The 288,358-nt window shown below is 42.5% G+C and overlaps 1 protein-coding gene across 4 annotated transcripts; it reads left to right on the top strand.

Annotated features, from left to right (window-relative positions):
- The first annotated feature begins 129,267 nt into the window (after positions 1-129,267).
- itprid1 (ITPR interacting domain containing 1) lies at positions 129,268-276,755 on the top strand. Of its 4 annotated transcripts, none has more exons than XM_048529826.2 (17): positions 129,268-129,379; positions 161,073-161,266; positions 166,552-166,600; positions 170,972-171,015; positions 176,447-176,500; positions 180,150-180,201; positions 191,098-191,184; positions 195,121-195,323; positions 196,709-197,172; positions 210,368-210,425; positions 217,628-217,698; positions 222,368-223,411; positions 255,193-255,320; positions 260,071-260,134; positions 266,196-266,522; positions 275,978-276,057; positions 276,498-276,755. In XM_048529826.2, coding segments are annotated over exons 2-17 (2,883 nt in total). In that variant the 5' UTR covers positions 129,268-129,379; positions 161,073-161,109; the 3' UTR covers positions 276,499-276,755. The 4 variants fall into 4 exon arrangements, with proteins under 4 accessions (XP_048385783.1, XP_048385781.1, XP_048385784.1 ...); XM_048529824.2 differs by having other exon boundaries at positions 260,071-260,182; XM_048529827.2 differs by lacking the exon at positions 266,196-266,522 and having other exon boundaries at positions 260,071-260,182.
- Positions 276,756-288,358: the final 11,603 nt, after the last annotated feature.

Raw genomic sequence — 288,358 nt, 5'->3', positions numbered from 1 at the left:
CAATGCAATTTTGAGTTCAATTTGCTCTGGATCACTGATTACACTCAAAGACCCTTGGCCATTAGCTTTGTGATGGATGCCAACAGTAAGAATGAGAGAACTTTGGCATTTGCAGCAATTGACAGCTTTCTTTGTGTCCTGGGACTTCACTCATGTAGTTATTAGGGCAGAAGAAAATGAGCCAGGAAGGGCTTCCACTCGATTGATATTTGACTGGTATGTGAACACTGCAAAATGATGAGGCAAGTGTGTGCCAGTTCGACTGGCAGCTGCCATGATGACTTCATTCTGTGATACTCATCCATCCATTCCACCCATCTAGGAGCATCAAAGGGTAGCTGTTAAAAGCCTTCAAACCTGGCTAATGACTGCTGCATGCAACTCTTACAAAATGGGTAAACTACGCTGGCACATTACAACACAGCAGATGACAGAATCACACTGCAGTCATACTGTGCACTTGTGCATTTCTAAAAGGTTCGTGGTGGGGCCATGGTCAGGCACCCTGAGCTGTAAGCACCAACGATTGTAAATTTAAGCAGATTGGACCCAACTGCAGACATGGGGCTACAGTTAGTACAGACAGAAGTGGCCTCAACAGCAGGCTGAAAAGTTAGGGACAACTCTGCCCCTTGAACTGTAGTCACAGCTGAGGCTGTAGCTGGCTTTGGGGTGGCTACACTAGCATTAGATAAATGGGGTCAGGAAAGTTCCAGTGGTCATAGAGGTAAAAGGGATTGTTAGTGAGGGCAACAGGGGTCTGTTCAGGAGCTCCCTCTGTGCCCCCATCAACTGCACACAAAGATCCTGCTAGGGTAAACCGTGTAGTCTCCCACCCGGGCACAGGGCACAATGCCACTGGTTGAGTTCAGAGTTGGCAGGAAGAGGCCCTTTAAGTGCTCATCAGTTGTTGGAGACTTTCTGTACATATGGTCTGATGGTGGAGAATTGAGTACCAGTGAAGATGAATGTTGGGAGTGTGCTCCATTATATAGAAGTAATGCAGGAAGGAGTTTAATGGTCTGTTATAACTTGTCAAAGTGAGAGAATTCATCTTCAAATAGCATACACTACAAACTGCACTACTAATCTAAAATCCTCTGTTCAGTTCTGTACAGTGTATTAAATGCCTCGTAACAATCAATGTCAATATGTGCTCATCAATGTAAATGTATGTGCTTTCCGTCATTCTCTCACCCCTGGCACAATTGCAAGTTTAGCAGCCCCACACTCATAGTTCATACACATTGGTAGCCACTCATGCAAGACAGCTATATTATTCAAAAATGTCACAGCCATGTCTTGACACATTTTCCTTTTCCTCTTAGGGAATAAGAAAGAATTGAGGTGGACTAGCAAGCTTGCATGTTTTACCCCCCTCCCCCCCCCCCCCCAGTGAAAAAGACTGTGCTGACCAACATGATGAGGGGTATCACTGTAAGCCTGGCCACTAGCAGGCTGAAGAGATCATTGAGGAGTATCAAATTCTTCTTTTCTCATCCCACAATCTCTTTAAGTTCATAAACTATGAATGGTGCAGACACATACCTTTTTCTTCCATTGTCACAGCCACAACCCAGTCCTCGTTGTATATTCATTTCATGATGTGGAGGTGTCGGTATTGGACTGGGTTGGACAAGGCCAGAAATCACACGACACCAGGTTATAGTCCAACAGGTTTATTTGAAATCACAAGCTTAAGACTCCAAAACCGTGCGTTTTCAAATAAACCTGTTGGATGATAACCTATTTTAATTTCAGAACTGGATCCTTACTAATCAGTGAAGAAAGAGAAGAAGAGAATGAAGATAACAAGGTACCATCCCTCAATCTACTTGCAAACAATAATATAGATACTGAAATGCACATATTTTAGACACTAACGTGGGGGGTGAATCCCTACTTGGTGTTGCATTGGGCATAAATAAGCAACAGCTGGGAATGGAAAAGGCCGGCACAGATACTAGCTCACATTTTGGCTAGTCACACACTAGCTCTGCTGTATAGGCATAGATCTTCACTGGGCTACAATACTGAAGCAAGTTGAATAATATTCAGGCAAAAATAGAGTTCAACAGTGCACATTGGTGAGTGATTCCTGAATCAGAGCATTATTAGAAGTGATGAGTATCAGCTGAGAAGTTCATGAATGCAGTTATGCATTTATGAAGGAGGAAAATTCATGTAGGTGAAAGTGCATCCATTCTGCTCACATACAAAGAACAATGTATAACCATTGCCCATTATTTTTGTGAAGGGTGAAAAAACCAACCTTGTTAGGATATAACTGGTTTGTATCACGGCTCCAGACTGAGAACATTATCTCTAAGATAGAATGGAGTAATGGGGCTACTACCAAAGTCTTCATACCAAAGTGAGATGGTCTTTTAAGGATATTTGGTGATTATGAGGTAACAGTAAATTAGCTACTAGAATATAATTAACCCAATACATTTCCAAACAGAATGGATGCATTTACAATGAGATAGTAAGAACTGCCAATGCTGGAGTCAGAGACAACATAGCGTGGAGCTGGAGGAGCGCAGCAGGCCAGACAGCATCAAAAGAGCAGTAAAGTTGATGTTTCAGGTCGGAGCCCTTCTACAGAAATGGGGAAGCATTTCTGGAAGAGGGTCCCGACCCAAAACGTCAACTTTCCTGCTCCTCTGATGCTGCCTGGCCTGCTGTGTTCCTCCAGCACTACATTGTGGATACATTTACAATGTTGTCAGAAGACCAGATCTTTTTTCCAAGTTTAATTTGACAAATGACTAATTATATTTTGGGTTACTTGATAAGTCTAAGACATATTTGTCATAAATACATGGGTCTATATCAGTTTCATAAGTTCTTATTTACTGTTCTTTCAGCCTCCAGAATTTCAAAGAGACGTTTAAATAAATTTTTTTCAGGCAATATTGTGCTGTTTGGGTAACACAATTATTTCAGTTCCAAACAGGCAGACCATATAGAAGGAGATGTTCCAACATCTGAAAAGCATGGAGTTCCCATGAGACATACGAGTGTGAACCGTTAAAAAATATCTGTAGAGTATTTGAATTACAGAGTAGACATAGATGAGATACAATCTACCAAAAATAATGCTCAAACTATATGAAATATACCATCTTCTCAAATTTTCTAAACTAAGATTTTGTTATTTGAGTGAATTACTATGTCAAATTTGTAAAAAAAATTAATCAATCATAATGCATCCATTGAATGAACTCTTGAGGAAGAGTGTTCTATGAAACTGAAAAAGGCATTAAATTTGTGTAAAACTCAACTTGTAAAGGGAAGGCAATGGCCGAGTGGTATTATCGCTGGACAAGAATAAACAGTCTCTGAGATAATAGGGACTGCAGATGCGAGAGAATCTGAGATAACAAAGTGTGGAGCTGGATGAGCACATCAGGCCAAGCAGCATCTTAGGAGCAGAAAAGCTGACATTTCAGGCCTAGACCCTTCTTCAGAAATGGTGATCAGGTTTTTTGCTGGCAAATAATTTGAATTTTTGCAAACACTTCAAACGGTGAGATGACATTGATATTTTCCAAAAGATTGGCAGTACAAAACATGTGTCCATCAAGCTACTTGTCTCATCGTATATGTCCTCAGATTCTGGCTTGGTAATCACTTCACGTACATGTGTCTGGTGGAACACCAGATGGTCTTGATTGTAACTGGAAGATAGTCCTTGTTTGTAGTCTGTTTGAGTCAAGCTCTTTCTAGCTGCCTTTGCTCTTGTACTCTGCCTCTGTCAAAGGCTTTTTCTGACACATAACTTGCAAAATTGATTGAAACCTGGGCATCCTCCTGGTGCAGAGATAATGGGAACTGCAGATGCTGGAGATTCCAAGATAATAAAATGTGAGGCTGGATGAACACAGCAGGCCAAGCAGCATCTCAGGAGCACAAAAGCTGACGTTTCGGGCCTAGACCCTTCATCAGAGAGGGGGATGGGGGGAGGGAACTGGAATAAATAGGGAGAGAGGGGGAGGCGGACCGAAGATGGAGAGCAAAGAAGATAGGTGGAGAGGGTGTAGGTGGGGAGGTAGGGAGGGGATAGGTCAGTCCAGGGAAGACGGACAGGTCAAGGAGGTGGGATGAGGTTAGTAGGTAGCTGGGGGTGCGGCTGGGGGTGGGAGGAAGGGATGGGTGAGAGGAAGAACCGGTTAGGGAGGCAGAGACAGGTTGGACTGGTTTTGGGATGCAGTGGGTGGGGGGGAAGAGCTGGGCTGGTTGTGTGGTGCAGTGGGGGGAGGGGATGAACTGGGCTGGTTTAGGGATGCAGTGGGGGAAGGGGAGATTTTGAAACTGGTGAAGTCCACATTGATACCATATGGCTGCAGGGTTCCCAGGCGGAATATGAGTTGCTGTTCCTGCAACCTTCGGGTGGCATCATTGTGGCAGTGCAGGAGGCCCATGATGGACATGTCATCAAGAGAATGGGAGGGGGAGTGGAAATGGTTTGCGACTGGGAGGTGCAGTTGTTTGTTGCGAACTGAGCGGAGGTGTTCTGCAAAGCGGTCCCCAAGCCTCCGCTTGGTTTCCCCAATGTAGAGAAAGCCGCACCGGGTACAGTGGATGCAGTATACCACATTGGCAGATGTGCAGGTGAACCTCTGCTTAATGTGGAATGTCATCTTGGGGCCTGGGATGGGGGTGAGGGAGGAGGTGTGGGGACAAGTGTAGCATTTCCTGCGGTTGCAGGGGAAGGTGCCGGGTGTGGTGGGGTTGTTGGACCACACCCGGCACCTTCCCCTGCAACCGCAGGAAATGCTACACTTGTCCCCACACCTCCTCCCTCACCCCCATCCCAGGCCCCAAGATGACATTCCACATTAAGCAGAGGTTCACCTGCACATCTGCCAATGTGGTATACTGCATCCACTGTACCCGGTGCGGCTTTCTCTACATTGGGGAAACCAAGCGGAGGCTTGGGGACCGCTTTGCAGAACACCTCCGCTCAGTTCGCAACAAACAACTGCACCTCCCAGTCGCAAACCATTTCCACTCCCCCTCCCATTCTCTTGATGACATGTCCATCATGGGCCTCCTGCACTGCCACAATGATGCCACCCGAAGGTTGCAGGAACAGCAACTCATATTCCGCCTGGGAACCCTGCAGCCATATGGTATCAATGTGGACTTCACCAGTTTCAAAATCTCCCCTTCCCCCACTGCATCCCTAAACCAGCCCAGTTCATCCCCTCCCCCCACTGCACCACACAACCAGCCCAGCTCTTCCCCCCCACCCACTGCATCCCAAAACCAGTCCAACCTGTCTCTGCCTCCCTAACCGGTTCTTCCTCTCACCCATCCCTTCCTCCCACCCCCAGCCGCACCCCCAGCTACCTACTAACCTCATCCCACCTCCTTGACCTGTCCGTCTTCCCTGGACTGACCTATCCCCTCCCTACCTCCCCACCTACACCCTCTCCACCTATCTTCTTTGCTCTCCATCTTCGGTCCGCCTCCCCCTCTCTCCCTATTTATTCCAGTTCCCTCCCCCCATCCCCCTCTCTGATGAAGGGTCTAGGCCCGAAACGTCAGCTTTTGTGCTCCTGAGATGCTGCTTGGCCTGCTGTGTTCATCCAGCCTCACATTTTATCATCCTCTTGGTGCATGCAGGTATTGAAATGATTGTGTTAACTGTCGAGTTTGTTCTTAGGACCTGAAAACTTCATCAGCCCACAAGGATCCCTTCGCACTTAGTTGAGATTGAGAAAAGTGAGTTGGAAACAGCTGTGCTAAACTTAAATTAGGGTAATTAGAAAGGAATGAGGGCAGGATTGCTTATAGTGGACTGGGAAAGGAGTTTAACAGAAACGACAGTTGATGAATGAAGGCAGATGTTTAAGAAAATAGTTTCACCTACAACATAAATCAATTCCAATGAGGAAAAAGGATCCTAGGAATGGCTTAAACCAACCATAGTTAACCAGAACAGTTAATTATAGAATAAAATTTAAAGGAAAATGTACAATGTGGCTGAGATTAGAGGTAAACTAGGGGATTGGGAAGTTGTAAAAATCAACAACAGATGACCAAAACATAATAAAATGGAGACAATAAACCATGAAGGTAAACTGCAATATAATATGATACAATATAATATAATAACTCATATAATAATAGTTAGTGAGAGTTTCCTTCCATATATTGAAAGAAAGAGAGAGAACACAGAGAACATAGCACCCTTAGACAATGACACAGGGGAAATAATAATGGAGAACCAAGAAATGGCAGAATAGTTGAATAAAGAGACATTAATAGACTCGAATATTCAAACAGCAAAAATAGGGGAGGAAATAAATACAATAATTATCACTAGAGCAAAAACACTAAGGAAACTAGTGGGGCTAAAGGCCAATAAGTCCCTTGGAGCTGAAATGTTGCACCCAGGAAGTAGCTACTGAGATAATGGATGCACTGTTAGTAATATACATAGAATCCTTAGAATCTGAAAAATCCCAGATGACTGGAAAACAGTTAATGTAACATCATTATGCATAAAATGAAAGATACAAACAAATACAATAAACAAGTTCGCTTAGTGCCTGTCATTGGGACAATGTTAAAGTGTATTATAAAGTATGTAATAGCAGATCATTTAGAAATTCATAATACAGAAGATCTGCCTTGACCTGCAAGACCCACCTTCATGGAAGAGAGCGAACTGTACATTGGAGAGGAAGGAGATTCCAATGACCCACCTCAAACATATGGATTGTTGAGGATAATATCCTTTCTCTGACATATTGAGCAACATTGAGAGTAAATTTTCTTTTAGATTTAGATTTTATTTTGTCACATGTACTTAATGCAGAAGTGCAGAAATACAGTGAGAAGTGAGAAATGTTGCCTTATGAGGCACCATCTTAAGTACTGAGGTACCTACAAAAATCTTAGGTAGAAAGTAGTAAGTGAAACAGTTAAAAAGTTAAGCATTACCTTCATAGAATAAATAGAAAAATGAAGAAGTAAGGTAACAGGTAACACTGAAATCTTTTGTACTAGGAAAATAAAGGAATATATTAAAAGTCCAACAGTCTTTAATGAGTCTTCTGCTTATCTTGCTTTCCAGAAGACTTCAGCTGACTGTTTTTGCTGTGGCTGCTGCAGATACCATCGCTGCTGCTTGAACTGCTGCCTCTCCGATCTCCGGAACATTCCCGGGCTGGATTCCTGCTCGCACCCTGAGTTGGGATGCCACTACAAGCTGCCAAGAAACCGAGCCAACCCATACCGCCAAGTGACTGGGCTGAGACCGACCTCGAGCTGCTGAGACACCAGGCGGACAGCCACCTAGAGACCAGGCGGACATACCGTCACAAACCACCGAGAGACTGGGCTGAACCCCACCACGAGGGGGAGGCAAAGAAATACCAAGGGGTTGGGGTTGGGGTGGGAAACACCACCAAAGAGGTAAAAAGAGGAAAAGAAATGAGAAATTAACAGACAGAGCAGAGGAACTCTGACTGGTGGGCCCTATTCCACTGCCGTCTTGGACAAACTCCAAATGCTGTGGGAATTTGAGAAATGGTCACATGGAATTTTTAAAAAGAAATATTTTGTTAATAAAATCGAGTTGTAGTACAAGTTACGTGCCCCTTTGCCTGCTCACTCTCAAAGAGCACTTAGGTAATGTGCTTTTTATATATAAACTGGTCAAAGTGCCCAAAGCATGGATAGCAAAGACTTTTGATAAGATCCCAATTATGGGACTGATCGCAGCAGTAAGAGCCCATGACATTCAAGGAATGAAGGCAAACTGGATCCAGAACGAGCTGAGTAGAAGGAAGTAGAAGATCATAACTGAGGGATGTTTTGAGACTGGAAGCCTGTGTCCAGTCGGGTTCTGCAGGCATCAGTATTTGGACCCCTGTTGCCAGTGTATATACAAATGATTCATACTTGGCTGTAGGAGGTTGATCAGTGTCTATGGATGATGTAAAATTGGTGGGGTGCTGATAATGAGTAGGATAGTCTTCAATTACAGGAGGATATAAATTTGTTGGTCAGATGGGATGATCAGTGGCAAATGTAGCTCAATCCAGATAAGTGTGAGGTGTTACACTAAAGCAGTATAAACCAAAGTAAATGAATACATGATGAACAGTCGGGCCCTGGGAAGCACCAAGATGAGAGAGATCTTGGGGTATGCATGTCCCTTAAGTTAACCGGACCAGTAGATAAAGACTGCAAGTAGATCAAGAGAAAGTAGAAGGCACCTGGAATCGTGCCCTTATTGGCCAACACATAGGATTAAAGAGTAGGGAGGCTATGTGGGAAATGTATAAATTGTTAGTTTGGCCACAGCTAGAGTACTGTGTGAAGTTCTGGTATCCACATCTTAGGAGGGATGTGATTGCACTAGAGAGGATGCAAAGGAAATTTATCAGGATGTTCCTGGCCCGGAGAGTTTTAGTTATGAAGAGAGATTGAATAGACTGGGATTATTTTCATTTGAGTGGAGGAGACTAAGGGCAGTCATCATTGAGATATATAAATTTATGAAGGCCATTGATAGGATAGGCAGGAAGTAATGTTTCCCTTTAGCGGATGAAACAATGGCCAGGGAGATCTAGATCTAAAGTAAAAGGCTTGATGTTTAGAGGGGCTGTAAAGAGAGGCTTATTTTACCCAGAACATAGAACATAGAACATAGAACATAGAACAGTACAGCACAGACAGGCCCTTCAGCCCACAATGTTGTGCCGACCATTGATCCTCATGGATGCACCCTCAAATTTCTGTGACCATATGCATGTCCAGCAGTCTCTTAAATGACCCCAATGACCTTGCTTCCACAACTGCTGCTGGCAACGCATTCCATGCTCTCACAACTCTCTGCGTAAAGAACCTGCCTCTGACATCCCCTCTATACTTTCCACCAACCAGCTTAAAACTATGACCCCTCGTGCTAGCCATTTCTGCCCTGGGAAATAGTCTCTGGCTATCGACTCTATCTATGCCTCTCATTATCTTGTATACCTCAATTAGGTCCCCTCTCCTCCTCCTTTTCTCCAATGAAAAGAGACCGAGCTCAGTCAACCTCTCTTCATAAGATAAGCCCTCCAGTCCAGGCAGCATCCTGGTAAACCTCCTCTGAACCCTCTCCAAAGCATCCACATCTTTCCTATAATAGGGCGCCCAGAACTGGACGCAGTATTCCAAGTGCGGTCTAACCAAAGTTTTATAGAGCTGCAACAAGATCTCACGACTCTTAAACTCAATCCCCCTGTTAATGAAAGCCAAAACACCATATGCTTTCTTAACAACCCTGTCCACTTGGGTGGCCATTTTAAGGGATCTATGTATCTGCACACCAAGATCCCTCTGTTCCTCCACGCTGCCAAGAATCCTATCCTTAATCCTGTACTCAGTTTTCAAATTCGACCTTCCAAAATGCATCACCTCGCATTTATCCAGGTTGAACTCCATCTGCCACCTCTCAGCCCATCTCTGCATCCTGTCAATGTCCCGCTGCAGCCTACAACAGCCCTCTATACTGTCAACGACACCTCCGACCTTTGTGTCGTCTGCAAACTTGCTGACCCATCCTTCAATTCCCTCGTCCAAGTCATTAATAAAAATTACAAACAGTAGAGGCCCAAGGACAGAGCCCTGTGGAACCCCACTCACCACTGACTTCCAGGCAGAATATTTTCCTTCTACTACCACTCGCTGTCTTCTGTTGGCCAGCCAATTCTGTATCCAAGCAGCTAAGTTCCCCTGTATCCCATTCCTCCTGACCTTCTGAATGAGCCTTCCATGGGGAACCTTATCAAATGCCTTACTGAACGTGGTTGGAATCTAGAACTCACTGCCTGTAAGGGTGGTAGAGATGAAAACTCTTATAACATTTAAGATGTATTTAGATGTGCACTTGAAGGCTATGGGCCAAAACCTTGCAAATGTAATGACAATAATAAAGTGCTTGTTTTTGACTAATTTGATGGGCTGAAGGGTCTTTTAATATACTGATGGGCCTCTATGGCTCTAACAAAATTCATTACAATTCTTTGAGCAGGTAACCAGCAGGATAGATATTGTGGAACTTGAGGATGTAATATATTTGGATTTCCAGAAGACATTCAATTTATTAATTTAATAAATATATAAATTATGGCCTAGGCACAAAGATCAGTGCTCGGGCGATAATTTATATATTTACTAAACATTATATTTTTATAGAATATAAATGATTTGGATTAAGTGAGGTAAATGTACCATAGACAAGTTTGCAGATGACAGAGGAATAGGAGGGAAGGGAAGAGATGAGGGTGGCACAAGGAGTCTGCAAAGGGGGATACACAGGTTAAGTGAGTGGCAAAACTTCAAGATGGAATATAATGTGGGAAGTATGAAATTTTGGAATTTGACTGAAAGAATGAAGGAGCTGAATATTATTTAAACAGAGAAAAACTGCTGAAAACTATAGAACAGAGGATTTATATGTCCTAATGGATGAATCGCAGAAAGCTAATGTGCAAGCTCAGCATTGTTATAGGGAAGGCAGATGGAATGCTGGACTTCATTTCAAAGGGAGATCAGTGTAAAAATAGCGAAGTCTTGTTGAAATGACCTAATGTACTAGGTAGGCCGCACCTAAAATACTGCAAATGGTTTTAGAACCTTTATCTGAGGAAAGATATATTGTCATTGAAAGCAATCCAGAGAAGGTTCACTTAGTTGATGCCAGGTATGGGGAGATTTTCTTAAAAGGAGAGGTTAAGTAGGTTAGGCCTGTACTCATTAGAATTTGGAAGAGTGAGAGGCAATCTTATTGAAACATTTAAGATTATCAGGGAGTTTAACAGGGCAGATGCTTTGAGGTTGTTTCTCCTCATAGAAGAGTCCAAGACCAGAAGGCATAATGGCAGAGTAGGGGGTCACACTGTTAGGACAGAGATGAGGAGGAATTCCCTCTGTCAAGGCTGGATCATTAAGGACACTTAAGGTTGATATAGACAGGTTTTTAGTTGGTAAGAGAATTCAAGATTGTAGGGAAAAGACAGGAGTAGGAGCCTGCCATGATCTCACTGAATGGCAGGGGAAATTTAATTGGCCAAATGGCCTACGTCGGTTGCTATGTCCAATGGCTTCATTAGTTGCTTTACGCAGTAAGCTTTCATTTTGTCCTGCAAATCTTCAGGAAAGCTTCCATGAAGGTGACTATAATCACCAACTCAGCAATTCTGTTTTCCTATTCACCATCTGAAAAATAACACCAACAGCCTTTTCTTTCTGCATATGCAAAGTGGTCTATGGATTCTTCAGCGATAACAAAGTGTGAGGCTGGATGAACACAGCAGGCCAAGCAGCATCTCAGGAGCACAAAAGCTGACGTTTCAGGCCTAGGCCCTTCATCAGAAATGGGGGAGGGGAAGGGGGATCAGAAATAAATACAGAGAGAGGGGAAGGCAGATCAAAGATGGATAGAGGAGAAGATAGGCGGAGAGGAGACAGACAAGTTAAAGGGGCAGGAATGGAACCTGTTGTGGTGAGTATAGTTGGGGCGGTAGGGAGGGGATAGGTCAGTCAGAGGGACGGGCAGGTCAAGGGGGTGGGGTGAGGTTAGTTGGTAGGAAATAGAGGTGCGGCTTGGGGTGGGAGAAGGGGATAGGTGTGAGGAAGAACAGGTTAGGGAGGCGGGGACGAGCTGGGCTGGTTTTGGGACACAGTGGGGGGAAGGGAGATTTTGAAGCTTGTGAAATCCACATTGATACCATTGGGCTGCAGGGTTCCCAAGCGGAATATGAGTTGCTGTTCCTGCAACCTTCAGGTGGCATTATTGTGGCACTGCAGGAGGCCCAGGATGGACATGTCATTGAAGGAATGCGAGGGGGAGCTGAAATAGTTCACAAGTGGGAGGTGCAGTTGTTTATTGCGAACCGAGTGGAGGTGTTCTGCAAAGCAGTCCCCAAGCCACCGCTTGGTTTCCCCAATGTAGAGGGAGCCACAACGGGTACAGCGGACGCAGTATACCACATTGGCAGACGTTCAGGTGCCTGTCCATCCTCCCCAGACTGACCTATCCCCTCCTTAACTCCCCACTTATACTCACCTCTACTGGCTCCATCCCCGCCTCTTTAACTTGTCTGTCTCCTCTCCACCTATCTTCTTCTCTGTCCATCTTTGATCCGCCTCCCCCTCTCTCCCTATTTATTCCAGAACCCTCTTCCCATCCCTGTTTTCTGATGAAGGGTCTAGGCCTGAAACGTCAGCTTTTGTGCTCCTGAGATGCTGCTTGGCCTGCTGTGTTCATCCAGCTCCACACTTTGTTATCTCGGATTCTCCAGCATCTGCAGTTCCCGTTATCTCTATAGATTCTTCAGATTTCTGTCCAAATTACGTGAATTCCAGTTGATAAATGCCAAAGTTTAATCAATTCGAATTGGTCCTTTAACATGATCCATATGTTTTGGGGATCTTTTATTTCTTCGGCTTTTATTGCTGAAGAGCTACAGTTATATTGACCCCCATTCCTAATTGCTTGCAAGGTTGTAATGGTTTGCTTTCTTGCACTGGACACACCTGAATTCAGAAATCATAGCTCTTGAGTGTTTTTTAATGTTTTTTAAACATTTTACATGTTAAATTATGCAGTTTCAAGGACATGCTAACAGAATGTGTTTGACCTTCCCTTGCTTGCTATCAATCCAGTACAGACCCTCGTCAATTGCCTTTCTCAAGTAAGTAAAACGAGTTCTGATAGGGTTTACTCTGATGACCAGCAAGCTGTGTTTTCAACTTGCTCCGACACTGTAATGAACAAAGACAATGAAAATGATCTCATATCTTTTAGCATCATTTGAAACTGTCAATCATGCATTTCAACTGCAGATTAACTTACTGACTGCTAAAGCATGATTGACCTCGTAGGCACAATATTTTCTGCCACTGTTCATGTCATGTTTATAACAAGTGTTTAGTAGTCAACTGGTCATCAGGATAATAAAATGTGAGGCTGGATGAACACAGCAGGCCAAGCAGCATCTCAGGAGCACAAAAGCTGACGTTTCGGGCCTAGACCCTTCATCAGAGAGCTGGTCATCAGGGATTGATTAATTCTGTGGGTTAGTTGATTTAGAATGGTAAAACACATTACAAGTTATGAAACAGACATTAAAGCAAATAAAGCCAGCCGTGTGTGAATGGTATGCAAACCCACTTCAGAATAACTGCAACATTATATGCATACAGCACACAGAGCCCTTAAAGACAAAATCTTTCAAAGATAAGCACATGTGCCACAGCAACTGCTGACCCCATTAATAGGAAGGGGGCTAAGGTACTGAAAGCAGATTTTAAGGAGCTAGGAACAGATTACAAAGCATAACCTGAAAAGCAGCAACTTTTTTATTCTTTATTCATTCACAGGATGAGGGCGTCGCTGGCTAGGCAGCGTTAATTGCCCATTCCTAATTGCGCAGAGGGCAGTTATGAATCAACCACATTGCTGTGGGTCTGGAGTCACATGTAGTCCAGGCCAGTTAAGGATGGCAGTTTCCTTCCCTATTGGGCATTAGTGAACCAGATGGGTTTTTCTGACAATCGACAATGGATTCATGTTCATCATTAGACTCTTAATCTAGAAATTTATTGAATTCAAATTCCACCATCTGCCATGAACATTATCTGGATCTGTGGATTAACAGCCCAGTTATAATATCACTAGGCCATCGCCTCTCCCATTCGGGTCACTCCCAGTCCCACGTGGTAGGGAGCATAGAAACAAGAGAATTGAGCAATTGAACACATTATTGCAAAAGGGAGAACATCAGACTTCTGAGGCTGTGGAACTCATTTTGGACAAGTGGACATGTACTGGATGAATGGTGTGACCTAGCTGGATGGCTGGCATGCAATGCAAAGTAATGCCAACAATGTGGGTTCAATTTCTGTACTGGCTAAAGTTGTCATGAAGGTCTCTCCTTCTCAACCTCTCCTCTAACCTGAGGCACGGTGAATATCAGGTTAATTCACTCCCAGTCATCTCTTTCCAGTGAAGGAAACAGCCCTATGGTCTGGTAGGCCTCTGGCAAGTTTACTTTTACGTTTTCATGACCAAGCAGGACTAAGAACAAGCTTCTGCTGAGAATGTGTGAGCAGATAGGGGAAAAGTTAAACAGCAAACCTCAAAGATAATAATCTGTGAATTAGTAAATGAGCCATGAGCAAAGTGCTATTGGTACGTAAGATCATATAATTGAATGTTTGCCTTAATTCTTCTGCATGGAATGAGTTTGATTCACCGGACACTGGAGAGAGAGTAAACTGTACCTTGACCAGGAATAATACTCTCCTAGGGACCTTTGCTCAAGCCTCTGGCATAAGTTTAAACACGTTTTGTAGGAGCTAGTTAGAGGAAAGCATAACTAATAATGAGTAGAGCAATAGTAAGTAAAATTAGAAGACTAAGACACATATCAAATAGGATCAAAAGTGGAAGAATATTAAAAAAACACTGAATTAAAAACGACCCTCTATATGAAGGCCCACAGCATTCACAATGTCGATGATTTGAAGGCACAAATTGAGCCTCATAAAAATGGCTATGGCCTAATACCATGACAGAGCTGTGTCCACCAGGTAACTAAGATCATGAACTGAACATCCACAGTTGTTCGACACTCAGAGAGGATAGGACCAGAAAAACACAATATTGGCTGGTACACTTAAAATGAGATGAGATCAGAGCATTTGTGAAAAGGAATTTTAGATCAAAGATTCAAGATGTCGAATCAGTTTAAATGGAACTAAGAATCAGCAAGTTCAGCAAACATTGATGGAAGTATGCTAAACAATGGTGGTAATGTTGGGCATACAACAAATCAGGAAGTGAGAGGTGAATGTAGTTTAGATAGTACAGTAATAATGGGCGTTTGCAATTTACATATAAATGGGGTAAACCTACTCAGTACTCAAACTTAGGATGACGTCCTGGAGCATGTATATAATGTGTTTCTGGAGCAGTATATGAAGAACATACTAGGAATTCAGCTACTTCAGATTTAGTTATATGTAAGGGGTAGGACTAACTAATAATGGTTTAATTCTGGTACTGGTTTTGGTAGATCATGGAAACCTTCCTCCTTACCTTATTTCACACTTGGTGTGTGATTACCCTCAAGCCATACAATTGTGCTCTAACGAAGAGAGATACTGACGAGCGTTTGTAGCCTATGGCTCCTTATCACGTGGTCCGCAACAGATATAAAAACCGAAAGAACTGCGAATGCTGTAAATCAGGAACAAATGCAGAAGTTGCTGGAAAAGATAAGCAGATCTGGCAGCGTCTGTGAAGAAAAAATTAGAGCTAACGTTTCAGGTCCGGTTACCAGAAGTAATAGTAGTTCCGAGCACTGGGAGGTTTATATTGTACAATAAAGAAGGGGTATGAACATATTCTCGCAGACAACATAAAAGTGGACTGTACAAACTTCTACACATATATAATAAGGAAATGTTTGGCCAAAACAAGTGTCGATTCATTACAGGCAAGAATTGATAATGGATACCAGAAAAATGCAAGAGAAGCAAAATATTTAATTTCTGTCTGTTTTCACTGAGGATGATAGAAGAAATCTCCAAGACTCGTGATCAAGGTGATAAGGAGGAGTTGAAGAAAATTACCATAGTTTAGAAGCTTTGTATGGGTGAAATAAGCAGGGGAGTGATTATCTTCCAAAATCTGATAGATGTACATGTAGATGCAGTCCTTGACCTGCAGCTGGGGTGGAGGGAGCCTACTATATTGTTGACCCTGTTAGGATCTGGAGGATTAGGCCCCAGTTTGTGACGAGAGGTCAGGCATTCTGAGATTGGCATGTCCAGATCACTCTCTATGGCACAACTTCTAACGGGTTGCATATCTGAGTGCACTGAGAGGAAATGTTTTCCACGATCCTGTTTCCTGGAGTGGAGTCAAGGTTCCTTGTTACTCTCTCACCTTGCACTGATGCTGAGCACCAATGGCTAATGCAATGGAATGCACTTCTGCGTACTTTTCCAGCAGCCACTGAGCACTCTGCTGTAGCTGGCTTTCTACAATAGTCTCCAGACTGTCAATAGAGAAAGCCAGATCCATGCAGGCCAGAGTCAGTGAGGTACTGGTAATATTGGAGCTCTCCTAATGCCTCCAACTTTGATTTCTTTTACCAAATGTCTCTGGCAAATTTGTCTGCTGCTCCAGTGCTTTCTGTGCATTTATACAAAGTCAATGATGGTCAACACCATGGGGTCATCACTGGTGTGAGCCTGAGCAGGTGCCTGGTCTCAGACTGTCCTCTGAAGGCCAGCAAATGTAGTCATTTCTTCCTCAACCAGCTGTGATGTACCAGTGATTCAGATTGGATTCTGATTCCAAGTCAAGTGTAGGTTTAGAAACTCCGAGTGAAAATCTCTGAGCTGGTGCAGGGTGGAGGTGAAAGGTTTGCCTGTCTGAGAGATTCTTGGCTTCTTTGTCAGAGATGGAGGAAGACCTGGTGGGATGAGGGGTTGGCAGTGTTGTTGGTGTCATTGGTACTACATAAGAAAAGAGAAGCTATTATTTTCACACTAGGGGTAGGCCCATTGTAAAAACTGGTTAAGAGTGGTGATACTGGGAAAGCACAGCAGCACAGTCCAATGACGCTTATGAGGTTTACTGCATTGATTCATAATGGGGATCTTCACATCCCTATAGAAGTTATCTCCAGCTACCATGAGGGTAATCTCTTCTTAATAGTTGAGGAGCTGAATGTCTGGCACACTACCACCCACCAATGCTTTCTCCAACTGGTCATGAGATATTTTCTCTCGCAATGACTCAAAAAGGAGGGATTGAGTAACATGAAAGGAGATGGAAGGATTGTTGGTGACACTAGAGGAATAGGAGAGGTGGTGAAAGTGTCTTCAGTGAGTGAGAAGGAAATGCAAAGAGCAGGAAGTCCTAATCATTTAGGAGGATGAGGTGGATTTGAGTCATTGAGTGGAAATCCTGAACGCAATGATTGTAAAACCTTGTACATCATTAGCGTTGGTGATTTTATTGTCAAGTAGCAGATTTAGACTGAATGTAAAATGGCAGAGAAAAGATGATGATGCACAGTGAGATCACAAAAGATCATTAACGTTCTTGTGGTGCTGCTGTGTATTTCCTGTGGTGTGTGATCACAGTCAGTGCCTAGGCTTCTGTATCTGGTGCCGTAACCAATGATTGAATGTGCCACAGGAAGGAGGATGAACTTCCTTCCCATCACCCCTATCCACCAGCAACTTTTGGTCCCTTTCTCTAAAGTGGGATACCAACTTACATTTCTGTAACAGCTTCTTCACAAAAATAATGAGGTAGCAGACTGTAAAAGTCAGATGCTGGCTTTATAGCATTTGAAATGAAGCAAGATGGAGATTAAAGATGGCACCACAATATAAGTGGCACAAGGCCCCAGCAGCAGCAAGAAATGCTGTTTCTACCATTTTATGATTGAATAAGAAGGGAGCAATTGAGCCCAGGTGCACAATTAATAGCTTGAGCAGTGACCATCCTGAGTTGGAAATAAATCAACATTCCTTCAATTTCGCTGGGTGAAAATTCTGGAATTCCTTCCGTGAAGATATTGTATGTCTATTTACAGCAAGTGGACTGCAGTGGATCAAAAAGGCTGTTCACCGCCATGCTCTCAAAGGCAGTTTGGGATGGGTAACATATGCTGGTCAGCTAGAGATACCCATATCCTCTAAGTGAATAAAAAAGAATGTAGTGGGATTTGAGCACTGAAGTAAAGATGTCTTGCTGCTGTTTTATAGAGCCTAGGTGAGACTGTGCAAGTGGATATTGTGTAGCGTTTTAGTCTCCTTATATAAGGAAGGATATACTTGCCATCGAGGGAATGCAATGGAAATTTACTAGGCTAATCCTTTGATGGCTGATCAGTTTTCTGAGATGTGATTGAGAAAACTAGGTCTATGTCTTCAAGAATTTAAAATAAAAATTATTTGATCTAATTGAAACTGACTTTTACTTACAGTACATGATAAGATGGATGTGTACAGAAAATTTCCACTGTTTGTGTGACTAGAACTAGAGAACATAATCTCAGAATAAAGGAAAGGCTATTTAAAACTGAGATGAGGTGTTTCTTGCAACAGGGTTCAATCCTGAGAATGGAAAGATCAGCACAAGAAATCAGTGAAATCCATTAAATTCATAAGATACCAAACCACAAATGAAAACACATGCAGAACTGATGCAGTCAACAGGACAGAGACCAAACAGTAAAAATCCTTGACACTGTTGTGGAACAAAGAAATCTCGTAGGCACAAACAGTGTCCAGCTATTAAAATTGAAAATGTTAACCTATCACTTAATGGGTCACTTTCTCAAAATGTGCGGAAAGAGGTTACGATTACCAAAAGCAAGAATTTAAATTGCTGCCCATGCAAATTGGTTAATGGAGCAGAATAGTCTGTAATAGAGGTCTTAGTGTTCTTCGACAGAATAAGTGATATTTTAACAAGCTGAGAATGATGACCTCATGAATTCCAAGTTAGACAACAGGAAAGTATTACTACATTATCAGATAGTGAACCTTGGTCTACAGTTAACAATAATGCAACTATATGGTCCTGGAGGTATAACACTTAGGATTAAAATGTGCTAAAAGCAACTTTCCAATATTCCGAAGTGGGACATGCCAGTGGTAGCAAATTCATACACAGTTAACAATTATGAATATCTCACTGTTAAGAATATATTGACCTCAATTTTATTCAAAAGGTGGAAGAGATTAAATAGCATAAGTTCAGAAACTCCTTTGAATGAAAATACCTAAAATGGTTTAAATTGTTAGGAAGCCTAGTGTCATACTGAAGAAAAATGCGAAAACCAAGTGTGTATATACCCAGGAACATTCCACATCTTTCAGGCTTTCAGAAATGACAAGAATGGGTGTGATATCCCTTGTCATAAAACCAAAGGAGTATGGTAGGGTGTGGTTACTACACCTCAACCTAATGACCAGCCAAGATATTTCAAATGCATGGTTTCCCTGATGTGGGGGTTTTGGACAGAAGGCTAAATTCAATTTCATGAATAAGTGCTGCAGATTATTTACTGAATATGGATTTGGACTTGAGCACGTCAAAGCTCATCAAGATATTCCTGATTGAACAGAAATGCTGAGCATGTGGTTAGGACCGTTGTGTTACCCGTAAAGAAAAATAAAATCGGCTTCTCTACGGCACTGCTGAATTATAGATCCATTCAGCTCCAATGTGGTATATGAACATCAGGTTTTCAGAAAATGTGATAAAGACAGTGACCCCTGATTTACATCTCCAGGCCAATCAAGACATAGAAAATAGAACTCATCCTGAGTCTGCAATAGGCTACATTCTGCAATCAATGCTACCATGTGAGGTGACTGCCACATTTAGGAGATGGGCAATAGATGTGAGCCAGGGGTCTGAACAGAAAGCACACAATCATCTGAGGAGCTGCCGGGCCAGCAGTGATCATGCAGTTTTATTTTGTGCTCCAGAAGGGGTTGTATGAACGAACCACATAAACCTTATTCCCTTTACCAGTTAGCTGTCCACCACAGATTGACAGGGACGGTAAGTGTTATGGACCAGAAAAGACCCCTCAATATATTTTAAGAAGATAGCCTATCTCTTCCTTACTTTAACAGTAGATGTGAAGTGCCATGTTCCAGATGCAATGCGGATAGCCAGGCTACTTGACGTTAAGCAAAACACTATTTATTTAAACATTATAGTTAAAATACAAACAAAAAAAGGAATTTACAATAACTTAACTGTTGGAAAACTTAACTGTAAAGCAGGTATAGGAGCTATTACTAATTACCTGTTTTAATCTAGTAACTTCCCATAAACACACTCCTTAGCAAAAAAAGAGACAAATTCTAACATAGATTCTCAAATGCAGCTCTCCAATCCAGGAGGAGAAAAAAAATCAAGAAAAGATTCAAAGAGAATAACAGACAAGGGGCATTCATTGAAGTTTCCAACTCTTTTGTGATCCTAATGGCTTCTGATGTTACTGAAAAAACAAAACCCAGAAATCTGGATCTGTGAGAGCTGGATACATCCATTCAGACTGTTAGAAAAACAATCCAAGGCTTCACAAGTTGTTTACAGAAATTGTATTCAGTAACCCCCGGTTCTTCCTTACAATCGTTCTTCCAAATAAAAACCCATGTCAGATTAACTTTTTAGATTGACAATATTGTCATAGTAAGGAAGAGAATCAAAGTTAAAAATCTTATACACAATCTCTTACATCCAAAAGGAAGACTTTCCAGGACATGAGTGAAACTTCCAGATCATCTGGATTTGTAAATGTGGGAGAGACTTTGGGGAGATGGGTGGTGTTAAATGTCATATATAGAAATGGCTAATAATAATAAGGAAGAAAAGCTTGGTGGATGGGGTGTGGGAGGAGGTGCTGATGGTTGGAAACATGCCATATATGGGTTTCAAATTCCTAACGCTGAAGACTGCCTTAAGCACGATTCATGATAATGATGTGATGTGAAATTGTGGGGAGAATAGCCTAGGATCTCAAAGAAGTGAGATCAAACATCTGTTCCTCCTGAAAGTCTTCATAATGATGTCTATCACATCAATGCAACATAGAAATTGCTGCTAACATGCAATTAATTTTATGTAAAGTCACCATAGTCTTGCTGAGCAATAGGGCTGGTGTTTCGCTAGAGAGAGATGACTGGTAGTAGCTATGTCTGTGGTGAAGGACGAGGATGAGAAGGAAAGTCCTTCACGGTAACCTCAGCTGGTGCAAGAATTGGACTGGCATCACTCTGCATTGCCAACCAGCTGTCCAGCTAAATGATCCCTTCAATAAACTGTGTCTTCTTAACAAGGAACTCTTCTGGTTAGACCAAAAATTAATGTTCTTCCGCTGTACTAGACCAGAAAATTCTTGTAGTTTCCTGTTCTTAAAGAGAATCATGGCAACAACCTTGATCATCATCAGCAGCTTTTACAACACTGTGAGCTGGCATGCCCACGCAAACTAACTGATGTTTGAAGTTTAAAATGATGCGAGAGCGGAAATGTGAACTCATCATCAGTGATTCAAGGGACTTTTAATTTAGTCGAATGAAAAAAAGTTTAATGATTTCAATGGATTTCTATGAAACAAAGCCACATACTCATTTTAAGTAGCATTTCTACAATATATGTGTGGCCATTTTGATGCTTCTTTGCAATAAAGTCTTGATACTTTTCTTATCATAGGTCCACAACATTTGTGACACTTCCTTCACAGGTGTAACTCAGTACAATTTTGCAGTCTGTCTAATAATCACGTGGAATTTTATGATCTGCTTTGGTATAAGGATCTCATTACTTAACCGAGCTCCTTTTTACAACAAAGACGACTTTTGCACATGCGCTCTGTTTATTTATCTGCCTCATCTGGCAGCATTTTTCCGGTCCAGCAGACACTAACATCTGATGAGTCAAACTTCCCATTTCAGACTAATCAGTTGACTGCACTAATTGCGAATGCAAATATGCAAATTTATATTAATTAATTACTCTGCTAATTAGTTCTGTGGTCTTTTGGAGCAATAAATCATTGTGCAGTAGAAAGGAAACGGGTCTTGTCCCATTTCACTCCACATAAAATTTTAATACATGCCTTCAAAAATAACTCCAATCTGATCATTGTGCTTCCAGTGATGATTCCCCTGCAGGAAGGTATAATTGTAAAAGGGTTTTCAAATCTTCAGCAAATGCCATCAACAAGGTGTCTGTTAGCAATTTAATTATCACATTATCAGCTTCCAAAAAGGCGAGTTTGCTGTGCTCCAGGCTGATACTGAATGCTTGTATGTTCGCACATTTAACCAAACAGCAAAATTTTTTTGCTATCTTGCAGCATAGGCAACTGAACATGGAAGTCTTACATTTAGGATGCTGAATGGACGTTCTGTGCTTCAACTGTGCTCTAATGCAAATTGGTCTGATACTTTGCAGGTTTCCTGCTTCAGCTGCAGGCTTTGAAAAAGTTCAATGAATCCATTTTGGTGTGGAAACAGATACCATTACGCAGTTTTCAGGTTGTTCTTTAGACTTGAATGGGCCAATGCAGAATGATATGCATTCAGAAGTGCTGAAATGACAAACTGGGCAGCCCAAAGTATTTATGTATCATTTGAAGTTCATGCTTATCAAATATGAATATGGATCATGGCAATTTAATATTTAGCTTGGAATGATCCATATTCATATTTGATAAGCATGAACTTCAAATGATACATAAATACTTTGGGCTGCCCAGTTTGTCATTTCAGCACTTCAACAGGGTGATGCTCATTTATAAAGCAACATTATTTTGAGTTACTCGTTTCTGAATTTATAGAAAAATAGTTTCTCTTTGGTAAGTAAAATGAAATGAGACAGTGTGTCATTATAATAAATTCTAATATGTCAAAAATCAGTATGACACATGATGAAGCCTGGTGCTAAATCTGATCTGAGGTGCTGAAATATGAGGCAGCAGCACATCCTCACATTTAATGCTGTAATTGGATCGCACTATTCATTTTTACACAAAATTATGACAGACTAATAAAAAAAATACTGTAAGTCATGACTTCGATGTTAAATTGGAGAACTGCAGGGGAATGGAAAGAAACTTAAGAACCATTTCATGATGATTTGGTGTGAAGTATTTAAATATATTTATAAATGAATCATGTACGATTTATATGTTGGGGATACTAGTGCATTCTGTTGGAAATGGCAATTCACTGCCTTATGGAGATTCAAATCTCACTGCTGAGTTTTGCACTCCTTCTGCTGTAGTCGATTGTTTGTAGGTATTTTAAATTTAAAGTGGCATGTAGTATCGCATTGATAATACGTCAAAAGGGGAGTGTAGAGCAAATAACTTAACAGGAAATTCAGAGCCTGATCATTCAGGAAGGCAGTTTAGACACAATTCAACATGTAAAAGGTGGTAGAAATTATGCACTCTCCCATAGAGGCATACCAACTTAGATTTGAGTTGATTATATTTGTGCTAGCTAAGAATATGAATGGATACAGAGCCTGGACAAGTGGATGGAGTTAGGTTAACAATCAGCTCTGATCTCATTGAATTGTAGAACAAGTTTGGGTGTCTGAATAACCTCCTTTTGTTTCTATCTTCTCACTTCATGTGTATTTATGAAAGTCCACAGTTAGAAGATTTATACCACAAACAAGAATGGAGCCAAATACATTGAGCCGTAAAACCAGTACTGACTTTATGCACCAATAGCTGCTGATAATGACTCTGCCAAAATAAATGTGATCTGGGGATCCCATTCTTTTATAATCCAGCCAGGTGTCAGTTACTGGGGCTACCTATACTATATGTTCTAAGTGAGAAGTACAAACTCTTTAGTACCTGGGAGAGAAGAGCCCATGATCCTGGCACGGGATCTAAGTGACCTGCAACACATTTGTTGCACATCGAAGAATCTCCCAGAATATTGGAGCAGTCGTGATCTGTCAGGCTGGGCACTGAGGTATTTCTCACCTGGAAACTCCCTTTCTACACTACAACATCACAAAACCCCACAGAAACAGCTGAGAAAGGTTGTGATACAGTGTTTATGTATCTGAGTCTAATTTATGGTTTGCTACCACAATCTTGACGAATTTGCTGCTGGTGCACAGAGGAGAGTTCTCCAGGTTTCAGCTGCACTGTCCTTCCAAAACCATTTTTGTTCAAAAGTAAATAAGAAAACTCCTCCGTATCTAAAAACACTAAACAGTGAAAGGTCAATCTTCACATTTATGCCTTTTGTAAAACAGTAATGAAAATCTTGAGAATATCAATGACAATTGTTATAACTGCAGGCGAAGTAGAATACAAAAACAAATGAGGAATGAACAAACCTGCAGTTAAATATGTTGTATACACACGAAGGAAAACCCAACAAAACTTCAATGAGGTATCACTGATGTTGGCATGTCACCATTGTTGTGGAAGGGGTAACATGGTAGTCAAGAATCCACAGTCAGAAATGTGGTACGTAATCTGTTTTGGTGCTGAATGTTGGCCAGGACGCCACAAGATTTCCCCACGTTCCTTCCATAAAATGAAACATTTTATATTGACATGAATAGGTGGATTTAATGTCTTACCTGAAAGACACACCATTGATACAGCGCTGAAGTACCAGCCCAGATTGTGATTAAATCTACGTGGAAAATGAAAGCAAAACTTGCTGTATCAAAGTTGAGTCAATCGGCAACTGGTTGAATCATCAATCCGACAAACTCATTAAAAAGCACAACATAAAGTATACAAAATTTTTGAAGCCAATATCTTTGGATAGAATTTAATGCCACCTACAAGGGTTGGGTTTTGATTTCGTTGGGTGGATTGGGTTTAGTGTTCTTCTGTGATCATATAGAAAGGTGAGGTGTGAAGGTGCTCCTGACCCCCTGCTCCTTCTGATTTACTCCATGGTGGGAAATCTCCAACTTTGCCTGGAGGCCAGTTGAGGCCCCAGATGGCATCTGTCTAGCTTGGGGGCCAACAGACTATGTCCAGAGTATATGTCGCTTCTGGATTAAGCATCATCTGTTGTGGCTGTGGAGGTTGATTTGTGAGTGACAGTCCTTTCCACAGCTGGCACAAATGAATAACATTGGCACAAGGTCTCTTTCTAACCACCTGGTCATTTCCTTTGTCCTCTGCTTTCTCTATGCCCTTGCTGATTGCTTGCCTCTAGGACTGTGGTCAGCAGTAAGGACTTTCTATGGGTTAACACCAAAACTGATCACAAATGTTGTCTATATCATGCTACTGTTAAAAATAGCACTGAGAACACAAGTTGAGTACACATGAAACCTTGTATTTTAGGAATAAAAACAGAAATTGCTGGAAAAGCTCAGCAGGTCTGGCAGCATCTGTGCAGGGTAAAAAAACAGAGTTAACGTTTCAGGTCTGGTGACCCTTCTTCAGAATATATTGTATTTTGTTTTCTTTGGTGTTGGTCCAACTTTGACATGACAGCTGTGACCCTGGGAACCTTGATGCTTCTTTCAGGATCAAGGGATGCTCTAAGGGCTACTAGTTACTATCCCACCCCTGCTGGTATTTAGCCAGCAGCCAGCAGGAGCCAAGCCTGTGTCACTCATCTTCCATCAGGAAAACCCTGGTGAATGTGCCCAGCACCTTACAGATTAACTAGGGGTCCATCATTTATCTGCAAATGTATGGAGCCAACTACCACTACAAATTGAGGGACCAATGTAGATTTCCCGCCGACCCGGCCTGACTCTTTATAATAACGCCTCTTACTGGAACCTCCCTTCCTGGTCCTGGTGATACTCACTCATTTCCTGGGGTTACCTAATGGAGGCCATACTGCAGTACTGACTGTGGTCATCACTGCTGGTATGTGGGAGCTGCCAGCCTCTGATTTCTTGTCAGTTCACAGAGGTGGAGCATCCCCAGAGGAAATTCTCACACATAAATCCTATTGGACCTTCTCTAAGTCACCACAGTGGGATTGCAACAGATAGGCCTTCCACTGCAACCATTAACTTCAAACTTTGATATGCTTCATAATGATTTAAGTCATCACTGAATTTAAGAAAGTTTAGAAAATCTGTCTTTTTCAATGAATTATTAGGAACCTCTCAGTTGGGAATGTGAGGGGAAAACCTTTAAGTCTGATAAAATGCAACAAAGAATGTCATAATTCATTTCATGCTATGTATGTTAATGCAGCCATTATTATATGCTTCAAAATAATTGGTATTCTGCAGGAGTATTGGATTAACTTGCACTAAATTTATGAATGAACACCACTTAATTTCATAGTATTATATAATAATCTGCCTACTATTGATGGGAACAGAAGCCTTGCTACAACCAATTGATGGCCTGAAAGTAGGACATGAGATGAACCTTCCAAAGCATGCCTGACCAAAGCCACTGACCTTACGCTGGAGAGGGAATGGCATAACTGTCAGCAAATGACTAGAGATGTAACTTGAGCTATTTGTGTACTCAACTCCCAGCTAAGGACTACAGAGCTAATTGAGAGAAATAACATTCAACCCCTTTGAAAAGATGGAACTGTGTCAATGTGAAAAATATTCATTTACTCAAAGCATATTTCCAGTTTGAAGATATTCCACAATATTAACATGTGACAGATGTCTCAAGATGCTCTACAGGAAAAAGTAATCACACAGTGAGAGGCGAGGGCAGATGTTTAAAAGCTTGCTTAAAGAGATAGGTTTTAAGTAGTGTTTTAAAAGAAAGAAAAGAGATTGTAAAGTGTAGAATTTTAGGAAAGTATTCCAAACCATAAGGCTTTGGAACTGAAAGCATAGTCACCAAATGGTGGAGACTTTAAATTCGAAGATTCTTACACAGCCAGAATTAGAGAGGGACAGATATCATAGAGTGTTGTAGATTAGAAGAGGTTGCAGAAATGGGGAGGGTGAGGTTATAGTGCAGTCTGGAAAACTTTTTATAATCCAGACTATAGTTAACCGGGAATCACAGTTAATCAGAGAACACAGCGACCATAGGTAAATGGAGTTTACTGACAGTTAGGACATGAGCAGCAGAGATTTGCCTGTCTATTACCTCAAAAGAGTAGGGCATGAGAAGTCAGGAAGGAGTGTATTGGAATAGTGAACTTATGACAAAGGCAAGGAGGAAGGTTTCTACAGCAAATCTATTGAGGCAGTGATGAAGTCTGGCGATGGTGGGAAATCACTATTAGGATGAGTTTGCATTGTTAGTTTAGATTTATTCATTTTATATTTGAGCATTGCATACAGTGAGTCAGGAGTGTAGTCGCAGGAGCGCGAGTTGCCTCATCACTGAGAATGATGTGAGTGTGAGGTGGAGGCAAATGGCCTTCAAGCCAGTGGCCAGAACTTGGTCAAACATGGTACCTAGGGCGTGACATGCTTGACTCAGCCTCTACTAGTTACCAAGGCGGATCATGGATACAGTCGCTAGACAGCAGCATTTGTGGTGGGGACAGAAGGCAATGTCTTCAGTTTCCTCAATATTTAAATCCGAGTTCATCAAGAATTGCATGGGGTAAAGAAGTATGCCAATTTAGCTGGAAACTGACAAGAATTCTCTTTATGCTATTTTTTGTGAGATATTTAAACCTGATACTAATGAAGAAGTTTGATTTTCAAAACAGTCCATATAGAAGATCTGCTGGAATATATTTCTGTGTTAATTGTCGAACAATATAAGCCATTTTTAAGAAACTAATTTCCGTGTAAAATTAGGCAGATGGGCAGTTCAAATCAGCCCAGTTCCTAATGTATCTTGAGTCATCTCAGATGAACAGGTGGCAAGGACCTACTCAAAGCTGGCAGGGTCCTTTTTCTATAAATTTGTGTTACATCCCCATGGCATTATTGAACCCAACTGCAATTATAACTTGGCACATTTTGTGGGAAGCTGCAGTTCATTTCCTGCCAGGTCAACGCAGCAGGGTAGTGGCTTCGGCCCAGAAGAGGAATAAAAAGGTATGTGCTTACAAAACTTGGCTTGTATGTTCCTCCAGGTCCTGAAATGAAATTATAGGCTATTCCTACTTGGAGTTGCTGCACCTCCCATCTTTTCTGAACCTCTGCACCTCCCATCTTTTCTGATTTCTGAACCTTTGCAGGATAGCCCCTGTAGACAATACTGCAACATACATGGTGCTCTCTAGATTATGCGATTTTCCATTCCTTTACACTCTAACTGCCTTTAAGATTTAGATAAAGCCTGGGAGTTAAAGGCCTGGCCACAAAAATAAAGTCGGTTATGTATTTTAAAATATGAATTAATTACATAGCAATGAAATGAGTGAGCAGTAAACAAAAATAACAGTGATTATTAGGATGAGTTTATACTGTGAGTTTAGATTTATTCATTTTATATTTGAGCATTGCATACAGTGTGTCAGGAGTGTAGTTGCAGGAGCGTGTGTTGCCTCATGACTGAGAATGATGTGAGTGTGAGATGGTGTTGCTGTTTTCTGCGATGTGCAGACATTGATGGGAACTGGAAGGGCAAAAATCTCTGGTCATTGCATTCGCTGTCAAAGGTCAGCCACAGGGAGAGACAGCTGCCTGCTTGGAGAGGGCATTTGTTCACCTCAGAGGAGGAGCATGGAAATTCAGAGGGTGTTGTAGCATTCCTCTGTACCCTGAAGCAGCATAGATCCTCTTAGCTTGGTGGTGTATGTATTCAATTAAATCCACATTAACAAACTGGTGCTGCATCTTCAGTTCAGCGATTAATTGAATCACAGGCTAATATCCATGACGCATGCAGACCTGGAAGTCTCTGATTCCTGAGGGCGGTGGGACGTCAGGTCTATGCTGAGATCTAGGCTGTTGGCATGTTTCAGGACCCATGCATGAGGAAGTGGAAATTTTGAGTTCAATGGGAGGCGTATGAAGATCTAGATTACAAAGGTTTGTGCCCCTTAGTTTGGACAGTGGAAAGGGTCCAACAAGGACAGAGTATTGTGATTTTCTCTTATCTCAGTATGTGACCTGGTCTACTTAGAGGTAGAGGCGGGAACAATAGTATCATTTAAGATGTATCTAGACAAATACATGAATGGGCAGGAGCAGAGGGATACAGATCCTCGGAAAATAGTCGCCAGGTTTAGATAGAGGATCTGGATTGGCTCAGGCTTGGAGAGCTGAAGGGCCTATTCTTGTGCTATAATTTTCTTTATTTGTTGTTCTATGTTCTAATAATTCTTTGCCTTTATTTGGTGATTTCTGGAATAAATGTTTGATTTGGTATATCACAATTCCAGCCAGTGCTGATAGCCCTCCAGCAGTACAGGATTTCCCTGGGATGATTGGGTGTTGACTGTGTTATGTGTGCTCATAATTTACACCTTGTGGAAGCACCGCATGTGAGTGGCTGAATCCTGAGTGAATATTATCAGGCTTTTGTTAAGCATAACCATTTGCAAGACATAGTAAGGGAGAACATCTTGCTGAAGTCGTGCCAAGTCAGATTCCATTACTATCTGATCTGACATCACTATGCCATCATTCCTTTTGCACATGTTCAGTTCCTATTCTGTAAGAGTAAGGGTATAATTAACCCTTTACTCTACATCCCAAGTTTATGTTACCTATTTACTCATTAACATTAAATCCAGAACATTTAATTCTTTAATCTAACCCCACTGCCATCAAACCCTAACAGGCATTAATTTCCAACAACATCCTTAGCTCTTTTAGAGGACTTAAGAGTCATAGAGGTCTATAGTGCTGAAAAAGCCCCTTTGCTTTTCAATTCTACACTCAAAAACAGGCATATAACTATTCTAATTCTATGTTTCAGAAATTGTCCCATAACCTCATATGCCTTGGCATTGCAAGAATTCATCAAATACTGCATTAGAGTTGTGAGGGTTTCTGCATCTACTATCCTTGCAGGCAGTGAGTTTTAGATTCCAAACACCCTCTGGGCAAAAAAAAATGTTTCCTCACATCCGTTCTAAACTTTCTGCCACTTACCTTAAATCTCTGTCCACGGGCCATTGATCCCTGCACCAAGGGTAAAAATCTCTTCCTGTCTACCTTATCAATGCCCCTCATAATTTTATTTCACTCAATCATGTCACACCTCTGTCTCCAGAGATGATGGGAACTGCAGATGCTGGAGAATCCAAGATAACAAAGCGTGAAGCTGGATGAACACAGCAGGCCAAGCAGCATCTCAGGAGATGCTGCTTGGCCTGCTGTGTTCATCCAGCTTCACACTTTGTTATCTTACACCTCTGTCTCCTCTTCTTCAAGGAAAACAGTTTATTCAATCTCTCTTTATAACTAAAACTCTGTAGTTCAGGCAAAATCCTGAGAAATCAGTCAGATAGCCAAAGATATATTTCACTCCCTACCCCATCTGCCTTCTGGAGGGACCACCACTCTCTCTATGACTCCTTCGTCCACTCCACGCTCCCAACTCACCCCACCAGCCCCAGCAGCTTTCCCTGCAACTGCAGGAAATACTACGCCTGCTCCCATACCTCCCTGCTCGCCTCCATCCAAGGCACCAAAGAAACCTTCCACACTAGACAGGGGTTCACTTGCACATCCGTCAATGTGGTCTCTGCTTCCCTCTGTTCCTCCGTGGTTCCCAGGGCCCTACTGCTCCATCATTTATTCCTTGCTTTATTTGTCTTGCCAAGTGCACCGCCTGATATTTATCTAGATTGAATTTCATTTGTCACTGATCGTCACATCTGACCAGGCCATCTGTATCCTCCTGTAGTTTAAGGCTATCCTCCTCACTACTTAATTATCTATTAGTTTTTTTTGTCTCCTCTGTGAAATTACTGATCAGCACTGGAACATGCAGCCTAAATCATTCATATAAACCATAAACAGAAAGGGCCTAACACTGATCCCTGTGGAACCGTACTGGACGCAGGCCTCCACAGACTGAGCTTCCCTGTGTGGTAAGGAATTCCAAGGTTCACAATTGTGTGAGTACAATCATTTCTGCCAGTCCCAGACTTCTAAGTGGTGTGCCCCTTATTTTTAAACTATACACCTGGTTCTAGACCCCCAAACCAAGAGTCGCATTATACTTATTAACTTACATCTACTTACATCTCTAAGTAATTTGAATGCAATCACCTCTCATTCTTCGAAACTCTAGAGTGCGTCTACATTACCTACTTTATAATGTGAACAGGTGGGGTCTGAGCGTTGATCCTTGCAGTACCCCACTGGCCATTGTCTGCTAATGGGAGAAAGAATGATTTATTCCTACTTTCTATTTTTCTGTCTGTTAGCTAATCATTAATCCATGCCAGTATGTTACCTCAAATCCCATGTACTTTAACTTTTCCAACTGGTGTCCTCTAGGGACTTTATTAGAAGCCTACTGAAAATTAAAAATACTCCATTCATTGACTTTCCTTTATCAATTTTGTTACTATCATCTTCAAATATTCCAACAAGTTCATCAAATTTGATTTCCCCTTTGCAACGGACTAAACTGACTATGCCCGATCAGCTCATTATCGACCAGTTGTTCATTTATCCCATCCTTTGTGACAGATGCCAGCATTTTCTCTGCTGCTGATGTAAGGCTAACAGGCCCATGGTCCCCTGTTGTCTCTCTTGATCCCTTTTTAAGTACTGGGGCAACATTTGCTCCCTTCCAATCCACAAAAATCATTTGAAAACCTGTAGAATGTTGGAAAATCATGACCAAAGTGTCAACCTACTGTCACCTCCTTCAAAAGAAGAAAACCATTAGGTCATGGGGATTTATTAACTTTTGGCCCATTATTTCCCCCAATACAATCCTCTTACAAATGCCAATTTATTTCAACTCTTTGTTCTTCCTAGCCACTTGTATTTCTACTTCCAAGAGATTTCTTGCATCTTCCTGAGAAAAAACAGATTAAGCAATCATTTATAATATAACATGACGTAGAGCTGGATGAACACAACAGGTCAAGCAGCGTCAGAGAAGCAAGAAAGCTGGCGTTTTGTGTATGGACCCTTCTTCAGAAATGAGGTCCAGACCCAGAACATCAGCTTTCCTGCTCCTCTGATGCTGCTTGGCCTGCTGTGTTCATCCACCTGTACACCTTGCATTGTCAGATTCTCCAGCATCGGCAGGTCTTTCTATCTCAATAAGCAATCATTTAGTTTTATTTTCTTGCCTTGTCTGCTTTCCCCCATTACAAATTCTTCTGAATCTGCCTTAAAGAATCCACATTTTGTTTTAATCAAACTTTTCTTTTTTAGTTATCTACAGAAGCTTTTACAATATTTTTTTCAATATTCTTTGCGAGATTGCATTCATATTCTATTCTTCCTTTCCTTATCAGTTTCTTGGTCTGCATTTGTTATATCCTTTAAACCGCCCGATCCTCAAAATTATTGCTATTTCTGTCAATATTTTAGACCTTTTGTTTTAGTAGAACAGAATTCCTGCAGTGTGGAAACAGGCCCTTCAAACCAACAAGTCTATGCTGGCTCTCAGAAGGTCCCACCTGGACCCATCACCCATAACCCACACACCCCTGAACACTACAGGCATTTTACAGGCCTGCACATCTTTGGACTGTGGGAGGAAACCCACGCAGACAGTTGCCTGAGCGTGGAATCAAACCTAGGTCCCTGGCACTGTAAGGCAGTAGTGCTAACCTCCGAGCCGCCGTGCTGCCTTAATCTAGTGCAATGCTGCACTTCCTTTGATAGCCATACTAAACGAAACTTCTTTGAATGTTTTTGACGTCAGTTGAATGCTCCTGCGTAAGTCTGTGATTTGCAAGCTGGATGGCAAAATGGTTTATTTTCTCATGCATTCTGAAGCCTTTTTTCAAACTGTCCTCCTTATACTACAGGTGATCTCAGTTATTAATAAGGGTTTGCTTCTCCTTCATCTTCTGTAAATTTTAAAGACATAATTTTGTTCTCTCATCATGCAATAATTGCATAAGAATATTTTCTTATTAATTTCACAGTGTTTTTGGAGGTCTGAATATTTCTGTGAAAGAGTTACTTACCTAGGCATAATACCTAGAGGTACTATAATTAGAGTATTAATCCAGAGACCCAGATAATGTTTTGGGGATTTGGGTTCGAATCCTGCCATGGTCGCTGGTGGAATTTGAATTCAATAAATATCTGGAATTAAGGATCTAATGATGACTGTGAATCCATTGTCAGAAAAACCCACCTGTTTCACTAATGTCCTTTAGGGAAGGAAACTGCCATCCTTACCTGGTCTGGCCTATATGTGACTCCAGACCCACTGCAATGTGGTTGACTCTTAACAGCACTCCAGGCATTTAGGGATGAGCAATAAACTCTGCCCAGCCAGCAACACCCTCAACCCATTAATGAACAAAGAAGAAGAAAAAAAGTCCTTTAGAGAGGGAAACTGCCATCCTCGCTTGGTCTGACCTACATGTGACTCCAGACCCACAGAAATGTGGTTGACTCTGAACTGCCCTCTGGGCAACTAGAGATGAGCAATAAATGCTGTCTGTCCAGTGATGCCCTCATCCTAGTAATACATTTTTTTAAAAGTATCACTTTGTTGTGTCAGTTGCATGAGAACATGAACATTTTCCACAGATCGCTTTTGATCATCTTCTGTGGCCTATTGTTTTTCTGTTGCCAAGATGCAGCATAAGTGCTAATAACTGGGCTTTTAGGTCAAGTGGTCTCGCTGAAGTAGCTAGACTGTTCCAATTCTTGTTGAGATTTGATTGTTTTATGTTCCTTTTGATGCTCCTTTTTAAGATCTGCCAAAGTATTCCTCATCTCCTGAGGTTCTGTAGTTAGAACCCCTTGCTACTGAGTGGAAACTTCTCAAGTGAATGCATAGCCTGTTGATAAGATTTTTTTTGTACATTCAGCTCAAAGTTATGTAACTCATTGATTTTAGAACATTGAATATTGGCATGGTCAAATTTGGAATCAAGTAAGTCCTATTCTTCATATAAATTTTTGTTAGCTGTTTGTATTGTCAAATTTCCCCTTACTTGTCCATTTTTAGGCTTGGAGTTGATTTCAAAAATGTCAAGTTTGCATCTGTGCTGTCTGTGCACACTTGTGTAGAATTATTGTAAGTAATTGACTCCTGAACATGTGAATAGAACATTCACCATCCTGCCTGAAGTTTCAATGTTCACAAATTAATGTTGGAGCTGGGCATGGTTGCTCACATGGATGAAGATCTCTTTTTACCTTCAAAATCTGAGAGATCTTAGATGTTTGGGACTCTTTGGTAGTTATAGAGCATTTTTTTCCCGTAACTTAATTAGTTTTAATTTATCTTGAATAAAGTGTTTTTCCTTTTTCACTGGAGGGGTCCAGCCTTCTGGTCAGGGAGATATGTTATTATTCTACTGTGTTTGCTGCACATCCTTGGATTTTACAAGAAATGATTCAACAACTTTAACTTTTCTTTAACTTCCTCAAAAAAGCAATGCTTCTGCTCAAAAGAAAAGGTGGGCAGCTCGGGGACAGGGCCGCCTGAATCCAAGAGTACAGGATGTCTGCATCTCAACGAAATTAGCGTTCTTCATGCTGTGTTCCTTTCTTTGACAGAGCAAATCAAGATCTGGAATACCCTCTGGAGGCTGGTCATGTCCCTGTTTGATGTCTTTTGAAGTTTGTATCTTCAGAGAGAAATGGAGAATCTGTGTGGCTCTTTTACAGTTCTTTGGCTGGCACTTTTGATAGCGGGTGTGCTGATATATCGAATAGATTTCAGTGGCTGCTATCCAATGAACATTTAAAGTTACACATGCACCACCACTTAATATTGAAATATTGTCATTAGAAATGATTGACAAGACTTGGGTAATCTCTCTTCCATTGAAGTAAAATGAAAGCTGCATCTGCCCTTTCACTCTGATTTTACTACTTCCTGGTCATAAAAAGATTTAAAATTATGCACAGCTCAGGAAGAGAAAGACATTGTAGCTCGTGAAAAAGATATTGTAGCTGGAGATTTCAGTTGGGGTGGTGAGGTTTTACAGCATGTTAAAATTACCAAATTGCCTTGATCCTTCGCAGTTTACATACTGGCACAACAGATCCATAGCAAGCACCGTCTCCCTGGCCTTACACTCACCCCTAGCACACCTAGACAACACGGCTACTTACATCAGGCTCCTACGTATTTATAGCAGTTCTGCCTTTAACACCATAATTCCAAGGAAACTCACCTCTAAAGATTGAAACCTAATCTTGGCTCCTTCCTCTGTTAACTGGGTCCTTGACATCCTGACCCATAGACTGCAATCATTAAAAATAAGTGACAATACTTTCTTCACTATAATCCACAACACTGGTGCCCCAGAAAGCCATGTACTCAGCCCCCGACTATACTCCTTTACACTCACAACTGTGTGGTCAAATCCCGCCTGAACTCCATTTACAAGTTTGCTGATGACACCACCATTGTAGAATGGATCTCAAACAACGACGAGACAGAATGCAGGAAAGAGATTGAGTGTTTAGCAGCATGGAGGTAACAATCGCTCCATCAACATCAGTGAAGCAAAGGAGATAAGATCAGAGACAATGGGAGCTGCAGAGGCTGGAGATTCCAAGATAATACAATGTGAGGCTGGATGAACACAGCAGGCCGAGCAGCATCTCAGGTGCACAAAAGCTGACGTTTCGGGCCTAGACCCTTCATCAGAGAGGGGGATGGGGGGAGGGAACTGGAATAAATAGGGAGAGAGGGGGAGGCGGACCGAAGATGGAGCAATGGGAGAGAGATTCCCTGAGGTTGGTCCGGAGGGAGGAGGGTAACTTCTTCAGGTTAGGCATCCCTAGAAGAGGCTTCGCAGTGAGGTTAAAATAGTATCAGAGATAATGGGAACTGCAGATGCTGGAGATTCCAAGATAATAAAATGTGAGGCTGGATGAACACAGCAGGCCAAGCAGCAACTCAGGAGCACAAAAGCTGACGTTTCGGGCCTAGACCCTTCATCAGAGAGGGGGATGGGGGGAGGGAACTGGAATAAATAGGGAGAGAGGGGGAAGCGGACCGAAGATGGAGCAATGGGAGAGAGATTCCCTGAGGTTGGTCCGGAGGGAGGAGGGTAACTTCTTCAGGTTAGGCATCCCTGGAAGAGGCTTCGCAGTGAGGTTAAAATAGTATCAGAGATAATGGGAGCTGCAGATGCTGGAGATTCCAAGATAATAAAATGTGAGGCTGGATGAACACAGCAGGCCAAGCAGCATCTCAGGAGCACAAAAGCTGACGTTTCGGGCCTAGACCCTTCATCAGAGAGGGGGATGGGGGGAGGGAACTGGAATAAATAGGGAGAGAGGGGGAGGCGGACCGAAGATGGAGCAATGGGAGAGAGATTCCCTGAGGTTGGTCCGGAGGGAGGAGGGTAACTTCTTCAGGTTAGGCATCCCTGGAAGAGGCTTCGCAGTGAGGTTAAAATAGTATCAGAGATAATGGGAACTGCAGATGCTGGAGATTAGATAACACAGTCTGGAGCAGGAGGAACACAGCAGGCCAGGCAGCATCAGAGAAGTTCCTCCAGCTCCACACTGTGTTCTCTCTGACTCCAGCATCAATAGTTCTTATTATCTCTAACAAAATGATGGAGCTGGTCATTGACTTCAGGGAATGGCTGGAGGGCGCACCCCTGGAGATGGCCGAGAGCATCAAGTTCCTGGGAGTGATGATCGCCGACAATCTGTCCTGGTGTACCCACATTGATGTGATAATCAAGAAAGCACTATAACATTTCTACTTAATCAGGAGCCTAAGGAAATTGAGCAAGTCCCCGAGGATTCTTACCAATTTTTATTGATGCACCACAGAAAGCATCCTGTCTGGATGCATCACTGCGTGGTTTGGCAATTGCTCTTCCCAAGGCTGCAAGAATCTACAAAGGGTTGTGAGCACTGCCCAGCCCATCGCAAGAACCAGCCTCCCATTGGTTCCATCTATACTTCCTGCTGCCTCAGGAAAGCAACCAACATAATTAAAGACCCCTCCCACCCTGGTTACACTCTCTTCGACCCTCTTCCATCAGGCAGAAGATGTAAAAGTTTAAATACATGTAGGAATAGATTCAATAACAGCTTGTTCCCTGCTGTCGTCAGACTTTTGGGTGTGCCTCTGAAATGTTAGTTCTGAAATCTCTCACTGCATCTCGTCTACAGCAGTAACACTGCATTGCACTTTGGAAAAAAGAATACAGGCATGGACTATTTTCTAAATGGTGAGAAAATTTGTAAAGCAGAAGTACAAAGGGATCTGGGAGTGTTGGCCCAGGATTCTCTAAAAGTTAACTTGCAGGTAGAGCCCATGATTAAGAAGGCGAATGTAATGTTGTCGTTTATATCAAGAGGGTTGGAATATAAAAGCAGTGATGTGCTTCTGAGACTTTATAAGGCTCTAGTTAGGCCCCATATAGAATACTGTGTCCAATTTTGGGGCCCACACCTCAGGAATGACATACTGGCACTGGAGCGTGTCCAGCAGAGATTCACACGGATGATCCCTAGAATGGTAGGTTTAATGTACGATGAATGGCTGAGGATCCTGGGATTGTATTCATTACAGCTTAGAAGGTTGAGGGGAGATCTAATAGAAACTTACAAGATAACGCATGGCTTAGAAAGGGTGGACACTGGGAAGTTGTTCCCATTAGGCGGGGAGACTAGGACCCATGGGCACAGCCTTAGAATTAGAGGAGGTAAATTTAAAACAGAAATGAGGAGACATTTCTTCAGCCAGAGAATGGTGAGCCTGTGGAATTCATTGCCACGGAGCTCAGTGGAGGCCGGGCAGTTAAATGTCTTCAAGGCAGAGATCGATAAATTCTTGATCTCAGAAGGAATCAAGGGCTACGGGGAGAGTGCAGGGAAGTGGAGTTGAAATTCCCATCAGCCATGATTTAAATGGCGGAGTGGACTTGATGGGCCAAATGGCCTTACTTCCACTCCTAGGTCTTATGGTCTTATTGTCTTATGCATTCCGCGATCTGTTCTACTATCCTGATGCACTTTGTACAGTATGATCTGCCTGTACAGCACACAAAACAGAAATTGCTGGAAAAGCTCAGCTGGTCTGGCAGCATTTGTGGGGAGAAATCAGATTTAACATTTTGGTTTGAGTGACTCAGAACTGCATGTACACATTTTTTGTTTTTTATAGAACATTGGTTTGGCCACTGATGGAATACTGTGTGCAGTTCAGGTCACCACATGAGTGGTAGAATGGGATTGCACTGGAGAGGGTGAGGACAAGATTCACCAGGATGTTGCCTCAGATGGAAAGTCTTAGATTTGTGGAGAGATTTGATAGATCAGGTTTATTTTCACTGGAACAGAGGAGGCTGGGGCAAGGATCTAACTGAAGTATACAAAGTATGAGAGGCATAGATAGGGCAGATGGTGAGAATATTTCAGTCTTGACAGATGTGTCAAAGATCAGAGGTCATAAGTTTAAGGTGAGCAGTAAGTAGTTCAGAGGGGGTCTGGGGAAAAATCTTTTCACCCAGAGGGTGGCAGAAATATGGAATGTGCTGCTGGAGAAGGTGGTGCAATATTTAAGAAGCATGCATACAAATACTTAAAATGATAGGGCATGGCGATCTCTGGGCAACATATAGGTAAATGGGATTAGTGTAGATTGATGTTTGCTGGTTGGGACAGACGTGGTGGGACAGAGGGTTTGTTACCATACTGTATGGCTCTATGGGAAGGTAGTGATAGTGATTAGGCAGAGGGAATTACGTTAGTTACAATTATTTTAGCTCGTTAATGATTACTTCAGTCGCAAACTCATTCAATTGGACTGTGTTGGGCAATAGATGCATGTTTACAGCATGTAGAGATCTTTTTGTCTTTAATCTTTCATAGTTTGTGTCACTGTACCACTGGCATCATCAGCGTATGTTGCCTATCCCTAAATGCCCTTAAACTGGGTGGCTGGCTTGGCAATTTCAGAGCGCAGTTAAGAGTTAACCGCATTGCTGTGGTTCTGAAGTCACAAATAGGCAGATGACAGATCTCCCCCACACCAAGGAACAGACATTACAAAACTGCAGCAATAGTTTCATGGACACCATTACTGAGATCATTAATTGAAATTTGATTCTATCAGCTGCTATGTTGGGATTTGAACTGTGCCCCAAAACATTAAAATGTTACATAGATTTTTTCTTTAAGCCATGAGGGCTAATGGATAGTTAAGGAATGTCAGAATTCTACCTGCTTCAAGTTTGGGTATGACAGTGTGCTGAAATCACTGAAGAGAGTGGTGACTTTGTGAAATAGCTGGGTTAAAACACTTTATCTACAAAAACAAAGCATCAAACTAAATTAAATCAGCATAAGTGAAAAAAATGGCTCATAGGAGACTGGATGTGGTACATGACAATGTAATTATTTTTGGGAAGCCAGTAGCCTTTAAATGAGGACTTCAGCTTATGTTTAGATATGTTGTTTTATTTTTATATTTGTTCTTCTTAAACATAGCTTCTAAGTGTAAGTTGAAACTATGTTATCAACTTTGAGAAAATAAAGTGTAAACAGCATGGAAGCTAGAATAATTAATTAATTAATATTTAATATTTAATAGAGACAGCAGGACAGACAATGTTTTGCAGCAGTGTGTGGGAGCTGCTGAAGTTCAAGATGATTCAAAGAAAACACATCCACGGCAAGTATTTTCAGTTTGAGGAGATTCAGATCCAAGTTGAGGAATTCGAGTCTGAACTGCAGACTTTGCACCACACCAGGGAATGGGAAAGTTTCCTTGATTCCAGGTGGTGATCATATCTCCCAGACCTAAGTCATTCAAATTTTATCTGTAATTAGGGAGAGAGATGTGGCTGCTGTTGATGTAGATGTGAGTACCCCAGGGTGGCATGTGAAGATCCTCAGCCCTGCAATTGTCCAACAGTTATCAGCTTCTTGCAAGTTGTGTGGCAAGGGTGTGGATTGCAGGGAGAAAGAGCAAACTGACTGTGACACTGGTACAATGACTCACTCAAGTTGGGGCAGGAAACAGAGATGTCTTAGGAGCAGTAGGGAAAGGATACTGTTCTCTGTAACTGTGAGCATGAGTCCCAAAGACTGAAGTTGCCTGCTCAGTGCCACAGTTAAGGGAATCTCCTTGGGTCTGGAGAGAAATATACAGAGTAGGAGTGGAGGGATCCATTTGTCGCTAGCCATGTTGGCAGTATCAGTGTGAATAGGACTAGAAAGGAGCTTCTATTGAAGCAGTTTGAACAAGAGCTAACCTAGAACACAGAATCTCCAAAATAATCTCTGGATTACTACCTGAGCCATGGGCAATAAATAAATACAAGTAGTTAAATATGTGGCTCAAAAATGATGATGGATAAAACAGGTTTCAGTTCATGGGGCACAGGGGTTATTGTTGGGGTAAATGGGAAGCTATTGGGGAAGATGGTTCTAGTGGAATGGGTTTCAATTGAACTGTGCTGGGACCAGAGTCCTGGTGAATCAAATAATGAGGTGGTAGAGTGGGTTTTAAACTAATTAAAGGGAAGAAGGTTTGGGAAAGGGGAAATATAGGCTTACGAAGTAAAAGGCTATAACAGCATTAACTCGACTGCGCAATATGTGGCTGATGCTGAGTGCTGGTTTGCTGCTGCTCATACTTCAGTCAGGATCTTGAAGGGGCAGACAGTGAGGCCTGCTGAAGACGTGGCTGTGCTGCTCAGATTGGTCTGGGGCTGTCCTCTAATATAGTTCAGACAGAGTATGTTTATCATCATTGAGTGCTGTGTTGTGTGCAATTGGAGCAGATAACAAGGATGCTGAGGAGTTGGAGGAATGGGGTCTGTCTTGCAAGGATATTAGGAAAGAGGAAGCTGACATTGTTTCTGTCAGAACTCAGCTACAATGGGTGCTACAAGCCAGTCAGAATGTCATTGACACTCACTTCCAAGAGAAGACAGCACACTTTCATTGCCTGTAAAATAATCCTTAGTCATGATGCTGAAACCTGGTTGGCATTTTGGGGACGAGGTTTATCATCTGATGGCTTTGTTTGTTCCCTTTTGCTTTCTGTAAATAAAAATTCACACTTGTGTTTGCATTTATCCAGTTGCCTGCCTGTATGTGACGTTTCCCCGCTGTACATTGACAAGATGCAGGTCTATAGTAGGAACTGGGGAGTGAGCAGCACTGACTTAGAGCAATTGTTCATATGGGAAGTAATTGAGAGCAGCTAAAGTGTGTGGCGTGGTTGTTAAACAGCAACTAAAGTAAGAGAATGGCGTTGTATGAGTGAGGAAGTGTCAGCCATGTGGTTATATGCTGTGGAGAGTCTGGCTTTGTAGCAACTGTTAGGATGCGTTCCTCAGGCTCATCAGCACTATTTACACACTTACAAAATCTGAACAAGTCATTGTGAAGCAGCATGTGCTTTCCTTACCCATTAGATGGTCAATTATGAGGACTAGGCAATGGCAGATGAATGTTTTGTTGAAAATGGACAAAATGACACAGTGAAAGTTTTGGTATAAAACATTTTAGATTAGATTCCCTACAGTGTGGAAACAGGCCCTTTGGCCCAACAAGTCCACACTGATCATTGGAGCATCCCACCCAGAACCATCCCCCTATAACCCACACACCCCTGAACACTACAGGCAATTTAGCATGGCCGATCCACCTAGCCTGCACATCTTTGGACTGTGGGAGGAAACTGGAGCACCTGGAGGAAACCCACACAGGCACAGGGGGAATGTACAAACACCGCACAGACAGTCACCCAAGGCTGGAATCGAACCCAGTCCCTGGCGCTGTGACGCTGCAGTGCTAACCATTGAGCCACCGTGTCACCCTAAAGTTCCAGAGTACAACAACCAAAAGTAACAGAAGTGACATCACCCAACATGACATTAAATAAATGTGAATACCAGAAGAGACTTGTAAGTGGAGGAATGCCACCATTATAGAAAGAGAAGAGAAGGCCACCAGCAATTATAAACATTGGCTAAATGTTTCAAGATGAAGGAAGGAGCTAAGATCCATGGACTGGCAAAATGAGGTCAAGTTGTGAGAACTCAGAGAACAAGAGAAAACAGTATATTCCTGAAGTCGGAGCTGAAAGTGAACATGGCCCTAAGTTGTTTACTAACTTGTAAAAGGATGTCTAATTACAGTAGGGTGAGATCTTGTAATAGTTGGCCCAAATGAGATTGTTAGATGAGTAAAGGTCATAGTTTGACTAGAATTTGGAATAGACTAGGAATACACAAGGATCTGAAGCCTTTATAATTAAGAAATTTTAGTGGTCATGAACTAATTAGAAGACAAGCTGCCAAGTGAAACCAAACAAAATTCATTGGAGAGCTGAAAAAAAACTGTAATGCATACATTGAGGTACCAGATAGGGAACAAACAGCCTTCTCACACAGATGGATATGCACCGAGAAAATATTCTCTCATGAGTTGTATAAGGCTAAAGCAGACTCTTGTTGGGGTTTTTAAAGGAACCTTGGTGATCGAGTTGTTGAAGTGAATGCCCCATCTGCAGGCGAAGTGATCTTGAACATTGTAGTTCTTTAGAAACATAGTTCTGGGAATGTAAGGCAATCAATGTAAAAACTGCACTTTTACGGGGTTTAGACTTTCAAACTACCTGAAGACGACGTGATCTGGAATGGAGCTATGAAAACTAAACAAATGTACGTATCGGTTAAATAAGGTAGTAAGAGTAATGTATTCTTCAGTTCGGTCTATTTTGCTGAAAGTAAGTTCTATTTAACTTGATGCGGATGCAGTCATGTTATACTGCTGTCATAAAGGGAAATTGGCAGATATTTTTATGGTGCACTTTAATGATTTTCTTTGCCAAATTCCATAAATCCTCTCCAATGTGCAACAAATAAAATGAAAAAGAAATTTAGTATTGAAAGCCAGACTCTCAGGGCCTTTAAATATATAGGGTTAGGCATAAAACAGAATAAGTCAGGTGAGATAACAAGGTGTAGAGCTGGATGAACACAGCAGGCGAACCAGCATCAGAGGAGCAGGAAGGCTGACGTTTCAGGTCTGGACCTTTCTTTAGACACTTCTTTCTGAAGAAGGGTTCAGACCCGAAATGTCAGCTTTCCTGCTCCTCTGATGCTGCTTGGCCTGCTGTGTTCATCCAGCTCTACACCTTGTTATCTCAGATTCTCCAGCATCAGCAGTTCCCACTATCTCCAAACCTATAAGCCAGGTGACTTTGGATCAACAGATCAAAAAAGGCCATCACAGATTATTTTTCAATCCAGCAAAGAAACAGAGCAGATTGGACAGTTCATCTGGCTGTGCACTCAAACCAGATCTTATCTCAGTTATAAATTGTTGGTACTGAGTACAATAATGAAACTGTTGAGGAAGTCTTGACAGCAAATCCAAGAATTCTTTAAAAACCTTAAAAATACAACATTCAAGTTGACTCAGAAGGTATGAATGTATTCCTTTAAAATGATGTTTCAAGTAGCAAACCTCCCAAAGACTATTAGAGTACAGTGGGATTCACCATATTCTAGATGGAAGAGAATAGTAAATGCAATTTGTTGGTATGGAAGGCCAAGAAAATAAGGGTGGACAAAAGTACTTAGTTACTGATACATTTTTGGCAGTGAAACTACAGATGTATGGCTATATTTATCCAATATTTCAAAGGAAATCCTATACCAGTGGCAATCTGAGAAGTAGTTTGCCTTTTTTTGTAACCATTCTATTTGGGACAATGTGCATTTAACAAAGTGTGTAGCTGAGAAAAGAGTGAGGAATGACCTTGTTAGTGTAAAGGAAACGTGAAAAGAGATTTCCAAGCTAAAATGGGTTAATGCAATTCACCAGTTGTCAAGTGGGTTCGCAAGAAGAGGTGTTTCCCAAATAATTTTTGGAAATCCTTGAAGAGGGATGCCTGGTGTCTTGAAGAGGTATGAGAATATGAAAAATGTGAGACCTGTGTGATTCACATCTTGATTGAACTTCTTTTTGTTTAAAGTAAGGGGGTATATGAATAAAAGGTTGTTTAAATGGAATAAAAAATAATATTGTTACTGAGGTTGTTGACTTGCTCGCCAAGCTAGCTTGTTTTTGCGCAGATGTTTTGTCACCCTGCTAGGTGACATCATCAGTGGAGCCTCCGATGAAGCGATGTTATTCTACTCCGCTTGGAATTTATACTGTCCAGTCCGTTACGGTGAGTATTGTCATTTCCGGTTTTGATCCGAATGGGTTTGTACATGGGGTTCAATTCGATATGTTTGTTGATTGAAGCATGGGTGGAGAACTGGGACTCTAGGAACTCCTGTGGGTGTCAATGTTTGGTTTGGGCTACTTTGGTTACTGTTACTGATTGGTTGTAATATAAGCTAAGATATAAAATTGCAAAAATAAACTTAATTTTCATTTGTTTTGTTGGAGGATTGTTTGTTTGTCTGCAAACATTTTATTTAACGACAAAGGGAATAATGAGCTCATTCAGCAACTAGTTAAGCAGGTGATTGGTTTAACTGATTAATCCATTGACGGTTGATCCTTACTTCTTATATCACAAGGAAGTGTACAGTCTGAACCTGAGAGAGAAACTTAACACACCTCCCAAAAGCTGCCATATTATTTGTCTATTTTGGGAAAAGCTGATTTTTGTTTTGCTGTAGACTTTGTTCAGCAAAGGTTTCAAACAGATACATCCCAGCGCAAACTTTGCATTCCTAAGAGCTGAGGGAACAATCATGTGCCCTAACTTCTCCCCCAATTCTGTAAAGGTTTCTGAGATTTCCTTTATTTACTGATTGAAATCCTTAAATAAAACTTTTTGATCTCTCTTTTGCTCACAAAAACGTTTTGTTGAAGAGAGGCTCTGGTAGCATAGTGGTAATGTCCCTGTCTCTGAGCCAGAGGCCTGGGTTCAAATCCCAACTACTTAAGGCTGATGATAAAATCCCTCATGAAGGAAATGTGCTGAGGTTTCTGTTTCACTGACAGGCTTGAATCTGACTGGATAACAGGAAACACAGAGTATTGGTTAATAGAGACAGTAGGAACTGCTGATGCTGGAGAATCTGAGATAACAAGGTGTACAGCTGGATGAACACAGCAGGACAAGCAGCATCAGAGGAGCAGGAAAGCTGATGTTTCAGGTCTAGACACTTCTTCTGAAATGTGGGAGGGGATGGGGATTCTGAAATAAATAAGGAGAAAGGGTGAGGCAGATAGAAGATGGATACAGGAGAAGGGAGGTGGAGAGGAGATAGATAGGTTAAAGCGGCAAGGTTGGTGCTAGTAAAGGTGAGTTAGGGAGGGGATAGTTTGGTACAGGGAGGACGGACAGGTCAAAGAGATGGGATGAGGCTAGCAGGTAGGAAATAGGGGTGGGGCTTGAGGTGGGAGGGTAGGTTAGGCAGGCAGGTACAAGCTGGGCTGGTTTTGGGATGCGGTTGGGGGAGGGTAAATTTTGAAGCTTAACCTTTACTGGCTCCAACACTGCCTCCTTGCCCTGTCTGCCTCCTCCCCACCTATCTTCTCCTTTATCCATCCTCGATCTACCTCCCCCTTTCTCCCTATTTATTTCAGAATCCCCTCCCCCTCCCCCATTTCCGAAGAGGAGCTTGGACCCGAATTGTCAGCTTTCCTGCTCCTTTGATGCTGCTTGGTGCACTGACTCATAGATGCTTTTTTCACGCTAGTGGAAAGTTTGTTGCGGTGTTCCCAGTATTGAAGCCTCTGCACTTCCTTATAGGTTGATGATGTTTACCAGGATGTACAAGGCACAATGCAGCATTGGTGAATTATAAGAATACTTGGAAGCATTGTGAACAATGAGGAGAATAGAATGCAGCTTCAAGAGGACATAGATATGGTAGTAGAATGGACAGACAAATGGCAAATGAAGTTAAATGCAACGAATTGTTAATTGATTTACTATAGTAGAAGAACATGAAGAAATATTACAAAATAAAGCAAACAATTCTAAAGAAAGTGCAGGAGCAGAGGGACCTGAGTGTATATGTCCGTGAGCCGTTGAAGATGGCAAGGCAAATTAGGAGAATGGGTAATAAAGCGTACAGTACCCTTAGTTTTAATAATAGAGGAATTGAGTACAAGAGCAAGGAGGGTGTGTTAAAATTGTATTAAACTTTAGTTCAGTCTCAACTGCAGCATTGCATCCAGTTCTCGGTGCCTTATTTTAGGAAAAAATTGAGGCCTTTGTCAGGGTACAAGAAGAAATCATTAGAATGCTTCCAGGATAAGGGACATAAGTCACATAGGCAATTTGGAAAAATTAGGTCTGTTCTGCGTGGAGAGGAAGTTTGAGAACAGGATTCAAATTCACCCAGGGCTTGGATAGATTACATAGGAACATAGGAAATAAGAGCAGTAACAGGCTTTTTACCAATGAAGCCTGCTCCATCATTCAACTAGATCATGGTTGATTTTTGAGTTCAATACCGGCTTCCTGCATTTGTACCCGTAGCCTTTGATCTGTTTATTATCTAGAAATCTATTATCTCCATGTTGCATTTACTCAATGAACTGAACCTCCGCAGCCGTTTGGGGAAAAGGGTCCAAAGATCCACCACCTTCTGAGGGAAGCAATTCATCCTTATCTCAATCCTAACTGGCCTACATCTTATTCTGAGACTGTATTTCCTGTTTCCAAACTCAGCAGTGAGCGGAAACCTGCATATACCCTGTTGCGTTTTACAGAATTTGAATGTTTTGACAGGATCATGTCAAGTCTGATGAACCATTAGTGCCTCCACTCTGGCAAGTATACTCTTCCTTGGGTAATTAGACCAAAACTGCACACAACATCCAGGTGGGGGTCTAGCCAAGGCTTTATATAATTACAGCACTGAGATTGCTCAGTAAAATCACCTCTCATTCTTCTAAACTGTAGATAATACAGGTCCAGGATAGATGGGGGTGGGGCAACTTTCCACATGTGATAGGATCATGAATGGGCGGGCAGGTTATATCTATATTTTTGAAGTAAAAGTAACATGAGGTTTTCTTTTGTGCAGAAGTAGGTAAGGGTTTATAAATCACTGTCTGAGAGTGCAGTGGAGATGGGTTCAATGGATGCATTGAAGATGGAATTAGACAGTTATCGGAAAAAGGAAAAATGAGCAGGATTACAAAGCAAAAGGGAGGAGAATGGCACCATGGGTAATTACCAGTTTGGCGAACAAGTGCAGACACAATGGGCTGAATGGTCTCCTTCTACAGTATAACAACCCCGTAATCCCCCATTACACTCAATGATGTCTCAAGAATAGGCCCGTAGCTGTTTAATTAATTGTGAAAGTTTTAAATTCATTTTGCTGCCTATGAAACCAGAGGTCATCTGAAGAAAGCAAAAACCAAAAGGGCATGAAAAACAACAGTTTGTAAAGTGAAGGAAATCATATCATTAGTGTTGTATAGGATTTATGTGACTGTTTTGAGTGTCACAGTTTACACTAAACCGCACAGTGATGTGCTGTCAAATAGCTTTCTGGTATCCTTCAAAAGGTTTTTTTTTGTTAATGAAATGATCATTGAACTCTGCTCCAAAACTTAGTAATGAACTTCAATCTGAGATTATTTGAATTAAATTGCACCCTGTAGTCTAGTGTTACAGCACGGTGAAATTACATTCAAAGCTCCTAATGCTTATAAGTACATATAAAAGCCTCGAATTTGCAGAGCAGTAAAATAATGGAATCACTCTGGAAAACCATTGTTTTTTTTCCTCCCCCGTTTGGCAATCTAATGTTAGTGACATCTGCATTGCTTAAATAAATTTATAAATTAAAACCAGTCTGTTAATAGAAGCAGTGTGTTCTAATAGCAAGTACTAATGATCCATATGAAAATGAAGCAGGTTTTAATAGAGGAATGGAATAGCATCTAAATTGCACTGTTTGAGGCCAGAGCTGTGCAATGACAATCTCTCAGTTGTAAACAGCCTGGCACAGCTTCTGGAGACACCATGTGTGTCATAGACAATTTCTTTCTTTCTGCCCCCTCATTGCCATCCATTTTACTTAGCTTTTGCAGCCTTCTCTCGAGCTTTTTAACTGAGCCCAAAACCTGTTATTATGTTCTGTTTTCCTTTCTTTAGTGATTTAGAGCATTCCCAAAAAGGAAATGCAGCCAGGTGACTAGTTCCTGGGCCTGTGCCAATATCACTCCAACTGACTTGGGAGGTGTGTCGCCACCAGGGGGATTTAACTCATCCTCGGTTTACCCTCCTACATCTTCTCAACCTATGAGAAAGGCAGTGACTGTGCTCCAGACTTCCTTACAAACGGCTCAGCTGACAGCAGCCTCTCAGCACATGGACTGAAACCTGCATCCAATCACTCAGCACTGTAGCACGTTGTTATAGCAACACACTGGGATTCTTAATGTTGCATTTGCTCAAACATGATTCCAGGCGATTTCTTTGTTGTTTATTTTTATCCCTCATTCCCAAGGCTACGCCACACCTTCTAGACACCAGCAGAAATTGTGAATAAGTGTGTCTCAGGGTCTCTCGTTGGGTTTCATGAAGACCACATTCTGGACTGCCCCTTGCTGTTGCTATTGCATAACCAAGGATAAAATGTACGCAAGGCTCGAATCCCGCCGACTGGCATGTCACTTCCAACCACCTGATTACTCAGCCACTTCAGTATGCCCTGATAGTGATGAAAGATGAGTGTCAATGAGGCCAACATTTCACTGCAAGTCCTGATTTATGTAATGCAGCACAGTGTTGTGTCTCTGAAAAGTGTAAACATATATTTGAATTGCTATTTCAAATGTGCTTTGGTTGAAAACCATTTAATATAACTTTGTTGGAAGATGCAGTTAATAGGAAAAAGTCACTGTGTATCAATCTACTTGTTTTTATGAAATGTTTACACACAAGATGTATCTGTGTGAAATTAGCCTGTCTGAAAAGCAAGGTACTGGGGTTCGCTTCTCGAGAATTGGGAGCTGAAGAGTTAAAAAGTTTTGCTACATTAGTATAAAACTATAGTTCATCCTGTGCATTGGTCTGGTCTGTATGTTACAAAATAAAACAGAAGGAAGGAGAGCATTGTGGGTATGAAACTGGACAAATAATACAGAGGTCTGGGCAGGGATTCAAATTCCACCACAGTAGCAGGGGAATTTAAGTTCAATTAAATAAAGAAAGCAGAAATGAAAAAAAAAATCATGTCAGTAATGGTGAGCATAAATAGTAATCCATCTGGTTCTTTAATGTCCTTTCAAGAATGAAATGTGCCATCCTTCCTCAATTTGGCCTATGTGTGATGCTACAGAAAAAAGGGTTAATAATTGTAAAATAATCAGATTATCAAATGCACATAACATAGGCCAAGGCACCCAAAATGATAAAGGCACGACCAAGATAGTGACATTCTAGACTACCTCTTGCAAACAACTGGGGCTGAAATCAAAACTGGGAGAGTCATTCCACAGATCACAGAACATAGAACATAGAACATTACAGCACAGTACAGGCCCTTCGGCCCTCGATGTGTGCCGACCTGTCATACCAATCTCAAGCCCATCTAACCTACACTATTCCATGTACGTCCATATGCTTGTCCAATGACGACTTAAATGTACCTAAAGTTGGCGAATCTACTACCGTTGCAGGCAAAGCGTTCCATTCCCTTACTACTCTCTGAGTAAAGAAACTACCTCTGACATCTGTCCTATATCTTTCACCCCTCAATTTAAAGCTATGCCCCCTCGTGCTCACCGTCACCATCCTAGGAAAAAGGCTCTCCCTATCCACCCTATCTAACCCTCTTATTATTTTATATGTTTCAATTAAGTCACCTCTCAACCTTCTTCTCTCTAACGAAAACAGCCTCAAGTCCCTCAGTCTTTCCTTGTAAGACCTTCCCTCCATACCAGACAACATCCTAGTAAATCTCCTCTGCACCCTTTCCAAAGCTTCCACATACTTCTTATAATGCAGTGACCAGAACTGTACGCAATACTCCAAGTGCGGCCGCACCAGAGTTTTGTACAGCTACAGCATAACCTCTTGGTTCCAGAACTCGATCCCTCTATTAATAAAAGCTAAAAGACTGTGTGCCTTCTTAACAGCCCTGTTAACCTGGGTGGCAACTTTCAAGGATCTGTGTACATGGACACAGAGATCTCTCTGCTCATCTACGCTGCTAAGAATCTTACCATTAGCCCTGTACTTGGCCTTCTGGTTACTCCTACCAAATTGCATCACCTCACACTTGTCTGCATTAAACTCCATTTGCCACCTCTCAGCCCAGCTCTGCAGCTTATCTATGTCTCTCTGCAACCTACAGCATCCTTCGTCACTATCCACAACTCCACCGACCTTAGTGTCGTCTGCAAATTTACTAACCCATCCTTCTACGCCCTCATCCAGGTCATTTATAAAAATGACAAACAGCAGTGGGCCCAACACCGACCCTTGCGGTACACCACTAGTAACTGGTCTCCAGGATGAACATTTGCCATCAACTACCACCCTCTGTTTTCTTTCAGCAAGCCAGTTTCCGATCCAAACTGCTATATCTCCCATAATTCCATTCATCTGCATTTTGTACAATAGCCTATTGTGGGGAACCTTATCGAACGCCTTGCTGAAATCCATATACACCACATCAACCGGTTTACTCTCATCTACCTGTTTGGTCACCTTCTCAAAGAACTCAATAAGGTTTGTGAGGCACGACCTTCCCTTCACAAAACCGTGCTGACTATCCCTAATCAATTTATTCTTTTCTAGATGATTATAAATCCTATTCCTTTATAACCTATTCCAACGCTTTACCAACAACTGAGGTAAGGCTCACTGGTCTATAATTACCAGGGTTGTCTCTACTCTCCTTCTTGAACAGGGGAACCACATTTGCTATCCTCCAGTCATCTGGCACTATTCCTGTAGACAATAACGAGTTAAAGATCAAAGCCAAAGGCTTGGCAATCTCCTCCCTGGCTTCCCAGAAGATCCGAGGATAAATTTCATCCGGCCCAGGGGACTTATCTATCTTCACCTTCTGAAAGATTTCTAATACCTCTTCCTTGTGAACCTCAATCCCACCTAGTCTAGTATCCTGTATCTCTCCTCGACAACATTGTTGTTTTCCAGAGTGAATACTGTTGAAAAATATTCATTTAGTGCTTCCCCTATCTCATCTGACTCCACACACAACTTACCACTACTATCCTTGATTGGGCCTAATCTTACTTTCGTCATTCTTTTATTCCTTAAATACCTATAGAAAGCCTTAGGGTTTACCTGATCCTATCCACCAACAACTTCTCATGTCTCCTCCTGGCTCTTCTGAGCTCTCTCTTTAGGCCTTTCCTGGCTACCTCGGAGCCCTCAAGTGCCCTAACTGAGCCTTCACATCTCATCCTAACATAAACCTTCTTCTTCCTCTTGACCAGAGATTCCACCTCCTTCGCAAACCACAGCTCCCATACTCTACAGCTTCCTCCCTGCCTGACAGGTACATATTTATCTAGGACACACAGGAGCTTTTTCCTTGAATAGGCTCCACATTTCTAATGTGCCCATCCCCTGCAGTTTCCTTCCCCATTCTATGCTCTCTAAATCTTGCCTAATCTCAATGTAATTGCCTTTCCCCCAGCTATAACTCTTGCCCAGTGGTATACACCTATCCCTTTCCATCACTAAAGTAAACATAACAGAATTGTGATCGCTATCACCAAAGTGCTCACCTACTTCCAAATCTAACACCTGGCCGGGCTCATTACCCAGTACCAAATCTAATGTGGCTTCGCCCCTTGTTGGCCTATCTACATACTGTGTCAGGAAGCCCTCCGGCACACACTGGGCAAAAACTGACCCATCTATTATACTCGAACTATAGTGTTCCCAGTCAATATCTGGAAAGTTGAAGTCCCCCATGACAACTACCCTGTCTCTCTCACTCGTATCGGGAATCATCTTTGCTATCCTTTCCTCTACATCTCTGGAACTATTCGGAGGCCTATAGAAAACTCCCAACAGGGTGACCTCTCCTTTCCTGTTTCTAACCTCAGCCCATATTACCTCAGTTGACGAGTCCCCAAACATCCTTTCTGCAACTGTAATACTGTCCTTGACCAACAATGTCACACCTCCCCCCCCTTTTACCATCTTCTCTGTTCTTACTGAAACATCTAAATCCCGGAACCTGCAACAACCATTCCTGCCCCTGCTCTATCCATGTCTCCGAAATGGCCACAACATCGAAGTCCCAGGTACTAACCCATGCTGCAAGTAATCAATCTAGTGACAACCTGGCAGTGATACTCACAGGATGGTACCTTCTGGCCAATGTCCCATACACCTTTAGCACCATCAGTGGGTCTGTCCTATCTCACCAGGAAAAATGACCCTTCAGCCTAAAGGCAGTGGTCTTGAAATGTTTACCCTGATGGCATCAGTCCAAACATAGTCAAGGAAACTCCCTGCTTGCTTACCTGTCTATCCTCGCCTTAGCCCACCAGTTCCTTCAGCTGGTTTGTCAGTTTTACATGATGTTGAACAACACTTTGAAGAAACAGCCTGAAGGAAGCAAATACACAAAATGCATTGTATGTTGGGGCTTCGATGTTTCTCACCAAGAGTGGCTTGCTAGCTTCCTAAGATTTCAAATGGCCGAGTCATAGGGAAATAACTTAAACTAGGACCTGCAGCTTGTGGCGAAAGAACACACACAATGGAAAAGTTGCTTGACCTCATGCTCAGCCTGATACAAATTCATCCATCTGTAATGATATTGGCATGTAAGATCACATCACGGTTCTTGAAATTCCTCCTTTACACTGAGGGAACATTACATTGTGTTGTTTATTACTAGCATGATAAATGGAGCAGAACAAACCAGATTTAACAACTCAAAAACCAGGCCATGTGGGGCACCAGCAGCTGCAACAGGTTTGTTTTCCAACACAACTGTAACCTTATAATCTAGAACATCCCACACTGTATTATTCCCAACTCATTCGGGGGCCAAGATTGGTGGAATGAGATGCAATACCGGGCACACTAAAATATGTGGAAGCTAAAAAGGGTCATTGGAACGCTCTTCCTCTAAAGGTGCTGGGAGCAGAGTCTTTCAATATTTTTAAGTCAAAGGTTGTTAGCTCCTTGATAAGCTTCGGGGTGAACAGTTGTTCAGGTAGGCAATAATCTGGACTTATTAGATCTGCCATGACCTTTTTGAATGGCAGAGTATGCTTAAAGGACAGAGTGTCTGATTTCTAAATCATACGTACGTGTTTCTGTGTATGCTTGTATGTAGCCAAGTGAGCTGGACTGAAATCTCATTCAGAAAACACTGAGTTAGTGGTGTTCAATGATAATAGGAACTGCAGGTGTTAGAGAATCTGAGATAACAAAGTGTGGAGCTGGATGAACACAGCAGGCCAAGCAGCATCTTAGGAGCAGGAAAGCTGATGTTTTGGGCCTAAACTGATGCAGGGTCTAGGCCCAAAATGTCAGCTTTCCTGCTCCTCTGATGCTGCTTGGCCTGCTGTGTTCATCCAGCTCCACACCTTATTATCTCTAGTGCTGTTTGATGTCTGGATGTAGTGTTAGTCTGTAAAATAAAAGGTTGCTGTAAAAATCTATCTAGATTACTGCAAAATGGTTTGAGAGACACAACCACCCCCAGCCCCCATCTCCTAACAACATGCTGATCAGAAGCCAAAACAGGGATGGCGGTATTAATCAAGCAGAATGTTAGAGTGCTGGAGAGAGATGAGGTCCCTGAAGGGACAAGGGTAGAATCTATTTGACTGGAACAAAAGAGCAATAAAGGTGCAATTACATTGCTCCGTGTAGTCCACAGGCTACCAACTACTGGAAATGATGCAAAGCAGGAAATTTTCAAGGAAATTACAGAGAAGTAAAGGAAATATGGATCAAATATAACGCTGGATTTAATTTTGTGAAAACAGATCGAGAGATACAAACATAAAGAGGTGGGATTTCCTTGAGTATGTTCAGGACAATTTTGTACTGGGCTGAATTTGGAGTGCGAAGTATCAATTTTGTACTGGGCTGAATTTGGAGTGCGAAGTATCAATTTTGGCAAATCTCACACCCAAGAAAAAATATTCATTCCACTTTCCCCACATGTGGTCACAACCATTTTCCATTTCCAGTAAGCAATAACAATTTGCATGCGTTTGGAAGGCAATGCTAGGTATGCTTAGATGTTGTACCAATCACTACTTAACTCACTGTTCAAAGTCTGTTTGGAGAATCAGACTTTTTGTTTTGATCAATCTCATCCTACTTTCCCAATTGATTCACCAATCCAATCACCTTTCAGGTGCAGAGAGGATTCTGTCCTAAGTTTCCTACCCACAATGGGAAAGGAGACACAGCTGGATCAGGTTCTTGGTGAGTGACTCCGCTAGTCTTCAACTATTTCTTGGCATCATTGGGGTGAACAGAATTATGTGAGGTCTGGTGAGATCCTCAGGTGGGTGTTAGGATGGATCACTGAACACTTCTGGTTGATGATTATTGCTCTGATTTTTGTACTGTTGTTCTGTTTTCCATTAAGGCTAGGAATGTATTTGAAGCCTCTCCTCTATTAGGTTCTTTAATTGTTTGTCACTACATATCACTCAGCGTTGACTCCAGCTACAATGAAGTCTGATGGCGCCAGGTCAAAAATGGACAAGGAAGACTCTTACTAACTGTTATGTATCAGACCTCAACTGATGACTCAGTACTCCTCAATGTTGAATAGCAGGTCAAGGAAGAACTGAGGGTGGCAAGGTGCAGAATGTACTCTCAGTTGGGAATTTCAATGTCTCCCACCAAAGTGGTTTAGTTGCAGTACGATTGACAAAGCTAGGTGAGTGCTAAAGGACATAGCTGCTTGAATGGATATGGTGGCAGATGGTGAGGGAATCAACAAAGGGGAAATAATATATATGTGATCTTGCCTTTATCAATTTGCCTGCCACAGGTGCATCTATCTGTGACAGTATGACTGTAAGAGTAGCCATCATACATCCTTATGGAGATAGAGCCTGGCTTCACACTGGGAATGCCTTGCATAATATTGTATAGCACTTCTGCTTTGCTAATTGGGATAGATCTTGAATTGATGATCTTGAAGCTGCTCAAGGCTGTGGTGCCATAGGCCATCAGCAGCAGTGGAATTATATTCCAACATAATCTGTGTTGTCATGGTCCAGCATAAACCCCACTCCACCATTAATATCAAGCCAGGAGATCAACCCTAGGTCAGTGAAGAGTGCAAGAGGGGTTGCTAGGACCTTAAAATGAGGTGTCGAGGTAGTGAAGCTAATAAACATGACAACTTGCATGCCGGACAGCATAATTAAACAGTGATAGTCAAAGCTAAGCAATTCCACCACCAATAGATTAGATCTGAACTCTGCAGTCCTGCTGTGTTCAGTTGTGAATGGTGTTGAAGAATTAAAGAACTCACTGGAGAAGGCTCCACAAATGGCCCCATCCTCAATGAGGGGGTACTCCAGAAATCAGTGCAAAAGAAAAGGCTGAAGCATTCACAGCAATCTTCAGCCAGAAGTGTCAAGCAGATGATACATCTCAACTCCCTCCAATGATCCTCCTCATCGCAGATATCAGTCTTCAGCCAATTCGATTCACCCCATGTGATATCAAGAAACAGTTGGGATTACTGCATAGTGCAAAAGCTATAAGCCGAGGCAACATATCGGCAGTAGTACTGAAGACTTGTGCTTTAGAACTTGTTCCTCTACCCACGGTCTTCCAGCACAGCTATAACACTTGCATCTGCCTGACAAGGTGAAAAATTGCCCAGGCATGTCCTGTACACAAAAGGTAGGACAAATACAGCCCAGCCTGTCTACTCTCACCATCAGTAAAGAATGAAAATTGACATCAAAGGTACTATCAAGCAGTTTTTGTTCACCAGCACCCTACTCTGTGGCACCCAGTTTGGGTTCCACCAGGGACATTTCGCTCCTGACCTCATTACAAACTTGGGCTAAACATGGACAAAAATGCTGAATTCTAGAGGTGAGATGGGAGTGACTGCCCTTGACATCAAGGTCACATTGACTAAGTGTGGCAACAAAGGGTCCAAGCAAATTTAAGTCATTAGGAATCAGGGGAAAGCTCTCCACTGGTTGGAGTCATGCCTGTCACAAAGGAAAATAGTGTGATGATGTGACTTTTGAAGGTCAGTCAGCTCAACTCCAGGATATCTCTGCTGATATTTCTCAGGGTAGTGTCCTTGACCCAATGACTTTCCCTCCATGATATGGTCAGACATGGGAATATTTGCCAATGTTTGCACAATGCTCGGTACTATTCAGAACAACTTAGATAATGAAGCAGTCCATGTCCAAATGCGGCAAGGCCTGGGCAATATCCATGCATGAGCTAAAAAGTGGGAAGCACCATTCACTTTGCATAAATGCCAGGCAGTGATAATTTCCAACAGTACAGTATCTAACCATCATGATGGTGTTACCATCACCGAATCCTCCGTTATTCTGGGATTACCATTTGCCGGAAAATGAAACGACTTGCCTGAAAAATACAATTGCTACAAGAGCAAATGCTGGAATCTGTACTGAAAAAAAAAAGTGCTGGAAATCACCGAAGGTCAGGCAGCAGAACTCTGATGAAGTGTCATCTTGATTGGAAACGTTAGCTTGTTCTCTTTTCATGGATGCTGCCTGACCGGCTGTGATCTCCTGCATTTTTGTTTTCAGTTAATCCCTCCTGACTGTATGCTACCTGTACCTACCAGGACAGGGCACATCCAGGGACAATCACAGCGGTGTTTTTGACTTTGTATGGTATAAATCTTTGAAAATGGCAATGTTAGGCTGTTGCTTGAATTATCTTTGAGACAACTCTCCCAAATTCAGCACTAGTTCCCAGACATTAGTGAGAAAGATGTTGTAGGGAAGACCGCAATTTTTTTTTATTTCTGAACCAACTTTGTCATTGGTGAAGGAACAAGGACCACTGCTCGAACAGTAGATTCTTGGGTCATTCTCATAGTCTATAAGAACTGAGGCAGCAATGACCTTTAGCCTCCTGTCTGGACGAGACACCCTTCCCCCATTTTATAAATGTAACACCTGTAGTTGTTTGTTGATTTGGTGACACATTTTTCTTTCTTTCAGGGTAATAAATAATTCTTTTTTTTCACTCAAGAGAAACAAGCAATTTGGCTCCTTTATTTTAATTTAGCTCATTATATTTTAATTATGGTGCAATAGTTATGTGCTGAAAAGAAAAGAAATTATTATTACAAAAGACCAAGAGAGCTTTTATTTTAGGAAAGAGCTGATTCCTCTCCCTTACCTGTCCATACAAGTTTGCTTGTGTGTTTTCATATATGAATGTACATTTGTATTAAATGTGCATGTATGTGTTTGAAATAAATGTGTGCAAATCTATGCAAGTGAAGCGTTGGTTTAAAGCTGTTCACCCTGCAAGATGGTCTGACTTGCACAGATTAAACAGGATGTACATATTTTCAAATATTGCTCATCCAAACTCAGCTAGAGTAAAGTCAACTGAATGTCCCTTTAATGCTCAAGCCAAAGACTTGAAATTTCAGGTAGGGTTTTAAACGATTGAGCAGAACATCCGCCCAGAACAAAGTGGGTTAAGTATGCTAATCTGGCTTTTCTGTTAGCTGTTGTACCCTGATTGCTAATTTCACCAACAAACAGACAGAGCATACCCAATGAGATTTGACCCATTTGTGACAGGCATTGAACAACCTAAAATGCTTGAAGGATCTGCCAGTGGTTTTGCCAAATAACTCTTTGTGGGGAACTCTTACGAATATATGCCCCTCCCTGGCAGCCTTGACCCCAGCAGGATTGGCCAGCCAGTCGATTCTGTATTGACACACATCTCAAAATGGTTTGGGTTTCCTGAAAGTGGTTTCTTTTATTAATTGAACTGAAATAAAAAGCATCGAGCAGATTTATAGCCTGTGGCCACATCAAAATGTCATATGACTCCTAGAACTTTTGTAACAACAACTTGCATTATTTAGCATTTTAACATGGAAAATCATCCTACAGCATTTCACAGAGGTGGCAGAAAAAAAAATTTAATGTGCTAACCTGACTGTTAGCCTCCTTGGCACATTGTACCAGCTGGTAGATGACTGAGATGAAATATCTTCAGATCCCATACTACATCATTTTATGTTAGTTTGATGAATTCCCAAATTTGACCCTGCTTGGTTATATCTTTCCTTGTTGGCATGCACACAAAGAGAGACAGTCATCTCTGTCGATGCACACGCCATTATTTAACTTATCTTGTGCAAGCTGTGATTGCCATCTGTGTTTTTGTTTTGTTGCGACTGAAAGAAGCAAAAGAACTTCTTTTGGCCTGTTGACAGGCTCATGGAGGAGAATCAGAATTTCTATTGGAGTACCTTGGTGTCATGGCCAGAGTATGTATCTTACTGATTAAAACACTTTATGAACACTGGTAATTGAATGAAGCAGGGAATATCTCAGCTCTTACTGATTCAAACATAAGATCCTTAATCACTTTTAATATAACCACCTTAATCAAATAAAATCTAGAGCAATATATTAAACATACATATGCCATTTATTTCTCAAGATATAAGAACTACACAGTCCAGCTTGCCAGATGTTTGTTAAGAAACATGTGTAAGAAACTAAAACCTCATTAATAACACACTGTTTGCTTATTTAATTTGAATTAAGTAATGTTGCCAGCTCTTCTAAATTCATTAACAGTTTATTGTTTAATCCAACCATTCACAGTCATAGAAATAAGATGGGGGAGGGTAATAAGCGAGGGTGAGCAAATTATTATGCTTAGCTGCTGGTCCTTGCATTAAACTAATAACTGAGTGCTGAAGGCAGTCAACAGGTCAGGAAGCACATTGGACAGGAAAACAGAGATGACTTTTCGGTTCAATTAAGACTCATCAGAACTGGATAGTTACAGGTTTACCTGTCCTTCAATCCTCAGCCATGTCTCCCTCCTCAATTCTGTCTCCAGTTCGAACTTATGCAATTATGATTGCAACTTCAATTTCATCCTTCATGTTTTGAGTCCACTCATGTCAACAAATATCTTGAAGATAATTGTGTTCCCTAAATTATTGCTCTTATCACTTCCTGAGATTGATGCTTAATGCCACATGGGTAGTGGTAATGCTGTCAATGTCTCTCTTCAGAGATAGTAAGAACTGCTGATGCTGAAGTCAGAGACAACACAGCGTGGAGCTGGAGGAACACAGCAGGCCAAGCAGCATCAGAGGAGCAGGGCCTGAAATGTCAACTTTCCGGCTCCTCTGATGCTGTCTGGCCTGTTGTATTCATTCAGCTCCATACTGTGTTATCAACATCTCTCTTCAGCTGTGCCATCAACCCAGTTAATTTCAAGACTGTCATAGACCACCATTTTGGTTTCAGAATTTGTTCAATTACTTTATCATGGCAAGATATGTGAGCAGCATGGAACCTCGGAGAGCAGCCGCCCACACTAACATCCTCATCTCTGGAGTTCAGCTCTTTTGTCTATGTTTGGACCAGCACTGTAATATGGTAAGGAGCTGTGTGGAACTGGTAGATCCCAAGTACAACATCAGTGAACAACTTGTTTCTGAACTTTATACTGAGCTTCCAGCTTTGTACTCAATGCCTTTATTGATGAAACCAAAACTACCATATGTCTTCTTAATTAATCATACTGTTCTGCCAACTCCGCAGGTCAGGGCACATAGACTCCCAAATCCTTCTCTGCAGCTGCCTAGCTCAAAAAAGATGTTTGTGTTTAGTGAAAGTCAATCATGTCATTTACAGGATATCACTGCAGGAGCTCCTTGGGGTGGTGTCCTAGACCTTACCATCCTCATCTAATTCAGCAATAACCTTTCCTCTTTGATAAGAACATAGAACACAGAACAATACAGCGCAGAACAGGCCCTTCGGCCTTCGATGTTGCGCCGACCTGTGAACTAAAAAGGGTGGAAGTTGGATCTGTTCAGGGATAATTGAAGAATGTTCAACACCTTTCTTAGATTCCTCAGACATGGAAGCACTCCATGTCTATTGCTGACAATGTCCAGGTTTGGACTGATTAATGTTGAATAACATTTATGCTATACAAATGCCAGACAATGACTAAATGTAGCAAGGAGGAATCTAGCCAGTGTTCCTTTGCATTGCTATTACTGAATTCCCCGCTATCAACATCCTTGGAGTTGCCATTGACAAGCAACTGACTGGGCCAAATGGATAAGTACTATTGCTCCAAGGGCAGGTCAGAGGCTCGGAATTCTTCAATGGGCAACTCAGCTGCCGTCTCTCCAAGGCCTACACAGTATCTACAAGGCATAGGTCGGGAGTGTAAGGGGTTTGCCTGAATGAGTGTAGCTTCAACTACATACAAGTAGCTTGACCCTTGCTCGATTGACACCCCATCCACCATCTTCAATTTACAAGATGTACTACAGTAATTCACCAACGATCATCTGACAGCACTTACAAGTAAACCAAACAGCATCTCCAGCAGTTAGAAGGACAGGGACAACAGATGCAATGAGAACACCAACCACTTACAAGATCCCCTCCAAGCCACACAGCATCCTGACATGAAACTATTTTGTTGGTCCTTCAGTATTGCTGAGGCAAAATCCTGGAACTCCCTTCTTAACAGCATTGTGCATGTCCCTATACTCCAAGGACTCCAGTTCAAGAAAACACTCACCAACACCTTCTCCAGAAGAGTTAAGAATAAATGTTAGCCTAGCCAGTGAAGCATCCATAGCATGAATGATCAAAATAATACATAATATTGACAAAGCTAGTCATATCAAAAAGCACAGAGAGAATGTAGAGTTAATTAAAGGGGTTCAGGAGAATTTTAAAATGTTCAGCAAGGCAAGTTCATAAAGAAATAAGCGAAACAAAGAATCGGTACGACAATACACCAGTAGTTACATAAAAAGGGAACTCAAATGTCTTAAAAATAATAAAAGGTTGGCAAAAGGAGACATGGGAGCGGTCATCACTTGACGCATGAAGGAAAGCGACATGTTGAGATATTAAATAAACCCTATGCGTCTATCTTTACAAAGAAGATGTTGCCAAGTCTTAATGAAAGGGAGAGACTTGATGGGTTAAAAATTCTCGCTCATGATTGGCTACTTAAAATACTTCCTCTCAAAATCCAAACAAACGCACATTTTAACAAAGTGACACTTGATTTCACTTATTAAAGTATTTGCCTCTCTCAGCCAGAACAAAGGGCTTGTATTTATATGTCAGTTTATTACAACTCAGAGAAACATCTTAAGGCAATTTATACAAATTACTTTCAAATTGCTGTTATATGAGCAAATTTGGCAGACATTTTCACATTGAAGATCTCACATGCAATATATTTGTTCATTGTAAATTCATAAAAGAGAAAGTGACTGTATTCCTTTACAGATGTGTGTTCTGACCCACATGGTTTTCAAATTCATTTTGTGCAGTCAGTCTTCCTATATCTTGTCATAGAGTGTCTTGCTGGTAGCTGTGCATTATCAGACAGTTTTGAATCACAGATTCTCAGCCTGCACCACAAAGAAACTTTCACCAACATTGCTTCTCTTCCTGTCAAATTATCCATGTTTTTAATTTTACTATCAGTATTACCACAATTAAATCTTGTATTTCAATAAGGAATAAAAGAAACCGTTGAATGATAGTGCATGAAGTGAGTCCATTTGGCCCATCCAAGCTCTTTGAAAGAGATAACTAATTACTCCTGTAGTCACTCTTCCTACATTGTCAAGTGTGCTTTGTTAATAGCACTGATGCCTCTGAATGATAAGGCAGCGGGCTCAGGTCTGCCTCCAGGACTTGAACACAAAACGAAGGTTGACACTTCAGTATTGAGCTACACTGCTGCGTGTTCTACCTTTTGGATGAGATGACAAACAAAGATCTTATCTGTTTTTTCAGATGGATGTAAAATTTCCCATGGCACGATTTTGAAAAATAACAGGGTGTTATCGCTGAGTATCCTGGACAATATTTATCCGTCACCAATATGACAAACGAAAATGATTATATTACTATTTGTGGAAATTTATCACTTGGAATTAACTGCTGGTCCCAGCTTGTAACTGATGTCCATTTCAAGCCCACCGACTCCCACAGCTACCCAGAATACACCTCCTCCCACCCACCCTCCTGCAAAAATTCCACCCCCAATTCCCAATTCCTCCACCTCCGCCGCATCTGCTCCAAGGATGAGGCATTCCACTCCCGCACATCCCAGATGCCCAAGTTCTTCAAGGACCGCAACTTTCCCACCACAGTGGTCGAGAACGCCCTTGACCGCATCTCCCGCATTTCCTGCAACACATCCCTCACACCCTGCCCCCGCCGCAACCGCCCAAAGAGGATCCCCCTCGTTCTCACACACCACCCCACCAACCTCCGGATACAACGCATCATCCTCCGACACTTCTGCCATCTACAATCCGACCCCACCACCCAAGACATTTTTCCATCCCCACCCCTGTCTGCTTTCCGGAAAGACCACTCTCTCCGTGACTCCCTTGTTCGCTCCACACTGCCCTCCATCCCCACCACACCCAACACCTTCCCCTGCAACCGCAGGAAATGCTACACTTGCCCCCACACCTCCTCCCTCACCCCTATCCCAGGCCCCAAGATGACTTTCCATATCAAGCAGAGGTTCACCTGCACACCTGCCAATGTGGTATACTGCATCCACTGTACCCGGTGTGGCTTCCTCTACATTGGGGAAACCAAGCGTAGGCTTGGGGACCGCTTTGCAGAACACCTCCGCTCGGTTCGCAATAAACAACTGCACCTCCCAGTCGCGAACCATTTCAAGTCCCCCTCCCATTCTTTAGATGACATGTCCATCATGGGCTTCCTGCAGTGCCACAATGATGCCACCCGAAGGTTGCAGGAACAGCAACTCATATTCCGCTTGGGAACCCTGCAGCCCTATGGTATCAATGTGGACTTCACCAGCTTCAAAATCTCCCCTTCCCCCACCGCATCCCTAAACCAGCCCAGTTCGTCCCCTCCCCCCACTGCATCACACAACCAGCCCAGCTCTTCCCCTCCACCCACTGCATCCCAAAACCAGCCCAGCCTGTCTCTGCCTCCCTAAGCTGTTCTTCCTCTCACCCATCCCTTCTTCCCACCCCAAGCCGCACCTCCATTTCCTACCTACTAACCTCATCCCACCTCCTTGACCTGTCCGTCTTTCCTGGACTGACATATCCCCTCCCTACCTCCCCACCTATACTCTCCTCTCCACCTATCTTCTTTACTCTCCATCTTCGGTCCGCCTCCCCCTCTCTCCCTATTTGTTCCAGAATCCTCTCCCCATCCCCCTCTCTGATGAAGGGTCTAGGCCCGAAACGTCAGCTTTTGTGCTCCTGAGATGCTGCTTGGCCTGCTGTGTTCATCCAGCCTCACACTTTGTTATCTTAGACTTACACCTTCTATGTTTGTATTGTCTAACAATATTCTTCCTTTCAGGGTGCATCATCTCACACTTCTCTGCATTATACCAGATCTGTCACCTAACCACCCAGCCCACATCTAGTCAATGTCCTTTGGAGTTTTATATTACCCTTCTCACAGTTTACATTTCTTTCAAGTTTTCTGTCATCTGCCAACCTTAAAATTGTCCTTTGCACGCCAAGACCCAATAATTAATATATATCAAGAAAAGAAAGGGTTGCAGTACATACCCCTGTGGAACTTAACTACACATTTTACTGCTGCCACCAAAAAATCATTGACTGCTACTCTCTCCTGCCTATCACCCAGCCAATTTCATATTCCTCCAATCTATGTTCCTCCTGAATTCTGCTCCTGATCTTCTCACTGTATAATACTTTTCCAAGATTTGTTCCACATGTTCACACTGAATATATGACCTCTATAGTCAAGTTCAGGTTATTAATATATGTGAAACACTGTAGTGATCCTAGTACTGATCACTAGTAACAATTGCTGTGTGTAAAACAATTTATCATTTGCTGCCCTATGCTTCCTGACCTATAACCAATTTTGCATGTGGATTACAAATTTTCTTTTGATCTTAGGGACTCAGGTCCACTGTAACCACACTACCTTCATGAACTCTCTACTAATTTATCAGAGAACTCAGTAACACTGGTCAAACATGACATACCCTTAATAAAACTGCACCAGCTGTCATTTAATGATCCATATTCATCCAAGTGCAAATTAAATTTGCTTCAGATTATTGCAACTACAAGTTTCCTCATCACCTGACTGACTGGTCTACAGATGTTGAGATTACTCCACTTCACTTTTGAAGTTGTAACTTTTGCAGTTCTTCAGTTCTCTGGTGCCACACTGATAGCCAGAGGATTGCAAGTCTGTGATCACTGTACTCTTTCCACCTGTATTCCCGAAGCAATCTCGGATACTCCAACCTGAACCTTGTGACTTTTTTCTTATTTGAATGCAGTTAACCTTTACAGTGCCTCTTTTTGGTAGCCCCTTCCTCTACTGCCTTCAACTTTACTGTAATATTGGTAGCATTGTTTGTGCTCATGAGGACAAATGCAATATATCAATTTAATAGATCAGTCATTGCCCTTTGTCTCCACAAGAAGGCTGAGATCAACAAGCAGATGAAGGAGGAGGAAATGGATAATGATGAAGTTAGATTTCTGTGAGAAAAGATGAGAAGAAGCTCACATGGAGCATAAACACATTTTACTACTGCTTTACCATTCACAGCCTTACATAAATCTCAGATTTCCTTTTATATTATCACTTAATCTATCTCAGAATAATTTCTGCGCCCTCTTATTTCATATTTTCCATTGTCATCCATATTTTTATATTCTCAACTGTCTTATGAATTTGACATTTATCATAATTAGTTTTCCGGTTTAATTTTACCTCTGTGGACAGTCTCTTCCAGGCCTCAGGAGGCAAGAATAGAGCTAGGGCAATAAAAAATGAGAAACTGTGTTGGATTGCCCGCAGACCATATCCTGCAATCGTGAAAATCTACCAATGGCAGGAACAGGATTGGGAAGGCCTGCAAGGAATTGCGCAATGTTAAAATGCAAAGGGCCTATAAAGGGTCACTTTTCTAGATCATCAACGCTTGGTTAATGGTGAATATATCCTATGTACCCTGTACTTTGTCCTAAATGGGATAAAAAAACTTGATAGTGACCACATTATTATTTATTTCCCATAAAATTAGGAATATGTTCCAGTCTGGCCCACATGTCAGGCTGTCCTCTGCAGTGCCATAATTCTGCCCTAGTCACTCAGGGGACTCCAGAATCACATGTCCTTCCTTATGCCTCATGAGAACATGCCTAGTCTGTGCCAAACTATTTTCCCTTGTAGGTTTATTGCTCATTTATTAGTTTAACAACAGATTTTGATGCAATGGACCATCTTTTGCCACCTCTAAAATGATGCCATGCATCCTTCACCTTCCATCCTCTCTCACCCTTCTGATGAAATAATTTCCTCAATCTATTCCATTCCTCAGTCATCCCTTCAATTCGCACTTCACCTTTCCCTTGGAAGGATGGGAGATACAAAACTCACATTTTGATTCTTCCATTTTTTTGATTCTTCCAATGTTTTGCTAGTGAAGGCGTGACTTACTTGTGCATATTTGAATTTAGTACACCAGATTCACTGTTTGCAATCAGTCACTTCTACATTGGGTTGACCCACCACCCTGGAAATCAGGTTATCTCTTCGCAAAGCACTCTCATTCTGTCAGCAACTGTGATTCCAACCTTCCTGTCACCTCTCAATTTAATTCTTCATCCTAACCTCAAACTGGTCTCTTGATTCTTGCTTGATTGTAGTTTTCAAGTGAAGCTTAAGTTAAAGCTCAAGAAGCGCAACCACACAAATATATTACCTCACTTACTCAGCAGTCCCATGTCCGCTCCTGCTCAGCGTACGCTCCGCCTATTCACGAGGTAAGTTTTTAAAGCAGTGACTCACCGGCTTCCCGACAGGCCCCTGGTCCAAGTCCCCGCTCGCGCTGCTGCTGCAACCAGAAATGGGAATGGGAAACTATGTAAAGAGTCAGAGAAGCAGGGAGCAAGGACCAAAACAAAAGCTAGAAAAGGTAATAAGAAAAGTCATAAGCAGTGAAACTAAGGACAAAATTCAAACACAGATATTGACAAAAGTAAGAGCGAGACAAACACGGTCAAATGGACAAGCTGAAAGGCTTTGTGCCTTAACGCGCGGAGTGGATGAACTAATCACACAGATGGATGTAAGCGGGCATGATATAATTGGGATTACGGAGGCATGGCTGCAGGGTGATCAGGGATGGGAACTGAACATCCCAGAATATTCAGCATTTGGAAGCACAGGCAAACAGGAAAAGATGGTGGAGTGGCATTTCTGGTTAAAGAGGAAATTAATGCAATAATGAGAAAGAATGTCAGACAATGTGGAGGTTATTTTGGGTAAAGTTAAGAAATACCAAGGGGCAAAAAAAACATTAGTGGGTGACATATATAGAACCCCAAATGACAGTGGCCATGTTTGGAATTGCATTAAATAGGAAATTGGAGATGCATGTGATAAAGAAATATCAGTGATGATGGGTGGTTTTAACCTGCATATAGATTGGGCAAATCAAATTAGCTACAATGTCATAGAGGAGGAATTCCTGGACTGTAAATGGGACAGTTTTCTTGACCAATATGTGGAGGAACCAACTAGAGAGCAGGCCACCTTAGACTGTAGAATGAGAAGGGAATCATTGCCAATCTAGCTGTGTGAACACTTCAGGATTAATGACCATAATGGCAGAACTTTTTACCAAGATGAAGACTGAGGTTGTTGATTCAGATACTAAGGTGCTGAATCTTAATAAATGAAACAATGAGGATATGAGGCATGAGTTGGCCTTGATAGGCAGGGGAAAATTACTTAAAGGGGTGACAGTGGATAGGCAATGATAAACACTGAAGAAACGCCTGGGGAACTGCAACAACTGTTTATTCCTGTCTGTCACAGAAGCAAAATGGGTAAGAGGGCCAATCCATGGTGTACAAAGGAAATTAGAGATAATATCCAATCCAAGGAAGAAGCATTCAGATTGGCCAAGAAAAATAATATGTCTGAGGATTGCGATTTGCTTAGAATTCAGCAAAGAAGGGCCAAGGAATTGATTAAGGAGGGGAAAATACAGTATGAAAATAAGCTTCCAGGGAACATAAAGACTGACACTAACAGTTTCTCTCGGTATGTGAAGAGAAAGGGATTGGTGAAGGCCAATGGAGGTCTCTTACAGACAGAAACAGGGGAATATATCATAGGGGACAAAGAATTGGCTGAGCAACTGAATACATACTTTGGTTCCATCTTCACAAAACAGGACACATATCAGATTCCAGAAATGTTGGAGAATGCAAGATTTAGTGAGAGGGAAGAATAGAGAGATATCAATATTGGAGAGAAATGGTGCTGGGAAATTTGATGAAATTGAAAGGAGATAAATCCCAAGAGCCTGGTAACCTACATCTCTGAGTAATTAAGGAAGTGGCTGTAGAAATAGTTATGCATTGGTAATCACCTTCCAGGATTCTATAGACTCTGGTACAGTCCCGAAAGATTAGAGGGTAGCTAATGTCACTCCAATATTCAAAAACGGAGGGGCAACAGTGAATTACAGGCCAATACATCTAACATCGATATTGGGGAAAATTCTCAAATTCATTTTCAATGATTTTATAGCAGAGCATTTAGAAAGCAGTGGTAGGATCAAACAGAGTCAGCATGGAATTATGAAGGGGAAATCATGTTGGGATTTTATAAAGATGTAACAGTAGAGTTGACAAGGCGAGCCAGTCGATGTGGTATATTTGGACTTTCGGAAAGAGTTTGACAAAATCCCACATAAGAGATTATTAAGCAAAGCTAAAGTGCATAGGACTGGGGGACATATATTGAAATGGATGGAAAACTGATTGGCAGAGAGGAATCAAAGAGTAGGAATTAATGAGTCCTTTTCAAATTGACAGGCAGTAACTATGGGATGCCACAATGATCAGTACTGGAAACCCAGCTAATCACAATATATATCAATGATTTGGGTGAGGGAACACAATGTAACATCTCAAAGCTTGCAGGTGATACCAAATTGGGTGGGAGGATGAGGATGCAGGGATCCTTCAGCATGATCTGGAGAGTTGGGTGAGTGGGCAAATCAATGGCAGGTGCAGCATAATTTGGATAATGTGAGGTTATGCATTTTGGAGGCAAAAACAAGAAGGCAGATTACTACCTGACTGGCTGCAAATTGGGAGAGGGCAGTGTGCAGAGGGGCCTGGGTGTCCTTGTGCACCAGTCACTGTGGGGAAGTATGGAGGTACAGCAGGCAGTAAAGAAGGCAAATGATATGTTGGCCTTCATAGCAAGAGGTTTCGAGTACAGGAACAGGGGTATGTTGTTGCAATTATACAGGGCTTTAGTGTGGTCACACTGAGAATATTGTGTACAGTTTTGATCTCCTTTTCTGAGGAAGAATGCTCTTGCTGTTGAGGGAATGCAGCGAAGGTTTACCAGGCTGATTCCAGGGATAGCAGGACTGACGTATGAGGAGAGATTGACTAGGTTGGGATTGTTTTCAGTGGAGTTCAGACAAATGGGGCAGGGTGGGGGGGATCTCATGGAGACTTATAAAATTCCAACAGGACTGGACTGGGTAGAAGCAGGGAGGATGTTCCCAATGGTGGGTGTGTCCAGAGCCAGTGGTCACAGTATGAGGATTCAGGGTAGAAAATTTAGGGCAGAGATGAGGAGACATTTCTTCGTCCAAAAAATGGTGAGTCTGTGGAATTCATTACCACAGGAAGCTTTTGATGTTAAAACGTTGAATGTATTCAAGAGGTGACTAGATATAGCACTTGAAGCAAATGGGATCAAAGGTTGTGGGGAGAAAGCAGGATTAGGGTATTGAGTTGGGCGATCAGCCAGGATCGTGATGAATGGCGGAGCAGGATCACAAGGCTGAATGGCCTCCTCCTGCTCCTTTCTTCTATGTTTCTATGTTTCCAAAGTTGGAACTGGGGAATTTCATTGCAAAAGCAGGTCCAGTCTATCAGAGATAATGGGAACTGCAGATGCTGGAGAATCCAAGAGAATAAAATGTGAGGCTGGATGAACACAGCAGGCCCAGCAGCATCTCAGGAGCACAAAAGCTGACGTTTCGGGCCTAGGCCCTTCATCAGAGAAGGGGATGGGGTGAGGGTTCTGGAATAAATAGGGAGAGAGGGGGAGGTGGACCGAAGATGGAACCCTGCAGCCCAACGGTATCAATGTGGACTTCACCAGCTTCAAAGTCTCCACTTCCCCACCGCATCCCAAAACCAGCCCAGTTTGTCCCCTCCCCCCACTGCACCACACAACCAGCCCAGCTCTTCCCCTCCACCCACTGCATCCCAAAACCAGTCCAGCCTGTCTCTGCCTCCCTAACCTGTTCTTCCTCTCACCCATCCCTTCCTCCCACCCCAAGCCGCACCTCCATCTCCTACCTACTAACCTCATCCCACCTCCTTGACCTGTCCGTCTTCCCTGGACTGACCTATCCCCACCCCACCTCCCCACCTGTACTCTCCTCTCCACCTATCTTCTTTTCTCTCTATCTTCGGTCCGCCTCCCCCTCTCTCCCTATTTATTCCAGAACCCTCACCCCATCCCCCTCTCTGATGAAGGGTCTAGGCCCGAAACGTCAGCTTTTGTGCTCCTGAGATGCTGCTGGGCCTGCTGTGTTCATCCAGCCTCACATTTTATTATCCAGACTATCAGACTTGGTTCTTCTGACTCAAACACAAGAACTTTGTGTAGCTAGCATCTTCTTTCAAAACCATTTACACTGCATGGTGTCCTGGAGACGTGCAAGATTAGAGCATTGGTATCAATTGGATCTGCATGTCATTAGATGTAGTTCTTTGAACAGAATTCCCAAACACATAGCTACAATAATGCTGACTGGGATATAGATTTTAGACCTAAAAGCTGACAAATTGCCAGGACCAAATACCTGCGTCCTAGGTTCTTAAAGCAAGTGACTACTAGAAGTAAATGCATTGGGGGATGGAGGATCTGGTAATATCACTAGACGAACAATCCAAAATCCCAGGCCAATGTTTCAAAGATATGGGCTCAAATCCCACTACGGCAGAAGGCAAAATTTGATTTCAATAAAAATCATTGTTGATTGTTGTAAAATCCATTTGGTTTCCCCAAATCCTTTACAGAAGGAAACCTGCTTGAAATGCCTGGTTTACATGCAACACCAAATTCACAGCAATGTGATTGATACTAAACTGCTCTCCGAGCAATGAGTGCTTGCCAAGTCAGTGGGGCTCACATTCCATGAACTTGAAAAATGTAATAATCTTCTAAAATCCTGAGTCTTGAAGGGTCCCAATAGACCAGGAAATTAATAAATGAAGTCAATAAAGGAGACAGAAAGCAGGAGGCTATTTAACATCTACCATTGTTAAATTGCTAGAACCTATTGTGAAGGAGTTTATAACAGGTTAGGTAGAAAATGATAATGTAATTAAGCAGAGTCAACATATATTTGTGAAAGGAAGTATCATATTTAACTAATTTCTTAGAGCTTTTTTGAGGAAATGACGATAAGATGTATAAAGTCTAACCCACGCATTTAGATTTGCTAAAAGCAGTTGATGGGGTGCCATGTCAAAACTTAGTACATAAGAAAAGGACACATGGTGTCGGGGTAACATATTAACATGAATGAATGTTGCTTAGGCAACCGGGTATATAAAGTAGGGATAAAGTGGTCTTATTCAGGTTGGAAAGCTTATCTAACGAAGTGTCACAGAGATTAATGCTGGAAATCAACTGTTTACAATCTGTCTAAGGGGAAGTGAAGCTTTGTGGTATTAACACGTCACTTTTAATCCAGAAACCGAAATGTCTAGGCCTGAAACACCAGCTTTCCTGCTCCTCTGATGCTGCTTGGCCTGCTGTGTTCATCCAGCTCTACACCATGTTATCTCAGATTCTGCAGCATCTGCAGTTCCCACTGTCTCTGAAACAATATTCTGGGGACCTGGGTTTGAGCCCCATAAAAGTAGATGGTGGAATATGAATTCAAAAAAATCAAGAAAAAATTGTTGTGTGTTGAAAAATGCACCTGGCTCACTAAAGCCATTTAGAGATAGAAATCTGCTGGCCTACCCATGACTCCAGATTAATCACCCTCAAAGTTTGTCGTTCTCCAGTTCCTATTCAATTACCTTTAAAATTATCTGGAAAGTTGGCTTTCCATTCCAGGTGTTGACAAATCGGAATGAAAAAAAAAATTCTTGTGCTCTCCCACTAAATCTTCTGCTAAAGATTTTAAATCCTTTTGTTATTAACACACCCACCAGAGTGAATAATTTTTGTCTCCTTTATCATTTTGACTCTTACAATCTTGAAAACATTTATAAGGTCACGCTTTAAACATACCAAGGATAATATTCCTAACATTTCTAATATCTTCTCATATTAAAATCCTTTACACCTGGTAAAGTCCTAATAAAGCAACTCTACACTAATTTAGAGATAATGGGAACTGCAGATGCTGGAGATTCCAAGATAACAAAATGTGAGGCTGGATGAACACAGCAGGCCAAGCAGCATCTCAGGGATGCTGCTTGGCCTGCTGTGTTCATCCAGCCTCACATTTTGTTATCTACACTAATTTAGACATTTCTAAAGCCTTTTCATTGTTCTTGAAGGTTAACACCCTTAGAATGTCCACAATATGCCAGCTGAAGACTACGTGATTTATAAATTTCTGACATGATCACTTCAATATTGTGTCATGGTTTCAAAATGTGGACTGAACGTATACCTACCTGTTTTCACACACAGAAACATATAGCAGCAAATAAAAAATGCTGCATCTACATGTCATGATTCAATTATTCTTCTGGCCTCTAACTCCCTAACTTTTCTTCACCTAACAGTTACATTTCTCACTGTTAAACAATTCTCTACACATTGGCACAATCATAACGTCATGTTTCACTGGTCGAGTGTTGTTTTCCTGTTTTAAATAGACTCTGTTGTCAGGAATTGTTTTCCTGTATTAAATGGACAGTATTGGGATTTCCTGCTGGAGCTGATCAATAGCTCAATGTATGTTGAGGTCGCCTGCTTCGTTTATCACATGACAGAATTGTCATCATCTTTGGTTATTATTTGAAGTTGCTTTCCAATTCTGTTTCTGCCTTGCAAGGCTCATTTATTGGATACCTCCTTGAAAAGTACTGTCTCTGTAAGCTGCTGCTTCATTAGCAACTGCTACAATGTGAAGCAGGGGATATTCCACAGGGCTTTCCAATGCAGTTTTGAATTTGGACACAGAAGAGAAATTCATGAACAAGAAACATAAGCAGCTGTGACAGAAGCACAGGCATTTGGGACACATCTAGCTTCATTACACAGGCCAAATCCTCACCTCAAGCACTTTAAGATGTCTTGAAGAGACCTGCCAACATCATCCAAAGCTGTGTGAGGGAAGTTATGTTAAATTCTTGAAATGGTATGCTGGTCAAAGCCTTTTTGCGGCTGTGAAAGTTATGCAAATGCATACATTTTTATGCAAGTGTATTCTTCCATGTCACTGTCACTCGCTACATTTAATTAATCTTCACTTCATAAGTGCACAAAAGAGGTGATAGGAGCCACAGGGAAAAAATAAAAACATTATTTTTCTTCTGGAAAGGAGGCAACAATAGGCCAGAGTAAATTATCTTCCAAAATACAAGGTAGTAGTGATGACATACACGTGGCCACTCGATCCAATGGGTGATATGAATGTTTAATATGCAGGTGGTATCAGGTTCAACAATTCAGTAACGTAAGCAAATACATTGAAGAAAGGAGGTGTGGTGATTGTATCAATGTCAGCCAGGTGGACCTCATAGAATACGAGTCCCCTGATTGGTAAAGGTAAACTGTCTAATTAGGGAGCCCTGGCTGACAGATATAAGCAGGAGTGTCAGGAGATCTATTCACTCTGGCGGCTGGCTGTGAGGGAGCCGGATCAGGTTCAGGTACTCTCAACTTTCAAGTAAATAGCGAACTGGCGACAGGATACGGGTATTTGTGGAGTTGTTGCGAGAGGACATAGAAAGCATGTAACTGTTGGGCAGCCTGAGATTCATCACAGGAAATTGCTGAAACTTATTCTTAAGGAACTAGTATTTGGTAAATCATAATACAATCAAGCAGATCAAACATGGCTTCATGACAGGGAAATCATGTTCCACAAATGCATTCAAGTCCTCCAGGATTATAACGATCAACTAGGATAAAAGGGAATCAGTAGATGTAATACATTTAAATTTTGAAAATGCATGTGATAAAGCTGGCAAATAAAAGGTGACTTCACAATTTAAAGTTTGTTGCTTTGTGCATTAATATATGAGCATGGTTAGACAATTGGCTAATGAACAGAAACTGGAGTTAGGATAAGGGTCCAGAGCCGAAACATCAGCTTTCCCACTCCTCTGATGTTTCCTGGCCTGTTGTGTTCATCCAGCTCTACAGCTTGCTATCCAGGATAAACGAGTTGTTTTTTGATTAGCAAACTCTAACTAGTAGAGTGTCACAAGTTCTCAACTATATATAATCCACATTAACACCTTGAATGAAGGGACCAAGTGCATTATAGAGAGATTTGCCATTGTTAGAAGGATGAGTGGGAATGTGAGTTGTCTGGAGGGCACAAAAAACTCTGCAAAAATATGAATGGGTTAAGAAACTAGGCATAGATATTGCTGTAGGCATACAATACTGCTAAATGTGATGTTGTCCACTTTGGTAGAATGAATGAAAAGCAAAATATTATTAAAGTGGAGAGATCATATGCTGCAGTACAAAGGGGCTTAAGTCTCCACGTACACAAATCATAAACATTAGCTTGCAAGCACAGCAAGTAATCTAATGTTAACCACTTTAAGAGTTAGGGAGTATAAAGTAGGAAAGTCTTGCTACAAATGCACAGGTCATCAGCCCGAAGGGCTGCATATAGTTATGGTCTCATAGAACATAGAACATAGAACATTACAGCACAGTACAGGCCCTTCGGACCTCGACGTTGTGCTGACCTGTCATACCGATCTCAAGCCCATCTAACCTACACTATTCCATGTACGTCCATATGCTTGTCCAATGACGACTTAAATGTACCTAAAGTTGGCGAATCTACTACCGTTGCAGGCAAAGTGTTCCATTCCCTTACTACTCTCTGAGTAAAGAAACCACCTCTGACGTCTGTCCTATATCTTTCACCCCTCAATTTAAAGCTATGCCCCCCTCATGCTCACTGTCACCATCCTAGGAAAAAGGCTCTCCCTATCCACCCTATCTAACCCTCTTATTATTTTATATGTCTCAATTAAGTGACCTCTCAACCTTCTTCTCTCTAATGAAAACAGCCTCAAGTCCCTCAGCCTTTCCTCGTAAGACCTTCCCTCCATACCAGACAACATCCTAGTAAATCTCCTCTGCACCCTTTCCAAAGCTTCCACGTCCTTCTTATAATGCGGTGACCAGAACTGTACACAATACTCCAAGTGCGGCTGCACCAGACTTTTGTACAGTTGCAGCATAACCTCTTGGTTCCGGAACTCGATCCCTCTATTAATAAAAGCTAAAATACTGTATGCCTTCTTAACAGCCCTGTCAACCTGGGTGGCAACTTTCAAGGAGCTGTGTACATGGACACCGAGATCTCGCTGCTTATCTACACTACTAAGAATCTTACCATTAGCCCTGTACTTTGCCTTCCGGTTACTCCTACCAAAGTGCATCACCTCACACTTGTCTGCATTAAACTCTCCTTATTTACAGAGTAAAGTACTTGCATTGTATGTAAGTTAATGGTAGGTTCACTCAGCTGAATCCTGGGATGAAGAGTTTGCTTCAAGAAAGTTTGAGTAGAATAAACCTCTGCTCATAGAGGATTATAAGAATGAAAGTTGACCTTATTATAAGGTATAAGATTCTGGGGGACTTTGATGGGGGAGTTGTTGAGAGTATGTATGCTTCCCCTCATAGATGAATCTAAAAATGGGTTCTACTGTTTGAGATAAAATAGGAAGGAGTTTCTTTTCTTAAAAGTGCTGTTTCTTTTGGAATTCTCTCCTGCCGTGGACTATCGGTGTTGAGCCATTGAATGTAATCAGCACTGAGATGGACAGAGCATTAAATCTAGGTTACAGGGAGCAGACAGAAAAGTAGAGATGAGGCCAACCTAAGATCAAGTGTGACCTTAACAAATGGCAGAGCAGGCTGAGGGACCATTTGATTGACTCCAGTTTGTATTTCTTATATTCTTTCTCTCTTGATATCTGATAGGAGGCTACTATTTTGTGCTAACCTACCATGTTACTCTTATTTGAAGCATTAGGCAAACTGGTAGCTAGGTAATCAAACACAGTCAGTGTAGCTCTGGTATTCAACAACAGTGAGCAGATGTGGAAGCAGTCCTTATTCAAATGTCAGATGATCTGGATAATATCCAGGCTCAGGCTGACAAGCGACAAGTGGCATTCATGCCACACAAGTGCCAGGTCACCCCCTTAACGCTCAATGCCCCAAAATCAACATCCTGGAGATCATTGACCAGAAGTTCAAAGCACCATATAATTATGGCTGCAAGATACTCGGAATATTGCGACGAGTGACTTAGCTTCTGACTCCCCAAAAGCCTGTCCACCATCTACAAGGCACAAGTCAAGAGTGTGGTGGAACACTCCCCAGTTGCCTGGATAGTGCTGCCCCAACAATACTCAAGCTTTGTGACGCCATCCAGTGCAAAGCGTCCAACTTGATAGGCACCACATCCAAAAGCATCTACTCCCTCCACCACCGACGCTCAGTAACAGCAGTGTGTACTATCTACAAGATGCACCGCAGAAATTCACCGAAGCTCCTCAGACAGCACCTGCTAAACTCATGGCCACTTTCATCTAGAAGGACAAGGGCAGCAGATACATGGACGCACTGCCACCTGCAAGTTCCCCTCCAAGTCAATCACCATTCTGACTTGGAAATATATCTCTGTTTGTTCACTGCTGTTGTGTCAAAATCCTGGAATTCCCTCAATGGCATTGACAGTCTATTCATAGCAGGTGGCCTGCAACTGTTCAAGAAGGCAGCTCAGCACCACCTTCTCATGGGCAGATATGGACGGGCAATAAATGCTGGCTCAGCCAGTGATGCCCATGCCCCACAAGTGAATTAAAAAAAGCTCCATGAGTTTAATTTTCCTGGCAAAGGTAGAAAACAGCAGTTGGGTCTGTTTTTGTATCATAAAGCTGCCTCCTCAAACTGATAAACATTCAGATTTACACAAGGGAAGGCAATACTGATATGGAGATAGATTTTCTGTCCATTTAGAGAACGAATGGGAACAGGAATAGAGCCAAGTTAGATGAAGTGTGGGAATCATTTAGACTCCCACAGCAGAAATCACTGTGACTGTGGTTCACCCTGACGGAGATATCTGTGTTTTCTGCCAATACCTTGCACAACACCAGGAGAACGTGAGATTTCACAGAGCAGCTGGAGGCCTAGCACACACACAGTGCAAAGCAATCTCTCACTTAATTGCTGCCAACCTGGATCTGGAGGCCCTGAAAACGAGAAGTGCAGTCCTCTTCCTGAAGGAATCAAGGAAGGGTCCACAATGTTGAGGAGCAAAGGCCCCTCTTTGTTCAGTAACATCTTTCCCCACCTCTTGTTCCTAATCCTTTCTTATCTCTCGCCCTTCCCTGGATAACCCATCTCCTGTGAAGGATTCAACATCCCTAAAGCACACACATCTCTGGGTGGCCATATCATCCGGACAACCACAACACAAGGACCATTGCAGAAGTCTTAATCGTTTCCCTCACTCTTTCAGGGGATGTGGATTTTACTGGAATGGCCAGCATTTCTTGCTCATTCTTTATTGTCCTTGTAATAGAAAACCTGACTGGGCAAGTTTACCCACATTGCCATGGGAGGGGGGGTCAGATCTTAACCAGACCAGTTAAAAGTGACATTACAGGACATAAGTGAACCAGGTAGGATATCAGTTATAATTGGCATGGTCACTGTGACTTAGACTAGCTTTATAATCCAAGCTTTTATTCCATGAATTTAATTCCATGGTAAGCTTTGAACCTACGTCACCAAAGCAACAGCCTGGACCTCTGGATTGTCATCCAGTGACCTGATCATGATATTACCACGGTGATGAGCACCATTTTTCCAGGCCAGGCAACAGATCCACATCACTAGAAACCAGTTTGCCTGATCAATGGTTGTCCTGTTGATTGACTGTATATCTTCTGTACCGCTGTCTGGGTTTCTATAGAGGAGTCAACAGCCATCCTTCAAAGGATTTATTTTTCCCCACATGACATGTTAGGGATGGGATGAAGACCTGAACCAGCCTGAGGTGATGAATAATGAAGGACTCACAGCTGCTGACAGGATGAAAAATACAACATGGAGGAAGCCCTTGGCGTTGTGGTATTTGAAGAGTGGACGAGTTTCCTTTTGATGGATTTGAACTGGCAATAGTTTGGAGCCTTAACCACCCAGGGCTGATGATTGTCTGTGCTTGACAGAATGCTGTATTGGAAGTGAAACTCAATGCCCTCTCTTCACTCAAGGACATGGCTGTAGTTAAATGGATGTTCTCTGGAAAGAAAGGACCTCAGGCGTGGAGCCATTTTAAAATTTCTCTTGGAGCCATTTCTCTTGGAAGCAGAAGGAAATAAAAATGAACAAGACCAGAGAGATAGGCAAGGCTTTGGAGATCAGTGCTGCAGTATATTTGATGATCAAGACACAGATACCTGTGACCCGCTGTGTGGAGAGTTTGCTGCAGTGGTTTACAGTCATGTGAAGATAGCTCTGTATTTAGTGTCCATTCCTGTATTGATGGTCTTGTCTACTTTGCCTTCGTACATCTATTTCCTCTCCTGTGTCTTCCTGATTCATTGGGACTTGCCTTTCTTTTCAGGGTGTGATCTCTTATGGTTGCTGTCCACAAAATTTGACAGCCGTGCTGCCGCTACCAACAGATGCCTTACTCCTGGGTAACCGGTGGTCCTTGGTAATCTTGCCTACTGCTTGTCTGTTACAATGATGCCAATATTGGCCAATAGCATTCATTACCTAGGTACTGACTTCCCAAGTTACTAAGTGCCCAACCACAAAAGGTCTGCCTGGCTCTTTCAAAATTTTAAGGTTACCCTTAAAAAGAACTGAATGAACATTTTAACTAATGCAACTAGCTTCAATGGGAGCTCGATGTACCTCATCTAGTTCTGGTGTCTTGTCAAGTTAAAGTACCAACTCTCTATCCAACACTTCAATTTTGGACCCTTCTAGTGACTGAGTTCCTTCCTCTGTACAAAAAGAAGAAATGATTGTGGATGATATATGACTAGGATGCGTCATTCATTATGATCAGAGATAATGGGAACTGCAGTTGCTGGGGAATCTGAGATAACAAAGTGTGGGGATGGATGAACACAGCAGGCCAAGCAGCATCTCAGGAGCACAATCTCTGAAAATGGGTCATGTATAAACAAGTGTATAGTTGGGATTCGCCCATCCTACAGGTCCTGATAAGTTGTGTTGCATATTTTTCAACTCAACTGATATGAAGTGTGCCTCATTAGCACAACAGATCAAGCAATTTCAAATGTAGATTATGCTTAGTGTAAATTGCATTGCTTTGATATGTCTGCGCTGGTTTAAAAATCACCTTGGCAAGTCTCACTAATTATGGCCATTTACCCAGTTTCAAGAAGGCAATTAATGTTTTTTTTTCCTCATGTGCGTCTTTAGGTATTGCTGAGAAACAAGCCAAATATATTTGAAGTATTGCTGTAGAAGGACATGTGTTTATCTTGCATTCATCAGGACATTTCACAAGAATACAAAGTCAAAGAAAATAAAATTTATGCAGCGTGAGGTGATTTTTAACTTGACCAGGAGCTGATTGCTGCAAACCAATTACATTGGTAAATGGTTCTGGATGGTTTTGAAAGTCATTTTTAATTGTCTAAAAACATTAAAATTTAGTTTGTGGATTAAGCACTCAGACGAAAACTGCTTATTTCTCAGTAGACTTGTTTTTAGCTGTATTAAGTTGTATCAGATGACCACTCTTAAATATCCCATGGATATATTTTAGTGCAGGAAAACGACTGCCTGATTAAATTGTTTCACAGAAGGTTTACATTCAGGAACATGGAAATTAGTTTGAACAGACCTTGAGCAAAAAATATTAAATTTCAAAAGTGTCAGTGTTTGTCAATTTTGCCCCATGTCTCAACTGCTCCAGAAGTGTGTCATAACATGTCTGAACATGCTGATTAAAATCTCTATGTTAATATCTGTCAATAACAGCGTCCCCACTACCAGGCATGTCTATCAACCTAATACCACATCAATATTAATGATTTAGGAGTCAATTTTGCATTCCATTCTAAAGCACGTGGACCCCATTTATTTCCTCATTAAACTTCCCAGGAACTCTCATCATTATGGACCTTTGCATCCTGTCGTTGATGAGATTTATCTGATAGTGTCTCCTCCCGAACCTTGCACTCCCTTAGCTGAAACATCAAAAGGAGAATACTGATAACATTTTGCTCATAATGGGACAGTTTATTCCTTCCTACTGAATCATGGGATGGTACTTGAATGATTGCTCTGAGATTGGTCTGCCACAGTGATTATCTGCACAGAATGCTCTGAGATGGCTAGTTGTCGTTTGGGCAACTGTGGATTCAGCATGAGAGTTAGATAGATACTCAAAGTCACGCCCTGGCAGAAGGGCCTAATAGCTTATATATATCAGAGCCTTTGTCGACATGCAAGGTCAACAAACCAGTTTCTGAGCCATTTTCCATTAAAAACGTAAATCTTAATAGCCGCAGTAACTCTGCATCTGGACTTCAGACTTCAACCCATGTCCTCTCATCATTGTTTTAGTATCCCCATTGTGTGCCTGCAGTTAACCATAGTCTCTCACATTACTTCTACAAATGTCTAAGAAACATTTCTGCAAAGTCTTTGATATAATCTGGATATTGCTGAAAGATTACACAAAGAGCTTCTGATCATTAAAGAGCTCCTTAACATGTGTATTAATATCTGAGCTCACCCTTTCAGTTTCTTGCTGCTTTTTTTCAATATGTCTCTTGAGCTGTGTTTCAGAAGGTGCTGCTGATATCTGTGTCATTTTCCTGTGATAGTTATGGTGTAGTTTTTAATATATTTTTAGATAATATGAGCATCACTGGCGATGCCAGCATTCATTAGCTATATTTGGTCCTCGGAAGATGGCAGTACACATCCCTCTGGAACCATTTTAGTATACACAAAGCTGCTGGGAAAGAATTTCCACATAAGAAGTGATTATACAGGTTCAGGCCAGGATGGTCAATGCCTAGAGGGAAACTTGAAGTGATGTTGCTCCATGTATTTAAAGAGTCATAGGATCCTTATGGTTTGGAAAGAGGCCGTTCAGTCCATCATATCTCACTGACTCTCCAAAGACCATACAACCCAGACCCAGTCCACTACTCTATCCCTGTAAGCCCACCTTTATCATGGCTCATCCAGCTAGCCTGCACATCCCTGAACACTGTGGGCAATTTAGCATGGCAATCCACCTAACTGCACAACTTTGGACTGTGGGAGGAAACTGGAGCACTCCGAGGAAACCCATGCAGATACAGGGAGAACGTGCAAACTCCACACAGACAGTCACTCGAAGGTGGGATTGGACCTGGGTCCCTAGTGCTGTGAGGCAACTGTGCTATCCTCTGAGCCACCATGCCATGTATTATCACTTGAGGTGATTGAACTTTCAAGTTTGGAAGGCGCTGTTGAAGTACCTCTAGTGAATTGTTACGGTTTACATTGTGAATTATTGGTGGAGGAAAATAATATTTAAGTTAGTGGATGGGGTACTAATTAAACAGGCTGCTATGTCCTGGTTGATATCAAGCTTCTTGAGAATGGTTAGAGCAGTACTTATTCAGGCAAATAAAGAGTATTCCATCGTGCTCCTGGTTTGTGCATTTTAGGAATTGGGAAACTTAGAAGCTGAGTTACTCACTGCAGGATTCCCAGGGTCTGACTAGCTCTTGTAGCCACAGTATTTATATGGTTATTTCAGGTCAGTTTTTGCTCAATGGTAGCTTCCAGGGTATTGAAAGTTGGAAATTCAGAAATGATAATACCACTGAATTTCAAGGGGAAATGGTTAGGTTCTCTCTTGTTTGAGATGGTTATTGCCTGGTACTTGTGTATTATAAATAAATCACTACAGATTGTTCACTAGGACCTGGTTCTTATGGATGCAGATTGCTTCAACATCTGAGAACAAATGGCGCTGAACATCATTAGTGAACATCTGACCGAATGATTGAGGGAAAATCATTGTTGAGGCAGCTGAAAATGGGTGCTTAAGGGACCATAAGAGAGAGAAGAAGGGAGAATGTTCAAATTTCATACATGTGTAAATTAAAATAGGAAATGTGAGTTTCTTGTTGCTGGACTGAATTGATCACTTTCAAAGTCTTTAGACTTCAGTTCAGTCAATTTCACGTGATTGCTGCAGGCATTTGGAATCCACATTTCTTCCTTTCAAAAATCATTTTGGATCTCGAAGGTTTTGAGTATTAAAATTAGATGCTGATCCTTGTTGGTATATATTTTACACTACTATGATGCTACTTTCAGTCAAATACTGCCTTGGTATTAGGGGCAATCATTCTCATCTCACCTCGAGTCTAAATTTGGACAAAATCTATAATGAGGTCGGGAGCTGAGTGGCCCAGGTGGAACACAATCTGAGTGTCATTTGGTAGGTTCTTGCTGAGTAAATGTTGCTTGACAATTTTGTCAACGATCAAAGCTATCACTCTGCTGATGATCAGGAGTAAACTGATAGGGTGGTGTTGATGGAGTTGGATTTGTCCTAAATTTTGTGGACTGAACCGATAACTGCTAACTCAGGATGGATATCTCACGAATGGTGTAACACCTTGTTCATTTCTTCGCAGTTACTTGTAAAGCAAAACTATGTGGCAATGTAAATTTCAGAATTTTAATAACTGTCCATGAATTGGAAAAATCAACAAAGTTAAAATACTACTCATAGATTGAAAGAAACAGCAATAACTTTTTTTGGAATAAACTTTCTTGAAATGAAAGGGACAGCGAGAAAACATTATAAAAAGGAGTTACAACAACATGGGAATTGACCATCCCTGGGAAGAAGGAATATGACCAACCAATTTCCTGGGAACAAGGAGATAACTGTTATTTGATAATCTGCTGCCTCGTGACAAATGGGCAATTAGACCAGCCTGCAGAAGCAAAGTTCTGAAGTATAAAGGGTTAATTGTAGGGGAAAAGCTGTGCTTTAAACTGACAGCTAACCCAGAGTATAACAAAGAACAAAAAGAGTTATTTTTGCTGAGAAGGTAAGCTGCAGATTTGAGGCCTCCGAAATCAATGTTTGGGATGAAAGAATCTAAACGTGATAATGTCACAATGCAAACTCGACAGAGAGAAAATTATATGAAAATCCAACACCAGAATAACTCAGGATTAAAACTTGAAACACTGCAGAAGAACTGAATCTTGGAGACTTCCAGAGACAGACTATTATTGGTTAAAAATCCTGGTCAGATTTCACCATTAATCAGGTAATAGCTAAATTGGATCACAGGCTTTAATTTGCTAACTTGAGGGATTTTAATAAAGTTTAAATTATTATTTCAATATTTAACTGTCTGTGAGACTTCTTTTAAGTAGAATTAGAGGCAACTTGTGGTAGTTTAACCACAACAACTAGTAATATTACTGCATGTAATTCAGAAAGGAACCCCGAATACAGCTGAAAAGCTGACGGAGATACTGGAATGGGTCTGGTATACAAGGTATGCTAGTTATTTATGTGCATGCCCTTTATCTCATTAAATGGTGACAGAACACAAAAAGGGGAAGCAAGAACTAACTGAGGAGGCATATCATGAAATAGTTAAACACAGCAACCAATCATCTGTGCTTAGAAATAACATTTCTTGCCTTTGCTGATTTTTCTTTTCCCCCCTCATTAATGTTCCACTAACTGAAGCAATGTTACAATTAAATAAATTCTGGAAAAATCCCAAATTAAGCATAAGGTCTTGGAGTAAAATAATCAGGTACAAATTAATAATACTGCCTGGTACACAAAATTGTGATTGATTTAGAGATAATACGTTGACCAAATCCTGCAAGAAATCTTAAGTGCTGTGAGCACTTGGTTTTTGAAAAAAAATCCTAATAGCAGCTGTTTCATATGTCACTAATAAATTGGTTAATGAAAACAGCTGTCAATGTGATTTCTTTGGGTAAACTTATTGATAAGGGACTTTCACAGGAAGCTCTTAGCAAAGTCTGCCACATGTGTTACCAATATTTTCATGAATAGAAAGATAAATAAGAAAGCTGAAAGGCACTGACTTCCTGCAGATGATGTAATGTATGTTACCAATCATTACAAAACTTCTGCAATCCTATGTGAGAGAAAAGAAAGCTTTCTGTAAGAGCACTGATCACACGTCCTTTTCTGATATTTTCTCTTCTCTGGTGTTACAATTATCCATCTGATTCTTGAATTTCAAGGGCAATCCTTTGTTTAATGGGCTGTTCAATATTAAAATGATTAAATCCTTGGCAATATACCTTGGACATCTATTTTCCCAATAATCAGCTGCAGACAATTTCTCAATAAGCCTCCAGTTGTGTCATTTAATTTGCTAGCTCTTCTTATGTCAACATTATTATCGATCAAGGACATGGGCAGTTGAGCAAAGGATCTGGCAGTCTCTACAGACTACAAGCTGAAACAGTGTGGGCTACAATTCTGTACATTCATAGATTAGGTGTGAGATTTTAGGAAGCCTACAAGAGTAGAAAATGTGGCATGTAAGGTGCCAGACTAGGTGGGAGTCAATATTGTGATTTCTCAATGGCACATTGGGATGCAAAGATTAAATCAACAGTGCATTTGTGGTGTGTCGACCTCACATCGTGCTGTTGTGGGTTACCACTTTAATATATTTGCACGCGATGAATACTAATTGTGTAAAAATTCTTAAAATCACACTGTGCCTTTTGAGAGAAATTTAGCCACACAGTAACATGCCTTCGAGTTCCTCTTCATTTAAAGGTGGCATGAAACAGTTAGCTTTATGCAATTGTTGATGAGGTAAATAATTTAAGTTGATGGCACAAGGGAGGTGAGCAGGAGAATGGCAGCTTGTGTGAAGGTTGAGGTCTGGGAAAGATGAGTTAGTGATGGTGGGATGTTGTAGTGTGGAATCAGGTCAAGGGTGTGGAGGAGTAGGAGAAGGACCACCCTATTTGTGGTGAGGGTGGGGGCAGGGTGATAAAAACAGTTAGCCAAGGTAAGAAAATGACAAGTCTCATAGGCACTGTCAGTACTTTCTAAGTATGGGCCAATTCCAGGGTCCTGGTTGGCTGAGCCCTTATGAGCCTTTGTGTTCACTCAGAATATTTCAATTATCCCTGCTGACAGTGATCTCGAGGTGGCTGGGTAATGCCTTTTAAAATGCATAGAAGTGGGGACAACTGCCCCTGTCAGCTCAGCCATGCCTTACACTATCACAACAACAGCAATGGACGTGAATGTCAACATTCATTAAGGAGTGAATGCAAGGCATAATAATATTTTTTTCACAATATACAGAAATGCTGTTAGTTTCTGTGTAATCGCCTGTGTGTTGTGCTCCCTGTATACGCCAGTCTTGGCATATAATTATGAAGCACGTGTGAATGCAGAGAACTAATGTGACATCTTTTCAATTGAAATTTAAACTTGAACAAAACCCACGTCTGCTTTGTCCCCTGGCCTCTCGAGCCCTTCCCATCCTAGTTACACGCTCTTCCAATCTCCTCTGCCAGAGAGAAGGTACAAAAGCTTAAACACATGTATCAACATGTTCAAGAACGGCTTTGTCCCCGCTGTTATTAGAGTTCTGAATGGACCTCTCTAATTTCAAATCTAATGTTGAGCTTTTTTTTGTGCACCTTCTTTGCAGTTGTAACTTTGTATTCCTCACTCCATTCCATCATCCTATGAACGTTGTGTGGTCTGTATGTACTGCACGCAAAACAAAACTTTTCACTCTAGCTAGGTACATGTGACAATAATAAATCAAATCAAATGAATTTTATGCTAATGTAAATGGAATTAGGCTGGAATTTTAAGGCTATTTATCCAGAATGCAGTTTTATAGCCCAACTATAAGTGAACTGTCATCAGCTAATGGAGGGTTTCACCACAGCTTCCCACAGCACAAACTGGTGCATATCTTCCCATAGCACAAACTGGTGCATATCTTCCCACAGCACAAACTGGTACATATCTTTCCATAGCACAAACTGGTGCATATCTTCCCATAGCACAAACTGGTACATATCTTCCCACAGCACAAACTGGTGCATATCTTCCCATAGCACAAACTGGTACATATCTTCCCACAGCACAAACTGGTACATATCTTCCGATAGCACAAACTGGTGCATATCTTTCCATAGCACAAACTGGTACATATCTTCCCACAGCACAAACTGGTACATATCTTCCGATAGCACAAACTGGTGCATATCTTCCCATAGCACAAACTGGTACATATCTTCCCACAGCACAAACTGGTACATATCTTCCGATAGCACAAACTGGTGCATATCTTTCCATAGCACAAACTGGTGCATATCTTCCCACAGCACAAACTGGTACATATCTTCCGATAGCACAAACTGGTACATATCTTCCCACAGCACAAACTGGTACATATCTTCCCATAGCACAAACTGGTGCATATCTTCCCATAGCACAAACTGGTACATATCTTCCATACATGCTGCTGTCACTTTGATTGTGTGGAAACTATTGAAAAGCAAGAGAGTGGAAGTGTGTATCACCTTCTGTTCTGAAAGTTAAAAATGCCATGTCTTTCTTCAAATTCTAATTTTCTCTACACAACCAAATTCTTGTGTTATGTCAATGACATAAAAGGTATGACAACTCTGCATCTGCATCTTTTACTGGAGTACAGAATCCAAATACCCTTCCCAACAGAGAACAAACACCACATTCCGAAGGGGTAGGGAAGTTATTTGAATTAAGATGAGGAAATAGGTTTTGAGAATTTTTTTCAGGTGAGATGTGCAGTAACAAGGCAATGGGATGTTAGGAAATAGATGTGTCAGGTTGTCAGGATTCAGGTCTTTACCACAATAATGAAACAAAGTTAAAAAATTGGTGTTAGAAACTAATGTAGGACAGTAAGGGTGCAATAAAGCTGCAAACTGTTGCAGGTGCATGATTGAGTGATTCAGTATTAATTGACAACGATTTGAAATAAGAGAGCTGGGAGCTTGCTGGATGTTGTGAAGGTGAGGGATTACTGTGATATAAATTAGCGAATGGTGCAGCTTGGGACATGTTGAATTCATAGAGAATTGAGGTGAAGAGGCTGCCACTGAGCTAGTTTGAGATGATAAAGTTTTGAAGGCGCATTGTTAATTGTGTATTGTATAATAACATAGTCAGCTCTGGTGTTGGCCCATGAAGCCAATGCTTAATATTGTTCTTCCTTGATTAAACTTTTATCTTGCTGTTTTTCAATTACTTACCATTAAGAATATATGTAATCATTCTCCTCAAAGAAATGCACAAATATTGTTCTCAGGCCCTTCCAGCAACAATAACATTGAACAGAAACTCTCAGGCTAATGACAATTGTTAACACATAATGCAGCATGTGGACTTCATGCATTACCTAATCATCTCATCTAAAATCCCTGGCCGCAAACAATCTTGAACCATATTATTCAACATTACAGTTAATCCAAACAATGATGATAAAACACAAGTAATGTCAGGTGGCATGTAAGGATTCATCTTAGTTCCACAATTTGTAATCATTTCCCAAGGTTTCATGGGCTGCACAAGTAGCCCCTTCATGCAAAGTTTCCAACAATCAGTGCCTTAGTGTTATGTTGAAGATGCAAGATGCTCAGGTACACATGGAATGTAGTACTGATGAGTGAGGGAGGTGGTACTAACCTCTGTCCAGAGTTAGAATTCCATGTCATGATGTCCAACATGTTTCAAATGCAACAACTTCCACTGAGGCAAAGGAGAACCTTAAGATATTTCCCCAACATTGGGTTCCCATGCAGGCCATATCTGGGATTTTATCTGAGAAGAGTACATACAAAGCAAGCTGCTTAATCCTTGGATGCTTTGCTCTGGACAGCGGGAGGGCACAACAAGGCTATGTGATGGATGAAAAGGATCTGTGAAAGCTACAGCAGTGCACCAAGTAGGGAAATGAGAATGTTTTTCAGAAAGAGCAGTTCCTTCAGCATCCTATTGCATAGCAGAGGTGTTCAAGGGGTTACATGCAGTACTGCTTTGTGAATCTCATGTAATGGAGCAGAATTGCTTGCAGTCTGATGCAATCCCTGGCTGCAAATATTTTAATGCTGCTGAGATCAGCATCTTATTATACCACCTGCAGATGTAACTGCCCAGTTTGATCTTTTTGATGCTTTTCCTGTTGTTGAATGAAAGTCTAAGTTACAAACTGTTGGAAGACTTCACAACATGTGATATGCCCTCCCTTAATCATGACAGTCTGATGCTGGTATGATTAAAATGGAGAGGGAAACTTTCATTCAGCCAGGGTTAGAACATTAAGTGGCATTATTGTAGAAGATTATTAAGGACAGGATTTACTCACATTTGGAAAAATATGGACTTATCAGTGGTAGGCAGCATGGCTTTATGCAGGGTAGCTTGTGTGTTACAAACCTGATTGAGTTTTTTGAGGAAGTGACAAAGATGATCAATGAGGGCAGGGCAGTGGATGTTGTCTACATGGACTATAGTAAGGCCTTTGACAAGGTGCCTCATGACAGATTGATAAAAAATGTGAAATCACGTGGTGAGCAATAAGGTAGATACAGAATTTGCTCGGTCATAGAACACAGTGAGTAGAGGTGGAAAGGTGTTTCTCTGATTGGAGATCCATGACCACTGGTCAGTGTTAGGGTCCCTATTGTTTGTAAGATTATAAATATCTGGGGGAAAATGTTGTTGGCCTAATTAGTAAGTTTGCTCATAAGAAAATGATGTAGGGGAGCTGTGGATACAGTACGCCAGAGGGTACAGTACGATACAGATTGGCTGGAGAAATGGTGGATGGACTTTAATCTGGACAAATGTGAGGCAATGTGTTTTGGAAGGTCTAATGCAGGCAGGAAGTACAAAGTAATTGACAGAACCCTTAGAAGCATTAACATGCAGAGGGATCTAGGCATTTAGGCCTCCAGTGACCTGAAAGTAGCAACACAGATGTATAAGCTGGTCAACAGCATTCATTGATTGGGGCATAATGTATAAAAACTGGAAAATCTTTGCATAAGCCATATTTGGAATATTGCGTGTGAAATAACTCCACAGAGGCTAGTATCTCATTAAGAAATTACTTTATGTTTCCACGTGGAGACCTTAACACAGGTCTAGCTTCAGCAGAGCCAGCTCTCAGACTGAAAAGGATGCCTGACACGCCTGATCATATCTGTCAGCCAGGCCTCCCTGATTGGACCAGGTAAACAGCCCCAATCAGGGAACTCCTATTCCATAGGCCCACCTGGCTGACCTCATTATAATCACTACATCCTTCCCCCTCTGAGTCTGAGGACATAAGCCAGTTTGTTTTTTTTGTACTTCCTTCTGGGATATTTTAGCACCGGGCCAGGTTCTTCCAATTCTGCTTCTGATATGGACGACGTGTAACACACAGTAACTCGTCTCTTGCGCCTGAGCACCTCGGAAAAAGCTCATTGCCTTCGTCATGGTGGTGATATCTGCCATGTCCATCTCTGATTCCAAGTATTCTTCAACACTTGAGAGAGAGGGAGAGCCTATGGGTTCCGCAACATTTAGAAAGGTTGTCGAGGTACCGGTATATTTTGGTCCCACACCATTTGCGGGTTTGCCCCTTTCATATGGTCCATATGCTTGTTCAGGAGGATCACACCTGCCCAAACCTTATATGTCACTGGATCTGACCTCATGTCAACCATGCCTCTTACTCACACAGGGCCATTCGCGCAGTTCCTATACCAAACATCATCCCCTGAAGTAAACTGTCTCTCTCTCTCTCTCTCTCTCTTTCTCTCACTTAGCAAAGTCTTGTGTCCGGCATTGGAGTCCCTGATGCCATTTCACCCTCCCTGAGGTCCAGGAAGATCAAATTTAACCTGGTACAGAGTCTTCACCCCATTAACAACTCTCTGAAGCTTTGGTGAGGTGTCCTGAGTGGGTGAGCAGGCAGTGTAGAGTTATTATTAGCAGGGTGGGGATGGATGAGAGTGATTGAGAGAAGATGCTACATGCAATTGTGAGAGTGGCAGGCCTTGAACTTTGGCAGGAAGTGGATACAGTTGCAGAATTTAAGTGTGTAAGATGGCAGAGAAAAGATGGTAGTTACATTAGGTAAGAACTAATCTATATTCTTCATATTTTCATGTCCATGTGCTCTTAAGATCCTTTCTCTCAATATAGAGAATAATGTCTACTGTGGATTAATCTGGAGTAGTGCCTTCTATTCGAACTTTGCTTAAGCTGTGCTATTCATGCTCAGTGATTCTTGTCTCCATTACATTATCATAAAGTTGCCCCAGGGTCCTGAAGCCCTTGTGTAATACCCATCTCCAAGCATGTGTCTTCTATAATAAAAGTTGATTAATAGTTATACACATGTTTAAATTAGTTACTTAGATTACTTCATTTTTACAACATTTACTGTACATTTTGTCCTTATCTCCATTATCCTTACTAAGTCCTTGACATGAATTTGGATCTTGCAACAGGTAGGTTAAGGGTGTCTCCAACCACACACTGGAGGTAATATTGGTGATCTTATGTTTTCTCTGCTGGCTTCCACTAACATCATAAATATGATGGATGAAAGAATTTGTTATACAGTTATTGCAGGGGTGTACAACAATGATGAGGTTGTAATCATTCTGCTCCATTATTAGTGTTTGATTGTGATTTTAGTTCTCTGATGAAGAGAATAAATAGTCCATCTATGTTTTTTTTATCTTCATGAATACTTCTCACTTGCAGTATTGATGTGTTCTTCAAGGTTCTGTTATAAGGAAAGAAGGTACATATGGCTTGTGAGTGACTCAATTTGTTCTTCAGACTGCAGTGTGTTATTGAGAATTGATGACTTTTGCTGCAAGGAGTACATCATTAGCAGAAGACTAGATACTTCTGTTTCTCATCTATATGAATATATTGAACAATGCCTTTGACGATATAATGTGGGATTAGATTGTTTAGGATTTTGTACTCGTGCGTCACATGCATTATTTAGGTAGAGGTCTATCCCACTGGTCAAATGTCTGTAGTAGTTGGTATAAATAGTCAACATGCTGTATTAAACAGAACTTCTGCCGTGTAATGCTTTTTGAAGAATTTTCTGGACTCTGCATCCACTGATATTTGTATCAGTGATAATGGGAACTGCAGATGCTGGAGAATCCAAGATAATAAAATGTGAGGCTGGATGAACACAGCAGGCCCAGCAGCATCTCAGGAGCACAAAAGCTGACGTTTCGGGCCTAGACCCTTCATCAGAGAGGGTGTGACGAAGGGTCTAGGCCCGAAACGTCAGCTTTTGTGCTCCTGAGATGCTGCTGGGCCTGCTGTGTTCATCCAGCCTCACATTTTATTATCCACTGATACTTGCTTGTTTTAAGTTAGAGATGTTGCTAGAGATGTTGCCTTGGAGGGCGTATCAGTTAGATGATGACTGACAGTTCCTGCTAAGCTTAATTGTTTATATTTTAAACCAGTCTGCATGAGTTGAAACTCAAAAGGAAGTGTGAAATATTACATGTGATTCTGTAATTGGACAACATTTGTCAAATAATTGGGTGTGTGAAGAAATATCTGACAAGCAATTTATGATTGTCAGACTTATATGTGGCATATTTGCATGTACTAAAAGTTATGAACATAAAAGACAGCGGCTATTCTTTGGAGATGGAAAGCACATTTATTGTATATTTTTCAACTCAACAAAATAGATGACAGCCATACTCTGGTTCATTTCTCAGGGTAATGTCTTGACAAATGACAGTCAACCTGTCCATTTGCCTCATGCAGTATAAATATTGTTTTCTCCTTATGTTGGTAATTCTTGTAAATTCTTGTGAGTTGTCCTGATGAGTGTGAGATAAAAGGGCATGTCAAATATATCCTTTCTCATCAATTCTCATGTTCTGTACAACCACACAACTAATTGGGTTTTTTGAGTAAAATAGAATACATGTATTTCTCCTATAACATGATTGTTGCATTTTTGCATGACTTCACACTGTAGAAAATCGTACAATAGAAAACTGTCATAGAACATCGTGTTAAAAGGAAATCACTATAGAAAATCACTATACCTGGACAGAAAAAAGTTTGTTATCCAAACAGTGTCCACAATTCATCAATCGCGTTATAACCAACTCGCATGAATAAAACACGCATCATAGCAGAAATACTTGTACTGGCTCACCTGACTTGTGAGTCAATGATAAAGGGAAGAAAGTTAAGATACAGAAGCTATGTGGGCAGAGACAAAGCAGAGTTGCAGCATGGGATAGTTACAAAAGGACATTTACAAGAAAAATGACCACCATTATTTAGAAGCTCAGATACATGGGAACACTTTCATCCACAAATTCGTCTCCAAGCCATCATCATCCAGACCTGGAAGTATATCTCTGTTCTTTTGGTGCAGCTGGGTTAAAATCCTGGAATTCCCTTTCTAAGGGCATAGCACTGATCATCAAATGGACTGCAAAATTTCAAGACAATTCAGCACCATCTTCTCAAGTGAACTAGGGATGGGCAAAAAATGATGACACAGCCAACATTTCTCACACTCCATGAACGAGTAAAGAAAGTAATACATTTAAACTGGTCAGAAAACTGAAGACAATGTTATAATCTCATCTGATGGACCATTCAGATTGTGGATGAAACCTGGATTGGTAAACCATATATTTAGAATTTATAATTGTTTAATGGTGGGTTATTCGCTGAAATATATCCACATAGAGACGCAAAATCTTTTAAAACAGAAAGTAAATTTATTAGCCAAAAGAAGGAAAACAGCAATATAGATATAAAAGACAGTTTTAGAAAGTATTGTCATAATTAGCAAAATAAAATTTTAACCTGTTTCCAGTATTATCTGTCACTGAGAATCAAATCCAAATAAAACTGTCCTCTGATTCAATGATTTGACTTTAATTGAATCCTTCCATTTTCTTCTCTGGACAGCAGAGCCATACTTTACAATTCTCAGCATCTAAACTTTCTCAGTTTGAACAACCTAAAGGCTTCTCCACAAACTCTCCTTGCTCGGAAACCCCACAAACTAGAAAACACTACTACCGAGGTGACAGGCTTCACTGAACCAAACTGTATTCTACAGATAACAGGAACTGCCATGCTGGAGAATCCGAGATAACAAGATGTAGGGCTGGGTGAACACAGCAGGCCAAGCAGCATCTCAGGAGCAGGAAGGCTGACGTTTCGGGCCTAGACGCTTCTTCAGAAATGAGGGTCTAGGCCCGAAACGTCAGCCTTTCTGCTCCTCTGATGCTGCTTGGCCTGTTGTGTTCATCCAGCCCTACACCTTGTTATCTTGAAATGTATTCTATCTTTCTTTTCTGTACTGAACTGAAAAGCTCTGAAGTCAAAACAAAAACTATTGGCATCAATGTTTCTACTCTGACTGTCATAAAGCCAACAGTGTGAACATCTTATAAAACAACACTAAGAATTGCAGACGCTGGAAATCTGTAACAAAACAAAATTGCCGGACAAACTCAGCAGGTCTGACAGCATCTGTGAGGAGGAGGCGGAATCAACATTACAGGTCCAGTGACCCCTCACCAGAACTGACAGTAGCGAGGAAAAGGTTAGTATTAGCGAGTTTTGAGAAGATTTGTAGCTCAGGTTGAGGTTCTGGATGTGAGTTTGCTCGCTGAGCTGGAAGGTTAGTTTTCAGACGTTTCGTCACCATTCTAGGTAACATCATCAGTGAGCCTCCGACGAAGCACGATAAATAGAGAGTGGGACATAACACCAGCGCTTCGTCGGAGGCTCACTGATGATGTTACCTAGAATGGTGACGAAACGTCTAAAAACTAACCTTCCAGCTCAGCGAGCAAACTCACACCCAGAAGGTTAGTATGTTTACTGTAGAAGAGGGTGGGGGGTAGGTGAACGAGTAAACAATAGGTAGAGACCGAGTTCAGAGAACAGCAGTTGAACAGACAAAGGAATGGAAAGCCAGACAGAAAGAAAAGCTGATAATAGAGACAATTAATGGGTGAGAATGGGTTGGCTGTGATGAAAGTAGCCCATGTGATGACAGGACCCAGGGTGTCGGGGTAGGTACACAAGAACATAGGGAATTGGAGCAGTAATAGGCCAACTGACCCATGGACCCTACTCCACCATTCAATAAAATCGTGTCTGACCTTGCTGTGGATTCAGCTCCACTTACCCACCCACTCACTGTAACCTTCAATTCCTTTAGTGTTTAAAAATTTGTCTATCTTTGCTTTAAGAACATTCAATCAGGAAGCCTCAACCACTACACAGGCAGGGAATTCCACAGATTCACAACCCTTTGAGTGAAGAAGTTCCTAGTCAACTCCATCCTAAATATGCTCTCTCTTGTTTTGGGGCTATGCCCTCTAGTTCTGGTCTCACCCACCAGTCTATCTTATCTATTCTCTTCATAATTTTAAATCATAGATTCCCGACACAATTGAAACAGGTCCTTCGGCCCAACAAGTCCACATCTACCCTTGGAGCATCCCTTCTAGACCCATCCCCCTGAACACTACAGGCAATTTGGCATGGCTATTCCACCTAGCTTGCACATCTTTGGACTGTTGGAGGAAACTGGAGCACCCAGAGGAAAACCATGCATACTCGAGGAGAATGTGCAAACTCCACACAGACAGTCGCCCAGGGTGGAATCAAACCTGGGTCCCTAGTGGTGTGAGGCTGCAGTGCTAACCACTGAGCTAAGATACCTCCTCATTCTTCTAAATTCCAATGGGTACAGACCCAGTGTACAAGTACATGGGAGAAGGTGCTCAGGCTTTAAGACCTTTGAATTTGACATCCAGTCCTGAAGGCTGCAGGGTTCCCAAGCAAAAGACAAGCAAAATGCTGTTCTTTCTGCTTGTGCTGAGCCTTGCTGGAACACTGCAGGATGGCAGAGACAAAGAATGTAAGCATCTTATGCATGAACAACGACATGGTCTGCTAAGCAGTTGGGCTGAAGTTGTACAGCTTTTTGTTAATGATGTATTTAGGTCATCATTCCAGGACTATTTTCTGACCTTTTCAAAAAGATGCTTCGCTAAAATTACCAAAAAGCCTCTGTCTCTACTTTAAAATCCAATTAGTTAACCTTTCATTACAGATTTGCAGGAGAAATTAGAATAAACAAAGTTACAGCTATACTTTAGTTTTGCCAGGCTGACCGCACTGTTTAATGAGGTTTATTAAGCAAGTCAGGTAAAGGAGTCCCTGAGGGATCTGTGCCATGACAACTGTTATAAAACTAAATAAGGAAGCTCTGCAGAATTGTACCATTTGGTGGAACTTGTTAGAAAAGATAAACATTAAGGAAGATGATTACATTTTCAAATTAGCAGGATAATGCTATCCTTTCTGGGTAGCAGAAACTCCAACTTCTCATTATTTTTATCAACGATTAACACAAAGGAATTAAGGGCCATATATTCAAGATTGTTAATAACATTAGGAGAGGTGGCACAGTAAGTGAGGTTTAAGGGAGCAGAGAGTTTCAAATGGACATTGATGGGATGTGATGTATCAGAGTGGTTTAGATTTAGGGATCCATGTATGAAGATCAGTAAAAGGTGGAGATTTGTGAAAAAAGGGTAACTCAAAAATTGAATGTGATTTTAGTCTTTATCTGAAGGATGTTTGGGTACAGGGATCGAAGTAACACTGCAGTTGAATAACTCTCTACTTAGCGTCTTTTTGAGTACTGCTCACAATTCTGTACACTGAGCCACAGGAAGATGCATTGCTCTTGACAAAGCTATGGTGCAGATTCACAAGAATAACACCAAGGCCTAAGGAGTTAAATTATGAGATTAAATTGAGTGGAGCAGGCTTGTATTTCCTTGAGGAAAGAAAATTAATCAGTGTTCAAATAGAGGTGTTTAGGATGATTAAAGAAGTTTGTATTATGTGAAGAGGAACTATTTCTGTTGGCTAGGCAGTCCAGAACAATGGCTTAACGTTAATGTTAGAAACGTTTCAAGTGATTTCTGGAGACACCTCTATGCTCTATAAAGTTGTTGAAAATGTGACGCTTGCTTCCCCACCTGACTGTTGCAGGTAGCTCAACTGAAATCGTTAAAACTGACAGCCATTTCTTAGTAAGTGATATTAATCCAAAGTGGATAAACTGGGCTGAGATTTGCACTCGTCATGATCTAGTTGAATGATGTTAATAGGTCTTACCACTGTGCACACGTCTAAATCTACAGGACTGTTGAGGCAAAGTGGTAGTGTCCACACCTCTGGGCCAAATGATCTCACCTGTGCCAAAGGTGTGTTGTAACTTGATTGAACAGTTGGTTAAAGGCTCTTGGTGTACAGTGTAGTGGCCCTATTTCTGGCCGAAAATGCTGAGGTTCAAGTTCCATCTACTCCAGACATATGTCATAATGTGACAAAGCAGGTGATTAGAAATCTAGAAAATCCTCATTTATACATCTCGCTGTCTCCACATCTCTCTCATCCTTTAAAAATATTCTTACCTTTTTGAATATTGTTCTCAGTTGTCCTAAAATGGCTTTCAATTAGTTTGGTATCTGTTTTATTTTCTGTTTATTAATGCTCCTGTAAAATGCACTGTGAGCTTTCAGTAGTTAAAGGTTTTTATTACAATTATTTTAACTATTGAATGAGCCCCCTCAGTGTGTAGTGGGCTTTGTCTGAGGACTATGCCCTATTTTTATGATTCTGGGATGTGATCACGTCATCAGCAGTTCCATAAGGCTATATGAAATGGGAATAAGAGTAGGCTGTATGGCACTTATGTCTATTCCACCAATCAATAGGGTCATGGATAATCTGCCATTCCTCCCATCCACTTTCCCCATAAACCTTGATTCCTCTACTGATCAACAATCTGTCTATCTCAGCCTTAAAAATAATCCAGGACTCTGCCCCCACAACTCTGTGTCTACGGGTTCCAATGACACACAACCTTCTGAGAGAACAAATTCCTCCACATCTCAATCCTAACTTGGTGCCCCTTTATTCTGAGACTATGCTTTCTGGCTCTAGACTTTCCCATGACAGGAATCATCCTCTCAGCATTTAGCCCTGTTAACCCCCTTATGAGTCCTATATGTTTCAATGAGACTTCTTCAGAGCCAGAGACTTGCTAGGCAAAAGAAAAATCATTTCTCATTGTAACAAAGGTTAAGAACTGAGTGTGCTGGATATAAACAGAGTTAAAATTTCAACTTGAAATGACTGTTTTTTGGAATTGAAGACAGCTGTAAAATTATGCTTTTTGTGCTTTGGACAAAGGGAGAGAAGGAGAGAGCGGAATAGATGAAGGGGAGAGGGGCATGTATAGAAAAGTCCAAAGGGAAAGCTAACAGTCATAATTCAAAATACTTGCGAATGGTAGGCGTGGATTGTCAATGATAGGTTAGCTCTGCTGAGGAAAAGAACATGCCAACAATACCTGGTGGGGGAAGGCACTGTAATTAAGATTGAGAACAGTGTTCATGGTCATCTCATTCAACTCACTGTTGAGTTCTGACAAGCTACTAAGTGTCTAACTAGAAAATGAGGTGGAAGTGAAATGTGTTAATGGAGAAAATGTTCGAAGTGTGAATGAACACACCTAGGTGAAGGAGAGTGAAGGCCAGTAGTTGCTGTCCAGGCCTCCTTTTGGGGAGGAAGCGGAGAGCCTTCCATGGAGGATAAAAAATGGCTGAAATGATAAGCCTGCTAGGGAAGTTTCATCTGTGAATTTTAGGGAGAAAGTGGAGGCGTGTGTAGTTGGAAGATCCGGGTGGTGAGGTGGGAAGTTGTAGGTGGGGAGATCTCTGGAGGCAATGAAGTTCATGACCATTTAGAAATGACAGCCTGATGTTCAGTGGTGGAGTCATGATCCGCAGGGAGATACGAGGAAGTGTGCTTGATTTGGCACTCAACCTTTACAGGTTAGATGTTGGCTGACCAGCTTTGTCAGCAGGGTTTGATAATAAAAGCAACATTATACCTGAGAGAATGGAGTCCATCAAGCTCAGAGGAAGACACGTTAGAGTGGGTGATGACGCTGATGTCACATCAATAGTTCTCATTTCTTCCACCCTGAAATAGAGAAAGTTGAAAGGAAGAGGAAAAAGCTGAATAAAAGCTTTTGAAATGATCACAGGAAATACATGTTAATATGGGCAAAATAGATTAGTTAGCATTAAAGTAAGGACAGGGAACATGAAATACATATATGACTGGTGTTATATTGTAGCCTTAGGTACATTATAATCTATTTGACTTATGAATTAAGATGATATGATGATTCAACAGAGAGACAAGAGTGCCCTCTGCTGGACGATGTTCCCTGCATCCACAATCAGGTGCAGAAAGAAAAGCCTGATGCAGTCCTATAGGTTTGATAACAAGGTGCAGAGCTGGATGAACACAGCAGGCCAAGCAGCATCTCAGGAGCACAAAAGCTGACGTTTTGGGCCTAGACCCTTCATTAGAAAAGGGGAATGAGGAGAGGGTTCTGAATTAAATAGGGAGAGAGGGGGAGGCGGATCAAAGATGGATAGAAGAGAAGAAAGGTGGAGAGGAGACAAACAGGTCAAAGAGGTGGGGGTGGAGCCAGTAAAGGTGAGTGTAGGTGGGGAGTTAGGGAGGGGATAGGTCAGTCCAGGGAGGATGGACAGGTCAAGGGGGCGGGATGATGTTAGTAGGTAGGTGATGCTTGAGGTGGGAGGATGGGATAGGTGGGAGGGAGGACAGGTTAGGGAGCCAGGGATGAGCTGGACCGGTTTTGGGATGGGAAGGGGAGATTTTGAAGCTTGTGAAGTCCACCCCACCTCTTTGACCTGTCTGTCTCCTCTCCACCTACCTTCTCCTTTATCCATCTTCTATCCACCTCCCCCTCTCTCCCTATTTATTTCGGAATCCCCTTCCCCTCCCCCATTTCTGATGAAAGACTTAGGTCCGAAATGTCAAGCCTTCCTGCTCCTCTGATGCTGCTTGGCCTGCTGTGCTCATCCAGCTCCACACTTTGTTATCTCAGATTCTCCAGCATCTGCAGTTCCTACTACCCCAACGCTATATGTTAATTGACTGCATTTTAGTTGAATCAGTAGTCAGGATGAGCCAGAGTTTAATATCTTTGCACCATTCAAAATTTTACTTCGGTGTGTTCATTCTCATAAAACGATCACCTAAATCCCATTTACTGATCGGCATTCGAGCTACTTAGGCTGTGTCCACACTGTTGTGTCAGGCTGGGATTAGGTCAGTCATACTCCACTCTGTTAGCAGAGCCAGAATTGTGTTGCCTTAAGTTCTCTTGTTTTACCCCTTTCCCACCCAACCACAATCTAAATTTAACGTGCCGGTAGTTTTCATGGGAGATGCCCGCAAGCATTGGGAGTCTTTGTCAGTGGTGTAATCTGCCATCAGCTGACAGCGGTATGGCTTCGGGTGGTTATATTAACAGCCTCCTCATTAAACTGGATGGCTCTGCATTGTGGCCAGAACTTATCTCCCATTGCTGGCATAATACTACTCCATTAGCATAAGACTTGAGAGCACAAAGGTAACACGGGTGTTTTTCAAAACTAAATTTCGCATTTAAATATTTTACATTACTTTGCTTTCATTTTATTCAAGTGACGCATGTTGTTATTTGTTGACACTAGCCTAGTGAAAGAGCAAATTGCATCTGTACAACTCATTATTGGCACTCATTGATGGTTAACAGGATTTTGGGACTTTTTTAATAGTGGAAGAAACAACATTGCATTTTTAGCTCACTCTTTGTTGAATAATCAGGTTTATGCAGAGTCGCACCCACTAATCTCTGGGATGTGATGGAACTTGGAGGCTCCCCTGCCCCTTTTTGCAGACAGCAGGAGGAGATAAAATGGTGGAGGTGAATTCAAATGTCAGGTTAGGTGGATTGGCCATGCTAAATTTCCTGTCGTGTCCAGGGATGTGCAGACTAGGTGGATTCACCATGGTAAATGCAGGGATAGAGTGATGTTGGGTCTGGTGTGGGGTGCTTTTCAGAAGATCAGTGTGGACTTGCTGGGCTGAGCAGCCTGCTTCCGCACTGTGGGGATTTAATGGCTCTAGTGTCTTTTTGACTTGTATTGTCTTACTTTGCCTGCTTGTCCCCATCAACTTTCTGTCTATAACACCAAGAATGGCATGTTCTTCTTATTATGGTCCTCCAATGCCCCAAGACCCTGTTCTTGTTCTCCCTTGGATCTGCCTTCAATTCATCAATGTTCCACCTCCAGTCTACAACCCCCCACCCCAACCACCATCACCATTAACCACATGTGCCAGTCCTAAAGCCCCATGTAAGCTGCTGGCCTCTGCTTCCCTGCCTTATGCTGTTGAGTTAAATGACAAAAGCTCCTGACCTCAGACACAACACACAATGCTGACTGTTGCAAACCGCTCTTAAACAAGTGTGTACCGGCTGGAAATAAATTCTTGTATGTTGCTGATTTTATCATGAAGAAACGGCATAATTTAAAAAGTCTTGTTCCAAGGAATATTTGGGTATGCAAATGTATGACAGGTATGATCTTGTCACAGGATGCCGTGAGGATTGACACATATACGTTGCTGACCTAACCTCTGCATTTTCCAGCAACATGAAATTGATCCATCTCACTCAGCACATCACGCATCATGTCAACTCAAATGACACATGAATCGATTCTTTCTCACACTTGCCTCTGCAGTTTTTGCCTAAAATCTTTAATCTGTCTCACATATTTGCATGTCATGTGCTAAATGTCAAATATTTCTGCACATTGTGCTTCGGTGTCATATAGTCAAGACACTGCCTTCATTTCCAGCTGTTTTGTCTGCCTTGCATTTCAGTGTCACACATTTGCAGTTCATGTATTTAAGCAGAATTTATTTTAGGCCAAATCAATCTTACCAATCACATTCTGACAAAAATACCTTCCCTAAGGTACAACCACATCTTCAGTGAACTTGTTTCTGAAGTGAAAATTCGATGCATGTAACTATGGGAGGCGAGGGCCTAGCGGAATTATCATTAGTTTATTAATCCAGAGATCCATGTAATGTTCCTGACGGTCTGGGTTCAGATTCCTCCAAGGTGGATAGTAGAATCTGAATTCAGTGAAGTGTGTAATTATGACCATTGTAGTAGAAACACACCTGGTTCACCAATTTCTTTTAGGGAAGGAAACTGTTGTCTTTACCTGAGGTAACAAGGTGTCGAGCTGGATGAACACAGGTCCAGACCCGAAACGTCTGCTTTCCTCTGATGTTGCTTGGCCTGCTGTGCCCATCCCGCTCTACACCTTGTTATCTCAGATTCTCCAGCATCAGCAGTTCCTACTGTCTCTGTTGACTTTACCTGGCCTGGTCTACATACGACTTCAGCCCAATGTGGTTGATTCTTAATTCTGGGCAATTAGGGATGGGCAACAAATGCTGACCTAAACAGTGATGTCAATTTTCCATGAATGAATATGACGGCTAACATAATTAAGCAAGCCAACATTAACTATAAACTTTACCCCAACAATACATGCGAAGACACAATTGAAGGGGTTGGTATGGGAGAGGAGGTGAGAGAGACATGCGCATATGTTTAAAGCAGGCAAAGGGCATATTGGGAGAATGAGAGTGAAACTGGTCAGACTTGGTTTTCTCAGCATAGAATGTTGCCTTCAGGTGCATTACATTATAAAAAAAGACTTTTGTACTTAGCATCACGAGAAACCTTGTGAAGGGATTGCAATGGGAGAAGCAAATAAATGAGAATTACCTGAGATAATGGGAACTGCAGATGCTGGAGAATTCCAAGATAATAAAATGTGAGGCTGGATGAACACAGCAGGCCAAGCAGCATCTCAGGAGCACAAAAGCTGACGTTTCGGGCCTAGACCCTTCATCAGAGAGGGGGATGGGGAGAGGGAACTGGAATAAATAGGGTGAGAGGGGGAGGCGGACCGAAGATGGAGAGTAAAGAAGATAGGTGGAGAGAGTATAGGTGGGGAGGTAGGGAGGGGACCTGTCCGTCTTCCCTGGACTGACCTATCCCCTCCCTACCTCCCCACCTATACTCTCTCCACCTATCTTCTTTACTCTCCATCTTCGGTCCGCCTCCCCCTCTCTCCCTATTTATTCCAGTTCCCTCTCCCCATCCCCCTCTCTGATGAAGGGTCTAGGCCCGAAACGTCAGCTTTTGTGCTCCTGAGATGCTGCTTGGCCTGCTGTGTTCATCCAGCCTCACATTTTATTATCTTAAATGAGAATTACCTGAAAGGATTGGTGATAGTTGTTTGGAAAAAAAGTGAATTATTCATCTCGGGAAAGAAAAGATAAATCGATTTGTTAATGGGTAGTGTCTTCACGATAGTGCATGTCCTGTTTAAAGGTCTTTATACTGGAATTATCAGCATAATCAGGAAACTGTTCGCAGACATGTGGAGGTTTTAATCTTATGTTATACTGACATCTGCTGGCAGCTTTAGTCAAGCCAGCTAATTGGGAAGGGAGAAAATTGCTCTAATCAGTTATTTTCTCATGATATTGTTAACTGTTCTTAAAAAGAATTGCACACAAAGTAACTTGAGAGAAGAAACAAAACAATGACACTAAATTGAAATGGGTTAATTACTGCCCTAGGTACCAAGCCCTTGCTCAACAATAACCTAACGATGCTGTTTAATTGAGCTTCCATGAGGGCCATTCAGTTACGGATCTTGTTCTAGTCTGGGCCCAAAAATAGAAAAAGGAGCTGAATTCCAGAAATAAAGCGAGAGCAACTGCCCTGGATTTAAAGAAGCTTTTGATCAAGCGCGGCATCAATGATCCCTCATATAAATGAAGTCAATTAGAACTAAGTGAAAGCTATCCAAAGTTTACAGTCGTACCTCATACAAACAAAAACGGGTAGAGATAATGGGAACTGCAGATGCTGGAGAATCCAAGATAACAAAGTGTGGGGCTGGATGAACACAGCAGGCCAAGCAGCACCTTAGCAGCACAAAAGCTGACGTTTCGGGCCTAGACCCTTCATCAGAGAGGGGGATGGGGTGAGGGTTCTGGAATAAATAGGGAGAGAGGGGGAGGCGGACCGAAGTTGCAGTGGGAGAGAGATTCCCTGAGGTTGGTCTGGAGGGTAACTTCTTCAGGTTAGGCATCCCTGGAAGAGGTTTTGCAGTGAGGTTAAAGTTGTAGATAATTGTTGGAGATAACGGGAACTGCAGATGCTGGAGAATCCGAGATAACAAAGTGTGAAGCTGGATGAACACAGCAGGCCCAGCAGCATCTCAGGAGCACAAAAGCTGACGTTTTGGGCCTAGACCCTTAGGAAAACGGTTGGTGTTTTTTTTGGAGGCTGGACAGCTTTTTTTGTGGATAGTTTGCTAATTAACAATTTCTCATCACAGTGACTAATGAACAGGTGCAAACGAAAGTGATAACAAAGTGTGGGGCTGAATGAGCACAGCAGGACAAACAGCATCTCAGGGGCACAAGAGCTGACGTTTTGGGCCTAGACCCTTCGTCAGAAAAAGAGCTTTTTTTCTGATGAAGGGTCCAGGCTCGAAACATCAGCTTTTGTGCTCCTGAGATGCTGCTTGGCCTGCTGTGTTCATCCAGCTCCACACTTTGTTATCTCGGATTCTCCAGCATCTGCGGTTTCCTTTATCTCTGACGCCAAACAAAAGGGATGTTGAATTCTCAGCTCTTGATTCTCATTCCTTGCTGCAGATTGGCAGGCTCCACTTTATTGGAAGAGGGCCCTTGAAACGGATTGTCAAATTCTTGAGCAACATGATGGCAATTCTTTAAAATGCTCTTTGAATGCTGTTTTATTCCACCTTCTAGAAATCAAGGCAGAAAGGAAGTAATTGTTCTTCTGCATCTTTTTAGGACTTAATGCAGCACAGGAGGAGAAATCAGAGCTGGGCCGGGCGGTGCTGCATGCTGCTGGGCAGAAGGATAGGATGAAGAGGAGGGAGAGACTGGACCTTCTGCTGAGAACCTGTCACTTAGAATTGTCAATGAGCACACATCTTACATTCACACGTGCCTGGGCTATAGCTTATTATAGCATCATTGTAGCTCAATACTCAATCAGAAATGATTATATAATGATATTAAATTCCATAATGTCAGAGGATACAATAAGCAGAAAGCAGCTTTCTTGCTCCTAAGATGCTGCTTGGCCTGCTGTGTTCATCCAGCTTCACACCGTGTCATCTCATATTCTCCAGCTTCGGCAATTCCTACTATCTCTGTAAGTAATCAGGTACAACCAGTTGGCAGAATTTCCCAGGATCCTGGCAGCAACCGACAGAATTCATGCGAGCCCCTCACTTAAATTGAGCCATTCAGGATCTGAGATAACAAAGTGTGAAGCTGGATGAACACAGCAGGCCAAGCAGCATCTTAGGAGCACAAAAGCTGATGTTTCAGGCCGAGACCCTTCATCAGAAAAGGGGGAGGGGGGAGAGGGTTCTGAAATAAATAGGGAGAGAGGGGGAGGTGGACCGAAGATGGATAGAGGAGAAGATAGGTGGAGAGGAGACAGACAACTTAAAGGGGCGGGGATGGCGAGCAGTTTCAAGGCCAAAGAGATTACAAGAGAGTTGCAGTGGGAGAGAGATTCCCTGAGGTTGGTCTGGTGGGAGGAGGGTAACATCTTCAGGTTAGACATCCCTGGAAGAGGCTTCGCAGTGAGGTTAAAATGTCTCTCCCACTGCAACTCCCCCCTTCCCCTTTTCAGCTTTTGTGCTCCTGAGATGCTGCTTGGCCTGCTGTGTTCATCCAGCTTCACACTTTGTTATCTCGGATTCTCCAGCATCTGCAGTTCCCATGATCTTTCATCCAGGATCTGAATGTATTACGTTGCTTCAATATGTATTTCATTGAATGTAGTGGCAGCACATTGTTCAGGTGAATTTACGATCCAGTGAACTGCCATAATGTGTTTGCAATGAGAGTCTGGCACTCCACAATCCTTCAGCTCCAGCACAGTCTGCAAGGCTGACAACTAAATGACATGGTATTCTCTGACGCTACTGCTCATAATGTAAAGAAAATCGAACAATGTTTCTTTTAATTTTTTTTTCTTTTTCTCTTCTTCCCCTTCTTTTTCTCAGACTTACCTGATAAAGGGAGCTCTTTGGCAGGAAGTGGCTTGGATGATCTCCTGAGTGTTGGTGCCAGTCAGTGTGGTGGCAGAAACGGTCAGCCTGCCTGCGAAGTCTGGAACAGGCCACACGCTTCCACATGGAGTGGGCCCCTGGCAGTGGTATGGCAGGTGCTGGGAATCCCAGAACGGGCCCCTGGCAGTGGTACGGCAGGTGCTGGGAATCCCAGAACGGGCCCCTGGCAGTGGTACGGCAGGTGCTGGGAATCCCAGAACGGGGCCCTGGCAGTGACATGGCAGGTGCTGGGAATCCCAGAACGGGGCCCTGGCAGTGACATGGCAGGTGCTGGGAATCCCAGAACGGGGCCCTGGCAGTGGTACGGCAGGTGCTGGGAATCCCAGAACGGGGCCCTGGCAGTGACATGGCAGGTGCTGGGAATCCCAGAATGGGGCCCTGGCAGTGGTACGGCAGGTGCTGGGAATCCCAGAACGGGGCCCTGGCAGTGGTACGGCAGGTGCTGGGAATCCCAGAACGGGGCCCTGGCAGTGGTATGGCAGGTGCTGGGAATCCCAGAACGGGGCCCTGGCAGTGGTACGGCAGGTGCTGGGAATCCCAGAACGGGGCCCTGGCAGTGGTACGGCAGGTGCTGGGAATCCCAGAACGGGGCCCTGGCAGTGACATGGCAGGTGCTGGGAATCCCAGAACGGGGCCCTGGCAGTGGTACAGCAGGTGCTGGGAATCCCAGAACGGGGCCCTGGCAGTGACATGGCAGGTGCTGGGAATCCCAGAACGGGGCCCTGGCAGTGGTACGGCAGGTGCTGGGAATCCCAGAACAGGGCCCTGGCAGTGGTACGGCAGGTGCTGGGAATCCCAGAACGGGGCCCTGGCAGTGGCATGGCAGGTGCTGGGAATCCCAGAACGGGGCCCTGGCAGTGGTACGGCAGGTGCTGGGAATCCCAGAACGGGGCCCTGGCAGTGGCATGGCAGGTGCTGGGAATCCCAGAACGGGGCCCTGGCAGTGACATGGCAGGTGCAGGGAATCCCAGAACGGGGCCCTGGCAGTGGTACGGCAGGTGCTGGGAATCCCAGAACGGGGCCCTGGCAGTGGCATGGCAGGTGCTGGGAATCCCAGAACGGGGCCCTGGCAGTGGCATGGCAGGTGCTGGGAATCCCAGAACGGGGCCCTGGCAGTAGCATGGCAAGTGCTGGGAATCCCAGAACGGGGCCCTGGCAGTGGTACGGCAGGTGCTGGGAATCCCAGAACGGGGCCCTGGCAGTGGTACGGCAGGTGCTGGGAATCCCAGAACGGGGCCCTGGCAGTGACATGGCAGGTGCTGGGAATCCCAGAATGGGGCCCTGGCAGTGACATGGCAGGTGCTGGGAATCCCAGAACGGGGCCCTGGCAGTGACATGGCAGGTGCTGGGAATCCCAGAACGGGGCCCTGGCAGTGGTACGGCAGGTGCTGGGAATCCCAGAACGGGGCCCTGGCATTGGTAGAAGGTTTGGACTAGTCTACATACTGGGTTAACTGGCATTGATGGTTCCACAGATATTGTACTATAGCAGAAAGTGAAAAATAGTCTGGATTACATATAGCTGTATGAGATCAGTGCTGATGTCATTCTTGCCTGACAAGGTAGTGTAGAAGAAACTGCAGAATTTTACAATGTAATTAAAGCTTTCAATTCTTATTTCAATTTCAACCAATGTTCGACTGGACGAAGTTTAATCAAGGTAACGAGGAGTGGGAAACTTTTGACTCATTTATAAATGGTTTTTTCCTCCTGGCACATAATTGCCAATAGTGAAAACTTGAAAGATGAGTTCAATAGGATGCACTGTAGTCAGATTTCAGCCTGAAGAAGCGCTGCTGGAGACTTTATAATCTAAAGACAATCTTACATTATAAAAAGCAGTGCAGACTACCAGGCAGGATCAACTTTCCAAGCCAAACAGGCTTTTCATCACGAGGCCAGCGAATCTCTTTGGTGTCAGACCATCAACGGTCTCACTCCAAGTCAGTGCAGTTTGTTAATCAGAAACCTTACTGAAGGGTTAAAAGACAGAAATGACAATGGGAAGACATTGCTGTTTCTGCCATTACTTACTTCCATGCCTGGTAGGGAAAACTCACATCAACACTTCTGCCAAGACACAAAGATACAGAATTTCACAAAAGGCATAGCATAAGCCATTTTCAGGCAGTTTGCAAAAGCAGCTATAGGAGATTTCATCCTGCAGGTATAAAGACAGACCACTGGTCTGTTACATTACAGCAAGTTGGGAGTAAAGATTCTCTCTTTTTCGGTGAAATGATAAATCCTCAAGATGATTTTTAGTAAGTAGACATAAAAATAAAGGTGCAAAGAAGAGGCTTTGATACTTTTTAGATGATATGCCACGGTTGAGGCTAGGAATCTTTAGTCCCTTAAATGTTGGGATTCAGGAAATATTAGAGAAGGAAGAAATACGTGCTACACTTTGCTACCATCTAAAAGAATTTAGACAGACCTTGTCTGTGATTTCTATCATTACAATTTGTTACTCAGTATAGATACTTGTACAGCTTTAGATATTTCAGTCCTAACATTGCAAGACAGTTGGACAAACCATCTAAATTTCTTCACCATCAGTATGCTAGCATAATACTCACAAACTAAGGGTTTTATTGAACAGAAGTGGCATGCACCTATTGCTCCATATTCCTACACCTATTGCTTTTTTAAACACCAGGCCACACAAGGCTTGCCTGTCCTTAGCCACATCTCATCTTGCAACTTTCTCTAAGTCACCGCAACTCTGTTCCTAATGCTACTGTAGCCGAGCATCTTGTCATTATTCAATAGAGGACCATCACCGACAGGAAGGTCTTCAGTTGCCTAAGAAAAGAAATGCTTCTGCTTGCAGTCAGTGAAAGCAAACAGTAACAAATGACTCGCATGCAAGTGCCAACAGTTTTGCAATAAATGTGTGACCACTGTACTCAGCTCTCATCTACTATAATGGGGTGTCAGTTAAATCCTGGCTGCCTTGTAGTCCCTGATACAGCTGTGCTTTATTATGTGCAAAGTAGTGTTCCTCCTACTCCAGTCTGGACTGCTCCCAAACTTACAGTTTGTCAGCATCCATCACATCCCACCTGTCCGCTCCAGTGAAGCAGATTAAGGGCCATTCTCTGTCTGAAGTATATTGCATGGCGCCACCAGAAGGGTCTAGGCAGAAAAACTCATTTTTCAGGTTTCCCATCTGCTCCATCATGGCCCTGGTTGAAGGATGGGAGGCAATGTATCTATTCTCTGCCTCAGTTAGGGGATTGCAAAGTGGAATGATTAGCCATGGTCACGATAGATAGCCTTTGTCTCTCTGTAATCATCATTTCAAGGCATCTGAATCCTCAAATGCTGTAGATACATGAGAGTCCTCAAGGTTATAGGCTAATATGGAAATGCAATGAGCCTTTAAAATGTAGCTAACAGGGAAAGCACTAAAAGACAAAGTAAGGCCAGCATACAGTGAGCATTTATATAGGCTCTAAGTGAGTAGGCACTAAGAGAGCGGGTCAGCAGCATGAGATCCATCTTGGTTCAGCCTTTGAGCGGAATGTTTGTCCCAATGTACATAGCGACCTTACAGCAGCTTTCCAATGATAGAGCCCGTCTGCCCAAAATACAGCATGGCAATGCAAAGCAAATTGTATAGTTGATCAGAGATGCTTCACGATTATGTGGGGAGGCTGGCACACACCAGATATCATGTCTGTGAGTGTGTTGTGTGCCCATGGAATTTCCTCTAAGATGCTGGTAATGAGTATCTGGAAGAGCAAGAAGTGAGCTGGAATCTCTGGGTACCGACTCGAAATTTTACGTCAGGGAATCTTGATATCTAGTTTCGAACTGGTGGGTTGCAGATTAGGAGAGTGCATATTGTAAAGCAAGATTAAACAATAATGCAGGTCATACTGAACAGTAATACAAGTTAATAGGCCTCTTGCCATTCACTAACAAGAATCTCATCTCAACATGTGGAGCTAAGTTTGAATATGTGACTTGTCTGAGCTGACAGTGAGAAAAGCTTACTCAACATCTCACACAATTCTCCCAAATTTCTCAGCACAAACAACATCTTCCAAGGCCTGGAGAGGTCCACCTACAGGTACAGAGAAGGACTCTAACATAAAAATTGTTTATTCATTCGAATTTGAAAGTTCAAGATCTTCCTGTCGATTTGGATCCAGGGGAAACTAATCCTGAAAAGCCAACTATCTCTTTCAGGGAGAATCAGTCTTTCCTGGAAAAAGATAGAGAAGTAAAGTTGTCTACATTTTGTACAGAAACTGCCAAAGAGATACAGCAACTGCAGTCACAATTAGATGAAGAAGTTGTTCTCAGATGACATGGTCAGATCACTTCTGGGAAGCAAGAAATAACCCCATGTTTAATCAATATTCCAAACAAGTGAAGCTTCAACATTTCTACAGCCTGTAAAGTGACCACAGAATTTAAAATGTGAAGAATTAAGGAGTTAGGAAGAGATCTTCAATTATGCAAGGAAAGGGTTTCAGAGTTTCAAAGCAAATTTGGGATCACTGCAGCTTCAGTGAGAGCTGATGGTGCCTCAGTTGAACAGGCAGAAGCTAATTATGTTTTACCAAATCTTTTCAATCATGCACAGACCAACATAGAAGCTGTAGGTTGCAGGCAAGCCCCATTATTAAGCCATAGAAGCATGAAGCTGGTATTTTTAGCACAAGGACCAGTCTTGGCAAGACCAGACACTGTCAAGCCAATCCAACAATGTGTTAGCTTTCCAAGGAGATGGCAAATGAGTAGATATCTTCTCAGACAACCAGGAGTAGTGCCTCCAGTACAAGGCCTTGTAAGTAGGGGTACTTTAAGTAAAAGTGTTTCATTTTCGTGGTTAAAGGTTGGTAGTAAAAAGGAGGTACCACAGAAGATCATGTAGTGAGTGATGTAGAGTAAGGGGAATTCTAATGTTACTCTAAATATAGCTTCAGAATCTCCACAAAAGGAGCTACAGTGACATAGAGACATGGCAGTGGCGCCTGGCTCCCAAGTAAGATGTGCTCTCTTACCAGTGATAATGGGAACTGCAGATGCTGGAGAATCCGAGGTAATACAATGTGAGGCTGGATGAACACAGTAGGCCAAGCAGCATCTCAGGAGCACAAAAGCTGACGTTTCGGGCCTAGACCCTTCATCAGAGAGGGGGATGGGGAGAGGGAACTGGAATAAATAGGGAGAGAGGGGGAGGCGGACCGAAGATGGAGAGTAAAGAAGATAGGTGGAGAGAGTATAGGTGGGGAGGTAGGGAGGGGATAGGTCAGTCCAGGGAAGACGGACAGGTCAAGGAGGTGGGATGAGGTTAGTAGGTAGGAGATGGGGGTGTGGTTAGGGGTGGGAGGAAGGGATGGGTGAGAGGAAGAACAGGTTAGGGAGGCAGAGACAGGTTGGACTGGTTTTGGGATGCAGTGGGTGGAGGGGAAGAGCTGGGCTGGTTGTGTGGTGCAGTGGGGGGAGGGGACAAACTGGGCTGGTTTTGGGATGCGTTGGGGGAAGGGGAGATTTTGAAGCTGGTGAAGTCCACATTGATACCATTAGGCTGCAGGGTTCCCAAGCGGAATATGAGTTGCTGTTCCTGCAACCTTCGGGTGGCATCATTGTGGCACTGCAGGAGGCCCATGATGGACATGTCATCTAAAGAATGGAAGGGGGAGTGGAAATGGTTTGTGACTGGGAGGTGCAGTTGTTTGCTGCGAACTGAGCGGAGGTGTTCTGCAAAGCGGTCCCCAAGCCTCCGCTTGGTTTCCCCAGTGTAGAGGAAGCCACACCGGGTGCAGTGGATGCAGTATACCACATTGGCAGATGTGCAGGTGAACCTCTGCTTAATGTGGAATGTCATCTTCGGGCCTGAGATGGGGGTGAGGGAGGAGGTGTGGGGGCAAGTGTAGCATTTCCTGCGGTTGCAGGGGAAGGTGCCGGGTGTGGTGGGGTTGGAGGGCAGTGTGGAGCATACAAGGGAGTCACGGAGAGAGTGGTCACTCCGGAAAGCAGTCAGGGGTGGGGATGGAAAAATGTCTTGGGTGGTGGGGTCGGATTGCAGATGGCGGAAGAGTCGGAGGATGATGCGTTGTATCCGGAGGTTGGTCGGGTGGTGTGTGAGAATGAGGGGGATCCTCTTTGGGCGGTTGTGGCGGGGGTGGGGTGTGAGGGATGTGTTGTGGGAAATGCGGGAAATGCGGTCAAGGGCGTTCTCGATCACCGTGGGGGGAAAGTTGGGGTCCTTGAAGAACTTGGACATCTGGGATGTGCGGGAGTGGAATGTCTTATCGTGGGAGCAGATGCGGCGGAGGCGGAGAAATTGGGAATAGGGGATGGAATTTTTGCAGGAGGGTGGGTGGGAGGAGGTGTATTCTGGGTAGCTGTGGGAGTCGGTGGGCTTGAAATGGACATCAGTTACTAGCTGGTTGCCTGAGATGGAGACTGAGAGATCCAGGAAGGTGAGGGATGTGCTGGAGATGGCCCAGGTGAACTGAAGGTTGGGGTGGAAGGTGTTGGTGAAGTGGATGAGCTGTTCGAGCTCCTCTGGGGAGCAAGAGGTGGCGCCGATACAGTCATCAATGTACCGGAGGAAGAGGTGGGGCTTGGGGCCTGTGTAGGTGCGGAAGATGGACTGTTCCACGTAACCTACAAAGAGGCTCTGTGCTCTCTTACCATCCTGTTTTTATAGTCGTGTTCATTACAGAAAGTTGCTCTTCCTTCATGAGTCTAACTCTCCCATCATGACAATGAGTGGAATATTACATTCTTTTTTGGCCAAGAGCCAGGTATGTCAAGAAGCTTTGCCATGGAGCCTAATGAGTTTTCTTGCTGTATTTTACCAAATCTGCCTCATTAACTGTAAACGCCTATAGCATTCCTCTCGTCAGACTATGGTCCCATTTTACCACGCACCATTTCTGGAACAGTTCATCACTGCTGAGACATCCTGGAGAGGACAATCATCACTGACACTGGTACAATCTTTAAAAGGCCATTGAGCAACTCGACCAGTCTGGCCAGGCTGTCCTTCATGGACCCTGACATTTGTCCCAGACATGGCACTCGAGCAGAAATTGGTGCACCCCTTCCACCCCTCTTTTGCAGGCAGAGACCCGGAGACTGGATGGATGGTGTAATCCATAGACCAATTGCTCTGTTCCCTCAGGACGCCATGACACTGGGCCATGCCAGCCTGCTGTGAGATTGCTGCCAAGGTCAGTGTCATCTCAGCACCTACAAGAATGCACAACACTGTTGGAACAAGGTAAATGACATTCTTCATTCCACGAGTATTAATGACACCATCTTCTCTCTGATACCCCATCCTTATTCTATCTCTGCTAGTGTACCCACCTCTTACCAAGCCTCATGCTCTACTGTGTCAATATTGCCGCAACAACTCCCCCCACAGTCCCTGACACCACTAAGCCTGGATGCCCTCTGCGCTGCCAGTTCAGTTACTTGGGACACATTCCTATCTGCACCTGCGATAACAGCTGTGCCACCCATGTTCACCTCCCTTAATGACTCCATCTCTTTTGTTTTAGGAGGAAAGCAGCCCACAATAGGTCAGAAAGTTTTCAGGCTGCCTGACATTCAAAACTTTATCTCTTATGAAGCGAGGACCTTGACTCTCACCACATTGAGTCAATGAATGACTGTGTCCAAGCATGTACTGTTGCTCTTGAGCGAATGTGCTGGAACTCCTAAAGCATTCTCCCTTGACTTGATGGATGTCAGCTAAGAACTATGACAAATTTCCAGGCTTTGAGTCTGCACTAAACATCATGACAATACATCAGTACTACGAGACTGGTACTTGTGGCTGAGCAGGAAAGGCAGGAATGTTGACAGCAACAAGGTAGACTCAGAGTGTGCGAGCAAAATGAGAGCAAGCCAGAACAGGCCAGTGATACTGCTTGGCCAAGTCCATGAGCTGAGTGCATGTTCCTAAGTGCACAGTGTCCTTGCTGCAGCGTAACAATATTAGTTACTTTTGCAGATGCATACTGTGAGTGGATCAGGTGTGTGCCATAGGGCTTCTTGGAGGCAAACGCGTGTTGGATGATAATGCCCACGGATGTGCGGTTTACCTGAATGGTGCCTATGGAGGGGTGGTATGCTCTGAGATATCGTGCCCAACAGAGAGCAAACAGCGAGGTACCCATTCTGATTTTCATGTTGACAACTCTCAACATCTGGTTGGTTTGGTGCATTTGTTAAGATGGAAAGCTGAATAAGGACAGTTGTGGCATTATTAAGGTGTTTAATAAGTTATGGTTCTCCCCCAATTGACAGCTCACTATTTCTAGTGAGAAATTGAACAAAAATGTTCAGCAGTTGCATAGAAGATGCAGTGAAAGTCTCCACACAACAATATGGACTTTACTGGACTTCTCTCATGTCACACATTCAGTCACAAATCTCAGCATGGCCATGCCATTCACAGCCCTGTAAGATTCTAGCTTAAGGCTCAGCAGAGAAATCCACAGACAGATATTAGCTGAGAGCACTTGTAATCTGAGCCACTCTGATCATCGAGCAGACGCTTGGGAAGCTCAGGTTGGTGTTCCCTTGCCTTGCACAGTCAGGAGTTGCTCCAAGTTTATGGTGATGTGCTGCAGGCTCCACAAATCTGGCAATGATTAGAGAGCAGAAGTGAAAACCAAACTTCGGATCAAACTCAGGAGCTACACCGGCAAGAGGAAGAAGGAAAAAATGAGGGTGAACATGCGGCAGCATGAAAGGAGTTACAGGTTAAAAGCCCAGGGCAGAATGCAAGCTACCAGCTAATTAAAGTGCCTTTCGGCATGACATGTTCTACCATTGATAGTGGAGCACTGTTGCTGCATACTTTTTCTTCTGTACATCATTCAAAGGTCCATCCTCTGCACCCAATCTTTTTAATCCCTTCCCCCAAGTAAAATCATAATATTAATGACAATTGATTCTATAGCTATTGATATGTTTCATATTCACCTCCAGCAAAACCAATCTATGGAAACAGTAGGTCCAACAAACATTAAATTATTCACCACAGTATTTACCCTGAATGTCTCTTTCACACATGCTCTTCAAAACTCTCCGACTTTAATGAAATACATCCTCGAGGAACACTAACAGCTAGGTTGGATGGTTACCTAAGTTCAAACAGGGGTATTTTAACTGTATTCCTGTAATGCCCTCAAGATGCTGGCCTGTGATGGCTCTGTACCAGACAGCACAAGTTTAGCAGAGGCTTCAACAATCCAAGCCTCCTGGATGACAGATCCACAGTCAAATAGCAGGGAAGGAGCAGTATTGTTGCCAAAGGGCAGTATGGCGTTTCATCGGTTAACACTGCTGCCTCACAATACCAGGGACCTGGGTTCAATCTCAGCCTGAGGCGTTGTCTATATGGAGTTTGCACATTCTCCCAGCGTCTGCGAGAATTTCCTCTTGGCGCTCTGGTTTCCTCCCACAGTCCAAAGATGTGACTTTCTGAAGAAGGGTCTAGACCCGAAACGTTGGCTTTCTTGCTCTTCTGATGCTACCTGGCCCTGCTGTGTTCATCCAGCTCCACACCTTGTTATCTCAGAGTCTAGCATCAGCAGTTCCTACTATCTCAAAGATGTGCGGGTTAGGTGGATTGACCATGCTAAATTACCCATTGCAAGGTGTGATCTTGCTAGACCAGCCAATTTTTCATTATCTCTACCACCACTGCAGTTGCCAATGTTTTATCAGCATCCCCTTCCCTAGTAAAGACCTATTATTTTAGATGCCAGTAAAAAATTTAGAGGTTCACTTCCAATTAATTGCCATTCTATTTTCTTTCTACGTTTGTGAGTTTTATTTTCCTTTCCAGTTCCATTCTGAACATTTGCATTTGACCCAGTCCTCACATAAAGATTTCACCTGGCTTCCATTGTATTCTGCTTGTTCAGTTGTCTGCTGAAAAGTAAGTGTTAACCATTGTTCCATGATCTGCAATACATAGAGGGCACATATGTGGCAGATTCCTACTTTACCCTTATCATATTTGGAAATGAACTCCCATGAATTGACAACAATCTGACTCATAACAAGTGTTGATTTTAGGAGGTTCATGAACACTGTTACGCAATATCGGCAGTCAACAAGTTTTAGCAATTTTTCTGATAGTTTATTATTACGAAGCAACAGTTGAGATATGCTACATTAGTTAATTAGACAAAAAATAGAAATATATTACCCGTGACACATGAGAATGCTTTACTGATCCTGGAGTCATTCTGTAGAATGGATGAGTAGAGGCAACACACTCCCATACCGCAGTGGTCCTCTGTCCTTTTGTGGGAGTCTCCAGTAGTTTTAGTGACGTTGGTACCGATGTTCTTTGTTTTCCTTTAGAGATGATGGCAGAGAATTCCTGGTCTTCCCCCGTCAAGACGGTTTGGCTCATGTCTTGGGTCTTCTTGACCGTTCCTCCACTTCTGTCTCTATTACTATACTTTATTTTGGGGACTGGCCCTCAATCAATCATCCATCTAACCCCTTTTGGCCAATGGCCATAGGACAACTACTCATGAGCCAGATGACCATTGTTCCTTTGTCCACTGCCATTTGAAGCTAAGTTACTTTTGATATGAGTAATTTGATTAACTGCATTGATAATGAAGTAGGGTGGCACATGAATCAATACTTTTATGGTTCTTATGCTCCTACCTCTGTTTTCATGTAGAGAGTTGCTGACACTAATGTGACACAGTTAGTTGAGATCTCATTCTACACAGGAAATACCAGGTATGGAATGCTGAGTTGGACTGCTCACAATTCTGAACACAAGCCATTCAAGTTGCCGGAGATAATTGGCTCCCCAAAGAGCCTGCATTGATATGGCAACACACACATGTATGTGTATTTTTGGCCTGAAGCTATGCATAATGATGGTAGAGGTTGACCGGGAATCTCACCCGCTGTTACTGTCCGCCTTTGACATATATTGGAAGGGTTAACAAGTTGATAATCAACCTATTTGGTTGGATTGTGAATGTATCTTTATTGGGCGTCAAACCCTGGAGTGGGGCTTGAAAACAGAGCTTCAGCCTCAGAGGTAGTGAGTTTACTACTGCACTGCAAGACATCCATGCATCATGCATGTACCCTCTTTTTTTATGCCCCATCACCATTACTGTTTTCTTTGTTGTCCAAGGAACTCTGGCATTCATTTTACTGTTTTTCAGTGTTGTTGGAATGGAGCCTGTACCTGAAATATCCACCCACTGATCTGCAACATTTTTCCTGTCAGTCTTTGGTGCCATGTTAATTTCATGGGATCCCATCACATAAAACTGTTTATGGACATCGCCACTGGCATTTATCATCCATCCTAAACTGGCTTCGAGGTGATAGTAGTGAGCTGTCACCCTTAGCATCTGCAGTCCATGGAGGTTAGGTGTATCCATTGTGCTGTTAGGAGGGGAGTTACAGACCCAGTGACAACGGGATAATGGGGCTGTAGTTCCAATGAGGATGGTATGCAGCGTGCAGCAGAATTTGCAAGTGATGGTTGTCATAAGCATTTGTTACCCTTGTCCATCTGAGTGACAGAGCTTGTGAGCTTGAAAGGTGCTGCTGAAGTTGCTGCAGCCCCCTGCATTAGTTGAGACTACATGCTCCAGCAACTGTGCATGAGAGATGGAGGGTGTAAATGTTGAAGATGGTGACAGGCTGTCGATCAAGTGGACTGCCTTAACCTAAATGGTGCTAAGCTTCTTGAATGTTATTGGAACTGCATCCAAGCAAGTGACACCACAATCCTGAATTGTGCCTTGAAGACGGAAGACAGATACAAGGGAATTTAGGAAGTTATGCCACTCACCACAGAATTCTCAGCCTCTGATCTTTATGCGTGGGCATAGTATTTGTGTGGTGGGCCCAGTTCAATGGCAACCTGCAGGATGTTGATAATGGAGGATTCAACAGTGGCAATGCCATTGAGTATCACATGGTGATGGTTGGGGTTTCTCATGTTGGGGATGGTCATTGACTTGCACTTGCGTGGCACAAACATTGACCAGCTATCACCCACATGGTGCTGAGCTTTGTGCAGTCATCAGTGAGCATCTCCACTTTGGATCTCATTGTGAGGGAAGGGAGTTATTAATGAAGCAGTTGAAGATGGTTGACTCCCAAGGCTAACTTGAGTGACTCGAGCCATGAAACCCTAGACTGAGATGATTGACCTCCAACAACAACAAATGGGTGGCCTTCAGAACACAGAACCATATCAGCAGAAGGAGACCATTAAGTCTCTCAAGTTCTCTCCACTTTTTTGGATCATGACTGAGCATTTATTCCCACCTTAACTTCATATCCATTGATATCAGGAGTAACTACAAATGTATCAATTGCTGTCTTAAACTTACTCAATGTAGGCTCTCGAGCCAAGAATTCCAAAGATTTACCACGCTGTGATTGATGAGGTTCCTTCTCATCTCAGTCCTAAACGGCTTGGCTTTTATTCTGAGACTCTGTTCCTCTGTTCTAGACTCCAGAACAAAGGGACATTTCCTTTCTCCTTCTACTCTGTTGAACCCTTTAAGAATTTTGTAAGTTTCTATGAGATTGCTTCTTATTCTTTTCACCTCCAGAGAACACCGGAACAGTGTAAGGGTGACCTGTACCTGCCCATACAGAGTGACGTGTGCCTGCTTTACACCAAAAGCGGCCCATGTTTGAAAGATATAAAATGGCCAACAAGGGTCAAATCAAAATGGGACATTTGACATTTGGAACTGGCTGGGGATTTCGCTAATTCTGTTTCGGCCTCTTCTTGTGCTTACCTGCCCTCGGGTACCAACAATCTTCTTTTCTGTGTCCTAGTTTCCTGCAATTCTCACATTTACTGGTCTTGTTGGGGCAATCTTTGGCAACATGGCTTTGCTTAATGCACACAAAGCAATCTCCTTTTTTTGTGACCTACTGGCTCCCTGTTGGTATGAGTTCCTCTTACTACTGCCTGCTTGTTTCTTAGCACTCCCTTGGTTACGTTCTGCTTGCATAGCCCAAATAAGTACTTCCATAATTTGCGTTTTTTCTTAATCTTCCAGTTCTCTATCCACTGATTGTTTCTCCCAGTTGCAGTAAAATGTCATACATGGACTCAAAACTTCTAAGAAAGTATCCATCTATCCGTGTCAAGCAAAGGGGTTAGATAGTATTAAACCACCTCCCCTGTTCAGTTTGCCGTTTCTAATTTGCCTATCACCTTTCTCAGATTTTAAAACATACCATCAGAATTTTGATCAAAGAGAATTGGATTTCCAAAATTCCAAATTTCCTCTACTTTCACATCACAGTACTTTCACACATGAGCAAATCTTATCATCCAGATTTAAAGGTTCACTCGTGTTAAAATAATATTTGGAAGTTCATTGCTGGCCAGTAATTGAAATTCTAAACATGGTAATTTCTGAGGTTAAGATTTGCCCAAGTCCAAACACAAAATAGGGCCAATTCTGAAAGGGAAATCCTTACCAAGCTTTACAAGCCAAACTTTTAAAGCAGTCCCCATTATCTCTTTTAAATCAACGTTTGGTTACAGATTTCTGGTTTGTACAACCACTGAGTTTTTTTAAAACAGATATCATTAACCATATATGTCCCATACTTTCAAAGGTAAGCCACACTTTTAAATCACCATACATTCCCAAAATGCAAACTAACTTCAAAGCATCAGTGATAATGGGAACTGCAGATTCTGGAGAATCCAAGATAATAAAATGTGAAGCTGGATGAACACAGCAGGCCCAGCAGCATCTCAGCAGCACAAAAGCTGACGTTTCAGGCCTAGACCCTTCCTCAGAGAGGGGGATGGGGAGAGGGTTCTGGAATAAATAGGGAGAGAGGGGGAGGCGGATCGAAGATGGAGAGTAAAGAAGATAGGTGGAGAGGAGAGTATAGGTGGGGAGGTAGGGAGGGGATAGGTCAGTCCAGGGAAGACGGACCGGTCAAGACGGACGAAGGTCAAGAGCTCTCTGATGAAGGGTCTAGGCCCGAAACGTCAGCTTTTGTGCTCCTGAGATGCTGCTTGGCCTGCTGTGTGCATCCAGCTCCACACTTTGTTATTATGCAGAATGGACTATGCTCGACCCCAACCCGCATTTCCACAATCCTTCCCTGCCATTTTCGCAGACTCTCCAAACTGTGGCCGCTGTTTTTATTTTACAGTGTTATTATTTCCCAGACCCTTATTGTTTCTTTCCTTGCAGTTCTTTTGTTATAGCAATTGCTGGTTTTTTTGTGTTTTGCTTTTTTAAAAAAACTTTGTGTGTGCTAGCACCGGGATTTGCAACAACCCTGCGTCCCCCTGTCCCACATCTCTTATTCTGTGCGTGTCAGCGCTGCGACTTCTAACAACGTCATTGGTGTCTCTGCTGGTTACAACCACTGTCTATTCATCCTCCCACAAAGGAATGTCCTGCAGCCACACTGTGACATCTTTGGCACTGTCACCAGTGAGATAACACATCATCCTCGACATGTCTATCACCATAGAAATGCCTAACTGTTCCCCTACCTGTCAAATCAACTAACTCTCTGACCTCTCTCCTGGTCAAGTCTAGACCCCGAGGCCCACTCTTTGTTTATATCGTCTGGCTCCCAGGCATTTCCTTGCAGATCCATTCTCTGTTCTCCCTTCTGAGTAAGTGTAGGCCCCTTAACCCAACACTTTATTTCAACCCAATGTGTGTTCTTGTACATCCACCACCTGTTTGCTACCCCTGTCAGGCAGGCCATGAGTCCCACTCTCTGTTCATATCCCCTCCTTGTCTCTGTTAGGTTTCCTTCCATGTTGCCCCAGGTGAGGACCATCTCAACAAGAGAGGACCGAACCATTACCCCTTAATATTCAATGGCATTACAATCACGAAATACCCTACTATCAGAAACTGAACAGGACCATTCACACAAATAGAGCGGCTACAAGAACCAGTCAGAGGCTAGGAAATCAGTAACTCACTACCAGACTCCCCACAGCCTGTCCACCACCAACATTCAGTGCCAGCAGTGTGTACCAATTACAAGATGCACAGCAGAATTTTACCAAGATTTTTTCGACAGCACCCTCCAAACTCCTAACTTATTCCATCCTAATGAACGAGGGTAGTAAGTAGATAGAAATACCACCATCTGCAAGCTCCCCTCCAATCCATCCCCACCTGGACTGAAAGAAACATTGCCGTTCCTCCATTGTTGCGTGGCAAAACCCTGGAACCCCTTCAGCCAGCTCAGGCAGAGGTGATGCTCCCAAGCCACATGTGCTAATGGAAATCTAAGCCTCCAACCAGATTACATTCCATGCCCTTGCAAACCTCAGTGCTTCCTCTGAATTGAGCTCAATGTGGAAGAATATGAATTCACCAGCAGAGGGAGGGCTGTGTGTGTAATCAGCAGATTTCTTTGCTCATGTTTAATCTGATGTCATGTAACTTCATTGAGTCCAGAGTCAGTTAGGGTTGGTCACTTCTGACTATACACTACTGTGTAAAGCTGTGTAATGGTGGGTCTGTTCTGCCAGTGGGATAGAACATACAAAAGAATGGTGATGGAACATTTTAGATATTGGTCACATAGTGTGATTTAGTGAGTAAGACAAATCTGTGGGACCGCTATCCCAATTTTGAGCCAAGTCTCCAAATATTAGTGAGGAAGAGTCAAATCAGATAAAAGTTGCTGGTGAGGAGCAGTTTGTAGAATTACCTGGACAGGATATACTTCAACCATTTCTGGTTAATGCTATCTGATCCATTCAATTTTAATCTTATTTAACTCTTCTATTTGAAACAAAAAAAAGCATGTTAAGTTCTAGGGATCAACCAATATCGCTGTGGGTCTGATGCAGGCCAAATTCGGTAAAGGTGATAGATAGCTTTTTGTCCCCTTGAAGGATATTAATGAGTTAAAAGTGTTTATAATGACCAAGAGTTTCTTAATTATTTCAGTGAGTCTCACACATTAATCCAGACATATTAATTCAATATTCAATAATAATAATTGAATTTATATTTCACAAACCAGTGATGGCCCAAATCATAGTCCCTCTCCACCGCCCAACTCTTATTAACTTCTCCACATGGTGTGATTTCATCCCCTACTCCTTCTCCCTGGGCCAGAATGTCTCTTAAAAACCTCCTACCCTCACACCCAGCCACAGGCTCACTTCCACAGTTCTAGATCTCAGGTTGGTCCAGGCCTCACGCTGCTTGCAGTTCCTCCAATTACAGAATGGTTCACTTCATGTTTGCTGCTGATTGGCTGACCAGTAAGCTCCTTCCAAATTCTTCTGCTTATCCTTACCTGCATATGGAACTCTGGCTCCAAAAAAAAGTCAAGAAAAAGTGAATTTTCACTTTACAACATCGTTTTTCTTGACCCATGATTGCTCTTGTGTAAGGCAATATAATCAGTAATTCTGAGAAACTTATGAAGGAGCTGTAAGTGTATCTCATTGTAAAGCAGACACCAGGCCATGTGAAATGCTCTGGCAGACTGTATCTGGCCTGCTGTCCATTGGTTCGACACCACCTATGTCAAGCATGGTGTTTAACTTCAAAAAATGCCAGTTAACTTGGATTGAACTACGTCTCCATACAGCTTCCTTCAACATTTTATTCAACTGAAAAGGAACAATGCCTACCCTGACTTCTTCTTCCTGCAGGGGACAAGACCCTGTCTATCTATGCATGTAACTTCTAAAATGTATCCATGAACAGCATTGTCAGCTTAGCCAATAATCATAGGTTTTTTAAAATTGTTTCATGGGGAGTGAACATTGCTGGCTAAGCCAATGTTCGTCATTAATTTCCCTTTACATGGTGGTGGTAAGCTTGAACCACTGCAGTTCGTGGTGTATAGGATCACTGACAGGCCTGTTAGGGCCGGAGGTCTAGGATTTTGCCCCTGGGACAATGATATCATGGCAATATAGACACAAGTCAGGATGGTGTGTGGCTTGGACAGGAACCCATAGTTGGTAACATTTCCATGTATCTGCTGCTTTTGTCCTTTTATGATTTAAAGGTTGCAGGTTTAAAAGTTCCTGTCAGAGGAGACTTGAGTCACGGCAGTGCACCTTATGGATGTTCCACTTTGCTGCTACTGGTTGTAAAGAGAGTGACAATGATGGATAGGGTACCAATCCAACAGGCTGCTTTGTCCCAGAGAGTATCAAGGTTCTTTGGTGCTTTTCAGGAAAGTGGAAAGTATTCTAAACACAGTCCTGACACTTTGGTTCTTTATAGATGATGGACAGACATTGGAGAGGCAGAAGGTGAGTTACTGCTGAAGAATTCTTAGCTTCTGACATGCTTTTGTGGTCAGAATAGTTCTATCAATGGTCAGTTTCTGGTCAAAGTTTACCTTCAGGGTGTCGATAGTGGGGGAATTCAGCAATTTAGTACTTTTGAAAATCAAGGGGCAGTAGTTAAAGTTTCACATTTGCAATGGTCATCACTTGTCAATTGTTTGGCACAATGTTAGCTCAGACCTGGATATTGTCCAGGTTTTGTTGCACATGAATGAGTTGTTTCAGCTTCTGCTGATTCAGAAATGGTGCTCAGCTTTGTGCAATCATGAACAAATGTCCCTACTTCTGACTTTATGATGGAAGCAAGGTCGTTGATGAAGGAATTGAAAATAGCTGGGCCTTGGATTCTACACTGAGGAACTAGAGCTTGTGTCTTGCAGGCCTGAGTCAGAGGGTACAAATGTGAGTCCCATCTGCTCCAGACATGTATCATAATGTGTCTGAACAAGTTGGTTAAAAAGGTCAACAGTGAGAAACTCCTGCAGAAATGCCCTTGAGCTTAGATGATTGAACTCCAGTCACCACAAACATCTTCCTTTATGCCAGGTATAACTCCGACCAGCAGTAAGTTTCCCTCAAGTCCCACTGACTCCAGTTTTATTAGGGCTCCTTGATAACACACTCAATCAAATTTTGCCTTGATGTCAAGGGCAATCACTCTCACATCACCTCTGGAATTCAGCTCTTTTGTCCATGTTTGGGCTAAGACTGTAATGAGGGCAGGAACTGAGTGGCCCTGGCAGAATTGAAACTGAGCTGTCAGTAAGCAGATTATCCCTGAATAAATGCCACTTGATCACACAGATGAGCCCTGTCATCACTGTTGATGATTGCACATTGACCGATAGGGCTTGAATTTAAAAAGTTGGTTTTATTCTGTATTTTGTGCACAGAACATCCTGATCAATTTTTTCCACATCGCCAGATAGATGCGAGTCTTGTAACTGTACTGGAAATGCTTAGCAAAGCGCATGGCAAGTCTTGAATCACATCTTCAGTATTATTGCCAAAATGTTGTCAGCACCCATATCTTTTGCAGTATTCAGTGATTTCGGTGTTTTTCTCAAAAGTAGGAAACTTTCCTTAGGAAACTGCAGTATAATGGTCACCCCAAAAAGATCATTGCTAGCTGTGTATCACGCAAATTTGTGAACAGGCATCAAATCACCACTTTTGGTCCTGCAATGTGCTCAGTTTACCTTAAATTGTACTAAAAGGCAATCAATAGAACATTTGGTGAAGCTGAACATTTCACACTGTTACTACGCAGTAGCAATAAAATAGTATTTTCCACTAACAGGGTGCCACTGGCAAGCCAAAGTGATGTTTTACCTGTCACAAATGAGTAATGTAGTAAATGGAATTCATTGTCAGTGTGTTACCAGGTATAAAGGTCATAGGTCCCAATGACTAATGGATTGTATCAAACAGAAAATCATTTTGGCTGTTCATAAGTGACACAGCACTGACTATGTGGAAACAGACTATGCTTGTAAAATGCAAAACGTGGTGTAAAATGTTTGCTATGTTTCTACAATGGAACAGTGCTTACAATCCCAAAAAGTAAGGTGAGATAGTGACATCAAGTCACCATAGTCTTCTCAGACCATAGGGCTGTTCTCTCAGTGGAAAAAGGCACACAATAGTGATTTAATCTGAAGGCTATTGTAGCTTAGAGAGAGGAGAGGTTGAGATCGTCATAGTAACCTCTAACAGTGATGGGAATCAAACTCATACTGTTTAGTATCACACTGCTTTACAAACCAACTGTCTCGTCAACTGAGCTAAACCCACCCCTGGTGGCAGCATAGTGATATTGTCACTGTGCTACAAGTCCAGAGGCTTCAGGCTTTTGCTGTGGGGAACAGAAGTTCAGCTCCATCATGTCAGATGGCATGACAGATGGTGAAATTTGAATTCAAGCAAAAAATCTGGAATGAAAAAGTTGCTAGTCTAATGGCAACCATTGTTGATTGTTAGAAAAAAAAGATTTCATTCATTAATGTCCTTGAGGGAAGGAAATCTGTCAGGCCTGCATGTTACCTCAAAAACACAGTAATGTAATTGACCCTTAAATGCCATCTGAAATGGCCTAGCAATTAAATCAGTTATATATATATATAAAAACACAGAATGTCTACAGCAAGGAATAAATGTGAATCAACCACTCATCATCGATGTCAACACTGGTAATGATAACAGCAAATTGAGGTTTTGTTGACTCTGTATAGTCCTTCTGATGAGCTTCAGGAGGCCTGTGCCAACCCCGGAATTCCCTTCCTAGTAGCATTGTGGGGCAACCTATAGCAGGTGGACTGCAGCAATTCAAGAAGGCAGCTCACCAACACCTTCTCAAGGGCAAGAAATTCGGGCTCACCCAGCAACACCCACACCCCACAAAATAAAAAAAAGTTATATATTCAGAAAAAAGAAGTGCATCTGGATCAAAATGAGACTGTGGCATGGGAGAAATGTTTGTGGCATATTTGAGCAGCATATGAATGAATGGTCAGCCAATGTTGAATAAATAGTTGGGGTGGCATGATGGCTTAGTGGTTAGCACTGCTGCCTCACAGCATTAAGGACCCAGGTTTGATTCCACCCTCAAGTGACTTTCTGTGCGGAGCTTGCACATTCTCCCCGTATCTGCATGGGTTTCCTCCAGGTACTCTGGTTTTCTCCCACAGCCCAAAAACATGCAGGCTGGGTGGATTGGTCATGAAAAATTGCCCATAGTGTTGAGGGATGTGTAGATTAGGTAGGTTACAGGGGGATTAGTGTGGGTGGGATGCTCTGAGGGTCAGTGTGGGCTTGTTGGGCTGAAAGGTTTGTTCCCACATTGTAGGGATTCTATGAATCACATAAACGCAGCTATCAATATGTACGTCCTGTAAAGATTAGAAGATGAAGGACTCCCTCAACTCCTTGAAAAAAAATGCTCAGAGCTGTTAGCACCTCGTTCACCCATTGGTCAAATTCAAGTTGTACAGAACCAAACATAGATTAGATAGGACATTAAAAAAATCACTTTTGTGTATCGTGGGCAGCCCATAATTATGAAGACACACTGAAGCAATAGAATAAATCCTGTCGTGCACATCACCAGGCTGGTCATATCTCTTACTCAAGCCTAACAAACACTTTAGTAACTTGTTTTAAACAAGATTGTGCAGTTCTGCACAGCAGTGTGTCAAATGGATATGAATTTGGACCTTGCATGAAGCTCTCATGGTGAAGGTAGTTTCTACACACAGCAACAAAATGCCAACAAATCCTCTCAAACACCATTAACTGGGGCTTTAGACACTTCAATTAGCTACCCACCTCCATACAGGAAACAGGTGATTCTGCTCTTTGCCCCATGAGAACGTTTCCTAGGGGTGAGAATGGATTGAAAACTATGGCAACGCAGTGCTCCCCCATTTTCCCATTTCCTCTGACTCCATCCAAATTTGACACAATATTTTTGTGTTTTAAAATTTATCTGAATATATCAACAAGGTCCTCTTTGAAGAGGATGAAATCACAGATGTGCACTTCAGCTGCAACCAATTATTCCCAAATTCCTTCAATAAAGGGTATAGAAATCCAGATAAACCAGGAATATTTTTTGTGCTTCCCATACAGAAGTTATATACTATTGCAAAAGGATAAAAGCCGGAGAAGGAAATTGCACTCATATGTTTCACAAAATGTTTCCCCTTAAAAGCGTATTCCATATTTGAAACTTCTATCTCTATTTCAAGTTATCGCTCCACCATGTTAAAATTGAGATCCATTTAGCAGAGAGTTGGATAATCATGTTTTATTTTTGCTGTAGTGGCAAAGATAAGAACAGGAACTTGATTGCTAATGAAAATTGTTATTTTTGGAAGGCAGCCATTTAATTAAAGGAAATGTTCGCCTTATGTCAAAGGATGTATCAGTGTGCATCAGTATTTGCAAAATGGCAAAACAAGCTTGAGGTCATAGCTCCAGATTATCATCTGCCATCTGGCCATACAATGAACTGAGTAGGAAATAATGAAAGCTACTTAGGTCTGCATAAGTAATTGAGAAACTTACGCCTCCTATGCAAATAATAATAAAGAGTTGTTCAAGATCCTTGGTTACAAGCCAGCGTTGCTGTTTGGAGTGCTATAAATAGAGAATTATGTAAAAAGCCACAAAGAACAGATTTCATGACAGGGCTTCTGTCATAAATTCAAATGCCACAACCACAAATACTTGTAATATGAAGCTTTAGAATTTTATACACAAGTTTATCATTTAACATCAATTATCACTCAATGATATTCTGCTTATTTTGTCAAATATCAGCTCTCTGCAGCTAAATGATTGTCAAACTAGAGCAATGAGAAATTATTACCAACAACATAGGCATACATAGTTTTATATTCTGTCTTTATGTAGACTGTTCGTGTCAATATGCTGCATGCAACATTTTTGACTGGCGTGAAAGCTTACATCTGTTGCTTTGTCCACGACTTTGTGCCGATGTTCGTATCGAAGATAAGTTATAGCCATGAATAGCTTGGGTGATGGTTTATAGTGTACCATTATACTTGGAAAAGGATACTAAATTTGTAACAGATCAATATATGAGGCCATTGCAATCAATTGAAGCACCCTACATAGCTGGCAATGAATGACCATGATTTTTGTTGTTTAGGGTAGCAAGGGATATGAGACAAAGCAGCTACATGGAATTGAAGTCTAAATTAGCAATAATTTATCTGAGTCAAAGAGTAGACCTGAGGAAATGAAGAGCCAACCCTTGTTCCTGTGTGGCTAAGAGAAATGGGAATTAATTTTAACTTTGGCTAAGTGTGCAAAATGGGCAATACCTCATATTGGGTCCCTTCCACACCTGCATGACTTTCTTGCTACTCGAAATTAAACGCAGAGTGTGTAGCCAATCCAATTTCAATAATGTTACACCTTCACTCCTTGTTAATTGTATACCCTTTTACTGAAAATCTCTTGTTTCAAAATATCTTTACGAGGTCTGAATCTCACGCCAGAGGCTCATACATGAGAGTATCTGTGAAGCTAACAGACATAATGGAATAATCATTCTTTTGTGCATGTGGATAGTTCTGCTAGAGCAGTTTAAGGGAATCACCAATCAGATCAGTGCAATCTGAGTCCATGCATTAATACATTTTATTCTTCAAGGGCATTGAATACTTTGAGAATGAATCTTACTTCCGTGTTCCACACACCCTGTATGCTTCCCTGGTATGTGAAAACCATTTTGAAAACTTACAACTCCTGAATCAAAGGCAGCTTGATTTGGGTAAACCGAAAAAGAAAGTGACAGCAAGCATAAGAGAGAGAATGAAAAAAGGCAGTGAGAGAGCTGGAGAGAGAGAGCTAAGACTAGAATCAGAGCCACAGAAAGCCAGAGCTCAGCGTATGCCCTCAATCTTTCACGGGCTTTGTGACCCCCTTCTGCAGAGATAATGAGTGAATGACCAGTTTCTCCTGGTGGGTCGACTGCACTTTCGGTAACTACAGAGAATGTCTCCTCCTACAGGGTAACCATCACATTCTGAACCTTGCAGAGCCAAGCACGGTGCAAGATTCTGCCACTTAGCAATTGTGCTTGTGGAGACCATTCACCCACTCCTCTGTCAGTCGACCCCCAACTCCATCAAGTCCACATTCTCCCAAAGTAGCACGCACACACACACCAACAGCCCGGATTCTCATTCACCTTCACAGCATGTAGAAGGGCATTTATTGTTTTTTGAGATAACAAGGTGTGGAGCTGGGTGAACACAGCAGGCCAAACAACATCAGAGGAGCAGGAAAGCTGACGTTTCAGGTCTGGACCCTTTATTGTTTTTTTTTCCAATGGTGTGACCAAGTCCTCCAAACAGGCTTCTGTTTGTCAGATGAGAATGATGCCTCTCACTATGCTGCCGCAGGAGAACCTCGATACCTTTTAGTGATAGGCTAGGGGACAGAATGAAGGAGAGAATCATGAAACTGCTGGGCCTACCTGTTATTGCTGATGTTTGCATGATGTCTCTGCCTTTCCTTGCAGTGTGTGAACATTTGCATTACCATTGAGTTTGAGTGCTCCTGAGTCACCGGGTCTGTCAGGTTTATGCTTATCCTCCCCTCTGTCTCAGGGATACAAAGTATGTCCATGGATTGCACTTTGCCCTTCACTACCCTGGACTGCAGGTAGCTGCTATCATTTTAACCCTGCCCTCCCACATTGGCAGCTGCTTCTGCTCTTGTGCCCACCCTACAGCTTCTTTCCAATTGTTTAGTCAGGACCTTCCATGTGGTGTTCAGCTGCCAATTGGCCAGCCAGCACATGATTGCTGTGGGACCGTGTTATTGGACATATACAGACAAATAGCCAATTCTGCCCACAACACCCATGCCCCCACCATAAAGCTCAACCCATAATCTACCCCAGCAATGGAAGATGGAAACCGCTTCTGGCACAAGGAAGATATGGACAGACATCACCCAGGAGAACAGTAAAAGATGCTGCTCGACCAATTCAGAGAGCTGGTAGCTCTGAAGCCCCAGCAATGCCATTGGGAGGGGTTGTCATGAGACTTTGAGCCTGATGAAACTTACAGTTAAGAATAAAGGGAAAAATGCAGGACAGCTGAGCCTCCTCCAGAGTTAGGGAATGGGAGAGGTGGGGGTGCAGAAAAGGGACAATTGCCACTGCTATCTCCAGCCTCTCTCTTTGGAAGCACGCTATTTGGCCCATTGAGTCCACACCAACCCTCCAAAGAGCATCCCACTCAGACCCACCCTTACACCATATTCCCCACCCTAGACCCATGGGCAATGTAGCATGGCCAGTCCACCTCACCTACACATCTTTGGACTGTAGGAGGAAACCGGAGCACCTGGAAGAAACCCATGCAGACATGGGAAGAATGTGAAAACTCCATACAGACCAGTATGAGGCTGGAATTGAACCCAGGTCCCTGGCAGTGTGAGGCTGCAGTGTGAACCACTGAGCCACCATGGCACCAGTTGGCAATTTAACCATTTAGGGAGATAATGGGCTAAGTGGTATTATCACCGTTCTATTCATTTAGAGGCTCCAGGTAATTTTCTGGGGACCTGGGTTTGAATTCTGCCATAGCAGATGGTGAAATTTGAATTCTGTTAATATCTGGAATTAAGAGTCTAATGATAACCATGGAACCAGTGTTGATAGTCAGGAAAAACACATCTGCTTCATGAATATCCTTTTCGGAGCTGTCCTTACCTCGTCTGGTCTACACATGACTCCAGACCCACAGCAATGTGGTCAACACTGAACTACCCTCTGGGCAATTGGGGATGGGTAACTATATTTGGTGTGGACCAGTGATGGCCATATCCCATGAATGAAGAAAAGTTAGAAGAACTTGTAGGAAAAACTTGTCAAGCTTACTGGCTCCAGTTAGCACACTTCAGATGATATGACATACTGGGTGTAGCAATCAATCTTAGAAATGTTTAATAAACAGTTCTCAGTACACTCCGCTTCGGAACAAGTTTGATTTCCCTGAATTTAAATAAAGTAGGCTGAGCTCGAAGAGCTATCCAATAGGATTTGTGGACTTGTGCAAGCTAGGTAAAAAACAGGAAGAAGTCCAATGAATTCCTTGCAAGCTCTGAAGCAGCTGTGAAGTTTTTAGCATGCAGTACAGTGGGCGATATTTTATAATTTTATCTGCCTCATTTCACCACAAGAACAGAACAGACCTGTGAGACTATCTCAGGTAAATTTATTATTGCTGCACTTCTTTCAAAGCTGCATGAGGCTGAACCATGGCTTTAGTTCCAAGAAATGAGTGTTTATGTCAAACTTCAGAATGGTATGTTTTAATTATGTTCTCTTTAAAATATTCAAAGGCTTTTGTTAAAAGTAATTCAGAAAACTTTCAGTTTTTTGGACGAGTAAAATCTTTTTAAGAACTGTCAAACATATCCTGCAACTACAGATTCCACCATAGCTACAAGGTGGCTATTGTTTTAAGTGGTTGAAAACAAAAAGGAAATCAATTTTGATCCTTATTTCCTTGATAATGTACAAACGATCCCCTCACAGCTTTAAAGGACTCCAGTTTAGGTACTTTGAGAGATTCAAAGAATGGGGCACTTCAGGAGGAAACAATAAATGTTCAGAGACAACTTAAGTAACAAATGGTGAAATAAAATCGTGAATAACAAAGTGCTTCTTTCCGAATAACCCAGTGTATGGATAATTATGACTCCCCATCTTAGAATACTTCACCAACTTGTAACTTCAAGAGTATCCTTACTGGCTCTAATTTCTGGCTGAGTATTAATAATGAAATGAACGGGAAACTTTTCTCATATTTCATCAATGCTGAATCCATGCCTCTGTAGTATTCTCCACCTGATGTATGAGAAGCTGCAGAATATTGCATCAAATCTCATTTTAGGTTCCAACTTATTAATTAATAGATTACAAAGCAAATAAATGATGTGAGATGAAACCTGCTCGTCAAAATAAGGCAAACAATAATGGTTCATGCCCTCCAAATTATGCTCAAATGTTGTGACTAACCTCTGTGCTTACATAATTGTTCTTTTCTCATAATTTAGTTCATTTTTGTTGATGGATTTGACATGAAGATACCGAGTTTATCATCTGGAATGTTTCATAGGGTTCCAGTGAATATGTGAGTGGTTGCTAAGGCTGACCTGTGGCTGGAAGGCTGTGCTGCAAACTAGGAAAAGATAATGCAAATATTTTAGTTGTAGGGGAGCTGCTGGCTCAGGGATCCTCTCTTGTCTTTTCTCCCTGCCTCTAATGTACATTTTGAAGGAACCTGCATTTTTAAAATTTGGTTGTCTCTGGTCAAAGCCATGCGGTGTGAGCTTCTCATAGTCCCGGAGTCAATATCAAAACTCCTAACTGAAGCTTTCTGAATGCTATGTGTTTTTTTTTGTCTTTTGAGCACTGTCTGTTAAAGTGCCAGAGTCAAGCACTTTGTGGAAGATTCATTTTCATAAATGAGTGTCTGGCATTCTGACCACAGGACCAGCCCAACTCAGTTGAGGCTGTCTCAATATGCTGTAGATGCCAGGAATGCCAGGTTGGGTGAGCTTCCCACTGTTTGCTATTTTGTGCTGTCATCTGATCTTTAGAAGTTTCTGAAGGAAGCTGAAGCATTTGTGCTTCATGGCATGATGCTGGTACACAGTCCAAATTTCGTACTTTTGGGGCAGAGTGGGAAGAATTATTGCTCTATAGACTTTCAGCTAGATAGCAGGCTTCCTCCTCTTCTCTCCCAGACTGATTTTCAAAGTCTGTTGAAAGCCATACTCACTTTGGCAATTCTTAAAAGTGTCTCGTTGTTCATACAGGCTGCCCAAAAAAGTGTGTTGCCGTGATAATTGCCTTATTCACTGTTTGCAGGTTCTAGTCATGGACTGAGACCTTAGGCTCAAGATAGCATTTTCCTGGAGCAGTTCAATACATTGCCCAAATTGTCTTCATGCTAACAGTACGGCTGTGGCAGTGTCTATATTACAGAACAAGTCTATGCTACTTTGCACATCCAGCTCCGAAGTAGCAACAGGCCATTCTATTTTATTCAGTCATGGGACTGGGTGCTGCTGGTTGGTCAGTGTTGATTGTCTATTCTTAGTTGTCGTAGAGAAGATGGTGGTGAACAGTTTTCTTGAACTGCGAAGTGCACATGAAAGTTTGTAGCAATTAGTACAGCTAAGTATCAGGGAGCAGTTAAGAGTCAACTGCACATTGCTGTCGGTCTGGAGTCACACGTTGGCCAGATCAGGTAAGGATGGCTCATTTCTTTCACTGAGTTTTTCCAACAATCAGCAATGGTTTCATGGTCAGCCGTAGATTCTTAATTCCAGATTTTAAAATATTGAATTAAAATTCCAACATCTACCAAGGCAGGATTCAAACCCAGATCCCTGGAACATTTACCCGAGTTTCTGGATTAATAATCTAGCAATCACATCACTAGGCTATCAACTCCCCAAGCGCTGTCATCAACAAATAGGAAATTGCAAAATGAACTTGGTTCAGGCCTCCTGTGTTGTCTTCTGTTGGAGAGAGACTGTGATGTTTGTCTTTTTCACTTTGCTTCATGTTTTCTTTCTCACCTGTGGTCATATTGTGTATAATGGTCATGTTACTTTTTTTTCCTTCACTTCTCTACTCTGCAACTAAGGATTGTACCTAGTTACTCCATAATTCTGATGGTGCTTAAGTGGCGACTCTTTTCACTGTACTCATTTGAGTACATGTGACAATAAAGCTAAGTCAATTCAGCTCAGTTCAATTCTTTACCTGGAATTACCTGAAACTGTGTGGCATCTCATCTCTGCCGTACCTGATTTTGATGCCACAATCACTAATTGAAGGCATCAGAGAGCATAGGGAGAAAAGCGTGCCGTTGAGAGTTGGTGCTGGCCTGAACTCCTACTAATCTCTATTAGTGGCTGGAAATGGGTCAAGGGAATTCACTATCAGCTGATGTAATTACATCATTAGCTTTATTATCACATGTACTCAAATGAGTACAGTGAAAAGAGTTGCCACTTAAGCACCATCTGAAGTTTGGAGTAACTAGGTACAATCCTTAGTTACAGAATAGAGAAATGAAGGAGCGAGTCATGGACCTGTTATACCATTTTGATCAATTTCTGAAGCCAGCTGAATTTCTCCATTACGGATCACATGACTGAAGTGAAATACCTTGTTCAGGTCAATAAACATGATGTAGAGATCCATGTTCTCTTCTTTGTGTTTCACCTGGAGTTGTCTAATGGCAAAATCCATGTCAGTGGTTCCTCCACCTGTTTTACTCTTAAACTGCATTGGCTCTTTGGCAGCAGATCCTAAAAGATGAAATGAACTAAATGGTTCAGAAGGATCCTGCTAAAGATTTTACCAATGTGGGGAGTAATGGAATTCCTGAATGAATGTTGCTTGGTGAACCCCTTTCAACCTGAGAATGAGAAAGGGGCATCTTTACATTCTTACAGGATGGTTCCTTGTTCTCATAAAGACTGAAAAAATACAGAGTTTCCTGTTCAGACATTGGCCTCCAGCCTTGGTAGATCTTAAATGGGATAGAATCAGCTCCTTGATCTTTATGCTAGACAAGACATTTGGAAGCTTTTATCATTTTTAACACCTTAGAAAGGCCACAAAGAGAGCACGATAACCTGTGCAGTTGTTTCTTTGTTTAATTGAACAAAGAGTGACTGAAGATGTACTCAAAATGCTCTTTCACTGACTTGGGGTCTTTCTCTGAGCAGTGTTGACCTGTTAGCACTGAGGATAGGTGCTGATCCAGTACACTGGGGTTCACAGATTTCATGGCATGGTGGAATCCTTTCCAATCTCTGTGGTCTGCATGTAACAGAGGTTCACCTGCTTTCTGACGCAGCTAAGCATTTGCAATTCTCAGAGTTTGTATTGGATAATTGTGTAGATAATTTGGTAAGCAAAATTACATCAACTAATCGGCAGGTTTCAATTCATTGGAGCAAGTTCTCATCTGTAGAAAAGGAGCTCATGCAAATCTTTTCTCAAAGGTCAAGTTAATTTTTCCAGTATAGTTTAATTGACATAATTATTCATTGAAACAGAAATTATGTTGGATGCTTTTAAGTAAGACAAGGGTATTTGTTAGGGTAAATTGCAGCCAAGCCAAAATGAAAGAGTTTGAGAAAAATGAAAGGATCACAAAAGAGAAAGAAACAGCAATTCCCGGTGAACATTTAAAACATGTTAACCTTTCAGCACTTATACATTTCCTGGCCCATAAGCAGTGTTCAAGTAGCATTTCAAAGGCACCCCAATCCAAGCATTCGCGTCTCATTTCAGCTGCCATTTTTCTCAACGTAGGAGAAATCTGAAATACAGCAGATAAACCTGAAACTATTGTAAGCTTCATTACTTTATTCAAATAAATTATTTGCCCCTTGAGAACAAGTTAGTTCACCTCTCACAACCAACCAAGCAAAATGACAAGATGGCACATCGGGTGAAGTTTGGGATCTAGTTTCTGATTTTAAACATTCTAACTTCCCACCACTCTTCTGCTGAATCAGTGGCTCGAGTGTTCTTTTAGTTTGGTGTCCTGGCACTAAGTTCTGCACTTGGTATGCATGCAGGAAGCTCTTACAAAGTTAACATTTTAATTTCCATATCTGTTTTTCTGAATTGCACACTTTTCAAATTGATCTAATCTTGGTCAGCTTCTGAAGAATAGTCAAAATGGTGATGGATTGTGTATAAAGCCTGCTCTTATTTTTGAGCATTTCAGCATGTGCTAACTTTTCTGACCAGAATATGTACTTTTTTATTTCAATGATGCAAACATTCCCGAATACATTTAGTGGAGTAATGAATGCTCTCACAAATCTCTGTACACATGAAAAGAAAAATGTATTGCAAACAACAAAATATTTGAAGGCATTGTTTAAATGTTTGTATGTTATAGATGATGACCCTCTTTTTTTCTCCTTCATGGTTTTCTCAGCTCTCAATTTTAATGTAATTCTCACTTAAAGGTAAGTAAAGGTCACTGTAGTTCCACTCTCATTACAGAGTGAAAGACTACTAGAAATGAGTTTAATCTGAGGTCACCACATCTCAGGTGACGGGAAAGGCATCTCATTTTGAGAAGGCGAAATGTTCATGGTGATCTCAACCTGTACGGAATTGAACCTGAGCGGTTGGAGTTAGTCTGAATTGCAAACCAGCCATTGTGTCAACCTCTGATAAGATTAGGCCGTGGCACATATTAAGCGTTTAAAATCTAGTGCATCCAACCAGTCTATGGGTCATTGTTTCTCTGTAACTAGCAAACATGAACCAAGTATCTATTCATGAAATGCATCATTTAACAATGAACAAAATCCATCTTTATTGCGCAAGGGTTGGAAATACAGAGGACATATACCAGGATGATACCACAGGTGGAAGATTTCAGTTAAGTTTCCTGGTTAGATTTCAGAAAGTGGCATTCCTTACTTTAAAGCAGAGAAGATGATGGATGGCCCAACTGAGGTTTTCGGTAACATGAGGGATTTCAGTTCAGCAAATAAGGAGAAACTGTTTTTGCTAGCCAGTGAGTCAGTAAGTAGGGGTAATAGATTTACCGTAATTGGGACCAGAATTAGAAAGGAAATGGGGAGGATTTTATTTTTCACACAGAAGGTTGGCAAAATTCAGCCCTGAAAAATGGAATGAAGGAATTCCAAAGAAATTTGCAAAAGGCCATTTGTAATGTTCTTGTAGACGGCTGCTTTGTGTGGTCTGGTGAAAAGCTAGGAGTGTGGAACTAAAGTGGTTAGCTCTTTAAAAGAGGTGGCAAAGACACAATGTGTTCTAAGTTTCTCTGAGGGTAACTTTAACCTCACTGCTGACAAGAAGACAGTCTGATTGGATTTTCCAATTATACTCTTGATTGAATTAGATGCTAAATAATTGGTGGAACCCATTTCTTTCAAAATTATCTTCTATGCTTAGCTGCCCATTAGCGTGTTCTTGAGAAACTACCCCAGCAATGGCGTCAACATCTGAAAGTAGAAAACAAATAGTTTAATGGAGAGCTCTGGACACGAAACTATTTTATTCCTCCTCCTGATACCAATTGAAGTGATCAGAGATAATGGGAACTGCAGATGCTGGAGAATCCGAGAAAACAAAGTGCGGAGCTGGATGAACACAGCAGGCCAAGCAGCATCTCAGGAGCACAAGAGCTGACAGTCTGGGCCTAGACACTTCATCTAACCCTTTTCTGATGAAGGGTCTAGGCCCGAGACGTCAGCTTTAGTGCTCCTAAGATGCTGCTTGGCCTGCTGCGTTCATCCAGCTCCACACTTTGTTATCACCAACTGAAGTGATGTGTGTTTTGAGAACACTTTCAAATATTTCAGTAGTCTGTTGTTTGCAATGTATTTTTCTTTTCATATGTACAGAAATTTGCAAGAGCATTCATTACTCCACTAAATGTATTCAGGAGTGTCTACATCATTGACTTACTGAGTATAGAGATGCATTAGGTGGATTAGATGATACAGCTCACATAAGAGCAATGTGGCCGTAGTCTGTGGGTGAAAACGGCTCACATTTAATAGCCTCTGTAGAGTAGTTAGTAGTAGTAAGTGTGTCATCCATATTCATGTTTTATACCCAGCAGCCCCTCAAGTAAGCATTTCACAGAATGCACACTTTATTGCTTGCAGAACCTTTACACTAGTATTTCTAACTCCTAGAATACTGCCTTTGGCATCAACGTGAAGTTTAGGAGAAGCAATGAAAACAAAACACTGTTTAGAAACTGCTCTATTGTTTGGAATAGGGACGTGACAAGAAATGTATTTGCCAGGCAAATGTGATCAGCTGATAATCTTTATCGTTTAGGATTAGATTGTCCCCTGTGTTTGAGTCTTTGCCAAAGTAGCAACTGTTCTGTGTGAGTCAGCTTTGCGGTTTGCAGAAACAATGTACTGTGGCAAAAAACAACAAAAGGACTGCAGATGCTGGAAATCAACAACAGAAACTGAAGTGGCTGGGAAAGCTCAGCAGGTCTGGCAGCATCCATGGAGAGAAATCAGAGTTAATGTTTCAGGTCCAGTGACCGTTCCTCAGATCTGTGGATGCTGGCAATCTGAAATAAAAAGAAAGTGTCGCAGCACTGGTGGCGTGTGTTCATAGAGGAACAGTTAAAGTTTCAATTGATGACCCCTCAGCCTGAAATGTACACGTTGTTTCTCCATCTACAGAAGTTGCGAGATTGCTGAATATTTCGAGTATTTTAGTTCGGTTTCCTGAACTGTGAGCTTTATGTATGTTTCTATATTTAGTTTTAGTTTTTTAATAATAACGGGCTTTATTTTTAACATGGGAAATCGATTATACAATTTATATATTATGTAATTGCAAAATACGTTTCATTAAAGATTCTCAGAATTATTTGTTGCAATATTGATACAATATTATGGTTATACAAGAAGACATGAAAGCAGAGACTGGCATATTATCTTGTCAAGCCTGTTCCACTATTCAGTAAGATCAGGATTAATCTTTTACCTCAGCTACATCTTCCTGCACTATCTCCATATTTCCTAATTCCCTTAGCATCCAAAAGTCCACTTATCCCTGCATTAAATACACTTATTGACTATGGATTCACCACCTTCTGGGGATAGCGAATTACAATGGTTCATAAACTTCTGAATTAAGAATTTCATCTCACTCCAAAATAGTTTTCCGATGAAGGGTGTAGGCCCGAAATGTCAGCTTTTGTGCTCCTAAGATGCTGCTTGGCCTGCTGTGTTCATCCAGCTCCACACTTTGTTATCCCAAAATAGCTGCTCCTCCATTCTGGGATGGCGATTCCTCCCCGTCCCCCGACACCCCGTCATAGTTGGGGACCCCCAGCAAGGGAAATCCTTCCAGCATCTACTCTGTCAAGCCCCTCAAGTATTTTACAGGATACCATTTTCCCCAGCACTTGGCGAAAAGTCAGTGGGGAGCCAGCTCGCAATCCTGACATTAACCTTAAAGCAAGTTAAGGCAAAATTTCTCCCCCTGTCTCAGTAGGTAGTACAGCCTTCAGCACCTACCAGACAAACAGATGACCAGCAGCTCTCCAGTGCCACAGTGAGTGGTGACCAGCGGTGGGATTACAGTCAGCCCCATAGGAGCCCAGAGTGAGTTCACAATTGGGCAATTTTGCTGATGTCTGCCAGCCTGCTGCAGCATGGAAACGGGATGGAGATTGGGAGTAGGTGTGGTGGGGTGGGATGGGGTGGGGATTTGGGGGTTGGGGTGTCACTAAATAGGAGCATTTCCAAATGGCTTGTGAAGCCTGCAAGAGTGTTTCTTTCCTATGTGTGACACCAGCCCATGCAACTAAAGGCTTCCTGCATGGCATGGGCCTCACCCTGCCACAGGAATACCCATGCTAGCAAGATGAGGCTTTTTGGTGCCCATCCACTAATTTATCCCAAACGCCACACACAAATTCTCAATTCCTTTGTTTCAAATCAATCTCAAAAACAGCCCAAACTTCGTTGCATGTCACTTGTGTAGTGTGATGGGAATCAGGTTGCGCTATTTCCAAAGTCGCCTCAAAGTTAATGATTTTATAAAAGTACACAGAATTCTCCAAATTACTTGTTTTTGTTTTGACCCAGATGGACAGAAAGCATGACCAGGTTTCTCTACTTAACAAGAATAATCATTGGTTACAACTAAATTGATTATAGCTGCAGGTCAACATTTAACTCTAGTGGTTAAAACTCAAAACCTCTTATAAACCCCCCCCCCCCCCCCTGCACAAATACAGATAGGTACAGAAAAAAACAAAGATGCCACAGGCAGAGGGAGATGCTGAGAAGGCAGTTCAATCGTCCTGTCTATGGTATTCACTGAGATGGTCCTTTTTCACTTGTCAGGGCTTGCTGCTCCTCAACCTTCCTGCTCCAAGAAACTTAATTTTCTTGCAGGAAGAAAAGATTCTCTGGTTTACCTTCTAAAGTCTCTGAAGTATTGATTAAAATCCACAGCTCACAGCATCTGTTGAGGGAAATAAATTGGCTTTCTTCAGGCTTGAGGTGGTTTTTACCGCAGTAAATGGATAACCATGGAGGGATATGGATCAAATGCAGGCGAATGGGACTAGTTGAATTGTGAAAACTGGATGGCATGTACAGGTTGGGCCAAAGGGCCTGTTTCCATTCTGTAGACCTTTATGAATCTCTATGGCCCAGTCGGCCTAAGAGTGGGCTGGCATCCCAATGGTTGCACTGCAAACAATCTCCCCAGAAAATTTCAAATAGATTGGGGACAGTTGGGTAAGAGGCAGGAAATACTCTCAATATATTGTGCCCCCTCTATATGCATCAGTTCAATCATGTCTCATTCATCTAAATTCGAGGGATTTAGAGGTATGGTCTGGGCAAGATTTACCATCAGAAAATGCCCTCCTCCCAATTGGGTATGGTCTCATTAAAGCTCTGCAGAATTAATCAGGCTTCTTTATTCATAGTCTTAATTCTAATGGATTGGAATATCACAATTTTATATTCATTCAGTGGAATGGATATTTTTGATTCTATTAGTATTGATTGTCCTTCCCTAGTTGCCTCTGAGAAGGCCATGTTGAGCAAACTTCTTGAACTGCTGCAATGCATTTGGTGCAGGTGAACCTCAATGCCATTAGGGAGGGAGTTCCAGAATTTTGACCCAGCTACACTGAAATAATGGCAACACATTTCTGGTTCAAGATAGTGAGTGGCTTGGAGGGGAATCTACAGGTGAGGTCCTTATGTACTTTCTGATCTTGTACTTGTAGATGAAAGTAGTCGTGGATTTGGAAGAAGTCTTGGTGAAATTCTGTAGTGCATCTTATAGATGGTACAGAGTGCTGCTACTGAGCATCAGTGGTGGAGGGAATGGATGTTTGTGGGCATGGTGCCAATCAAGTCGACTACTTTGTCCTGGATGGTGTCAAACTTCTCGTGTGTCATTGAAGCTGCAGTCAACCCACCATGTGGGGTACATACCATCATGGTCCTGACTTGTGTCTTGTACATTGTGGACAGCGTTTAACGAATTAATGTGAGTTATTTGCTGCAAGATTCCTTGCGTCTTATCTGTTCCTGTTGCAAGAGTATTTGCATGGCTAGTCCAGTACTGTTTCAGGGCAGTGGTAACCACAAGAATATTATACCTTTCTTATCTGCTGTCCCTGCATGTTAACTATGTGTACAAGGCACTAAAATCTCACTTATGGCTCCATTTTGCAAACTCTTTCCATTTCAAAAATGGGCTACAATCAGTCAATACAAGGGAATCTTGGCTACTAGTTGGGGAGCCAGCGGGGAATCCCTGTCAGTTCTGGTTTGTGAGCGTTTTGGTACCCTGGAGCGACTTTATGATAACATCAAGGAGCAGCTCTTCGTTGGGTATACATAGCATAATGTGGGTGGACTTAAGAGAGTGAAGAGTGAAACACAGGCAGAGAAGAAAGTGGAATAGACCAGTGAGCATGTGGCGGCCATGGTCCGGTCTTTCAATAATGCCCCAGTAAGATTAGAGCCAGACAAATCCCTGAAAACCATGTATATTTGTATTTAGTCCTTGCATGTATTAAATAAATGACTTTTTTTTTCTCTTGTACCAGTCTGTCTTCAACCCAGTCCCCATGGGTGTGGGCATAAAAAACACAAAAACAAAATAAATTCTTTTGGGGGTGCCAAAAATATTAAGTACTCTTCAGGTACATAAGTGGAAATTGTTGGGCCTTCCCTAGGACTCAGAAACATTGTGGAGGGCCTACAGACCAGTCAGAGACCAGCAGACTCTTGCCTGGGAGAGGGTGTCTGATTGTCACTATCGTCAGTGCCAGAGGGAGCAAGGTCAGCTTCCTGTAATGTATCCGGAGGCCTAGCATTACCAAAATATCCCTGACCAATGGTAAATGAGGTTGGGATGGGGTCTGCAGTGTACACGTTACCAGAGAGGAAATATGGTGTAATGTATAGATAATAAAATGTGAGGCTGGATGAACACAGCAGGCCAAGCAGCATCTCAGGAGCACAAAAGCTGACGTTTCGGGCCTAGACCCTTCATCAGACCCTCTGATGAAGGGTCTAGGCCCGAAACGTCAGCTTTTGTGCTCCTGAGATGCTGCTTGGCCTGCTGTGTTCATCCAGCCTCACATTTTATTATCTTGGAATCTCCAGCATCTGCAGTTCCCATTATCTCTGGTGTAATGTATGTTGGGTTAGAAGCAAGGTCACTTTGATGGCTTACAGTGGTCTCCCATTGTGTGACTGCTCACCATGATCAGGTACACAGTCCTCAGGAAGAGTAACTCCCCCCACCTCTGATACCCGTGAGGCTGTTGGCATACCTGACAGAGTTTTACCTAGCAGAATTTGGGAAGTATAAGAAACTGACACAGCTGTCTCTTCATCCTTGAACCACTGCTGAATACGATGAGGTTCAGGGCAATGATAGTCAATTGTCTTATTAACCAGTCTAATAGACATCCTTGAGGCAGGAACCATGTACCAGCTCCTTCCAGGCTTGAACTTTAATCAGGATAGTTATGCTGCAGCAGGCAAGTAATGCAGAGTTTCCCCCATGAATGAGCGAACCCTTCAATCACGGCATCATGGTTCCTATCACATGAAATCCAGCCAATTATTTTACTTTTTTATTTTTCTTACAAAAGTGGACAACTTCACATTATTCCACATTATACTCCATCTGTCATGTTTTTGCCAATTCATTTGCCTATATTAATCCTTTCGGGCTCTTTGCATCCACGTTATGATTTATTACCCTATGGAACATGATATTGTCAGCAACCTCAGTAACATTACTCTTAGTCCCCTTAGCAAAGACACTGGCATTATTACTTATGCCTTAGTTATGACCCTTAAAGTACACAGTCTGCCTACATGAAAGTGACTTGTTATATTCCTACTCTCTACTTTCTATACATGAAATATACCTTTAATTGTATAAACCCTTAATCATTTAAATTACAAGAATCTTCACCTAACAAGTCCTCTATTCGAACTCATCGATGAATTTGGCCAAAGTGTGGAAGAGGCATTAAGAGGCTGTTAATCCAACTAATATATTTTAAAATTTAGCTCCAGACCCTTCAGCTTTAGCATTTGGGTGTTGATTAAATGCTATTTTCATGGAAGAGGCCCCTTCCTGCTTCTTACTCTGAAGTGTAGGTGCTCTGGCTAGTATACAGCTGCACATTGCAGAATGTGCAAAAAGACAGGAGGCTTAGATTCTTGAATTATATACTAGAAATTTTGGAGGATGAGCTTTTGGTGAAAGATGCCCAATCTGTTGCCCAACTCTCCTGTAACAGCTTGTGCTACTCTACTTGGCTTCAAGGTATCCACGAATATTATGGATGAAGTCAGGTGGCACTTGTTCAATTTTGGTGAAATAGTCACTGAAGATAACAAAAGTAGGACAGCAGTCTCACAGCTTAGCCAAACAGCAGCCTGACTGTCATATTCACAAAATCATACCTTACACACAGTGTCCCAGACAATACAATCACCATTCTTGGATAGGTATGCCCTGTCCCACTGGCAGAAGAGATTCAGCAAAATAGTGGTAGACAATTAAACAATTTTATGAAGTTCGAGGTTCGACAAATATCCCCATTTTCAACAATTGAGGAGCCCAGCATATCTAGGCAAAAAAACAAGGCTGGAGTATTTCTAACAATCTTCAGCTAGTAGTGCTCAATGGATAATTTGCGTCAGCTCCTGCTGATGTTCCCATCGTTACAGATGGGCATCTTCAGCCAATTCATTTCCCTCCACAGGACATCAAGAAATGGCTGGAGCCAACGAGTGCCCAGAAAAGGAAACAATCTGGCAATAGTACTGAAGACTTGTGCCCCAAAACTTGCTGCTCTCCTGGCCAAGCTATTACAACACTGGCATCTACCCAGCAATGTTGAAAGTTGCCCAGATATGTCCTGTACACAAAAGGTGGGACAAATCCAACCTGGCCAATTACCGCCCCATCAGCCTACTCTCAATCATCAGTAAGGTAATGGAAGGTATCATCAACAGTGTTATCTAGCATCAGCTGCTTTGCGATAACCTGCTCACTGATGCCCTGTTAAGGTTCTGCAGGGCCACTCAGCTCCTGAACTCATTTCAGCTTTGTTTTAAGCATCGGCTGAAGAGTTGAATTCCTAAGGTGAACGGGCAGTGAGACCCAGTGAAATCAAGGCTATATTTGATTGAATTGGCACTAAACGCTCTGGCAAATCTAGAAACAATGGGAATCAGGGAGAAACTTGCTGCTGTTTAGAGTCATATCATGCACAATAGTGGATGCTTGTGAACGAAAACCAAGTTCCTGGAAAAGCTCAGCAGCGCTGGCAGCATCGGTGGAGGAGAAAACAGAGTTATAGGTCCAGGTCCGGTGACCCTTCCTTAGAACTTCTTGTGGTTATTGGAAATCATTCACCTCAGGTGCAGCACATCATTGCAGCAGTTTCCCAGATGATGCACGAGGCCCGGCCAGTTGCTTCATCAATAACCTTCCTTCCATCATAAGGTCAGAAGTGGGGACATTCACTGATGATTAGAACGTAGAACAGTATAGCACAGTACAGGCCCTTCGGCCCATGATGTTATACCAAACCTTTGCCCTAAGGTCTATCTAACCTCCACCACTACCTAATACTATCATCCATTTGCCTATCTAACAGCCACTTAAATGCCCCTAACGAGGCCGACACTACTACCCTCTCCAGCAATGTATTCCACGCCCCGACCACCCTCTGAGTGAAGAACCTACCTCTGACGTCTCCCCTATATCTACCTCCACTCACTTTAAAACTATGCCCCCTCATAATAGCTACCTCCACCCTAGGAAAAAGTCTCTGGCTATCTCTGCATTGAAACAATGCTCAGCACCATTTGCAACTCCTCAGGCACTAAAGTAGCCCGCGCACAAATGCAGCAAGACCTGGAGAATACGCAGCTTTAAGCTGAGAGGTGGCAAGTTACATTCGTACCACAAAAATGCCAGGCAAACATCGCCCACAAGATACAATCTAGCCATTGCCTCTTTATATTCAATAGCATCACTATCACTGAATCCCCCACTATCAACGTGCCGGGAGTTTAGATTGGCTGGAAACTGAGCTGGACTAGTCATACAAATGCTGTAGCTGCAACAGCAGGCCAATGATACCACAGGAGACAAAGCAGCTCATTGGATTGGCAGTGCATTCACAAACATTTCCACCCCCGATGCTTCACAGAAGCTGTTTGAGAACAGCCATTAAACTTACCTGCACTGTAGAAAATGAAAGGAAAAAAGTCACTCTGAATACTGTCAGCCAGCTACCATCAAAAGGCCTAGGCCCGAAACGTCAGCTTTTGTGCTCCTGAGATGCTGCTGGGCCTGCTGTGTTCATCCAGCCTCACATTTTATTACCATCAAAAGGAGCCAGGACAAAAGAATTTCAATCAACCAGCAAAGCCAAAAATCTCAATCAACTATTCAAATACCAATGACAACACGACGACTACCATCTAATGTAGTGTTTGCAATGTTCTGTCATTTATTCTTCACAAATGACAAGCTGATCTGTACATCTCTTGTGTTTTCCTTTGGACATATTCATTATTCCTAATTTTTGTTCATGTATGCTGCGTTAATATTTATTCTTGTGCTCAGTAACTGATAAAATCACACTTCTGTTCTTTCAAACAACCTGTTAAATTAGCTGCTTTTGAAGCATGAATTCGTTTTGTCTGAAGAAAGGTATCCACAAAGGAAGAGACCATATTTACGTTCACCTTTCTTGCAATCAGCTAGTGGGGCTGGCTGAGTAAACAGGGACATTCTTCCTCACACTACAGCTTAACAATTTCAGTATTCTGTCCGGAGCTGCGCTGAGTTTGGAGACTTCACCAGAAACTGGTTAAAACAGGATTAAACCATATTTCACATCAACACCCCATATTGGCCACCTTAGACCCCAAAATATTTGGCAAAACTTACCTTCTTTATAGGTATCAATGCTGATATAAGTCCGAAGATGTTCCAAATTTGCTGCAGCTATCTTTTCCTGGGACTATTCAACAAAACTGAAAATTATCTCTGCTCTGTGTTTGAAGCCTAAAATATACAGACTAAAACCTTCTCACAATTAGGCGTTTTTTATTCACTAATTGAAGATACAAATGGTGAACTTGATTGTCACATATCTGTAAGAATTAATTTACTCTGTTACATGGAATTTACAGGAATCTGACCATGAGAGAAATGTCACAGATTCTTGGTGCCCTGCTCTGCTGGGAAGGCAAACAGTGCCAAATTGAATCTCTCTGCATGTGGTACTCAAACTAATCTCATTCTAAGATTATTTGTTTCAAAAGATAATTGTCAATAAGATCAATTGCAATAAAGAAGTTTACTAGCCGTTGCATTTTACTTAAGAATCTGCAAGTCTCTGTATTAAAGAGATACGTAATCGAAACTAAACAGACCTCCCTTACTTTCATGCTAAATCATGTTTATTTATATATTCCACATATTTAAAATTTAATATTACCACTAATTTCCCTAGGCTCCAAGCTCTGAATACCCTTTCTACAATTCTCTGTCTCTCCACCTTTCTTTCTTTTAAGGGCCCTTCCCTCCCACCTCCTAGACGGGACACAAACTATCCATCTTTTCTCCCACCTATCGGCCTCACCCATCCCCACCACTTCTGACCTAAAGTCACCTATCACCGTCCCACCTCCCTTCCCCAGCCCCACCCCTCTTCTCTGTATATATTTTGGAGGTCCCTTCCCCCTCCCCATTTCTGAAGAAATGTCCTGACCCAAAATGCCTCTGATGCTGCCTGGCCTGCTGTGTTCTCCCTTTAAAATCTATCTCCTTATCCACATAGGGTCCAAACATTATTAATGTGAACAAGATCAAACAAGCCAGTTATGTTATTGTAAAAAACCTGACTGGAACCTCAAATCCACATACCCCTGACATTTTTCAGAAAGAGAACACCAAATATCCAAGCACTGAGGAAGAGAAAAAAGCTGCCTCATCTATTTTAAATGAGTGACCCACAATATTTAAACAGATTGTCCCATAAAAGGAAGCATTCTTTCCACAACTACCCATCGGGATTAAGTCACCTCTCAATCTTCTAAACCCCAGGGAATACAAATCTAGCCTATCCAAATTTTTCTCATTCCAAGTTTAGATAGGTGAAGCTTCTCTGAACTGCATTACATCCCTCCTTAAATGAAACCAACACTGTAGGCAATATTCCAGATGTGGTCTCATCAGTGTTCTATATAACAGAAGCATTATCTCCTGACTTTTGCATGCAGTTCCCCTTAGAATAAATGATAATACTGTTAGCTTCCCCTCTATTTTATGATGTAACCCACGTAGTCTTTTGTAGGTTGAATGACATGAATTATTCTATTAAGTAGTCATGAAGTTTTCCAAGACATATGAGCTACAATGTTTGCATTGCCTTTTATAGTAATTGTGAGACAAAGATGAATGATTTAGTCAAATCCTCAAGTGTTTTCTGTTCCGTTTTGATGCTTATATATTTTTCTTTGTGAATCGTATTCTCATTGGACTAATGGAAAACAAAGAGGCATTACTTTCTGTATTGTCAATTTATTATTTACACAGACAATGTTGAAATGGTGTTAGAAAATAATGTTTAGTTGATAAATGGTTACTTTAACATTGAATCTCACCCATTATTGAATTCACAACCTGGTGTTACATACAAATAAAATCCACTACCTTGTCCAAGAGTTTAAAGGCGTGCTTCCAATGTTTAGTTGAAAAGAAAAGCTTTTTAAGGATTTGCTATCCAGTTGCAGGTCCCCAGCACTGCCTGGCCTGCTGGGAATGCATATTGGAAAACTGCTTAATTAGTTTAGGATTGGCTCATTAATCAATTACCAAATAGCTTGCAATCCTAATGTTGAGAGATGTGCTCGAGTGCCTATGTCATTCAATGCCTTCCAACTCCAACATATAGCAGGAATTCTCACTTGTTCCTTACTTAGTAGAAGGCAGAGAAAGTGATTGCAAGCCTGAGGACTTAGCTGTTGTCTAAAATTAATTGTAGCATTCAGTGTAATATGTTTTTAAACCTATTAGGGCAACTGGCTATCTGAAACGAGGGAAAAAAATTAACAAAACATATTTCACTTAGGACAGATGGTGAAAATCAAGTAAATTAGATTAAAAAGATGCTACAACATTAATTAACGGATATTTCCATAAATACATGAACAGATGTGTATTCACTGAGAGGACTGACTTTCGACATACATGTTGTCATGGGAAACTTAGCTAAAAGCTTCCAGTGCACAATTTGTACCAGCTGCAGGTGACGTTCTTATTGGCCAGAGTCTTACAATGTGTGTGTTTACATCTGTCTCTTTATTTTTCAATAGCCATGATTTTGTTACCTTCAAACTTGTCTATTTCTATGCATTCCTGGCCAATCAAGAATTTTTACATTTTACCCTCCATAACTTTGACATTTTCCAACAGCCTACTGCCTTTTTATTTGTTTGCACCAAGTCTTTCATCTATCACTCCCAGGTCGCTGTGTTTAAACTTAAAATAAAATTAATAAGACAATACAATGAAAGGAAATGTAGAGATTGGAAGAACATGCCGCCCGCATGTTTATATCTTATGGTTCACAGAGAGCCTGGTATAAATCAAAGTCAAACGCTGGACGATCATGCTCCAATCAAAATCTTTAACCGTTAGAAATACAACTTTCCACAATGCAGCTATAATCTGGATGACTCTGAAGTAAATAAAACTTAGATTTTTAAGACAGTCCTTTAAAACCAATTTCCTTGACCTCAACTGGCTTAATGTCTTCTTATGTACTTGGTATAGTGCTTGTTTTAGAAAGCATTTTTACTTTAATGGCTCTAGATAAATGTAACTTGTTGTTGTTGTACTTGTTTCTGTCAAGTCGAAAAGGATGTTTCTAACTTTTAAAGAGCCACAGATATCTCTTGATATTGGTGTTGCAGGTAATAGTTCTTTGCACACAGCATTAAAAATGCTTCCATAAAAGAGAATTTGGAGTAATATTTACAATTAACATTCAAAGGAATGAGGATTACTAATAAAAAGCTACAAAATAATAAAAAGTAGAAAGTTCTTCAGTTCTCATAAGGTGGACACATTTAGTTACATTGAGTCTACTGACAGCAGGACTAGAACTGTATGGAGACGGGGTGGCTGACTGCACTCTATTCTGTGGTAGCCAATATACCTGATATTCAAAGTCAAGAGGGCTGCTCCTGCTGTGCGGGAGGGGTGGGAAGGTTATTGTCATTTCTTCAAAGAGGTGGAGGTCCAGGTGCCATGGTGATAAACCCAGCCAGGCAGGCGCACACACCCTGCAATTCAGCCGTATCAGTTAGGCTGTGGGAATGGACATGCTGGAAGATCAACTGTTGCTGCAAACTGCTTCTGATCTGACCAGCCTTGGAATGTTAGAGCCAGCTGCTATTTTTAACCAATGTCCAGTACAGAGAATGTGTGGCTAAAAGCCAGGGAGAGAAATCACAGGCACTGGTCCTTTCTTTGTTTCTGGGCTTCTTAATGCCCATGCTCAAGAGTCTCTTCACAATGCATTTTGTGATCTAAAATAGAGCAGCACATGCACTACCATTCAGCTATTGAATCTGTGCCTGTCCGTTTGACGACAACTCCAGTCAGTTGTAATCCTACCCTTTCTTTCCCTATATTTCTTTCTCCAAGTATTTATTCAACTTCCTTTTGACCTGCATCCATCACAATATCAGGGAGAAAGTACATTTCAAATCCAAACCACTCTTTGTGATAATTTTTTACATCATGGTTCCTCTGGATCTTCAGCCAATCAGCTTAAATGAAGTTAAATCTGAGCGAAAACAAAAATATTGTTGGAAAATTTCAAACAAGTCTGGCAGCATCTGTGGGGAGAAAGCAGAGTTCACATCTTTGTCTAATGACCTTTCTTCAGGAACTGGAGCTGAAACATTAACTCTGATTTGTCTCCACAGATGCTGCCAGACCTGCTGAATTTTTCCAGTGATTTCTGGGTTTGTTTCTGATTCTCAGCATCCACAGCTCATTTTTTAAAATATCTGGGCCAGTTGATTATTGACCCTTCAGACATTGGAAACAATTATTCTGTTTGATCTTTCCTTAATGTGCCAATCACTGTCTGATTTCCTCGACCTGCTTGACACAGCCCCAGCTTCTTTGTGATCTCTCACCTCTGGAGTCATTCTAATTAGTCTCTTCTGAACACTTTGTCAGAGCCTTCATATCCCTCCAGCTGCTGGAAACTGCGTTCACAGTAATGTTGAACTTTTTATTTAATATAGGTTCAGCAAACCATCTTCACTTCTGTACTCTGTGTTTCTTCATAAAGGCCATTTAAAAGCATAGGTTTCAGTATGTGCACGTATAGCTCTGCAACACACTGAACAGCTTCTATCAACAGCAATGCATTTTATGATCTCACATTGCTAACGTTAATGTTACAGCCAGTTCTGATTCTTTGAACCTGGCCACATTGCCAGGAATCAAAATAATTTTTAGGGGTTCTTCTTGCGACTTTCTTCAGGGCTTCTTTTAGGTTTTCAGGGGCTACTTTTTCATTCTCAGTTGATCAATTATCAAGCGATGCAGTAATATCATAACAAGGTACTTGTGTTGTGTTGTATTTGGTTCACACAAAAGCAGAATTAGAAATATTCATTAATATTCTCAATTACCGACACTCCATCAAACTTAAAGCCACAATGCACAAGGAAGACATTTAATTTCTTAGACATGACAGTATTTAAATTGACACAAGATCACTGGCAGAGGCAAAACTCAGCAAAATATTGATTTCTTTTTTCAAAATAACTGACACACACTTCTACACAATAAAAATCCATCATTCTAAACACACGTCTAGTAGAACTGGTGTTGTCAAACTCATGTGTTTTATTCCATCTGCACAAAGCTGGAAGATTTTAAGCAAGCAATTACTACCTTATTCACTAAATCTTAAACCTCAGATCTTGATCTAAATTTGATATTGACACAGTGTTCATTAACAATAGCATCACTTACATTTTTCCCAGATTGTAAGTCCTGAAATTGGACAGTCATGAGCTGGAGGTTCCACATTTATTTTTCATCACCTCTGTAATTTTAAGTTTTCTTGTCTCCCAGTTAGATAATTGCTCATTTCGGGATGAAAATAAAACTGCCCATTTTCCTTGTGACATCCCTCTCCCTGCAATGTGGCTTCCTTATTTCTTCCCAAAGCCCTCTTCTCCAGTTTCCTTCTAATCGCCTTCTCTTTTATAATCTTCCCCTCACAGCCTCCTTCTTTCTTCTACTCCTCTCCACAATCCCCAACCTCACAACAGGTCACTGCATGCAGATTGAGCCGACTATAAGGTCAAGGTGAGATCCAAGTGTTAATGGCACCCTTTGAACTCAGCTGACTGGAGAGGTGCGCAATGCAAACATTTGTGTTCCAATCTTCAGCACCAAATGGAAGGAGTAGACTGAATGTGTGGGTTTCAGTTCATACTGTGAAGTTATACAACCAGTTGCAGGACATTTTGGAATATCGTTCACAGTTGACATAATTGATGTTTTGTAGGTGAACAGAAAGTTCTAAGATAGGTCTTGTCATGGATTAGAGTGTGTTTGGCTGAATCATGAGTAATCTCCCACCAAGGCAGAAACAGGTGAGTCAGAAATGAGAGAATGATGCATTGTTGCAACTGGGCCTGTATATATTCAGGGCCTGGAGACCTTCTGGATGCCAGAGACTGTGGGTCTGCAGCTTGGTTAGGAGGGAGTATGCCAGGTTCAGTGGCAGTTACACAACCAAATTTCATGAGGTGGAAATCTAGAGAACCTGAAGGAACCTTATTCTGTCTCCAATCAGTACACATTGAGGGTCTTATAGGCCAGGTTACAGGCAAACCATTCTATTCCCCAGCCAATTGCAGCGGGTGTCATTCATTTTTCTGTTTATCCTTGTTGTTGGATGAATCTGGGTCTTGCAGCTCAGTGCATGGCAATTTCTCACCTCTTTAATGCATAATGTTGTGCAGCAGAACACAATGACCTGAAATGCTCCACTTGAGCTCTCAAGCAAAAGAATCTCATTTTCAGCAATCTGATGGCTTGGTGTATTTTTTGCCCAAGTGAGCCAATATACCTCCTACTTGTTGCATTTTATGTTGCATCTTCACAGGTGTTCATAAGCTAACTGCTCTGATGCTATGCCCTGCTGCCGAAGAGTCACCTCTCCAGTCCCGTAGGGAAAGCAAACAGTGTAGCGGCTGAAAGTGACCCAGAATGTACGAATCAGAAGTGTCTCTGAGAATTTAGCTCGGATCAAGGTGCAAAGGGTTCAATGCTGCTGAAGGGCAGAATATTAATGTGTCTTGAGTGGTTTTGGAGAGAAGCAGGGTGGAGTTTTCTCATTCTATCCCTTGTCCACACTTTGAAAATGTGTCCCTAACATTTTTTTCTCCCCTTTATGTAAGTCTGTCATAATCTTGTACACTTCTGTCAGATTTCCTGTCAACATCCTTCATTCCAGACATTCCAAAAAGATCTTACACATGAAATGAGGCCCTTCAGCCTATCCTGTCAGCTGTGGTCATCAGTGATCGAAACTAAACCCATTATCCAGCAGATGGTCTCTAGCCTTATAAGCTACAGCATTTCAACTGTTCAACTAAATTGTTCTTAAATGTCTGTGGGATCCTGCCCCAATCGCCCATTTAGGTTTCCGAGTGATACTTGAGGCTAAATGGTCCTCTGTTTGAAATCATTTGGTAATATTTATGGTGCTTTTTCTTCAAACCTTTACATTCTTTTGAAACTGTGTGGCTAGTACTCTAGTTGTCTAACTGGAGTGCTATAAAAGTTCAATATAACTTTTGTGATTTGCCTTTGCTTATTTAAGATCCCAAATATTTGCCGGTTAATCTCTCGCTACGTCCTGCCCCTACAAAAATCTGTACAAATTAAGATACCCCTGTTCCTATAAACCTTTTCATGATCAGACCATTTAAGTTTACATTGTCTTCCCATAGCCTTTCCACCAGAATGCATCACCCCACACTTCACTGTATTGAGTTCCAATTGTCTCCCTATGCTGTTTGCCTATCCATTTGCGACTGTGGTTGATTGATATCATCTTCACTATTAACTACGCCTCTGATTCTATGAGCCCCAATTTCATTAAACAGCCTATTGTGTAAATTTAGGTAGACAACATCCATTGCATTTATTTCATCCACCTACTTTGTTCTGTCATCAGAAAACACAATCTAATTTATGAGGCATAACCTTCCGTTTACAAATTCTTGCTGATTTTCAAATTGACAAAAAACACTTTGTTTTCTTAATTTAGACCTACAGCAGCGGAAGAACAAAGGCCCTTTGACCGATCATGTCTGTGTGAATCAAAACATCCACCTTACAATCCTAATAGTGATAATGGGAGCTGCAGGTGCTGGAGAATCCAAGATAACAAAGTGTGGAGCTGGATGAACACAGCAGGCCAAGCAGCATCTCAGAAGCACAAAAGCTGACATTTTGGGCCTAGACCCTTCATCAGATCCTCTGATGAAGGGTCTAGGCCTGAAACGTCAGCTTTTGTGCTCCTGAGATGCTGCTTGGCCTGCTATCATCATCCAGCTTCACACTTTGTTATCACCTCACAATCCTAATTTCATTTTCCAGAACTTGACCCTGAACCTTCTATGCCTTGTTTGTCTGAATACATTTTAATTGTTATGAGAGTTTCTGTTGGTACCACACTTAGGTCTGTGAGTTCCAGATACCCACCCCTCTCTGGGTCAAAACGTTTTTTTTCATGTTTCCTATAAATGTTCTGCCCCTTGCCTTATACATATATGCCCCCAGTCATTGATCCTTCCAGGAAGTGTAAAAGTTTCTTCTTTTCTACCCTATCAATGCCCCTCATAATTTTATGGATCTCAATCACCCTCTAAATCTCCTCCTGCTGTAATAAAAACTTAGAACACTGTGAGGTTATCACTTGGACAGGGAGAAGAGATGTGCAAAGTATAACTTTAATGGTGAGAGGTTGGAAAGTGGAGAAATACCTTGGTGTCCTTTCAACAAGTCACCGAAGGCTGACATGCAGATATAACAAGCTACTATAACCTCCTGGTATCTGGCACAGCTGGGGTATTTGGTATGGGATGGTGGGGTTGGTGGCTGCCTGTTAGTGGAATCACCTGCTTCCATCAGAAATGCCAGTGGCAGCTGGGAGGACTCAACTTATCGCTGCCACAAGATGATTGTGTGTTTTGAACACCAGTGGCCAGGGTCACTCACTAGTACCAGTATATTTGGCCACGATGGGTGATTCTGTCTTCATGGATTAAGGTCAGTTTGAACAAGCTTTAAGAAAGAATCTGATCCATTATTCCCTTCCAAGAACTAATACCGGTAAAGCCTGTGTTAGCTGGATCCGAAGCATTTGGAATTTCCCTTTCGAATCTTGGATCCTGATTGTATGAGAATTCTGAATGCTTGTGATTGGGTAACAATAACTGTGTCAGAAAGAATGGTAAAATTGAGACTTTAACAGAAGCAGATTTGAGTATAGGAGTAGTGAAGACATGCTTCATTTCTATAAGAGCTTGATTAGATGTCACCTGGAGTTCTGTGCGTACTTTTGGTCTCCTTAAGACTTTAGATGACCTTCAAACTTTTGTTTGAGCACATGGTCCAGGAAATTAGGAGCAGAATTTCGCCATTTGAGACTCTTCAATATTCAGTGAGATCATGGATGATCAGAAAACCTTCCACTCCATTTTCCTGCCTTATTCCTTATGAGCTTTGATTCCACTGGTGATTGGAACTCTATCTCAGTCCAGTGCATATGTAATCACAGAAAAGGTATTATTTTCATAAAGGAAGTGCAACAAACATTCACCGAAGAGAGATTGGGCATACTGGCCTTTTATTCTTTGGAATTTCAAAGAATAAGCGGTGAGCTCATTGAAACCTAAAAAATGCTTGAAGGGATAGACAAGGTAGATGTAGGTAAGATGTTTCTCCTTGGTGGACAGCCTAGAGCCAGATGGCACAATTTCAGAATTGGGGGGATTGACATTTAAGACTGAGATGCGGAGACCAGTTTTACATAGAGGGTTTTGAATCTTTGGAATTTTCCACCCCGGGGCTCTTAAAGCTCAGCATTTGAGTATGCTTCAGGTAGAGCTGATAGGTTTCTGATTCCCCATTCCTTTATTGGTTTAGTGTGGGTAATAGGAATTGAAGAGTTCAATCAGCCACGACCATATTAAATGGCAGAGCAACTTAATGGGCTGAATGGCCCACTCCTGTTCTAAGTTCCTAGACCTTGGTGCTCAAACAAAGCAATGTAGCCACAGAAGGATGGCATCCCATAACTCTGCTGAGTGTGTGAGTATGCGCTAAGAGAACACGGGATAGTGTAGGGGGACGGGCTTAGATTAGTTCACAGGTCAGCACAACATTGAGGGCTGAAGGGCCTGTTCTGTGCTATATTGTTCTATGTTCTATGTTCTAACAATCTGAAACATACAGAGAGTTATAACCCCCAGGTAAGTGTAGAGTTATTGAGTGCTAAGAAAGCAGGCTAAGAGCTATAAGGCACATCCTGTGTATGTTCCCCTGGGTAGGGCAAAAGTTGGAGATGACCCCTCAGCTCCAAAGCAAAAGTGTTGAAAGATTGAACTGGTGTGTGAGTTTGGTGCAATAATGGGGAGGAGGTTGCTGATTCATCTATGCTGACTTACGTGGATGAATGATGGTGGAGGGTGGTGGCCATGGACAATGTTGTTGTGAAGAAGCAGTTACATGATAGACAGGACTAGCATTTAGCAAGGGGCAGCCACCAGCTACCTACACTGATTTACATGTTAGGAATATGGGCTGAATCGTTTCTTGGAAAGGAGAATAAAATTGATGCATAGAAAAAGCAAGTTAGGGTGTTAATGAAATGTAAATATATGAACATGAAGTAGTCACACTCAATGGTGAGATTCTGAAGTTGTTATTTAAGGCTTGAGGGAAAAACCACAACATGGTTTCTCAAAGTAAGGAATTTGATGTTTTTCAATCTCTCCGTACTCTCCTACCCTTTCAAGCTACCACAACAGGGTGGGGAAGCTTCAGCTCATAGTTCCCATATTTGCAGTTGGCTCAGAGCTCAAATAGGATCTAACCAGTAAGACAGGCCATTTGGCCCAACCAGTTCATACCAGTGTTTACATTTCATTCAACACTCTTCCCATCCTAATTCATCTAAATCTACTGTAATAATTCTCTATTCCCTTTTCATTCATATGTTTGCCAAGTCGCCCTTTATGAATCTGTACTGTTCGCTGAGGCCTGTGGCAGCAAGTTCAATCCTCTCGCCATTCTCTCCATTGAGCTTCTTTGAGATTTAATACTTAATTTTGTGTTGGCTGTCTTAGAATGATACTTGCAAATACTTGGAGATATTGAACTGCGAGGAGAGTAATAGATTTCAAAAGGACATACCTTCCGGCAGTGTGATTTTGACTGCGGCAGACTCAATTATGATTTTCAAAAGGGAGTTGGATAAGTATCGGAAGAAAACTACATAGGCTATACAGGAAAGGCAAGGAATGGGGCTAGCCCTCAGAGAAAACTGTGTGGTCCCCTGTGCTGTCGTCATGCAGCGATTCTATGATGAATAGCACTAGCTAAATGCAAACCGTTATTAAAAAAGAGCATCTGTCATCTTGCTCATAACATAGTTTGAATATAATATTATGTCCATATACTTTTTGGGATTACTAACAATTGAAATGTCTCCCTGTATTTAAAAGCTTGGGCGTCTTCAAAATTTAATTGTATATTCAGTGAAACTAAAAATATCTCAGTGCTAATAAATGTGAAAACAAATGCTCCAAAATGCAAATTAGATGAGTAGGAAGTGTGCTCAGCAAATGCACCAAGCACTTAGCATGTTCTCAGTAGGACAGCATGCTCAGCATTGGCCATGGTCTAATTTCACTGTATTTGAGAAGAATCAACTCCCAATCACTGTTCTCATCATGCAAAACTGATAATCAGAAGGGTTTCCTCTGTTTTTCTTGGAAGCATCAAGTAAGTACACTGTACTCGTGCCTCCTTGCTGAAACAAATTTAATTTCTATTTAGCACATTAATGACTGTTTTAACTAAAGCTTCTTAATTTCATATTTGTCCACAGACGAGTTAACAACGTTAAAAGGAGGAAGTCTAAATACCTCAGCACTGGCTTAACATGATGAATTACAGTGCACTCTTATTTTAGATTTTGGAGGAACTGATTAGAAGGAGAAGTAACTTATTTTTTAAAGCATTTAAGGTTCTCAAAATTAATAAGAGAATTTAGATACCTTCTTATTTTTACAACTGTATGAATTTGGAGCAGAGATAGGCAGCTTGATTCCGTGTGTTTGTTCTGCCATTCAATAAAATCATGGCTGATCTGGCCACTGCTCATTCCTACCTACCCCAATAACCTTCATAGAAACATAGAAACTTTGTTTATCAAGAATCTATCTATCTCTGCTTAATATATTCAAAGGCCCTGTTTTTACTGACTTTTGAGGAAGAGAGTTTCAGAGATTCACAGCCTTCTGTGGGGAAGGCAATTCTCCTTTATCTCTGCCTGAAGAGGGTGACCCCTTATTTTTAAACAATGTTCCCAAGTTTCTAGATTCCACAACAAAAGGAAACATTCAATTCACATCACCCTGTCAAGACCAGCCACGATCTTACGAGTTTGAATCAAGCTGCCTCTTATTCTCCTAGAATCCAATGGAGTTTAGCCATTTCCTCATAAGAAATTTCCAGTTATAGAATCATAGAAACATAGAACATTACAGCACAGTACAGGCCCTTCGGGCCTCGATGTTGCGCCGACCTGTGAAACCAAAGTGAAGCCCATCTAACCTACACTATTCCATTATCATCCATATGTTTATCCAATGACTATTTAAATACCCTTAAACGTGGTGAGTCTACTACTGTTGCAGGCAGGGTATTCCACGCCCTTACTACTCTCTGAGCAAAGAACCTACCTCTGACATCTGTCCTATATCTTTCACCCCTCAATTTCAAGCTGTGTCCCCTCATGCTATGTCCCCATCTCCATCTAAGGGAAAAAGCTCTCACTGTCCACCCTATCTAATCCTCTGATCATCTTGTATGTCTCTATTAGGTCACCGCCTGACCTTCTTCTCTCTAACGAAAATAGCCTCAAGTCCCTCAGCTTTTCCTCATAAGACCTTCCTTCCTTACCAGGCAACATCCTGGTTAATATCCTCTGCATCCTTTCAAATGCTTCCACATCCTTCCTATAATGTGGCAACCAGAACTGTACGCAATACTCCAAGTGCGGCCGCACCAGAGTTTTGTACAGCTGCAACATGACCTCATGGCTCCGAAACTCAATCCCTCTACCAATAAAACCTAACACACCATACGCCTTCTTTACAACCCTATCAATCTGTGTGGCAACGTTCAGGGATTTATGTACATGAACACCGAGGTCTCTCTGCTCATCCGTACTACCAAGAATCTTACCATTAGCCCAGTACTCTGTATTCCTGTTACTCCTTCCAAAGTGAATCACCTCACATTTTTTTGCATTAAACTCCATTTGCCACCTCTCAGTCCATCTCTGCAGCTCATCTATGTCCCTCTGTAACCTGCAACATCCTTCCGCATTATCCACAACTCCACCAACCTTAGTGTCGTCTGCAAATTTACTAACCCATCCTTCTGCGTCCTCATCCAGGTCATTTATAAAAATCAGTCTGGTTTCACTGCCCACCTCTCACTGCTGTTGTTACCAGGAATGGTTTTCTGTGAATTAAATAGTTCTACAGTATTCAAAGGTCCTGAGATCTCCAGGAGCCGTCGCATATTTCAGATTTCACTGAATGTGGATGCCTTTGTGTAATGAACAAAATATTGCTGATGCTGGTAATACAAAACAAACACAGTGAATGTAGGAGCTACTGAACAGGTCTGGTGGCAGCTATGGGGAAAGAAATAGAGTTAACGTTCAAGCCCAGTATGACTCCTCTTCAGAACAGAAGCTTGTTGAGTCTCACCAGCATTTCAGTGCCTGTACTACTGCGATAACTCAGCAGCACCGCCAACACCACTAGGTGTTCAGGTCATTGAAAAATTGAATTAATATAGATTTCACAGCACTGGAAGGTATCACTGGAATAGGACTCAGCTTCCAGTCTGGGAAATAAAACATTTTTGATTCATGCGTTGAGGGATTGTCGCTAAACAAATTCTGAGTTGCCATTTGGAGTGAGTGCGGAACTTGGCCAAATTGTGAAGAAAATCTCCAGCAGTTCGATCAGACTGGCAGCCTGTAACAGTTACAGTATAAATATATCACCTACAAAATTCGCAAATGCTGGACTGATGCACGGCCGCTCAGTTTTACACAGCTGCCCTGCACTGCTTTCAGTTAACAAATTCAAGGATATTAACTCAGTGATGATGCAGACATTGTGATTACGTATTCAACTTAGGATGCTGTCATTTGGGGGTAGGAACTGTGGTTGTGGTATTTCCATCTATTTGTTTCTCTTATGCTTCTGAGTCATTGAATTCGAAGAACTGGAAGTTAGCGTTAGTGAATCTTTAGTAAGTTGCTGCAGCACATCTGGAGTTTGTGTACCCTGTAACCACTGAGCACGGTTGAGTGGATGATTAAAGAGTTCAAGTGGATAAGGTCTTGTACAACTGTACACTTTTGTGTCAAATGGTATTGAGGTGAAGGATATCGCTGATGCAGGCAAATGAACAGTGCTCCATCACACTTCCTCTCTGTGCCTCGTAGGTGGTGGACTGCAGATGGGTCAGCCATCATTATTGCCCCCATCACTGCTATTGAAGCTGGCCATTTCTGGGTCATTTATTGTGGCTGGTTTCTGATAAAAAGTGCTGTCAATAGCATGGGTTTAATTCCAGAATGAGCTGACATTAGCATGAAGGACCCTCCTTCTCAATCTCTCCCTTTGCCTGAGGCATAGTAACTCTTTGGTGAAACCACCACCAATTATCTGTGATGAGAGAGCAAATCCATGATCTGGCAGGACTTTGGTGATGTTACTGTACATTTTACCATTTAGTGTACATTCTAATAATAATGTAGAATAAGATCATAGACCTACATATCTTTCAGTAGTGCTGGCATGAGTAAATAGTCTGATTTTCCTGAGACTGCCGAGCCTTTCTATCTTGCCTTTAGTCCTTTGTTGTTCAAAGGAAGCAACAGCACTATTTAAGAATGCTTTTTATCTTGTTCTTTCATTAGTATTCCCCTCTCTGGTGGGCATCCATATTCTCTGAGATTCACCTTCAAGGAATCCATGAAACTTAATCTTGGTGTGCTTCACAACTGCTGTCCAAGTCTATGTTGTCAATACATGTTCATAAAGTCATAGAGGGATTTTATCATTAGTCATATGTTCTGCACGCCCCTTCATCTGAGAGGATGGTTGGTGATAGTTCTTCCCTTGAACTATTGGGTATTTCAACCAAAGCCATCAAATGTGGAACCTGTCCAATTGCTTATTGTGTCATAGAATCCCTATAACAGACCCTTCAGCCCAACAAGCCCACACCGACCCATCCCCCTATGGCCCATTTAATCTCCACATCCCTGAACACGATGGGCAATTGAGCATGGCGAACCCACCTAGCCTGCACATCTTTGGTCTGTGGAAGGAAGCCAGAGCACCCAGAGGAAACCTATGCAGACTCCGGGAGAATATGCAAACTCTACACTGTCGCCCGACGGTGGAATTGAACCTGGGTCCGTGGCGCTATGAGGCACCAGTGCTAACCACAGAGCCACCGTGCTGCCCTGTGTCTGGAGTAGATTATCCATGTATCCCAGGAATATTGGAATGTATGTATCACCATAACTTTGTAGACAGGAAGTTTTATTCTAAGTTAATGCGCTTTTTCCTTTACAGCCTCTTGTGGAAATGGACAAACACTCAGCTTGATCAGATGACTCTGCTTGCCACCCAACTGTTGAACAATTATTCAATTACCTTTTGAAAACCCATGAATACCTCTCCCACCCTCTCAGACCCTAAGAAGTTATCAGGGAAAAAGGCTTTTGTCATTTGGTTCTTTTGGCAACTGAACCTGTCCCCGAGTGACTCATCAGGTTCCAATATCCCTGAAAACTTCTTCAGGAATCTTCTTGGCCACAATCGTTCAATAGATGCCACCAACAAATAGCCATTTCATAACAACTTGTTTCAACAATACTTCAAGTAATGCATGCAAAGCTTATGCTTTCTGTCATTAATTGCCTTGTAAATGCCTTTGCTGATTTAGTGTCTGAATGATAAAGTATAAGATGGGTACTTGATGGATGGTTAGTTAACTGTACCTCAACAACCTTTAACCAAGAGAACTTCTACGTCATCATCACCAGGGAAGCAATGAGAGAATCCATTGGTTAGGATTCAGAAGCAAGAAAGGTATTATCATGCTATTGATCCATCTATTGTCTTCCAACTAATAAGACAGCTAAGCTGAGGTATTGAGCATGTAAACTAATAGCTCATTCTGAACCTTTATAAAACTCTCAAATAAAAGCAGAAAGTGCGACAGAAATTCAACAAGTCTGGCAACATCTGTGGAGAGAAAAATGGAGTTCAAAGACTCATAATGAGAGGCCCCATTAGAGCACAGCATCTAGTTCTGGTCATTTAACTTTAGGTAAACGCAAACATTCTTGAGGTGGTGCACAAGAGTAATTGTGAATGGTTCCAGTCACTTTAACCACAAGGCCAACCTGTAGAAGGTTTGTTCTTCCTGAAACAAAGGAGGTTGAGGAAAAATTAGATTGTACAAGATTACGAGAGGTTTAGATAAGGTAGTCAATGAGAACCTAGTCCTGTTAGTTGTAGAATAAGGACGAGGATCCAACAGTAACATTCAGGTAAATACAGAGTAATGTAAGGAAGAATGTCTTAGGCACAGATTGGTAGGGACTGACCTGGAACTCAATGCCTAAAGTAGTGGAAGAGAAGATGATAATGATTCCTAACAGTAACTGGATGGGTACTTGGGAGAAATAAATTTATTGTGCTGTGGGCGTAGAGCAAGGCAATGGGACCGACTGGATTGCTGGTGAGCTAGCGCAGTCTCAGTGGACCAATTGGCTTCCTTTTGTACCTTTATGACCTGATAACATCCTTAAGCCAACCAGAAATTATAATGATTACAGCCAGCGAAGAACAGAACAGCATTGATACCTGAAATTTGACCTCATTGGATTTACTCAAATTTTAGTTTTAAGATATCAAAATGACACCAACTTTATTTGCCTTCAAAAATTTTGATCTCATTTGTTTATGAATAAACATTGTGATGGTATAGTTCTCAGTGAAATACATCACTGTGTCTGAATCAAAGAGTATTTGGTACTTACTTTGTCTGGAGACTAAAGGACAACTTGTTTGTGGAATGTGCTAGAATTTCACATACATCTCCAATGATTTGTCACCCATGAGAAATTTGTGTTGGTGGAGAAGGCTGTAGGCAACACATGTTGGAGAGGGATTTCTTTTCTATCTGGCTCTACATATATGGTTAATGCTCTTCCATAGAGCCAGTGCCTCTTACACAAAATGCAAACTAAATGTAAATATCTCAGCTGATTAAAAATGTCATCCAACATCTGGCTAAGGTGATCCCTGAAACTGGGCTGCTTTTTTTATGGTTCTTGCAAAAATTAACTAAGATCTTTTTGTCATATTTTGCAGGCTAATTGCTGCTTGAAGATTCCAAGCTATCAAGAAAATGGCTTCAATCTCAGTTCATCCATCAGTGCTCAGCAACCTTGACAAGTCAAAGAGGATAACTCAAGCATCAATGAAGGATACGTGGACAGTCGTGGATGGAAATTCATCAGAAACTGTAGTGGATGATATGTCTATCTCTCTCCATACAAAGCATGGTAAGTGATTTAGGGTGTTCCTGTTAATAAATGTCAGGGAATAATGTGGGAGCAAGTTCTTCATCTAATGTACCAAGTCTTGACAAATATATTACTGTTATCGGTATATTGGTAATTTAGGTAATACATAGAGTTAAATCATCCACAGACAGCAGATCTCTTCAAAGCTCTCTAAGTCTACCACATCCAACCACAAATGGTAGTGGACAACTAAACAATAAACCAGAGGAGAAAATTCCGTCACCATTCCTGTCCTTAAATAGGGGGAGCCCCACACATCAGTGGAAAATAGAAGGCTGTAGCATTTGCAATTATCTTCAGTCAGAATTGTTGAGTCAAAATCCATCCTGGCCTCCACCAGATGCCCACATCATTACAGAGACAAGACTTCCATTAGTTTGATTTGTTCCATCTGATATCAAGAAATGGCCAAATGCACAGCAAAGATCATGGGACCTGACATCATGCCAGGAGTAGTTCTGAAGACCTCTGTTCTGGAGCCAGCTGTGCCTTTAGCCAAGCTGTTCCAATATAGCGACAAAAAATTGCATTTATGCAAAAATATAGGAGATTTCCCTTGGTATGACTGTCCTCAAAATATGTAACAAATGATCAAGCCATCAATCTACCCTCAATCATTCATAAGCCAAGAAATACAATCACGATAGCACATGCTCATCAATGTTCAGTTTAGATTCTGCTAGGGACACTTGGCTCCTGATATCAGTACACCCTTTATTCATACATAGATAAAAGAGCTGAATTCTAGTTATGAGGTGATTAGAGACATTATTTACCCTTGATGTCAGGATGGTACTTGACCAAGTGAGACAACAAACAGTCCAAATAAAATTATATTAAATGGAAATCAGCAGGCAAATCCTCCACTCGCTGGAGTCCTACATAGTGATAAAGTCACAGAGATCTATGAGGCAGAAAATGGCCCTTTGGCCCATCATGTCCACACCAATCAAAAACAACCATCCAACTCTTCTAATCTTGTTTTTCAACATTTGGCCCATAACCTTGTGCTTGACATAGCAAGTGCATATCAAAATACTATATAAATGTTATGAGAGTTTCTGCCTCTGCCATCCTTACAAGCAGTGAGTTCTGGACTGCCATCACCATCTGAGTGAAAAAGATTTTCCTCACAACTCCTCTAAACCCTCTACCCTTTAACTTAAATCTATGCTCCTTGGTCATTGATTTCCTCCATTAAGTCTCTACATGTATATCTTATCTATACCTGTCATAATTCTGTACATCTCAACCATGCCCCGTCTAAATCACCTTTTGCGCTAAGGGAAACAACCCCAGTCTGTCCATTCTATCTTCAGAGCTGAGACCTGGTAACATCCTGGTACATCTCCTCTGGACCTGGACCAGTGCTGTCACCTCACTCCTGTAATGTGGATTCCAGAACTTGCACACAACACTGTAGCCCTGGCTTGACCAATATTTCATACAATTCCAGCATCAGCTTCCTAGTTACCCAGCAGAAAGGAAGATGATTGCGGTTGTTGGAAGTCATCATTTGTGCCTCAGGGCATCTTTGCCAGATTTGTTCAGAGAAGTGTCCCACATCTAACCATCTTCAACCACTTCCTTAATTGCCTTTTCACCCACGTAAGCAACAATAAAAGTGAATGAATCCTAGGAATATCCATGGAAATGGTGCTTTAGGTTTGACTCGAAGTGTCATTATGTGATTTGTTGTCCAGAGCAAAAAAGGCAGAGTCTCTGAAATGACACATCAAAAAGATACCTCTAAGGAAGGGGATGACAATAATAATAACAATGAATCTACACTCATACATGTTAAAATGAGTTTTAATCTGATGATGATTGTTTTCATCATAGATTTTCTTAATTTGTGGTATTAATGTATGTAGTGCAATTGAGTGGAAAATTTATCTTGATTCACTGTATACTGGTGATTCTTGCAAGATTGTACAATTATTCTTTGCTTTTTTGACAATGCTGCTCTTTGGCATGTTAGGGTACAAGTAAGGCAGAGGTCCAAGAGCTGGGTCAGAAGGATAGGTTTAAAAAAAGTAGCTTCCTGAAGGAGGAAGGGGAGCCAAAAAGGTTTATTGAAAGAACAAATAACATATTGTGATGTAGTACAATGCTCGCCCCTTTTTGAGGCAACAGTAGATTAAGTCTACCTCCTGATTAACTACCCTCAACATCAGGTACAGGGAATCAGAATTCCAGGACATGTAATTGAGACTGATCATACTTTACCCAAAGGATAATAGCCAGTAGAGATTGTTATCTTCTTCCTGATAATCTCTTATTTTTAATCAGTCAGATTGCAATTTTCCCAGACATTGTAAGTATTCAAATTAAACTCCTCAGTAATTACTCCCTGACCAAAAGGGAAGAGCAGTTAGGTTTTTTGAGTTATTGATACAGAAGACACGGTGAGACAGTGTGAACTTTAAAACACACAAAAGTTTTCAAACTAGCAAATGTGCAATTTAGTGTTTACATGAAAAGCATAAACCATCAATCTGGAAGAGGAAGAGATAGCTTTTCTTATTTCTAATAAAGAACGTGAGTAGTAAAATTTGCATGTTTCAGTGATTTTTAGAAAGGAGTGGATATTGATTAAATACCATAGTTATATTGTTTTAATCCCTGGCTGTGTAAGACTCTACATACAAAATGAAAATCCAATTGTTTCCAAGCATGTTCATATACTTACATTAAATACTTGGGGTTATATAATGAATTGTGGAACATTTTGTATTCATACTAAACCTTCCTTTTTTGATTTCTCATATTGGGTGAAAGAGCTGCCAATTGTAATGAAGATAAGATGGATCTTCGGTGACAATTATTTTTGCTAAGTCAAATACATCTTCAAAGGAGATAACAAGAATTGTGGTCTAATATTCTTCTATCTGAATGGTATCAGAACTGGCAATGTGCTTGCATGCTAATGTAAGACTAAAAAGTCATAGAATGTAAATTTTAAGTGTGTGTATTTTCTTATTCATCAGTTCACATTGTCATGAAGGGAATCAACCATTATGCTCTTAGAAGCTATCTCGTTTAAGCAATGTGCTTTATTTTCTGTCAGCGTACCAAAAAATAAATTTTTGATGTAAATTCCTTTATTTTTAAGATGTCATTTGACCCTTGTTCCTTGGCAATGCAGCCTCGGCAGCTGAAAGTACAGCAGCTAATGATAAAACAATTACAATTGTGAGGCCAGGATTAGAGAAGCAAAGATTTCCACCAGGATTGTAGATTGGAGTACGTTTATGTAGATCACAAAGGACCCGACTATTGAGAGATTTGAAAATGAGGAGAATTTTTAAAAAGTCTGTTGTTGCATAATGGGAAGTTTATGTCAGCTATTAAGCACAAAAGCCAAGGTTGTATATTAGAACATAGATATCACAGATTGAGACGAACACAGCGTAATGAAGGATAGAATTTGGGATGCCTCCAGGAGTACTTTCAAGTTGACAAATCCAGAGGTGACAGAAGCATGAGTTAAGGTTTTGGCAGCAGATGTGCTGAGACACTGCAGTGTCTAGTGTGATGAGACTATGGCTTTAACAGGGTCTATTTTATCCTTTTTTTAAAAAAAGAATGGTTTTAAGACAGAAGTGTAGAGATGACTATTGAAAACTTGTAAACAACTTGTCAGGCTTTGGGTTGTTTTTTAAAAGTTGGAACAATGGAGGCAGCCTGAATAGGGGTGGTCAAGCTCTCACAGAATCAGGATTTTGAGTTTCTTAGTTTATCAGTTGCAGTTTTTGCTAGGGGGTTGGGGGTGGAGATAATGAGAACTGCAGATGCTGGAGAATCCAAGATAACAAAGTGTGAAGCTGGACGAACACAGCAGGCCAAGCAGCATCTCAGGAGCACAAAAGCTGACGTTTCGGGTCTAGACTCTTCATCATTTGAGGTGGTCAGGTCTGGTCCACAAAGCTAGTGATATTGTGCTGGTAAAAAATAAATTATCTTAATGGTAGCGTGTAAATGTAGTTAAAAGCTCATCTCTAGGTCAAATACAATATCAAGATTGTGAACAGTCTGTTTGAGCCTCAGGTGGTAACCAGTGAGAGATCGAGATAGCGAGAGTTGATGGCTAAGGAGTAGAATTTATGGTGGGGTCCAAAGACAATCAGTTTGGCCTTGCTAATATTTCATTGACAATGAGGAAATTGATAGTTGAGGACAATTCCAAAAACTGGTAAAGACACAAGCTTAGCAAATGTGAAACTAATTTATTTTTCAATACTTCAATTCTTTATATTGATGTGAGTTTATCAGTTTTGTTTACCTTTACTATAATTTGCCTTACATTCCAATACCTTATTTAAAATTTGAACAAATTTGAGTGAAAAGTCAACAAGGTCTCAAACTTGGAGCTAATGCCATTAATGCCATAAGCTTGACATTTGTTCAAACAACAGAATCTCCCTTTGGGCATTCTGCCATATGAGCATATCTGCCCGATGGTACTCAAGGAGAAAGGGAAGGTACTGAATGATTCTATTTTTCATGGAACAAATTAAGTGTTAATTCTATCTGCAATGTCAATTTACCACTTGCAGCATATTGAGGTTAAGAAACTACAATTATTAGGTTAAAACTGGCCAGTTGAAAGACAGAATCTCATTCCACATTGCGATCAAGCTCTGGACAAAAGGTAAAGAAGTAAATGCTAGGGGGACAAGATATTCTCATTTTGCCAGCACAATTTTGGCATTTCATTAAATGTCTTAGAGTCCTGTAAATTTCTTTAAAAATAGTTCAAATGTTCTGGTTTGCACTACTTTCTTTTTTTTAATCAAACATACATTGGTATTGTTACAGAGGTAGTAGGAAGTGCCGATGCTGGAGAATCTGAGATAGCAAGGTGTACGGCTGGATGAACACAGCAGGCCAAGCAACAACAGAGGAGCAGGAAAGCAGATGTTTCAGGTCGAGACCTCGGCCCGAAATGTCAGCTTTCCTGCTCCTCTGATGCTGCTTGGCCTGCTGTGTTCATTCAGGTCTACACCTTGTTATACACTGGTATTGTAACGGTTTTAGTTTTAACTGCTTTATCATTAACTAGCTAAACTAAATTAATTAAAGATATAATTGAGATTGCCATCAGGAACTTTTTTTGTTCAAAGTATGATCAAAGTGTGGAAGGAAACTTGGGCAGGGTATTATCATAGCAAACTTGATGCCACTATGGAGGGATGGATGAAGTGAATTGTATGGCTTAATCTTTCTGATCACTACTTATCTTCAATTTTGTGCTCCCTTAGGAAGCCATAAGCAACAAAGTATTCAAGAATGGCTCAATACTAGCTGCGTGTAAGTAATCATTACTTACTCATTAGAATGTGCAAGATTTTTTTTCTTTCAATTGAGCCAAAAGAAAATCATTTTCTTCCCAATGTTTCTACAATCCTTATCTTTCCTGATAATAATGCTCCTGTGCCAGCTGCTTCTCGGTAAATGTGATGACAATTAGGACTATAGTCTGCCATCATTGTTATTAGCCTGTGTTTTGTTTACTTGTAGGATCATTTATTTGAGCATTTGTGAACTCCCTGAGCACACAAATGACTTTGCTTTTACAAAAAAAATACACACGATAAATAAAACACTTATAAATTTAAATTGTTCATTCGTAAAATTTGTCAACTTACGTAACACAATATGACAATTTGCAGAGTATAATACAAATCATTATGGTGAAGCATAGTACATGACAGACTCAAGTCTGTCTATATCAATGACAGTTTTATCTATATTTACACTACATCATACATTTTCTGATAGACGTGGTTCCAAAGGTTCCAAACCTTGGTGCAATATGCTGGGATGGCTCTAAAATGGATTGGTTCGCATTTGTGATCATAGTCTCATACTACTTCAGTGCATCCTCAAAATGATGTTCTGGATTTTGAAATTTGCAAGGCTTTAACAATCATAGGCCATCATGGGCAATTTCTTTCTTTTGGGTAGACCAAAGAACATCTTTCACTGAGTTAATTGTCTTCTGGTCACAGATGATGTTGATCTAAGTCTGCAGCCCAGAAATAGCACAAATAATGCAGAGATAATCCGAAACATCAATTTCCCTGCTCCCCTGATGCTGTCTGGCCTGCTGTGCCCCTTCAGTTCCAAAGAAGGGTCCTGACCTGAAACATCAACTTTCCTGCTCCCCTGATGCTGCCTGGCCTGCTGTGTGCATCCAGCTGCACGCACTGCTATCTCTGACTCCACCATTGGCAGTTCTTACTGTCTCTCATAAAGGATGCAGATTGTTTTCTTTTGGAGCTGCTGGAGATGAATCTCAACAGAACTTCTGTACCTTTTCCCAGACGATCATTGGAAATGCACATTCCCCATTGCTGCCAACTTGGAGGACAATTGATCTGGGTCTGAGACAGTTGGTATGAATGAAGGACCTCATGGGAAGAACCCTTTTCGCCATCTATCAATTTACATCTTAGTGTAGGTTGGACATTCTCCCAATGAGACATTTTGCCAAATAAATTTGGCAGTTTACTGGGAACCATTCATCACAATTCCCAGGACTCTTGCTCAATAGAGACTAATTGCTGACCACTATCTAATGAAATTATGGTAAAAGGTCTTTCTCTGCACAAAATTTTCCACAAGGGAAAGGTGTTACAGCACAGTTAAACTGAATGGGGCATTCATATGGCAATCTGATCAGACCCATCCTTTTCAATACAGAAAACAGATAACACCATAACCTTGGGGTGGAATTTGAATCTCTAAAGATGAAGAGGTATGAATTGGAAGGGAGTTTAAAATATTAAGGCCTGGGACTTTTATCCTGAGGACAGGTAGAGGTATAAAGCAAATTTCACGCCAACATGGCCCTTCATGTCCCTCACGCCAGGATATGGCAAGTGTATACCCATTCACTCACTATAAATCATAGAGAATTAGTGATATCTGCATCGCTTGATACAGGTGAACATAACTGCTAGCCATCAGGATGAGGGTAACATTGTTTATAAAATCTCCTTCCTTTTACCCCCACCAGATGTGACTCTGTCCAGACAGTTCATTCTCAATTTCATGATAAAATGGAAAATGGGTCAGCTGACTGTCTTGGTGCTGGCTAAGATATGGTATGCACTGGACTGCATATAGCAGCTGTGAGTTTCTTTTCCTTCGGATGACCAAATTCTTGTCCAGGATTGAGAGTGAATGTCATGTCATGTTATTTTAGCTATGCAATTCTCCCACTACTTGATGGATGCCATGACCTCTTTAGGCCATATCCCAACATTTTCAAGGAAGCCGAAAGGACTGCGGAGAAGACAGAGGACTTTTTAGCCCAGTTATGAAAAGTAATGTCTCACGTTGGTTCTGAATTATTTTGGCTCCTGAATATAACACAAACTGGTTGTAGACGGTTATTTACCTGTGGGGAGCCAGTGAATCCAAATAGATTGTGGTGGCACTGTCCAGTTGTAGATAGTTCTGAACTTGTGTGTGTCCACTGGCTGGATCATCACCATAATTGGGGTTGGGCTACAAGAAACATTTCTTGTTCCACAACACAGTGTGCCAGTGAAAAATGGACCCATTACCAAGCCCCAACCATCTTTGTGGCCTCATTGTTTGACACTTTGGAATCGGGTTTGAATGCCAGTCCTTACCCAGCAGAAAAGATATTGAAAGGAACCAATGTTGCTTCAGCACAGATTTTTACAGCGAACAGATAGAGAAGTGGTTCACCCTATCCATCTGTACTGGATTGAACTTGATCCAGATCCCAGAGACAAGGATACTGCAACCAATCTGCTGCAGCACCTAGTGATTCCTGTTTCCCACTGCCCCCTTTCCACAGTTACATTCTAAAAGCAAAATTCTATCGCTTCATCTGTCAGATATTTTTCAATTCAACTTTCTGTACAAAAATTACTATTATTTCCATTAAAACAGTAGGCAGTGTGTTTTAATAATGGCACACTAAAGGCAATGTCAACTAATTATTTTGTACGGTCAGTTATTTAAAATATTGATTTTTCACATCACTGATATAATCACTGGTAACTTTATAGGGAAGTAATGGGAGAGATTTCTCGCCTGTGGTTCTGCCTTAAGCTGAGAAATTAAGTAGCTGGAGATCTGTAACTTCCTGAAGCATGAAACCTCCAATACATTTTCAGTAGTATAAATCAATCTATTTGTAAAAGGAACTATCAGAACAAGTTTGTCCACATGTCAGCCACTTTCTGTTTAAAAAGCACTTTCACACTGATGCAACAATTTCTTCTGATAACCAAAGGCAGGACTCTGAAAACAGATGGACAGTAATGGTGAGTTTCCAATGCCTCTCATTATGACCCTGTTAACAGTGTCTTTCCCAGAAAACAAGTGAAACTAGGTCATTACATTTATTCATGGCTTGCTTAAGTTGATTTTTGATAAACCAAGTAGTCAAGGTTTAAGGGGCGCAGACAGAATACTAGAGTTGATCAGCCATGATCTTATTGGTGGGAGACCAGGTTTAAAGGGCTGAATGGGCTTATTCCTGCTGTAAAGTTCTGAGCTCCTACATGCTCTGCTATTGGATTTATCGGATTAGGGAAGGATGGCGCCATGGCCTCTCAAAGAGGGCCGTACAGATTCTAGATTTGGGCCGTGAATGTGAATGACTGTTATCACAGGAACTTAGGAGTGGTAGTAGATGTTGTCAAAATCATGTTATTTGCATGATTGCTGGCATGAAACTCAACCTTGGAGGCTCAGAAAGAGAAAAAGTGTAACTACGTTGATTCACTTCCGTAGGTAGGTGTAAATTATTCTGACAGATTCCTCAAATTTAATCATTTCAATTCATCTTATTTTCCTTTAGGTGTTATTTTACTATGTCTAATTAATTTGCAATTTAACTAATCTTAGTTGGATGGAGACAATGGTCTGCTTGTATTCTTGGTAGACTGTTAATTCAGAGATCCAAATAGTGTTGTAGGTTTGAATCCATCTATGGCGCTTGATGGGATTTGAATTCAATAGAAATAAATAATCTGAAATTATGAATTGTTCAGAAAAATCTATTTGTTTCGTGATGTCCCTTGGGGAAGGAAACTGCTGTCCCTGCCTGGTTTCTTAACATGTAACTCCAGACCCACTGTTAGGTGGTAGGTTCTTAACTGCTGTCTGGCCTTGCCTTTAACACACATCTCCTGTCAATGAATAGAAGTTATTTAGCTGTTTCTTTCTCCACACTTACCTTCCATTGATCTGTGAGATAGATGATGTGACCTGCCTTACAATTGGATCCAGATGCGCAATTGTGGTTAAACAAGTACTAAGCAATTTATGGTGCAAAAAAAAAGTAAGTCAGTTCAAAAGTTGAGGTTAAAACAAAATGATAAGACTTGTTACAAGCTTCACCACGCTAGCAACGTCTAGGTCAGGATTTGTTTGGTGTTCGTTTTGATCTGGCAATGGCAGAGTGAGAAAGGCTCCAGCGGAATTCAGGTATGAAATTATTTTTTTGAGAAATGCATCACTCAGGTGAACACAGGAATCACCAGCATTGCCAGCATTGAATGTGTTAATGTTGCAATCCTCCCACTGCTACCTTCAGACTATTGCATTAAAATGTTTTGTGTTGAGTTCCTGGAATGAGCCCGTTGACTGGGTGTGGAAGATTTTGCATGATTTAACGTGTCTGTTGCTTTACAGGTTACATGCAAATGAGCAGAGGCCTCAAAGCCCACAGAGAATAGGTAACAATAGAAATTATTATTGGGAGCTTTATTGGTATTCTACAGTTAATGAATTTTGTATTAATTTTTAGTAATAATTATGAATAATTGTTAATATTAGTTATTTTGCCTTTCACTGTCATTTCAAAGTAAAATGCCCACCCTGCTCCCAGGGTACAAAAACAATTTTTCCACTTACCTGCTTCCAATGTGAAGTTTCCGACGTCAGGAATGCTTTGTAGGAAAATGCATGATTACAACACATTACTTTCCTGAAAGTGGAAAATTTTCCTTCTGCTTTTGGCTTGGCTCTTGCTCATGTGACTATTCCTCGTTTATAAATCTTGCCTTAGTGCTGGGAGACCATTGACCTTGAGCGAGTTTGCACCAAACTTGGTCTGCTCTGTGTCATCAGTTAACATAAGCATGCTGTGTTAAAGTTTGGAACAAGGTTTGTGGAATTTAAGTAAAAATTCTCCCTAATTTGTAACCAGTAACTCCTTGTAGTAGCAGTTTTCCTGCCAGCTCAGCTGAAACTGACTATCCTTAATTCCAGAGAAGTACAATCAGAATGCTTTCATTTTCAACAGAAACAGTAAATATTGGAAATGTTGCAGTGGAATTCCATTGATTCCTAAAATGGCAGCAGCGAGTACTGTTAATTGCTTCTCCACGTGTGTTGGCTGTAAAAGCTCTTTTAGAAAATGTGCCCAAGAATTTTTGGAGATGACAGAAGAGTGATACATCAGATGCAGTATTTTGTTTCCATTATTTTTGAAATTGCTGTTACACTGTTGTTGAGTGTAAGTTTCAAAACTCAATTGGCAATGACATGGTACAGATCTTTGATTGGTCATCCTAGCTCTTCTGTGAACAAGACAGCTTTATTTTCAAAGTCGAGATAAGCACCTGAGCAAAATTACAAAGCTCTGCTTGAGTAAGAGCCTTGAAAGCATTGGTGATGCTAAGCAAGCAATGGCATTGTATTATGAAGTCCATTTAATATTGTTTTCTCTTGAGGTGTTTTAAGGGGTGGATGTCAGAAAAAGCAAAACACATGAGATAATAGGTAAATAGAATTTAGGGAGCAAAAAGGTTACAGAGGCATCTCAAACAATGAGAGAGGTAATGAAATGAATACATTTTGACAGGGAATCCCAAAGCTTTCAGAGCTGCAGGAGTAAAATTGGGTATGTGCAGCAGGCCAGAATTGGAGCAATGCGGAAACTTTGCTTGGAGAGGTGTGAGGGGGATTGCAGAGCTGTCAGAGATTATAGAAACGAGGAGAACTGAGATGAGGTGGGATTTGAAAACAACCTTCACCTCCTGATCTGAGCCATACTGAGCAGGTGGCCCATGCATAGAATATGCCTTGGTTGTGGTCTCATTCATCCACATTGGCTGGCCAACAAGAGATTTAAAGCCAAACTAATCATATTATATCACAGAAAAAAAAGCAAAAACCTTAAATTCCTTAAAGAAACTGATTAACCTATGACGAAGGAACGAAGGAAATAACTGCTTCGTGTTATTACCTTTTTAATGGACTCAGCAGGGTCCAAGAAAAAGGTGCTGAACAGTGACATTCTTGGGCTCCTACATAAACAAAAAAGGCACATTTTTTAAAAAATGAGCAGAGTAGGCCATTCGGCCCTTTGAGCCTAATCTGCTGTTCAATCATTCAACTCAGAGCCTTGTTTTTACCTTCTCCCTGTACTCTTTGGATCCTAAAAAAATTTATTTAACTCCTCCTTGAAGGCATTTGATGTTTTGGCTTCATCTTCTTTCTGTGGCTAAGGATTCTCCAGGCTCTGGTGCTCTTGGTGAAGAAATTTCTCCACAACCCAGTCCTAAATGGCCTAGCCCTGGTTTAGGACTCCCCCAATCACAATTCCCACAGAGCCAGGAGTTTTAGTTTCAGTTTTTCAGTAACAGTTGCTGGGATCTTGAAGCTAGATTTGGAAGCTATAGTTCATCTCACCCTGCTACTATCTCTCTCTCTCTCTCTCTCTCTCTCTCTCTCTCTGTTATTCTCTTGATGTTTTTCCTCCTGAACTGGAGAATTGCGTGGGAGACAATCTATCTTACTGAATTGCATTTGCCAAGTGTGTGTTTGTGGGATTTACTATTTATTTAAACAGTTACTATTTAAATAATACTTAGATAATCTATTATCCTGTTAAGTTTTCCAGTTGAGATAAATTATTCCAATTTCTTCTTTCTTTTGTTGGATTTTATGATAAAATGTGTTTTGTTTAACGCTTAGTAGTTTGACCAATCAAATTGCATCTAGAGCTCAATGCCTGGCCCTTGCCTTTAAAATAAGAAAAAGTTAGAATCTAGGCTATCTTCTGAATGCATTTTGAGGGGATTTGGTCTGGTCCACAATGGGATGACTAACCTTCTGAAAAGTATAGATTGAGGACAATAAAGAATGCAGAAACAATCAAGTCTGTAGCCATTTAGAATGTCAACAGTGTTTGTTCCCTAAGATGTGACGAAGAGATCTGGGAGTTGTCTGTAATTTTGCCAAAGATAACTATGCCATTCAGAACTAAAGTAAAGGAAATGAAGAGCAACATTTAAAGATAAACTTTAAAGCAATTGATTTGCATTTATTTTATTTCAATTCCCTTTATTGAATTAATCTCCTGCTTGTTCAATTCATTCATTCATATTATGAATTCAATATTCTGGCTTTAAATTCCTCCATTGGTGGTGTTAAATTGTCTGAAGAACATGTCCTATTATGAGATGAAGATAAACTACAGCTGAGTTTCAGTCAAATAGCTAAATGCTATGAGCCCATAACTGTATGAAGAGAAATTGTTGGAATAATTATAACATTGTTAACAAAAGCTGTAACTGGACTGTTTGTACCACTTGCTGCAAAGCTACAGAAGCAATATCTTATTGTGCATCAGAGAGAGTAGGAAATGCAGATGCTGGAGAATCTGAGATAACAAGGTGTAGAGCTGGATGAACACAGCAGGCCAAGCAGCATCAGAGGAGCAGGAAAGCTGACGTTTCAGGCCTAGACTCTCCTTCAGAAATGTGGGTGGGGGAGAGGGTTCTGAAATAAATAGGGAGAGAGGGGGAGGCGGATAGAAGATGGGTAGAGGAGATGCTAAGTGAGAGGAGATAGACAGGTCAAAGAGGCAGAGATGGAGCCAGTAAAAGTGAGTGGAGGTGGGGTGTTAGGGAGGGGATAGGTCAGTCCAGGGATGACAGACAGGTAAAGGGGGCGGGATGAGGCTAGTAGGTAGGAGATGGGGCTGGGGCTTGAGGTGGGAGGAAGGACAGGTTAGGGAGGTGTGGACAAGCTGGGCTGGTTTTGGGAAGCAGTAGGGGGAGGGGAGATTTTGAAGCTTGTGAAGTCCACATTGATGCCATTGGGCAGCAGGGTTCCCAAGTGGAATATGAGGTGCTTTTCCTGCAACCTTCGGGTAGCATTATTGTGGCACTGCAGGAGGCCCAGGGTGGACTTGTCGACTAAGCAATGGGAGGGGGAGTTGAAATGGTTCGCGACTGGGAGGTGCAATTGTTTAGGGCGAGCATAGGTGTTCTGCAAAGTGGTCCCCAAGCCTCCACTTGGTTTCCCCAATGTAGAGGAAGCCACAATGGTTCCAGCAGATGCAATAGACCACATTGGCAGATGTGCAGGTGAACATCGGCTTGATATGGAAAGTCATCTTGGGGCCTGGGATGGGGGTGAGGGAGGAGGTGTGGGGGCAAGTGTAGCACTTCCTGCGGTTGCAGGGGAAGGTGCCGGGTGCAGTGGGGCTGGAGGGGAGTGTGGAGTGGACAAGGGAGTCGCAGAGAGAGTGGTCTCTCCGGAAGGCAGATAAGGGTGGGGATGGAAAAATGTCTTTGGTTGCGGGGTCGGATTGCAGATGGCAGAAGTGTCGGAGGATGATTCTGTTTTGGTTATTATTGCGGGGAGGGATTATGAGGGATGAGTTGCGGGGAAATGTGAGAGACACGGTCAAGGGTGGTCTTGACCACTGAGGGGGGGATGTTGCGGTCCTTGAAAAACAAGGATACCTGAGATGTTCGGGAGTGGAACTCTTCATCCTGGGAGCAGATGCAGCAGAGGCGAAGGAATTGGGAATAGGGGATGGAATTTTTGCAGGAAGGTGGGTGAGGGCATGTGTATTCTAGGTAGCTGTGGGAGTCAGTGAGCTTGAAATGGATATCGATTTCCAGTTGTTTACCAGAGATGGACACAGAGAGGTCCAGGAAGGAGGGAGAGGTATTAGAGATGGTCCAGGTAAACTTAAGATTGAGGTGGAAGGTGTTGGTGAAGTGGTTGAACTGTTTGAGCTCCTCATGGGAGCACAAGGTGGCACTGATACAGTCATCAATGTAACGGAGGAAGAGGCGGGGTTTGGGACCTGTGTAGGTGCGGAAGAGGGACTGTTCCATGTAACCTACAAAGAGACAGGCATAGCTTGGGCCCATGCGGGTACCCATGGCCACCCCCTTTGTCTGTAGGAAGTGGGAGGAATCGGAAGAGAAATTGCTGAGGGTGAGGAGAGTTCGGCTAGGCAGATGAGGTGGGGGGGATTGGTCGGGTCCGCGGGACAGGAAGAAGCGGAGGGCTTTTAGGCCATCTGCATGGGGAATGCAGGTGTATAGGGACTGGATGTCCATGGTGAAAATGAGGTGTTGGGGGCCAGGGAATTGGAAGTTTTGGAGGGCATGGATGTGGGAGGGGGGTTCCTGGACCAAGGGGGAGAAAATGGAGTCCAGATAGATGGAGATGAGTTCGGTGGAGCAGGAACAGGCGGAGACAATGGGTCGACCAGGGTAGGCAGGTTTGTGGATTTTGGGAAGGAGATAGAAGCGGGCGGTGCGGGGTTGGAGAACGATGAGGTTGGAGGCTGTGTGAGAGGTCACCTGAGGTGATGAGGTTGTAGATGGTTTGGGAGATGATGGTTTGGTGGTCAGGGGTGGGGTCATGATCCAGAGGGTGGAAGGTGGAGGTGTCAGAGAGTTGGCGCCTGGCCTCGATGATGTACAGGTCAGTGCGCCAAACTGCAAATGCGCCTCCGTTGTCCGCGGGTTATATGGTGATGTTGGGATTGAAGTCCCACTTCAAGCCGCCCCCTTGACCTGTCCATCCTCCCTGGACTGACCTATCCCCCCATCCCTGCCTCTTTGACTGGTTTCTCTCCTCCCCACCTATGTTCTCCTCCAACCATCATCTATCCGTCACCCCCTCTCTCCCTATTTATTTCAGAACCCTCTTCCCCTCCCCCATTTCTGAAGAAGGGTCTAGGCCTGAAATGTCAGCCTTCCTGCTCCTCTGATGCTGCTTGGCCAGCTGTGTCCATCCAGCTCTACACCTTGTTATCTCTTATTTTGCATCATTTATTTTCAACTATTTCTGGGAGTAAAGCATTAAATTACAATGACATGGTAACGTCTGATCATTTGTCTGTGCCATCAGGTGTGATGAGCAGGATGAACAGTGCGGAAGATGACTTGATGCTGGGTGTCGAAGGTGAGGCACACTATTTATGTTTCCCCTCTCCGCAAGTCAAGTCTGCTTCGCCCAGACCACCACCACGCCCCTTCACCAGACCCACCCCAGCCCTGCCTGTTATGTAGTGGTTCAGGTAGTAAAGATCAAAAATATATTTTTCCCAATGTTCTGTGCATTCTTATCTCCTTATCATTTTCTGATGGTTGGTACTACCTGTTGGAGAAAACTGCACCCACCCATGTATAGTCAAGAAGAAGGATCTGAATGAAATTACACAGGGTACTTTCATTCCTTGAAAAATTGTTTGACTAATTATTTAAGGGTACATTATTTTAAGATTACTTGTTTTAACTTTTGCAACACACCCAGCATCTATTTGACCATATAGCTGCACACTCTTGGTTATAGATGAAACAAAACTTTCTTTTTTCTTATCCTTTCATGGTATTTAAATATTTCTGCATTTATTGCTCGTTCCTAATAGGCCTCAAGAACGAATAGCCTTACTTGAGCATTTCAGATCAAAGTCAACAATATTGAAGTCACAGACCTGCCAGAGAAATTTCTTTCCTCAATGACATTCGTGAACCAATTGGATTTTTCTGAAAATCGCTGATAGTTCCATGGCCACCATTAATGAAATGAGTTTTCAGTTCTAAACTCATTAATTGAAATTATTAATAATTTGAATTTAATCCCCATCAATGGCTATGGTAAGATTTGAGCCTACATCCCCAAATCATTAACTTAACACTTTGCATTATGAGTCCAATGATGTTGCTACTTAATTTAACTGAGTCTTTTCATTTCATACTCATCAGATCAAATGCAAAAATACTAAACTTCAAATAATCCCAGCACATGCTATTGCAGAAAGTGTTACTCTTTGGTTGATAAGTCAACTCTGGTTGATAGTCTGGAGAGAAATTATTGGAGATCTGTAGGCTACCCAAGCTTGTGAAGATTCAAAAAAGGCGCAAGGGTTGAATGTCTTGCATTTGTTTGCAAAGACCGGATCCCTGCAGGAATGTGTGTTGCTTTGAGCAAAGCATGATGTAGTGGCTATGTGCACAACATTTTCCACCAGCAGGAAGCTGCATTCCTCTATGGTGTGAGATGAATTCTGAATGGAAAGGCTGTGTGCATGGGCCATGATAGAGTCATGGAGTCATACAGCGCAGAATCAGTGTCCAGTTCCTGTTGCCCTGCTATCAGAAGGATATTTTTTGATTGGAGAGGGTTCAGAAAAGATTAACAAGGATGTTACCAGTACTGAAGGGTTTGAGTTAGAAGGAGAAGCTAGATATGCTGGGACATTTTCCACTGGAGCGTGGGAGATGAGGGGTGACCTTATAAAGTTTTAAAAGGAGTCAACTCATCCATGCTGAAAAGTTTCCCAAATTAAATCTGCATTTGGCCCATATTATTCTAAGCCTTTCCTATTTATGTACCTCTCCAAGTGTCTTCTAAATATTTCAGAGACAGTAGGAACTGCAGATGCTGGAGAATCTGAGATAACAAGATGTAGAGCTGGATGAACACAGCAGGCCAAGCAGCATCAGAGGAGCAGGAAGGCTGACATTTCGGGTCTGGACCCTTCTTCAGAAAAAGCCCAAAACATCAGCCTTCCTGCTCCTCCGATGTTGCTTGGCCTGCTGTGTTCATCCAGCTTTACACCTTGTTATCTCAGATTCTAAATGTTGTAACTGTATTTGTATCTGTCACTTCTTCTGACAGTTCATTTCATGTCCCAACCACTCCCTGTGTGTAAAAGTTGCTCCTCAGGTCCCTTTTAAATCTTTCTCCTCTCACCTTAAAGTATTGTCTGCTTGCCTTGAACTTACCTAGGGAAAAGTCCTTTGCTAGTCACCTTGTCTCTGACCCTCATGATTTTATAAACACTTATAAGGTTTCCCTCAACTCCTATGCTCCAGTGGAAAAGTCCCAATCTATCCAACCTCTCCATCTAACCCAAACCCTCCAGTAATGACAACATCCTTGCTAATCTTTTCGTAACCCTCTCCAATTAAAAATTGTTCTTCCTATGGAAGGGTGATTAGAACTGTACACAGTACTCCAAAAGTGTCCTCACCAATGTCTTGAGCAGCCCAACTTCTAAACTCAATGCTCTGAACAATGATAGGAAGGCTACCAGCCAGGACATCACTGGTATCTTGACTAATTTATCATTCTTTATTTCTGAGCCAATGCAATAGGTTATTGATCTTGTTCTGTAATAACAAAGAGCAGCCCATCTCATTAATGGCTAACAGATTCCAGAGTGCCCTGAGCATCACTGGATAACAGCCCAAGATGGGAACTTCAGCTCGAAATTGGCTTCACTTCGTTGTCAAGTGAGAGTGAAGCTGCCTTGATTTGGCCATTGCAGTTCTGCGATGCCATAACTCTTTTGGAGCCTTCCTGGTCTATATGACTCAGTCAGGCACCACATGATAAGCAAACCCCTTTGTGCACTACTTGCCATCAAATTACCCCAATCAAAAACAACGCCAGGACACAGATGCTGCCTGGCATTTGTTTGAAATGCCAAGGAGAAAGATTTTCTCCTCCGTATTAATGGACTTGCATTTTAGGATTTTAAACCAATTTGCACACTATGCATAGTTAAAGAAGCAATTCTGAACATGAGCAGCCCAATCATGGTTATCTAGATGAGATCTTACATGGAGTGCAGGATGCCTCTAACAAGAAACGGGTCCTCTCTTCAAAAGAAAACAAGAATTGTTGTTTTATTTCTGTTGCAACAAATCATTATTGCAGTATTGACAGAACTGACTGATTTTCCTAAGTCATATCAATGCTCAGCCCTGTCTTTGGAACAGCATAAATTTAATTTGTCCTGTCAAAGGACCAAGTTAGGACTTGAAAACTGCAGCTAGAAACTCAGGGCATGACTAATTTTCTTCAAGCTTATTCCCTCTTACGTTGCCAATGCAAATTGCAATTTTGGATTGCAGTAGGGAAGTGGCAGGCAGACAGAGGAAGGGTGGGCACAGTGGCAGCGCTCTCACCAGAAGGCCAAGGGTAACCCTTCATGGCTCTTTTAAGGAGCACTCACCATATTAAGTGCCAGACTGACACTTCACTTGGCAGCAGTGGGTCTTCTCTCACATCAAGGACTCCAGAGTTGGAGGTGCCACTGTCCAGGAGCTGCTTGCCAATCAGAAGCCAGCAATGCTATTGAATGGGAGGGTATGGATGATGCTGGTATTACAACTATTCAGAGCCAGGTACATTGCTGGATGCCAGGTCACAGGTGAGTGATGGCTTGAGAAATGTTACGGGGTTGAGGAGGGTGGGAAGCAAGGGCAAAGGAGCAAGGAGGCTCTCAGAAAGTCCACTAATAATCCTGCACGATGGGAATCAAAACAACAGGCTATCCGCCACAGATTTAATCGATGTGGAAATGTCTCCTCTCTCTCTCTCTCCAGTATCCCTGCATAATTTAAATATCCTGTGCCACCAAACAAGCCTTTGGGAAGGCATTAAATTCCTTCCATGTCAAACAAATTGCTTTCAACAACCGTCTGTACAGTGGGATATTTTGCGCAATGCTCATAATATATTCAAGTAAATTCATGTCAGAAACTTTGTTGAAATCTTTACTCAGTTAAGTAATTTGCAATTCTTTTCACACCCCGAACAGCTAATTTATATCCAAGTGGAATGCAGAACATTTCTGTACAGGAATATGTGAGGTTAGTTTATTTTTATGGCAGAATTGTAAGTGTTAAAACAAAATGTTGAATGCGGTGTAATGTGATGGAGTTTTAGTATGGAGTGATGTCTACTGAATAATCAATTATAACTCCCATCCATTGAGCTCTTAATCTCATCTCTCTTATTATAAATGGTTTTGCGTAATAAATTAACTCCACAGAGGCTGGTGTCCCATCACTAGGCCGCCGTTTATTTACATGTGCATAGTCCTTACCACTGATTCAGCTTCCTTAGTGCCAGCTCTCAGAGTGAACAGAGCCTCTGATGCTCCTGTCCTTATCTGTCAGCCAGGGCTCCCTGATTGGACCAGGTTAACAGCCCAATTAGGGAACTCCTGTTCTATGATGTCCATGTGGCTGACCTTGTTACACTCATTGCAGGTGGAAGTCAAAGTTTGCTGTGGTTTATAAGAGAATTTGAACAGAGAGTTACATTGGTATCAGAGATAATGGGAACATTCCACTCCCGCACATCCCAGATGTCCAAGTTCTTCAAGGACCGCAACTTTCCCCCCACAGTGATCAAGAACGCCCTTGACCGCGTCTCCCGTATTTCCCGCAACACATCCCTCACACCCCGCCCCCGCCACAACCGCCCTAAGAGGATCCCCCTCGTTCTCACACACCACCCTACCAACCTCCGGATACAACGCATCATCCTCCGACACTTTCGCCATTTACAATCTGACCCCACCACCCAAGACATTTTTCCATCCCCACCCCTGTCTGCTTTCCGGAGAGACCACTCTCTCCGTGGCTCCCTTGTTCGCTCCAAACTGCCCTCCAACCCCACCACACCCGGCACCTTCCCCTCCAACCGCAGGAAATGCTACACTTGCCCCCACACCTCCTCCCTCACCCCTATCGCAGGCCCCAAGATGACATTACACATTAAACAGAGGTTCACCTGCACATCTGCCAATGTGGTATACTGCACCCACTGTACCCGGTGTGGCTTCCTCTACATTGGGGAAACCAAGCGGAGGCTTGGAGACCGCTTTGCAGAACACCTCCGCTCGGTTCGCAATAAACAACTGCACCTCCCAGTCGCAAACCATTTCCACTCCCCCTCCCATTCTCTAGATGACATGTCCATCATGGGCCTCCTGCAGTGCCACAATGATGCCACCCGAAGGTTGCAGGAACAGCAACTCATATTCCGCCTGGGAACCCTGCAGCCTAATGGTATCAATGTGGACTTCACCAGTTTCAAAATCTCCCCTTCACCTACTGCATCCCTAAACCAGCCCAGTTCGTCCCCACCCCCCACTGCACCACACAACCAGCCCAGCTCTTCCCCCCTACCCACTGCATTCAAATACCAGTCCAACCTGTCTCTGCCTCCCTAACCGGTTCTTCCTCTCACCCATCCCTTCCTCCCACCCCAAGCCGCACCCCCATCTACCTACTAACCTCATCCCACCTCCTTGACCTGTCCGTCTTCCCTGGACTGACCTATCCCCTCCCTATCTCCCCACCTATACTCTCTCCACCTATCTTCTTTTCTCTCCATCTTCGGTCCGCCTCCCCCTCTCTCCCTATTTATTCCAGTTCCCTCTCCCCATCCCCCTCTCAGATGAAGGGTCCAGGGCCGAAACGTCAGCTTTTGTGCTCCTGAGATGCTGCTTGGCCTGCTGTGTTCATCCAGCCTCACATTTTATTATCAGAGAGTTACATTGACCTGCTTTTGTGCATGCTGTCCTCCTCAGTCACAGATTGCTCTTGGTGAGGATATTGAGGAGGGAGGTGGGGGATTTGTCAAAAAGTAGATTTCTGATTAAGAAAAAAAGTAAAGTTATACAGATCAGAGCAAGTAAATTGGCTGTGAAATAGCTGTGCTCTTCATATATGCAGGATGCTGCTTCAGCCCAAAGCATTGCTTTCAGGTAACACAACACAAGGTAGGTTCAAAGATGAGAAACATACACAAACCTCATTCAAATACATCATTGTGTGTTCTGCCCCTGTATCAGGTCATCATCAGGTGATGGTTAAAATGGTGATCACACAAAGCTGACATATACCTTTCTAAATCCACTCAATAAATCAGTCAAGAAGTGAAGTCAGAAATAATTATAGGAGGGTTATTGCTGTCCATTAAGGTAAGTTTCGGGCTGCTAGAGTGATTGGGGACCAGATTATTATCGGTTTAGGATAAATTTTTATTGTTAAATAATTTTGTGGAGTCTACTTGTTTTCAGTGGTTTACATTATTGTACAATGGTTTTCTTGAGCTCCTTTTGTTCAGAATTGCTAAGCAGAGAATGGACATATCGGGCTTCCAAAGCATGAGGTACAATGGTTAGATGGTCGGCGAACCAATTAAGGCTGTAACAAGAGGAGGAGAGAGTCATTTTTGCCAAAGGATTTTGCAGGAACGGAGCATGGTATCTGAATCTCTGAGGAGCTGCGTGAACAGATATTGGACTAATGGAGACCTGCGCCAATGGTTAAATTGAGAATTAGAGCCAAACATCACAGCAAACCATGAAATGGCTTTAGCACTGAACAGCACTGTGTCTCTAAAATTTTGTCTCTCTCTGTCTCTCCCTCACCCTCTCTCTCTTTCAACATTCAATTTACTTGCAGTGATCTCAAAAGTGGTACTGTTTGGAGGGCAGCAACTTTTCATTAACCATCCTCAGGAAGGTTTAACAACATTCTGTGGAATTTCCCGAACTGCTGGAATCAATGTGATGTAGGCCTCAGAAACTGTAATGCATTAAGAATAACCAAACACAGCTCTATTCCTCAAGTGAAAGGGCTTCCATTGTTTAACTTCCCTCTGATAACAGACAGTGACCCCAATGGTCTGTGCCAGCTTTCCTGTTCACGAGGCATCACATTTTCATACTATTGCAAACCTCCATACCTGAGCTGTTCACCCTGACAATTAGACAACTGGTGAACACTGATTAATATTTCATCAGTTGGCTCATAAACTCCCACATGAATCCAGGTACCAACTCCGCCACCACTGCTGACACAACTCCGCCCACTGCCAATGCCGCATGGCCCACCGCTGACGTCGCTCCGCCCATCGCCCCCACAGACAGCAACCCCAGAAAAGACAGCCACACTGAGCCCTGCTGAATTTTCACCGTCCCCCCGACCTCTCCCTTATTGAGGACGAATGGTCAGTCCTCAGTAAAGGGCTCACCTTTGTCCCCCTCCACCAACACATCAACAAATAGCGACCACACTTGGACGTTGAACAGTTTTTCCACCGCATCCATCTCCATGCTTACCTCTTCAACTTTGAGCCTAACCCTCCCTCTACTGACCCCTCATCCCACCTCCAATGGACCCCCTCCTCCTGGACAGCACCCAAAGGGGTCCTACCCTTTCTCAAACTCTACATCTCCAAGTGCCGTTGAGACATCAACCGCCTCAACCTCTCCACCCCTCTCACCCACTCCAACCTCTCCCCCACAGAACGTGCAACCCTCTGCTCCAACCCCAACCTCACCAACAAACCCGCAGACAAGGGAGGTGCAGTTTCAATTTGGCGCACTGACCTCTACATCGCCGAGGCCAGGGCCAGCTCTCTGACACCTCCTCCCACCGCCCCCTAGATCATGACCCTTGCCCTGACCACCAAACCACCATCTCCCAAACCATCCACAACCTCATCAACCTCAGGTGACCTCCCACCCTAGGCCTCCAACTTCATCGTTCTCCAACCCCACACCACCAGTTCTATCTCCTTCCCAAAATCCAAAAACCCAACTGCCCTGGTCAACCCATTGTCTCCACCTGCTCCTGCCCCACCGAACTTATCTCCACCTATCTCGACACCATTTTCTCCCCCTTGGTCCAGGAACTCCCTACCTATGTCCGTGACACCACCCACACCCTCCACCTCTTCTAGAACTTCCATTTACCCGGTCGCCAACACTTCATCTTTACTATGGACATCCAGTCCCTATACACCTGCATTCCCCATGCAGATGGCCTAAAGGCCCTCCACTTCTTCCTGTCCCACAGTCCCCCTCCACTGACATTCTCGTCCGCTCAGCCAAACTCGTCCTCACTCTCAACAAATTCCCTTTCGATTCCTCCCACTTCCTACAGGCAAAGGGGGTGGCCATGGCTACCCGCATGGGCCCAAGCTATGCCTGCCTCTTTGTAGGTTACGTGGAACAGTCCCTCTTCCGCACCTACACTGGCCCTAAACCCCACCTCTTCCTCCGTTACATTGATGACTGTATCAGCGCTGCCTCGTGCTCCCAAGAGGAGCTCCGGCAGTTCATCCACTTCACCAACACCTTCCATCCCAACCTTAAGTTTACTGGGCCATCTCCAACACATCCCTCACCTTTCTGGACCTCTCTGTCTCCATCTCAGGCCACCAGCTAGGAACTGATGTCGATTTCAAGCTCATCGAATCCCACAACTTCCTAGAATACAACTCCTCTCACCCACCCTCCTGCAAAAATTCCATTCCCTATTCCCAATTCCTTCACCTCCCCCGTATCTGCTCCCAGGATGAGGCATTCCACTCCCGCACATCCCGGATGTCCTTGTTTTTCATGGACTGCAACTTCGTAACCCTGCAGTGGTCAAGAACGTAGTTGACAGTGTCTCTCGCATTTCACCCAGCTCATCCCTCACACCCCCATCCCTGCAATAACAACCAAAACAGAATCCCCCTTTTCCTCACATACCACCCCACCTCCGGATCCAACGCATTATCCTCTGACATTTCCGCCATCTGCAATCCGACCTCACTACCCAGGACATTTTTCCATCCCCACCCTTGTCTGCCTTTTGGAGGGACAATTCTCTTTGGGACCCCCTTGTCCGCTGCACACTCCCCTTCAGTCCCACCACACCCAGCACTTTTTCCCTGCAACTGCAGGAAGTGCTACACATCCCCTCCTCACTCTTATCTCAGGCCCCAAGAAGACTTTCCACATCAAGCAGATGTCTACCTGCACATCTGCCAATGTGATATACTGTATCCGCTGTACCCGTTGTGTCTTCCTCTACGTTGGGTAAACCAAGCGGAGGCTTGGGGACCGCTTTGCAGAACACCTCCGCTCGGTTCGCAACAAACAACTGCACCTCCCAGTCGCGAACCATTTCCACTCCCCCTCCCATTCCTCAGACAACACACCCATCCTGGGCCTCCTGCAGTGCCACAAAGATGCTACTCGAAGGTTGCAGGATCAGCAACTCATATTCCGCCTGGGAACCCAATGGTATCAATTTGTACTTCACAAGCTTCAAAATCTCCCCTTCCCCCACCGCATCCCAAAACCAGCCCAGTTCGTCCCTGCCTCCCTGACCTGTTGCTCCTCTCACCAATCCCCTCCTCCCATCTCAAGCCCCATCCCCATCTCCTACCTACTAACCTCATCCCGCCTCCTTGACCTGTCCATCCTCCCTGGACTGGCCTATCTCCTCCCTAACTCCCCACCTGCACTCACCTTTACTGGCTCCATTCCCTCCTCTCTGGCCTGTCTTTCTCCTCTCCACCTATCTTCTCCTCTATCTATCTTCGATCCGCCTCCCCCCCCTCCCTATTTATTTCGTAACCCTCTTCCCATCCCCCATTTCTGAAGAAGGGTCTAGGCCTGAAACGTCAGCTTTCCTGCTCCTCTGATGCTGCTTGGCCTGCTGTGTTCATCCAGCTCTACACCTTCTTCTCGCAGACTTGGAGTGTTGATATTCTGTTACTCAAGCAGTATCAGAGTTCTGATGAAAACAAACAGTGACTTTGCTGCCTGGGCACCATTGCCATTCATTACAGCCTTTACTGAGCTGTGAAGCTTCATCACTTTGATACGTATGAAGTGGTGTTTTGCCTTGGAGTTGTTTGAGAAAGGAGAAGTGAAGCAGCACAATTAAAAAATGGATAAGAAACTGAACAATAAAGAAAATTGCCAAAGCTCTGCAGCACAGTGATTTGGCAGAACTGTAAGGCAGCAAATATATATGATGAAGTATATGCAATGAATCAATTATGACGCCAAGGCATACAAGTGGTGGAAACTGGGATTAGAATAGTTAGGTGCTTGTATTTGACCGGCATGGATGTGGTTCTATGACTCAACATTGGAAGAGATTCTTCTGAATCACTAGTCTCCTCCACATGGCATCAATACCTCTTCTTATCTAACTCACTTCTGGCACCTACCATATCCATATCTTCAAGAATGCACCTTCACAATCTTTACAACAAAGCGACATGAACACCAATAATTGTACTTAATATGTGCCTATTGACAAATCATCCTTACACAAAACCCCAAATCCTGTCTTCAGATCTCGATGATCTAATCTCGTGTTCCTACGAGATGGATCTTCAATGGTTCTAGGTCTGGAACAGGAAGTGGCTCAGTTTCTACTGCGGTATTTCAGGCATCCACAGGCACCCATGAGCAGCTCTGTTTGCAAACTGTGGAGACATGCTTCAGCCAGAACTGTCTGCCTGGCCCCCAGCAGGTTGTCTGGTACCAATGAAGAATTTAATTGAGAGCTTGCTCTGGGAACAGGCCTGGTGTTCTACAAAAGGATAGTAACTGGCTCTCCTTTTGAATCCATGACATTTTGACAGATGTAAGCCTTTTGTGTTCCAAGTGATCTGGACATAAGCACTCACATTGAATGTTTTCAAGAAGGTGTTCTTAGAGTTGAAGCGACGGAAGAGTCTGGGGCATAAGCAAGAACAGGGTATTGAGTTGGACAATCAACTGTAATCACATGAATGCTGTAGCAAGCTCGAAGGGCTGAATGGCCCATTCCTAGTCCTATATTTCTATCATCTGAATGAGGACAGAGTGCAGTGTGCCATGAGGTTCCTTACGTTACTTTTCAGACTCTATTTTTGTGTAAATCAGAGGGGTGTTGGACCCCAGAGCCACTCAATAGCCTGAGCTCTCATCAAGAGAGTCAGGGCAGTCAACAGAGCTTTGTATTTGCAGTGCTCAGACCAATTATCCTTCTCCATGTTTGACGATATTGTGATGATATCATTACTGTGGCAGCATTCCAAAATTGTACATAGCAGGCATCCTGGATTGAGTGTGTAGATAAATCCATTGGGTTGACCTGCAATCTTGTGCATTTCAGCACATTCACATGTTAATTTGTATCCTTTGTAGGACGGGCTGGAACGGGAATGCTCCCTCTTGTGATTGCTTCCTTGACCTTTCTCTTTCACCCACACTTTCTTCTGTGCACTAATGCTAAGCCACACGCTATACTGTTGACTATACTCTGAGCTGTACAGCATGCCAGTGAGGTCAAGAGATCATTTGTGCAAGGCAATCTTTTTCTGCTCCCCTGAGGGCTGTAAACAGACTTAGATATGTTTCAGAGATAGTAGGAACTGCAGATGCTGGAGAATCTGAGATAACAAGGTGTAGAGCTGGATGAACACAGCAGGCCGAGCAGCATCAGAGGAGCAGGAAAGCTGACATTTCAGGTCAAGACCCTCCTTCAGAAAATGTGCCTTCTGTAAGAAGCAGCAGTTTCTCATCACAATGTATAAGTGTGGAACTTCCTGATACAATATTCGGGTTGGCTATTCTGAGTCAATAGCTCCAGTTGAGCCTCCAAACAAGGCTCATTATCTCACAACAGCAGCAGAAAATTCCTGGTGCTGACAGATCCCCTTCACTAAGTCTGAAATGCAGGGAGGCAGCCTTTAGGAAGGAGGTCAGAGATCTTTTGGAGCCTATTCCATCATAATGGAGTCACAAGGCTAAGACAGTTACAGCTACAATTCCAGTGGCAGGGTCACTTCTCCAGACCGACGACTCTCACATCTCTTAGCCTTCCTTTAAACATGCAGCAAATACAGCCACTGTTCTGTAATGCACTTGGTAACCTCCCTCCCTCAGTAGCACCCAACTCTCCAACTGGGAATTGTCTGTTGTAAAGAAAGGTGTACATATCGATTAATAATCAAACAGGAACATTGTGACAGACAAGCAGCATCAGTATCTATTATGCTTGAGGTTCACTAGAACTATATACAGAACATGAGGTAGACAGAGGGTAAACTTGAACAGGGAATACTTTGAGTCAGCAGGAACTGCCAATGCTGGAGTCAGAGCCGATACAGCTGGAGGAGCACAGTAGATCAGACAGCACCAGAAGAGCAGGAAGACTGATGTTTCAGGCCTAGACCCATCATTAGTGCTGCTGACTGTTGCAGGGTCGAGGCTGAAACGTCACCGTCCTGCTCCTCTGATGCTGTCTGACCTGCTGTGTTCCTCCAACTCCACACTGTGTTTACAGGGAGTATTTTATTTTGCATTCCCTCAACTCTACAGTTGGTCCTAGACTGCCGCTGTAGCTCCTGTTTCCTGCCCACCTGACCCACACTCTCAAAGGGGCAATGCACTCCTAATTACATACATGACAGTTTCAAACTTTCATTTGTGGGATCTTGCAGTGTGGAAATGCACTGCCATATCAAAAAGGGTATTTTGAAGGTCAATGTGGAATCCAATTTATGAAAGTTCCACAGAATCCCTTCAATCTTGGAGTTTCAGTCATGGTTATTTGTTCTGTTCTTGGGCTGTGTCTCAGACACTCTCTCATCTTGGAGTGCCATTTTGTTTTTATTCATCCATAAGATGTAGAGGTTACTGGCTGGGTCAGAATTTCTTGCCTATCTCTAGATGACCTTGAGAAGGTGGTGGTGAGCCGCCTTCTTGAACCACTGCAGTCCATGTACTGCAAGTAGACCAAAAATACTGTTAGGGAGGAAATTCCAGCATTTTGACCAAGTGACAGTAGGGAATGGTGATATATTTCCATGTCAGGATAGTGAGCGGCATGGTGGCAAATTGCAGGTCGAGGTATTTCCTTGCATCTGCTGTCCTTATCCTTCAAGATGGTAGTGCTTGTGGGTTTAGACAGTGCTAGCTAAAGAACCTCGTGAGTTTCTGCAGTGCATCTTGTAAATATACACATCGCTGATACTGAGCCTCAGAGATGGGAAGATAATTGTAGTGCCAGTCAAGCAGCCTGCTTTGTCCTGAATGGTAACAGGCTTCTTGAGTGTTGTTGGGGCTGCACGCATCCAGAAAAGTGGGGAGTATTTCACCACACTGCTGAGTTATCTCTCGTGAATGGTGGATAGGCTGGAGGTAAGTTAATTTCTGCAGGATTCCAATGCACCGATCACGTATTCTAGCCACAGTATTAATAACTAAGGTTAACTAAACCTTGGAATAGCAATGATTACAATAGAAATGTGAGTACATCAAGAAACTGCATGTCAATGTGTATTGTATTATCTGGCCGTATCACAGTCTGGGACATTGGATTTTAAGTGGAATTCGTAAATGACACCTTTGGAAGGAAAAGTGAGAAGTAAAAGCACAAACTAATTGACTAATTTCAGAGGGAACAGAGCCCTGTATATCAACATTAAACAAATCTTTGAAGCTGAAAGGGTATGCTGGTGAAGCTGTTCAAGCATGTGGGAGCATTGTCTTTATAACTGAATATTCCAGGGGACAAATTGAATTTATCACGAAAGCAGGCATGGGAATTGCGAAATGTGATTAACCTGCATCTATTTACGTGTAGCAGACAGGTCAGTAAATGTATGCTGTCTGCAGCGAGCAGCTAATATTATATGCGCTCTTCATAGTTTGCACGTCAGCTTTCGGCAACCCAATATCACAAGCAGTAAATGCTACTTAAGGCAGCCTACCTTACCTTAAAGAGGAGATATACTGTGGCTACAAGAATTGACAAGCTCTACTTTCAAAACAGTTTGTATTTTCTGACAGTTCACTGAACATTCTAGAGTATGCACCAAAACATTTAGACAATTTCCCGGAAAGTCTTGATGAAAGCTGTGGATGTAGTAAAGAAGTCTGATATCTGCATTTAAGTGGGTGACTTCAATGCCAGATTGACGATTTGTTCCAAGTGCAAGCACATAATGCAGAAAGAAGTTTAATGTCCCTTGAGTTGTCAAAATGAGTGCATTCATCTTTAAATGACATACCATAATAATTGATTGCCTCAGTCACACCCTGGTGCAGAGCACAGCAAATGATGAAATTTTACTTCATTTCCAGCAACTTCTTGGAAATTGCAGAAGTCATTTTTGAGCATAAGGGAATTGGCGTGGTGTGTATGAGAATGGGTTGTATGGATCCCAATTTGTCCCCATAGTGTATAAAGCGAGGAACATGGTTGTAAGCATTTATAAATCGCTTGTTAGATTGTATTAGGAGTATTGTGTCCAATTCTGAGCGCCACATTTTACAAAGGAAATTGAGACCTCACAAGAGGGAATTGGAATAGCTGGGATATTTCTCCTTGGAGAGGTTAAGGGAAGATTTAATAGAGATGCTCAAAATTATAACAAGCATCCTTAGGATAGGTAGGGATAAACTATTTCTACTTGTACTCGAGTCAGGAATCAAAGGGCACAGGATTATAATAAATGGCAAAAAATGGCAAAGAGATTTGTTTTACTCCAAGTTGTTAGAATTTGGAGTACATATTGAACGGGCAGTGAGAATAAATTCAGTAATGGTGGATGGGTTGAGGGTGGTGGGTGCCTGGAACGCGTTGCCAGCGGAGGTGGTGGACACAGACACGTTAGCGTTTTTTAAGATATATTTGGACAGGTACATAGATGGGCAGGGAGCAAATGGACACAGACCGTTAGAAAATAGATGACAGGTTAGACAGAGGATCTTGATCAGCACAGGCTTGGAGGGCCGAAGGGCCTGTTCCTGTGTTGCAGGTTTCTTTGTTTCTTTGCTTCTAGTGAATCACGAAGTGAAACTGGACATAACCTCACAAAAAAAAATGTAGGGCAGTAGGACACACCAATAAATGACCTTCTTCCATGATTCTATGTAAAAAACATAATATTTTGTTGATCAATAGGTCCTTGCACACCTGCTCTGAAAAGCGTACACTGTCGAGGTGGAACAGTATGGCTTCAGAAAATTCAGGGACCAGTGGAATCATGAGGTGAGTTACTCCAGCTTTCTACAGGACTCCTACAGTAATAACACTGTCATTGTTGCATTTGTAAATATGTTGCTATTTTGCGCATTTTTGGCAATACTTATTGCTCATGTACTAACTTGCTTATTTCCATTAAAAATTAATTAGTTTGCAAGAATGGTTCCATGGATGAGGAATTTCAGTTAACAGCATAAATTGAACAGCCTGGGACTGTTCTTCTTGGAGAGTAAAAGGCTAAAAGAAGATCTGACAGGAGTTAACAAAATCATGGGCAGGTTGGATGGAATAGAAAATGGAAAAAAAAATCTGTTCCAACTTGTAAAAAGAAGAATTAGGCACAGAATTAAAGTGATCTGCAAAAGAAGCAAGTTTAAACTGATGATGAATTTTTCATCCAGTGAGTAGTGAAAGTACGGAACACACTGCCTGGAAATGTGGTGGAGACTGGTTCAACTGAGAGATATTAAAGAGGGCTTTGGATGATAATTTGGATAAAAGGAAAGGTGCAAGGTTAAGGGGAAAAGGTGGGTGATTGTCACAAGATAACAATACTGTTCATTTATTGATCAGTTGCAGACATGATGTGCCAAATGACAACACCAACTCCGTACCATTTCTGTAATTCCATGAACTAGTTGGCGGCTGGAACAATTGCCATCAGGGATTTTTTTGGGGCGAATTTAGGGATACGATTGCAGAGGGTCAGGTTTCCAGAGTGGCATTAGGCCAGATTGTACTTTTTTTGATCTCCAAAGCAACACTTTCATTATTTAAAATCCCAAAAATGTTAAAAAGGGACCTGACACTGAAACTGGCAGGCACCTAACAATGGGCACATTTAAAATCAAAATCAAGGCAGCCGTATCACCAGTGTTGAGCAGGCAATATGGCCAGTGAACCTATTTTAAGGCTGTAACCAACATACTGACATAGCACACAAACCTTTGGCTTTATGAGTGGATCACAAAAGCAAAATAGTTAAGCAAAACATTTATGTATCATTAGTCAAGCCTCAGTTGAAATAATTTAATTAGATATCGGCAGCACGCTTTTAGGAAGAAATACAGAAATTGTTGGGAAAACTCAGCAGGTCTGGCAGCATCTGTGCAGAGAAAGCAAAGTTAACCTTTCAGGCCCAGTGTCCCTTCTTCACTGTAAAAACACAGTTTTGAAGGAGGGACACTGGGCTTGAAAGGTTACCTCTGATTGCTCTCCACAGATGCTGCCAGACCTGCTGAGTTTTCCCAACAATTTCTGCTGTTGTTCCTGATTTCCAGTATCTGCAGTTCTTTTTGTTTATATTTTCATTTACACTTTTAGGAAAAATGTAAAGACCTTGGAGAGGGTATGGGCTGAAGTTAATTCAGTGAATCAGAGATGAATTATCTTGCAAGACTAGAGAAGCAAGCGTTGTTCTTAGAGCAGGTAAATATTAAGGAGGGTGCTGAATAGATGGAGATATTCACAATTACAAACTGTTTTGATACAATGGATGAGAGAAATTAGTTTTATTGGCAGAAGTATTGTTTTCAAAGCATACAATTTTGAAAGATTTCACGAAAATTGCTGGGGGAGATAAGGAACTTCATTTTATATTGTGAATTATGGTGATCAGAAGCTATATTTCTGAAAGAACAATGAAAGCAAATGTAATTATACTGTTCAAAAGAGAGTTGGATACAGACCTAAAAAGGAAACACTTGTGGGCTAATGGAATTATTATGGAAATGGAACTGATTGGTAACTGTTTCCAAAAGCTGCTAGGTATTATGGATTGAATGGACTGCTCAGTACAGTACAAATCTATGATTAACAACAACTGTTACCTGTCAACATCAACCTTTACAACTGTAGAACTGTAGAAATGTATCTTTCTGTAGCTATAATTTGAATTTGCTGTAGTACTTTGGCACGCTCCAGAAATTCTCTTGGCCCACATGGTATGGCCCCTTGATTCTATTACTCAAAGTCTTTAGGATTTAAGAGTTTCATCCATTTTTTTGGTTTCACCCTGAGAAAAATCAATTCAAAATTTGTCAAACAATGTTCTGTTAATCTGGGACACGAGCCAAGTTTGTGTTGAGTCCCCACTTAAATGCTTTCAAATGCATGTCCTGACACCACTCACTTGGTAAATCAGCTATTGATCTGGTCAGTAAACTATGGGTTTATGGGAATAGAGTTGGATTCGGAAAGGCAGGATTGGTGGCAATGCTGGCTATGGAAGGAGGATACAACATATCCTAGGAACAGCTTTGTTATTTCCTAGACTTGAGCACCACTTCTGCTTCACTTGGCCCATAAAAATTCACCCTGAAAATCTCAAAGGCTATTCTTAAAGTGGTCACATTGGTGGCTGAATGTCAGCAAGAGCTACGTTTGTGACCCTCTTTCCTCTGAGCCACAAGGTTCCTGTTTCATATCCCACACCAGGGTCTGCAGAGTTAAAACCAAGACTGTCCCGTACTGAAGGGTTTTTGCACTTCTGAAAGTGCTGTCCTTTCTTCTGAATGTTAAGCCAAGGTCCTGTCTGCGTGCATTGTTAAGTGCGAGAGATCATGCAGCACTATCTCATTAAGGAACGATGGCATTAACACAGCCAATATTTATCCCACAATCCATAAGGACAGATTATTTAATCACCATTACATTGCCCTTTACAGAATTTTGCTCTGTGCAAATTGGGCACCAAAGTTCCCACATGGCTGCAGTGACAACGTTTCAAACTGTAAAGCCCTTTGAAACTTGCAGCAGCAAAGTACAAAGGGGACGCAAAGGTTGCAGGAACAGCAACTCATATTCCGCTTGGGAACCCTGCAGCCCAATGATATCAATGTGGACTTCACCAGCTTCAAAATCTCCCCTTCCCCCACCGCATCCCAAAACCAGCTCAGTTCGCCCCCTCCACCCACTGCACCACACAACCAGCCCAGCTCTTCCCCTCCCCCCACTGCATCCCAAAACCAGTCCAGCCTGGATCTGCCTCCCTAACCTGTTCTTCCTCTCACCCCTCCCCTCCTCCCACCCCAAGCCGCACCTCCATCTTCTACCTACCAACCTCTTCCCACCTCCTTGACCTGTCCGTCTTCCCTGGACTGACCTATCCCCTCCCTACCTCCCCACCTATACTCTCCTCTCCACCTATCTTCTTTTCTCTCCATCTTCGATCTGCCTCTCCCTCTCTCCCTATTTATTCCAGTTCCCTCACCCCATCCCCCTCTCTGATGAAGGGCCTAGGCCCGAAACGTCAGCTTTTGTGCTCCTGAGATGCTGCTTGGCCTGCTGTGTTCATCCAGCCTCACATTTTATTATCTTGGATTCTCCAGTGTCTGCAGTTCATATTATCTCTGAAATTGCTTGCACCTTGGGTACTAACCTGATGAAGTCCTGCAGTAATGCCCAGGGATTGGGGTGGCTGACATTAAACAACTACAACCATTAGCCTTTGTTCTTGATTTGAGCACAACTGGTGAAGGACTTTTCCCCATAACTTTAATGATCAAATGTTGGGCTGCCCTCCCTCCCCAATCCAACTGTCTCCCAATAGCATAGGTGATGCTTGGAAGCGATAGTCGGAAGGTGTTTTGGTAAGTGTGTGCGGGCTCAGATTTGCAGTTTGGCAATTGGGTGTTTTGGTAAGTGTGTGCGGGCTCAGATTTGCAGTTACCCAAGACTTAGGCTAAGTATTTTATCCAACATTTCCTGCATTTGAGGCAAATACTGTGGAAAAAATCCGATGAGTCAAGAGTTTAAGATTTTTCCCCAGGGATCCTGGGGAGCAGGGGCCTTGTCTGTTATAAGCTCTGAGCAGGCAGAGACCAGAAATTCTGGATCCATGTATGCTGCATAATATCTGACCAAAACCTGGTTTTATTCTTGTTCTTTGATCTCTGACGACAAGTGGGATAGGTATAACATCACCCTTTGCCACTTCTACAGTGTTACTGAATTACTGGATCTCTGGAAAGATGACCCTGAGGAACTCCTCCTCGATCTTGGTTTTGGTAAAGAAGAGACTGAAATCTCAACAAAAATCCCTGCTCGCTTCTTCAATACCTCTTCTGTGGCATGTGGAATAAATTTGGCAGTGTTTCTGGATGCGCAGCAGCTGCGGATGGAAATGGAAAACCCTGATCTGTACAGTAAGAAAGGACCTCCATAAGAGTATGTGATTATGTTTAAAAACAGGTTATCATTTCACTTTTGAATGTTTAAAACATCATGTAGTGATTTCAGATAACAAAGTGTAGAGCTGGATGAACACAGCAGGCCAAGCAGCATCAGAGGAGCAGGAAAGCTGATGTTTTGGGTCTGGACCCTTCTTCAGCTTTCCTGCTCCTCTGATGGTGCTTGGCCTGCTGTGTTCATCCAGCTCTATGTCATGTTATCTCAGATTCTCCAGGATCGGCAATTCCCATGATCTCATGTAGTCATTCCAACTGGATCTTTGAAATTGCTTGATTATTTGAAGCAGTAGTGAGCATTCAGACTTCATAGGTTCAATTCAGTTTCAAAGATCATTTCTTCTGTATGACTGGGAGGTTTTTAGAATGATTTAAAACTTCTGTTATCATCCAATGTTCCAGAAATAGCTCTCTTCTGCAAGAGTGCAAGCGCAAAATATTGCAGATGCTGGAAATCTGAAATTAAACATAGAGAAAGTAGGAGAAGTTCAGCAATCAGCCAGCATATGTGGATGGAAATAGAGTCAATGTTCAAGCTGAAAGATAATTTTGACCATCACCCATTCAATTGGATCATGACTTCTAACTCCCTTCATCTGCTTGGTTCCATATCTTTTGATATTTTTACCCAACATAAATGGAGCAATCACAGTTTTGAACCTTCTTTATTTGAGGTAGCCTCAATAGCCTTGTGACAGAGAGAGAGTTCTAGGTTTTCACTAGCCTTTCTTTGAGCAAATGGATCATAAGAGAGCGAAGTAGCAGACCATTGTGAGCTTGCTTCACCAGTAAATGTGAGCTCTTCCACTCACAATTCCACTTTCCTGCTGCTCTCCATGTTGTAGTGATGAGGGCACAATAAACAAATGTTTCCTGGCATGACATCTGAATGGTTGGCTTAAGTGCCAAAATTTTTCTGTTCTAAAGACTAGAGAACAATTGAGTTTTCAGCTGATAGTGTCTCCAATAAAGGGGACACAATGAGGTTAACTGTGATAATGGGAACTGCAGATGCTGGAGAATCCAAGATAACAAAATGTGAGGCTGGATGAACACAGCAGGCCCAGCAGCATCTCAGGATGAAGGGTCTAGGCCCGAAACGTCAGCTTTTGTGCTCCCGAGATGCTGCTGGGCCTGCTGTGTTCATCCAGCTTCACACTTTATTACAATGAGGTTAACTGTTGCTCAAGTTAATTCAGTTTCACTCAGGATGATCCAAAAATCCTCCTGGAAATATTTAAGGCTGTGGAAAATCTGGTGGTTTAAAAGAAAACAGTACTTGAATGTGGCAACATCCTACCAAGCTAACTCAAGATATTTTTGTCCCACTCTTGTCCATTCAGGTCGTTTCCGGCAACTTGAAACCCTACAACAAGTAAATAATGCATTCTCCTCCTTGTTAATGGAGACAAGCAACCAAAGTCCATCGCCCAAGGAGGAACAGAAGCTGGATGCAAAGACAAAATGCAGGAAATTGCTGAGGAAAATGTCCCAGAGCGGGAATCAATCTCAAGGTTTCACAGGGAGTGATGAGAAACCTTCGGCAAGGGATAGACAGGCTGCTTTCCAATGTGCTCACCAGTCTATACCTGAAGACAGTGTTTTGGCACCACTGACAATAGGACAGAATGAGACTGAGAACAAGGCTTCTGATCTGCCTCTTAAAGCGAAGGAGGGCCATGATTATCCCGTGCATGAAATGGCCACCAAAGGCAGAGACAGAAGATGCCGACTCACTATGTACCAGACCAAGAAATGGAAATTCTGCACAACTGATCAGTCACCAGATTCCTTTGAAATGGAGGAGGTAAACAAAATTAAACATAAGGATTTCATGTCACCTGAGAGCAAAGTAACACATAAAGACTAGTTGAAATGGTTTAAAAATTACTTGGGTTCTTGCTTTGTATAAATAAGGATTTGGAGCATAAAAGCAAAGAATGCAATGCTAACCCTGTACACATTGTTGATTTGGCCAGAATATTATCTCCAGATTTGGGAACTTTCCCAAAGGAAAAATCTTAAGAGGGCAAAGAAATAGTCAATCACTTACTTACTGAAATCATCAAGGAAAGTAGCAGCTTAAATCTGACCAAACAACACAGACACCAAGTTTCCTTTCATTGGAATAAAGAAGTGATAATAATGGCTAGAATAAAGAAATCTGATAAAGGCATTCAACAGGATGAAGAGTTTTGAAAAGGTATGTAAGATATGAGACAAAAGAATGGAAGGAATTTTTTAAGATCATTTATGTAACATAAGGTTATTACAAGAAACAGCATTTGCAGCATCTGACTACTTGCAGTCTATGCTAGAGATATGCTACATTTTGCTATCTACATCAAGGACAGTGACCAAGGATATATACTTAATGAAGCATCTTGTTTCATCTTGTCAAAATATAGTGCAAAGATTTGCACAGATGGCAGCCTTCCCCAGGGTAACACTTCAGTCATAACATTGAAGGTTCTCTCTGAATGACTGTTTGTGATATATTATTTCATGAGCAATACAGGTAATTTCAACCTCAGTGTCTTCACCTTGATTGGGTAAAAGACAGATACTTGACATCTTCAACTGAGAAGATTGCAAATGCTATGTTAGAGCCATCAAACTGCATTCAATTCTGTTCTCCCTGCAGTAGGAAAGGTGTTGTTAAGCTTGAAAGGCTGCAGAAAACATTGACAGGAATGTTGCTGGGGATGAAGGGTTTGAGCTACAGGGAGAGGCTGAATAGGCTGAGGCTTTGTTCCCTGGAGCATCATGGGCTGAGGCATGTGCTTACAGAGGTCTATCAAATCACAAAGGGCATGTACAGGGCAAAGAGTCAAGGATTTTTCCCCAGGGTAGGGGATCCCAAAACTAGAGGGCATTGGTTTAAGGTGAGAGGGGAAAGATATAAAAGGGAACTAAGGGGCAACAATTTCACGTGGTGGCTGTGTAAGGGGTGGAGGCTGGTACGATTACAACATTTAAAAGGCATCTGGATGGATACATGAATAGGAAGGGTTTACAGGGATATGGGCCAAATGCTGGCAAATGGGATTAGATTTATCGAGGATATCTGGTCAGCATGGCTAAGTTGGACTGAACGGTCTGCTTCCATGCTACATAACTCTATGACTCTCTGAATGCCAAGGGCAGTCTCTTTCAGCTCATCTCTGTACCTCAGCTTTTTTGTACATGTTTGGACCAATACTGCAATGAAGTCAGGAGCTGCATGGCCCTGGTGGTATCAAAATGATCAGCATGAGTAGATTATCACTGGGCAATGATCACATGATCACACTGTCAACAAGCTATTCTATAACTTCACTGATGATCAAAAGTAGTTGGTGGGACAGTAATCAGTTGGACTTTTCTTGCTTTTCTTGGGAAATTCACCACTTCACTAGTAAAATGCCAGTATTTTTATTGTACTGGAGCAGTATGACTAGGGTCTGGTTAGCCCAGAGGCACAAGGCTTCAATGTTAATACTGATGTATTATCAAGGCCAATAACTTTAGTAAGATTCATTTCATTCAATTGTTTCTTGAAATTATGTGCAGGGAATTAAATTTGCTGAAGCCTCAGGAGAAGGCCAAGATAAATCATTCGCTTAGCAATTCTGGGTGAAAATCCTTCAATTCTGAAGGAATATCCCAGATGAGGGAATGTTTCATTGAGTACAACGGTAACAAAGTTTGAGGTGAAAACATGTTAACTAAATCAGAGCTGCAGAAGTATTATACGTGCAAAGGACCAAGACACAAGGCTGAGGCTCTGAACATGCTGTTGTGAATCTTTTTTTCTTAGGAATAGATGCAGAAGAGTTCAGGTTGAGGCCTGGAAGGTGGTAAGGCTGATGACTAATGTAAGAAAGTGATCAAAAGTGGCTTTACTGTGACTAAAATTGAGACTAGAAAGACCAGGTAAAATGGCCAAGTTAACAAAACGGCCACAAATGTGCTGGGAGTTTATAGGGATGAATAAATTTAGGGAGGACAGGAGGCCAAGAAAGAGACTCAGAAAAGAGAAAGAGATGAGTTGAGATGCAATTTGGAATCACTAAGAACGAGATGTTATTTGATGTGGAGGCTGAGGATGTAAAGTAATGAAGACATTTTGGTAATAAAATATTTATTCCTGAGAGTATGGCACAGAATGACGAAAGAGAGATGAGAGACTGGAATAAACTGGGGTGCTGGACAGTCGATAGCGTATCAGAGACTAACAGGTCAGATCAAGTTATGAGCTCGTAATAATACCATCACAACGGTCTTCATTGGCGAATGGGTGAAGATATAGCCAGGCTCAGAAGCTTCACTAAAGAGGTAGATGTAATCCATCCTCAGCCATATTTTCATTAAAGCCATATCAAATGAGTCATCCACAAAAAGTTCGCAAACAGCAAGGACCTTGTACTCCATTGACCAGTCATTTTGGAGACAGATGTGTAGAATGATGGCAAGTGTTAAACTACTAGCGAAGTTCCCATATCAGTAGTAGAAAGATGAGATGCATCAAAAGAAGCTCAGAAACGTTGTTCCAATGGAATAAGTTTGCGGAATTGAGGAAGGGGAGACTTTGAAGGTGGTGAAGTCCACTTTGATACCATTGGGCTGCAGGGTTCCATCTTCGGTCTGCCTCCCCCTCTCTCCCTATTTATTCCAGAACCCTCACCCCATCCCCCTCTCTGATGAAGGGGCTAGGCCCGAAACGTCAGCTTTTGTGCTCCTGAGATGCTGCTTGGCCTGCTGTGTTCATCCAGCCTCACATTTTGTTATCTTGGATTCTCCAGCATCTGCAGTTCCCATTATCTCTGATACTATTTTAACCTCCATCACAACCCTTTGGCACATTCATCATACGGTGCTTTATCTTTTTGTCTACCCTTAATATCTTGACCTAACAAAAATAAAACAATACAAAACTTTAGATGCTATAAATCTGAAACGAAAATAGAAATTGCTGGAGAAACTTGACAGATCTGGCAGTATCTGTAGAGAGAAAGCAGAGTTAATGTTGTGGATCCAGTTTGGGTCTTAAGAAGCTCACAGGATCTCAAACATTAACTCTTCATTTTCTCTACAGATGCTGCCAGACCTGCTGAGTTTTTCAGCAATTTCTGTTTTTGTGACTGAACAGTAACACGGTTAATTCAGAACCCTTCTCATATACCGCATACCACAGTATTCTTACCAGTAACACTAAAATCGACATTGGCACCGCTGGGCACCACCATCTCAATGTTCATTGACTGCCAGAAAAGTGCTCCTGTATCCAATGCTCATGTTTCAATGCCTCTCTCCTTCCTTAGGAGACGAAGATGCACAATAAGCATTAATATATCTAGACAGTTGGGAAATATGCCTGAAATAAAACTCCTCATGAGGATCAAACAGTGGGAGAGCAAAGGGACCATGTCTGTGCTGAAGGATGAGATTGGATATGTACAACCATTCATGTAGTGAGACAATGTCCTCTCTGCTGCTTCCTGTGCTGGGGAAGCAATGTCTTAAAAACATCATGGGTAGGGATGGCACTGACAATGCTAAGAAATCTCTGTTTTTCAATGCAGCCTCCAGATCCCATTCCCAATTCAGAAGAAGGAAAAATCCCACAACCCAGGCCCACCTTGAGCACTACCTTGAAGGAGAAAGAGTCAGCATCCTCAGAAGGAGGTGCCTCTCTCTGCACTGTCTACCAGCCCACTGAGATTCACTTCAGGGGTCACCTCAGCATTGCTTTGAATCACACTGTGCAGAGTACAGCCTGACAGGCATGCGCAGCTAGAGCAGGAAGTCACGGCCCAGGTCTCCGCCACTCAGATGGCTACTGCAGAACAGGCCCTGCTGAGTCCACAAGCAAAGGAGGAGTCCCTGCACTCAGCCATTAGTGAACTGATTGAGGTTCATTGACAATCACAGAAATGTCGGGCACAGATGTCATTGATCACACACAGACTGCAACAAGGGGCTGATGAGTTTCCCTAAGATCCATCTGAACCTGTGGCTTTTGCATGTCCCATGGAATGTCCAGTGTGGAATGCTACTCCTTTGTTCAAGCCATGGATGCAATCATAAATTGGATCAATGAGGTAGCTACCATAGGCATATAATCCTGCTGGGCATCTTAGATATTTGAACTCCTTCCAGGTGCTTCATCCAATCAAGGGTGGAGCCAAATGCCGTTGCACAAAGTCAGGGAGGAGGCATGACAATCAGTCACCCGAGGGTTGACTACTAGTAACACTGTAGTGGTGCCCAGTGCCTCTGCCTCCCTCATAGCAGGGACCCAATGGTCTCCATCAGATCAGACTGATGAGGTAGCACTTGCATCCATGCAGGAGATTTCTAGCCCCAAATCACCTGGGGAAGACCACCAAAATCGTCCGAGACAAAGCCAGTTAAGCAAACAGCAGACTTCCTGAAGCTCCATGTGGTTGTCAGGGTCGCATCGTTTGAAAACACATTTTCAGCGCATTGGTGTCAAAGTTATGTAGAACCAAGCTTTGTCCGCAGATATCACGCTTTGTATTGCATTAGTAAGGTCTCCCTATATGTTCAGGCTTCTGCTTTGTTCACTTTCTCCTACAGCCATCTTGGAAGCATGACAGTGGGTGATCATGTGCATTATGGGGAGCTGTGCCGAGGGCACTGAGGCAGCCCAAATGTCTAAGCTTGGGCAGTTACTCAGGATTCTTCAGGCCCTTTACATCTCTGCACTGAATGAATACTCTTTGCGCATTGAAAGTTGAGGGTACAAGTGAAGCTTCCCTGTACTCCAGCATAACTCCATCCTGATGACCTTGAAATGGAGCACAGCATCATTGCAACAAAACTAACAAAATAATTTTCACCGAATTGGGTAGGAGCGACTGGTGTGCAGTGCATTGAGAAGTGATGAAGTAAGCGGTACAACTGGCAGGAAATGCCAGTTGAATATGAACGTGTATATTATGAGCATAATTCTGGCATTGACTTGTCTCCCACCTGCTTTTTTACCCCACTGCTTCCTGATTATTGTCTGGAAGACCTCTTATACCCTGCGAACACAGGCCTCCTTCTCGCCACATCTTGCAACAAAACCTACACCCTAGAGAGTGATAATGGGAACTGCAGATGCTGGAGAATCCAAGATAATAAAATGTGAGGCTGGATGAACACAGCAGGCCAAGCAGCATCTCAGGAGCACAAAAGCTGACGTTTCGGGCCGAGACCCTTCATCAGAGAGGGGGATGGGGAGAGGGTTCTGGAATAAATAGGGAGAGAGGGGGAGGCAGACTGAAGATGGAGAGAAAAGAAGATAGGTGGAGAGGCGGGGAGGTAGGGAGGGGGTAGGTCAGTCCAGGGAAGATGGACAGGTCAAGGAGGTGGGATGAGGATAGTAGGTAGGAGATGGAGGTGTGGCTTGGGGTGGGAGGAAGCGATGGGTGAGAGGAAGAACAGGTTAGGGAGGCAGAGACAGGTTGGACTGGTTTTGTGATGCAGTGGGTGGAGGGGAAGAGCTGGGCTGGTTGTGTGGTGCAGTGGGGGGAAGGGACGAACTGGGCTGGTTTAGGGATGCGTTGGGGGAAGGGGAGATTTTGAAGCGGGTGAAGTCCACATTGATACCATTAGGCTACAGGGTTCCCAAGCGGAATATGAGTTACTGTTCCTGCAACCTTCGGGTGGCATCATTGTGGCACTGCAGGAAGCCCATGATGGACATGACACCACACCTGGCACCTTCCCCTCCAACCGCAGGAAATGCTACACTTGCCCCCACACCTCCTCCCTCACCCCCATCCCAGGCCCCAAGATGACTTTCCATATTAAGCAGAGGTTCACCTGCACATCTGCCTGTGTGGTATACTGCATCCATTGTACCCGGTGTGGCTTCCTCTACATTGGGGAAACTAAGCGGAGGCTTGGGGACCGCTTTGCAGAACACCTCCGCTCGGTTCGTAATAAACAACTGCACCTCCCAGTCGCAAACCATTTCCACTCCCCCTCCCATTCTTTAGATGACATGTCCGTCATTGGCCTCCTTCAGTGCCACAATGATGCCACCCGAAGGTTGCAGGAACAGCAACTCATATTCCGCTTGGGAACCCTGTAGCCCGATGGTACCAATGTGGACTTCACCAGCTTCAAAATCTCCCCTTCCCCCACTGCATCCCAAAACCAGCCCAGTTCATCCCCTCCTGCCACTGCACCACACAACCAGCCCAGCTCTTCCCCTCCACCCACTGCATCCCAAAACCAGTCCAACCTGTCTCTGCCTCCCTAACCTGTTCTTCCTCTCACCCATCGCTTCCTCCCACCCCAAGCCGCACCTCCATCTCCTACCTACTAACCTCATCCCACCTCCTTGACCTGTCCGTCTTTCCTGGACTGACCTATCCCCTCCCTACCTCCCCACCTATACTCTCCTCTCCACCTATCTTCTTTTCTCTCCATCTTCAGTCCGCCTCCCCCTCTCTCCCTATTTATTCCAGAACCCTCACCCCATTCCCCCTCTCTGATGAAGGGTCTAGGCCCGAAACGTCAGCTTTTGTGCTCCTGAGATGCTGCTGGGCCTGCTGTGTTCATCCAGCCTCGAATTTTATTATCTACACCCTAGAAAACTTTGTTGTTCATTTTCTTGCATGTTCAATCACTTTTCAAAGGATCGCAGGCTGATTCACTCTTAAAGCAACTTGCTCTACTTCCTATAAAGGCACACATCATCCCTTTAAAATCTCTCTTTAATTATGTAAGGGACCAGATATTTCACCTTCTGTGATCTGTAAACGGAAATGGAAGTTGGACGGCTAAATAGCTGAAATACCAGCTATTTTTACACCTTGGAAAAGTCAAGTGGTGTACATTTTTAGCTGTGCAACACAATGTGGCTTTTTGAAGTGGTAACAGAAATAACTGGGAATAGAGTGACACTGAGAGTCTTTGAATTAAGAAATTCTGCCCATTGGCAGCCCTCATATTGGTTGGGCTGCAATTTGCTACAAATCTGTAAATGCAAAGCAGCCAGAGATTGAGAATTAGGAGCATTCCTCTCTCTCTCTCTCTCTCTCTACTCTCTCTGAAAGTAGCAGCGATCAAGAAAAGTTAAAAGATAGTGTTCAAGTCAGAAAAGACCTAAATGTGCCAGATTGACTTTCAAAGTGAAGAACCAGAAGCGCTTTACAGGCAACACCACATCATTATTGCTGAAGTCAAAAGGAATTATAAGAGATGATTTAATCCACTGTTGTTATCGAGAATTCTGATCTCTGGAAATTTGTTTTCCCTAACCCACCCATATTACATCTCAAACTGTATATCTTAATCATGAATGAGTGCATGTTTGTGAGTGTATTTGGGATTTTTAATGTGATATAATTTAAGTCACATAATAGTGGATTAGTAATTACTTTTGAAACAAAATAAAAATAAATGAAAGAACTGCGGATGCTGTAAATCAGGAAATAAAACAGGATTTGCTGGAAAAGCTCAGCAGGTCTGGCAGCTTCTGCGAAAGAAAAGCAGAGTTAATGTTTCAGGTCTGGTGACCCTTCCTGAGAAAACTTTGTACTTTGTTTTGTAGTAATTACTTTTGTCTGGTATTTTGTTAAAGCTAACCCGTCTGATGATAGGCTGAGTTATTTTCCATTCATGCCAAAACCTTGTACGAATTGCTGCTGCCCTGAATAGCAGTCAGTCAGGCAGATTGACCATTCTGGTGGTCTTAATGGGATTTGATACATTTTCCAGTGGGGAATGATTATTGACTCACTTCTCACAGTTTGCTCCTGACATTGTCATTGACTGCTGACATCAGAGGCTGGGCGTTACCAAACTCCAGCAGATCTGTTTTAGGCTGTGGGGAAATGTGGTATAGCCTGAGTGGCTGGCCTCATTAGGCAGAGAGTCGGCAAGTACCAAAATTAAAATCTTGTCTACATTTGTAAATAAATAATTAAATCCTTTGCTGCTCATTCAATAATTTGGTTGGCATGAGCAGTGGGACGAGAGTGAGATTGACAATTTTTTGATATAAATTGTGTACAATGACAGGAAGAAACAGAAGATTAATCATTTGAGAGTGCCCCTTCCCTATGGGATCTTGAAAAGATGGCACCTACCACTTCTCATACCCACACTTTCTAACAAACACCATCCAACCCTTCACCCTTTTGCTTCTAAACAAAAATCCCAACCCGAAGTCCTTGGACTTAGTGTGGATCTGGGATGCTTGGGATCGCATACAGTCTCAGAAGTGCCTGCATTAGTGCTCTGGTGCTACTCAGACTGTTAGAGCTGTTGATCTATCAGCTTATTCAGCCATGAAGACCTGCGTAGTGAGCTTCTCCCATATGACCCCACTGGTTGATGCTTTTCTTCCAGGGCAGCAAGCTGTCTGCGTCCTGTTAATTTTCCACCCAGGCCCTTAGCTAATGCATGCAGCAATGATTAGTATGTTTGGAGCGGGTTGCACGCAGTGATAATATGAAGCAGAAGATAGCACAAATTACCTTGCTACCTGCTCCACAGTGAAAGGTTGGGGGTTAATTTCATGCTGTGATCCCTGTATCTATTTTCAGTGCTCATTGATTTACTCTTGATGACAGTCTCAGAAATCTTAGCTCCCAGCTCCAGGGGAAGGAAATGTTGGATATTGAATAGTATACTAAATATTTCATATCTAATTCAAAACAGCACACTTTCTCACCCCTCAAAATCCAACATTTTCATTCACTTTTTCAATGGCCAAACCAGGTGTAGAGGGGGAACAGGAGCTGAAAGCTTAATATAGGAGCAGCGGACTCCTAGTTAATCAGAGATAAGGAATTGCTGATGCTGGAGCCAGAGTCATTACAGTGTGGAGCTGGAGGAACACAGCAGGTCAGGCAGCATCAGAGGAGCAGGAAAGTTCACGTTTCAGGTTTACACCCTTCATCAAATCCGAAACATTGACTTTCCTGTTCTTCTGATGCCGCCTGGCCTCCTGCGTTCCTCCAGCTCCACACTGTATTGGCTTGGCTCAGCCTCCCAGTTAGAATGCATGCTGAATGTAAAGTGCCCAGGTCAAAAACATGACTGCATAAAGAACAAGACTGACAGTTAACCTTAGTTATAAACTATCCAGAAAGGATAGTAAATAAAAAGATGGGAGTGATGGGGTCTGTATGCTAAATACAGATGACATAATGCCAGGACAATAAAGGACTTTATGACATTAAGTCGGAAATAGAAACTTTTTTGACTGTGGTGTTTCAATAATTGACAGTGACTACACTTTGAAAAACTTCATAGTTTGTAAAACATTAATTGTATAAGTGAACATATTTTTTCGTAAAATTCCATTCAAGGGAGAGATTAGTTAGTATAATTATGAACTAAGTAAAACACATAAATAATGATAATCAGCTACTATTGTATCAACTTTATTATAATTTGAGTCTAAATGGGGTAGAAGTTCCAAGGGATCTAGAGGTAATGATGCACAAGTTATCGAGCCTCGCAAAGTCATGAAAATGCGGGACAGGTTCATTTCTAGACAAGAAGAATTCAAAAACATGAGAGTTTTTGTTAAGCTTATGCAGAATCATGCACAATGCTGATCTCCATATTAATCTTGATGTAAAAGCACTAGAGAAAGTGTAAAGAAATAGATTCAAAGCTAAGATAGACAAATTTTTAATCAGTAAGGGAACAAAGAGTGACAGGAAAAGGCAGGAAAGTGGTGTTAGGATCTATCAGATCAGCCATGATCTTGTTTAACTGTGGATGGCCTTGATAGTTCTTTAAAATTGTGGGAAGCTAGTCGGAGAAAAAATGAGATAGCAAGAACAACAGATGCCGGAGTCAGGAATAACAAGGTGTGGAGCTGGAGGAAAACAGCAGGCCAGGCAGCATCAGAGGAGCAGGAAAGTTGACGTTTCAGGTTGAGACCCTCTGATGCCGTCTGGCCTGCTGTGTTCAAAGTGTGGAGCATCAGAGAGTCCCAACCTGAAACGTCAACTTTCCTGCTCCTCTGATGCTGCCTGGCCTGCTGTGTTCCTCCAGCTCCACATTTTGTTATCACAGAAAAAAAATGATCCTATTTGTGGATGGCTCCAAGCCTAGAGGGCAAAATTAAAAGTTAGACACAAAACAGATCCAATTCAGACACTTGTTCTCAGAGCATGTTGAAAATGTCAAACTCCCACTCTCCAATAGAATAGAATCACATAGCTTGGGTGTTTTTTTTTAAGTTTATGAAAAGCTGGAATAATGGGTATCTGGCCAGAGTGAATTAGATAAAGTGGAGCAGAGGGCCAGTAGGAAAATTTTCTGTTTCTGGATTGTGTTTTGTATGTTTCTGTATTGCCTGCATAGTTTCTGACAGTTTGACAGTGAATAAACGTAGAAATACTTCATAAGATATAAAATATAAAATGTGTAAGTGAAAATCTTTCTTTCTTTGTAAAATTCTACATTTTGATACTTCTGTCCTAAATGGTAACCGTTTGTATGGACAATCCTACTTTTTCCTCAGTAAAGCCAGATTAAGTTTGATGTGATATTTAAGAAGAGGCTGTGGGAAATGATGAAATTTGAATTCAATGAAAACCTGTAGTTCAAAGTTAGTCCTAGTGGTCATCATGTAACCATGTTTATTGTTGTAAACGTCCATCTGGTTCACTGTTAACCTTTACAGAAGGGAATCTCTCTTACCCAGTTTGGCAATGTGTGACTCCAAGCCTTAGTTATGTAATTGACTCGTAAACAGCCTCTGAAACTTCACAGGTAACTCAGTTCAAGGGCTTTAGAGAATGGGCAATAAATATTGGCCCAACCTGAAATGCCCACAACCTAGCGCCCCTACCCCTGAACCAGGAGGCCTGGATTCATGTCCCACCTGAATATGAGTGGTTTCATTGTCATATGTATTTTACAGTGAGATAAACAGTAAAATACAGTGAAATGCTTTTCTACTATTGCCGTGATCCAGTGCCATTTTAAATGGTTTAAGAACAAGAAAAAGAATAGAAAGATACAGCTGAAAGAGAGACCACCAGCCTTAAGCCAGCTCATCATCGACAACGCTTGCTCTGCCATCCCTCCTCCATCGCCTCGCTGCCATCCCTCCTCCATCGCCTCACTGCCATCTACACCGACCCAACCAACGTTGAAGTTGCCATTCTTCAGGCATCACCTTTCACGCTGGACTGATTTTCCTCCCACCGCTGCCTCTATGCTGCCTGAGCCAGACCACCAACATCAGAGACACATCTCTTGCAACTGGCTCACCTCGTCGATGTCACTGTGATGACCTTCAATCTCGTCACCAGCGCTGGATCCAGGCTCCGTCTTTGGCCATCAGGCTGATACTCCTCTACCACCACCTCATCACTGCCTGCCACTGGACCCACCAGCGCCAGAGTCGCATCTCTCACCTCCTCGATGTTGCCATGGCGCCCTTCCACCACCACCAGTACTGGACCCATATGACGACAAAATGGCCAATCCCCAGGTGCCATCTTTTGCCACTGGGCCTACCTCGTTGATGTCACCTCTGCCAATGCAGCAGCCAATGATTCCAATAGCAGGCCCCACGCTCACCTCAGAAAAGCAAGTAAGTGCTCACTTGAGCTCACTTTGGCTCACTCGAAGCTGCCTCGAAGTCCGCGCTGGGATCCGAGCTCAGGACAAGAGGGAAGTGAAGGAAAAGAGAAAAAAAAATCAAGAATAGGGAAAAACAAGGAAAAGCAAGGAAAGAAAAGCAGTTAGAGCGGACGAGCCCTGGTTCAGGAGCTCTATTCACTGCCATCATGATGGTGTCACCTGCTCCAGAGGTGTGCAATAGCATCTCTGAACAGGTTGATTAGAAAAACAGGTGAATTTTTAAAAAAATATATAAAAAACAAGATAAATAGTTCAGATTTGTTATAACAGGAGTGATTTAGCTACTGACTAGCATAATGTTTCAGGGAAGTCCACCAAGCATCCAAACAAAGGTCACAATATATCTTTTCAACTCACATAGAAACAAAGTATTACATATGCTGGAGATCTAAAAAAAACAAAAATTGCTGGAGAAACTCAGCTGGTCTGGCTAAATATGTAGAAAAAAACGTGATAGCCCAATAGTTCAGAACCGCAAAATGTCCTTTCAGGCTCAAATATTAACTCGGTTCCCCTTTGCACAGTTGCTGCCAGACCTATTGAGTTTCTCCAGCATTTTCTGTGCCTCCTTCTTCCACATCATATACTCAACTTGTGACTAATCAAGTAGAGAAGGCTGTTTTGGGAAATGGTTGCTCACATTTGAGAAAGTGTCTTCCACAATCAGCGGTGAAGGCTTCGGAGGGAGTTGCACGCAGCCCCAAATGACATATCCAACCACCACTTCAAACATCACCTTCTTCACACACGACAGAGTCTGCATTGTCTGTGCATTGACTGACCAGCCATTTACTTACCCATCCAACCAGAGTGTGAGCAAGACATCCTTGAGCCCATACAACGACCTGACAGGTTGAAATAATTGGAAAAAAGATAGTGGATGAAAACTCAAGCCCTCATATTTTCATTTTGAAGTACATCAACCCCATCATGGTTTACAACCAGTCAGTTGAAATTTCACGTGCAGGCATTTGTTAGGGAGATAAGTCCAACAGGCACTCTTTGCAGAGCATGACTGCACAAACCATAAATCAACTAATTAACAGTCTATCTGCATTTGGATGTTTGTTTTAGAAATGTAATCAGTTAGAATAGGAGGTGGAAGACCTCTTTTGAGTTGTGCAGTACAATATTTTGCATCCAGCTGGTTCGGCAGACAGAGCCTTGGTCTAATGTCTCACATGAATGATGCATCATTGACAATGTAAGATGTCCTCAGCAGTGCACTGTGAACAAAATGCCACAGTTTATCTGTACTGTTTGTTCCTATGTTTAAGTATTTATGAGCTGTCTTAGAAAATGTGTCGATGCTTTAAAAATTTAGGAGTCAAGAACTCGAGAGAAAATCAGGCCTGAATTTTAAAAGTGTTTCTTTTCTGTCTAAGGTCCAGAGCTTTGAAGAAGATAGTTCCCCAAAAATGGCTGCCAACAAAGTATATCTAAGTAAGTGTAGACGTCAGTTACAGTATCTACAAATCTCCGTGTCAATTGAGATGCAAATTATTGTAAGTTTGCCAAACAATTCATTAACTTGTATATTTTAATCACAGATTTTTAAATATTTTTATTTGAAGGCCTCTTATATTGTATTTTCGTTCCCAAGCAGTGATTTTTTTTCCTACAGCTACTGTCTTCCAGCTGGGAAAATGAGGCACCTCTCTGTTTTATAGATACCTTGCTCTTAAGGTTTATTTATGATTATAATTTTCTGTTTCACCTGAGTTAGAAGGGCTGGAAAATGATAAGGATCAAATATCTAACTTCAACCTCTTTCTCTAAAACTTCTTTCTAACCATCTCCACCAGGTCTTAGCAGGATAGTTGCTATTTAGTTGGATATTTCTGGAAAGTTCACCTGTGTTGATCCCTCTAATTAAAAACAAAAGGGTGTTTAATTACTTAAATTGTGCAAAGCACTAAACCAGGAAGTAAAAGAAGAGAGAAAACCTGAATTTAAAACTGAACATTTCTATCTGAAATAAAATGGCAGGGACAGCAGCCCTTCAGAATAACAGATGATGCCTGTCTGGCTAGATGAGTCCTCAGATGGATTTGCAGTGGGTACCTGTTGTGATTGAGAATTCACTAGCGAGTTTTGAGAAGATCTGTAGCTCAGGTTGAGGTTCTGGATGTGAGTTTGCTCGCTGAGTTGGAAGGTTAGTTTTCGGACGTTTCGTCACCATTCTAGGTAACATCATCAGTGAGCCTCCGATGAAGTGCTGGTGTTATGTCCCGCTTTCTATTTATCTGGTTAGGTTTCCTGCCCAGGTTGAGTTTCTTCTCCTTCCTTTGTCACCTCTGTTCCACCTCACAGTCAAGTTGCTGAGCTTTGAAATGAGTTGCACCTTGAAGGATCAGGCGGTGCCATGCCAAACAGCCAGCACCTTTCTCCTCCCCATCTGTGGTTTCAATGTCTCCTCGCTTTAGGACAACCTTGTGTGTATCTATAAACCTTTTCCTTTGGTGGCCCTTTGAGCATTGGCCAATAGAGTGCTGGGAGAACAGATCCTCCAAGGGAGATGGTTTTCTAGTATCCATTCACAGTGGTTCATCCAATGGTCAGAGATAATGGGAACTGCAGATGCTGGAGAATCCAAGATAACCAAGTGTGAAGCTTCTCTGATGAAGGGTCTAGGCCCGAAATGTCAGCTTTTGTGCTCCCGAGATGCTGCTTGGCCTGCTGTGTTCATCCAGCTTCACATTTGGTTATCTTGGGTTCATCCAATGGTGTTGGTCCATCCACTGGTATTGGTTCTTCAGGGTCAGGCTTTTGAAGCTGATAAATGCAGTTTCATGGAGGATGCCTATAAAAGTGCAGCATCCCTCCCATTTACTCCCAAGGACTTGATGTAGGCACGAGTTGACTGGAAGCTTTCAGTGTGATGTGAGTAGATGGTCTAAGTTCCACTGCAGTGGAATCGAAGCACAGCCTTACAGAGGAGGACCTGTGTTGACGTTCATGGCTTCCTTATGTCAAAAAACTGAATTAAATATAAACAGTGTTTAAAGCACTTCCAGTTGGTTGAGTGCAATAAACATCAAGACAATAGCCTTGATTTTCTGATGTCAGCGCAGTTTATACTCAAAACATTTTTTCAAAAAAACCAAGGTAAAAGAAACTTCGCTGCTTTTTTTTAATCGATCCAGTCTGAACAGCTGCTGCTTTTCAGCACTTTCATTATTTTGTTTAAGCACATGATCTCTGGAATGAGACATGGTCTTGCATTTCCAAAGGTTTGAGGTCCGTTTGGTGCAGAAACCTTTGGCTCGAAAACCAACCACTATCAAAGAAATTCTAGACTGTTAATGCTCACAGCAAAGATGCTGTTAAGTTGCTAGCCCATGGTTGTTTGCTTTTATTGTTAAGTTAGTCCCAATTGGATAACTGTATCAGAGATAATGGGAACTGCAGATGCTGGAGAATCCAAGATAACAAAGTGTGGAGCTGGATGAACACAGCAGGCCCAGCAGCATCTTAGGAGCACAAAAGCTGACGTTTCAGGCCTAGACCCTTCATCAGAAAAGGGGGATGGGGAGAGGATTCTGAAATAAATAGGGAGAGCATCTAGGCCCGAAACGTCCGCTTTTGTGCTCCTAAGATGCTGCTTGGCCTGCTGTGTTCATCCAGCTCCACACTTTGTTATCCCTAATTGGATCATTTTTTTTCTGCTTCTATCTCTCTTTGCATGTTTGTGTGATGGCCTGTGTTGCAAAACATTACTTCACCCACACCCGCACTGATTGCCAGCGTGAAATAAACCCTACTTTAGATTTTTAACATTACTGCAGAGTGTTGCAGTCCTTGCAAAGTCAAAGCCCACAAGCCAAGGGAGATATACCCCCACTGTTTACAAAATGGGAATAAATAATCACAATCTTACAGACTGGTGGGTGAGAATAAAGACAGAGATTGTTTTAAAACCCACAGCCTGTCAGTTTTGTGGCTGTAAAAGACACACATGTGCAGGTTTTCTTGCAAAGTGTTTTTTTTGAAAGGAGAGTGGTCTTTATTGCACTTTAACACCCAAGTGGAATAAAAAATCATAAAAATTTCTCAACTCTCACTGATGAAGGCACTGAAGTGTTTGTTCATGCACCCGCTGATAAATTACAAAGCAGGAGGATAGGGTCACTGGTTTAAGAATCAAACCAGTTGTGCATGGATCCAGCAGATTGATGCGTTGAGTGGTTTCAGACCGGGCTCGATGAACGTTCTGCATTAGGATGATTTAACGATGTTGACAGACAATCTCTATACAGATTCCTGGGCTCAGCAGCTACTGAGTTGTGAGCCAGTGTCAATGATAGCCCATCTCAATCAGGCCTCCATCTCCTGACCAGTCAGCTTCTGTTGAGTTATGTTCATCAGCCATCTCATTGGCCTAATAGGCTGCCTGAGTCTTGTTGGTAGGTAGCCATCGCCCTCTCCCGGGCACTCTCTTTCTGAAAAGAAAACGCCCCCAGCTTGGAAGCATAGCAGAAACTCAGCAACGCATCAATTTAGGAGCCTTCTTACTTCTGACCCCACCAGGCATCAAAACCTTGGCCCAAGATTTGATATTGCTTTAAGCCTTAATCAAAATTGGAAAGTAGAACAAAGAACAAAGAAAATTATAGTACAGGAACAGGCCCTTCGACCCTCCAAGCCTGCACCAACATGCTGCCCGTCATGATTAAAACCCCCTCCCCTTCCAGGGACTGTATCCCTTTATCCCCAACCCATTATGTATTTGTCAAAACGCCCTTTAAAAGTCACTATAGTATGTGCTTCCACTCCCTCCCCCAGCAGCGAGTTCCAGGCACCCACCACCCTCTGCGTAAAAAACTAAGATGTTAGAGATGAATTGATTTTAAGCAAGCACAAAGTTTGAGTCAGCTGGGCAGAAAAGGAAGGGAATGGGCGTCTGTGATTAGCCAGAGAGCAGGAGTGATGAAATAGCAAAACAGGTGATGTTACATGCAAAAGGTAGTCCTAATCTGCTATTCAAATTCATTTGACCTGTTCATTTCTGACTGTAATAGTGTCCATAACATCTAAAGTTAACCCATTGGATCTGTACAGTATTCATTGTTCCATCAAGGAAACATGTGATTGCTGAGCACTGCCTCTGTGTTTATTTGCCCGTGTCCCTTACACCTGTTTATTATCATTTCCTTTCCATTGTGTTTCTCAGTAAAGCTCATTTCCATTGCAAAGTTAGTGACTGACATGCTACTTCTTAGACAATGCACTATTTGCATGTCGACTTCTTGTTTGCTTACACTGCAATAACCAGGTGTAAAATGCAAGGTCATATCATGTGTACGTGTTAAGTGTTAAACTAGAGAGAAATTCAGATAGTTTGATTCAGTCTGATAAAATTGTAAAAATTTTGATTGGGTTCCTATTGACAAATTTTTTGATCTAGTTAGCTATGATTTTTGAGGATATAGAATCATATTCGTTACTTATACAAGCCCACTTACAATTTAAAACCGAAAGAATTGCGGATGCTGTAAATCAGAAACAAAAACAAAATTTATTCTACTTACCCTTGAGAAGGTACTGGAGAGCTGCCTCCTTAGCCCATGTGAAGAAGGGACACACACAATGTTAAGGAAGGGAATTCCAAAAGCAAAATGGCAATATATTCCCAAATTTTGGTGGTGTGTGTTGGAAGGGATCTTAGTTGGTGATGCTCCCATGCAGTCTTTGTCGTCCTGTGTTAGGGATCATGAACTAGGAAGGTGTTGTCAAGGGAGGATTGATGAATTACTGCAGAGCAGCTCATCGATTCTCCTCAATGCTGACACTCTGCATTAGATTAAGGTAGTGGATGGGGCGCCAATCAGCAGGATTTTTAAATTTCTCTGCATGGTGCTATTATTTTGAAGGCAATATGGAAGCCAATTTATACAAATTCTACAATTAATTCTTCAACCCTGGAGTTGCAGTCAATGTTATATATTCCATTCATGAACTGGTACTTGGACAAACTCCAACTCCCTTATTTTGGCGTTTTTTTATTCATTCATGAGATGTGGTCAAGCATCAATGGTTGTCCAACATTTATTGCCAATTCCTAGTTGCCCTTCGGAAGGTGGTGGTTAACTGCCTCCTTGAATTGCTGCAGCCTACTTGCTGTAAGTAGACCCATAAAGCTGTTAAGGAGAGATTTGCAGGAGTTTAATCCAGTGATGTTGAAGGCCGTGATGTTGATGGTGGGCTGATGGTGTTGGCATGTAGTTATCACCAGGATGTTTCCACGCCTATGTTAGACCTGATGCCATGAGACATCACAAGGTTGAGGACTACATTGAGGACTCCTAGGGCAACTCGCTACCGACAGAACACCATGGTATCACCACCTTACGAGGCAATATCAGAGGGCAGTAAAGAGTCAACCAGTTTACTGTGGGTTTGGCATATTGGCCAGGCCAGGTAGCGATAGCAGTTTCTTTCCCTAAAGGGCATTTGTGAACCGATTGGGTGATTTTTTAAATTCACTCATGGGACATGAACATTGCTATCTGGCTAGCATTTGTTGCCCATCCCTAACTCCCCTTGAACTGAATAGCTAGCCGGACCATTTCAGAGTTTAGTTGAGAGTCAACCATATTTCTGTGGGACTGAAGCCACATGTGGGCCAGACCATGTGAGGACATTAGAGTGAGCCAAATTGGGTTTTTCTGACAATCGATGATCGTCAGTAGATTCCTAATTCCAGATTCTTTTCCTTGAATTCAAATTTCAGCATCTGCCATTGTGAGATGCAAACCTGGGTTCCTAGAACATTAGCTGAGTTTATGGATTCGTAGTCTAACAATGATACCACTTGGCCATTCGGTCTCCCAGCTTCTGGAGCTGCACCTTTCCAGGCAAGTAGAAATTCGAGCTGTATGCATAACACCAGCATTTAGGGTAATGGTGGTCCTCAGTATGATAGCAATGAACATGTGAGTCATGGACCCAGGGAGCTTTGCCAGCTTCATTGTTTTAACTAATAGGCCTTCATGAAGAAATCAAAAAGATGATGTGAATGTGGATGTTGTGTAATTGTCTAAGGAGGCCAGAATTTTTCAAATGCATACATGGACAAAAAAATAGCAAACTAAGATTCAGACAGAATCACTTAAGAAAGTAAACTATCCACATCTAGATTCATAATGAATTTACCTGAAACAGATAACTGCAGCATCTGTGAGACTAATGTTTAGTGCTTGCAATCTGTGGTTGAAATTAAAATTTCATTCCACAATTACATTTGACATTTAGAATTTGTATCTGACTTTTACACTGTGTGTTTCAGCAGATGTTGTACGTGCTCAGATATTGAAATCTCCTGGTGTCAACAGCTGTCTGATGTGTGTTTGCTCATCACTCTAACAGAGGAGTATAAATGCTGTGCAATCCCTATCCTACTGCCTGCCTGCTCTTCTCAGCACTAACCCTGCAAGTTGTGCAGGATTATTCTACATTTACTTAGTACCCATACAAAGAAAATGCCTTTACCTTTGATAGTGAAGGTCTTTTTTTAATTCAACAAACCTTAATGTATTGGACTGCATTAATGGGCTATTTATGTAGAATTACATTGGAGATATGTGACAGAAACCAGTCATTAGGTGCAATGAGACCATACAGGGTTCTGTTCTCCCCGCCCATCTTTTCAAATTGAAATCTACCACTTAGTCATCCATTCTCTTTCACATGCTTGTCCAACGTCTCCTTAAATACACGTTAACTACACCCTGCACGTCCCACATTCTTACCGCTCTTTGGGGAAAGAAGTTTCTTCTGAATTCCCTGTCAATTTACCTGGTAACTATTCTATCTCAGTGAGGTCTAGTTATGCTGTTCCCACATTCTCCCTGCATCTACTCAGCCAATACCTTCATACTTGTAAAGACCTCACTGCTCATACATGTCTTTTCCCTAGCCTGATTCCTGATTTGTGCTTGCGTGCATTTCTCGTGTCATCCTTGGTAATCTCTACACCCATTCCGTGTCTTTGTGTTCTATTTATAATATAGTGACAAGAATTGTACAGTACTCCGTGTAGTATGCACATTTTGAGGAGGGAGCCACTGCTTAATCATTTGGGTCATTTTATCAATTACATGCCTGTTCATCTACAGAAGAGGGGCAAATATTTAATTTAAATATGTTCCAGTTGTTGTCAGCGCCATATTCTCTGTGTCACACTTGGCCCAACAGTAGCACCTCTACATTAAAAGGTGGAAATTTTATTTTGTAGCTCATAACTTAAGTTGACTGAGGGATTATTGTTTTCTTTTGTTCGTGGTCCCATATTTAAGTTGAATTGTGAGATTGAGTTCCTTAACAAACTTCTCAAATGAGTATAAAAATTTTTGAGGCAAAATTAAAGATCAATAGAGTGCTCTTACTCTGCTGTCCAATATTTATCCTTCAAAAAACACCATGCTTATACAGCTTGTAACACCTCACCTGTAATCCCTCACTATAAACATTGCCTCCCCTTTCTCCCCACATTACAAATTACTGGAAATTTTTTAAAAATGCGTTATCTGTGAAGCACTTTGGAACATTCTGAGATGAAAGATGATAGACAACTGCCATTTTTTTTTCTGCGGTAACGTTGGATAATTATCATACCATGCTAAACATTCCTCTTTTTGTAACAGATGTGAAAAGAGAAAATAGTTGTCAGTCAGACAGCAGTGGGTTTCTGGAGGAGCCGTTCGTCCCATTACAGGTACAAGATTCTTTTTTATTCATCAAATCCCGCTGGGTGTTTTATTCAAATCTCCCTATTTTTATAGCTTAATCATTGGTAAGAAGTGAGTACATTGTCTTATCTAGCATACATCCTTCTTTTCTGCTTTACTCTCTTCATTATTCTCAGAATTTGACCCTGTCACAGATGGGTTTTCAAGCTGTTAATTTCATAACTCAGGGACTTTGTTTTCTGCGAAGTTAATTCATTGATCTTTACACAGAGAGTTGTGAGAGCATGGAATGCATTGCCAGCAGCAGTTGTGGAAGCAAGGTCATTGGGGTCATTTAAGAGACTGCTGGACATGCATATGGTCACAGAAATTTGAGGGTGCATACATGAGGATCAATGGTCGGCACAACATGGTGGGCTGAAGGGCCTGTTCTGTGCTGTACTGTTCTATGTTCTATGTTCTATGTCCTATGTTCTATGTTCTATGAGGTGACTGGAGCCTATGGTCCCTCCTAATAAAATCATATACAACTTATTTTGTAGCTTTCAACAGTCCTTCTTTCTCATTTTCAACTTTACTCATTGCTTTCCAAATCTCAAACACTCTCAGTAAGCAGGTTACAATAGATAAAATCTCGGCTACTTTAGAAAACAATTTGTATAGAAACGTGTAGTTCAATCAAGTTTTAAAAAACATTAAGACATTTTCTAAAAAAAATCTTACATTAGGAACTGTGATTTTTTTTGAGTCAACATTTTTCTCAAATATAATCTCTGATGTTTCAATATTTATATTGAAAACTGCCTGTGTAAATTTGCTATGCAGTCGTTACATCATTCTTGCCTGTGAGGGCGCTCCAGTGTATCTGTATCTTAAAAGCTTTACTGCCCTGAAGACTGCAAAATCAAATATTTTACAGTGGAGGTGGAATTACAATTTCATGCTCCTTTTAAATCGAATACACCTGAAGTCATTACCTGATTTTGACATCCTATTGCCATGCCACGTAGAGTTTGAAAATGACAAACAATACAATTTTTATTTGTATAGCACCTTTAAGACAGTAAGACTTTGCAAGGTGCCTCGCAAAAGCCTCACAAAAACAATTCAGGACATTGAAACAGTTCAGGAGACATTCAGTCAGCTGGTTGGTTCAAGCCAAAGCTAGGGTTTAAGGAATTCCCAAAGGGAAGAAAAGTTAGAGAGGCAGAATTTAAAAGGAAGAAGTTCTAGAGCTTGAGGCCCAGGCAACAGAGAGTGTGGAGCGATTAAGTTCTGAACAAGCCTGAGGCAAGATTTCAAGGCTGGCAGAGATTTCTGTGACAGGAGGAGATGGAAAGAGCAAAGCCATGTACAGATATGAAAACAAGGATAGGATTATTAAAGATCAAATTGCTTTATTAGGAGCCAACATTGGTCAAAAAGACAAGGATCTAAGACTTGTGCAAGTTTTGGGTGACTTGAAGTTTCCAGAGAGTAAAACAGCACCTAACAGTATTGTGGAATAGGTATATCTGGAGCTAACAAAGGATTGAAAGGGGAACAGAAAGTTTAGGTCAAATTAATAAAGCTGATCCCTTCATTTAAGAAGTTTTCTGTTCATAATGCAATTATTTCTCCAACTTGTAGTAAGTGCCACTAAAATATTTATAAATTGGTGAACACTTGAATTATTAGACATTGTAATTAACTGGCAATAACACTTTGTAGTTGTATTCAGTAACTAACAAGGAGAAGTGAATACAAAATTAGGGAGGTTCTGCTTCAGCCGTACATGCCATAGGTAAGAACACATTTGAAATATTGTGTTACCAGTACTGATCTCCTGATTTACGGGAGGGCCGTAAATGAAAGATGTAGTTCAGTGAAGGTTGACTAGACTAATACCTGGATTGGATTGGTTATTTTTTATAAGGCAAGGTTGGACAGAATGAGGAACATAGGGACATTGGTGTACAAGCCAATAGATCCCTGAAGGCGTCAGCAAAGGTAGAGGGCATACAGAATGCTTGCCTTCATAAACCAGGGCATAAAATATAGGATCTACGGAATCTTGTTAAATAGAACATAGACAATTACAGCACAGTACAGGCCCTTCGGCCCTCGATGTTGTGCCGACCTGCCATACTGATCTCTAGCCCATCTAACCTACACTATTCCATGTACATCCATATGCTTATCCAATGACGACTTAAATGTACCTAAAGTTGGCGAATCTACTACCGTTGCAGGCAAAGTGTTACATTCCCTTACTCCTCTCTGAGTAAAGAAACTACCTTTGACATCTGTCCTATATCTTTCACCCCACAATTTAAAGCTATGCCCCCTCGTGCTCGCCATCACCATTCAAGAAAAAAGGGTCTCCCTATCCACCCTATCTAACCCTCTGATTATTTTATATGTTTCAATTAAGTCACCTCTCAACCTTCTTCTCTCTAATGAAAACAGCATCAAGTCCCTCAGCCTTTCCTCATAAGACCTTCCCTCCATACCAGGCAACATCCTAGTAAATCTCCTCTGTACCCTTTCCAAAGCTTCCACATCCTTCTTATAATGCGGTGACCAGAACTGTACACAATACTCCAAGTGCGGCCGCACCAGAGTTTTGTACAGCTGCAGCATAACCTCTTGGTTCTGGAACTCGATCCCTCTATTAATAAAAGCTAACACACTCTATGCCTTCTTAACAGCCCTGTCAACCTGGATGGCAACTTTCAAGGATCTGTGTACATGGACACCGAGATCTCTCTGCTCATCTACACTACTAAGAATCTTACCATTACCCCAGTACTTTGCCTTCCGGTTACTCCTGCCAAAGTGCATCACCTAACACTTGTCCGCATTAAACTCCATTTGCCACCTCTCAGCCCAGTTCTGCAGCTTATCTATGGCTCTTTGCAACCTACAGCATCCTTCGTCACTATCCACAACTCCACCGACCTTAGTGTTGTCTACAAATTTATTAACCCATCCTCCTACGCCCTCATCCAGGTCATTTATAAAAATGACAAACAGCAGTGGACCCAACACCGACCCTTGCGGTACACCACTAGTAACTGGTTTCCAGGATGAACATTTTCCATCAACTACCACCCTCTGTCTTCTTTCAGCAAGCCAATTTCCAATCCAAACTGCTATATCTCCCACAACTTTACAAAATATGGTTGAGGCCACAGATGGCATGCTGTGTGCTGTTCTGGTCACCACACTATCAGAAGGATGTGATTGTGCTGAGGAGGGTGCAGAGGAGATTTACAAGGATATTGCCTGGGGTGGAAAATCTCTGTTATGAGGAGAGGCTGGATAGGCTGCGTTTGTATTGCCTGGAGCAGAGAAGGCTGAGGACGTCTCATTATGGCAGGCATAGATGGAGAAGATGGTTAGAATCTTTCCCCCCTCATTAAATGTGTCTAAGACCAGAGGGCAGAAGTGTAAGGTGAGGAGTATCTGATTTTGACGAGATCTGAGAGAATAAAAAGTCACCGAGAAGTCGGTAGAAATAGGGACGGCTATCAGAAAGGGTGGTAGAGGCAGGGACTCTTGCAATATTTGAAATGCATCTGGAATGAGCATTTAAAATACCAGGGCATTGTAAGCTATGGACCAAATGTATATAAATGGGATTAGTGTAGTTGGTCTTTATTGGCCAGCACAGATATGGTGGGCCAATGGGCCTGTTTCTATGTTGTTTACCTCTATGATGCTCTGTACCATAGTGTTTTGTCATCTGTCTCTTCCTGTACAAACTCTTTGTGTCATCCTCACAACTTAGTTTTTCACTTATCTTGGTTTATTCACAGGTTTAGCTACAATACATTGGTTCCTTCATCAAAATCATTGATATGGATTATAAATATTTCAACACTGTCTCCAACAGTGACCTTGTTTCACTCACTGATTACAGTTTACTGACCTGAATATGACTTGACCCCGATTATATAATGCCTGACACTTTTGTTGTGAATTGCTTTTTTGCCGAATAAAAACAGATACTCTTTTTTGGATCAGAAAACAACTGAGGCCCTGTCTGTTTTTTGGTAGCTAAGTACCTGTTATGATCACTTCGAAGCTCAGATCAAATCCTTCTCATTCCTCTCACAGTTAAAGAACAAAGATCGTTACAGAACATTTCACTAGCTCAGGCTGTCCAAGGGTGCTTTACAGCCAATGAATGTAAGGATGTGCAGCAGCAAATTTGCACACAAGGGGGAATTTCCACATTTGTGGGCACTTAGATTGTTAAAACTGTTTAAAACAGAGACTTGGAGCTGGATTTTCAGTTGCCGGTTGAGATGGAAGAAGGTATTGGAATAATTTGAAAATTGCTGGTTCCCAGGGTCTTCAGTCCGATTTCCAAATTTTCAGAGTGGTTGCAGCAGGGAGGGAATGTGAACTCCACCTGCTGCCAGTTAATGGTTAAATATTGTTGCTGCCTGGCCTTTCTGTTGGTATGAGACCAGCAGTGGGCAACCCCGGATTTCTGGAGGCACTCTAGGCTTCTAACTGGGCACCAAGTTTGTCCCTCACATAATCAGGTAACACACATTTCAAAATAGGATTGAATGATCAACATAGTTCAAGTGCGGGGAAGGGCCCTGAAATTTAGCTGCTAGCCAGGTTCCTGACCCCACCTTGAAAATATGACCTTGGCATTCATCGTCTATATAGTACCTAATGTTCGTTGACCATTTTCAGATTCAATGTACACTGCGGGATGTTAGTGAGGACAGCATGAGCAGTCAAGACACATTCCAAGAAAACAGGCAGTGGTCATCCCAGTGCTCAAATGCTGAACAAGCAACAAGCTACTTTCCCAATCCAACTTGCGTCCCTGGTTCTGTCGACAGTGATCGGACACAGTGTGCAGAAGTGCGCATCACTTCATGTGCTTTACAAGAAGAGAAGACATTTACAGTGGAAAACCTCAACAGCCATTCTCCCACTTTCCCTAATCAGCAAAGGATGGGATCTCCATGTGTTGTAAAAAGCATTGAGGACATGAGTGACTTAAGTGGTGGCAGCAACTGTTCACGTACAACTACTCTTGAGAACACAAACCACTGTCCAGCTCTTAATACCAATACTTGGCTGAGTGATGAGATCCAGGTTCAAAACAACGCTGGAGGCTGTCAGGGTGATAATTCTGAGGAGAATAGTACAACAATTGTGAGCAACTTGAATACAAATCGAGAGAACTCTAACCTTGGTCCAGAACATTTTGCTGGTACAAGCAAATTAGTAACCTTGCAAATTCCGCAAGACAAATTGCAACAAAGAAACAGCATTGAATTTCATCCTTTAGAACCACTTTCATTTCAGCCAAACAAACATGTTTTCCAGCATGAGAACATGCTGAGAGAAAACAGAATCAAATCAAGAGATGCTGTCGTGCAGACTGATGAAAACACTGGGGAGCGTACGACTGAGAGGAATCAACATGGCCAAGTGGACAGCCCCAATTTAGTTTCAATGCGATTTCAGTTTGATGGACTGCTCACAAAATCAGTGTCATTAGATACTGGGCTGCATGATGTTGAAAAGATTGTTCAGGAGCCAATTTCAATCTCTCCAGTCTACTGCCACCACTGTTGCTGTCTTCACCGTCACTGTTCAGCAACATGCTTCAGGAGAACGCACACAAAATGTCAGTCAAAGACTCCTCTATCACTCACTGAGACACAGCTGATCAAAACTTTGCAGCAATTGCAACAAGCAACAAGAATCATCTCTACGTCCCCGGTAAGTACACCTTAAATATTCACTAATTGAAAAGAAACCTAAGTTGCATTTGTTCATGAAATATGTTGGCTGTGTCTCCATTACATCAAAGGTAAGACTCAGGCTAAGGCTCATCCCACCTTACAACTTTCAAAGCACTTCTCAAGGAATCCAAAAGTATTTTTGACTGCCGTTTGCTGCTGTATGACAGAATAGACTTAGTAAAGTAATTATTTTGTTTAGCTTGCAGTCAAGCGTGAATTTCACGGTCCTATGCAGTCATACTAAGTAAACTGGTGCCATATTAGAATCCACTACTACTTTCAGCTTTTCACTGTTTTGGAGTTACTATTACCATTTGCTAACCTTTCAGGTCTTGACTAGTGATGTGTCAATGACCATTTGGAGTTGCATTGTAATGTGCTTTCCAAACTGTCAACTGTCTACTGAGATAGAGGCTACTAGGCTTGGTGGGATTAAGGTTCACAAGGAAGAGGTATTAGAAATCCTACAGAGGGTGAAGATAGATAAAGTCCCCTGGGCCAGATGGGATTTATCCTCGGATCCTCTGGGAAGCCAGGGAGGAGATTGCCGAGCCTTTGGCATTGATCTTTAACTCGTCATTGTCTACAGGAATAGTGCCAGATGACTGGAGGATAGCAAATGTGGTTCCCCTGTTCAAGAAGGGGAATAGAGACAACCCTGGTAATTATAGACCAGTGAGCCTTACCTTAGTTGTTGGTAAAGTGTTGGAAAAGGTTATAAGGGATAGGATTTATAATCATCTAGGAAAGAATAAATACATTAGGGATAGTCAGCACGGTTTTGTGAAGGGAAGGTCGTGCCTCACAAACCTTATTGAGTTCTTTGAGAAGGTGACCAAACAGGTAGATGAGAGTAAACCGGTTGATGTGGTGTATGTGGATTTCAGCAAGGCGTTCGATAAGGTTCCCCACAGTAGGCTATTGTACAAAATGCGGAGGAATGGAATTGTGGGAGATATAGCAGTTTGGATCGGAAATTGGCTTGCTGAAAGAAGACAGAGGGTGGTAGTTGATGGGAAATGTTCATCCTGGAGACCAGTTACTAGTGGTGTACCGCAAGGGTCGGTGTTGGGTCCACTGCTGTTTGTCATTTTTATAAATGACCTGGATGATGGCGTAGGAGGATGGGTTAGTAAATTTTCAGACGACACTAAGGTCGGTGGAGTTGTGAATAGTGACGAAGGATGTTGTAGGTTACAGAGAGACATAGATAAGCTGCAGAACTGGGCTGAGAGGTGGCAAATGGAGTTTAATGCGAACAAGTGTGAGGTGATGCACTTTGGTAGGAGTAACCGGAAGGCAAAGTACTGGGGTAATGGTAAAATTCTTAGTAGTGTAGATGAGCAGAGAGATCTCGGTGTCCATGTACACAGATCCTTGAAAGTTGCCACCCAGGTTGACAAGGCTGTTAAGAAGGCATAGAGTGTTTTAGCTTTTATTAATAGAGGGATCGAGTTCTGGAACCAAGAGGTTATGCTGCAGCTGTACAAAGCTCTGGTGCAGCCGCACTTGGAGTATTGCGTACAGTTCTGGTCACCGCATTATAAGAAGGATGTGGAAGCTTTGGAAAGGGTACAGAGGAGATTTACTAGGATGTTGCCTGGTATGGAGGGAAGGTCTTACGAGGAAAGGCTGAGGGACTTGATGCTGTTTTCATTAGAGAGGAGAAGGTTGAGAGGTGACTTAATTGAAACATATAAAATAATCAGAGGGTTAGATAGGGTGGATAGGGAGAGCCTTTTTCCTAGGATGGTGACGGTGAGCACGAGGAGGCATAGCTTTAAATTGAGGGGTGAAAGATATAGGACAGATGTCAAAGGTAGTTTCTTTACTCAGAGAGTAGTCGGGGAATGGAACGCTTTGCCTGCAACGGTAGTAGATTCGCCAACTTTAGGTACATGTAAGTCGTCATTGGACAAGCATATGGGCGTACATGGAATAGTGTAGGTTAGATGGGCTTGAGATCGGTAAGACAGGTCGGCACAACATCGAGGGCCGACGGGCCTGTACTGTGCTGTAATGTTCTATACATTATGATTATTTCTGCAATATTCTTGAAGCCCAAACATTTGCTATTATTTGATTTGCATTCTCAAAATAATTTATTGGTGACTGTCTACCATCGTGATGATTGCTAGTATGTCTCTTTATATTCAGTAGAAATACTCTTTCTTGCATCCACTCAGTCAAAATTATTTGAAGATCTTTATTAGATTACCCTTCAGCCTTTTAGTTTCACACACAAAAGAAAAGAGGCTGAATCCGTCCAGCCTCTCCTGAGAGCGATAACTTTACAGGTCTTTCACCATCCTTGTAAACCTTGATTGCATTCTGTCCCATGCCTCTGCATTTTTTTTATAACAGAGCAAGGAGAATGTGCAAAGTATTCCAAGTGTGGTCTCATAGAGGGCTGTTAAAAGTTTTACATTAATTCTCCACTTTTTAATGCTCTCCCTTTAGAATTGAACACTAGTGCTGGATTTATTTATGTTAAGATCTTATTAGCTTGCATTGCAATTTTGTGATTTGTGTCTTTGTTCTCCTCTGCACCTATACCTTATTTAGATTTTATGCAACCCATTCTCATAATGTGTGACTTCCTTATCTTCCGAACCAAAATGTATCAGTTCATATTTATCTGTATTGAAATTCATTTGATAATATATGTCCTGTTGGCAAGTTTATATTCTTTGCACTTCCAACTTGGTTCCATCCACAAATTCGGAAATTATAGGCTCGATTCCAATGAGTAAATAATTAATATAAATTATTAGCAGCTATAGTCCCAGGATCAATTGTTGCGGGACCTCAAAACTTATCCTCTGCTTATCTAGATTACTGATTTTTACAGCACTTTCATGTAGCTTTTTGTCAGTCTGTTTTAGTGTTGTACCAGAATCTCCAGCATGCATACATGTGTACATATCTGTGCATGTGTATGTACGCACATGCATAGAGCGATACACGCAGTTCTCATGCACACATTCGCAAGTGCAAACATGCACATACATCAAAGGACATATATGCTTTATATATTTCAACCATCTATCCAAACTTCCACTTGTCCCCTGACTCATTATGTCTTGACCTTATTCATTATTCCATTCTTTTGCACATTATGGAATGCATGTTGGAAATAGAAATGTTTGGCATCTACCATATTACCATTCTGTTGGTTACTTCTTCAAAGAACTAAATGAGAATGGCTCAGCACTTTTCTTTTTGAAATCCATCTCCTCTATCATATCGTCTCGCTGTTCCTAACTCACACCATTACAAACTCCTCTATTTTTCTATCAGTTTACCAGCACATGCTGGTGTATTGTCGTCCGGCATATTTTGCTTATTTACTCTGTCTTTAATTCTAAAATCCAGAAAATGAGACAGCATTAATGGAGCTGAGCAACGGGCAACCGTGTTGTTTTCTTTGTTTTGGTCTTTCAAAGGGAAAGCTTCACGTAGGGGAGTGTTTGAGCCAGGATGATTACACCTTAAGGAAAAACAATGTAAATGTTATTAACAAGAGAAAATAGGTAACAGTGGGAGAAGAGAGTGAGATGAGATCAAAATGCTTTGGCAATGAGTCAGCACAGATCTAAAGGGCACCATGGCTTACTTCTGCATTGCAGTCTAAACTCCAAGTTCAGATGACTCTTTCTGCAAATGATTAAATCAGCTAAACAGCTAGAAGATAATTTAACAGTTCCCATTATTCTGATAAAACGCACACAAATATAGTAGTGACCTATTTGTGCCAGATTTTCAAAGATTCCCGGGTTCCCTGATTGACTTTATGGGGGCACGGCCTTTCTATTTCAAGGCTACAGCCTTCCTTAGCAGTTGAGATGTGGCATTCTGGGAGCCAGCAACGCAAAGTGAGTTGAGGTGTATCAGTTTCTATATGACCTTACGGGATACATAAGAATGGGGTATCCTGGCCAAGCAGGTGAGACAGTTTTTGTTCAAAAATGGTTACATCCTCTCCCGCTGACATAAGCCAAAGCCTCAGGAAGAGTAAAATCATGAAAAGATTTCACCCTCCCTCCCCCAGCTAGGTATCATGGTTACCCACCAACCTACTTGGAATGGAGTGCTCAGACAACTGTTATGTTGATGTCAGTGGGCATGATCCAGTGACAATTACTGAGATCACAACGTGATCCAGTAATGATTACTGATATCACATCATGATCCAGTGATGATTACTGAGATCACAACGTGATCCAGTGATGATTACTGAGATCACAACATGATCCAGTGATGATTACTGAGATCACAGCACAATCTTATGCACAAAGTCCCTGGACAGTGAATTCCTGGACTTTCTTGTTTTGCATAGTTGTCAACTTGTTGTTTTTGAAGCATGTTTATGGTATTCTAAATGTCTTCCATCAAAGCTTCAGAAAAAGAAAATTCTAATATCCCCACTAATTTGAACACCGTCTGGCTCATTATTATTTATTACGTCCTATGCAGTCCACATAAGGGCTAATCTGCTCAAATAAAATTGCTCTTAATAATAAATAAGAGGTCACTGTGCCTGCCAAGGCATCTGAATGGAATTGAATAAGTTGTCCCAAAACTATAAGCAAATTTGCAAACCAGTTGAAAAGCAAGTTTGTGTTTACTGGTAGCAGCTCCGTGGCACTCTGCTACAAAGTTACGGGATACTGTAAAAATTACAGGTTGCAAATTAGTGCAGGTTTTGATCCTGTAAAAACATGCCAAGTTCCTCACTGCTATGTTAATACAGGCGATACAAGTCTTTCTTTGCAATATTGTACAGGAGCAAGAATGTCCAATATTTTTATGATGAGCTTGCCAATAGTCATTACATCATTCCTATTTTTGAGCAGGAGCTTTCGGCATACTTGTTCTTTCTGCACGTTTCTAAGAATGGTTTGTTTTGTCCACAGCACTTTCATTCAGTGTTGTACCAGAATCTGCAACGTGCATACACGTGTACATATCTGTACATGTGTATGTACGCACATGCATAGAGAGATGCGCGTAGTTCTCATGTACACATTCACAAGTGCAAACATCAAAGGAGCAATCCTTCATATTTGTAAATAGAAACAGCAGTTTCTCTTCAGTGCATTGATTTACTGAATGGAATTTCAAGTCTTTAGGTTCCTTATGATATTCTCAAGGTCTTTATGATGGAAAAAGATTCTTGCATAGTGCGCATTCAGATGGTGTCTAACCACAGAAACATCATAAGATACGTTAGTGGCTATTCTCAGGGAACAGACATACTTATATAATTCAAAATGGGATGAGCGATGTTGCATTGAGAAATATATTAATTGTAGAGAGGAATTTTGGCCTGGACACTGCTGTTGTATCATCCCCATTTTCAAGAAAATTGTTTCATTCAGCACTCAAGAAGATAATGCCTTCAAAAAGGCAATGGTTGTCTTTAGTACTGCAAGAGGGGTCTCAAACTAATCTTTAAATAGAGTCTCATTCTTGTATTGGGGATCTCAATAAGCTGGTGATTAAGGCTTCACAAGAAAAAAAACATGACCACAATTGAAGAAAGCAGTTATTTTTGCCATTTCTCTGATTCACATGCAGCTATAATTACCTGGGTGGTCTCTCGCAGTTGTCATTGTTCTCTTATGGAAGAGTGATTCCATGCTCCACAAAATTCAACCTATAGGGCAACTTTCTATAACAGTCGCTGTTCTGACGTTACCATAAGGCAGGCAGCAACATGGAACCATTTCAAAGTTCTGTCTCACTTCCCTGCCCCAAAATACGGGAGGGTTCATCTCCATGAGTGATGGTTTTGCAGTGGTTTCAAGATGTTGCATGCCATTTACGTTGCAACCAATGTGATAAGGATGAGCATTGAAGCTTCCTCCACTTTGTTGATCAATGGAAATGTAGGTGGAGGTTGAGAATCCACGAGAAGCACCTGTGTGCTTATGGAGGAAGAGATCCGAGTAATCAGTATCAGATCAGTGGAGGACTGGATCAAAAGGAATCAAACTGTGTGGGAGATCATATCACAGAGGTATTTGAATTATGGAGGATTCAGTTTGCAAAGAAGGTTTAGGTTTCTAATAGTATCAGTGTGGCAGAGGACTGGATCATGTAAAGGGAATTTTTGGTTCAGATTGCAAGGAGAAGAGCATTTTGCCTCATTCCTCCACCACAAATGAAGAATTATTAACTAGGTGACACAATTTTACAAGGAGTCCGCAACCTGAGTGGCCAGGTCCAGTAGTTAACTGCTTTGTGCTGTGGCAAGAGGAAAAGGAATCCTTCCTTTGATCCCGCAAACTAATCCACTATAAGCACCCCTTAAAAGGCAAAACTTCACACTGCCCTGCATTGAATTGCATCTGGCATCTGTCTGCTCATTTCATTGGTATATCTAAGCCCTCCCAAAGCTGCTACTATCTGCCTGATTGATTATTATAATTCTTAGTTTCATATTTTGTCTTTTAATGTACAAATTATTGAGATGTACCAAAAAGTGTATTAACACAACAAATTTCATACCAGTCAGAAAAATAACCATGAGCTAATTCCATGTCTATTTTGCCATTTTGATTGAATTTAATCATTCATAGTGGCATGTAATTCAACGTAAAAATAAAGTGTATACTTTCACTGGACAGACAAGGAACCATTCACATTGACTGAGAATTAGATAAGAAAAAATGATAACTTAAACAACAATCGAACTTTCTTTTCCACTGCCACAATCCCGCTCAGGGCTTTCGTGCCCTTGCCATGCCACCACCAGCTGCCCACTCTGGGCTGTCTCACTGTCCCCCTCTCACCGCCTCTGTCTCACCTTCCCGCTCTCACCGTCTCTGTCTCACCATCCCCCTCTCACCGCTTCTGTCTCACCGTCCCATACTCACTGTCTCTGTTTCACCGTCCCCCTCTCACCACATCTGTCTCACCGTCCGCCTCTCACCTCCTCTGTCTCACCGTCCCACTCTCACCCACATCTGTCTCACCGTCCCACACTCACCGCCTCTGGCTCACCGTCCCACTCTCACCCACTCTGTCTCACCGTCCCACACTCACCGCCTCTGGTTCACCGTCCCACACTCACCGCCTCTGGCTCACCATCCCACTCTCACCAACTCTGTCTCACTGTCCCGCTCTCACTGCCTCTGTATCACCGTCCCACTCTCCCCGCCTCTGCCTCACCATCCCGTTCTCACCGCCTCTGTATCACCGTCCCCCTCTCACCGCCTCTGCCTCTCCGTCCCGCTCTCACCGCCTCTGATTCACTGTCCCGCTCTCACTGCCTCTGCCTCTCTGGACATAGTCTCCCTAAAGGTAAGAATATTTCATAAGCAATATTTGGCTTCACGTGTATTTCAAAAGCTGTAAATAACTCATTGTACTTTCTCCCTTTCTAAGCCAGTGTCCACTTTTCTCATGTTCAGTCCATTGTCCAAAATACAACAAGTTATCGGTTTGAAACATATCTTTTGCGGAAAGGTTTTTGGCAATGTCTGATGCTTCGAGTTTTCTTAGAGAACTTGAGCTACAAGACCTTGAGAGTTCTCTCACTGTATCTGACCCACGTATAGCTCACCCATTGTCTATCATGTCCCTGTGGCATCTCTCATGTCTCATTACCACCTGCTCTTATCGTGCACAGTTTCCATGACAGCTTGCCATCAAAGGATCTCTATGATCAGCATCCCTTACATCCACGCGGTCACCTGGACAATTGCTGTTATTCTGAAGCGTTCCTGCTGGTATTTTCTCCAGCCATGACAGACCCTGGGATATCAGTGTCCCTGCTTTGAGATCAGGGCCTTGCATGGCCTGCTTAATGAGTCGTGCCAAATTCGAACTTCCTCCCCCACCCCCCAGTAGCAGCTGATCTAGGGTAACCACCCTGATCGAAGTAGGCTCAGCTATCGAGAGGAACGTACAACACTTTGGAAGAAGATCAAAGATTTTCTCCATTTCTCCAGGGTAAATTCCACCATCTTCTGTCCAAAAACTCATGCTCTCTCTATCTCCGCTACTGCACCCACCTCCTATCAACACTCATGCACCACTCTGACTGTTGCCTGTAACATCACTAAGCCTGCATGGCCTCTGTGCTACCTACTCACCCAGCCAGGATACCTCTCCATCTGCAGCAATAGGAATAGCTGTGACTCCTACTTTCATCTTCTGTAAAAAACTGCCTTTCACTCCTGGAGGAAGACAGCCCATTGTAGAGCAGAACTGCCTGAGGAAGTGGTAGATGCAGATACACTTAGTATTTAAAAGATTTTGGACAGGTACATGAATAGGAAAGGTTTAGAGAGATATGGCCCAAACTGGGACAATTGGGACTAATTTAGGTTGGGAAACTTGGTTGTCATGGACAACATGGACTGAAAGGTCTTCTTCTGTGTTGTATGGCTCTATGACTCTATGGCCAATTGTTTTGGGTATAGTGGGCAGTGGGATAGGATGGTTAATAATAGACCTACTGACATTAATTCTGCTGGAAGTGGGAAGTTGGTGATGATCATGTACACTACCTTCCTGCTTAGTGAAATGCCTTTTGTCACCCTCAGCATCCTCTTATCTCTTGAATCAGAAGACCCTTGCATTGGGCATACTGTAATGTCTCAGTGGGGTAGTGCGCTGGAATTTGAGTCCCACTGCTTCTGGATCACCTTAAAAGTTAAATGTTTTATAAAGTCTGAAAAGTTTCCAATTTATCTGACTTTTAGACCTAAGGTGTCAGAACATAAGGGTCAGGCTTCATTTGTGAACATAAATTGCAATTTATTACAGTAATAAATACATAAACAATTAGCTTAAAGTTTGTTTTAGGCAAGATATTAGAGTTTACAATAAAGGATAGCAGAGCATTTAGAAATACATAACATGATTGAGCAGAGTTAACATACAAGGAGAAATCATGGCTAATAAATTTACTGGGATTATTTGAAGAACATAGAACATAGAACATAGAAGAGTACAGCACAGAACAGGCCCTTCAGCCCACAATGTTGTGCCGACCATTGATCCTCATGTATGCACCCTCAAATTTCTGTGACCATATACATGTCCAGCAGTCTCTTGAATGACCCCAATGACCTTGCTTCCACAACTGCTGCTGGCAACGCATTCCATGCTCTCACAACTCTCTGCGTAAAGAACCTGCCTCTGACATCCCCTCTATACTTTCCACCAACCAGCTTAAAACTATGACCCCTCGTGCTAGCCATTTCTGCCCTGGGAAATAGTCTCTGGCTATCAACTCTTTCTATGCCTCTCATTATCTTGTATACCTCAATTAGGTCCCCTCTCCTCCTCCTTTTCTCCAATGAAAAGAGACCGAGCTCAGTCAACCTCTCTTCATAAGATAAGCCCTCCAGTCCAGGCAGCATCCTGGTAAACCTCCTCTGAACCCTCTCCAAAGCATCCACATCTTTCCTATAATAGGGCGCCCAGAACTGGACGCAGTATTCCAAGTGCGGTCTAACCAAAGTTTTATAGAGCTGCAACAAGATCTCACGACTCTTAAACTCAATCCCCCTGTTAATGAAAGCCAAAACACCATATGCTTTCTTAACAACCCTGTCCACTTGGGTGGCCATTTTAAGGGATCTATGTATCTGCACACCAAGATCCCTCTGTTCCTCCACGCTGCCAAGAATCCTATTCTTAATCCTGTACTCAGCTTTCAAATTCGACCTTCCAAAATGCATCACCTCGCATTTATCCAGGTTGAACTCCATCTGCCACCTCTCAGCCCATCTCTGCATCCTGTCAATGTCCCGCTGCAGCCTACAACAGCCCTCTACACTGTCAACGACACCTCCGACCTTTGTGTCGTCTGCAAACTTGCTGACCCATCCTTCAATTCCCTCGTCCAAGTCATTAATAAAAATTACAAACAGTAGAGGCCCAAGGACAGAGCCCTGTGGAACTCCACTCACCACTGACTTCCAGGCAGAATATTTTCCTTCTACTACCACTCGCTGTCTTCTGTTGGCCAGCCAATTCTGTATCCAAGCAGCTAAGTTCCCCTGTATCCCATTCCTCCTGACCTTCTGAATGAGCCTACCATGGGGAACCTTATCAAATGCCTTACTGAAGTCCATATACACCACATCCACAGCGGTGGGAAGCGGTGGATGTAATATATTTGAAGGCTTTGGCAAGATACTACATGCCAGGGTATTTGATAAGACACCGTGGTGTTGGAGGCATTTTATTAGCAGAGATAAAGAATTGGCTAAAAATAGAAGACAGAAAATTGGAATGGGGGGTGTAGGGGAACATTTGCAGGTTGACAACCTGTAACTAATTTGGGTGGCACAGAGATCGGAGCTGGACGCCACAATTGTTCACAGGATGTATAATGACTTGAACAAAAAAATTGTTTGTATTGTAAACAAGTTTGGAGATGGCGAAAAAAATAGGAAGGCAAGTGGTGAGGATGACATGATGAGTTTACTTTGGATATAGCCAGATTAAGCAAGAGGGTAAAAAACTTGGTAGAGGGAATGTATAAAATCTGAGCTTATGAACTTTGGCAGGAAGAATGGAGGGCTGGATACTAGTGGAATGGTGAAGGACTACAGAAAGCTACTGAACAGACAGATTTGGGAGGCCTTGTGCATTAATCACAAAACATTAGCATACCAGGTCAGCAGTTAATAGGGAAGGCAAACGGAATGTTGGCCTTCAGTTAAAAGAGAATGGAAATAAAAGTAGGGACGTTTTCGTAAAACGATTTGAGGCACTAGTCAGAAAACAGCCGGAATGCTGAGAACAGTTCTGGGTTCTGTAATAAAGGAAAGATATACTGGCATTGGAGGCAGTCCAAAGTAGGTTCATTCATCTGATCCTGGGTGTGAAGGCACTGTTTTATGGGAAGAGATTGTGTAGGTTAAGTCTGTACTCACTGGAACTCAATGAATGAAAAGTGACCTTATTGAAACATACGAGATCCCAAGCAGACTTGGCAATGTAGCTACCTAAGAGTGGGTTTCCCTGTGCGAGATTGTAGGACCAGGGGGCATAACCTCAGAGTAAGTAGTAAGGTAGTGGAATTCTTTACCATAGCACGTTGGTGAGGTTGAGATAAGCATACTTTTCATCAGTAAGCGAATCAAGTGTTACACAGAAAAGGGAGGAAAGTGGAGTTGAGGATTATGAAATCAGCCTTGACTTTACTGGAGAGGCTTGGTGGGCTGAATGGCCTACTTCTGTTTCTACAGTTTATTGTCTAATTAGACTGTAGCTACAGGTAAACAATTATTATCCATTGGCTTATATTCATTGGCAAAATAAACTCTTACACTCCTGCAGACATTCAAGCAGACAGGATCAATTAATTTGTAGATAGAGGGGTAAAATTGGAAACATAGTTCAGTAGTCTTTAACTTCCGGGTGCTGTTGTTGAGTTGTTGCAAAATTTGTAAATGCACATTCCCTTTGTTCTCAATCGCCCACAACCAGACTTCAGTTACTGAGATGGTAGGAACAGCCAATTCTGGAGAATCTGAAATAACAAGGTGCAGAGCTGGATGAACACAACAGGCCAAGCAGCATCAGAGGAGCAGGAAAGCTGGCGTTTCAGGTCAAGACACTTCTTCAGAAATGTGGGAGGGGGAGAGGTTTCTGAAATAAATACGGACAGAGGGGGAGGTGGATAGAAGATGGATAGAGGAGAAGATAGGTGGAGAGGAACAGACAGGCCAAGAGGCAGGGATGGAGCCAGTAGAGGTAAGTGTAGATGGGGAGTTAGGGAGGAGATAGGTCAGTTCAGGGAGGACGGACAGTTCAAGGGGGCGGGATGAGGTTAGTAGGTATGAGATGGGGGTGGGGCTTGAGGTGGAAGGAGGGGATAGGTGAGAGGAAGAACAGCTTAGGAAGGCGGGGACGAGCTGGGCTGGTTTTGGGATGCGGTGGGGGGAGGGGAGATTTTGAAGCTTGTGAAATCCACATTGATACCATTGGGCTGCAGGGTTCCCAAGCGGAATATGAGTTGCTGTTCTTGCAACCTTCGGGTGGCATCATTGTGGCACTGCAGGAGGCCCATGATGGACATGTCATCTAAAGAATGGGAGGAGGAGTTGAAATGGTTTGCGACTGGGAGGTGCAGTTGTTTATTGCGAACCAAGCGTAGGTGTTCTGCAAAGTGGCCCCCAAGCCTCCACTTGGTTTCCCCAAAGTAGAGGAAGCCACAACAGTTACAGCGGATGCAGTATATCACATTGGTAGATGTACAGGTGAACATCTGCTTGATATGGAAAGTCTTGTTGGGGCCTGGGATGCTGGTGAGGGAGGAGGTGTGGGGGCAAGTGTAGCACTTCCTGCGGTTGAGGGGAAAGTGCCAGGTGCGGTGGGGCTGGAGGGGAGTGTGGAGCGAACAAGGGAGTCATGGAGAGAGTGGTCCCTCTGGAAAGCAGGTAAGGGTGGGGATAGAAAATGTCTTTGGTGGTGGGGTCAGATTGCAGATGGCGGAAGTGTCGGAGGATGATGCTTTGGATCCAAAGGTTGGTGGGGTGGTATGTGAGATGACGGGGATTCTGTTTGGCTGTTATTGTAGGGATGGGGTGTGAGGGATAAGTTGCAGGAAATGCGGGAGACACAGTCGAGGGCATTTTCGACCACTGTGAAGGGGAAGTTGTAGTCCTTGAAAAACGAGGGCATCTGGAATGTATGGGAGTGTAATGCCTCATGTCAGCCACAGATGCGACAGAGGAACAGAATTGGGAATAGGGGATGGCCTTTTTGCAGGAGGGTGGGTGGGAGGAGGTGTATTCTAGGTAGCTGTGGGAGCTGGTAGGCTTGAAATTGATATCGGTTTCTAGGTGGTTGCCTGAGATGGAGACAGAGAGGTCCAGGAAGGTGACGGATGTGTTGGAGATGGCCCAGGTGAACTTGAGGTTGGGGTGGAAGGTGTTGGTGAAGTGGATGAACTGTTCGAGCTCCTTGTGGGAGGACGATGTGGCGCCGATAGAGTCATCAATGTAATGGAGGAAGAGTTGGGGTTTAGGGCCAGTGTAGGTGCGGAAGAGGGACTGTTCCACGTCACCTACAAAGAGGCAGGCATAGCTGGGGCCCATGCGGGTGCCCATGGCCACCCCCTTTGTCTGTAGGAAGTGGGAGGAATCAAAAAATAAGTTGTTGAGGGCGAGGATGTGTTCGGCGGATGAGGGTGTCGGTGGAGGGGGACTGGTCAGGCCTGCGGGACAGGAAGAAGTGGAGGGCCTTTCGGCCATCTGCATGGGGAATGCAGCTGTATAGGGACTGGACGTCCATGGTGAAAATGAAGTGTTGGGGACCGGGGAATTGGAAGTTCTGGAGGAGGTGGAGGGCGTTGGTGGTGTCATGGACATAGGTGGGGAGTTCCTGGACCAAGGGGGAGAAAATTGAGTTGAGATAAGTGGAGATAAGTTCAGTGGTGCAGGAGTAGGCGGAGACGATGGGTCGACGAGGGCAGGCGGGTTTGTGGATTTTGGGAAGTAGATAGAAGCTGGCGGTGGGGGGTTGGGAACAATGAGGTTGGAGGGTGAGGGGTCACCTGAGGTTGATGAGGTTGTAGATGGTTTGGGAGATGATGGTTTGGTGGTCTGGGGTGGGATCATGATCAAGGGGGGGGACGGTAGGAGGGGGTGTCGGAGAGCTGTTTTTTCGAACCATTTCTGATGTTTGCTGAGCATGTCAGATTACTTATTTTCAAAACTACTGCCATTTTCCAAATGGTTTGGCAGCATCTGTGAAGGAAAAAAAAACAGAGTTAACATTTCTGGCCCGGTGACCCTTCCTTAGAACTGACGACGAGTTCTGAGGAAGGGTCACTAGACCTGAAATGTTAGCTCTGTTTCATCCTTCACAGATGCTGCCAGACCTGCTGAGCCTTTCCAGCATTTTCTGTTTTGTTTCCTGATTTACAGCATCTGCAGTTCTTTTGTTTTTTATTTTGCCATCTTTCAAATACTCATTTCAAATACATCTCTTTCTCGTTTCAGTCTGCAGTTTCTCAAACATAAAATGAAAACTAATGGCCTTTACAATGCTCATTATATATAAATTCAGTACAAAACGAAGAGTGGTGTCTTTACCACAAAACCTATATGAATGTCCATTACATGCAAATAAGTTAATTTTGTTAAACTTTGCAGTTTTTCAATATACAGTTTAGACCCCACTCAGAGTGATAAGAGCAGATCTGGGCATCACAACTGAGGAAGGATATATTAGCCTTAGATATTGTCCAGCACAGATTTACTACAATGAAACCTGGACTATAAGGGTTAGTTTGTAAGGACAGAATGTATTTATTAGACCTATTTTCTCTTGAATTTAGAAAGCCAAGGGGTGATCTCATCAAAGTTGTAGGATTATGGAATCATACAGCATAGAAACAGGCACTTCGGCCCATTATCTCAATGCCAACTAACAAACACCAAACTACAAAATCCCAAAGTCTTCAAGATATTAACAGGAAAAGATGGAGTAGATAAAAATAAAGTGTTTCTACTGGTTTGGGATTCTAGAATTAGAGGGCATAGACGAAAAACTAGGGCCAGACCATTCAGGAGAAATGTACGAAGACACTCCTACATGAAAAGGATAGTAAAGGTTTGCAACTCTCTTCCACAGATCGCAGTGGATCCCAGATCAGGTGTTAATTTTATATGTAAGATTAATTCTAGTTAAGCAAAGGTGTTAAGGGGTACGGACCTAATGCAGATATATGAAGTTTGGCCACAGACTGAATGGCAGAACTGGCTGAAAGGGCTGAATGGCCTACTTCCATTTCTATGCTCATGCATGGAGACTTGTTGGATGGAAATAAGGGATAGAGAACCAGCCAACCAGTGTGAACCTGCCCCTGCAGAAACACTCCTTGCATGTGTTAGAAATCACAGTGTCTTATATCTGTCAGAGATAATAGGAACTGCAGATGCTGGAGAATCCGAGATAACAAAGTGTGGAGCTGCTTGGCCTGCTGTGTTCATCCAGCCCCACACTTTGTTATCTTATCTCTACCTATTGTTTTATAAGGGATGAAATCAAGTTTTTGTTCGTACCTATTTCTTTAGACTGATGCTCACTTTTTATTTTACTTAATTTTACAATACAAGCACATTCAATGAAACTAATTGCTTGATGCCCATGCACTTTTGGGAGGGCATTATAAATTAACCACATTCACTTATATTTTGAAACCTCTTTTGATAAAAGCAGTGCACATGGATTTAGGAAATTTCTGACTCACTCGTAATGAAGGCCAAAATTGGATGTGTAGAAACCTCAGGCATCACAATAAAACTCAGCCATTATCTGTGATTGATGATCAGCAATCTAATAGCTCGTAAGCTGAATGACATCAGGGATTTAGAGGTTGAAATTTGCAATTTCTGATTGTGATTGCAATTTTCTATGTAATTTTCATATCTTATTCCTGAACTCAGGACAAAAACTAAGGAGGAAGTTCTGCACCTAAAACCTCACCTCACATATAAAATAACAAAATGGAATCATGCTTAAATGCAATTGTACAACAGGCTTAATGAGGAGTTGTATTATCGGCACTCCCAGCCCATAGCTTCCTATCTAAAAACTCATTACTTGTGGTTCATATCATTGCATCATTTCCAGTCTGTTTCATGCTGGAAAATCAGATATGAAACAGGCACATTGAGAGTAGTTCTCAATGTGTATCTCTATTATATGAATGTCTGTGCTAGAAGTATTACACTCTAAAACTGACCTTTGTAATTTTGATGTTACCAATAGAAACTCGAAACAATTGTGACCAACACAATACAATGTTCCTCCTTTAGTAGAAGAGAACGCAAGTAATCAAAGTGTAGAGGTTGTACATAAAGACTTATGGCAGTAAGATTTTCAAGGTACAAGTAGGTATTATTTTTCCAATTCTAATCAGCGCATTCAAGCATTAACCCTATCACATTGACAGGTCCTGTTTCACGTAGATGCAGCATCAGAATTTCAAGAAAATTTATCGAGTAATCATGGCTAGAGCAAGGTAAGAGCTGCAGTAATGGAGCTATTTCAGATCAAACAGTGTGAGTAATGAATAGTGCTGACACACTTAACCAATAAAATGGGCATTTAGAGGGCATTGGAAATGTTTCTTAGTCTTCAATCAAAGAAATCAGATTCCTTCTTCTAGTTAAGAATTCAAAATACAGCAAACCCAGTGCTGCATTAATCATGCTTAAACTAATTTAAATTTCAGTCTTCTAGAACATTTCATTGTGCATAGCATGAGGATGTTATTTAAACATATTTTGCAATATTTGGATGTGCAGATGCTAATCCTTGGTGCAGGTAGCGTAAAAAACAACGTTTTAAGTAAATATGTCCATTTAGCCTACATTGTCCCTGTGCCTGAACGTCAACATTAGACAGTAGGCTCTCATCTAAAAAGTGCTACCATTTTCTCACTGCTGAGAGGGAACCTTTTGAAGGCTTTGCCTGGTTAACTGATCCAAAATTCATTAAGCAGGTGATGAGTAGACTCAAGTTTCAGTTGTGCTAGAACTCAATTCTGTAACCACAGGGGTGTGAAACAGTGACTTAAAATGCATGTCTGCGGTGCACTTTTGAAACTGGCTGTTTTTAATCAAAATTCTATTTTTATCTGACTGTGTAAACAAGCTTTTAAATTCTAGTTAAATCAAATGAACGTATGAAACTTGAATACTTTGCTATGTTTTCCCATGTTGCAGGCTAGAACATATAACTCATGAAAATCAAATGCTGCCCATTGAGTCAGGAAAGTAATAAAATGTGAGGCTGGATGAACACAGCAGGCCAAGCAGCATCTCAGGAGCACAAAAGCTGACGTTTCGGGCCTAGACCCTTCATCAGAGAGGGGGATGGGGGGAGGGAACTGGAATAAATAGGGAGAGAGGGGGAGGCGGACCGAAGATGGAGAGCAAAGAAGATAGGTGGAGAGGGTGTAGGTGGGGAGGTAGGGAGGGGATAGGTCAGACCAGGGAAGACGGACAGGTCAAGGAGGTGGGATGAGGTTAGTAGGTAGCTGGGGGTGCGGCTGGGGGTGGGAGGAAGGGATGGGTGAGAGGAAGAACCGGTTAGGGAGGCAGAGACAGGTTGGACTGGTTTTGGGATGCAGTGGGTGGGGGGGAAGAGCTGGGCTGGTTGTGTGGTGCAGTGGGGGGAGGGGATGAACTGGGCTGGTTTAGGGATGCAGTGGGGGAAGGGGAGATTTTGAAACTGGTGAAGTCCACATTGATACCATATGGCTGCAGGGTTCCCAGGCGGAATATGAGTTGCTGTTCCTGCAACCTTCGGGTGGCATCATTGTGGCAGTGCAGGAGGCCCATGATGGACATGTCATCAAGAGAATGGGAGGGGGAGTGGAAATGGTTTGCGACTGGGAGGTGCAGTTGTTTGTTGCGAACTGAGCGGAGGTGTTCTGCAAAGCGGTCCCCAAGCCTCCGCTTGGTTTCCCCAATGTAGAGAAAGCCGCACCGGGTACAGTGGATGCAGTATACCACATTGGCAGATGTGCAGGTGAACCTCTGCTTAATGTGGAATGTCATCTTGGGGCCTGGGATGGGGGTGAGGGAGGAGGTGTGGGGACAAGTGTAGCATTTCCTGCGGTTGCAGGGGAAGGTGCCGGGTGTGGTGGGGTTGGAGGGCAGTGTGGAGCGAACAAGGGAGTCACGGAGAGAGTGGTCTCTCCGGAAAGCAGACAGGGGTGGGGATGGAAAAATGTCTTGGGTGGTGGGTATACTGCATCCACTGTACACCTGCACATCTGCCAATGTGGTATACTGCATCCACTGTACCCGGTGCGGCTTTCTCTACATTGGGGAAACCAAGCGGAGGCTTGGGGACGGCTTTGCAGAACACCTCCGCTCAGTTCGCAACAAACAACTGCACCTCCCAGTCGCAAACCATTTCCACTCCCCCTCCCATTCTCTTGATGACATGTCCATCATGGGCCTCCTGCACTGCCACAATGATGCCACCCGAAGGTTGCAGGAACAGCAACTCATATTCCGCCTGGGAACCCTGCAGCCATATGGTATCAATGTGGACTTCACCAGTTTCAAAATCTCCCCTTCCCCCACTGCATCCCTAAACCAGCCCAGTTCATCCCCTCCCCCCACTGCACCACACAACCAGCCCAGCTCTTCCCCCCCACCCACTGCATCCCAAAACCAGTCCAACCTGTCTCTGCCTCCCTAACCGGTTCTTCCTCTCACCCATCCCTTCCTCCCACCCCCAGCCGCACCCCCAGCTACCTACTAACCTCATCCCACCTCCTTGACCTGTCCGTCTTCCCTGGTCTGACCTATCCCCTCCCTACCTCCCCACCTACACCCTCTCCACCTATCTTCTTTGCTCTCCATCTTCGGTCCGCCTCCCCCTCTCTCCCTATTTATTCCAGTTCCCTCCCCCCATCCCCCTCTCTGATGAAGGGTCTAGGCCCGAAACGTCAGCTTTTGTGCTCCTGAGATGCTGCTTGGCCTGCTGTGTTCATCCAGCCTCACATTTTATTATCTTGGAATCTCCAGCATCTGCAGTTCCCATTATCTCTGAGTCAGGAAAGTATCCTGTTTGTAACTTGTTTAAAATAATTACACAAAATTGGTGGAAAGGAACTGGCAAATTCATCTTGACCAATGCAATCATAAAACTGTTCATCATGACAATAGCGTGCTGATGTGGTTTCCTTAAACCATAAATTATGTAATACCATACATAAACCATGTATTTTCACATTTTTATTTAAACCATCAGATCAGCTCATGTAGCCTTCTCAGATTGCACATTTTGTACTTCAGCTGGTTTCTTTGGTAACATATATTGTAAATCAGTCATTTTGACCAAAGGAGTTTTACATAAAAAATGTAACAATATGTTGAAGATCACTTAGAAGAATACTTATTGCTGGAATGATAAAGTGTAGTTTTATTTTTGTTAGTGGTGTTACTGGTGATTGTGTAAGTCATGGATTAAAATCCCGGAACAAAGCAAAAGCTGTACTTGAGAGGATATTTTTTAAGTGCACACTCCCGATGTGGAACGTCACCCTTTGGAGTAAATAAGAATGCCTTTTTATGCAGCCAATTTTTCTTTTTGCCTGAAGAAAACATTGCTGAAACATAATGCTCTGTAGAATTTGACAAGTTCACAAATCTAATCCCTGCCATTTGAGTTTTCACCTTCTGGAATACTTGGGATCTCAAGGATGATTTTGGTTTAAAGCTCTGAAGTTGGACACTAATGTTAGTGTTAGCAGTACATGAAATCTTGATAAGATGATATGATGTCTCTTCGTTTTAATGGAAAAACCAACTAATTAGTGACCAAACAAACAAGAATATACTGAGAAAGTTTCAGTTTTCCCCAACTAATATCCATTTCCAGCCAACAGTGAAATTGATTGATTGACGTTGCCCTGGCCAAGACAATAATATCTGCAGTTTTCATTGGAGTCCCTAAGTCAGGGATTCAAGGATGAAACCAAGAGGGCAAATTTAAAAATAACTCTTCTTAATATCAACCAACTTATTATAAACCATATACCATGTTAATTCACAGTGATCCCTCCAGTCTAGAATGCTTGGCACCAAGGAATTTCTGAACTTCGGAATTTTTTAGGTTTTAGATTGATGTCTGAATGAGAAATGTATGAATTGGAGCTAAATGTTTACCTGAGAAGTGAAAGCGTGATGAATTATAGAACAATATAAAAATTGTTTCACTTATTCAAATACTGCATCTTCCATATTTAAAAATACTGATACCTTGGTCTGATCATAAATGCTAATGAGGGTAGAAATTGGCAGGTGATTGGGTGGCAGGGTAGGTGGTGGAATGCAGTGATTGTAGCACAGTAAAATGCAGCATAAGATTGTAGTATAATATTGGACCCAGAATTCATATTGACAGCTGTTCAGAGGTGGGCAAAATAGGGTGATGATCATTTACCAAACACTCAATGCAAGAAAGTGGCAACAATTTCCTTTCACAAAATGATTGGCAATGGACTACCAATGTGAAAGGGTTTGGTTTTCAATCATATTTCCTGCCTAATTACCCAGCTTTTCTTCCTCCATTATCCATTTCAACTCACTCTCTCTCTCCTAAATGTACGATGCCTAACAAACCTTGTCACTCTGTTCTCCTAATCAAACTTCAACTTTGATACAACATAGATAACAAAGTGTAGAGCTGGATGAACACAGCAGGCCAAGCAGCATCTCAGGAGCACAAAAGCTGACGTTTCGGGCCTAGACCCTTCATCAGAAAAGGGGGATGGGGAGAAGGTTCTGAAATAAATAGGGAAAGGAAGGAAGCGGATTGAAGATGGATAGAGGAGAAGATAGGTGGAGAGGAAACAGGCAAGTTAAAGAGGGGGTGATGGGGCCTTTAGAGGAGTATATAGGCGGGGAGGTAGGGAGTGTATAGGTCAGTCCAGGGAAGATGGACAGGTCAAGGGGGCGGGATGAGGTTAGTAGGTAGGAAATGGAGGTGTGGCTTGAGGTAGGAGGAGGGGATAGGTGAGAGGAAGAACAGGTTAGGGAGGCGGGGACGAGCTGGGCTGGTTTTGGGATGCAGTAGAGGGAGGGGAGATTTTGAAGCTTGTGAAGTCCACATTGATACCATTGGGCTGCAGGGTTCCTAAGCGGAATATGAGTTGCTGTTCCTGCAACCTTCGGGTGGCATCATTGTGGTACTGCAGGAGGCCCAGGATGGGCATGTCGTCTGAGAAATGGGAGGTGGAGTTGAAATCATTCACAACTGGAGGTGCAGTTGTTTATTGCGAACCAAGCGTGGGTGTTCTGTAAAGCATTCCCCAAACCTCCGCTTGGTTTCCCCGATGTAGAGGAGGCCACTACGGGTACAATGGATACAGTATACCACATTGGTGGATGTGCAGATGAACATCTGCTTGATGTGGAAGGTCTTCTTGGGGCCTGGGACGGGGGTGAGGGAGGAGGTGTGGGGGCAGGTGTAGCACTTCCTGCAGTTGCAGGGGAAGGTGCCGGGTGTGGTGGGGTTGGAGAGGAGTGTGGACTTTGATACAGGCTGTTTAGAGGGATAGCAGGTGATGCTGCATCACATAGAAGAAACCTGACCAAAGTTCATGCTATGACTGATAGGAAAGAAAATTCACACACAACAGTGAACATTTTAACCACATCTGCTTGTTTTAATTATCAATAGTTTTCAGGTCACAATGTGAAAAATGCACCAGACTTATAAATAATTACAGTTTGTTCATGTTATAAAAACTGTGCAAAAAATGCACCAGAAATATGTCATCTGCTTACGGCCCAGACCTCAAGAACAGCTATCTACCTCATTGATTTTGGATAAGATCTAAAAATTGTGACGGGTGAATGTTATCATTCAATAAGCTAAAGATTTAATTAACCATAAGTGAGAGCTCAGTCTTCTCTTGCCAAGTATTTTCTCCAAGGCACATGAGCCAACTTGCTTATTTTGGAAGATTGCAGCTTTACCTCCAGGCTAGCTCTCCTCCAGGTTGCCCACTGATACAGGCTGTTACTATTAACTTCAGCAGCTAGAATTCTTTCCCCTTCTGATGTTCTTCTTGAGACATAATGCACAAAATACATAGTCAAAGTAGACATATTTAATGCATACAGCCCTTCTTGCCAACTTGTTAGAGCATGATGATTTGAATAATCGTCAAAATTATTACATTTGCCATTTCTTGACTTTGCAAGTGGTGAATTGTTGACCTGCTTGATCTGCTTGAAATGTTTCTGGATAATTGATGCTTCTGAACGACTGATTTCCACTTTGAGCAGATGACAGTGCACTGGATTTGGGGCATTACTGTATTTTGTGAATTTCATGGAAAACTGACTGTCTGCAGGGAGCCCATGGGAAGTCAGGATGAATAAGGAACAAATCCACTTGTCAAATTGGAGAAGAAATAGACAATCATAACTGGCATACATTTGGGGAAGTAAGATTGAGAGCCAGTGTAACTCAAATGGTCACTTTTTGGTAGCGGAGTGCAGAATAGATAAACCTATGGAGATGTCTTCAGATAAAGATCGCATTTGTGACACATGCAACTGCTAGGCGGGGCACTGTGCAAGCTCGGAGTAAGAAATCCTCAGGGTTCACAAGCCTTGCAATCACATAGCACCTCAATTACTGACCATCCCCCTGACAACTGCTGTTAGTTTTTCATATAAGAACCTAAATAAATTCATACTGTTGGTAATCTATCTTCCAGAAAACAGTATCAAATCTAATGAAATCTATACACAAACGATCAAGTAATTTTATTAAAACATCAATCTCAATATAATAATTATATTTGCTGGCATTTTTAAACAGTAAAAATGGAAAATGAATTTGGAATATATTTGCAGTTTCTCAAAATTCCATTTTAATAATGCTTATTGTGTACTAAATTTAGTTATTTGTGGTGCAGAACTTGAATACTGCTGCAAAAAAGTCACATGTTGTTGAAGTCTGTCATCTTTCACTCATCAGGACAGTTCACAAGAAACACCAATCTAAATGTCAACAACCATGTATATTTTATGAAAATAGAGTACTGATGAGTTAGCAGATGGATGTTGACTGGTAAAAGTGTTGGCATGGAGAATGTACAATTTTAATGATAACTGACAGTTAGTAGCCAAAATTTGTTTAGATTAGATTCCCTACAGTGTGGAAACAGGCCCTTCGGCCCAACAAATCCACACCGCCCCTCGGAGTATCCCACCCAGGCCCATCCCCCTACAGCCCACATACCCCTGAACACTACGGGAAATTTAGCATGGCCGATCCACCTAGCCTGCACATTTTTGGACTGTGGGAGGAAACCGGAGCACCTGGAGGAAACCCTTGCAGGCACAGGGAGAATGTGCAAACTCCACACAGACAGTCACCCGAGGCTGGAATCAAACCCGGGTCCCTGACACTGTGAGGCTGCAGTGCTAACCACTGAGCCACCGTGCTATTAAGCTAGCCAGGTTGACTCCAATGAAGGCAAAAGAACCCCAGAATGGCAGTTATCCATTTTATTGAGTTGAGGAAGGTGGCATGTGCTTTCTCTCTTCCCATGTGCATAAGTGCACCATCCTGTGAGACTGACAGCTTAATTAGATATGGTCAGTAACTTGTTAGTTGTGAACAACTGAAGGGATGTGCTGTTTGATATGATCTGTCAGTCCTTGAGACCTAAGCCCTACACTCCTAACAGCGCACTGGCACTCAAATTCAGAGACACGATACTCATTTGTGGATAGATAGAGCACTTTTCTAGTTGACAGCTATATCCTGTTAGTGACAAATAGGCCTCATGTTGCTATGTCATGGTAGCTTGTTGCTAGGCGTGTAGTGCTTGGAACATAATTTCTAGTTTCTCTTTCTGTTCCTTGTTATTCAACTGCAATGTGAGGATATCTGCTCATGTGTAGATGGTCCACGATGCCCGTGTAGTTTTTGGCAGAGCCCTATATCATTTGTTGGGAACACACGCGCACACCATTTTGTAAACCATTGGAAGTGGCAGAACAAGTTGACAAGGTGACTATTTGAACACATTGCCTTGTAACTCAGGGCATTGTACACAAAAGCAAAAAATCAAAATAAAACTTTATAAATCACTAGTTAAGCCTCAGCTTGAAAATGCTGCACAATATGGAAAATAATTTAAGGCCTGATGATGTTACTGATGAGGTTTGCAACGTGATGTTAGAATGAGGGGCTTAGGTTCTACGTGAAGATTGGTGAAGGTGTATATGTAGAAGGTAATGGCGCTGAAAGGGTTAATGTGAAATGTTGCATGAGGTCCTCCCTCTCTGCTTATGTCACACGGTCTTTGGTTGGAGACAATGAGACCTACACCAAATTTTGCAGGGAGTAGATACATTCTGTTCAACTCCCTACAGTCCTTTGGGTAATATGCCTGATCATTAATGTTATTGCACTTAACGCTGTAATGCAATCAACCATCTTGTTAACTATGCTTCTTCTCTTTGGACTCACCGGTGGTTTATTGATTACCACAGATAATTAGACAGACCCTAGACACAATGTAAACAGTGGAGAATTGAGAGAATTGGCTAATGGACAGAAAGCAGCATGTGTGGATAAGGGATTGTTTTTCATGTTTGTCACTGATGACCAGTGTGGTTCCACAGTGATCAGTGCTGGAACTGCAACTGTTAACAGTATGTATTTGTGACTTGGAGGAAGGACATGAATGCCACATGTTATTACTGTCACAGATGCAGTGAAAAATGTTGTCTTACGCACATTACAGGCAGATCGTATTATATAAATGCACCAGGGTGTAACAGGCAATCAGAAAGGCTAATGGAATGTTGCCCCTTATCTCAAGGGGGTTGGAGTATAAGTATAGGAAGGCTGTAGTTGGTTGGCTTGCTGAGCTGATCCGCTGTTCCGCAGACGTTTCATTTCCCTACTGGCTTGCATCATTAGTGCAGTCTCTGATGAAGACTGCCGAGTTTTCCGGCCTGGTTTTTAAACTCTGGGGTCCATTGAGCTGGACTACCTTACTTCCTCTTGGAGATAAGTGAGTATTGGATATGTTTTTTTGTTGCCTTCTCTATCCATACGGATAAGGGGAACTACCAATTCGACCTGGACAACTCTAGGATCCTGGGACAAGCAAAGCAGAGACAGGGACAGGAATTCCTTGAAATCTGGTACTCCACGAAGAAAGCCAACAACAATCACAGAGAACTCGACCCAATATACACTCCACCATGAAGGAAAACTACAAGTGAGGAAATCTAGCTCAACGGACTCCAGAATTTAAATGCCAGGTGGGAAAACACATCGGTGCTTCATTGGAGGCTGCACTGGTGATGTTACCCAGCACGGTGGTGAAATGTCTGTGGAACCACATAGAACATAGAACATAGAAAAGTATAGCACAGTACAGGCCCTTCGGTCTTGGATGTTGTGCCGTGGAATAATCCTAATCCAAAAATAAAATAACCTAGCCTACATTCCCCTCAATTCACTGTTGTCCATGTGCATGTCCAGCAGTCGCTTAAATGTCACTAATGGCTTCGCTTCCACGACTACCACTGGCAAACTATTCCATGCGCTCACAACTCTCTGGGTGAAGAACCTCCCTCTGACGTCTCCTCTATACCTTCCTCCTAACACCTTAAAACTATGACCCCTTGTGGCAGTCAATCCTGCCCTGGGGAAAAGTCTCTGGCTATCGACTCTATCCATGCCTCATTACCTTGTACACCTCGATCAGGTCACCTCTCTTCCTCCTTCTCTCCAGAGAGAAAAGTCCGAGATCAGTCAACCTCTCCTCGTAAGACAAGCCCTCCAGTCCAGGCAGCATCCTGGTAAACCTCCTTTGCACGCTTTCCAAAGTCTTCACATCTTTCCTATAATAGGGCGACCAGAACTGGACACAATATTCCGAGTGTGGTCTCACCAGGGTTTTGTAGAGCTGCAGCATAACCTCGTGGCTCTTAAACTCGATCCCCCGTTAATGAAAGCCAAAACACCATATGCTTTCTTAACAACCTTATCCACCTGGGTGGCAAACAGCTCGGTGAGACAACCAACCTCAACACCCGCAACCCGAGCTACAAATCTACTCCAAAACCTTAGAATAGGAAAGCTTTACTGTAACTGTACAAGGTACTGGTGAGATCACTTCCAGAGTCCTGTAAGCAGTTTTGGTTCCTTTACTTAAGAAAAGGCATCATTTCATTGGATGTGGTTCAGAGAAGATTTGCAATGATGATCCCTGGCATGAAGGGATTCTCTTATGATCAAATGCTAAACAGGTTAGAATTCTATTCACTGAAGTTTAGAAAAATGAGAGATGATCTCATAGGGATATATAAGACTCCTAATGAGCTTGAATATGCTGAGAGGATGTTTCCTCACATGGCAAAGTCTAAACTCAAAGGGCATAGCCTCACAGTAAGCAGGCGCCAGTTTAAGACTGAAATGAGGGAATTTCTTCTCCTATGGTTGAGAGCTTTTGGAACTCCCTGCCACTGAGGTCTTTGGGGGCAGAGTCCTTGTGTATGTTTAAGTTTGAGATGGATGAACTCTTAGTCAATTGGGGAATCAAGGGTTATGGGGAAAAACACAAGAAAGTGCTCATGAGGAGTGTAAAATAAGCCATAATCCTATTGAATAGCAGAGTAGAGGAGCCAAATGGCCTGTTTCTGTTCTTATTTTTTATGGTGTTATGATTTGTGGCATTGAACTATTTCAACTAACTTTAGCCCAGTGCCACATACTGGTGTCACCTATCCCACGGTGACAGTGTGGATTCACATTCCAAGCAGAGACCGCACTGTGAGGGCAAGTTTAAGAAGAAACAAGGGAAAGAATTTAAAGTAGAGTGACTTCACCACTTTTAACATTTTAAGAAGTCAAAGACAGTAAGTTAGCAGCTGAAATGCAATTACTGAGAAAGGGAGACGGCAGCTGTTGTGGAAGCAGCAACAGGGTAAGCTCAGCACACCAAAGACAAACCTTCATCGCGAGGTTGGTGAGAGGCGATACAGAGGAATGTGTAGGATAGGAAAAAGAGAAAAAAAAATCTACCATGCTTCAAAAAAAAGGCAGAGTCCTGAGCAAAGGTGGCTTTGTAAGGAGCGAGAGAAGACCCCAGGAGTGAAGTGAGATTTCCTAAGGAAAAGGGGAAAGCTGCAGATTTAAGGGAGAATAAAAGAGCATTCTCATCTCTCTCAATAAGTAATGTTTCCTGTGGGATTATGCTCTGTAAGGGACAGCTGCAAAACACAAGTGGAGGTGAGAAAATATGCCAGAATTGCTGAATTAGAAGGCATCAGGCTGGAAAGGAGCAAATTTAGAGAAGTTGAGTGGAAGTGTCCAACAGAAGAGAAAGATTTGGGTAATAATAAAGATGCAGCAATTAAATCTTGATTTCAGCAAGTAGATTTATAAAAAAAGGCACCACAGCCAGCAAAATTTTATTTTAAAATTTGTACTGAAAAAATGTGGCTTGTAATTTGCACAGTGAAAAGGCAGAAAAGCGTCTATTTTACCCAGGAATAAGTGGGAAAACTGGGCCTTGGCTGCAGAAGGCTGAAAAACCTGGAAAAGTTAGGAAGCCCCCATTTTGTTCATTTAAATAGATGGGAAAACCCAAATGTCACAGTATTACAAACACATGCAATTGGAATGGTTCAAAGCAGTAATTCCTACAGACTAGTCAGTAATACACATTAACATTTTATTGAAGTGTTTAATATACTAGTGCAGCAATATAGAAAATACTGCAGAGTCGAAGAAGCTCTATAACAATTGAACTCTGCAGTATTTGAATTTAAATAGCCTTTATAAATGATATTAAAATGATTTAGATTTTAAACTGCTTTGTAGTATTCAGGATTAGTTAGCACATCGAACAGAAATGGAAGGAGGCATAATATTTGCTCAAAGATTCAAAATTCCAGAATCACTGTCCAAAATATGAGACTGGACCACTTGGAGGAAACAGTTCATGAGATACAGAATTGTTTTAAATTTAAATACCAAGGCACAGTACTGTAATTTACTGTCATATTTGGCAGGGCATTTGTAGGTGGCATTATTAATAACCAGAACATAATGAGTGCAGTCATCATGTCAAGTGGTCTGAGGACATGGGTTCAAATCTCACCAGGGCAAGTAGTAAAACTTGAATTCAGTGAAATCTAATCCTAGAAAATAAAGTGTGAAGCTGGATGAACACAGCAGGCCAAACAGCATCTCAGGAGCACAAATCTAATCCTAACCTAGTGGCAACCACAGAACCACTGTTCATTGTTGTAAAAACCCATCTGTTTCACTGACATCCTTTACAGAAGGAAATCTGCCATCCTTATGTGGTCTGGCCTATGTGTGACTCAATCATGACAGGAATGTGTGTGATTATTAATTCCCCTCTGTAATGTCTGAACAAGGCACTCCATTTTTGTCAAAGTGACAAATCAGAAAGAAAGTAACGAAACCAAACAAGTCACCTGCTCTCCATTTAGGCACAGCAAGCAACAATAGTAAATATGGTCCTGTCAACCCTGTAAAGTTCATCTTTTTAACATCTAGGGGTTTGTGTCAACAGTGACAGAGCGATCACACATACCAGTCAAATAACTGCCTGATAAAAACTGAAAGAACTGCAGGTGCTGTAAATCACAAATAGAAACAAAGTTGCTGGAAAAGCTCAGCAGGTCTGGCAGCATCTATGAAGGAAAAAACAGGACTAACATTTCGGGTCTGGTGACCCTTCCTCAGAACCGTTCTGAGGAAGGGTCACTTATCCCGAAATGTTAACTCTATGTTTTTTCCTTCACAGATGCTGCCAGACCTGTTGAGCTTTTCCAGCAACTTTGTTTTTGTTCCTATATTATACATACTATAAGTTACAGCCTGACATAGTCACACTCGCAGTGATAAACCTACCTTACAGACAACACCCCAGACACCAACATCGACATTCCAGGTTACGTTTTGTCCTGCACGCTGGTAGGAACAGAGGCAGTGGGACAATTGAGACTTTGTTGCCCTGGAAGTTCTCAACATTGCCTCCAGACTTTGTAAAAGTTCATGGCAACTGGTCACGTAAGGACAAAGGAAGTGTCCTGTTGATTACCACTGACTGTTTGCCTGAGCTAATGAATCAGTGTTCCTCCGTGTTGAACACCATTTAGAGGAAGCAGTGAGGGTAGCAAGAGAACAGAATGTACACTCAGTGGGGACCTCAATGTCTATCACCAAGACTGGCTTGTTAATGTTAGGATGGTGAGTGGCTTCAAGGGACCTTGCAGGTAGTGATGTCCCCATGTATCTTCTCCCTTGTCCTTCTAGATGGAAGTGGTTGTGGATCTGGGAGATGTTGTCTAAGTAATTTCTGTGGTGCATCTTGTAGATAGTAATAGCAGTGTGTACTATGCTTCAGTGCTGAAGTGAGTGAGTGCTGGTGGATGTGGTGCCAGTCAAGCCGGCTGCTTTGTCCTGGATGGTGTCAAGCTTCTTGAGTGTTGTAGGAGCTGTACCCATCCAGGCAAGTGGGGAGTATTCCATCATATATCTGACTTGTATCTTATAGGTGCAGGACAGACTTTGGAGAGTCAGGAGATGAGTTACTGCAGCATTCCTAGTCTCTGGAGATAGCAAGAACTTCAGATGCTGGAAGTCAGAGTTGATATAGTGTGGAGCTAGAGGAGCACAGCAGGTCAGGTAGCATCATAAGACCAGGGAAGTCAACATTTCTGGAATCCTGATGAAGGGGCCCAACCCAAAACATTGGCTTTCTTGCTCCTCTGATGCTGCCTGATCTGCTGTGTTCCTTCGTTCATAGTTCCTGACCTGCTTTTGTAACTACTGTATTTATGTGGCAAGTCTAGTTGAGTTTTTGGTCAACAATAACCCCCAGTACATTGACAGTGCGTGGTTCAATGGTAATGCCATTGAGTGACAGACAGTGGTGATTAAATTGTTCCTTGTTGGAGAGAATCATTGACTAACATTTGTGTAGTGTGAATGTTACTCGCGCTCGACAGCCCAAGCCTGGATTTTGTCCAGATCTTGTTCTATCCATCTTCGGTCTGCCTCCCTCCCTCTCCCTATTTATTTCAGAATCCTCTCCCCAGCCCCCTCTCTAATGATGGGCCTAGGCCCCAAATGTCAGCTTTTGTGCTCCTAAGATGCTGCTTGGCCTGCTGTGTTCATCCAGTTTCACACTTTGTTATCTCGGATTCTCCAGCATCTGCAGTTCTCATTATCTCTATTTAAACATGGTCTGCTTCTGTATTTGAGGAGTCATGATTGGTGCTGAACATTGGGTAATCTTCAGTGTACATTCCCACTTCCAACCTAATGATGGAAGGAAGGACATTGATGAAGCAGCTGAAAATAGTTGGCCCTTGGTTAACAATGTGATATGAAATTAAAGCAGGGTCTACCCAATGTAATCAAGTTGACACATGGCCTGTGCTTGAGGACATTCCATTTGTGGCCAACCCTGTCCCTAGCGTTATCTTACTAGAGGTGGAGACAGGCTGCTAAATCTTCATTCTGTATGGTATTAAAGAACATGATGGCTGGCATCTTCACTTAGGGATAATTGGAAATCTATTTCAGACAGTCAGCTCTGAGTTTCTGCTGGGTGTCATCCTGGGGAGTTAAACATGATGCCAATGTTGAGATGCTCTTAGAACATTAACCTCCACAGCCTAGGTTGACCTTTGACTTTTTGTTGGGTTAATTGAAGCTCACTGTTGAGATACAACAATCATCCATTCAAGCAACTGCTGTGCTAACACAGTGTGAATGTGCTACACTGTGACTATCATGTTAGGGGAACTTAGCTCATTGTATTCAAAGGAAGATAGCACTCATAATTTGAGCGCATTGCTCCAGGCTGTAGAATGAGTCATGTATCCCTTTGCATGGCATTACACTGCTGTTGCATCCAGTCTAACTGATGTTCCATTGAATCTCCAGCAAGGCTGAATCACCAGTCAATTTAACTTCCTGCTCACCGTAGAAAATAAAGACATTGAAACTCAATGGGTGTTAGATAAATATACAACAAATCTCATCAGCTGTTTGTTATATTGTGATGGCTCCTCATTTCAAACATAAAACTGCTGGCTTTCCCAAAAATGTGAAAGGCTACAGCATAGGATTTATAAGCCCAACCCACAACCTTTTCTTGGAAAGAGGGCTTTGGATTTATGATGGTCACATGATTGGAACAGCCATGCTTTTAAAATTTAAGAGGTGATATTTAAGTCAGTTTAACACTGAGAGATAGCATCCGAAATCTCAGCCATAAAACAATATAACTGGTTGCAAGTCCAATGCACAGCCAAAGTAAAAAAGCTATATAATGACAATTAACATAGCTCTGTAGTACAAAATCCGTCTCTAATTAATTGAATTAAAAAAACTCAAAATCTAGTCGTTCTCTTATCAGAAAACCATGTTTTGTTTCACTTCTGTTTCCAGACATTAAACGATAATTATTGCAGTCAAACTTTCTACAACTTACTGTTTTGCTGAATCTGTACATGGCTAACACCAATTGAATCAGCTTTTGGCACAAAGCATTGTATGATAAGTGCACATTGAGATTTTATTGCAGAGGTCAGCGGGCCTAATCCACAACTCATAAGACGTTAATGGATGGATATTAAACCTACCCATAAATTGGTGTGTTGACCTCAAAATACTAGAATTTTATTCCTGATGTATGGAACTGTGTACTGGCATTGCTGAAGTATGAGACATTCCTTATAACAATGATTGTTGCAAATGAATAGCAGCACAGAAATAGAATACCATGGACTTTTAGAAAAACTTGGTGCCAATTAGAATCAAGTTTGCTGAGACCTGAAAGTGCTTAAAAAGGCAAAATAAAATTTAAAAATCTTTGAGAAGGCTATGAGGAATCTTGTAGCCATAAATGATACAGATTAACTTTGAATTTGGAGATAACACAGGTATAAAGCTGAAGGAAAGCAACATCAGCATCAGAAGAGCAGGAAAACTGACGTTTCAGGTCGAGACCCTTCTTCAGATGCTGCCTGGCCTGCTGTGTTCATCCAGCCCACGCTGCATTATCTCTGACTACAGCGTCGGCAGTTCATACTATCTCCAAACTTTGAATTTATTTGCTGGTTGATCCAGTTACAAAAAAAATCGTTCACCGTTTCAAGGCCATAAACTCTGGTTACAGAAATGTCACAGCTTGTCAGATCATTTCTTCTTTTACATTTTTAGAATGCCATACGGGAAATTGAGACCATGAGGAAATCTCTGCAGGGTTTTCGGAACAAGTTGGTGGAACTAGAACAGGACATCATTGAACAGCAGGCCTCTGTCTACAATATTCTAACTGATGATGAGAGGTTGGTTTAGCTTGATATGAACTTTGGAAAATTAAATGTGTCAATTTGTTAAAGCTTGTATTTTGGGAGCATCAGTAATAGTGCAAAAAATATGATAATGAGGCAAATAAATATCATTAGCAAAAACAGTATTTGCTGGAAAAGCTCAGCAGGTCTGGCAGCATCTGTGGCCCTTCCTCAGAACAAAAGGAAGAACCATTGAAGGTTAATGAGCACTGTTACTCTTAGTTCCAGCAACTTTGAGGACTAACTAAAGATTCATCCAATTATTAAATATGATTAATGTCATTTCATTGTGTGCTTAGGAAGAAGTGAAAGCCTGTTTTGCCATATACGTTCTCACAAAAGAATTGTGACAATTAAAGAACTTCTTTGTTCAAATTATATGATAAACTGGAAAAAAGAAAGAACTGCAGTTGCTGTAAATTAGAGACAGGAACAGAAATTGCTGGGAAAGCTCAGCAGGTCTAGCAGCATCCATGAAGAGAAATCAGAGTTAACTGTTCGATATTTTATCCCTTCCTCAATACCCAATTTTTAGTCTCTGTAACTAATTTGTCATTAATTGAATGAATCTTTAGTTTCTCCTCAAAGTTGCAGAAACTAAGTATAATTGTGCTTATTAACCTTCAGTGGCTTTTCTTTTTGTTCTGAGGAAGGATCACAGGACCCGAAACTTTAACTCTGATTTCTCTTCTCAGATGCTGCCTGACCTGCTGAGCTTTTCCAGCAATTTCTGGTTTTTTTTCTGATAAACTGAAAAATTATGTTCAAGTAGTTCTTAATTGAACTCCTGGGTTATTTTGTTGTTCCTAGAAGTGTACAACAGACAGACTGAATATATTTATTACTATGTGCAAATTCCCAACACGTGCTTTCATCACATCAAGCTCTGAACAAAAGTTATATTGCTACACGAAGAATAATTTTACTTTTAAAGGGCCTTTAACATGACAAAGGTGTTTCATAGCAATGATTATTTTTTAGCAAAATTTAGCACTGACCTACAAAAGGACATTATTATGATAAGTGACCAAAGAAATAGATTTTAAAAAAGGAAAGACTTGCATCTTTATTGTCCTTAAGACGTTGGTTGGATTAATTCACTCATTCTTCTTTGGAAAAATTCCATAGGATCATCAGGACTGTAAAACATTACAGAAATTATTTTCAATTGAAACTTTTATTATTCATTTTTTGTCTGTTCTAACTTTGTTTTTTGAAGAGTTTACCGTATAAGTATAAACAAGAAAAAAAATTGGAGTTTGGTGATACTGAGAGAGCAATAACTTCTGCAAATATTGGATTAAGGTGATGCGATCAAATGTGATGTGATTAAACCTCACATGAGTTGTCACAAGGAAAAACATCATGTGATCAAATGCCACATGATCAAATCTCCAGGAAAATGTAAGCAGAGTTGGTAAATCTTGCTGAGAATGTTACCACACTGCAAGAGCTGAAATGTATCTGCCTATCATTGAGCCATCTGCCTAATTGGCATAAATCCCCCATTTTTTTTGTTAATCCTTCTCAATTTATCACTGCTTATTTTTTGAAGGTGTTAACTCCTTGCTGAAGTACAGCTGCCTAAATATTTTCTAACCAACTTGCCATTCTTCAGTCGTGAGGCATGACTGAAAGTGTGAGCAAGACTAACATACTGCTGAGCCTAGAGCTGTTCCCACTGTGCAGTGTGATCACACATGAACTTGAAACAGCCATCATTGGACAGTGATCAGAAGGATGAATCCTGTTTGTTTTCTTCTGTGAAACCCAAGCTTCTGAAACCCATTATAGAATCCTTACTCTGAACTCGCTAACTGAGAACAGCTAAGTCATCACAGAATGGGGACTACTATTGGATCCATTTTGATCTGTATGGTTAAATCACTCTCTGCATTACCTATGAGCTATCCATTTTTAGATCTCTTCCAATGCTACTTTTCACTCTGACATCTGTCTCCTGGATAAACTTTGTATCAGGAAATATTTTAGTACCAAAAGGAATTCTCTCTCTTCCAACTTACTTGCGCATCAAAACAGATACCACAAAAATAATACCACAACGATACAGTGATAATGGGAACTGCAGACGCTGGAGAATCCAAGATAATGAAATGTGAGGCTGGATGAACACAGCAGGCCCAGCAGCATCTCAGGAGCACAAAAGCTGACGTTTCGGGCCTAGACCCTTCATCAGAGACGGGAATGGGGTGAGGGTTCTGGAATAAATAGGGAGAGAGGGGGAGGCGGACCGAAGATGGAGAGAAAAAAAGATAGGTGGAGAGGAGAGTATAGGTGGGGAGGTAGGGAGGAGATAGGTCAGTCCAGGGAAGACGGACAGGTCAAGGAGGTGGGATGAGGTTAGTAGGTAGGAGATGGAGGTGCGGCTTGAGATGGGAGGAAGGGATGGGTGAGCGGAAGAACAGGTTAGGGAGGCAGCTCAATATCCCTGACTTTCACCATTTAATGCCAACCAAGACTCCTTGATTGGACCAGATTAATAGACTGAGTCAGGGAACTCATATTATATGAGATCCAGCTGGCTTATTACAATCACCATGGCATTTGTCAATTAACCTTTGCAGGACAGAGAACTTTATTGAATCACTGCATTGAAACATATTTGCATTACAGTACAACAGCTAATAGCAAAATTTGAAGGCGTTAAAACATTTAAGACTTACTTATAAGAATGTTGCACACTGTGCTAAAGCTAATAGTAAAATCTGAAGTTATTAAAATGCTTAAAACTTATTTTAAAAAAATGTTTCAGACTCCCTTTCTGCTCATAAATTCTCAAAACCTGACTGATCTTTATGGGTTTCCAAAAGCTATATCAGCAAGTGAAAATAGCTTGGGAAAGGTAATTCAAAAATCCTTCAATCCTCACAGTGGTGATGCCGGTTTCACAAATGTGTCTGGGATTCACACTCATCGTGATCCACATCAAAGTAACAAAAATAACACAGTGCTCCTGAGATGCTGCTTGGCCTGCTGTGTTCATCCAGCCTCACATTTGATTATCTCAGAGAAACTCACACGGTCTGGCAACTTCTTTGGGGAAAGTGAAAACAGAGGCCAGTAACCTTTCTTCAGGACTAGGTAGTGCCTGTCCTCTCAGTTCGTTCATCAATGGAGTAAAGTGTTTCCTGAAAACGCCAGTCAGAGGGAGAGCAGCGGCATGCGACTACTGACTGCTCCTCCAGAACTGATCCTGCCCTTTGTGTTTTGTTTCGCTTTTCGCCTGACTGGAGTTTTGCAGGGACATGGGATGGTGAGCCAAGTGGGGTGGGGGATGTCGGCGACAAGAGCAAGGGACTAGCTCTTAGCCCCCACGATTTCGGGCATCCATGCCTCAGAATGGCACCATTGGAAGTCAGTCCCCTAGCCTACCCCATATCTGACAAACCAGTAACCACAGTATCCCGGGGCTGATTCTTATTGGAAATCTGCCTGTTGGTTTTAGTGGCTTGGGGATCACCGTCACCTAATATAGACGGTGGAACATTTATTGCAATTTTCCGATAGTTTATTAATTTCATTGTGTTTGTAAAGAAGCAACAGTTTAGATTAGATTCCCTACAGTGTGGGAACAGGCCCTTCAGCCCAACAAGTCCACACCGCCCCTTGGAGCATCCCACCCAGACCCATCCCCGTATAACCCACACACCCCTGAACACTATGAGCGATTTAGCATAGCCCGATCTACCTAGCCTGCACATCTTTGAACTGTGGGAGGAAACCGGAGCACCCAGAGAAAACCCACACAGACACGGGGAGAATGTGCATCTCCCCTCCCCCCACTGCATCCCAAAACCAGCCCAGCTCGTCCCAACCTGTTCTTCCTCTCACTTATCCCCTCCTCCCACCTCAAGCCACACCTCCATTTCCTACCTACTAACTTCACCCCACCCCCTTGACCTATCCGTCCTCCCCAGACTGACCTATCCCCTCCCTACCTCCCCACCCATACTCTCTTCTCCTCTAGCCATCTTCAGTCTGCCTCCACCCCCTCCCTGTTTATTTCAGAACCCTCTCCCCATCCCCCTCTCTGAAGAAGGGTCTAGGCCCGAAACGTCAGCTTTTGTGCTCCTGAGATGCTGCTTGGCCTGCTGTGTTCATCCAGCCTCACATTTGATTATCCAAAAATAACACAGGCATTACATTTTAGAGCTTTCTACCAAAATCCCTTTTCTTTTTAAATTTACCTGACCTCTCCTTGCTTCTGTTGGGTGATGAAATTCTGACTTGAAGAGTTTGCCACTTCACCAGTAAGCTTATGTGATGGAGACATGCATATTTGATAACCTATCACATATATGCTCTCACTAACGAGGTAATGAGTTGGCTATTGTACTTGATTAAATCTGACCATTGCAAATTTCAAGTGCAATTTAATAATACTGAAAATTTATGTCTTGCAACAGAAAAACATTGCTTTGTAATCTGCCAAAATCTGTCTGTTAGTAAAACCACAACTGATTCAGAATGCCCACCATTAAAGCAAATTTACCAGGCCAACTATTTGAATTATATTTGATTATGTAGATGCCTCAAAAACATCTGAAATGGCTCAGCTACATGAAATGATCATAAATGAAACTCTGTTGCCTAACGCTACAAAAAGGAAATAACAAACTTGTCAATGTCACCCTATATTAAGGGCTTTTTTTCTCTAAGAAATAAAACTGTTCTCTTTATTACTGGCATTGTGTTTATTTATTTCATGCCGGTGTTCTGACAGAGAGGATATGAAACGACTACAAATACTACGTCGAGCAGTACGTCAAGAAATTACAGAGATGGAGGTACAACTGGAGGACTGGGCTCGGCAACTTGGAGATGGGATGAGAATGGTTTGTTTACTATAAAAGAAACCACATTTCATTCAATTACACAACTTACCAGCTCGGTGTGACACATATTTGGTTACATCTTTGAGAAATTTTGAAAATGAAATGCTTTATAAACAGTCCAATTGTGTGGGGATAGATAATAGAAAATGAGAGTGAATGAGTAGTTAGGTCAACTTCAGTGATATTTTTAAAAAATACATTCTGTTACAATTAAGTAAAAATCATTGAAGGAAATTTCAGTGTTTGAATTAACTATTTTTTGAAATGTTCTGTAGGGATAATACATTTCAGCATTAAATGGGAACTGCAGATATTGAGTAGCCATGGAACAGAAAAAGGAACAATCAAAAATAATTCAACTGAAGGATATAGCAAGAACTGCTGATGCTAGAGTCAGAGGTAACACTGTGTGGAGCTGGAGGAACACAGCAGACCAGGCAGCATCAGTGGAGCAGGAAAGCTGATGGATAAAAAAGCTAAAAAACTGGCTGGGCAACAGGAGACAGAGGGTAGTAGTAGAAGGGAGTTTCTCAAGTTGGAGACCTGTAACCAGTGGTGTTCCACAGGGATCTGTGCTGGGATCACTGTTGTTCGTGATATATGTAAATAATTGGGAGGAAGGTGTAGGTGGTCTGATCAGCAAGTTTGCTGATGACACTAAGATTGGTGGAGTAGCTGATAGCGAAGGGGACTGTCAGAAATCACAGCAGAATATAGATAGACTGGAGAATTGGGCAGATAAATGGCAGATGGAGTTCAATCCAGGCAAATGCGTGGTGCTGCATTTTGGACGATCAAATTCAAGGGCAAACTATACAGTAAATGGAAAAATCCTCGGGAAAATTGATGAACAGAGAGATCAGGGTGTTCAGGTCCATTGTTCCCTGAAGGTGACAATGCAGGTCAATAGAGTGGTCAAGAAGGCATATGGCATGCTTTCCTTCATCGGATGGGGTATTGATTGCAAGAGTTGGCAGGTCACGTTGCAGTTGTATAAGACTTTAGTTCGGCCACATTTGGAGTACTGTGTGCAGTTCTGGTCGCCACATTACCAAAAGGATGTGGATGCTTTGGAGAGGGTGCAGAGGAGGTTCACCAGGATGTTGCCTGGTCTGGAGGGTGCTAGTTATGAAGAGAGGCTGAATAGATCAGGATTATTTTCATTAGAAAGACGGAGATTGAGGGGGGACCTGATTGAGGCCTACAAAATCATGAGGGGTGTAGGCAGGGCAGATAGCAAAAAGCTTTTTCCCAGAGTGGGGGACTCAATTACTAGGGGTCATGAGTTCAAAGTGAGAGGAAGAAAGTTTAAGGGAGATATGCGTGGAAAGTTCTTTATACAGAGGGTGGTGGGTGCCTGGAACGCGGTGTCAGCGGAGGTAGTAAACACAGACACATTAGCGTCTTTTTAGATATATTTGGACAGGTACATGGATGGGCAGGGAGCAAATGGACACAGATCGTTAGAAAGTAGATGACAGGTTAGACAGAGGATCTTGATCGGCGCAGGCTTGGAGGGCCGAAGGGCCTGTTCCTGTGCTGTAGGTTTCTTTGTTTCTTTGTTTGTTTGTTTGTTTCAGGTCAGGACCGTTCTTCAGACTTCAGCTGAAGGAGAGTTGCTTTCAGTGAGTTGTTCAGGCTCAATTTGATTAGAGTCAAAGTGTATTAGGTAAAATATTAAATGAGAAATTGTCGGCTCTGAAGAAACGATATTTCAATCATCTCTGAGACAAATTCTTATGAATGGCAGAGGGGAAGGATGGCATTCATAGCTGAATCTCACTGGATGACAGATGATAAAGATTAAAATGAAGCAGGAATAGGATGATAAATGTCTGGTTCATAAAACAGTTCAGAAATGAACTAAAGCAGTGAATGGAAAACTGAAATGACAGACAAAAAGAGCATAAAATTGTATTAAAGTTTTGCATAAAACATGAGCATTTTAAAAACATAATTAAATGATAGTTAAATGAAGAGTGATCTGATCATGAAACAAATACAAGATTTTCCTGTGGAGGCAGAGCACACGAAGTTTCAAGTCAGAGATAATAGGAACTGCAGATGCTGGAGAATCCGAGATAACAAAGTGTGGAGCTGGATGAACATGAAGGGTCGAGGCCCGAAACATCAGCTTTTGTGCTCCTGAGATGCTGCTTGGCCTGCTGTGTTCATCCAGCTCCACACTTTGTTATCACGAAGTTTCAAATGATGACTTTGCATCTGTCTTCAGCAGTGAAGAGGTGCTGCCAATATTACACTCTTGGAAGATCTACCAGAGGAATTAGGTGGGACAAAAATACATAGTGATATTAGAAAGCTTGGCTATGCTCATTGTAGGGAAGTCACTCAGTATGAATGATACATCCTAGGGTGGTAAAGGGGAAGTATGGGTAGAGATTACAAAATTCACATTCATTCGATTTCTCTTGATCTGGGAATGGCAGCAAAGCACATGTTTTTAAGCAAGCTGTTTGGGTATGTTATGACACACCTCTGAAGTAGACGAGACTTGAACCTAAGCGTTCGGGCTCAGATGCAGGGACATCAGCGCTATGCTGTAATAGCCCTAAGATATTTTTAGCCAAGCTGCTCTGACATGTTATGACACATACGTGACACACACTGTGCCCCTTGTTTTAGATTTCCTACATTGCTTCTCTCTGCTTTCTGTCTCTGAGCCAATTGTGTATTAAAATTATCATTGTTCTGTCAATTCCACAGGTTAGCAAGTCCTTTATGATATTTTCATCGAGTACTTTTTGAAGCCCCAAGTCAAAATGATTTATCTCTAAAATTTCATGTTTATTGACATTTATTCACCTATGTTTCTCCAAAGAGACAATCAACTTGCCTTGGGCCAATATGAGTAACAAAAACCAAATGGCATCCTTCTATGTTGTGGCATTCCATGATGATTGGCTCTAACGTCATTCGTCACCAATGACGTTAGGCTAATTGGCCAATAGGTGCCAGTTTGATCTCTCTCTGTCACCTTATTTTGATCAATACATAAGATTTACAAACTCCTGGCACTCTGCTACTGTAAGGGCTCGTGTAGTGAAGTAGTAATCTCCCTCCCCACCTCTGGATCAGCTGGGCAGGTTTGAGTCCCATAGTGGTGTGTCTGGAGGTATCACATTAGGATCACTGTTCATCTTGATACAATATCCTGGACTTGGCCATACAAGGTGCAGTTTCAAAGCTTGCAAATGCCAAATCCCAAATTTGTGGGGTGTGACAGAGAGTAGTGTTGGGTTTCAATCATGGACAATCTGTATTATTGCGTTGGATAGGTAATGCAGAAAAATTTCTCCTGTTGTGGATATTTAGAAATCAAGGAACACAGTATCAGAATCAGGCATCTCTTATTTAAGACAGAAATTATTAGAAATATTCTGCTCTGATGGTCATTATTGTTAGAATTTTATAGCCCAGACAGCAGTGGAGTCTGGATCATTGAAAAAAAGTCATGGTGTAAGAGGTAAGTTTTGAAGAAATTGCATGTGATGGAGAACGCACAGGAAATTGAGTTAAGACCATGATCAGTTCAGCCATGATCTTACCGAATGGTGGAGCAGGACCAAGGGAGCAAATTTCCTAAACCTGCCCCTGTTTCTTATGGTATGCACAAAATGAAATCATGAAATCATGCCAGCAAAAAGACAGAGAAGTTCACAAATTTCTTTGCTTCAGAATTTGCCAAGGAAACAGATCAGTTAAACTAGACATCAAAGAATGAAGTCAGAAATAACGTGAGGCTGGATGAACACAGCAGGCCCAGCAGCATCTCAGGAGCACAAAAGCCGACGTTTCGGGCCTAGACCCTTCATCAGAGAGGGGGATGGGGTGAGGGTTCTGGAATAAATAGGGAGAGAGGGGGAGGCGGACTGAAGATGGAGAGAAAAGAAGATAGGTGGAGAGAGTATAGGTGGGGAGGTAGGGAGGGGATAGGTCAGTCCGCCTCCCCCTCTCTCCCTATTCATTCCAGAACCCTCACCCCATCCCCCTCTCTGATGAATGATCTAGGCCCGAAACGTCAGCTTTTGTGCTCCTGAGATGCTGCTTGGCCTGCTGTGTTCATCCAGCCTCACATTTTATTATCTTGGATTCTCCAGCATCTGCAGTTCCCATTATCACTCAGAAATAATGTAATTATGTTTGAAATCAAGCCAGCATACATCCGAACAAGCCAATTCGTCTCAAGTTCAGAGTCAGAGACAAATAGCAAAATGGATTGTTGGTTGACTTCAAGACAGACAGGAGTGCATTGAGTAATGGGTAATAATTCAGAGTCAGTGTAGGGTTTCACAAGGAGCAGTGCTGGGAATAAAATCAGAGAGGCCACCTGGCATTTATATACACCCTGGAAATTATAGAGACACATCCCGCTTTGCAAACCCTGCAGAAACCTCCTTATTCAAATCTGGGGCTTCAACCAAAATTGGGAGAGTTGCCTCACAGATTCGTCAAGCCACAGTCTTATATTGGCAAACAGGACCATAGAACATAAACAAAATCAGAAATCATGTTCAAAATCATATTCAAGTCATATCCTACAGCCAAAGATCCAGACACCAAAATTGCCCCCCTGTGCATGTCCAATCCCACCGGCCGGACAGATTCACCAAATGTGGCACGACAGTATATGGCCAGGTAAGATAGATTCAGAACAGATCCAAACTGGGCATTTATGAGTCACCATGAGCCATCAGCAGCAGGACAATCTGCATGCAACCACAATGTGGAACAATGGTCTGGCATATATACTTCACTCTGCCATTACTATCACACCAGGAATTAGAGCAGGTTTTAATTCCCCTAAGTTACCCTGGCCAGCAATTATGGTAAGGGACTTGGAACGTCCAAAGTTTCAGAGTCAAGTTAATATTTGTGGAGAGTTCCCAAGCAATTCCTGTGGTGCCAGCTTCATTAGGCTATCTGCACAATTCCGACATGCACCATCCAGTATGTGTACCGGCTAACTGGGGAATGGAAGATCTCGCTGGTGTCTGGAATATAATACCTATTGTATTCTCAGTTGCTGTGCCTCCTTTCCTTCAATTCCCATTCACCTTCAAATGACAAGGCTCAAACCACCCCTCTCCACCAAAACAAGAACAGTGCTCAGCCTTTCCCAAACTATATACCCTTTCACCAGTCCCTTCCATATCGTCCATTTAATAAAACTCAGTTTGCCATCATTATCCCCCACACTTGCCTCCCCATCCATTCAATCCACCATGCTCACCCCATCCTGGCTCATCATCTGGAATGCCTGGCTCCAATCCATCTACTCTCTGGTGAACTGGTATTGTTGGAAGGCATGCAACATTTTGAGTCCAGCATTAGTTTATCTAAAGAATTAGAAGTTTGTTGGAGGAGCACTCTGTAATAGGTATAAGTTGGTCATTGTTTCGTTTCTCCTTTTTCAGTATTTCCACATTAATGGTGAGCGTAAAACTTAACTTTTGGTATGTCCAAGATAATAAATTGTGAAGCTGGATGAAGACAGCAGGCCAAGCAGCATCTCAGGAGCACAAAAGCTGACGTTTCAGGCCGAGACCCGTCATCAGAGACGGGGATGGGGAGAGGGTTCTGGAATAAATAGGGAGAGAGGGGGAGGCGGACCGAAGTTGCAGTGGGAGAGAGATTCCCTGAGGTTGGTCTGGAGGGTAACTTCTTCAGGTTAGGCATCCCTGGAAGGGGCTTCGCAGTGAGGTTAAAGTTGTATCAGTGATAATGGGAACTGCAGATGCTGGAGAATTCCAAGATAATAAAGTGTGAGGCTGGATGAAGACAGCAGGCCCAGCAGCATCTCAGGAGCACAAAAGCTGATGTTTGTTTTTCCTATATCTCTAACTGTACTCCTTTTAAATCTGCAAATGTTGAGTGATCTTATATCATGTCTATTCAAATCATACCTCTAAATGTGATCATTTATAGAAAAATTAGAAAATACAAACAGAAGTTTTCAGGTAAAGTTGTGCTAACATTCTGGTCTAACCTACAGCAGTTGCAGAGGCTGGTGGAGGAACAGTTTTCCTACTGCTCATGCGCAGAGGTGCTGAGGCAAACAGGGAGTGCAACATCAGAGACTTGGCCCTTGCTCTCATCCCGCTGTACAATACCAACACCAGCATCAGCAATCGGTTCACAGGAGCCTGACTGCAACGCAGGAAGAATTCTCCCAGTGCCTTTGGATTCAGCACTTAGCCCAACTGATTCAGTATCAACTAAAACAGAATTCAACTTCAGAATTAACAAAGATGCAGAGTTACAAGCGGAAAAACAAACCCATCAGTCAGAAATGATGGACTTTAGAAGGATTCTGAAAAGTGTAAGGAACCACAACATTTTTAATTAATTTATACTTTGCAAACCAAAATGCGGCAAGAATGATGATTACTAATTCAATTAAAGCCTAAGTACATAGTACAACATTTCTAATCCCAACAGCGCAATGTAAAAGTTGCACATTTCTCCTTTTTTCTCTGAGAAAGGTTTACTTATCAGCTGTCAGTGAGCATTCATACCATTTTACAAACGATTCCAGCTTTGAACATCTATTCCTCTTGGGTAAAGTAATTCTTTGCTCTTGTGGGGCAATTGTACATTATAAATGTAGAAGAGAGAAACTTATTTTTATTGCAGTCCGTTGATAACTATTTATTTTATTAATTTTCACTTGGCGTTCTGGGCCTGGATTTCTCTCTGCAGTACTACCCAAAATTGGAAAATTAAATAAGGAGGCTTGTTGTCACTTCCCAATCTGAAATTCATTTTTCTATTCCCACCCTCTCTGCAACCCAGCAAGGAAGCTCATTCCTTAAGCATTTTACTCTATGGGAGTGGGATTGTTCAAGTGGGGTGGGTCTACAATCCATCCTTTTATCCTGTCTTTCACTCTTTTACTGCAACCACATACCAGATTGCATCAGGAGGTAAGTGTGCTCAGGACCACAGCAGATTAAGCATAATTTGTTCATTTGAGGGCAGGCAGAAACTTCCTTAAAGAGAGCTCTTTGATCCAAGTGACTGGATCGGGATCTCATGATGGATAAAAATCTGGAGGGAGGTGTGATGTCCAGGCTGGTATGACAGGAGTGGTAACTCACCAGTGCTTATCAAACCCATGTTGGGAAAGATGGAGATGGAGTTAGGAAATTGGAGTCTTCTGGCTGAATTCTTGTGGGCCACCATTTTGGAAATTTAGTGATTAGTGACGAGGCATCAATGAAAATTGCAGTTTTTTAAATACTTCACTTAATTTTGAAATCCCCCCGAATCAGCCTCTCCTTTACCCTGAGATTGCCAGTGAAGTAGACAGGTTTCTGAATCCTGTATGAAATACACCGCATCAGTTTGTTCATGTACTTTGGAAAATGCCTTTTGTGGAATCAGGAAACCTTTGACAAGCAAGTTTGAAGGGGTTGCCAACTTCAAGAATCATGATTAGATGCTGTATGATAATGCAATTACATCTTTAATAGAGATAACAAGGTGTAGAGCTGGATGAACACAACAGGCCAAGCAGCATCAGAGGAGCAGGAAAGCTGACATTTCAGGCCTAGATAATAAAAGGTGCTCCTGAGATGCTGCTGGACCTGCTGTGTTCATCCAGCCTCACATTTTATTATCTTGGATTCTCCAGCATCTGCAGTTCCCATTATCACTGATACAATTTCAGGCCTAGACCCTCCTTCAGAAAATACATCTTTAATAGAATGATTTATCATAAGCTTCTGTCCTTAAAATATAATTAGATCATTAGGTGGACCAGAATTGTGTAAATGTTCAGATGTTATAGAGATCTTTCTTTAGTGGATTAAAAGGTCATTATTCATTCAACTGCATTGAGAATCTAATATGTCATCAGAACCCAGTGCTTTTATTTTTACATGATTAAAAGTCCATCTGCTGAACCCTTTTAATAAAAAATAACTGAACAAGGCCCTCCGCTTCTTCCTGTCCCGCAGGCCCGACCAGTACCCCTCCACCGACACTCTCATCCACCTGGCTGAACTCGTCCTCACCCTCAACAACTTCTCTTTTGTCTCCTCCCACTTCCTACAGACTAAGGGGGTGGCCATGGGCGCCCGCATGGGCCCCAGCTATGCCTGCCTCTTTGTAGGTTACGTGGAACAGTCCCTCTTCCACACCTACACAGGCCCCAAACCCCACCTCTTCCTCCGGTACATTGATGACTGTATCGGCGCCGCTTCTTGCTCCCCAGAGGAGCTCGAACAGTTCATCCACTTCACCAACACCTTCCACCCCAACTTTCAGTTCACCTGGGCCATCTCCAGCACATCCCTCACCTTCCTGGATCTCTCAGTCTCCATCTCAGGCAACCAGCTAGTAACTGATGTCCATTTCAAGCCCACCGACTCCCACAGCTATCTAGAATACACCTCCTCCCACCCACCCTCCTGCAAAAATTCCATCCCCTATTCCCAATTCCTCCGCCTCCGCCGCATCTGCTCCCACGTTAAGACATTCCACTCCCGCACATCCCAGATGTCCAAGTTCTTTAAGGACCGCAACTTTCCCCCCACAGTGATCGAGAACACCCTTGACCGCGTCTCCCGTATTTCCCGCTACACATCCCTCACACCCCGCCCCCGCCACAACCGCCCAAAGAGGATCCCCCTCGTTCTCACACACCACCCTACCAACCTCCGGATACAACGCATCATCCTCCGACACTTTCGCCATTTACAATCCGACCCCACCACCCAAGACATTTTTCCATCCCCACCCCTGTCTGCTTTCCAGAGAGACCACTCTCTCCGTGACTCCCTTGTTCGCTCCACACTGCCCTCTAACCCCACCACACCCGGCACCTTCCCCTGCAATCGCAGGAAGTGCTACACTTGCCCTCACACTTCCTCCCTCACCCCTATCCCAGGCCCCAAGATGACATTCCACATTAAGCAGAGGTTCACCTGCACATCTGCCAATGTGGGATACTGCATCCACTGTACCCGGTGAGGCTTCCTCTACATTGGGGAAACCAAGCGGAGGCTTGGAGACCGCTTTGCAGAACACCCCCGCTCAGTTCGCAACAAACAACTGCACCTCCCAGTCGCAAACCATTTCCACTCCCCCTCCCATTCTCTAGATGACATGTCCATCATGGGCCTCCTGCAGTGCCACAATGATGCCACCCAAAGGTTGCAGGAACAGCAACTCATATTCCGCCTGGGAACCCTGCAGCCATATGGTATCAATGTGGACTTCACCAGTTTCAAATCTCCCCTTCCCCTACTGCATCCCTAAACCAGCCCAGTTCGTCCCCTCCCCCCACTGCACCACACAACCAGCCCAGTTCTTCCCCCCCACCCACTGCATCCCAAAACCAGTCCAACCTGTCTCTGCCTCCCTAACCGGTTCTTCCTCTCACCCATCCCTTCCTCCCACCCCAAGCTGCACCCCCATCTACCTAATAACCTCATCCCACCTCCTTGACCTGTCCGTCTTCCCTGGACTGACCTATCCCCTCCCTACCTCCCCACCTATAGTCTCTCCACCTATCTTCTTTTCTCTCCATCTTCAGTCCGCCTCCCCCTCTCTCCCTATTTATTCCAGTTCCCTCTCCCCATCCCCCTCTCTGATGAAGGGTCCAGGGCCGAAACGTCAGCTTTTGTGCTCCTGAGATACTGCTGGGCCTGCTGTGTTCATCCAGCCTCACATTTTATCTTGGAATTCTCCAGCATCTGCAGTTTCCATTATCTCTGAACAAGAGGATATCTGTCCGATCAGTTAACTTCCAGGACTCCTTTGTATTGAATACAATAAGTTTTTTTTATACTGCTCTGTGGAATGGAGTCTTGTTGTGAATGCTTGGCTGAGCTCTAAACTGGCCTAATTGATTCAGCTTAACAGCAGCGATTAATGCCGCTGTTTGACAATTTTAAGAGGATGTGATAGGATTAAAGAATTTTTTAAAGGAACTTTTGAATGGCAATTAGAGCAGTATGTTTCTCAACTGGGATTTTGACTTTTATATGTTTGATAATTTTATGCGGTCATTTGAGGAGCATACGTTTTAAGTGGAGAAAGAGCTGATAATTAAAATGTTCATGAGATTGGCAAAATAAACAGAGCTCCCAGTGATATTACATGGTCATGAGTTCTGTCTGTTGTAGACATTGTACATGAGTTTGAAGGGGAATAGAGGTATTGAAAGGGCATGGGAGGTGGGTGAATGGATCACTATGTGAGGGGTGAAAGCTAGTGGATATTATTGTCATGAATACACATGGCCTGCTGATCTCAATACCTGGCCACATCTGTTCCCAGCTTGGACCTGTTTCAGGAAGCAGTGGCTGCAATTCCAGGCCTTCCTACAGGAGATGGGAACATGGCATCTTGAAATGGTTCAACGTATAATTCCCAAATCTAACACAAACCCAGCCATTTGAGCCATAAGGTATTCTTCTGCCAAGAAGATATATCCAGTCAAAGCCCACTTTTCAGGTCTTGCTCTGTAGCCCTGTAGGACATGGCACGTCAATTTTTTTTTTCTTTATTCATTCATTCATTCGTGGGATGAGGGTGTCACTGGCTAGGCAGCATTTATTGCCCCCCCCCCCCCAGAAATTGAGAGTCAACCACATTGCTGTGGATCTGTGTTACGTGTAAGGATGGTCGTCTTTAGATCCTTAATTCCAGATATTTTATTGAATTCAAATTCCACCGTCTGCCTCGGTGGGATTGGAACCCGGGTCACCGGAATGTTATCTGGGTCTCTGGATTAACAGTCCAGCGATAATACAACTAGACCATCACCCTCTCTGCCGTACACATAGTAAAGTACTTTTTTAAAAATATGGTGATATTTTCTATTGCTGCTAACTGGGCAGTGAATTCCAAGCCCCATTGCGCTCTGGGTGTGAAACTTTGTCATTAGCTCCCTTCTAATTCTTCTGTCAATCACACTAAATCTGTGCCCCTTCATTATTGACTTCTCTGCAAAGAGAACTTTTTTTTGATCTAATGTACGTCAGCTCTCGTAATTTTATAAATGTCAATTAAATTTCCCCTCAGCCTCCCCTTTACCCTTCAAAAATCCCAGCCCATGCAATCTTTCCTCTTGACTGAAGTTCTATATTCCTGGCAACATCCTTATCAAACTGTTGTGTTCTCTCTCCAGTATGATCACATTCTTCATGTATTGTGGTGAGCAGAATGGCATGTAGAATGTCAGCTGTGGCTTTGCTCATGCTATGCAATTCTGGTATAACCCCTTATTTTCAATGCTTCAGCTAAAAAACAATATACCCCATCCACATTTTGACCATATTATCTGAACTTCCGGCCACCTTCAGTGATCTATAGACCTGCCCTCCAAGGTTCCTCTATTCCTCTACATTTCTCAGCTTCATGCCATTCAATATCCTACCATTTATTGTGTAGTCCTTGTCTTGTTTGCCTTCTAAAATGCATTTCCTCATACTTCTGCAGATCAACTTCCATTTGTCACTTTCCTGCCCACCTGACCTTTCATTGATATTCTCCTGCAGCGCCCAGCTCTCCTCCTCACTAAAACCCACTGACACTGTATGAAATATCAAAAGCCTTCTTGGAATCCATGCATACTTCTAGTTTCATTGTCCCTCCTCCCCACCATAATGCTCAATCAATGTTTGTATTGATTAGTGTTTGCCTAATCCGTGCCTTTCTAACTGACAGTTTACACGTTGGCTGTGATATGTTGACTGGCCTATAATTATTTGGTTTGTGATAATGGGAACTGCAGATGTTGGAGAATCCAAGATAACAAAGTGTGGAGCTGGGTGAACACAGCAGGCCAAGCAGCATCTCAGGAGCACAAAAACTGACGTTTCGGGCCTAGACCCTTCATCAGAGAGCTCTCTGATGAAGGGTCTAGACCCGAAACGTCAGCTTTTGTGCTCCTGAGATGCTGCTTGGCCTGCTGTGTTCATCCAGCTCCACACTTTGTTATCTATAATTATTTGGTTAACGTTTTGAGTCTAGTGACTCTCCTTTCACAGATTTTTCCAGACCAGCCAAGTTTCTCCAGCAATTTCTGCTTTTGTTTCAGATCTCCAGCATCTGCAGTTCTTAATTCTATTTGCAGTAATCATTTGGTGTCTCCTTTCTAACCCTTTGTAAACAATGGAGCCATGCCAGCAGTCCTCCAGTACCATGCCTGTGCAAACCAATATAGAAATTAAGAGCAGGAGTAGGCCACTGGCACCCTTTTGGGCTGTTATACCATTTGATGAGAAGACCTTGTATCTGCTAGTGCCCTCAAATGCACTTTCCTATCTACCTCCCCTCCTGCCACTCCCCCCTTCACTACCCTTTGACACATTGCCAATCAAGACTCTGTTCAGCCTTAAAAACGTTCAATGAGCCAGCTTTGACTGCTCACTTGAGTAGAAGATTCCACAGATGAATGATCCTCTAAGAGAAAACATCTCTCTGCAGCTCTGTCTTAAATGGAAAACCATTATAGCGGAGCCTTCCAGGTCCCACTTTAAGCTGGAAACGGGGCATGAGGCCTGGGTTGCTTTCATGACAAATGCCTGATGCCATCATACCTCCTGACCCCCAAGTAAATCTGGGATAAGAGGCCTATAAGCAACTTTCCTGCCCTGTCCCCACTTAAGACTCTTAAAGATTCACTGAATGACTGTTAAAGGGCTTACCCATACCTTTGCTGCAATACTCTCAGTTCAAATAACAGATAACCCATCAGACAGGTAGATCAGTGTGGGCAAGCTGTAAATTTGAGGAGAGGGCATTCATCGATCAGCACTTTTTTTTGCATGACTGAGGAACTGGACATGGGACTGGGGGTTACTGGCCACTGGCATCCACCCCTCTGCCCCTGCTTCCGACCCTGATAGATGCCCTCTCTCCATGACCCTGGACATGTGGTCCTCAGTTGAGCAAGGCCTGTGGGTGTCCACTTGAGTGCCTGATGGATACAAAACTCAGCAGGCCTTCCTTCCAAGAGTCAGATTGGGGGTCTCTCTGCTTTCATAGGCAGCACATGAGACACACGTCTAACAAAGGGTCTAATAAGGGCCAAATGTGGGTAAATTGATTGTGGGGAGGCAATGGGCTAGTGGTATTATCGCTAGACTATTAATCCAGAGACACAGGTAATGTTTGGGGGCCTGGGTTTGAATCCCACTGTGGCAGATGGTGGAATTTGAATCCAATAATAATCTGGAATTAAGAATCGAATGATGATCATGAATCCATTGTTGATTGTCAGGAAAAACCCATTTGGATCACTAATGTCCTTTTAGGGAAAGAACTCTGCTATCTTCTCCTGGTCTGGCCTACATATGACTCTAGACCCACAGCAATGTGGTTGACTCTTAACTGCCCTCTGGGCAATTAGGGATGTGTAGTAAATGCCTATATCCCATGAACAAATAAAATAAAATGGGACTAGATTAATTTCATCTCGCTGGTCAGCATGGATGATTTGGACCGGAGGATCTGTTTCTGTGCTTTACAGCTCTATAAATCTATGAGTGACCCCTTATGGCCAATATTTATCCCTTTTCAACATCACAAAAACAGATTAAGAGATAACAAGGAGCTGGATGAACACAGCAGGGCAAGCAGCATTTTAGAAGCAGGAAAGCTGACATTTTGGGCCTAGACTCTTCATCAGAAAAGACAAATTACCTGTCTGACATCACATTGCTGTTTGCAGAATCTTGCTATGTGCACATTGGCTGCCATTTTTATTTGTTTAGGGAATGTGGTATTGTTGGCTGTGCAGCTATTTACTGTCCATTCCAAACTGCCTCTGCGAAGGTGGTGGCGAGTCGCCTTTTTGGATCGCTGCAGTTTGTATGTGTGGGTACTCTATGAGCAAGGGAGTTGCAAAATGTTAACCCAACAACCATAAAGGAACAGGGATGTATTTCCCATTCAGGATGTTGTGTGACTCAGAAGGGAACTTGCAAATAATGGTGTTGTCACACAGCTACTGCCCCTGACCTTCCAGAGGATAGAGGCTGTGGGTTTGGGAAGTGTTTTTACAGGAAATTAGCGAGTACTATTAGGGGATGAATTCTTATGTTTCTTACTTTATAACAGTGACTTCAAACAAATGTGACTAGTTGTAAAGTCCTTTAGAAAGTCCAGTCTTTGTGAAAGGTTTTATATAAATGCAGGTATTTGTTCTCAAACCCTTCCTCTCATTGAATATGTTTCATTACTCCAATGAAAGCAAAATACTGTGGATGCTGGAAGTCTGAAGCAAAACAGTAAATGCTGGAGAAAATCAGAACGTCTGGCAGCATCTGTGAAGAGAGAAACTGACTTAACATTTTGAGCCTGGTATGTGTCTACAAACCTAAAAGGAAAATTGGGTGGGTGGTGTGGTATTGTGAATTGAAGGAGCAATAGAATGGATGGCATCTTAATTGCCTTGAGAACTTTAACTCTGTTCCTTTCTCCTCAAAAGTTGCTTGACCTGCTGAGTTTCTCCAGCATTTTCTGATTTTATTTTCCATTACTCCGACACTGACTGAGCTTCATTTGGTGTTTCCAGTCCGTTTCTGTTGAATCACTCAACAATAAATTGTAACACAGGACAGTATGATCCTGGGAAAATGTAACATACGGTAAGACAGTATTGTGTAATACAGGAAAAGATTATTCATAGTAATGCAAGATATATAATGATGGGGTAACAAAAGAAATAACATCATATACAGTTAGCCATATGATATGATGCAATGCATTAACAAATGGTGACAATACAGGACAACACAATCTTGTGTGACACCAAACAATACAATTTGCAACAATGTAGGGCACTGCAAATTATTAAGTATTTTTGACATAATAAAGTGTCCCAAGGTGTCCTACAGCAATATTACAAAACTAAATTTAACACAGCACCACAGAAGGAGATGTCAGTTTGAATAGCCTGATCCAAGATAGAAATGCATTATAGTGTATTAAAGGTGGAAAAGGAGGTAGAGAGGCAGAGAGATGTACGGAGAGAATTTCAGAGCTTAGCGTTTAAGCAGTTAAATACACGGCCATCAATTCCTGGAGCGACTGAACTCTGTATGCTCACCTGGGCAAATTTAAACAACACAAAAAAGCTTGGGGGATACTTAGACTGGAAGAGATTTATAGTAAGGTGTGGTGTGGAGAGGAGACTGCAAATCCATGGAAGAATTTAAAAACCAGGGTAAAACAATTTTAAAATTCAGATGCTGTTTGACTGAGAGTTAGTTTGTACTTCAGTGACCAAAGGAGTGATGACTGATCAGGATTTCATGCGAAGTGCAGCATGGGAAGTAGAGCTGTAGATGGCCTCAAGTTTAAAGAAAGTAGGATAGGCTGGTCAGAAGTGTGTCCAACTAATCAAGGCTATTGGCAACAAAGACAAGAATGAAGGTTTCATCAGGAGATGAGCTGAGACCAGAAAATCGCCTGACAGGCGTTGATCCTTGGGTTAAATATGATAACAGGGCTGTGCAGGGTCTGATTTAGCTCTATACAGTTGCCAAAGAGAGAGATGGAGTTCGTAGTTACTTTTCCTGCAAGGAAAGATGGCTTCAGACTTGCCAATAATTAATTGGAGGAAATGCAATGCCTTATAAAAAATGGCAAAATATTTGTAACTATTCAGTGGTTTGGAGACAATAAAGGAAGCCAGGGTCTATAGGTGTGAGGTTGGAAAAGCACAGCAGGTCACACAGTATCAGAGGAGCAGGTAAGTCAGTGTTTCAGGCCAAAATCAGTTGTAACTATTCAATTGTAATAAAATCTCTATTCCAGATTAAACAATCATTTAAACACCTCCGATCGCCAAGACCTGAACCAACTAAAAGTAATAAACACTCAAGAACCTCCACATGGTATGTTGCAATTTATTCCTGGAACTACAAACAAGTATTAAGTGGTAGCAACATCTTTAAATAGATTAATAGCTAGAAGGAAAACTTGTCCTGTCTTATTAGTTCCTTATGGAATGGTGCAAAAAAGGAAGTTGTCAGAAAAATAATCAATGAAAGCATCCCTGGAAACTGTTAGATGAAGAGCTTTCCATCTATTTCACCTAATCTACAGATACCAATTTAAGATTTTGTTTATTCTTGTTAGCGTTACATTTTATTTGACTTTTAATAAGTGTGTTACCACAGTGAATGGCGATAGTCATTGGCTTCCACTTGTACCACAACAAAAATAATAAATGCTTTAATTTTCTAGCCTGATGTTGGAAATTCATACCTGCTTATTGCATTTTATTTAAAATTCTAAAATAAATCTAAAATATTAATGTCTTCCTTCATTGCAGATTCATGCACAAAGCCAGACAGCTTCTGCTATGTGAACAAATTCATTATCACGAGAAATCTGCAGAAGATCTCACACGGGACAAAAATAGTCTGATTACTGTGCCATGCTTCCTGGGTTGACTGCATTTCTCCTTATATTGTAAACTTCTGTGAACTCTCTATTATCTTGGTTTAAATATTGCCAACTGTTATTCACATTATCATGCTGACCATTAATAACTACTATTCAGCAAAATTGTATGAAATGATTAAACCAACAATAAATGCAAACTTTAATGCTCTATCATGACAGGCCCCACACTGTACTGGTCTTATGTTTACCAGCTTTACACACTCTGCAAAAAAAAAAGTGACTTTTGAAATAGATCAAAATGTTTCAACGATTTACATTAGGTACTTTGATCTCCCTTGTGTTATTTAAAACTTAACGCAGTCAGTAACAGAGCAGAGTGAAAGGTGCAGGGATAAGACGTTTCATTGGGATTTAGCCCTCATTTAAAACTTCTAAGTTTATATTTCTGTTAATGACTCATATGTCCAGTTTCAATATAAACTTTGTATGAAAACCTATCACTTATGATTACATTCTGTCCTCAGTGATAATGATATAGTGGTTTAACTTGAAGGCGAATGTACTTGCAGGGTAACAGTGTTACGGAGGACTTGCTGGTATCTGTCCTGAAGCCAAACCTTTATCCAAATTGAGATTGCTCCCCCCCACCATTCCATCATCTTTAAGTTTGTTATTCCTGCTTCTAACGTGATTCTTTTTCAAAGTTTTTCTAAAATCCACACAGACAATATCCATTGTATTTTCTTCTTCAACTCTTTCTCTGCCAATATATTTAACTACATTAGTCAAATATGGTCTGGTTTACATTTCAGTGCTGTCTCACCTTTATTAACTCAGTCCCCTGCGAGTCCCTGATAATTCATTCTTTGATTTTTGTTTGTAAAACCTTATCTAGTGTTAATATTAAAATTAAACTGTCTGGCATGCAGTTGCTAGAAATGTGCAGATGACACTCTCCAATCCTCTGGCACCTCCGTGTTTCTAAGAAAGTTTACAAAAATATAGCAAGACAGGATATTACCTCCACTCCGCTTTCTCTCCACAAACTATCTGGAACAGTCAAACGTATCCTTCCTAAACATACCAACCTTTCTGACATTCTGTCCCTTAATTTTCAGTCCATCCATGACCTCTCCCATCTCCATGTCCACTTCTGTTTGTCAGGGTGCGTCTTCTTCTTTACTTAAAACCAGGGCAAATTACTCTAACTTTGCCATGTGCCTTTAAACATATACCGCCCTGTTTAACCGAAAAATGCCCCATTCTGCTTCTTACTATCTTCTTACATCTTAGATGCAAATTCATTGCTGATTGTTGGAAATAGCCCGTCTGGTTCACTAACATCCTACAGTGGAGTAAATCTGCCACCCTCACCCAGTCTGGCCTACCTTTGACTCCAGACCCACAGCAATGTGGTTGACTCTCAATTACTCTCTGAAACGTCCGAGCAAGCCATTCTGTTGTACTGATTGTTACAAAACCTCAAAGAAATGAAACTGGATGGATCACCTCGCATCGACTGAGGCATCAGAAAAGACAATGGCACAAACAGCTCTATTGACCCTGCAAAGCCCTCCTCACTAATATCTGGGGGCTAGCGCCAAAATTGAGAAAGCGGTCTCACAGACTAGACAAGCAACAGCCTGACATCACAGAATCATACCTCACAGACATTGTCCCAGACACCACCATCACCATCCCTGGATATGTCCTGTCTCACCGGCAGGACAGACCCAGCAAAGGGGGCAGCACAGTGGGATACAGTCGGGAAGGAGTTACTGTGGGAGTCCTCAGTATTGACTCTTGCCCTCATGAAATCTCACGGCTTCAAGTTAAACATGGGCAAGGAAACCTCCTGCTGATTACCACACAGTGTCTACTATCAGCTGATGAATCCATACTCCTCAATGTTGAACAACACTTAGAGGAAGCACTGAAGGTGGCAAGGGTGACAAAATGTACCCTGGATGGAGGATTTCAATGTCTACCACCAAGAATGGCTCAGCAGCAGTACTACTAATCGAGCTGGTCGGGGCCTAAAGGACATAGCAGCTAGACTGGGTCTGTGGCAGGTGATGAGGGAACCAACAAGAAAGAAAAGCATACCTGACCTCACCCCCACTAATCTGCCAGCTGCAGTTCCACCTGTCCATGACAGTATCGGTAAGAGTGACCATTGCACAGTCCTTGTGGAGACAAAGCCCTGCCTTCACATTGAGATCAACCTCCATCGTGTTGTGTGGCACTATCACTGTGCTCAATGGGACAGACTTCGCACACATCCAGCAACTCAAGACTGGGCATCCATGAGGCACTGTGGGCCATCAACAGCAGCAGGATTGTACTCCCAACACAATCAATAACCTCATGGCCTGGCATATCCCCCATTAAACCATTATCATCAAGCCAGGGAACAACACTGGTTCAATGACGAGTACGGGAGGGCATCCCAGGAGCAGCACCACGCATACCTGAAGATGAGGTATCAACCTGGTGAAGCGACAAAACAGGACTACTTGCACACCAAACAGCGAAAGCAGCAAGTGATAGACAGAGCTAAGCGATCTCATAACCAACGGATCAGATCTAAGCTCTGCAGTCCTGCCACATCCAGTCATGAATGGTGGTGGACAATTAAACGACTCACTAGAGGAGGGGGCTGCACAAATATCCCCATCCTCAATGATGGAAGAGCCCAGCACATCAGTGCAAAAGATAAGGCTGAAGTATTTGCAGCAGTCTTCAGCCAGAAGTGCCAAGTGGATGATCCATCTTGGCCTCCTCCAGTGGTCCCCAACATTACAGATACCTATGTTCAGCCAATTCAATTCAATCCATGTGATATCAAGAAACAGTTGGAGACACTGGATACTGCAAAGGCTACAGGCGCTATCATCATTCCGGCAACAGTACAGAAGACTTATGCTCAAGAACTTGCCGCTCCTCTAGCCAAGCTGTTCCAGTACAGTTACAACACTGGTGTCTACCTGACAATGCGGAAAATTGTACAAGTATGTCCTGTGCATAAAGCACAGGACAAATCCAACCTGACCAATTACCACCCCATTAGGCTCCTCTCAAACATCAGTAAAGTGATGGAAGTTGCCATTAACAGTGCTATCAAGCAACACCTGCTCAGAAATAATCTGCTCAGCGATGTCCAGTTTGGGTTCCATCAGGGCCACTTAGCTCCTGATCTCATTACAGCCTTGGTTCAAACACGGACAAAAGAGCTGAATTCCAGCGGTGAGGTGAGAGTGACAGCCCTCGACATCAAGGCTGTATTTGACTGGGTGGGGCATCAAGGAACCCTGGCAAAGCTGGAATCAATGCGTATCAGGGGACAAATGCTCCAGTGGTTGGAGTCATACCCAAAAGATAAGAAAATGGTCATGGTTGTGGGAGGCCAATGATCTCAGCTCCAAGGCATCTCTGCAGGAGTTCCTCAGGGTAGGCCAAACCATCTTCAGCTGCTTCATCAATGACCCTCCCTCCATCATGAGGTCAGAAGTGGGGGTGTTTGTCAATGATTGTAATGTTCAGCACCATTTGTTACTCCTCAGATACTGAAGCAGTCCATGTTCACATGCAATAAGATCTGGACAATATCCAGGCTTGGACTGACAAGTGAAATTCGTGCTACACAAATGCCAGGCTATGACCATCACCAATAAGAGATAATCTATCCAGCAGCCCTTGACATTCAATGGTGTTACCATCACTGAGTCCCCCACAATCAACATCCTGGGATTTACCATTGATCAAAAACTCAACTGGACTCACCACATTAACACAATGGCTACAAGAGCAGGCCAGAAGCTGAGAATACTGCAGCCAATAACTCACCTCCTGACTCCTCAAAGCCTGTCCACCATCTACAAGGCACAAGTCAGGAGTGTGATGGAATGCTCCCCACTTTCCTGGATGAGTGCAGCCCCAACAACACATAAGAAGCTTGACACCATCCAGGGCAAAACAGCCTGCTTGGTTGGCACTACATCTACAAGCATTCACTCCCTCCACCACCGATGCTCAGTCACAGCAGTGTGTACTATCTACAAGATGCACTGCAGAAATTCACCAAAGGTCCTCAGACAGCACCTTCCAAATCCACAACCACTTCCACCTAGAAGAACAAGGGCAACGGATACATAGGAACACCACCCCCTGCAAGTTCACCTCCAAGTCACTCACCATCCTGACTTGGAAATATATCACCGTTCCTTCACTGTTGCTGGGTTAAAATCTCGGAATTCCCTCCCAAATAGCATTGTGGGTCAACCCCCAGCAGGAGGACTGCAGCAGTTCAAGAAGGCAGCTCACTCCCACCTTCTCAAGGGCAACTAAGGATGGGCAAGAAATGCTGGGCCAGCCAGTGATGCCCAGATCCCACAAATGTAAGAGGAAAATAAAATAAGATCTTTTCATGTTAACTACCATTCTACTCTCATGTTGTCTCTTTGCTAATCTTATTTTTCCTTTTGTTACCCATACAACCAATTGGGACGACTGTCTCCAAGCACTGATTGACACAGGCATTGGTAAGAACGTTAGAAATATCACATGAGATGGCCTGTGAGCTTTTTGTGACTCAAGGGCCCAGATATGCTGAGGGTATCCTGCCCAGAGATAGGTGCATCCTCCTCGATTCAAGCTCTCACAAACTGAGGGTGGCAGGCAGGGTGGAGGTGGAAGACACAGATATACTTTTGAGTGTCCTGAGAGATCTCTATAGAGCCTGTATGTGTTTCTTCCTTCAATTGACTGCCTACATGTACCACCCGGTCTCCTTGTAAGGAAAGGGCAACTGGAGTGAGGTTAAGCTTCCTGGTCCCTCACCTTAAGACATTGCCATCTGTTGAGTGAATTAATCCACAATATTGGATATGGCTCTCCATGGCAGCTGCCAACCTGCCCATGAAGACAAGCAGACATGCGTGTTACAGGGACAGCGTTTGTGCAGTTCTGCAACCCTTGTGTCAACTTGTTCGGTGCCTTTGTCAAACGTACTCGATGCTCTTATGTAAGTACCTGCACTTCTCTGAAATTCCGAATGACCAGCAGCATGTGGATCCTCTCCAGCCTGAGGATGAGGAGGTGCCTCATCTTTGGCAGTGTACCAGGAGACAGTGACCTGGGGTGTTTCTTTCTCAGCCAGCTGCGGAGACATAGCAGCAATGTCCTCACCAGCAAACGCATCTCCGCTTCTGATTTAGTCAATGTATCCACTGAGGTAACTGAGCTGGAGGAGGGTGGAGGAGGAAGCTTTGCCAGTGCTTCCTCTGAGGGTCTGTGATGTCTTCCTCAACAGTAGAGGGGAAATATATTTTGTGGTTCTACTTCTCGTTTTCTGAGACCAAACAGAAGCACTTGTCCCTTCAGGAGAGAAGAGAGAGACAATGCATCATGAGCATTGGGTGGATGTTTTGCCATGTTAAGCATACATTCGCAGTGGTACATCAACAGATAATGCCTCTTACTTGGTTGTTATGATGTGGATGTTTTGGCATCACCTCATGACCAGGTTCCTTTCTCATTAGTCAGAGCAAGGATTAGCTCATTCAGGGTGAGGAGCTGAAGTGTTAGAAGCCAAATCATGGTTTACTATGTCCTGTTGTGGTCTGTTCTCCACATGAATGAGGCAATAGGGATGACTGAGTGAGATAAAAGTATCCGGGGCAGTGATCTGTGCTGGTACAGGTGCGGTTAAGGTGATCAGGTGTCCCAATGAGTGGGTGGGTAGTGTAGATGGCATGCAGACATAGCCTTGGTGTTGGAGCAGGGTGACAGCAAGTGAGAGAGAGTGTTGTATGCAATGAGTGTGGTAGACCAGAAGATCTGGTAGCTGAGAGAAAATGGTGGTAATAGCTCTGAAAGAGCAAAGAAGGTCATTATCCATTTTTCTTCATTGCTCAGCATCTGTCTGGAGCATGGGTACTTCACTGGCCCAGGAAACACCCTTGGAACAGGCAGTCAGCATGTGGTGATGTGGGATCCTCAGTCAATCCTGGAGTAAGAAGGCAGCCTTTCTCTGCACCATCCCATCCACCAGGGCTTCCAGGTCCCTGTCTGAAACATGTGGTACTAATTTCCCCTTGTCAGCCATATCTGGGGCAAGCAATACAAACCATGCTGGGCAGATTCATCCTGCCAACATTTGTCATGTTGCATAAAACCTTTTCAATGTGGGACCAGAACCAGGGATTCTGGGATATTCCAGCAGTGGAGTGGCACACAGTGGAAAATAGGAAGAGAGGTGTATCACAGCAGTCTAGTGCATTATCAATGAGACTAGTTTGGTAAGATACTGTGATAAACCTCATTAGGTCTTGTGGGAGAAACCTTGCATGAAATTCATGAAAATTGACACTCATTTGATTTCTGTGAAGACTCAGTCCACTGTATTTGGCTTGGTTCATGCTTGAAGAGTTCAACTGATATGCATTGTTCAATCTCTTTCATTGTTTCATCGTAATCTCTATTCTGTCCCCCTTTAGATCTTCTTTCCAGCCCTTTTGTATCTAGCCTGCACCTGAACCATCTCCTTCTCAGAGATCACCCATTGGATGGGTACAGTTTTTTTCCTATCAGTCTTTACTTCCATTTTACCCCATTTTACCTCCCTTGCCCTAGTGACATGAGCCGTCTATTGATTTAGAGGCCCCACTTTAGATTTCTCCTTGCTCTTCTCATTTACAAAATCTAAACCTTATGATACAATGATCATTCTTGATTACACAAACTTTGTCCACATCACTGCTCAGAATCAGATCCACAGTGCCTCCTTCCTAGTTAGAACAAGGATATTCTGGGCAAGGAAGCTCCCCGAACACATTTTGGAAATCCCACTCCTCTTTATCATTTAATCTAACATTGTAATGATTATTTGGGCAATTCATTCTTAGTCAATATCTCTATCACGCTATAATTCTAGCGTACAAATGTGATATTCTGACAAATTTGCTTGTGTTTCTCTCAATATCTGATGCCTATAGAATAGCCCAGGTATCTAACCATATTTACCTTTGTCTCAATGCTAATCAAGTAGATATTGTTCTTGGCCCCTCAAGGACATCCTCTGGCTTAAAAATGTGTTCCCTGATCAAGACAAACAGTGATAGTGGGAACTGCAGATGTTGGAGAATCCGAGATAACAAAGTGTGGAGCTGGATGAACACAGCAGGCCAAGCAGCATCTTAGGAGCACAAAAGCTGACATTTCGGGCCTAGACCCTTCAACAAAAAAGAAGCATTGAATCACCCTTTGTTTTCTTCACTTTCTTTTCTGAATCATTTGCTTCCTTGTATATTGACGACTTAGATCTCACTTCATCCTTGTAAAACCCAGAAAATGTAAGCCCATTCTATTGTCTCCTCATAGCACAACCTTCTCATGCCTGGTTTCAATCCACTGAGCCTTTGTTATAACCCTTTTAAGATAAGCATGTTCTTCCTTACGTAAGGAGACCAAATTGTATACACTTGATGGTGGTCTCACCAAGGCCCAATATAGGGCTATAAAATATAGAAAGCAGAATCATGGCTGAAAAGTTTCTGAACCCCATTCTCCTGCCTACACTCTGTAACCTTTAATTCCCTTATCAATCACAAACGCGTCTATCATTTTCTTAAATATACTCAATGGCTTGACTTCCAAAGCTTTCTGTAGTAATGAGTCCACAGATTAAGCACTGTCTGGCTGAAGAAATTCTTATTTATTTCAATTCAAAAGGTTAGCCCCTTCAATCTGACTATCTGCTTTCAGATCATAGTCCCTCCTGTTAGAGGAAGCATCTTCTCCAAGTCTACTTTATCCAGGTCTCTCAGTATTCTGTAAGTTTCAATCAGACCCCCCATCTCCATCAAGTACAGGCCCAGAGTCCTTGACTGCTCCTCATGTGGCAAGCGCTTACCTGGGATTATTGTTGCAAACCTCCATTGGGCACCCTCCAAGGACAGCTTGGCCTTAGTTAGAAAGGGGGCCCAAAACTACCCACCATATTCCAAATGTGGTCTGATTAGAGTTTTATACAGCCTCAGCAGTACATTTCTGCTCTTGTATTCTAGCCCTCTTGAAATGAATGCTAACACTGTTCTGCCTTCCTAACTACCAACTGAACCTGTGTGTTAACCTTTAACAAATCCTGAACTAGGACTTCAAAGCTCCTCTGTGCTTAAGATTCCTGAAAGTTTTCTCTATTTAAAAAATAGTCTATGCATCTATTCTCTCAAACAGAATGCATAACTTCACACCTTCCCACATTGTATTCCATCTGCTACAGCTTTGCCCATGTGCCTAGCCTGTCCAAATCCTTCTGCAGCCTCCCTGCTCCCTCAAAGCTACCTGTCCCTCCAGATACCTTCCTGTCATCTGCAAACATATCTATAATATCCTCAGTACCTTCATCCGGATTGTTAATGTACAATGTAAATAGTTATGGTCTCAACATGGACACCTGCAGAACTCCACTTGTCATGGGGTGAAAAAGCTCTCTTTCTCCCCAGTGTCAGCTCTTCCAGTCAGCCTGTCCTCTACGCATGCCAGTACTTTGCCCTCAGTACTATGTGCTCTTCTCTTGTTTAGCAACCTCATGTACGGCTCCTTGTCAAAGGCCGTCTGGAAATCCACTGTTTCTCCACTGTCCAACTAGCTCATTGCCTCCTCAAAGAATTCTAACAGATTTGTCAGTCATGACGAAGCCATGCTATTTTTCTTATTTTCCCATGTACTTCCAAGTATTCCACAATCTCAGCCTCAGTAATGTACTCTAAATCTTACCAACAACTGAGGTCAGGCTGACTGACCTATAGTTCTGTGTCTTCTGCGTCCCTTACTTAAACAGGCATGTTACTTCAGCCATATAATTGCAACAAGACTTCATTACTAATCCTTTCTCCAAAAAGGCTAACTTTTTCAAGATATACTGCAGTAACTCTACAGCGCTCCTTCAATAGTGCCTTCTAAACTAATGATCTCTACCACCTTGCAGATTTGGGGCATAGTTACATGGTAATACCACTCAGCTCTAGAGGATTACAGGCAGGCGAGGAAAGAGCTCAAAAATGGTCTGAGGAGAGCCAGGAGGGGGCACGAGAAAGGCTTGGCAGAACGGATTAGGGAGAACACAAAGGCATTTTACACTTATGTGAGGAATAAGAGAATGGTCAAAGAAAGAGTAGGGCCGATCAGGGATAGTATAGGGAACTTGTGTGTGGAGTCTGAGGAGGTAGGGGAAGCCCTAAATGAGTTTTTTGCTTCTGTCTTTACGAAAGAAACGAACTTTGTAGTGAATGAAACCTTTGAAGAGCAGGTGTGCATGCTGGAATGGATAGAGATAGAGGAAGCTGATGTGCTGAAAATTTTGTCAAACATTAAGATTGACAAGTCACCAGACCCGGACCAGATTTGTCCTCGGCTGCTTTGGGAAACGAGAAATGCAATTGCTTTGCCACTTGCGAAGATCTTTGCATTCTCGCTCTCCACTGGAGTCGTACCTGAGGACTGGAGAGAGGCAAATGTAATTCCTCTCTTCAAGAAAGGAAATAGGGAAATCCCCGGCAATTACAGACCAGTAAGTCTCAAGTCTGTCGTTTGCAAGGTGTTAGAAAGGATTCTGAGGGATAGGATTTATGACCATCTGGAAGAGCACGGCTTGATTAAATGTAGTCAACACGGCTTTGAGAGGGGCAGGTCATGCCTCACAAACCTTATCGAGTTCTTTGAGGATGTGGCTAGAAAAGTTGATGAGGGTCGAGCTGTGGATGTGGTGTATATGGACTTCAGGAAGGCATTTGATAAGGTTCCCCATGGTAGGCTCATTCAGAAGGTCAGGAGGAATGGGATACAGGGGAACTTAGCTGCTTGGATACAGAATTGGCTGGCCAACAGAAGACAGCGAGTGGTAGTAGAAGGAAAATATTCTGCCTGGAAGTCAGTGGTGAGTGGAGTTCCACAGGGCTCTGTCCTTGGGCCTCTACTGTTTGTAATTGTTATTAATGACTTGGATGAGGGGATTGAAGGATGGGTCAGCAAGTTTGCAGACGACACAAAGGTCAGAGGTGTCGTTGACAGTGTAGAGGGCTGTTGTAGGCTGCAGCGGGACATTGACACGATGCAGAGATGGGCTGAGAGGTGGCAGATGGAGTTCAACCTGGATAAATGCGAGGTGATGCATTTTGGAAGGTCGAATTTGAAGGCTGAGTACAGGATTAAGGATAGGATTCTTGGCAGTGTGGAGGAACAGAGGGATCTTGGTGTGCAGATACATAGATCCCTTAAAATGGCCACCCAAGTGGACAGGGTTGTTAAGAAAGCATATGGTGTTTTGGCTTTCATTAACAGGGGGATTGAGTTTAAGAGTCGTGAGATCTTGTTGCAGCTCTATAAAACTTTGGTTAGACCGCACTTGGAATACTGCATCCAGTTCTGGTCGCCCTACTATAGGAAAGATGTGGATGCTTTGGAGAGGGTTCAGAGGAGGTTTACCAGGATGCTGCCTGGACTGGAGGGCTTATCTTATGAAGAGAGGTTGACTGAGCTCGGATTCTTTTCATTGGAGAAAAGGAGGAGGAGAGGGGACCTAATTGAGGTATACAAGATAATGAGAGGCATAGACAGAGTTGATAGCCAGAGACTATTTCCCAGGGCAGAAAAGGCTAACACGAGGGGTCATAGTTTTAAGCTGGTTGGAGGAAAGTATAGAGGGGATGTCAGAGGCGGGTTCTTTACACAGAGAGTTGTGGCAGCATGGAATGCATTGCCAGCAGCAGTTGTGGAAGCAAGGCCATTGGGGACATTTAAGAGACTGCTGGACATGCATATGGTCACAGAAATTTGAGGGTGCATACATGAGGTGCAATGGTCAGCACAACATCGTGGGCTGAGGGGCCTGTTCTGTGCTGTACTGTTCTATGTTCTATGTTCTATGTTCTACCTGAGAATTTCACTCCAATTCCTGACTGGAGCTATATTGCTGCCCTTCAATGTTTCTTTACCTTCTCCAGCCCAGTTAGGAAGAGACAACAAAAGTTGGCTTTGCCAGTGATGCTGTCATCCAAGAACATTTTTTAAAAGTCATTTGCATCTGAGGAAAGTGACAAATGATGTGCCTAAGAGCTACGTCACCACATCCACTGAGCAGTCTTTCCTACCTCTGTTTCCACTGTCATCTCATGGTAATCCAATTTCTCTCCATTTAGTACCAGCTTTTTTGAGTTGGTAGGACCCCTGTTACTGAAAACAGAAGGTTGAATGTTAAAGCCAAACAGACTTTGATCTTCCAATTTACAGTGACCATCCAGTGTAATAGTGAGGAAATATTGCAAAGTCAGATCTGCCATCTTTTAGCTGAGATGATAAACTACGACCAACATTTCTCTAGTATCTTTGTGGAGTGTGCAGGAAACTTGTTTGTGTATAGCCTGTTTAATTTTTTATTTGTTGCTGCTTATACACACTGAAGAGTCAGACACATGTGTAACAGGGAACTTTCTTATTGCTGTATGGGTGCACAGTTGTATATTTCAGGGGGAGCATTGACTCGGACACGGCTGGGTTACAACTGGAGGATTTTTCTTGGCGTCCAATTCTACATTCCAGCAAACAAGAAATCTGTTCATTCATTCAGAGATAATGGGAACTGCAGATGCTGGAGGATCCGAGATAACAAAGTGTGGAGCTGTTTGAACACAGCAGGCCAAGCAGCATCTTAGGAGCACAAAAGCTGACCTTTTGGACCTAGACCCTTCATCAGAAAGGGGGATGAAGGGTCTAGGCCCGAAACATCAG

Source organism: Stegostoma tigrinum, chromosome 5 (genome assembly GCF_030684315.1).
Source record: "Stegostoma tigrinum isolate sSteTig4 chromosome 5, sSteTig4.hap1, whole genome shotgun sequence".
In the NCBI taxonomy this organism is placed as follows: domain Eukaryota; kingdom Metazoa; phylum Chordata; class Chondrichthyes; order Orectolobiformes; family Stegostomatidae; genus Stegostoma; species Stegostoma tigrinum.
Note: the sequence above shows the minus strand (reverse complement) of the source record. Positions and strands in the feature narration are given on the sequence as shown.

Excerpts from the sequence above, each read along its gene's own strand:
- itprid1 (XM_048529824.2), top strand. The coding sequence starts at position 161,110 with ATGGCTTCAATCTCAGTTCATCCATCAGTGCTCAGCAACCTTGACAAG. Across the intron at positions 180,202-191,097 it reads TCTGTACAGGAATATGTGAG|GTCCTTGCACACCTGCTCTG; the intron begins GTTAGTTTATTT and ends GTTGATCAATAG. Across the intron at positions 217,699-222,367 it reads AGCCGTTCGTCCCATTACAG|ATTCAATGTACACTGCGGGA; the intron begins GTACAAGATTCT and ends GACCATTTTCAG.